General features: G+C 40.0%; 4 protein-coding genes, 1 long non-coding RNA gene and 1 other non-coding gene across 7 annotated transcripts in view; 3 read left to right on the top strand and 3 right to left on the bottom strand.

Annotated features, from left to right (window-relative positions):
- LOC121488937 overlaps positions 1-940 on the top strand; it is a 1,793-nt gene extending 853 nt beyond the window's left edge. Inside the window, exon 4 of the long non-coding RNA XR_005987219.1 lies at positions 525-940. This is a non-coding gene — a long non-coding RNA (uncharacterized LOC121488937). The remainder of the gene's footprint in view (positions 1-524) is intronic.
- A 19,972-nt stretch (positions 941-20,912) lies between these two features.
- On the top strand, positions 20,913-24,840 carry SLC25A4 (solute carrier family 25 member 4). Its single transcript, XM_041752009.1, has 4 exons — positions 20,913-21,105; positions 22,383-22,869; positions 23,405-23,545; positions 24,397-24,840. The coding sequence occupies exons 1-4, from the start codon at positions 20,995-20,997 to the stop codon at positions 24,552-24,554; spliced, it is 897 nt and encodes a 298-aa protein (XP_041607943.1). The 5' UTR covers positions 20,913-20,994; the 3' UTR covers positions 24,555-24,840.
- CFAP97 (cilia and flagella associated protein 97) lies at positions 24,685-68,699 on the bottom strand. Of its 2 annotated transcripts, none has more exons than XM_041752007.1 (5): positions 68,536-68,699; positions 59,295-60,328; positions 43,946-44,214; positions 37,355-37,505; positions 24,685-36,211 (listed from the first exon to the last, which is right to left on the bottom strand). In XM_041752007.1, the coding sequence occupies exons 2-5, from the start codon at positions 60,310-60,312 to the stop codon at positions 36,084-36,086; spliced, it is 1,566 nt and encodes a 521-aa protein (XP_041607941.1). In that variant the 5' UTR covers positions 60,313-60,328; positions 68,536-68,699; the 3' UTR covers positions 24,685-36,083. The 2 variants fall into 2 exon arrangements, with proteins under 2 accessions (XP_041607941.1, XP_041607942.1); XM_041752008.1 differs by having other exon boundaries at positions 68,509-68,699.
- A 7,190-nt stretch (positions 68,700-75,889) lies between these two features.
- Positions 75,890-207,784, top strand: SNX25 (sorting nexin 25). Its single transcript, XM_041753079.1, has 19 exons — positions 75,890-76,545; positions 102,858-102,942; positions 111,975-112,191; positions 117,987-118,159; positions 120,107-120,293; positions 144,367-144,437; positions 163,206-163,387; positions 176,709-176,840; positions 179,278-179,550; positions 182,184-182,348; positions 185,415-185,546; positions 188,230-188,370; positions 191,430-191,543; positions 196,326-196,490; positions 198,970-199,087; positions 202,731-202,797; positions 206,012-206,193; positions 206,679-206,779; positions 207,367-207,784. Exons 1-19 carry the CDS (start codon positions 76,135-76,137, stop codon positions 207,445-207,447), a joined length of 2,997 nt encoding a protein of 998 aa, XP_041609013.1. The 5' UTR covers positions 75,890-76,134; the 3' UTR covers positions 207,448-207,784.
- Positions 101,639-101,750, bottom strand: LOC121490237. Its single transcript, XR_005987560.1, has one exon. It is a non-coding gene; the product is annotated as a U6 spliceosomal RNA (small nuclear RNA).
- A 2,921-nt stretch (positions 207,785-210,705) lies between the features above and the next one.
- On the bottom strand, positions 210,706-235,232 carry LOC121489759 (LRP2 binding protein). Its single transcript, XM_041753080.1, has 10 exons — positions 234,954-235,232; positions 234,107-234,269; positions 233,550-233,676; positions 232,309-232,421; positions 229,335-229,448; positions 216,813-216,955; positions 216,622-216,727; positions 215,315-215,538; positions 213,702-213,876; positions 210,706-211,132 (listed from the first exon to the last, which is right to left on the bottom strand). The coding sequence occupies exons 3-10, from the start codon at positions 233,653-233,655 to the stop codon at positions 211,067-211,069; spliced, it is 1,047 nt and encodes a 348-aa protein (XP_041609014.1). The 5' UTR covers positions 233,656-233,676; positions 234,107-234,269; positions 234,954-235,232; the 3' UTR covers positions 210,706-211,066.
- Positions 235,233-240,919: the final 5,687 nt, after the last annotated feature.

The raw sequence follows: 240,919 nt of genomic DNA on the forward strand, positions 1-240,919 counted from the left end.
AACAACCAGATTCCCTTCCCAAAATGTTTACCCTTTTTAGCTCAGATATTATGTTTTAGCTTTTAAGATGTTGTTTTGGGGTCACCTGGGTGGCTCAGTGGTTGAGCATCTGCCTTTGGCTCAGGTTGTAATCCTGGAGTCCTGGGATCGAGTCCCATGTTGGGCGTCCTGCTCAGTGGGGAGCCTGCTTCTCCCTCTGCCCATCCCTGCTCGTGCTCTCTCTCTCTCTCTCTCTAAAATAAAACAATAAAATCTAAAAAAAAAAAAAGATGTCTTGAATTTTACAATTTTATTCTGGTGGATGTGGAAGAGAATTAGTAATTTAAATTAAAATGTAAAGTGAAGACACCAGACTTTGAAACAAAGATTACCAGTCATTAAGTAACTTCTTCATAAACATATGTTGTGAGTATTTGGAAAAGAGAGGAGAGAGAGAGAGAGAGAGAGAGAGAGAGAGAGAGAGGACCAATTGTAATGCTGCTCATCTATATGGCAGGGTTGGGGTTTGTGTTGTACTGTGGTAGGAGTCGGATTGTAGAAGACAGAAAGACAGATTGACAGCAGGGAAGCATTCCTGATTCCTCTGACGCCTGTGCTGCCAGCGGAGCCCTGTCCCACCTGCACAGCCCTCAGCCCTCGCTTCCTTCGCTCTGACTCCGTGTGGACTCAATACCAGGCCCCATGTCAGGTGACACACCTGTGCAGGGATTGTTGACGCTGCTTGAGACAGATATATTTTCTCATAACTTTAGACATCACCATGAGAAGCGTGGAATTTAAGGAGCCATGGGAACGAAGAAAAGATATGGTGACAAGGAAAGAAGAATGGGGGGCACCTGAGGGGCTCAATAAGTTAGGCATCTGCCTTCGGCTCAGGTCATGATCCTGGGGTTCTGAGATGGAGCCCCATGTTTGGCTCAGTGGGGAGTCTGCTTCTCCCTCTCTCCTCCTGCCTGCTGCTCCCCGTGCTTGTGCTCTCTCTCTCTCTCTCTCTGTGTGTGTGTGTCAAATAAATAAAATCTTTAAAAGAGAGAGAAAAGAAGAGTGGTTGGCATTATTGATCATTGATGGTACTGGGATTTATTTCCATCATAGAAATGGCATGACCTTCCACCTTTGTCATCTTTCCCCCATCTTCTCCTTCTGGATCCTGTTTAATTAATTCACAAATTCAATAAAAATTGCATTGAGGAGCACTTACCAAACACTGGGATCCAAAGGCCATGAAGACATGGTCTTTGCTACCACAAATGTTGGTCTAGCTGGGGACAGCCAAGTAAATCATGATTAGTGCTGAGAGGAGGGTACAGAAGCTAGAAGGACCCGAAAACAGCCACTTGAATCAGGATGAAGGCTTAGGGAAGGAATGTGTGTCAGAGAAGATTACCCAGAAAAGACAATGCTTGGGGTGAATTTTGAAGGATGAACAGCAGTTGAGTGGGCAAAAAGTGTGTGGGTGTGAGTGTGGGTGTGTATGTTTGTGGGGGGGCGGTGAGCAGGAGGTGGGGAGTTGGACAGAAGCCACGTAAGCAAACAGCTGAAAAAGAAGGTGAGAGAAAGCTAGATGTGTGCTGGGGTGGGGGGTGCAGGTGGATCATAGGGCTGGGTGGCAGATGTGTGGAGGGGTGGGGAGACCCTGGAAAGCAGGCCAGAGAGGTGAGTGGGGTCAGGCTGCTAGAGCCCTTAGGTAGCAGCTGCAGGAACAGAAACAGGTAAGGAACCACTTTGCACCCCAAGGGCTGTAGAGCACCACGGGAGGACTGTAAGCAGAGGAGGAGCCAAGTCACACTGATGTATGGGGACGTGGCTTGGGTGGCAGGGAAGTCACTGGCCCAGCACAGGGCCAGGCTGGAGGCAGGGTAAAGAGCTGAGAGTTCTTGATGGAATCTGGGTGAGGGCTGACAAGTGGTGTTGTAGACAGGAGGGGACGGGCAGGGCTAAGTAAAAAAGTTTAAGGATTTCTCTCCACCCTCTTCACAGAGCCACCTCCAGCCCCAACCAGGAGCTCTGGCCCTCTTGGAGTCTGAGAAACACACTCTGCAAACGGAGCAGAGCCAGGTTCCCTAAACCCTTGAGTGTGACTTCAACTCCTGACTGTTTTTGTTGGTTTGCTGCTTTTTTTTTTTTTTTTAATTATCAACATTAAATTCAGGTTTCCGACCCTCCCCCTCCACCTCTCCACTAATCTCAAGAGGTTGGTCATCTTTCCTGGCATAAGAGCCAGGAGGACCTAGTCTGAGTTTGTTTGTTTGGTTTTTTTAAAAGATTTTATTTATTTATTCATGAGAGACCCAGAGAGAGAGGCAGAGACACAGGCAGAGAGAGAAGCAGACTCCCTGCGGGGAGCCCGATGTGGGACTCGATCCCAGGACCCTGGGGTCACGCCCTGAGCCCAAGGCAGGCACTCAACTGCTGAGCCCCCCAGGCACCCCACCTGGTCTGAGTTTTGATGCTCTGAGTACCCCCTGGGAGTGTCAGCAGTACGCTGCAAGAGACAGGTCCCAGCCCTTTATGCTGTATATGATTTTGGAAGCTATTTCCTCTTAGCCAGGCCTGGACACAATAGGTAATCCTTACAGATAAATGTCAAAATTTTATTTTATTTTATTTAAGATTTTATTTATTTATTCATGAGAGACAAAGAGAGAGAGAGAGTCAGAGGGAGAAGCAGGGAGAAGCAGGCTCCATGCAGGGAGTCTGACGGAGGACTCGATCCTGGGTCTCCAGGATCAGGCCCTGGGCTGAAGACAGTGCTAAACCGCTGAGTTTTTTTTTTTTTTTTTTTTTAGTAAACAACCTAGTCTTTTATTTGCCCAAGGCCAGCTGTTGCAGGCACTGAGGCCCCAGGACTTCCAGAAGGATGGAGGGAGGAGGGGCAAACCATCCTGCCTACCAGGTGCTGTCTGCCCCTATTCTGCTTCCTGAAGGAGGTGGAAAGGAGATAAAGTCTATGTTTGTGCCATCAAATATAATGCTTCCTTCAGATACTATAAATATTTAGTTGCTGTTGAGGAGGAAACTGAGGCACTCTGACCCCACCCCACCCTGGCCTCTTATGTGCCAGTCCGAGGTTTTTGCCTGTTCCTCTCTCTCCAGAATGAGCTGCAGGCAGCCTTTTGCTGGGGGAGGGTCTTAGGAGCCCATCTGGTGGCCTGTGGGGGGAGGGGTGGGGGGGGCAGGCCAGCCAGGGTCAAGGGCTGGGGATGGGGGAGCAGGAGGAGGGGTGTGGTTGGAAGAGCAGCTGCTGGGAGGGGGTAGTTAACACTGAACATTGTATTGGGCAATACAATCTTTTTTTTTTTTTTTTTTAAAAAAAGGGTGCCAAGATGTGAGTTTGAAGCTAATGCTGCCTCTTATTGACTGAATTATTTGGGGCAAGTGATTTAACCTCGCTGAGTCTCAGCTGCGTTATCTGTAAAATGGAGATGCCGGGGATCCCTGGGTGGCGCAGCGGTTTGGCGCCTGCCTTTGGCCCAGGGCGCGATCCTGGAGATCCGGGATCGAATCCCACGTCAGGCTCCCGGTGCATGGAGCCTGCTTCTCCCTCTGTCTGTGTCTCTGCCTCTCTCTCTCTCTCTCTCTCTCTCTCTCTCTCTCTGTGACTATCATAAAAAATAAAAATAAATAAATAAATAAAAATAAAAAAAAATGGAGATGCCTACCTCCCAGAATTATGAAATTTAAAGGATGAAGCATGTAACTTGGCACAAGTTCTGGTGCACGCTAAGTGTTCCACCTCAATATTAGTTCCCTTTCCCCTTCCGCTATTCTTTTTTCCACTGGTGAGTAAAAAGGAAATCAACTTCAGGATTGTTCCAGTTCCTACTTGTCAGGCATGAAACATCTTAACCACAAGGCACGCGAAGCAGATAACTGCGCAGCACAGGCCCGCTGCTTGTACTGGGCCTACAGAGCCCACTAGATAACACGTCATTGAATTGGTAGTAAATATTTGGTGCTTATCTGCTGTGATGATTTGAAAAAAAAAAAAAATTGGTGCTTTTGTTACTGTTTTGCTGCATTTCCAAACAGAGTTAGTGTTATTTTTTTTTTAAGATTTTATTTATTTATTCATGAGAGACCCAGAGAGAGAGGCAGAGACACAGGCACAGGGAGAAGCAGGCTCCATGCAGGGAGCCCAACGTGGGACTTGATCCTGGGTCCCCAGGATCACATCCTGAGCCAAAGGTGGTGTTAAACCACTGAGCCACCTGGGCTGCCCAAACAGAGTTAGAGTTTTGTATATTTTTCTATTTTATCCTTATGCAAATTGTTTACCAACTCTGCTCTCGGCTTCCCCATCAGAAAAAGAATAAGGATAATACCTGTCCTATCTTTTTGTGTAATGAAAGCATTTCTTACAAACTGTCAAGCATTTTCCTCACAGACTAGCTACCTACGTACTGAGCAACATATAGCGAGAATTAGCCACACATGTCAGAGAGACATGGAAGGGAAGAGAAAGGAGAAACTAGCCTTTACCCAAAGCCTCTATTTTACACACATTAATTACACACACACACGTGCACACCCAATCGTGAGAGGTGCTTCATAGGTACTCAGATTTTACAGACAGGGAGACAAATTCAGCAAGCCTCAGCAGCTTCGTCCAGTTGCCAAGACACAACACGAAACCATATCCTGAAATGGAGAAGGACACTCTTCTGTTTTATTGGCTTAGTCATTATTAGCACTGCTGGGGAGTTGAACAATTAATTGTTTTACTAACTTGCACTCTGTTGCTTAGAGAGAAAAGCACAAGGTAATTTTCATCTAGGAAATTTATTTTATTAGTTCTGCTCAAAGGATCTCATTAAAGGATGCTGCATTGAGGGTGCCTGGGCGGCTCAGTCGGTTGAGTGTCTGCCCTCAGTTCAGGTTATGATCCCAGGGTCCTAGAATCGAGTCCTGCAACCTGCTTCCTGAACAGTGGGGAGTCTGCTCCTCTCCCTGTTCCTCTACACCTCCCCCCTACTCGTTTTCTCTCTCTCTTTTTCAAATAAATACAATCTTAAAAAAAAAGGAAGTTGCATTGATAACTACCACAAATCAGTGAACCCAGAAGAAATTGTGGTATGTGTGTGGTGAGGGGCAGGAAGAGTTAAAGAGATTTCATGATCCCTTAGTTCCATTTGTTTTCAGATTATAAAATATCTGAGCAAACTCCATTGGAAAGCAGGTCAATGAATATGCTAAGGGTTGAGTATGATCTCTGGGCAGGCAACACGTGCCTGTGACCGTGTGTAGCCAACACGAATCTCCTGCTGAGATGATGGTCGTGTGCAATTCTTGGACAGGAGAGGCACAGAAGGTAAAGGCTTCTTGTGTCACCGAGAGCTCCCTTGCAGAAATATTCTTATGACCAGTCAGAATGATCTCCCCACTCCACTCCCCAAAAGGAATAAAGATGCAGGCAAAAAATTGGCCAAGAGTGTAAACTAAAAAACTACTCTTTCTGTTAGGTGAACTACAGGAAACTGCAGTTTTGTAGGCCCGAATCAGCCAAATATCATTTTCATTCATTTCAACCAATATGTGCGACATGGTTCCGAAGTCGAGAGAGCTGTTTCTGGGAACTGACTTCTAAAGTGCCCCTTGGTAGTTAGGGTTTTGGTGAGCTAGTGCCTTTAAATTATAGCCATCACTTTTTAAATGGAACTCGGAAATATTTTGACAGATATTTCAAACTCTGCAAAAGAAAAGTAACTTAAGGGCAGGGCAGCCCCGGTGGCCTAGCAGTTTAGCACCGCCTTTGGCCAGGGGTGTGATCCTGAAGACCCGGGATCGAGTCCCATGTGGGGCTCCCTGCATGGAGCCTGCTTCTCCCTCTGCCTGTGTCTCTGCCTCTCTCTCTCTCATGAATAAATAAATAAAATCTTAAAAAAAAAAAAAGAAAAGTAACTTAATTACAACTGAATCTGTCTTCCAAGTCCCATGCCTCTTTCATGTCCCCACCTAAAAAAAATGACATGTATAATAGGTAGAGGGGCTCTGCGTCTATTTTGGTGGCCAAATCTGTAATCCTGTATAGGAATATCTTCCTTACTCCAGCTATGGGAGGGAGCATTAACAGAAGGGCTGGAAGCCCTGCAGCCTACTGATCATGTGCAAAGCTTGGGCAAAGCTGCTCACCCTATCTGGACTTCACTTTACATCTACCTAAAACAAAGATAATAACTTGCCTCATGGGGTAATTTGTTTTTTTTTTTTTTTTTCTCATGGGGTAATTTGTGAGCATGACAGGAAATGTAATAAAGTGAGAGACCTTTATAATTATGAAGTGTTACAAAATTGTAAACAGTGACTGTATGTCAATAAAGAATAATGCTGGGGAAAAAAAAAAGAATAATGCTGGGATCCCTGGATGGCGCAGTGGTTTGGTGCCTGCCTTTGGTCCAGGGCGCGATCCTGGAGACCCGGGATCGAATCCCACCGGGCTCCCGGTGCATGGAGGCTCCCGGTGCATGGAGCCTGCTTCTCCCTCTGCCTGTGTCTCTGCCTCTCTCTCTCTCTCTGTGACTATCATAAAAAATAATAATAATAATGCTGCGGATCACTGAGCATTATATCTCTGGTTCGAAAGAAGCTTAGATTGTTTTCAGTTGCTTTTTGCAGGGTAAGGGGAGAGCCACCTACAAAGAAAGGCTTCTCTTGATCCCCAACACCACCCCAAGGGCGATGAGTCTGTGCTCCTGTTGACCAATGTGGTTGCTGTCACAGGCTATCTCCCAGCTGGGGCCCTGTAAGATTATTCTGTGGGCCTAAATGATGCAAATAGGCTTCACACAGGGATCGGACTGATCGGGTGATTACGAAGTGCCCATTTTAGGATTCCAGTTGAGGGGACAAACAGCTGAAAATCGACTGGTTTCCTAGATTTTACCTATTTGCACATTCAGTGCAGTCTGGCAATGCCACTTGAGCAAGTAGGAAGCAATCTCAGATGATGTGCCTGCGCACAGCCCCAGGCCAAAGACGTGGCCACTGCCTTCTGGGGCCTGCCCCCCTGCACCTGGGCACCAGCCAGGTGACTTACAATGCCGTGGTAGACAGCAGAGAAGACTAGAAAGGCTGCAGGGAAAGGGTGAGGGTTGGGAGAGACCAACCCCAGCAGAGGCAGTTTATCAGGAAGCTTTGTTGAGAAGGAGGAACTAAGTAAAACTGGATGGCTAGGAAGGAAAAATGTTCAGGTAGATGGACTGGTTGATGCAAGAAACCAGGAGTCCAGGTAGCAGTTCCGTGGAAGCTAAAGGGGGAAAGTGACTGGAGAAAGGGAGGAGTGAGAGAGCTCTGAAAGCCAGCCAGGAACTGGGGCTGCGGAGTTTATTCTGCAGGAAGCAGGGAGACACCCTAAAGGCTGCCAGGCGGAAGCAACACAAACCTGGGAGGTCAGCTCTCTAATGCAAGGGCAGGTGGGGAGACTGAGGAACTTTCACTTCGCAGTGACACTGGAGGCCGAAAGGCTGACATCCCTCAAAGGAGACAACGTAACCCAAACTGTAAGTTCTTTGAAGGGAGGAAGGGCCTCAGTCACATTTCCTTTTTTTTTTTTTTTTTTTTTTGAAATATTTATTTATTTATTTATTATTTATTTATTTATTTATTTATTTATTTATTTATTTATTTATTCATGAGAGACAGAGAGAGGCGCAGAGACACAGGCAGAGGGAGAAGCAGGCTCCATGCAGGGATCCTGATGTGGGAATGGATCCCAGGACCCCAGGATCATGACCTGAACCTGAGCCAGGGGCAGATGCTCAACCACTGAGCCACCCAGGGGCCCACCTTAGTTTCTTTGCTGTCAAGCACTATGCCTGGTGATTAGAAAAGACAGGGAGGAGGGAGGGCAAGAGGAAGAAAATGTGCTGAATGAATGAATTCTCCCAGAGGTAGGAGTGGTGGCGCTTTTATTTTTATTTTTATTTTTTATAAATTTTTATTTATTTATGATAGTCACACAGAGAAAGAGAGAGAGAGAGAGAGGCAGAAACACAGGCAGAGGGAGAAGCAGGCTCCATGCACCGGGAGCCCGACGTGGGATTCGATCCCGGGTCTCCAGGATCGCGCCCTGGGCCAAAGGCAGGCGCCAAACCACTGCGCCACCCAGGGATCCCTGGTGGCGCTTTTAAAAGCTGCTCTCCTGAGTGGGCTGAGGCTGCCCCAGCTGGGAGAAGTCAGACCCAGCCAGGGCCTCCTACCAACCCCAAGAAGGTCCTCTCAAAATACAGGGTGACATGGTGGGATGGGCACTGGGTATTATACTATATGTTGGCAAATTGAATTTAAATAAAATATTGTTTAAAATAAAATCTTTAAAAAACAATAAAAAAAAAATAGGGGTGGGAGCAGACCTGGGTCCTACGGGGAGGTAGGAATGAAGGGGCGAGGAGGAGGCCCGGTTGGCATCCCAGGGAAGCAGGACCAGACCCCCAGCCCCCCCAGCCCCCCACACCCCCAACCCCTCAGGGCCCCCCAACCCCCACGACCCCCAGCCCCCCAACCCCCCAGGGCTCCCGATCCCCCAGCCCTCCCAGTCCTCCAGCCACCCCAGGGCTCCCAGGCCCCCAGCACCCCCAGGGCTCCCAGCCTCCGAGGCCCCTCCAGACCCCCCAGCTCCCCAGGTCCCCAAGGGCTCCCAGCCCCCCAGCCCCCTCAGCCCCCCCAGTCCTCCAGCCCCCCCCCCCGCATCCCCCAGCGCTCCCAGCCCTCCAGCCCCCAGGCCCCTCCAGCCCCCCCAGCTCCCCAGGTCCCCCAAGGGCTCCCACCCCCCCAGCCCCTCCAGGTCCCCCAGCCCCCCAGCCCCCCAGGCCCCCCAGCCCCCCAAGCCCCCCAGCCCCCCAAGCCCCCCCAGCCGGCCCCAGCGCACCCCGCGCCCTGCTCCCGGGTTCCTGCGGCGGCGGGGTGGGGGGCGCGGCCGACAAGGGGCGCCGAGGCTGCGGAGCGCGGCGGTCCGAGCCCCCCGCCCCTGCTCACTCCGGCGGCCGCGGCCTCGCCTCTGTCCCCGCAGCTCCCCTTCGCGGCCCGGGGGAGGCGCGTCCCTCTCGAGCCCCGAGCCCCGGGCGCAGCAGGCCCTCCCCACGGCGCCTCTCCGGGACCCGCGGGGACAGCCGGGACACCCACCCCAGCCGCACCCCGGGCGCCGCTGCCACCCCAGGGCCCGAGCTGCCCCCCGAGGCGGGGGGGGGGGGGCGGAGTGCGAGCCCGGGCGGCAGGCGCGGGGATCCGTGGCGCAGCGCGGTCGGTGGCCCGGGTTGGAGACTGCGCCCGAGGCCCCTCCCTACGCCCGGAGGCCGGGGTCCCCTGAACCCCAGGAATGGGCCTCGCTGGAGAAGGTAACTGCAAGAAAGGAATGAATCTGAAGGTTGCTCCATTCTTGTTCCTTCTGTATTAGCAGATCATCCCGCTGCGCTCCGGGTGAATCAGAAAACAACCAAGATTCACGGCGTTAGGCGGCGGGTCCTGCTTCCAACACCCTAGAACCTGCCTCCCCGGGCGTTTGCCCAGAACAGCCGCTCCCACAGTTGTACCTGTGCACCCGCTACGCAGCCTCTCGGGGAAGTTGGAGTCCTCGAGCAGGTCTCCTTACCAGGGCGTTCCACCAGCTTTCCGTGTTCTTTGCATTTCCACATCAACCTTAGAATCAGTTTGTCAATTCCTAGCCACCACCACCCCCGCCCCAAAAGAACTTGCAGAGATTTTGGACAGGGTTGCATTGAATCTATTTTGTCAAATTTATTCCTAAGTGTTTCATATTTTTGATGCTATTGTAAAAGCAATTTCTCTCTCTCTCTTTTTTTTTTTTAAAGATTTTATTTATTTAATTTAGACAGACTCCCAGATTTCCAGACTGAGCTGGAGCAGGACCATGAGATCAGGACCTGAGGGGCGTCAAGAGGCTGTCCTTTAACCAGTGAGCCACCCAGGTGCCCCGTAAGCGTTATTTCTTAATTCAATTTCCCAGTGTTTAATAATAGTATTTAGAAATACAATTGATTTTTTGTACATTGATCTCTTATTCTACTAAATCTTGACATTGGATTTCTAGCTCCCAGAACTGGGAGAGAATAAAGTTTGGCCCTGTTAAACCACACATTTTGTGGAAATTTGTTACAGCAGCCCTTAGGAAATGAATACAAAGACACTGCAATCCCTAACTGTAATTGTGGATTTGTCTCTTTCTCCTGGCAATTATGTCAAATTTTTGCATCATGTATCTTAGAGCTCTGTTTTTAGATGAATAAACATATAGGATTGCCATGTCCTCTTGAGAAACCAACTCCTTTCTCTTTATGAAATGCCCTTCTTCACCCCTAATAACATTGTTAGAGCTTTTTTTTTTTAGTTTTTTTTTTTTTTTTTTTTTTTTTTAGAGCTTTTTCTATCTTTTTACTTTTAACCTATATGTGTCCTTTGTTTAAAGAGCATTTCTGGTGGCAGGCATGTCTTGCTTTCATATGACAGTCACTGCTTTGACTTCATTATTTTTGTCTAGTATTTTGAGGCTTCACTTGTATGTCTTTTTAAAAGTAAGGGGCTTTAAAAAAAAAAAAAAAAAAAAAAAAAAAAAGTAAGGGGCTTTTTTTCCCCCTTAGTTTCATATCCTACTGACAGGTTTTTAGTAAAAATCAGATACCCAGCATAGCTACATATGATCTCCCTCTAGTGGCCACGGTGAAGAATATTACGAAACTCAGTTCCTCTAGAGCACAACTTCTCCGTGGCAAACTATGCCTATTGGACAGTTGTGTCAACCTCTTATTAATTTGGCTTTAGTGTTGCCGGCAGCAGTGAATAAACTCCTCATGGTCCCAAGAGATGCCCAGTGCTTAAACAGGCCAAGAAGAAAACTTGGCAATTTTGAAAACTGATAGTATTATAGCCACCCAAAATAATTAATTAATAGCCATTATGATGTTATTAACACCTTAACAAGTAATCAGAAAATATATAATGGTTGACATAGGGTAGTCATGGAAAATAAGGAATGAAAATGATGACTTTCAAAAACAGAAGGCAAATGGAAAGCATAAAATGAAGGGACAGAAATCAACATTTTAAATATATGTAGTAATTCCTTTGTAATTTCCTTTGAGTCTACAACTATTTCCACATAAAATTTAAAACATATCAGTGATCACAATAAGTGGCAATGGATTCAAACTCTCTAGCTAAAATAATAAAAGCATCAACTTTTTAAAAAAAGAAAACATAAAATATAGAAGTTTACAGGGAGCATACATAAAACATAGAGAATGGTTAAAAGTAGAAAGTTATAAAAAGATAAATAGGAGAATACAGACCAAGTGATGGTAGGTATTGCTCTGTTTCTTTAGGGGAAAAGACTTTAAGGTGAAAGCATTACTGCAGATTAAGAAGACCACGACTTAAGAATTAAAAGTCAGGGGCACCTGGGTGGCTTAGTGGTTGAGAATCTGCCTTTGGCTCAGGTCGTGATCCGAGGTCCTGGGATCGAGTCCCACATCAGAGTCTGTGTCTCTGCCTCTCTCCGTGTCTCTTGTGAATAAATAAATAAAATCTTTTTAAAAAATAATTAAAAGTTAAAATTACCAAGAAGGCATAACCATTCAAATCATATATTCCTTTAAAATTAAAGCCCTAAAACATGTAAAGGAAAAGTTGACAGAGCTGCAAGTAGAGATTGAGAAACCAACCATTAACGTGGCTACAATTCTATTGCTGCTAGTATAATTACTCCTACTTTATGTGATGAAATTCCAGATTTCATCCTGCTCCACCAAACCTATGCTGGGTTACCTGCGCTCCACTATTGGAAAGAGCTGAGAACTATCACACTAGAAATCGAAGCACGTTATTTCCTATTGATTCAGCAGCATTTACTACTGACTATTATGTTTAAGATATCATGGTATCTTTTATATGCTAAAAGATGAATTTGCTGTACTTATTTATTTTAGCCATTTAAAAAATGCCTAAGCTCGGGGTTCCTGGGCGGCAGAGTGGGTTAAAGCAATTAAGCGTCCATCTCTTGATTTTGGCTCAGGTGGTGCAGCTCCGTGCTGAGGGGGGAGCCTGCTTAGGGTTCTGGCTCCCTCTGGTCTGCCCCCCCCCACCCCTCCACCTCCTGCTCTCTCTCTCTCTCTCTCTCTCCAACAACAACAAAACAAAACAAAACAAAACAAAACAAAACAAAACAAAACAAAAAGACAAACCATAAGCTGAAACTTCATAGAGCACTATAGGGAAAATGATAGTTTTCTGTAACTTTACTTATAGCCCTGAAGTCCCTCCCTCCTCCATCTCTCATTGTCAAGTAAGTCTGTGTCTCCTTCTTAAATAAATAAATGTGCTTGATGGAACAAGCAACAGCAAAGAATTTCCAAAATTATGATATGTCTTTGGCATATATATATTTTAAGACTAAGAAATTCTATAGCAAGTACAGATATTGGCCCAGAAACTACTGGGCAAGGCAACTTAATTTCCATTGAGAGACTTCCTTCTGCCACGTGGTGAAGACAATTTGGGTCCCTTTTCTTCTTTCCTTTTGGCAATGGTTTACGTATAAATTCCAGGGATTTCTATAGTACTATGGATGGGAAGGGGCCTATGGTCTGGATCTTCACCTATCCATGCTGGCATCAGCTTGAGGTCCTAACTGTACCCTTCTGGTCTCCATTAAGGTCATTCTGGACATTTGCCTCATTTCCAACCATGAGGCTCCTCAGGTCTGGCTTGTTTTCAGCTAACTTGGTTGTCCTTGGATACAAAATTCTCTTCTGCTGCTCCTACGCCATGCTGGGGGCCTGAGAAGCTAATGGGGGCTCCCCAGGGTCCTTCATACCGGTGGACTAACCTACAGGTACTGGACTTTGTCCTCCTGCTCCCTTATTAGACTGGGGTGGGCTCTGGAAGACTGTCTCTGACCTGTGCACTACAACATCACCTAGTCACTGGCCTCTTGGCCTCCCGCTGCCTCCCTGAGCTGGGAGAGAGTATACCCCCCCTGTTTCTCAAGGATCCACACTAACATCTCACTCCTCGCTTTTCCCGAACATACTTCCTTTCTCCCCAGTTTTGGAAAACTTGATATAATCTTTGGAAATATGGGGTGGGCAGGAAAATTCACTTTCCTTCAGGTACCCTACTAAACCTACTGTTGATACTCGAAATCTTTCTCTTCTGGAAATTCTCATGCCAAGAATAGTTTTTTTTTATTTTCTCTATTTTGTGAATGTTTTCTTTTTCTGAAGCAATGACACAGAATGTCTATAAGGCATGAGAAAAGGGTCATGGGATAAAGGTAAGCATATAGGGGAAAACCTCATGCGTTAAGATAGCAAAATATTGTTATCTAACAGTATAGAGGAGCAAAGATGGTCTCACTGGTAACATTTATTAAACATTGATTTTAATAGTTAACAGGGATTATCCTGTTGATGAAATGAAAGCAGAGGAGCCCCTGAATCATAAAAAAGGTGGTGTGGGGTTTTAGTATACAGGTCAGAGACAGATTTACAGCATTCATTGAAGTGTTTTTGAAAATGACTGGTAGGGGCACCTGGGTGGCCCAGTGGTTAACCGTTTTCCTTTGGCTCAGGTCATGATCCCAGGGTCCTGGGATGGATTCCCCCATCAGGCTCCTCACATGGAGCCTGCTTCTCCCTCTGCCTATGTCTTTGCCTCTCTATTTGTGTCTCTCATAAATAAATAAATAAATAAATAAATAAATAAATAAATAAATAATTTTTTTAAAAAATAAAAATGATTGATAGGGGGGTACCTGGCTGGCTCAGTTGAAAGAGCAGGTGACTTAATCCTGGGTCATGAGTTCAAGCCCCACATTGGGTGTAGAAATTACTTAAATAGAACTTAAAAAAATTTACTGGTAAGTTGTATGACGCACTAAATACTAGCGAAGTCAGTTCAAAAGATACTTAAAAATCAATCAAGTCAACTCCAGGTGATTAATGGCTTCATTCACAGAGAATGCAAGTCAGAGACCAGAAGTGTCAACATGGAAGGTAGATAGTTCAAAAAAAAAAAAAAAAAAGGAAGGTAGATAGTTCTAGTCGGAGGCATTCTTACTACCCATAAAATTAAACTTAATTGTGCAATAAAATACTGAATATGCTTGTTGAAGTCTTGGATAAAGTAAAGAGGAGATGCTAATATTATGAATGGCAGAGAAGTTATGAACTCTCTTCAGCAAGAGGGGGTCTACCTGGGTTAATTGGGGGCAGGCTGTAGGGGCTGGAGAGTACCCTGGCTACCCTGCTCCAGCCACCACTGAGCCAATGTCTCCAGGGATCAGAGCCTTTCAGAAGAAGTCTCTCTGACTTTCTTTCTTTCTTTCTTTCTTTCTTTCTTTCTTTCTTTCTTTCTTCTCTTTCTTTCTTTCTTTCTCTCTTCTTTTTTTTCTTTCTATGATTCAGGGGCTCCTTGGCCCCCAGAAATCACAGCCTTTAAATAAGTGACTAAAATCTTTCCAACAAAACGTTGTTTCGTAAGCATGCATAAAATGTTAAAAATACAAACTCTGACTGACATAACACACCTAAAGCCATTCACCTGGGAGTACAACCGGAGCCCCAGTTGGACCCTGTCACACACACTGCACCAGGATAGCCATGTAGACACCAGAAGTAGGTGTGTTCCTACATAAGCGTCTCTAGGATGATAATCTTACCTTCCTGATATTCCTATCACCAGTACCCTATGAAGTTTTCAGTGTCTAAACTGTGGATCCAATAATACTTGTTGAAAGATGAAAAAGAAAAAAGTGAATGAATGAATGAATGAATGAATGAATTTGGTATTAGTGGTTCAGATAATTTCTGTTTCAGTATGGAAAAGTAGGAGGAAAATGCATACCCAAAGTAGTAGATCACTAAAGGTGAGAAGGGTCTAAAATGAACAATGGGTTTTTTTTAAAAAGACACATTTTGTAGTTTCATAGTTTTGCCTGGAATTAGCTAAAATAGGAACCAGTAGTTGGAGCATTTTGAAGGAATACTCCTGACTTCTGAAGGTATGTGGTGTGGATGTGCACTTTTCTATATATCATGGCACCTGATTATAAAGAATTTGTCATTGAGGTATTGTTCTTATTAGTAAGCTACTCTGAGCAAGGACTACGGAGAAGAGAAATACTGCATTTATTTTGTTTCACTGTTTTGAAAGCAATGCATCAATGTGAGTGTGTCTATTAAATACCTTTGAATGAAATTCAGAAATTCATATGTGGTCTTGCGTGATCAAAAAATTTATGAAATTTTCAACCACTGGATGGCTCAGGGGTTAAGCATTTGCCTTCAGCTCAGGGCATGATCCCAGGTTCCAGCTTCTCCCTCTGCCTATGTCTCTGCTTCTTTCTCTCTCTCTCTCTCTCTCTCTCTTTCTCTCTGTGTGTCTCTCATGAAAAAATAAATAAAATCTTGAAAAAAATAAATTTTCAGAATTTATTCCTCTTCACTTAATGATGAAATTTAACCATGTGAACAAATAGTAATGGTATGTTCTAATTAGGAACAGTTTTAGGTCTATACCTATACACGTTATCACCACTTTCAACAAATCCTTAAGTGTTTTTTTTTTTTTTTTATTTCTTGTGCCTTTTACTCTTTTGCAGATCCAATTTTCTATTCTCAACTTGGTAAGAGATTTAGTTTGTGTAAAAGTTTCTACTAAAAATAAAAAAGATTAGCTCAATACCCTCCTCTCGTTTCTAGATAGCCCTCAGCCCCCCACCCCGACCCCCCAGCCTGCAGGATGCGATGCCACATCTGAAAGCAGAGTTTTCTCTCTGGGTTCCCAGATGCCTTGTCCATTCTCATGCTGGCAGGATGCCACTGAGTGCTGGGCACATGTAGACGCTGTTCTGCTGAGCGCCATTCTCTCCCCTGCCTGTGTAATTGATACCTGGATCTTGTGATCACAGGCAGCTCATGCTCTGGAGGGCATCTGAGGTCTCTTTTCTGAGAAAGTCCTTGGAGGGAGACGACTATGTATAGATTTCCGTGGAAAACCTCTTGTCAAGGATTCCAGCTATAGGGTGCCCTACGTGACAGGATAATTGGACAGAAGCCAAGGAGAAATACGATATCATCCATTTAGAAAATGTTAAAAAAAATTGTGATTAGTAAAATCAAGTGCAACAAAGATGATAACACTTCCTGGATTAATATGTTGATATTTAGTTTAATTTTAATATCTGTTCGAAACTCTTTTAGTGACATTTAACTAATTGGGCAACTTGATAGTAAAAACAAATCCAGATGTTGAAGCAGACAAAACTTCTTGTTTTTTAAAGTAATTATAGAATCACATGTAAGTTATCCTTTTTTTTAAAGATCAATGATCAAATAAATGAGTCATGGCATGGTGATTTCATTAATTAAAGCTATTATAAGAACTTAAAAATGACAAACTGGAATTAGTAATCCAAGACAAATAGCAGAGAAAAGAAAATATCTACTTAAGAATTAGAGTTGGGGGGTGTCTGGGTGGCTCGGTAGGTTAAGCATCCAACTCTTGGTTTTGGCTCAGATCATGAGTTTGGGGTGATGAAATTGAGCCCTGCATTGGGCTCAGCACAAAGTCTATTTCAGATTCTCTCTCCCCCTACTCTGGTCCTCCCCCAATTCAAGCATGTGCGGGCACACTCTCTCTCTTAAATAAATAAATAAATAAATAAATAAATAAATAAATAAAAACTTAAAAAAAAAAAAGAATTAGTGTTAGGATACCTGAGAATGGTGTGGTATGAAATTAGATCAAAAGAAATAGAAGGAAATAGGCTAGTAGGGCAAATGGACCATTATATCTACAAAAGGGATACATTTACATCAGAACATGGAGTATATCATCATATGGATCTGTTCATATGTAAATAAGTTACACTGTTAGAACAATGTAAGAACAGTATCAAAAGAAAAATAACAAAATGACTGTATCCTTTGCTGTGCAAAAGCTTCTTATCTTGATGATAAGATAGTTCATTTTTGCTTTTGTTTCTCTTGCCTCTATAGATGTATGTTGCAAGAAGTTACTGTGGCTGAGTTCAAAAAGGGTGTTGCCTGTGTTCTCCTCTAGGATTTTGATGGAATCTTGTCTCACATTTAGGTCTTTCATCCATTTTGAGTTTATCTTTGTGTATGGTGTAAGAGAGTGGTCCAGTTTCATTCTTCTGCATGTGGATGTCCAATTTTCCCAGCACCATTTATTGAAGAGACTTTCTTCCAATGGATAGTCTTTCCTCCTTTATCGAATATTAGATGACCATACATTTCAGGATCCACTTCTGGGTTCTCTATTCTGTTCCATTGATCTATGTGTCTGTTTTTGTGCCAGTACCACACTGTCTTGATGACCACAGCTTTGTAGTACAACCTGAAATCTGGCATTGTGATGCCCCCAGCTGTGGTTTTCTTTTTTAAAATTCCCCTGGCTATTCGGGGTCTTTTCTGATTCCACACAAATCTTAAAATAATTTGTTCTAACTCTCTGAAGAAAGTCCATGGTATTTTGATAGGGATTGCATTAAACGTGTAAATTGCCCTGGGTAACATTGACATTTTCACAATATTAATTCTGCCAATCCTTGAGCATGAAATATTTTTCCATCTCTTTGTGTCTTCCTCAATTTCTTTCAGGAAGACACAAAAACTGTGTGGAGGTTCCTCAAAGAGTTAAAAATAGACCTGCCCTACGACCCAGCAATTGCACTGCTGGGGATTTACCCCATAGATACAGATGCAATGAAACGCCGGGACACCTGCACCCCGATGTTTCTATCAACAATGTCCACAATAGCCAAACTGTGGAAGGAGCCTCGGTGTCCATCGAAAGATGATGGATAAAGAAGATGTGGTTTATGTATACAATGGAATATTACTCAGCCATTAGAAACGACAAATACCCACCATTTGCTTCAACGTGGATGGAACTGGAGGCTATTATGCTGAGTGAAATCAGAGTCATCGGAGTCAATCGGAGTCAATCGGAGAACAAACATTATATGGTCCCATTCATTTGGGGAATATAAATAATAGTGAAAGGGAAGAGAAGGGAAGGGAGAAGAAATGGGTAGGAAATATCAGAAAGGGAGACAGAACATGAAGACTCCTAACTCTGGGAAACGAACTAGGGGTGGTGGAAGGGGAGGAGGGCGGGGGGTGGGGATGAATGGGTGACAGGCACTGAGGGGGGCACTTGACGGGATGAGCACTGGGTGTTATTCTGTATGTTGGCAAATTGAACACCAATAAAAAATAAATTTATTATTAAAAAAAAAAAGAAATCTTACCCCCCCCAAAAAAGAAAAATAACAAAATGAAAGTGCTTAACACCTACTTATTGCTCTAAACATATACAGAATTATAAATACTCTGCTTTCACAGCATAGGTAGTCAAGGAAGATTAAAAATTTATAACAAAAGAAAACCCTGACAAACTAAATTGAATTGCATGAGATACGTGCAGTTTGATAGCAATGAGAGGTGCAAATTAGAATTCATAAAATGGCACAAATAACTAAAATATGCTTTTTTTTTAAGGCAGTGTTGGAGGAGGATCTATAGCCCATTTTACTGCTGGTGGGCTGCGTTATTTCTGAAGAGCAACTTCTCAGTGTGTAGCAAGAGCTAAAACATCTTTAAAACATTTAATCTACCCTTTCCACTTTACAAAAGAGAAAAGAGAAGGAAACGTCAAAAAAGGGAAAAATGAAATTTATGCAAAGTATGTAGCAGCATTATTTTTTTGCAGTAGAAGTATGAAACATCTCTAATGCACAAAAGAGAACGGCTTAGGGAACTGCTCAATATTAACAGAATGGAATACAGCGCACAATTATGTGGATTAGGTTAACCCATGGAAATCTATATGTGAAGCTGTAATAAATAAAGCTGAATAAGTGATGCATATGTCCACCGCTAAACTGAGTTTCTTGGGAGACTGAACCATCTTTTATTCATACTGAATCTGCAGGGCCAAACTTTGTTCCTGGTACACAACAAATGCTCAGAGTCCTTGTTCAGTGAAAGCACAAATGGCTTTTCTTTTCTTTCTTTCTTTCTTTTTTTTTTTTTTAAAGATTTTATTTATCTACTCATGAGAGACACACAGAGAGAGAGGCTGAGACACAGAGGGAGAAGCAGGCTCCATGCAGGGAGCCTGACTCTCGGGACTGGATCCAGGGTCCCCAGGATCACACCCTGGGCCGAAGGTGGCGCCAAACCGCTGAGCCACCCAGGCTGCCCACAAATGGCTTTGCTATTCATGCTGAATTCCTGACCTCCTGCCTGCTCTGACCTTGGTAAACTTGCATTTGCTAGCTTTCACACTGCTCACCTAGATTTCTGGACTCTGGCCTGCCCAACCTCAGATAAACGCATACCATTTGTGGTCCTGGCACCCGACTGACTAGTGACCTCTACTCTACTGAAGTCTCCATTCCCAGGGCAGCAGACGGCTGCAGTTCAATCAACACCTAACACGAAGTCTGCATTCATCGGCAGGCTTGTGAATAAGATGCATAAACTGTCAAACGTACAAAATTGGGAAGAAACTTGAGTGAAGGGTTTGGAGTTAAAAACTACTTGCAGTCATTCTAGGGCATGGAACAGCTGTATTTGAAAACCTGCATGACTGTGTGAACTGCCTACCAAAAAAAAAAAAAAAAAAAAGGTAAGGAAAAGCAAAGTTCATAGGAATGCATAAAACAAAAACAAAACCAATGCAGAGTTGCAATCACTTCCCTAAGAGTAGAGAGCATTTGTCACCCCCATGCCCAGTGCCTATTAAAAAGAGGCAAATACAGACAAGGATTTGACCTTCTCTTGCTTGTAATCCCCGTCGCCCAGCTCCTCCGATGGGAAAGCTAACAGCACTGACCCTCCAGAAGCCGCCAGCTGCCAGAGAACATTCTGCCCAGAATATGCCCTGAGATTGCGCGGACGACAGAGTAGCACATGAAGCCCTTAAGGGGTTTGCAAAAGAAGTGTCCTAGGGACACCTGGGTGGCTCAGTGGGTTGAGCTGGTGACTTCAGCTCAGGTGCTGAGCCCGGGGTCCTGGGATGCAGCCTCCATTAGGCTCCCTGCTCAGCCGAGAGCCTGCTTCTCCGTCTCCCTCTGCCACTTTCCTGCTTGCAGGCGTGCTCTCTCTTCCTAAAATTAAAAAAAAAAACATGTGTCCTGTAAGGCCCCTATCGTTAGAGTCCCCTCTGCCCTCGAGCTCCCCCCTTTCCCGGTTGCACCGAACGCCAGCCACAGAGGTATCTCAGGGTAGAATAACGATTGAATGGAGGGAAGAGGAGGGGGTGGGGGTGGGGGGATTCGGCAGGTTGCCAGATGATGACGTAACCACAGCATCCAGTGACGTTAGCATTTATTTTGGAGGATCTTCGTTTGTTTGCGGAGAGCGCACAACTCGGAAGAGGCCGCAGTCAATCCCAGCAGTGAGCGCGGTGAGGGACGCCGTTACACGGAGGGCGATGGGGAAAAAAAAAAAAATCCCCAAACCCAAACGGAACCCCACGCACGGCCTGGGGCGGGCCCGGCGGGCCCGAGGGTGAAGCCAGCCCCGCTCGAGGCGTCGGCCCCGGGTCGGCCCCGGCCTCACCCTGCTTGTGCTATAAATACCGCGGCCCACATGCCGCGGAGACACGGTGTTCCCTCCGCTCGCCCGGACCGATAACACGCATTTGCCCTTTAAACGTCCCAAGGCGCGGGCACAGCCCCCGGCCCACCCCGGCCTCCCGGAAGCGCCCTCGCCCCGGGTGCCCTCTGCCGCGGAGGGGGCGGGGCGGCGACGGGGAAGGGGGCGGGCCCCCGGCCTAGCCAATGCGCGCGGCGCGCGCGGCCCCGGGGCCCCGCCCCCTCTCGCGAGAGGCCGCGCGGGGCATATAAGGAGGGCTGCGGGGCGAGCCGAGCGGCCCCTTCGCGTCGCGCAGGGACGGAGAGCGGGTGGGCGAGCCTGGCCGCGCGGAGGCTGTGTGCGCCCGGCTGTCACCATGAGCGATCACGCCTTGAGCTTCCTGAAGGATTTCCTGGCCGGCGGCGTCGCCGCTGCCGTGTCCAAGACCGCGGTCGCCCCCATCGAGAGGGTGAAACTGCTGCTGCAGGTGAGGGCGGGGCGCGGGCGGCGGGGGCGCGGGCGGGGGCGCGCGGGGGCGCGGGCGGGGCGCGCGGGGGCGGCCCGGGCCGCGGCGGCTCCGTGCTGCGGGCCACAGGCCCCGGGCGGCCTGCGCGAGCGGGAAGGTGCCCTCTGCGGAGAGGCAGGTCGAGCGTCAGTAGCGGATTCCTGGTGTCGGGTGGCGCCCTGCGTGCGGGTGTCTATATATGGAAACCCACCCCGAGTGGGGCGCAGCCAGCCAGATCCTGCTCCCGGGACGCCTCCGAGGTCGGCCTCACCTTCCGGCCGTCGGGCCCCCGCGCCCCGCGCCCCGCGCCCCCCGCCCCCCTGCCCCGGTGCACCTCCGGAGTCCCGCCGGCCCGGTGTCGCGCGCCGGGCAGTGGCCCACCTGCATTTGCCTCCGCACAGCCTCTAAGATACAGGCGTTATTCCCCCAGTTTGACAGCCGATCAACGCCGGTTTTGAGAGATTAAGACACCGTTCTCGGAATAGAGTCCGACGGTCTTGCCGCGTGTGTCCCCCGCATCTTTAACCCTGCAGTCTGGTCTCTGGTTTATCATCATCATCATCATGGGCGTCCCGTTTTTTCCTCTACTTGCTCCCAAAAGGCAAGGGCCCCTCAGTGAGAAACGGGGCCTCCTCACTTTGGGAGTCAAGATTATCATAAAGGAAAACCCCAACATATTGCTCGCTCACAGCAACAAACCCCCAATAATCAATTACTTGGATAATCTACTTGAACATTTTCAGGCCCTAATACCTAGTGGATTTATTCTCCTCCTCCTGTGAGAGTATCTACTCCGCAGAGATCCTGGTCTCCAGAAATCGCGATCTCCTGCCTGCCCATCGGGTCTGTTAAATCAGAGCAGGTGCTTTAGGACAGGCCTCTCCCAACATTTCTACCTCCCGCTAAGCCCCTAGTGTAGTTCTGGCACCTACGGAAAAGGCAATGCATAAATGCCTCCTTGCAATGCAGTCTTTTCAGTTTATCTTTGGAAGAACCTTTTTTCTCAAGTGCCCTGATAATTGAGGCAAAGTGGAAGGTTTTTTTGGCTTTGTTATCCAAGTAGCCAACATACTTATTCAGATTTAATTAATATATCTGCTTGATATCCCATATAAATATATATATATATACATTTTTTTTTTTTTTAAGAAAGAAAACGAAGGAGTTGTAGACTGCATTTGCTCCCGTCCTCTTTCGTCCTCTTTCCTTCTCCCTCTGCTGCGGCCATCCTCACCAATTCCTCCCCCCTCCCCCCGCAGGTCCAGCATGCCAGCAAACAGATCAGTGCCGAGAAGCAGTACAAAGGGATCATTGATTGTGTGGTGAGAATCCCCAAGGAGCAGGGCTTTCTCTCCTTCTGGAGGGGTAACCTGGCCAACGTGATCCGTTACTTCCCCACCCAAGCTCTCAACTTCGCCTTCAAGGACAAATACAAGCAGATCTTCCTGGGGGGCGTGGACCGGCATAAGCAATTCTGGCGTTACTTTGCCGGTAACCTGGCTTCCGGTGGGGCAGCTGGGGCCACCTCTCTCTGCTTTGTCTACCCGCTGGACTTTGCTAGGACCAGGTTGGCCGCCGACGTGGGCAAGGGTGCAGCCCAGCGTGAGTTCAGTGGTCTGGGTGACTGTCTCACCAAGATCTTCAAGTCTGATGGCCTGAGGGGTCTCTACCAGGGATTCAGCGTCTCTGTCCAGGGCATCATTATCTACAGAGCTGCTTACTTTGGAGTCTATGATACTGCCAAGGGTGAGAGGGGCCTCAGGGGGTGCGGAGTGGGGAGGAGGAAGGTCCCCAGGGGTCTGTAACTCACCAAGGACCTTCTCTTTATTAATCTTGGTTTTGTTCCTAGTCTCTGGGCTAACCTGATGCTTCGGAATGAGGAGGTGGTATGATGTAGATAAATAGCTACAGGGCCCTCCTTGCCCCCTACTGAAATAAGCTCTGGCCTTGAATTACTGAGAGGAGGAAGGGGAGCCCCTCCCACCCCCCATTGCCACAGCTCTGGCAAGGACTGAGCTGAACTTGGAGCCACTCCAACAGGCCCTGTGTCCTGGGCACAGCTCTGGCTTCCCTGGATCTAGACAGCAGCTTCCAGCCTTGGTTGGTTGCCTGGTTATTTGTGAGGCACCCACAGGGGGCAGGTCCTTTGGGGGCGGGGGGAAAAGGGCAGGGCCTGGAGTTGCAGGGATGGTAGCCTCTTCGCCATGCCTACTTTAGCTCCCGGCTGAGCTGCTGGGAGAAATCACTTCACAGCCACTTGGCTTCTTGCCTCTGCTCACAGGGATGTTGCCTGACCCCAAGAATGTGCACATTATTGTGAGCTGGATGATTGCCCAAAGCGTGACAGCGGTTGCAGGGCTGGTGTCCTACCCTTTTGACACTGTCCGCCGTAGGATGATGATGCAGTCTGGCCGGAAAGGGGGTAAGCCTGACACCTGCTGATCTCAGATCCCTCTGCCCAAGGAGAACACTGTTCAGCGCTCTTTCTAGTCTTCACTGTTAAAATTATGTGATAAGAACTTAGGAAAGACTTTACGGTCAGCCCCCCAACACTATCAGCTGTTCCTTTAGAGAAAGGAATGTGTTTCTATCAGAGATAAGAATGTCAAAAATGAGATCTTTAGAGGTGAACTTAATATAGAGGCTGTAGGTCCTTTTCCCCTAGAGTCTAGGTACAGAAATACAGCAGACAAATTAGCTAATTTACTTAAAAATAATTCTTGCTTTTGTTATCTAGCTCTTACTACAAGTGTTAGTGGGAGAGGGTGCTTTTGTTGGGTGACATGGCCTGAAACTGTCTTGGTTTCTGTAGGTTGAAACATGAAATTGCCATTTTTTACCATCAAAAAGTCAAATATTAGTTCTGTATGTTTCAACCTAATAGTTGTATCTCTTTTAACTGTGTTATCTTGGGCAGTATAATTTGAGACTCTGCCCATAAATTTTTTTCTTCTCTAGAAAAAGGGGGACTAACCCAGCTTATTAGTACTTCCGCTCCACCCCATCCCCTCCTGTTTCACAGTTTGACCATGTGTGTGAGAGTTAGCTGGTTAACTGCCCAAGTTCTTCACCTGATCTTGGGTGGAAGGAGTAGGATTGACAAGAGACGCTGCCTGACAGTTATGCAAGGAAGGTTTGTGTCTAGGTGGATCCCACATAGAGGTTGGGCTCAGAGCTCAAGTGACTGATTTTCTAACAGTGTGGAGAGGTCTTTCAGAGGAAAAGCCTCTCCTCCAGAATTACAGAGCCCTTAACCAACATTTGTTTCCACAGCTGATATTATGTACACGGGGACGGTGGACTGCTGGAGGAAGATTGCAAAAGATGAAGGAGCCAAGGCTTTCTTCAAAGGTGCCTGGTCCAATGTGTTGAGAGGCATGGGTGGAGCTTTTGTACTGGTGTTGTATGATGAGATCAAAAAATACGTCTAATGTAGTTAAAACTCAAGATCATTGGTTCCAGATCCATTGTGTGGTTTAATAGACTTTTCCTATGGGAAGTAAAAAGAAAGATCTGGGATAAAACCAGACTGAAAGGAATACCTCAGAAAAAAAAGCTTCACTGAGTGTTCATTAAACCACAAATGTATTTTGTATTTATTTTACATTTAAATTCCCACGTCAGACATAAAATAACTTATCATACTTGTACAATTAACTGAAGAACTGATAATGAAGATAACCGAATGTGAAATCTCAATAAAGACCACTTAATGCACCATGTTTTTTTGAATTCTTACTGCTACGTGGATTTAAACGTAAGACCAGAAATGCACGTTTTCTAGCAGGACTCATTTATAACTCACTGGCCCAGCTTCTGAATGTCATAGTCTACTTTATATCATAGGAGTACCTACAATGCTTAAAGTCTTGGTTTTCAAACTCTGCAGCGTTTACCCATTTGTTTTTATCTTACCTCATGTCCTAGTGCTGGGGGCTCCAAAGTGGTGGCTTAGATCAATGCTTTCATAATCCCACCTGATCTTATGCACTTTCATGCAATCTTGAGGAACTCTGAGATTCCACTAAAGATTCAGGAGTTTTGTGAGATTAGGAAATGTTTTGTTTTAGTGCCTGTAGAGAATTGATACTTAGAATTTTATGACAAGTGGGCAGTATTCATTGACAATCGGCCAGCAAGCTAGTATTTGGTACCTGTTAGGCTCTGTGGAAGTTACAGACAGACAGGAACCCATTCTGAAAGCTTGCATGTGGTTAGGAGAGAGGACTGAAATGGCCATTATTATATAATGTAATGTCTAATATAATCTTGGTTGAGTAGGACTAGAAGGGGGACATGAAACGTAGGCAGTGGTAGGAGGTAGACCTCAAAGAAAATAGCTAAAGTTAGACACATAGGCATAGAAAGTATCTGCCAGCACTTCTTTTTAGTAACAATTTATCCAAACCTAGAGGCAAAGTCAGTTTGGGATTTAACTCTTCATAAATTAGTAAGAGAAATTAGTTTCTAGTTGGAAACTACTTTTGGTTCAGAAGATCAAACAGTTCATGTAGCACAAGCCTGTTACGTGATTTGGGGGAAACCAGTCCCTACACCCCAGGCAAAGCTTAAAAGGCAGGCACATGTGTGTTACGTTTTTCCTGACGGGTGGTTTGAGGGGCACAATGTCTCCGTGCCTCCTGTTCTTTATCCTCCTTCCCAAGCTCTTTCACTGACTCACTCTTACCTTCCCAGTAAAAAGATGGGCTGCCTTTGTTTTACCACAATAACCAGAGTTCCCTCTGTCCTGGTGTAGAGGAGGTCTATGCCAATGGAAAAGGTTAAGGCGCTAAAAGTTTCTGCATCCCGCGGCAAGGCCAGGTCCCAAACATGTCCTGTAAGGGTCCTGGATACATCATCCTCATGCTGCTTTCCATCCCCAGGATGATATGGATGGTCCAAATTCTGTTGCTGGTGGGGAGGAAAGACAAGCAGGGCAGACCAGTAGGGCAGATAATTTCCGTGGAGCGGATCTTGAAGGCCAGCAGCCCGGTCAGGGTTTTGAAACCTAAGAGGTGAGGGAGGAGCCACGCAAAGCAGCTGGGAACCGAAAGCATGAATGGACCGTGGGTTCTTCCAGCCCAACCAAGAAACAGAACTGTCTTCCAGTCTTTGGGTCCTCTGTGACTGGAACAGGAAATGGAGACGTCAACACTCATTAAATAGCACACATTATCTGCCTTGTGTGCATGACCCAGAGGTCAGCCTCCCCGCTCTGCTAGGGTTACCTCGACCACACTGGGGAAAGGGCCCCACTGACTCAGCTCCTCGCCACCTATTTCACCAGCAGCTCCGACACCTAAGCCTCTGTCAGGGAGCCGTCATCTGGCCAGGGACATCCTATCTTTACATCCTATCTTTCACGCGGGTGAGAGGCCATACACGTGTGACATCTGCCACAAGGCCTTCCAGAGGCAAGGTCATCTGCAGGATCACAGGCATACCCATTCCAAAGAAGAACCTCTCGAATGTCAGGAGTGTGGGAAAGGATTTTGTCCGTCTAGAACTCTAGCGGTTCACAAAACTTTCCAAATGCAGACATTGAGCCCTATAGCCGGCAGTGCGGCAAAGTGTTCAGGCCAAACTGGGACCTGCAGCAGCACAGCCTGACTCCCTTCTAGAGAAGCCCAGGATGCGTCCTGTGCCGCCCCTGGTTCCCTCCCCAGACGCCGCTCCATGCCTCCCACCCAGGGTCGCACCCCCAACACCTTACTGACCACAGCCTCCCTGCTGCAGCCACACCTGCAGCTCCAGGGAGTTAACTCTTCTTGAGAACTGAGAACTGTAGAAGGACACACAAGTATATCCCTTCACAAAGAGCTTACGTATGCTGATATAGATACGGTAGATATTTATCTACCTATAGATAGGTAGATATTCACAGCTCATTTTAGAGCTCTACATAATGTCGTGGGTCTTTGTTTTGTTGTTTTTGTATCTTGTTGGATGCACCTTAAGGAAAATGGAAGCCAAATTTATCTTTAAAGAGTATTTTCAAAATAAAACTTTTTGTTTCGAAAAAAAAAAAAAAGCTGTCACATTTGAAGGTCTGGGAAGATGGAAAAAGTTTACATAAAAACAACTGAGGACTGAGCAAGCATTCTGCCCTCAGGAATCTCTTACCAGCCCCCTCTCCTGGAAAGCTCTCTCCCTAAGTGCAGCCCTCCTCTTACCATGTCAATCCCCTACCCCCCCAAAAAAAGTCCTTTTTCATTTTTTATGTGTTTCTCCCTTAAAGCCTCACCTAGAAGTTTCTTCTTTTTTACCCATCTTATTTTATATTTTGAGTCTACGAGGAAAACCACTGAGAATGAGAGGTTAGCCCAGAATGGGAACTGAGGATTAAAACTGGTTTCAACTGTTTGTGTTTAAATCTCAACTATTTCCTTTCTATTTTACTTTGTGTACAATACATGATATGGCTTGTGTGGAGGCAAAATTACAAACATCTACAAAGTGCAAGGCTGTGAAGTAAGGGAAGCTCTCGAGGGCAGTGGTTCTTATTTGTCACTGCCGTGTGCCTGGAGCCCAGAACGGTGCTTAGGACACAGGCAGGGTTTAATGTTTACTGAATCAAGAATAAGTGGGGGAAAAAACGTTCACTCACAACCCAGAGACAGAACCAGGAGGATATTTGGGGAAAGGCAAGTCCTCTAGTTTGGTGGAATCTTGAACATACAAAGGGTATTGAGTACTGAGGGGACAAGCATGTTGGGGCACAGAATGTAATAGATGAAAATTTTTGGCTGCTTTACATTCAAGTCTTTAAAAAAACAATTTTACAAAATCTATCATGCCATGAATTCCTTCTAGTTTTCTGCTTCTCTTGAATTACCAATTTTTCATCAATCCATGATGAAGTGGACCCTCACTGGCAGATTGCATATTTGCAAACTGGGCTCCTCTTCAAGATTTTATTTCTAACCCCTTTGTATTCATTCTTGAGTATGTGCAGAGTGGTGAAAAAAGTTGCCTGATATAGTACCTGAGGTCAAGCAAGGCCAGGCAGGATCTGCCCCCTTGTATCAGCTGTCATACTCGAAAAAAGAGGCCTTCAACTTTTTGTTGGTGGTTTCAGGGTTTAAAATGGCACCCCCCCAGCACAGTGCTGAAGTGATGTCTAGGGTGCCTAAATGCAAGAAGGCAAGAAGGTGCCTAAATGCAAGAAGGCAATGATTTCTCCCTACGGAGAAAATATGTGTTAGATAAGCTTCCTTCAAGCATGAGATGCATACAACAACCTATATAAAGAGCTGCTGAAGGGGGGTACCTGGTGGCTCCATGGGTAGAGCATGTGATTCAACCTCAGGGTTGTAAGTTCAGGCCCCATGTTGGCCGTGGAGCCTACTTAGAGAGTCACTGAACTTTTTAAGCAGGGAAATGACATGATCAAATTCCCATTTTAGCACTTTGGCAGCAGTGTGGAGAATGGACTGGGGGCAAGGAGATAAGAGTGGAAACAGCAGTAGCATTAGGACCACTTGAGAACTAAGGGACTTGGAGTGGGGTTAAAAGGGGCAGGAGACCAGGCTTACTCTCAGGCTTCTGTCTTTGGTGTGAAAAGACAAACGGATCACATTAATCACCATCCCCAACCCTGGTAAGGACACAGTGGGGAAGAGAAAATTGGGTGGCTCCACTTGACAGCTGCCCAAACATGTACAGGTTCAAGACGAGCACAACTCATTTGGCAGTTTCATTGTAATATCTAGGAATTCTCTTCAAAAACAAAGTGTATTTGTGGTTTATAAAGCATTTCCATATTGGCAGACTAGGTAATGCAAACCAATGCTCCCCCTGAAAACAGCTAGAAAAGGGGTTCAAACTATTTAAAAAGAAATCTGCTTGAAGGCACTGGGAAGCTAATAAGGCATGTGAAATTAAGGGGCCAAGGCTACGATTTGGAGGAAGACAACTCTGAGAAGTAAGCCTAGTATTTGAGGGTCAGTTTTCCCCATGAGGTATCTTCAATATGTGGAAAATACAGCTGCACAGCTGAGAAACTAGAAACAGTGTGAAAACCTCTTGGGGAAGATGTGACAACAAAACAGAATCCAGGGCCTTTCAAGGAAGGGGAGCCCTGGTAAACATCCGTGTGTGGACTGGAACCCCAAAGGGCAACCCAAGGGTAACAATAAGAGAGAAGTGGAAATATAGTCCTTGTGGTCACTGATGCCCACTCAATCTGTTTTCATACAATTTGAGACTCCAAGCACCCTCACTGCCTGCTAGAAGCAAAAGTAAATCCTTTCTGGAAGAAAACACTATCCACGGCAGGGGTGAACAAACTCCTTCTCCGAAGGACAAGACGGTAAATATTTTAGGCTTTGTTGGCCAGATGGTCTTTGACACAACACAGCTTTGCCATATTGCAAAAGCAGCCTTGGACAAGAAAAATGAAGGAGGCATGGCTGTTTTTGTAAAACATGTACAAACACTGGAATGCGAATTTCGTACTATAGTCACATGTCACAAATATTTCTTCTGATTTTAAAAAAACCATTTAAAGAGATAAAAGCCACAAAACAGACACTAGCTCACGGGCTGTAAACTCCTAATCTAGAGTTTTAAGTTTTTTCCTGCAATTTTTCATATAAACCAAAACACAATCATAATTTTAAAACATTCTTAATTTTTAAGATTTTATTTATTCATAGAGATACACACAGAGAGAGAGAGAGAGAGAGGCAGAGACAGAAGCAGGCTCCATGCAGGGAGCCCGACGTGGGACTCGATCCCAGGTCTCCAGGATCACACCTCAGGCTGCAGGCGGTGCTAAACCGCTGCGCCACAGGGGCTGCCCACTTTAAAACATTCTATTAACAATATATTCTAGGAGCGCCTGGCTGGCTCAGTCAGTTACACATCTAACTCAATTTCAGCTCAGGTCATGATTTTAGGGTTGTGTGATTGAGCCTCCTGTTGGGCTCCACACTGAGCATGATGGAACCTTAAAATTCTCCCTCTCCTTGTCCCCACCTCCACCCATCTCCACCATGCTCACGGGCATGCTCTCTCTTAAGTATATATATTTTAAAGAGTCCATGGGTTAAAAGTAGAAATCATGGTGGAAACTTGAAAATATTTTGCACTTAATGGAAATAAAAATACCATGCTATTCAAACTGTGGGAAACAGCTAAAGCTATGCTCAGAAGAAATTTACAGCCTTCAATGCATCTACTGGAAAAGGAGAAAGGTTGGGGTCTGGGTGACGGGAGAGCATGCAACTCTCAATCTTGGGGTTGTGAGCTTGAGCCTCACATTGGGCACAGAGTTTACTTTAAAAAAAGCTCAAAATCAGTAAACTGCACATCTATTTCAAGGAATTAGAAAAGTAATGGCAAATTAAGTCCGAAGAATAAAGCTGGAAGCCAGTAATTTAGGTAATAGCATCATTCATGAAAAAGAGACAATCAATAATGCCAAGTAAATGGCCTAACTAAATGTGAAAGACAAAACTTCTGGAAAATAGCAGAATAGAATATCATCATGCACTTTGTAAATGAAAATTTCATAAAATCCAATATTAGGGCAGCCCTGGTGGCTCAGCGATTTAGCGCCGCCTTCAGCCCAGGGCGTGATCCTGGAGACCCAGGATCGAGTCCCAAGTTGGGTTACCTGCATGGAGCCTGTTTCTCCCTCTGCCTGTGTCTCTGCCTCTCTCTGTGTGTGTCTCTTGTGAATAAATAAATAAAATCTTAAAAAAAAGTACTATGATAAGATTGATAAAGTAGACTAGAGTAAAATTAAGCATTTCTGTTCACAGACACCATTTATAGTGAAAAAGCAAGCCAGACTGGGAGAAAATATTTCTAACATAACTCACACTGGGATTGTACTATATCCATAACATGTACATGTTCCCACAAATCAATAAGAAAAGGACAGTCAACCCATAGGAAAATAGGCAAAAAGCTCGCAAAGGCACTTCCACAAAAGATATCCCAATGGCCAGTAAACATGAAAAGGTGTTCAATCTCATTATTCATCAGAGGAGTGTGACTAAATCACAAGATAACACGGTACACCCACCCAAATGGTTAACCTGAAACGACCAACACTGTTAATGAGGACATGGAGCAACAGGAACTAGTTAGTACACTTCTGTTGGGAGAGTACTCGTACACTTGTGCTGGAAAACTCTAACTACATGAACTCTATAACCCAACAATTCCATTCCTAAGTACATGCCAACCAAATGCATGTACACGTAATTAAGACACATCTACAGAAAATCTTCATGTTAGCATTACTTGTAATAACCAAAAACCTGGAAACCGCCTCAAAGGCCCATCAACCATAGAATGGATAAATAAATACTGGTATAGTCATACGCTAGAATATTATACAGAAATGAGAGCAAATGAATTACAGCTACATGCAACACTTGAAAGAATGTCAGAAACAAGTATGTTCAGCAAAAGCAAGCAGACACAAATAATTCTATTTGTATGACAATAAAAAACAGGCAAAACTACACAAGGGTATTAGAAGTTTAGATAGTAGTTACCTTTTGGCAGACAAAAAGCGTTATGAGGAGGGAGCCCCCAGGGATCTTGTGAGTCCTGGCAATATTCCAACTCTGGATCTGGTTAGTGGTGACGTAGATGTTTGCTTTGTAACAATATATGAAGTGTACATTTATCTTTGGAAGGCCATTCTCATTTCCCTCTCACATTCCCCAAAATAAATCTTCTCAAGTTAATGGTGGATTTAGGTTTTTCTAGTCAGTATACATAACTACATGCAAAGAAGATATATTTACTTAGTACTAGGTATTTACCTCATGAAATAAAACATTCTCAGAATGAAATAAAGAAAAAAACCCCACAAAGCATACTTTAAACTTGGGAGTTCAGTTATAATTTCCAATACATGAAATAAATGTGATTTTTGGTGAGGACCATCATTGTAATAATATAAATTAGTGGAAGAATTTGGAACCATGGTTTTCAATAGTTTTTTGGGGACTATCTTAATTTTTTTAATAGCAGATGTGAAACTAGGTTCCTAGAAAAAAAACCCATGTCTCGTTAAAGTAAACTAATGACATGTTACCTCTTAAGTTTTACTTTGTAAAATAGTAAATAAAACCTTAAAAACATCATCTAGAACAAATAGTGCAACTTACCCGAACTTACAAAGCAAACTTTGAAAGAAACTCAGAATATGAAGACTGTATCATCCCAGAAATATCTCCCAGTGTCTTAAAAAATAGTCACCAGAATTTTAAAATTGAATAAAACTTTCTGCTATCATGTAATCTTATTTGCTATAAGCACCCTTGAAGTTCGAAGTTGGGAGTTCAATATACTACTGTTGGAACTACTCAGTGATTTACTTCAATGGCATCATTATTAAACCCTCATCAAAAAATTTTCTAAACTGATGTTTAGCACAGAGTTTTAAAAAGGGTATTTCTTATCACTCATGATGCATATGAAATGCTCATGTGGACACTTGGAAAAAAAAAAAAACATTCCATGAGGCTGTAAGAGTATCCAACGCACCATCAAAGCAGGTTTACAGAACAAATTAGATGGATATGGTTTGAAGAGATGATGACTAACAATGTAATTATAAGCAAACTCTTTCCCATATATGTCATACTTTCAAAGATATAAATAGCTAATACCCTCCTTCCAACTTAATTCTAATTCTTAGGCTTGTGAGGCACATAAAATTATTATTCTAATTTTTAAAATGGGAAAAAGAAAATGCATTTGACAGTTACGGGATAATAAAGGAAAATTCATTTGAGAGATGGGGTATAGTATAAAAACTAAGTTATCTTTAATTCTTTTATTTCTTTCTTCACTATGTCAAGCTAATTCTTCAGGCCTAAAATACGTAACATATTGGGAAATTAAAAAAAAAGATGTGGATTTTTAAGTTTATTACTAATTTTATTCATGGAAATAAAGTAGCCATTACCATTATAAACATTTTTTGGGATGGTATACAATAAGGCATAGCTTAAGATTTTTGGCATTTAAAATAGTAAACATTTAATGAATTTAATTAAAATATAATAAATTCAACTTGTATCTCCAACTTTATATTGTTCATACTTTTCATAGTGTGCAGTATTTGAATCTGAAGATGAGAAGCACACAGCATCACAATGACCTCTTTTTAAAGTTGTCTAGATATCCACTTTTTGGACATTGGGGTTAATGGTTTGAAAACAACTGCATTACACTACATTTAAAAGCAGACCAGAAAAATTTTATTTGTAGTAGCCAAGAATGCAGTTTTTTAATGGAGATTGAAAAAAGTAGGGAAAGTGTGAGATAACAGTTATCCCTTAGGAAATAACAGTTCAAAATCCTTCATAAAATCTTATTAAAATGGAGGCAACATTAGTTTAGCATTTGACAGATACGAAAATAATTCTCAATAAGAATCTTGCCTAATAATTTTAGATCTTGGATTAGTATAATTTCTAGTTGCAGACGTAAATCTTCAAAGTATATCCATTAGGTCCAAGTGAACTAAATATATAGTAGTGCTAGATGATCCTTTACCTTTTTAAAGTTCTTGAAAATGAAAACAGTATACTTATGATTCCTTCATAAAAGCAACCCTTAAACCGTAACAACTTCCAAGTACCTTGACTTAATCAGAGAATAGCATATTCAACTCCTATTCTTCTATTTTTACTTATCATATAGAGTAATAATTACAACAGAATTGTAAATTTTGCTTTGAAAAGAGTATTGTTGTTCTTCCCAATGCTTACTTCAAGTTGAATCCCTGCTATCAGCAATACTTAGATGAAACCCCCACTTCCCCCTGGTCAAAGCAGTAAAAACTAAAGGCATTAAATTAGTATCTAAAATCAAAGTATAGCTTTATCTATAAAATTATGTGTTATACACTGACATAGGACAGCAAAGGCTGTATAAAATATATTAAGAGACTAATGTCATTATGAACATAAAAGGTTCTCAAGTTTTCATATATATATTCCCTAACTTAAAACTCAATTTTTAAAAACTGGCTCGGGAGTGGGATGGTATCAGGCAGGTGTCCAAATGCCGAGTTTTAAATTCAGCATTATCTTATCTCTTCTTAAAGATGAGCTATATTATACAAACATCAAAAGTGCAGTAAGCTAAAAACACAACCAAACAAAATACCCTTGGGTTTAGTATAACTAATGTTAATAAATAAAGCAGAGCACTAAAAGATCTAAGAACTTGGTCACAAGAACAGAGCATCAAATAACAATGAATGAACATCACAGCATAAAGAAAGCAGCAAAAAAACAAACAAACAAACAAAAAAACCCCTCATAGCCAGGCTGTGTTCACATGAGTTTCCTTTAACAGCACTGTTCCCACACTTTACAGGCCCTATCCTAGACAAAAATCTATCAATATCAACTTAAGACCAAGAAATTCTGAACTGATAGTTAGCAAAATGCAGTTTGGTTTACTTCCCAAGGTGGTGAGAAAGGTAAGTTCAGCAAACATGCAATAAAGCTTGAGCTAACCTGGAAAAATAAACAACAAATATTGTGGCTACAGATCAAGAATTCCTATTAAAAAAAGATTCAGCATTTAATATGGAAACTTTCTGATACATTCTAAAGGTACAATGAAAAGGCCGTAATGAACAAGTGATGACTAAGACAACAGAAGCAATCACAACTGAGATACACTTTGTTGTACGAAATGAGAGCCCAGAGAGCCCAAGTATTTTTCTGCTGACAGAAAAATACTCTAATTTCAGAAGTCAACTCTGACACCCTATTCACCACTACTAATCCCATGAAGATTAATTACTAGGATTTCAAAAATGGGATTGGCAAAAATAGTACTTCCAAGATTCAACCCAAAACCCCAAACCAAACGATAAAATTAGATGACATTTAAAGTAGCCTCAACAAATGTGTAATATTTCTCCCTTTACCATTCATATTTTAGTTTTCTTCCTCAGCCCTTAGTCTTGGGAAGACTAAAGCTGGAATTGGAATTTCTAAAGCTTCAAGACGATTTCTTTCTTATTTATCTTCTCTCTTAATACAGTAAACACTAAACATAACACAACTGTTAACAGTATCACTTAAAATACTGTTCTGACATAAATCAGGATTTGCTTCTTGGCTTTTCAAACTGGTGATGCTATTTTGCTCAACAAATATTTGCTTTTGCTTACGGTGATCTGGTCCTTGGCCAACCTATTAATAATGTAGTGGACTATAGCTCCAAAGTCTACCTCATTTCTCAGAACCATTAGTGGTATTTTACCTGAATGTGTAAGAATATGAAAGAGGGTCTTCCCAGTTGAACTTTCTAATACTCACAGTCTGAAATGGTCTGGAATGGCTGATCCCATTTTTAAGATCTAACTCAGCACACTTATACAGAGGTAGTACATGCCTTTGGTGAATCACAAGGACTGCCCTAGTACAAGCTTCTTTCAATCTGCTCAACAAATCTAAATCAGTTCCACCAATGAAAACAAATTTCAAGTTTTGTTTCATAATAAGAAAGTGTATGATCAAGTCTTACAATCAAATTATGAGTTATACCACCTAAATTCTAGAGCAAAGTGAAAACAAAGTCAAATTTAGGAGCTATGCTCATGGTTTAAAGCTTATAAAAAAAACACATAAAACAAGAATATAGTTAACTTCTTGGGTCCAAAGTGCAGTGATATTATCACAACTGTTTTGTCAGTATAAGAGCTGAGTCCATTTCTATGCTGAGAAAATATACATGTATACTACCATTTCTCTATCAAATACATATATACCTCACAGAAATACATCCTCATAGGAAACACTGATTTTACATTAAATTGCCTTTTTGAAAACAATTTTGCACTGAATTACAATGAAATTACAACTCGATGTAGATCTTAAATTAGAGATGTTTACACAGAGAATTATAGTAATATACAAGAGCACTTCAATAAGAACTGGATGAACAATGCGCAAAGTAAAAAGTTTTTATAACCAAGCCGTACGAACATTAGGGGGCTTAGGTCTTAGCAACAGGCCACTGGATGTGTCAAAAACTGGTCGCTCACTCTTACAACTGAGACCACTGGTAGCACTGGATGTTCTAGAAGCTCCTCCTGAAAAGATATGAAGAAATAACTTTATTTAAACTAAATACATACATCATCACCTGATAAACGTCCTCTCCTAATTTAAAGTCCAGGATAAAATTTTCTCCCCTATCTCACATGCATTTTTACTAGTCTAATGTAATTCTCAACCAGGAATGCACCTCAGAATTCCTTGTGGAAATTAAAAATATTTTAATAAACATGCCCAGACCCTATAGTAGGGGATTTTGATTCAACAGGTTTGGGATGAGAATAAAGGTTTTAAAAAGCTGTTCAAATGATTCAAGTGAAAAAACAAAAAAGAAAACTCTATAAATTTATAAATTTATTATACATTTATAAATTTATTATACATTTATAAATTTATTCAACAAATAATTTACCACATTCAAAGCATAGTGCTAATAAGTATGAATTACTGGAACAAGACCATATCTTAGCCACTAACTATACCAAGGAAGTGATGCTTGAAGAATGAAATGAATGAATGGAATTACCAGTCACATGAGCATGTAAGACTCACATGAGCACTGGGAAGTTGGGACATTTTAAGTGGCTCCAACTTTCCTCTAATATTGGCTTCTCTTTTTTGTAGTTTAGAATGCACACATGAAGTAACAGCACAGACTTCTGTACATGAGAATGTCTCGCCTTTCTGTGTGTCCCATACCCTAGCACTTAGTGGCCACTGCATATTACATTCTTTGGGATACATTACCAGCTGGGTGTGTGCTGATCAGAGATCAAATGTTAAGAGGGATTATATCTGAGAACTCAACAGATGAATTCCTGTTTTAGTTATCCAGTGAGGAAGACAAAGTACATATAAGGGCTGGAAGATACTACCAATAATCTTAATTGGTTGGGGGAATATTTCAACAACTTTTAAACAGCATTATCTACTCATTTCTTCCTTTAATAAATGTAATGAAATTCTCTCCATTATTGAAGACACTACTGATATTTTCAATAGTTTTATTTTATCTCCTTCTTTCCTAAGCGGCCATTATAAGCTGTAAGTGAAGACTGAAATTAAGTGAACAAGACAAAGCATGCCAATGAAAAATAACAGAATGCATTCCAGAAGTCATCTATTTTAAACTGTCTAAAACACAAACATAAGTACAAAATAATTCTGAATATGCTTACTCAAGGGGCTATACTGGCCAAGAGTTGATCTCACTCTTCTTGAGGACGGTAATGAACTCAGATAACCCATATTGCGATGATAGTCCATTAGCTGTTCAGAGCGTTTCATACCAACTGTTGGTTTCACAGCTTCAAGCCTTTTCAATAAAGCCTTCATTTAAAGACAATCAATTTGAAAGTCAATGTTAGGTAAGTATCAATAAACAATAAGTTATAGTAATAACTTAGTGAAATAGCAGCAGTAAGTTTTTAAAAAGGCAAATACTTTTTAAAAAAATTTATTAATTCCTGTATAGTTAATACAGTGTTCTATTAGTTTCAGGTGTACAATATAGTGATTCATCAATTTTATACGTTATTCATGTGCTCATCATGATAAATGTACTCTTAATCTCCTCTTCACCTATTTCATCCATCTCCCCACCTCCCTTCTGGTAGCCATCTGTTTTTTTGGTTCTTTTTTTTTTTTTTTTTTTTAAGATTTTATTTATATATTCAGGAGAGAGAGAGAGAGAGAGAGGCAGAGACACAGGCAGAGCAAGAAGCAGGCTCCATGCAAGGAGCCTGATGTGGGGACTCGATCCCCGGACTCGAGGATCACTCCCTGAGCCGAAGGCAGGCACCAAACCGCTGAGCCACCCAGGGATCCCGCCATCTGTTTTTTTTTTTTTTTCTTGTCTTTTTTCCTTTGTTTATTTTCTTTCTTAAATTCCACATATGACTGAAATCATATAGTATTTGTCTTTCTGACTTCACTTAGCAATATACTCTCTAGATCCATCTACATTGTTGCAAATGGCAAGATTTCATTCCTTTTAATGGCTGAATAATATTCCATTATATATACACCACATCTTTTTTATCCATTCAACTAACAGTGGACATTTGGGCTGCTTCTATAGTTTAGTTACTATAAACAATGCTGTGATAAACATAAGAGTGCATATAGATATCCCTCCAAATTAGTGTTAAATAGGCAAATACTTTATATAATTTGAAATTTATGAAATAAGGATTTTAAATCACTTTAATACCATATGAAAACATATAAAGTAATTATGATCAAAATCACTTTTCAAATAATGTGACAATAAGGCAAACAATAAACTCATTCTGTTGTCCTGATATGTCAGTCCCCAAGTTTACATACAGAAACTTGGAAATAAGAGAGGTATCAATGCTACCCAAACCACATGAAACATATCATGTTATGTATCAGTTTGTGTGTCTCCTAGGACTGTAACAAGCTAAGCAAAAGCTAAGAGATGATGTCAAGTAGAAATAGCTCTTGCTTATAGACTATCAAAATATGAAGTACTGATTATAGTATAAACCTTAAAATAAATCAACATTTTCAGGATGCCTGGGTGGCTCAGTGGTTGAGCATCTGCCTTTAGCCCAAGGTGTGATCCTGGAGTCCCGGGATAGAGTCCCACATTGGTTCCTTGCATGGGGCCTGCTTCTCTCTGCCTATGTCTCTGCCTCTCTCTCTCTCTGTCTCTCATGAATAAATAGATAGAATCTTAAAGAAAAAAAAAAAACATTTAAATTGAGTCCATAGTTAAGAACTTCTAGGTAAAATTTTAAAATGACAGTTCAAATATTTTAACATTTGTACTAGAGTGACCAAAAATGTAAGTTATCTGGTCAGAAAGACCTGGATTTAAACCTTGGCTCTGCCAGTGATTAGAGACAACATGACTTGATATGGATATTAACAACGAAATAATCTTCAAGCGTTATTTTTAAGCAGTGAGATAATACATATAGATTGTTCACAGCAGTATCTGGCACACGGTTATTAAATACTGATGCTATCATTAAAACTGTTTTATAAAAAAAAAACTGTTTTGTATATTTTCCAGTTGACATGCAATAGAATTACCTTCCTAGCTAATTTATAAATTATATGACAGAGCAATATTTTATATATATTTTTATATTCCTTCCAGCATCTTACATAGTTCATAGTAGACATTAAACAAATATCTCATCAATTGAGAAATGGTAAGAATGGTTACTTATATTCCAATTTGTGGCTTACAAAATCTTAGAACTGCTACTCAAATAAGATTCTAACAATGAATCCCCAAATAGTTTATCCGAATATTTCCTTTCTATTTGAGAAGTATTCTTTTTGGAAAGAAAGCTAACACAGCTTAAATCTTGTCCTCTTTGGAAATAGAAAAGTTAATAAACAATATGTTAATTATTTCTGCAGTGGTCAACAGAGGAGAGGTGCTTTATTGTTTCTGAAGTGATAAAGCAAAGACCCTGAAGGACATTAAAGAGTAACAAGCTTTCTACAGTCAGGGAAAACCAGGACTGTTCTTATTTTTCTACAACTAAAGTCCTACTTAGTTATCATTAGCTTTTCCTCTATGAAAGGAGACACAGACAATAACCAGAGAAGGTGGAAAACCAGACTGAGTGAACTAGAAATGATTTCAAGATCTTAGAGCTAAAGTACTGATTAATGAACACACACACTTGAATCCTTACAATAGAGATGGGATATACTATAAATTTTCATCTTTTTGTGACAACATATCACTCTCCCTTTAAATTGCTTTCTATTTAAGAAGTCTCAAGTTCCTCTTCTGGACTAGCAAAGAACAAAAGATGGAAGGGGGATTTTTTCATTTAATGTTTTTAAGAATGGTCTGAATTGGGCAGCCCCGGTGGCTCAGCGGTTTAGTGCCACCTTGGGCCCAGGGTATGATCCTGGAGACCCAGGATCGAGTCCCATGTCAGGCTCCCTGCATGGAGCCTGCTTCTCCCTCTGCCTGTGTCTCTGTCTCTCTCTCCTGTCTCTCATAAATAAATAAATAAAATCTTTAAAAAAAAAAAAAGAAAAAAGAATGGTCTGATTCTTCTCAATTTATATATGCATTACTTTTATTTATATTTATTTATAAGGCAGGTGCCAAACCGCTGAGCCACCCAGGGATCCCCCATTACTTTTATTTTAAAAATACTTTAAAAAAATAAAAATATTTTAACAGAGCAACTCCTGAATGGAAAGATTATGTTCTACTTTATTGTCTACATATTTTTATTTCTCTGAATTTAAAATTGACAAATTACATACATGTAATATGTGTATATGCATATATATTTTCAGAAAGTAAAAAAAAAAAATTAAAACGTTAGCTCCATTTGAACTCTAGACTCTAAACAGATTCCTTCAGGAATCTTATGTCTCTTCCTGATCTTGCTTCAATTACTCTTCACTCTCTTCTTTCACAGCTCAGGAAACTGATGTACATTTAAGATAATTGAAATAATCTCATTTCTTTTAGACAGTAAAGTGAAATATAAACTAACTACCCTCACTGACCTGACCCCCTTGCCTTCTGCGAAGATTATTCTGGTGCTCTTTCATGAAAATAAGATTCATATTATATTGAAGATACGGAAGTATGCTTTAACAAGAATATTTCAAAATTCATGAATTAAAGAATGAGTCCTCCTTTTGGAAATTAACAAGTTCTGAGTCTTTATTTTTTTTTTTTTTTAGTTCTGAGTCTTTATGTAGCAAGCACGCCCTCTATTGGATAAAACTTTTTCTTTATTTCTTATTTATTTCCCTTGTGAATGAGAAGGAAAGGTAATTATTTGCCTCTTGAAACATATAATGAAGATTGTGAACCTTGGGCAGCCCCGGTGGCTCAGTGGTTTAGTGCCACCTTCAGCCGAGGGCCTGGTCCTGGAGACCCAGGATGGAGTCCCACATCAGGCTCCCTGCATGGAGCCTGCTTCTCCCTCTGCCTGTATCTCTGCCTCTCTCTCTCTCTATCATGAATAAATAAAATAAAATAATTAAAAAAAAAAAAAAGATTGTGAACCTTACCAGAAAGAGCACAGCACATTCACTTCTTTACAGTATCTCTGCCCTCCTTTTCTACCTACCAATCATAGAACTATTTCTTTGTCTTGAGTTGTCATCTAAACAGCCCCTGGATAACTTGTTAGCTATTGTTAGTACTGAAACAGAACTGCTTTAGTCATCATGCCTGTCAGCCATCTGCACTGGTCTCTATCACTAGAGATGGAGTAAATGAAGGAATACAAATCATAAACATTTAAAGGAATGGACCCTGCTTGTACAGCACACCTGACACATAAAAAAATGCTTGTGTGTGTGTACGTATGTGTGCATGCATGGGTAAGTTTATGAACAGGTCAGTACACATTAAAAGGAGTATCAGGGATGCCTGGGTGGCTCAGCAGTTGAGTATCTGCCTTTGGCTCAGGTCGTGATCCTGGGATCTGGGATCGAATCCCACATCAGGCTACCTGCATGGAGCCTGCTTCTCCCTCTGCCTATATCTCTGCTTCTGTCTGTCTCTCATGAATAAATAAATAAAATCTTAAAAAAAATAAAGAGTATCAGCTCATACAGAGGAACTATTAGAGTTAATGTGGATCTAAATAAGGATTTGGTAGGTTGACCTTCTTAATATGACTACCAGAAAATTATAAATCACACACGTGGGCTCACATTATATCTCTACTGGTCTCAAGTACACCAATTAAGATCTTACTATCAAATGGGAAAAATTATTGCTCACACATACAAACTACTAAGCATGCAAAGTAAAAAGAATAAAACAGTAGTAATTTTCCACTGTTTATTTAAAGAGCTGAAATGTACACCTGATTTGAGGGATGACAGTAGCTGTAAACAGAAGCTGCTAACAGGTTTCATTCTAGTCATATAGGATAGCCACTATATATTAATGGTTTCAACTGTTCAAAAATAAACCCAGTTTCCTCAAAAAGACAAACACTAGAATTACCATATGATCTGGCAATTTCACTCTTAGGTATGCACTCACAGGAACTGAAAGCAGGGACTTGAACAGATACTTAGACATCAGTGTTCACTACAAAATTACTCACAAGTAGCCAAAAGGTGGAAATCACTCAAGTGTCCATCGACAGATGAATGCATGTTCAAAATGTGGTGCATACATACAATGGAATATTATTCAGCCAGAAAAAGGAATGAAGCTCGGATACGGGCTACAACATGAATGAACTGTGAAAACATTATGCTATGTGAAATAAGCCCAACATAAAACAACAAATATTGTTATTATTCCATTTATATGAAACCTAGAATAGGCAAATTCATAGACACAGAAAGCAGAGGTTACTTGAGGGGAAGGGGGGAAAAGAGAGTTATTATTAATAGGTACAGGGTTTCTATATGGGTGATGAAAAGAGTTTTGGAAATACTGATGGTGCTACTGAACTACTTACATCAGTTAAAATAGCAAATTTCACAAGTTTTACAATTTTTATACGTTTTACTATAACTTAAGATTACACCAGAACCCACTGCATTTTATACCTTCCGTGGTTACAGTATGTGTATTAGATCTCAAAAAGCTGTTAAATAACAACAACAACAAAATAACCCCAAAGCTAGGTTACTTGCATATGCTTCTGCTACCTGCTAGTTGTCTGACCTTGAACCAGACCCTGTGTCCCACTCAGTGTCTCATTTTCTCCTCCATTACAACAATAACTATGTTATCAGGTTGCTATGAGGATTAAATGACCTAAAATTTGTAAACTAGTATATACTATATAATTGCTTATTAAATAAAATAGGCTTCAGAGTCCTGTGGAAGAGTAAAAGTAGACAACATAAACCCAAATGTTTATGACATAATTTCAAATTTTCAAAAATCATGAATTTAAAAAAAAACTGCTATAGTCACAACACAGGCAGAGGGAGAAGCAAACTCCATGCAGGAAGCCCGATGTGGGACTCGATCCCAGGTCTCCAGGATCATGCCCTGGGCCGCAGGCAGCACTAAACCGCTGAGCCACTGGTGCTGCCCACAGGGTCTGATTTTAATCTAAGGCACTACCACCTGTATTTAAAGTCTTGGCTCAGCCCTTTACTCATGAGCTCTGTGTCCCTGGGCTCATTACCTGTCCCCTTCAGTCTGTTACTCCCTCAGGAAGACAGGGAAGAACAGCACCCATCAGAAAGAAGTAATGTCAGGATTCAATAAGCTAATATTTGGAGATGCTCAGGACAATGGCATTTAGTTTAGAGCCCAGTAAACACCAGCAATTATTCTGAATGCAATTTTATGAAGAAAATGATATACTATGAAGAATAGTTCTTAATGTAAAGATTTTCAACAGTCCATATATATGTGTGTGTGTATATATATATATATATCCCTTATAAAACTGAAGAGTAGCTTTATGATTTTTAATAATCAATGTCTTTCATACATTCAAGTAGCAGACCAACAAGGATACAATACAGTGAAACAGATTAGCTAGTGACTGAATACCCTACAGAAGATACACATACCCGACCCTTGGCATTTCCTATACTATTGTCTGACTTAACACACCTAGCCAAATAAGAGAGTTTTCAGTGTCTTTATAAAATAGTTTGAGCTCATAGCTCATTATGTATTTATTCCATACCATACATATCTATACTTACTTTTAAATAATTAAATTTGAAAAAATGACTGTATCTGGTTTCCTAGAAGCTGGCCTTACAAATCATTACAGTTCATTTTTTTTGATGACTAAAAAATTTTAGTTACTTACCAAATTTTCTCTTTCAATCCTTTGTTGTTCCCTCTGTCTGTTGAGGGCACTATGATATAACTTAGGGGGATGAACAATAGATCTTCTAGGAATCGTACTTTTGCTTCCTGATTTTTCAGCCTGTCTTGAGAGTTCTTTCAAAAGCCTCTGATTTTCCCTATCAATCTGTCTCACCTCCTCTCTTGTGAAAGAGTAGTTTTTCCTTGGTGCTACTGAAGGCTGATCAAAGTGATGTTTTTGTGGTCCTTTTTTATCTAATTGCAGAAAAGCTAAGAAGAGAACAAGAAAAGGAAAAATGACTAAATAAGAAACACAGCAAAATGATGCTATGTGCTGACACTTAACTCTTAAAAACAGTATTAGTTCATGAAAAGGTATATATGAAATAGTGTTAATGACATCCAGACTACAACTATGTAAAGAGAAAATCAGAGGCAGCTTAGAGTTTTATGTTCTGTCAGCTTCTTTGGGAAAAAAAGCTATATACTAAACAGTGAAAATATTTTAATAACAGATGTAGATGATACAAGTTCTAAAACAGGTATAATTTGTGGAAAATGTCCTTGTCACGTCCATTTTGTTTCCGTGAGGCAGCTTAGTAGTTGGGGAGGTTAGAAACCTCTGGTTGAGTGCATAAATACATTAATTCTTCAATTTAGATAGTTTTTGTTAGTTGGAAGGCATACCTAAAATATAAAGTGTCCTCAACAATGACTGATGGAAACAAGGGTTAAAAACTGGCAAAAACAAATCTGGAATATTCTGAAACTTTCAACCTAATCTGAAAATACTTTATGGTCTTAGTATTAACATGAAAACAAATACTTCTACAGTAAAGGTAAAATATTTTATTCCTAATTAAACATAAGCCAAAATGAATACATCATATAAAAATTTAAAAAACAATATTTTGCACATGATTATCAAATGAAATTTCATTAACATGCTTAATTTTTAAAGTTCTGTAATAATTTTTAGTAAGTCACAATTATTACTAAGCATTTGCTAAAAGTTTCTATAAATATTAATTAAGCCTGCTCAATGTTTCAGCTTAACTCTGTACTAAAGATGAGTACATAATATCAGATTAACTGACTAGAACATTTGTTTTTGACATATTTTTTAAAGTAACTGTTACTTGTTTTTACTTGAGCATCTTTAATTCTTTTACTTGTTTAGTGTTTTATGCTGTTAAAAGCACAGTGGTATAAGGGGAAGAGACATTTTTAACCACAATTTTAAAGTGTAACTGGTGTAGAAAAGTTAAATCATTTGAACAAGGTTTAAAAGACTATCAAAGATAACAGAAACTTAAAAAAAGATTAAAAGAGTTGCTGATAGGAAAAGTGAGGGAATTAATGGCTAGTAATTTGTTGAAAATTATACCAGTTAATGGTGAAACCTGAAGAAGACCATTTAGAAAGATAGAGGTGTCCTGTACAAAATTATCTTGCTTCCAAGAAATGCACATTTTATAGACTTCAGTAAAGTTTCTAGATTAAATTTAGTCGCAAATGAAAGCCTTTAAAAGTAAATTTTAAAGGGAATTAAAAACTATTTTCCTAATGGTATTTTTAACAAAGTTTTTATAAGTAAAATAAGGCAACATCAAAGAAATAAAGGAAGTTCAATCTAATTCATTTAAAAAAATAGGATTCTCCAAATCGAACTCCAATAGAAAAATATACCATAAAAAAAAAAAAAAAAGCTCTCTAACTTTCCATGACGTAAAAAGTATATGGAGGGCTTATATACTGATACCAAACATTGCTTTGCTTTGCTTCTAAAGTATGCTTTAGGGCAGCCTGGGTGGCTCAGCGGTTTAAGCACCTGCCCTCTAAGCATCTCGCCCAGGGCGAGATCCTAGAGTCTCAGGATGGAGTCTCTCGTCAGACTCCCTGCATGGAGCCTGCTCCTCCCTCTGCCTGTGTCTCTGACTCTCTATCATGAATAAATAGATAAAATCTTAAAAAAAAAAAAAAAGTATGCTTTAAGATGAGGCAACCTCAAATACTTGATCTATTATTTTTTTCAATTAAGATCTAAAAAAATTTTTAACTTGAGAAAACTTTCAGGAATACAAACATTTATATAAATACATACGTATACATTTAAATTCACATATTTAAGAAACATTGTTTTTCCTAATTTTCTTTAATGAAACAATTTTGTCCCAATTCTTTACAGTATTTCCGAGTCATGCCCATCATCACTAGAGCCACTTACTGAATCAGTCATCTAACACAAATCATTAGAGGTATCAGCCTTACTTTCACCTAGGCTAGTAAGACAGACAGTATTTTAAACATTTACATGTTATGTTATCACAGGAAATTTTATTCCAGACCATATTATGTCCTTATATTACGTCTCATATAATATTAGTTCTTTTAATAAAATCCATCCTGTAGGCATATTCATGATCCCTGCATATTAAAAAAAAAAACAAAAAATCAATGGGATCAGTTATTTTTTTTTTTAATTTTTTATTTATTTATTTATGATAGTCACAGAGAGATAGAGAGAGGCAGAGACACAGGCAGAGGGAGAAGCAGGCTCCATGCACCAGGAGCCCGACGTGGGATTCGATCCCGGGTCTCCAGGATCGCGCCCTGGGCCAAAGGCAGGCGCCAAACCACTGCGCCACCCAGGGATCCCGGGATCAGTTATTTTTTAAAGGTTTAAAGAAAAAAATCCAACATTTGTAGTTGAGAGGCTACAATTCAAGGAATAACAATCAAATTTACTAGATTTCTTTTCCTTCTTTATAAACAACCTATCAGATGAGAAATTCTGTGCCATTGTTCTGGACCCCTTTCTTTGCATCTGGGCAGGTTTGTGACTGTGTGGACGAAAAGGACACAGCCAGAAGTGTGATTTTCTAGGCTGGGCAAAGGAGGAGATGCAGCCGCCCCCCACCGTCCCACCTGGTTTGCTGGAGGACTTGTGCTTGGGGCCCTGAGCCATCCTCTGTATTGGACTAGCTAGAGGCTGCCATGCCGTGAGGAGATCAAACCACATACATGCCACGCCGTGAGGAGATCAAACCACATAAAAGGGCCATGTGTAGTAGGCATTACGATCCTAGTCTTCTGAGTAATCCTAGGTTGCTGCTTTACACATCTAAGTTTTATATTTTGTTATCAGAGCAATAGTAACTAATACAAAATCTGGTACCAGGAGTTAGGGTACTACTGTAAAAAAATCTAAAATACATGGTACTAGCTTTGAGACCAGGTGGCAGCAGAACTGGAAGGGTCTGGAGGAGACTATTAATATAGAGGATGAAATGGCAGCATTTGAACAAAACTGTTAGCTGTGGTGACAAGTAAAGTGGGAAAAACACCTGCCACCGGTAGATTTGGCTAAATAGATACCCATGCAGAATGCTGAAAGGATCAATGGCTTATTTTATCTATAATAATGAAAGAGGAGAGCAATAAGCTTTAAAAAAAAGGGAACTGATCAGTCAAAATATAGAGAACATAAAAGAACTAGGGCTTACATGGCTCAAAAATATATTACTCCTTCCTAATCTCTCCTTGCAGAAAACCATCCAAACACTCAAAGAGGTATGACTGAGAATGAGGAGGTCCAGCTGCACCTGGACCTGGTTTAGACCCTGGACAGCAAGGTTGGGTGGGGCAGGGCCAGGCTGGCAATGGGATCTTTGGAAAGGGGGACTGTTTTTGCCCCTGAAGGAATGTAAATCAATGCGTGGTCACAGGTTGAAGAGGTTGTGAAACCTATCCATAAACTACGTGACAGTCCTTCCATTAGGATGGAGGATATGTGTCTCTCCTTCTTAAATCTGGGAAGGTTTATTAACTGTTTAAACTAATATACAATGGAAGAAATGATGCTATGTGACTGACATGTCACATTCTGAGGCTAGGTCATAAAAGGTGATGAGGTTTCTACCTTGTTTCCTTGAACACTGTACTTGGAACCCTGGGCCATCCTGTTAAGAAATCTGGCTAAGGCAGCCATATGTGAAGAAGCCACAACACATGGAGAAGCCACACATGGGCCCTCTGCTCAGCAGTCCTGGTCTTTAAGTCGCAATCCCAGACATCTGACATGTCAATAAACCAGCACTCAGGCGACTCCAGTCCGTGCTGTCAAGTCAGCCCTGTCTGAGTCTCTCCATACTCCAAATGTTGGGGTAATTTGTTTTGGAGGAACAGTAACTGGCATTTCATCACTAAAAAAAATATTGTGTTAACAGACAAAATACCTATGGACCATACATAGGCAGTTAATTTTGGTCTGTTTGATGTAATTATTGATCAGTTTTCTAGTGATTATGGCTTTACCCATTTCATGATCTAGTTCTGTTTTGCTTTTTATCACACATTTCAAATCAATGGCTGTTCAATCATTTTGGTAGATTTGGTCAGCTTATTAAAGTAAAACAATTCTTTGTTCCTTTTGTGTTTTTCACATGTTGAATTCTACTTTGATACTTCTATTTTCTCCTTGTTATTACCTGCTTTGCTTATCTTTTTTCACGCCTTTATTTTTGTTCTTCCTATACTATTTAAAATGTCTTTTAAATTGATTTGATTTACATTCTTAAAGATGCTCTGATAATATCTTCTAATAGGTTAAAACCATCTACTTATACTGTTTGACCTCTTTCTACAATTTTCCTTTTTTAAAATTTTTTATTTTTTTCCCATTTTTACTCCTTTAGAAAGACTGATGTTATTAAACTTTTTATTTCTAATACACTGCAAATGAAATATTCTAATTCTACTCTCTTAGAAGTTCTTACATTTCTTGGTCTCAGGACCCTTTTTGTACATACCTAAAGATTACTGAGGACCCCAAAGAATGTTTATGTGAGTTACATTTATCAGTATTTACCACATTAGAAATTAAAAGTAAAAAAATTTTAAAGATATTGGGCAGCCCTGGTGGCTCAGCGGTTTAGCGCCGCCTTTGGCCCAGGACATGATCGTGGAGACCCGGGATCAAATCCCACATCAGATTCCCTGCATGGAACCTGCTTCTCCCTCTACCTGGGTCTCTGCCTCTCTCTTTCTCTGTATCTCTCATGAATAAATAAATAAAATCTTTTTTAAAAAAATTTAAAGGGATCCCTGGGTGGCGCAGCGGTTTAGCGCCTGCCTCTGGCCCAGGGTGTGATCCTGGAGACCCTGGATCGAATCCCACATCAGGCTCCCGGTGCATGGAGCCTGCTTCTCCCTCTGCCTGTGTCTCTGCCTCTCTCTCTCTGTGACTATAATACATAAATAAATAAAAATTCTAAAAAAAAAAAAAAAAAAAAATTTAAAGATACTAATTCATCTGAAAATAATAGACCGATATGTTAATATCATTTTTTTATAAAAAAAAAACAAAAACAAAAAATTAGAACAATGGCAGAGTTTAGTACTTTTTCAAGTATTTAATGCCTGGCTTAATAGAAGACTGCTGGATCCTCACATCTGCTTCTGAATTCACTGTAGCGTGCTGTCATTGTAGTGCAGCCTCTGGAAAATCCACTATGCACATGTGACAGGAGAATGTAAGAGGCAAATCATGCCTTAGTTTTATCAGTGAAAATAATGTTGTCTTTGCAGCTCCTCTCTAAAATCACTGAGCTCTATTTCAAGATTATGTTCTTTATCTGTAAGTCTGGTGCCTCTGTTGATTTTAGCTTTTCTCAAAAGTTGAGTAACACTTAGTAGTGAGTTGAGGATATCTGAGATTTCCTACTCACCTAATCGAATCCTGTTTGCTGTAGCCTGCCAGTAAAAGGATAGGCTGTGCTGTTAGGAAGGATAGGGTAGGAGCCAATCTCAGGAAGGCAGCCTCTATTTTATGGAGTGGAACAGGGTCCATACCCTCCCCTCGAATTAGGCACTTCGCTTCATGCCCTCCTGTATTGGTGGTGTCAGGTTAGTAGTTAAGTTTAATCACTTTCTTTACTCATCAGTGCTTCCTTAATCTCATTTCTTTTTTTTTTTTTTTAATCTTTATTTATTTATGATAGTCACAGAGAGAGAGAGAGAGGCAGAGACACAGGCAGAGGGAGAAGCAGGCTCCATGCACCGGGAGCCCGATGTGGGATTCGATCCCGGGTCTCCAGGATCGCGCCCTGGGCCAAAGGCAGGCGCCAAACCGCTGCGCCACCCAGGGATCCCATCATTTCTTTCTCTTATATTAGTTTTTCTTCTCAGAATATGTCTCTAATGATGTGTCTATTTCATACAGAATCAAGGTTGTAAAATTTTAGGGGGTACATTTCTAAAATGCATCTATTTTGCCCTCTAGATTCTTCCTAAACTGACCTAATCGTACCTATACAATGAATGAGACATACCTTCAAATCTAGTCACGTCAATTTATTTCTCCAAATATGAGACTCATGACATAACCCAAGTAAAGTTTTGTTTATCCACTACTCCATTTTTAAAACGTCCTCTCTGCTTGTCTATTCAGTGCTTTACAGCCCAAGGCTAAAGCACTAATTCTAACCACATCTTTTCAACATTTATATAGCAAAGGCAGGCTTGGGGTGGGGGTGGGAAGTCCCCCAAATCAGCCATCTTATTGAGCTAAAAGAGGCTACAATAATTAGAAATTCTACTAAACTTTCAAGATCTACTTGAAAGCCGGATATCAGATAAAGTTAAATACCTAATAATGCTAGTTTACACTAATCTTCAGACAATTTTCACAGAAGCCCAGAACTCTGAGTTTAGAATATTCTTTAGCAACCTATATCAGCTGCCTCATCCTACAGATGAAGAAACTGGGGCACAAAAGAGTTACTGTTTGTCTACAGTCACATGGATAGCAACCAGAAGCCAAAAGTCTTCTGATTCCACTTCTTGAATTTTCTTCAACTTACTATGTAAGTAACCAAGTTCAATACTCTGGCCTATAATTGGGATACCTGATTTTACATTCTTTGATTAACCTTTGTTTCAAAGGCTTAATGTTTTATAGTTCAAATTTACAAACTTGTTAACAAGTTATCTTAAACTGATAAATAACATTAACATTGTTAGCTGTACAACCATCCCTCACCATCTGAATTCTGGCCCAATACTTGCTCTAATAACTAAATTTTTTTACTCAAAACAATAAACTGTTCTAATGTATCTTTGCACTTAATCTGGTAACAGTGTTTAAGGTGAGAGGGTGTAGAGTATGCTGTATTCCTACCTTAGCTGTTTTCTGATAGGATCACATCTCCTGCTTATAATTTTTAAGATGTGTTATGCATTATCACCACTGTCTTCTTCACGTTGTGGAAAAGGTTGTGAAGAGACTAGCTGAGCCAAAGAGGCCTACAACGGCCCATAGAGAAGAAGTTGAAAGTGATAAAGTGTATTGAGAAATGAATGCAAAAAAGGAATGGCTTGGCCAAGCACCTATCTCCCTCTCACCAGGTCCAGTGGTTTAATTTTGGGGGGAAAACAATGAAAACTTATGAAAATATTCTTTGATTTGAAAAACAGTGGGTCAATCAAGCAAGAACAATTTTGAAAAACTAAACAAAGAAATGCTTTATGCATAGCTATAATTAGTGTTTAAAATCATTTGCTGTTATAAAGAAACTTTTATGGATTGTTATATTAAGGACTCCAGTAACAGATGAACCAAGTAGCAAAATGCCACCTTTGTTCCTATGCCTTTAAAAGCGCTGAGCAAAACAAAAACAAAAACAAAAACAAAACAAAAACCAAGCTCTGAGCAGTACTTACAATCAGGTCACTCAGATCAGATCAGGGCTCCCTAGTGTGCAGCAATACGAATAAATTTTCCTTCTATATTTGGCTTGGTTTGTGTTGAAATAGTATTTCAGTGCTTCAATTAGGCTTGGACAAACTGTTTAGGGATTTTTGGATGGGAAAAATATTTAGGCTTTCCATATCCAACTAATTTTCAAAAATGAATTAGGATAATGAGGGATACCTGTATTTATTTTCAAACAAAATAGATATTTAGTGTCTTGAAACTCAACACTATGGTTCTTGAATCAGCATTAGTATCACCACCGGGCTGACTAGAAATGTAGCTCCTAGAGCTCTGGATTTAATGAACTAGAATCTGCATTTTAAGAGGCTAAGCGACTTGTATGCAATTTTTTTTTTTTTTTTGAAAGAGAGGGTAATGGACATAGAGTATCTTAAGCAGGCTCCTTGCTCAGCACAGAGCTAGATGTGGGTGATGACACGACCGAGATCCTGACCTGACCCAAAATTGAGTCTTATGCTTAACAACCAACTGAGCCACCAAGGTGTTCCTATATGCAATGCAGTTTGAGAAACTCTGGCCTAGTAGACAAAGTTGGTTGCTCAATTAACATACATTTCTACTTTCTTCCTTCCTATTTCTTAACAAATCTCCCCACTCTCTTTTAAAAACACCTACTTATCTCTTTCCCATGAAGCCCTGTCCTTAAGGGGAAGCTGACCTCCCTTCTCCTGATTTCCACCTCTAACTTCAGGGTGAGTCTGGCCCATAATAATCCTGTTCTTCTTGCACTGAGCATCATACAAGTAGGAATATAACTCAATTCTGGGCAATGAGACATATGGGAGTCAGTTGAGAGTGCTTTTTCAAAGTTTCCTCCATTCTGAGAGAGCCAAGGGAAGAGATGGTTTCCCTTTCTCTGGACATTCTCATGTCTGGATGTGAATACTAAAAATTGCTGCAGCCATCTCCTACTGGCATAAGAATGACGTCAACACCACAGCTGGGGGAACACAGTGGTAGAACCTGGGTCCCTGAGGATATTTTTGAGCCATTGAAGTGGTCAGCCCTCAAGCCTGGTCTACCTCTGGAATTCTTGTTAGGTGAGAAACATTGTTTCATTAGGAATGCATCCAAAATCATCCTAATCCAAAGAGATGATCATTAATAGTCCTAAACAAAAAACTCAGATATCACAAACTATTTTCCATTAGATGGCTTTTTAAAATCTGACAATTCCAAAAGAGTCAGGTGTTCTCTTCCTAAAAGAAGCTTTTTATTGGATGTGTCCCCTCACACTCTCATTCCTAGGATAGAGTGGCCCTTATAATGGAATCAAAAAGTACTTACAAAAATAAAAAACGGAGGGTGGACCCTTAAATGCAAATTATAATTTAGTCAAATAGTATTAAAAAAACACAAAACTTGCAAGTCTTATGCATTTTCATTAATTTTCTGTATATTTTTCAATATCCATTTGTACTTGCTTTCAACCTAATTTTGAAGAAAAAAATTTTTAAAGATTTTATTTATTTGAGAGAGAGGGCTCACGTGCACATGTGGGGGTGGGGTGGGTAGGAGCAGAGAAAAGGACAAGCAGACTCCACACTGAGGGCTCCAAATCATTCATAACCTTGAGATGGTACCTGGAACCAAAATCAAGAAGCTAATGCTTAATAAACTGAGCCACCTAGGTGCACCCTTAAAGAAAATCTTATGATATTTAATATGTCAAATGTTAGGCTGCTACTTTTATTTTTTGTTTTTTGTTTTTTATTTTTTAAAGATTTTATTTATTTATTCATGAGAAACAGGGGGAGAGAGAGGCAGAGACACAGGCAGAGGGAGAAACAGGCTCTATGCAGGGAGCCCAACGTGGGACTTGATCCTGGGTCGAAGGCGGCGCTAAACCACTGAGCCACCCGGGCTGCCCAGGCTGCTACTTTTAAGCACGAATAAATCATATTAGAAATTAAGAACAATGAAGCACTAGAAATAACACAGAAGGAAAAAAGCAAATATATTAAGATGTACATTATTAATATAAAGCATTAGTCTGCACTATCTCATCAGATAAATTTTCATGATTTAATTTCAAATACTTTGCAATTTTGTATTACAAATATAATTTTTAAAAACAATTCTGTCAGGGTGTCCGGATGGCTCTGTTTATAGAGCTGTGACTCTTGATCTCAGGGTTGTGAGTTCAAGTTCCACATTGGGTACAGAGAGATTCCTTTAAAAATTAAAAAAATAAAATTAAATAAATCATTTCTGTCAATTTCAAGGAAAACAACTGACAGTATTTTTTGGTGATAATAAAATCTGAGTGTTTTAGTAAAAATTTTAAGTTTTGGTAAACTTGAGTTTGAAAGCTCAAAAGTCTTCTGATGAGACTGGTAATGATATTAACAACTATAATTTCTATATAATGTATTATGAAATACGTCATTTGTAAGCTCAATGGACCAGTATTTTCCAAATAACCTACACATCCTGTTACAAAACCATACAAGAGTAAAAGACACATTCAAAATGTAAGATTAGGGACACCTGGGTGTGCAGCGGTTGAGAGTCCACCTTTGGCTCCCGGCATGATCCCGGGGTCTGAGATCGAGTCCCACATCAGGCTCCTGGCAGGTAGCCTGCTTCTCCCTCTGCCTGTGTCTCTACCTCTCTCTCAATCTGTCTCTCTCATGAATAAATAAATAAAATCTTTTAAAAAAAATCAGTTATAAAATAAATCAGGTTATAAAATAATAGACTATGAATCAATTAGTCTCAAATTTCACATTGTAACTAACATTTAAGAAACTAATACCTGTGGAATCTTGGTGTGGCATCAAAGAATATCTAAAATTAACTGAAAAGGGCATAAAATACTCCTCCATTTTCTAAACATATCTGTGTGAGGCCGGTTTTTCTTCATGTACTTTAACCAAAATAACAAATCACAACAGTTGTATGCAGAAGCTGATATAAGAATCCAGCTATCTTCTAGTGCCAGGCATTACCCCGGGATGCCTGGGTGACCCAGTGGTTGAGTGTCTGCCTTCAGCTCAGGGCATGATCCCAAGATCCGGGATCAAGTCCCACATTGGGCTCCTTGCAGGAAGCCTGCTTCTCCCTCTGCCTATGTCTCTGCCATTCTCTCTCTTGAATAAATAAAATCTTAAAAAAAAAAAAAAAAAAAAAGGAAAAACTACCTCTCAGGAGGTGATATATAAACCAAGACTTGAGAAACAGAAGCTGCCTATGAAAAGAGCAGAGCAAATGGAAATGCACGGTCACTGGAGCAAGGTAATAAGAGATTAAAAAAAATGGAGATGCAGGCAATATCCACATGATGTAGAGTAATGGTTTTCATCAACTTTATAGCCTATTAAATTAACTGTAATATTCTTGTGCAGCCCAGGCATCAATATTTGTTTTGTATTTAATAATTTAATAGTCTTCCAGGTGACACTAATATACTGCCTTATATGGCATCATTGATTGAGTTTGTTAGACTACAATAAGGAATCTGGTTTTTATTTTTAACATAAGAGTAAACTCACTGAAGAGTTAAGGCAACTAGTAAGGTTGATTTTTTTTTTAAAAGATCACTCTGGTTGTTATGAGAAGCAACAAAGGGGCAAGAATAAAAAAACTCAATCCTATAAGTTTTAAGAGACTGAATGGAAGGTTAACAACCAGATGGTGATGGCCAATTCCAAGAACCTGATTTTTCAGACACACTAAACAATCAATGGGTACAATTAGAGCAAAGAAAAAATCTACAATAAGGGGACAAGTGCAAACTCCTCCAAAATATTTTATCCATCTGTGAATCATCTGATTACACAAGGGATTTGTCCTTACTCCTACATTACCACCATATGTAAATTATGTACCTAAAGACTTATTCTTTCAATTGCATTTCATACAAAGAATACTACTTACAGTCTAAAAATGTTATCTTCAACTGCCCTAACCTGCAAACCTAGCATTTACAATTATATTAACTAGTGTAAAGATAAAGTTTCAATTGTTTTTATTTCATCTGGAAAAATAGTTTCTTTCTCACTAAATAATAAATTGATATGTCAAAAATAGTAAGTTGATATGGAAATACAGCAATAAAGATTTTTTCTAATTAAAAAAATTATATGACAAGATATGTGATGTTCATGGATTAGAAGATTAATATTCTTAAAATGTCATACTACCCAAAATAATCTATAGATTCAGTGCACTCCCCATCAAAATACCAATGACATTTTTCACAGAGCTGGAACAAAGCATCCTAAAATTTGTATGAAATAACAAAAGGCTCCAAATAGCAAAAACAATATTGAGAAAGAATTTTAAAAATGAGGTATGACACTTCCCCATTTCAAACTATACTACAAAGCTATAGTAATTAAAACAGTATGGACTGGCACAAAAACAGACACACAGATCAAGGGAATAGAACAGAGAGCCCAGAAATAAGCACATACCTACGACAAAGAACACAAGATTATACAATGGGGTAAAGACAGTCTCTTCAATAAATAGTGTTAGAAAAACTGGACAGCTACATGCAAAAAAATGAAACTGGACCATCTCAAACCACATCCAAAAATAAACTCAAAATGGATTAAAGATTTGAATGTAAGACCTGAAACCATAAACTCCTAGAAGAAAACATAGGAATAAGCTCTCTGACATCAGTCTTTGCAATAGTTTTTGGACAAGTCACCTCAGGGAAGGGTAATAAAAGCTAAAATAAACAAATAGGATTATATCAAACTAAGAAGCTTTTGCAGTGGAGAAAATCATCAACAAAATGAAAAGGCAATCTACTGAATGGGAGAAGATATTTGAATCGTACATCTGATAAGGAGTTAATATCCAAAATACATAAAGAACTTATACTCTCAAAAACTATCAAAAAATAACCTGATTAATAAATGGGCAGCGGACCTAAGCAGATCACAATGAAATATTATACCTCATACCTGTCAGAATGGCAAAAATAAAAAAGACAAGAAATAACAAGTGTTGGTGAGGACGTGGAGAAAAAGAATCCCTCATGCAGTGTTGACAGGGATGCAAACTGGTGTAGCCAAAGTAGGAAACAGTAGGAGGTTCCTCAAAAAATTAAAAACAGAAATAGCATATAATAATCTAGTAATTCCACTACTAAGTATTTATCAAAGAAATAAAAAACACGAATTCATGGGGTGCCTGGGTGGCTCAGTCAAACTTCCAAATCTTGATCTCAGCTCAGGTCTTTTTTTTTTTTTTTTTAAGATTTTATTTATTTATTATTCCCATGGGGAGCCTGATCCTGGACCTGATCCAAGGACCCTGGGATCACAACCTGAGCCAAGGGCAGACACTCAACCACTGAGCCATCCAAGTGCCCCTCAGCTCAGGTCTTGATCTCAGTCAGGGTCATGAGTTCAAGCCCAGCATTGGGCTCCATGCTGGGTGTGGAATCTACTTAAAAACAAACAAACACACACTAATTTGAAAAGATACATGCACCCCTATGTTTACTGATTATTTACAGCAACCCAAGTGCCCATACATAGATGAATAAAGAAGATGTGCCATATATGTACAATGGAATATTACTCGGCCATAAAAACAAATGAGATCTTGTCATTTGCAACAACTTGGATGGACCTAGAGGGTATAATGATAAGAAATAAGTCAGAGAAAGACAAACGTTGTATGGTTTCTAAAATTCCACGTGAGTGAAATCAAACAAAGACAAAAAGAGACCAACAACAACAAAAAAAGGACTTTTAAATACAGAGAACAAACTGGTGGTTGCCAGAGGGGAGGTGGGTAAGGGGATGAGTGAAATAACTAAACGGGATTAAGAATACTCTTGTCATGAAGAGCACGGAGTACTGTATAGAATTGCTGAATCATGGGCAGCCTGGGTGGCTCAGTGGTTTAGCACCTGCCTTCGGCCCAGGACCTGATCCTGGGGATCCAGGATCGAGTCCCACGTTGGGCTCCCTGTGGGGGGCCTGCTTCTCCCTCTGCCTGTGTCTTTGCCCCCCCCACCCTCTCTCTATCTCATGAATAAATAAATAAAATCTTAAAAAAAAGAATTGTTGAATCATTACATTGTACACTTGACACTAGTAACAGTTATTAGTACTTTAATTAAAAACAAAGGCAGAGACCTGAATAGACATTTTTCTGAAGTTGACCAAACAAAGATGACCAACAAGTACATTAAAAGATGCTTAACATAATCCTCAGGGAAACACAAATCAAAACACAAAGAAGTATCACCTCACACCTATCTGAATGGCTAATATCAACAACACAAAAAAAACAGCAGGTATTGGTGAGGATATAGGAAAAAAGGGAATCTTCTTATACTGTTGGGAATGTAAATGGTGCAGCCACTACAAAAAACAGAATGAAAGTTCCTCAAAAAATTAAAAACAGGAATGCCATATGATCCAGCAATCTACTTTTGGGTATTTATCCAAAGAAAATGAAAACACCAATTTGAAGAGATACATGCACCCCTATGTTCACTGCAGCATTATTTACCATAACCAAGATATGGAAGCAATCTAAGTATCCATCAACAGATGAATGCATAAAGATGTGGTGTATATATACAATGGAATACTATTCAGTCATCAAAAAGATCTTATCATTTGTGGCAACATGGACCTAGAGGGTATGATGCTAAGTGAAATAAGTAAGATGCAGACAAACATACCATATTTGTCTTTCCCTCATATCTGGAACCTAAAAATCAAAACAAATGAACAAACAAAACAGACTCACAGATACAGGAAACAAACTGCTGTTGACCAGAGGGGGGGAAGGGTGATGAAATAGGTGAAGGGGATTAAGAGGTACAAAGTTCGAGTTATAAAATAAATTAAGTCACAGGGATGTAATGTACAGCACAAGGAATACAGTCAATATTGTAATAATTTTGTATGGTGACAGATGGTAACTAGCCTTATCATGGGGATCTTTTAATTATATATAAAAGTATCAAATCACTGTTATATATACCTGAAACCAACAGAATACTCTGTCAATTACACTTCAAAAACAACTGTATCTTGAAGAAACTGAGACTTGAATTCTATTATTTCATAGCTTGGTAATTATTTTCAAGTAATCCTCTTTAACATTTAACTTTCCCTAGAATTTATCCTGAAATTTCATTTGCCAGCATTCTTGCCACTTTCTCTAATATGAAGACAACAGTTCAGGTTATTTTTAACTTTAGTCTGTTGCCTTTCTTAAAGAAGTAAGTAAAATATATCTTATGCCCACATCTCTCATATGTGAAAAACATCTGGCTCTACTTCTCTCATTTATGTTATCTGGTCCCTCTATACTTTATGACTTTGTAAGACACTAAAATAAAATTATGGTGAAGTAGTTTCTAGTCCTAGTTAATTAGCTTTTCAATATTATAAGTAACGATATTCCAGATATTTTTAAGGTAAAATAGGGTATCTGGTAAAGTTACTACATCAATTATCTCAAACAATAAAATACAGCTAATAGAAAAATCAATCCAAACTCATAGCATTTGATATTTAAGCTCAATATACCATAAAGTTGAATATTTAAGTTCAAATATATACAGCTTTCAAAAAGAAAAGAAAATTACCTTTCAAAAGATGATTGAGGTCCATTGTGTCATGTAAGGCTTTTTGTGTATATCTGTGGTCTAAATTGGAATCTAACACTGAAGATTTTGAAGTGAGATCAGGCCCATGTTTTTCTTGGCCTTTTTTGGTTGATTTCAAAGATTTTGAATTATTTTTTAAATCCTCAACATTTCCATATACTTCTTGACTCACGTTTTCTTGCCTTTTAACTTTTACTTTTTGATCATTTGATGTTCCCAGTTCAAAAGACTGAACCGGGCTGATGTCTGGAGTTGACAGAGGAGTGACATCTGTCACAGTATCTTCAGATTCCTCAGGGTAGTCACTGACTTTTGGTTTAGTACTTGAAGGCTGTGTTCCTGTCGATTTCATTCCTGTTTTATATTTCTGTTTTGGTGACAAGTGGGTTACACCGGAGAGATGTTTCTTTATTGATGGAGATGAATCAGAAATACAGATATCAGACCCTGCATCTGAACAATCTGTACCTGAACTTGAAGATGAGGACAAAGAGGAAGAGGAGGATGATGAATTACTTTTGGAATACTTTTTACCAATGTTTTTTTTAAAGTTATTAGATGGTTTAGCAGACTTGGATCTGATGTGATTTTTCCCATCATCACTGCTTTCCTCTCCATCCGTATAATAATCATCTTCACCTTCTTTTATAATTTTGGGAATTCTACTTGGAGTGGGCAAGTGTATTTTATGCCCTATTGTAGCATCCCACAATTTTTTTGATCTTGAAGTGGTCAACGATAAAGAATTTCTGGTTCGCGTATTATCATCTTCTATAGGGTGTTCTTCTGGGAGAATTTTCTCCTTTATTTCGTTTTCCTTTCTTTGTATTCCAAATTTCAAGTTTTCATTTTCTTTAGCTTTATCTATTCTCTCTTCTTGCTCATCATTTTGCTTATCAAAAACTGACTTACTTTCACATTTCTTTGTTTCTTCAAAGTCACTATCAAAGAAGGAATGGTCCACTTCACCTTCTGATATATCTCCAAACCGATCCATGATGGTAAAAATATATCTGAAAAAGAGGCCAGTGTTACCGTCAAACTAAAGAATAATTTCCCAATACTTCTCACTTTATACAGTAATTGCATATCCCAAACTGAGAAGTTTGATTATAGAGAAACATGTAATAATAAATTGTATCAGTGATTTGAAACATACCTAATAGTTCAGCTCACAAGAGTACTCAAGGCAAGCATACCACAAATGTGTATCTAATTAAATATGCATACACCTGGGTGAACCCTAAGGAAAATCTGCCTTCTATAAGTACAATTAGGATTTAGAATAAGAAGAGATAATGTTAAAACATCCCCAAATCAGTTAAGCCATCCTGAATTTAGAATTTGACCTTTAATACTATTCTCCACAAAGGAAAAAAAAAACAACAATCAAAAAAACATAATGACTTGGAAGGCAGCTGATTCTATTTCTGGAGGTAAAGAAAAACAAGGGCCTAAGGTATCTTACTGTTACCAGAAGGCACAATATTCAAATATGCTTGATATAGTGGTAATAAAACAAAGGCCCCAATTTAAAGGGGCTTCCACCATACAAGTCAGACAATTTAGTCCTGGAAAACAAAACACACAAAATATACTTAAAAATGAAAAAGTACTTCTGTGGAAAGCTATTAGTCCATAATGATAGTCAAGAGGGCAAATAATATGAGATACGTTAAAGGAATTTCTAATAATATATAGTCAACAATCCAATTATGCACTCAGTACATTCAAATTATGATTAATTCTATTATATCAAACCAAACAATAAAAGATTATGTAATCTGTACTCTAAATCAATCATGATACTCTGGAGCCTTTAATTGATAAAGTGATCCTGCAACCTATAAAAACAAGTACAAACGTGATTTAAAAACCAACCAAACTTATACTATTAACACTAATGCAACAGATTAATAAGATGGATTAGAGATAAGGGTGGTAATACATTTTATTATCACTGGGTAGCTTTTTTTGCCTTTAAAGAATTTAAGAGATTCTGACATATTAAACATAAAAATTTAACTATTCACAATCAACTTTTAAATGCTTAAGGGAGGGCAGCCCAGGTGGCTCGGCGGTTTAGTGCTGCCTTCAGTCCAGGGCATGATCCTGGAGACCCCGGATCAAGTCCCATGTCAGGCTCCCTGCATGGAGCCTGCTTCTTCCTCTGCCTGTGTCTCTGCCTCTCTTTCTCTGTCTCTCATGAATAAATAAATAAAATCTTTAAAAAACAAAAAAATAAATGCTTAAGGGAATCTGGTTAATGAAATTAGTAAGTTAAGACTAGATTTATTAAAAATGTCTAAGTGCTAAGTTAGACTTCTTTTATTAGATACGTGTATTCCTTGTCAGGTATTCAAGGCATTTAAGAAAATAAAATATGCTAAAATTGTAATTGTGCTGTTAATTACAAATTACATTTGCAAGTCTGCAAATGGTATACAATATTCAGGGAAATTTAAGCTAAGTGAAGATTAATCAAAGAACAAATGGGGGCAGCCCCAGTGGTTTACTGGCTTAGTGCTGCCTTCAGCCCGGGTGTGATCCTGGAGACCCAGGATCTAGTCCCACATCGGGCTCCCTACATGGAACGTGCTTCTCCCTCTGCCTGTGTCTCTGCCTCTCTCTCTCTCTGTCTCTCTCATGAATAAATAAATAAAATCTTAAAAAAAAAAAAAGAACAAATGGGTTTCAAAATTCAAACACTTTTTTTTAAAAGAATGTATTTATTTATTTATTTATTTGACACACAGAGAGAGAGGCAGAGACACAGGCAGAGGGAGAAGCAGGCTCCATGCAGGGAGCCCGACGTGGGACTCGATCCTGGGTCTCCAGGATCACGCTCTGGGCTGAAGGCAGGCACTAAACCACTGAGCCACCCGGGCTGGGCTGAAAAAACTTTTTAACAGAAGAATATTATGAGTCTATTAAAATAATTATTTATATCAGGGGTTACCAAACTACTGTGCATGAGCCAAATTTGGCTACCATTTATTCTTATAAATAAAGTTTTACTGGAACATAGCCACAGGTTTAGGTATCGTCACTGACAGCTATTACACTGTAGCTGCAGAATTGAGTAGCTGTGACAGGGATCATACTGCCCACAGAGCCTAAAACATTTAACCACTTGACCCTTTACTGAAAAAGTCTGTGGACCCCGATTCAGGTGCTATGTCAGCATGAAAACTGCACAGTACAAAACTGTTATCCATACTGGATTAATAATACAATGTACACATTTAAACAAAAACTATGGGGGAAAAGAGCAAAATTAAGTTGACCTGTTAGAAGAAAACCAATGGTCCCACTGCATTTTTTAATATTTCCATTACTGTTCCATTTCCATTACTGTTATTATAATAGCTTCCTGCAAATAAAGTAAGTGATAACTGGGAGGATGCACAATGGAAAAGAATGAACAGAGTCCGATACACTCAGGCTCAAACTCGGTTCTACCATTTCCCAATTATGTTTCTGGGCACATACACAGGGATGTTCATCACAGCACTACTGTTTGTAACAGCAATGAGTTAGGAAAAAATTCAACACCTAGCAAGAGGAAAATGGATAAGCAAAATGTTGCATAGGATACATCAAAAAGGATAAGCTGAGATCTACAAAAATGTTTACTGAAAGAGCAGAATTAAGTGAACAATTACATGAAACTTAAAATACAAGCTACTGAATTCCTCATGGGCACAGAGTTAACATAGCATGGACTGGAAGGACACCATTAAACAACTAAGAGTACAAGTCTGTGAGGGGAGAGGAGGAATGAGGCTGAGGAAGTCCACAAGGGGGCAAAAAAGCTGAATATCTAGAGGGCAGAGGCGTGTGATCAGGGGTCATCACAGACTTAGAGTATGACTGAGGGGCACCTGGTTGGCTCAACATGTAGGGCATGTGACTCTTGATCTCAGGGTTGTCGAGTTGGAGCCCCACATTGGACCTAGTTTCTTCAAATTTTAAAAACAAATGGTTTCACGGCATAGCCCAGAGCATAAATTTCCCTAGTCGGTTTAAAAAATAACTCTTTCAGAGATGCCTGGGTGGCTCAGCGGTTGAGCATCTGCCTTTGGCTCAGGGCGTGATCCTGGAGTCCCGGGATAGAGTCCCCCATCAGGCTCCCTTCATGGAGCCTGCCTCTCCCTCTGCCTATGTCTCCTGCCTCTTTCTGTGTCCCTCATGAATAAATAAAATCTTAAAAACAAAACACCTCTTTCAAAACATCCTAATCACGTTATTAATCACTGCTTCAAAGTAAAGTCCTTAACTAACATCTGGTTTTTTTGAAGTCGCTGCTGTGATATACATACATTGTTGTGATATCTATAATTTATCTGATAGTAAACTGTCAGCAAGACAACAAGATCTCATCATTGGGATTTTTAAAGGAGAATGGGACCTGTTTAGCAGTATGTTTAGCAGAACTGTTTTAGGAACAGGTCTTTGCAAAAAGATGGTCTCAACAGTTAAAATTAGATAGAAACGCTAGTGAATGCCAAATATGCTGGGATTTATCTACTATGTAGCAGTTTTTCTCTAACAAATTAATTTGGAAGAAACCTCACTGGCATCACAAATTAAATAAACCAGGGGCCCTTAGTAAATTAAAAAGTATTAACCTAGGTAGCAAGAATTCGGAACTTTTTTTAAAAATTTTTTTAAAATTTATTTATGATAGACACAGAGACAGAGAGAGAGGCAGAGACACAGGCAGAGGGAGAAGCAGGCTCCATGCTGGGAGCCCGACACGGGACTCGATCCGGGGACCCCAGGATCATGCCCTGGGCCAAAGGTAGGCGGGAAACTGCTGAGCCACCCAGGGATCCCCAAGAATTCTGAACTTTGAATTAACTTACGACCTTCTCCATCCTAAGCTGTGTCTGTGACCAAAACCCCTTTCCAAAGGGAGCAGTGAATTCCAAAGGTATTTCTGACAGGGAGAATAACAACTCTGGAAGTCACTAAACTTGAAATGTTTCCAGCATGACTCATCTTTATTTGGCATATCAAGGCAAATTTTGTGATCCCTGATAATCTTGAATGAGATCTATGTAAAGTTCCCTATGATAGTGCAGGCAAAATAATGCAAGTGAGAGCTAATACCCTTCCCATACCATCACAATTCCCCAACAATCCTCAAAGGAAAAATCTTACACCCTTACATTAGGGTTAAGACCAGCAATTTAATGGCTTGACAAAGTAGTTTATATCAAGTATGCCCCTTATGACTGCAAGCTTTAACAAATTTGTGAATTAAAAAAAAAAAGATGGACAGTTTAAAATAAGAATTCAAAAGGTTCTGGATAAATGGAAAAGCAGCTAACATTCATATAGATTTTATTATGTGCCAAGCACTTTTCTAAGCACTTTTACACTGATCAACTCATTTACTGGCAACAACTTTGAAGTTAGAGACAAAGAAACTGAAGCAGAGGTTAACTATGTTCACGACCACATGGCTAGAAAGCAGTAGTCAGGATTTGAATCCAGTCAGCAAGCAGTCTGATTACCCTATATTGAAACAAGCAGAGGAAGATATGCCAAGAACCTAAATGGGGAGGTATACTGTGAAAAAGCTAAATAATAATACAATAATAGTGCAGACATGGAATGAGGGAAAGTGAGAAGGGAAGGTGCACTGAGGATCCCCACTTAAAAGAAGGTTTACTGAAAAAAGACTCAGGGCTTACCCAGTAGCAAAAGCATGACTTAAAAATCAAAAGATTAAAATGCTCTTAAGTCACACCAGGATAGCAATATGCTGTCTTAAGGTAACATCAGCTTAGTCAAACTACTTCTTGAATGAAGCATTTAGTTCTAGGTGTTATGGTGAAGAGTCTAGAATCTAAGTCATGACCAATGGTTTGCAGAACAAGGGATTCATTTATAGAACAAGAGATTCGAGGCATTCATAGCAAAAGTAATGGCTAAAAAAAAAAAAGGGTGTACTCAGATATTCAAAGGATTGTGATAAAAAAAAATTTTTAGAACTGTTATTTGTAGTTCCAGAGGTAGAACTTGCATCAACAGATACAACATATATGAAGGCTGTTCTTAAATTAACATGAGAATTGAACAAAACGGAATGGGGCTACTTTCTCATGAGCCATGAGTCACTAGATAATGTTGGGGCAAAAACTGAATATCCACTTGCTGGGATGCTAGAGAGGGAGTTCACACATTAGGAGGATAAGATTTCCCAAGCATAACATTTTACAAACTAGGTCTAAATCCCTGTTGGGATTTGACTATTTGTAAACCAAATGATTTCACATCCTTTCTTTGAAATCCATTTTTCAGAGTTAATGGTTTTGTGCCTAATTTCACCAACTGGAACTCCTGGGATCTTGCTCATCTTCATATCCCCAGTGCCTAAAGTAGGATCTGACAAATACTAGACACTCAAAGAATGTTTACCTGATGCAGGAGTTTGGAGTTCAGAGAGACTGAACTCTAGTTCTACTCTTTACACTATGTAAGCAGAAAAATCACTGCTTTTTCCTGAGCTAGTTTCTTTGACGGCTTCCCACAACTGGCCCCCACCGACCCCCCCACTCCCACCCTCACCAGAATTAGCTATCCCCTTATCTGTATTTACATGGTTTGTGTAGTTCTCAACAGTTGTTAAGGACCCACTTCTGTGGTGCCTAACACCTGGGAGAAGTTTCAGGCATACTATCCAACAGATAGGGTTATTCTAAATATTTATGCACCCAGTGCTTTAACCCAACTTAGGAAAAAATTATCCAACGATCCCATCCACTAAAGCAACCCTTCTGATAATTATTTCAAAGTCAGTGAGATCCAATTCACACTGGAAAATAAAAACAGGGACTTAATAAGAGTGTAAAGATTCTCTTCACCACCTATTGGGAAAGGGTAAACATTAAGCGGTAGTTCCTTTGAGAACCCTTCTGGGGGCTCAACGAAAACGGGTATTTGTCAAAGCTGCCCCGGCGGCCCTTGGACACTCACCGTTTGGAGAGCTCCGGCACAGCCAGCAACAGAAATACTAACGCTTTTTTATGATACACCGGGGGAAACACACAAATAAGACTCTGGCATTTTTTTTTTTATAAACTGTCAGTCCATTACAGTGACACTGCATCACTTCTGTAATCAGGCGCATAATACGGTTCGAACAAGGTAACTGGTTGGGTACCCGGAAATCTCGGCCCAAAATACATGTTTTCTCAGGAACTTGAGTCAAGGGTTGGTCCACCACCTCGTCCTGTCCTCGCCCCCTTCCTCGTCCCCATCACCACCCCCAGCTACACACACAGAGTCGAGGGTCCATCCACCACCTCGTCCTGTCCTCATCCCCATCTCCACACACACACACACACACACACACACACACACACACACACACGAGAGGAGGGTCCGTCCACCACCTCGTCCTGTCCTCATCCCCATCTCCACACACACACGAGAGGAGGATCCGTCCACCACCTCGTCCTGTCCTCGCCCCCTTCCTCGTCCCCATCACCACCCCCAGCTACACACACAGAGTCGAGGGTCCATCCACCACCTCGTCCTGTCCTCATCCCCATCTCCACACACACACACACACACACACACACACACACACACACACACGAGAGGAGGGTCCGTCCACCACCTCGTCCTGTCCTCATCCCCATCTCCACACACACACGAGAGGAGGATCCGTCCACCACCTCGTCCTGTCCTCGTCCCCCTTCCTCATCCCCATCAACCACCCCAGCTACACACACAAAGTCGAGGGTCCGTCCACCACCTCGTCCCGTCCTCATCCCCATCTCCACACACACACACACACACACACACACACACACACACACACACGAGAGGAGGGTCCGTCCACCACCTCGTCCCGTCCTCATCCCCATCTCCACACACACACACACACACACACACACACACACACACACGAGAGGAGGGTCCGTCCACCACCTCGTCCCGTCCTCATCCCCATCTCCACACACACACACACACACACACACACACACACACACACGAGAGGAGGGTCCGTCCACCACCTCGTCCCGTCCTCATCCCCATCTCCACACACACACACACACACACGCACACACACACACACGAGAGGAGGGTCCGTCCACCACCTCGTCCCGTCCTCATCCCCATCTCCACACACACACACACACACACACACACACACACACACACGAGAGGAGGGTCCGTCCACCACCTCGTCCCGTCCTCATCCCCATCTCCACACACACACACACACACACACACACACACACACACGAGAGGAGGGTCCGTCCACCACCTCGTCCCGTCCTCATCCCCATCTCCACACACACACACACACACACGCACACACACACACACGAGAGGAGGGTCCGTCCACCACCTCGTCCCGTCCTCATCCCCATCTCCACACACACACACACACACACGCACACACACACACACACGAGAGGAGGGTCCGTCCACCACCTCGTCCCGTCCTCATCCCCATCTCCACACACACACACACACACACACACACACACACGAGAGGAGGGTCCGTCCACCACCTCGTCCCGTCCTCATCCCCATCTCCACACACACACACACACACGCACACACACACACACACGAGAGGAGGGTCCGTCCACCACCTCGTCCCGTCCTCATCCCCATCTCCACACACACACACACACACACACACACACACACACGAGAGGAGGGTCCGTCCACCACCTCGTCCCGTCCTCATCCCCATCTCCACACACACACACACGAGAGGAGGGTCCGTCCACCACCTCGTCCCGTCCCTCATCCCCCATCTCCCACACACCACACACACACACACACACACACGAGAGGAGGGTCCGTCCACCACCTCGTCCCGTCCTCATCCCCATCTCCACACACACACACACACACACACACACACACACACCCGAGGTCACGAGTCAAGTCCGCGGACGCGGCGGCGCCACCACCTCCGAACCCCGGCCCGACCCCGGCCGCAGGCCCTGCGGGGACGCATCCCGGGGGTAGGCCGGGCGGGCCCCGCGGCGGCCGGCAGGGGCTGCGGGCGGCCCCACGGCCCGGGACCCCACCCTCGGCCGCGGGCTCCGCCGCCTCCGGGGGTCACACCCGCCCCCACTCCCCGCCGCCCGCGACGCGCTGACGGGGCCTCACAGCGGGCGGAGCCGGGGGCTGGGGTCCCGCCCGCCTCCCTCACCTCCCGCGCGGGCTTCCTCATACCGACCCCGAGTGCCCGCCGCCGCTGGGCTCCGGAGAAGGGGAAACGGATCCCGAAGCGAGGCGAGGGTGGCGGCGGGCGCGGCGCGGGCGGGCCCCGGGGGGTTGCTCGCGCGCCGCTGGCCTGGGCGCAGCGACCGCCGCCGCCGCCTCGCGCGCCGCCCGCAGCGTTCCAGGCACACGCGCAGGCGCAGGCGCACTCAGTCTCTGCACGCGACTCCCAGCGGCGCCGGGCGCGGGCTTCCGGGGGCGGGGAGAGCGGAGCGGGAGAGCCGGGCGCAGAGGGCGCGGGGGCCTGGCGCACCGGCTCGGTGCGGCTCCGGGCGGCTCCGCGGGCTCCGCGGGCTCCGCGCGGCGGGCGTCATAGAGCGCGGCGGGGCTGCCGGCGGCCTGGAGAGCCTGCGGCGGGCCGGGGGCGGAAGGCCGAGGCCCGCGACGCCGGGGCGGGTGGGGTCGCGCGGAGAAGCGGGCCCCCGGGCCCTCGGATGCCCAGGGCACCGTCCGCGCCTTCCTGCGACGGTCCCCGCCGCTAGGGCAGTGACGGGGGCCCGGGACACTGGCGTTCAGTAGCTGGTGATTCCTTCCCCCAAACCACGACAGTAGTGGGCGGGGCGGCTGTGACTGTGGTTCTGTCAGCAAAGATCGGATCCACGAGCCGGTCACACCCTAGTCCTCCGACCCCTGGCGAAGGAGGTGGGTGGTTAAGGCAAGAAAGTGAACGTTAATACTGGAGATGTGATAAGGCTCTGGGCGGGGGGGCGGGGGGGCGGCGCCTGGGTGGCTCGGCCGGTTAAGCACCGCCCCCCCCCCCCCACTCAGGACTTGTTCTCAGGTCAGGATCCCAGGGTCATGAGACGGAGCCCCGGGGAGGCTCTGTGCGCCGAGAGTGGAAGCCTCCACGTAGGATTCTCTCTTCCTCCTCCTCCCTCTGCCCCTCTCTCACTCTTTCTCTTTCAAAATAAACCCCCCCAAACCAGGGGGAAAAAATGTAACTGTAAGGTGATGGACGTTCGTTAGACTTACTGTGGTGTACATGTTATGTTTACATAGATCATGTACATCCTAAATTTATATGCTGTTATATAGAAATCAATAAAGCTGTAGATTTTTAAATTTTTTTTTTTTTTAATTAAAAAAAGCAAGAGGTCAGAGTGATACAAGACGCCTTGAGCCAAGGACAGCAGGTGCCTTTGAAAGCCGACAAAGGTGAGAAAAGGTATTCTCCCTTGAAGCCTCCAGGAGAAATGGCAGCCCTGTCCATACCTTAATTTTAGACTTCTGACCTCCAGAACAGAGAATAAGTTTGTGTTGTTTTAAACCACTGAGTTTGTAGTAATCTGTTATAGCAGCAATGGAAAACTAATACAATGCGTACTCAATACAGTTTTTACATGAAAGTACAAAGAAAGATAGGAACTAAGGGTTATCCATATCCTAGGGAGTGTCACTAAGGAATTGACTTTTTTGTTCTTGACAATATATTGTGTACTTTTTGCTTGTAACTACTAACAGGTACTCAGAATCATTTTGTTCTTTTTGTAGGCTAAAAGGATTTTACTAGATTCTGCTTAACTGCTGGCACCGTTTCGCAGGGATGATTGTCTACTCTGTGGTCAAAAGTTTGTTGTATGGGGACTCCCTGGGTGGCTCAGCAGTTCAGCATCTGCCTTTGGCCCAGGGCATGATCCTGGAGACCTGGGATCGAGTCCCACATCAGGCTCCCTGCATGGAGCCTGCTTCTTCCTCTGCCTGTGTCTCTGCCTCTCTCTCCTCTGGGTCTTTCATGAATAAATAAGTAAAATCTTAAAAAAAAAAAAAAGTTGGTTATGTGAAGGGTCTCAATAGACATTTCTCCAAAGAATATATGCAAATAGCCAAGAAGTGTATGAAAAGATGCTCAACATTACTAATCATTAGGGAGATGCAAACAAATGAGACCACTTTAAACACCTATTAAGATGGCTATAATAAAAAGACAGAAAATAAAAAAAGATTGGTAAAAATGTGGGGAGATTGGAAACCTTGTGTATTGCTCATGGGAATGTGAAATGGTACTGCTTCTGTGGAAAACTATAGCAGTTCCTCAGATTGAACACAGAACTACCATATGACCCAGCAATTTCACTTCTGGGTATGTACCCAAAAGAATTGAAAGCAAAGTGTCAAACGGGTATTTGTACACTCATGTTACTAGTAGCATTATTTGCCAAAGCCGAAAGATGGAAACAACTCAAATGTCTATCAACAGATGGACAAAGAAAATGTATATTCATACAGGAATATTACTTAGCCATAAACAGGAATGAAGTTCTGATACATCATGCTACAACATGGATGAATCTTGAAAACATTATGCTAAGTGAAAAAAGCCAGACAAAAAAGGACAAATATGAGTTGATAAATAAGAAGTACCTAAAATAGACAAGTCATAGTAACAGAAGCTAAAAGTGTGGTGCCAGACTAGGTCAGCTGGAGGAATATGCAACTTTGATTTCAGGGTTGTGAGTTTGAGCCCCGCCTTGGGTGTAGAGAAGCCTTGGGCTTAAAAGTAAAATCCTTAAAAAAAAAAAAAAAAAGGTTACCATGGGCTGGGGGATGGAGAAAAAAGGGGGAGTTCTTGTTTAATGCATACAGAGTTTTGGTATAGGTTGATGAAAACGATCTGGATATGGATATTGGTGATGGATATACACAATGTGAATGTACCTAATGCCACTGAACTGTACACTTAATTTTTCTTAAAGATTTTATTTATTTATTCGTAGAGAGAGAGAGGCAGGCTCCATGCAGGGAGCCCGACATGGGATTCGATCCTGGGTATCCAGGATCACACCCCAGGCTGCAGGTGGCGCTAAACTGCTGCACCACCGGGGCTGCCCTGAACTGTACACTTAAAATGCTTAAAATACTAAATTTTGTGTATGTTTTATAATGATAAAATAAAATAATCTTATATTTTAAACTTTAATTTTGTTTTTTTCCTGGACTATGAATATGTGAAAATTTGCCTTTTCCCAGACTTTCTTTTCCTGCAGAGAACACATCCTCAGTAGTCTATATTGAATAAATGAATCAATGAACATATGAAATGGATTGTAAATAAGCTTCTTCAGAGATTTAGAGATTTTATTTGCTTTGTGCCTCTTCATAATTCTAGTCATAGAGGGTCATCAAAAGTGAAAAAAAGCTTTTTCCCAAATTCATTGAATATGGACTCTTTTATCAGAAAAGATGAAAATAATATCCCCTGGGTCCTTTTTAAAAATTGTTTCTCGCTTATCATAAACCTCTTGAAACAGAACGTAGGCTTGACTATTTCTGCAGAGAGCTATTAAAGACCTTTGCATAATAGCTGGAGGTTTTTTCATCTATGCTAAACTATGTTATGAGCAAATGGATTTTTCTTTTAATTTAGGAATTAAGTTTTGAAGGATGAAATCTTGACTGGGTTGAAGTTTATAAAACCAAATTTAAATTAAGTGTAGTTAGGTTTCATATTTTTTTAAGTACCGAATGCGGGGGGGTGGGGGGGTGTACTTCAAAATACCTAAATGCTGTTAGTGGAAATTGAGAAAGCAAAATGACTTAGACTCACATTTGAATTTCCTGAACTTCCATCAAGCAGGATTGGTAGCTCTCTTCTTGTTACCATTGAGCTTTGTAATACCTTACTAACATATATTACATTGCTTTATGCTTCCCCCACACCCCAGTTAGAATATGAGCTCTTCAGGGACAGAGACCATATATATTTTTTAAAGATAGGTTTATTTGTTTGAGAGAGACAGAAGGGGCAGAGGGAAAGAGAATCTCAAGCAGATCTCGCTGAAGGGGCAGCCTGACGTGGGGCTCATTCCCACACCCCTGAGATCATGACATGAGCTGAAATCACAAGTCAGAGGCTTAACTGACTGAGCCACCCAGGTGCCCCCAGAGACTATATTTTATATTGTTTTCTAACAAAGTACCTAACTAACATTTTTGGACTGAATGAAAGAATGAATAGAAGTCACACAATATCTTCCAGAAGATTATATCTATTTAAAAGCTGAATGGATGCTATTATAGTTGTATTAGTTTTGTAAGGACATTATTTGTATAATACAGCAGTTTGTTCTTTGACATTACTTTTAACTATTGTTTTTGAAAGATGGTATCATGGAGGCGGATCCTAGAATTTAGTTCCGCCACCTACTAGCTGTGTGATTTTGAGCAAGTCATTTAACTTCACTGAGACTGTTTCTGGAAATGGGATTGTAATCTGGAAAATGGGATTGTAATACTTACCTTATGTTCTTTATAGCGTTATAATGAGGAACTATGTTTTTAAAAGGATTTCCAGAAATTGAAGTTTCCATTAAATTATGAGATTATTTTTATTACTTTTTTTGGTCAATTCAGTTATTCTAGATATAGTATCATGGAAGACTATCAGATTTATTATTCAAAAGTATTTATTAAGGACCTACTCTGTGCAACCCTGTTCAGGACTCATTAATACTCTATTACTAATTTTTACTTTCCATAGGTATGGTCTCTTTCTTAGAGCGAATAAATGTCAAATGAGAAACATTGGCTTTTTTTTTTTTTAAGATTTTATTTATTCATGAGAGAGAGAGAGATAGAGAAGCAGGCTTCATGCAGGGAGCCCAACATGGGAATCAATTCCGGGTCCCCAGGATCATGTCCTGGGCCAAAGGCTGCGCTAAACCACTGACCCACCCAGGCTGCCCAAAACACTGGTTTTGGGTAGTATATAAAAGCTCTATATAACACTAAACATGTAATGTTAATCTGAAAATATTCAAGATCCTTTCCTAATTTATGCAAGTACGTTTAATCAGTATTGTGCCCTGCCTACTTTATATTTTACTCTGCTCATAATATATATCATGAAACAATAGCACATAGAGCAGTTCAAAAAGTTTTTTGGCCCACGTGCATCTTGGAGAAATTAGATAAGAAGTAAACACAATTTATCTTCTTTATAATCTGCTGCCCAATAATAACTGGATATCAAATCTAAGAGAGTATAGAATTTTTTCACTGTTTTATAACTTGAAAATAAAGTTAGATGATACAGCTTTATCACCAAACTCCTTACTGACAAACATAGCTGTGTACTGTCTTCCTTCCCTCATCCTTCCCTAGGTCCTTTTGTTCATTTTATAGATAAATAGGATTAGATCATGAAGAACTATCAATTCTAGGAACAACAAATAGGAACTTGAACATCTTTGCAGTGAGAAGTCATTGGATACCACTGATTTGGGTGAGCTGTCAGATGATCCACAAAAAACTGATTAGTGTACTCTGTCAAAGCAAATTGTGGTAGGTTGTTGAAATAACACAACCAATGAAGTATACCTCCCTCTATTTAAGCCCATTCTAGAGCCCTCCCTGTTTAATTACCCGTTGGGCCACATGATTTGCCTTAGCCAGTGGGACATTAGCGAATGTAATGTAAGCAAAAGCGTAGAAAGAACTTGCACATGGCATCCCTGAGACTGTCATGTGAAGAAGGCCAAGCTGACCTTTTGGAGTATGAGTACACAGGGAGCAGAGACAAGCCATCTCAACAGAGACTCCATAGATCAAACAGCCCCAGCCTATGCATCAGGAGACCATAGTTTCATTAGTGACCCCAGGCAAGAAGAGCAAAATTGCCCAACTGACCCCAGTCCAAATTGCTGACCCACAAAAGCATAAGCAAATAAAATGGTTATGACTTGGTGGTAGCTTGTTATGCAACAATAGGTAATTGACACATCATATTTCCAGTATGTCTTCTTTTGGATAATAACCTTTTGGCTAATACTTCACTGGTTTTTTTGTTGTTGATTTTTAAGATTTTATTTATTTGAGAGAGAGCACAAGTAGGGTGGAGGGCAGAGGCAGAGGGAGAAGCAGACGCCCCACTGAGCAGAGACCCCAATGAGGTTGGATCCCAGGACCCCAAGATCATGACCCCAGCGGAAGGCAGAGGCTCAACCAACTGGGCCATCCAGGCACCCCAATACTTAAGTTTTAAAAGAATAACTAATTGGAATTTAAATAAAAACTTGAAACAAGCAAAAATAAGTATCTGTCAGATAAAAAATCAAATTGCAAGCCTCATTGTATGTAAATCATTCTTCATGAAACAACAATTACAGAAAAGAGAATTAAAAATAATAAAAATCAAGAAAATATCCAACAAATATTTTACCTCACGTTGTATTTTTTTGTTGTTGAAAAAATGACACAGATGATTTCCTCTAGAAAAACAGTATAGTCATAGTAATTTGAAAATACATTTTAATGCTTACTTTTCTTCACCATGCTCCCTGGGAAGCAGGACATAACTCATTTTATTGGACAACAGTGCTGTTAAACTGTTGAAATTCCTCAGGATTGCTACGCAAAGAGAGTTCGGAGACTTTCCTTTTGCTTCCCCCAGTATCCTTTACTTCTGTTTCTCTCATCTACTCACTTCTTCCCTTTCTTCTTTCTATTCCGGGCTGGCCCTATCACCCAGCCTTTTTAAATCAATCTCTTTAGAATTCCTTCATTTCCGTTTACAATTCTTTTCATCTATTAGAGATACAGCTGCTGCTTTATTGGTGTTGGTAGTAATTACTAGTACTTAGCATATTAGCATCCTTTCAGCGAACAGTATCTGTATATTAATGATAGGATCATGATAGAACAGGAAAATACGTCCTCTGAAAACTATTCGGACCACTTTCCCTTGCGTAGGTGATAACATCTGTACTGACAACAACAATACAGGGACTTGGAGCCCCAGTGATGGTGGCAGCTGTGGACACCCGCTGGCACTAGGCCGACTCTTGGGGCCTTTCCCTAACTAGCAACCGCAGGCTTCGTTACACTTCCACGTCGGTCGGATTCCTTCCCCGAGGCGTCTGGCTGGGGGAAAAAGGAAGGTTATTGCGGGGAAACTGTAGGAAAAGTGAGGATCGGGAAGGGTTTGCCTATTGTACCTAAACAGCAGGTGACAGCAAAGCTGAAATTTGGGGAGCCCTAAGCGCGGGAGGCGGTGGCTCGTCGGCGAAGAGCCGAGGGCGAGGATTAAGGGATCACCTGAGCCGGAGAATTACAAACGCTTGACACCTGCGGCAAAATTTTCCACCCAGGGACGGTCCCCCGGGGGCGGGGGGGCGGAGCGCAGGACCCAGCTGCGTCCCGGCGATTGGTGGCGCCCCCTCCCCGTGGGTCCCCGCCCCCGCGGGTGGGCGCCTCCCACCTGCCACTCAGCGGGCCGCCCCCGCCCCGCCCCGCCCCGCCCCGCCCCGCCCGGGGCTTCCGCGGCTTAAGTCACCGCAGGGTCCGGCCACCTGGGCGCGCCGGGCCGGCCGGCTGCGGGGCGGGCGCCGGGTGGCGGCGCTCGGGGCTCGCTCGGAGGAGCTCGGCGGCGTCTGTTGGAGCCGTTCCTCGGGGGCCGCCGGCGAGGGCATGAGCGCCGGCTGCCCGTGCCTCCGGGGCGGCGGCGGCGGCGGCGGGAGCGGCGAGGGGAGGAGGCGCCGCGCGGAGGCCGCCGTCCAGGGCAGCGCCGGGGGGCAGCAGGGCGGGAGATGTGCGTGTCCTTAGCGGCGCAGCGAGCAGCATGCACCCCGATGCCACCGACAGCAGCGGCGCCGGCCTCCACCGCGCGCCGGCCGCGGCCACTGGCGGCCGCTCCGCCCCGGGCGCCCCGGGCCAGCGGCGGCCGGACCCCCGGGAGGACGCGGCGGCGGCGGCGGCGGCGGGGGCCCCCGGCGGCGGGGGCTGGCGAGTGCCGGGGGCCGTGGCCGCCCTCGCCGCCGTGTGCCTCTCCTGCCTGGGGCCCGGCTGCTGGCTGGCGGCGGGAGGCGCGGGGCCGTGCACCGTCCTGCTCGGGCTCAGCCTGCACCTGGGCTGCGCCGCGGCCGCCTTCCTCCTGGGGACCCTGTTCTCTCTGCTCTGCCGGAGCCGGCGAGCCCCGCCGCCCGACTTCGTCGCCGCCTGGAGTCGGCTGGCCGCCCGCCGCGGGCCGGGGGTGAGTACGGGGCTCCCCGCCGCCTCGCACGCCCGGGGCCTCGGCCCGCCCCGCTTCCGGGGCCCGCCGCCAGCTCTCGGAGCCCGGCTGGCGGCGGCGTGGCCCGTCCTCTCCGCCGCGGCTGCCCGGGAGGAAGGGGCTGCGGTCGGCCGGCCCGGCGGGTGGCTGCGAGCGGTCCCCGGGCGCCCCCGGGGGGGGAGGGGGGGCGGCGGGAAGGCGGGCGGGCTCCGGGCTCCTCCGGGCTTGCGAGGTGCTCGCCGAGATGCACGTTTGGGGGGGGGGGCTGTGTGGTTGCTCCCCGGGGGGAGGTGGGGTGGCGGGTGGGCTCCTCCGGGCTTGCGAGGTGCTCGCCGAGATGCACGTTTCGGGGGCTGCGTGCTTGCTCCCCGGGCACCCCGGGCACCCCCTTGATGGCTGAATAATCCTTGCGGATCGTGGATGTTGCTCCGCAGTCGGTGAGGGGAGCGCTCCCTGCACGCACGCGCTGCGCCCTGTATCGGTCATTGTATTTCTAACCGTTCTCTGGGGGAGGTAACTTCGTGACCTTTTACCTCTTACATGACCTTTTACAGACCCTTACGGGCGGAAACTTGCCCGGAGAGGCTCACTTGGCTGGGCTCAGCCTCCAGCACCTCTTCCTTCCCCCACGCTGGGTTCGCTGCTTCACCGCACCGTCCTGCCCATCCACCGCGTGGATCAGTAACGCAGCCTCAGCTGGTTTCTGTGATTTAGGAAAGGGATGTCAGAAATCACTTCGGTTTGCAACAGAAGGAAAAAGAAACCCTGCCTGGGGGTGTGGGACAGCAGGGAGGTGGTTAGGGCAGGTAGGAAATGAGACTATTGTAAATGAGCTCCTCGCTTCCTTAATGCCAAACCGCTACTTGCTCGACCCCCCCCCCCCCCCCAGCTTCCTCTCGTGGCCCTCTAAGTGACACTTGAGTCTTTTGTAGCTTGTGAGCTTGTTTTGTTCGGAGCATGTTATGCTGAGGCTGAGATTAGTTTCTGCCAGTAATTTATTTAACACGGGTTTACTAAGGGAATGGTGATTTATATTTATAAGCCGGTAGGATACAAGGTAGTAATGTCTCTGCACAAGCTAGTGAAGAAATAACATCCTCCACGAACCAGTGACAGATAGATATACACCGTTGTTCCAGTCAATGGGGAATGGGGAAATAAAGTCAAGATTTATTTAAGGAGTACCTTGCTAGGAATGGATTCTTGGCAGAGTCTGCTTTCAACCAAAAGCTGGGTACTAGCTGCTGGGACCCACAGCTCTTGGACGATGGCACTGCTGTTGGCAGTCAAGACGAGCTGCTTTGAAGGGTAGTACTTTAGGGACAGTTACAGAGCTTGCCCCACTGCCTGTGAGAAATAGCCTCCCCAAGGCCGGAACACATGCCCCTTCCTCTTCTGAGGCTGCTGCCCAAGTTTAACACCCTGCTGATCAAGAGTTATCTGACCACAGCAGGAGCAAATGTCTCAAGATCTACAGAGAGCTCAGATCAGCAATGAGTAGCTTTGCCCAGACTGAACACTCTGGGTAAGTCCACACAAATTACTAGTATTTAAAGTTTGTCCATTACATCATACTTATTTTTGCATATATTCAGATGGATAAGCTACTCAAGAGCAGAACAGTTCTGCAGATCTCATCTTGACTTGGCCTCTCAAATTCCCCCTCTGATCAAAACACTTAATTCAAAAACATGTGGATTTGAAATCATAGCCAATACACAGCATAATTTGGCACTCACTGCTTGACTGCATGATATTGTTGTTAAACCGAAATTGCCTAATAAGCACTTTAGGGTAAGGGGACTGGCAGTGGTTTGACTTCATAAAAATATTTGTTAGAGGGGCCATTGCCCCCTGGGTTTTGTATTTGCTTATGATATGATCTGCTTACTCTTTTGTAAAAATCATCACACTCTTCACCAAAATTACCCCGTCTTGAGTCTGTCGCTTCTGAATGCAGCCCTGACCTGAGATAATGGCTGGAGGGTTGTAGGTAAGAGAGTCAGTCATCCTCGCTCTGTAAATTAAGATTTCAGTATATTAAGGAATAGGACCTTCTGTTGTCCTAGGTAGTCTAAAAAATTAGTAATGTTCATTTCTTTTAAAAGCCTTTATGTGACAGTCCATTTTATTTCATATCTAGTTTAGCAAGAGTTGGTGGACAGGTGTATTTTTCCTCTTGATTTTTTCTTTACAATGTAGAAAATACAGACCCTGATTTTACTAGCTGGCTTATTGATTTATAAATGATGTTCCAATTCTTTTTTTTTTTTTTTTTAAGATTTTATTTATGAGAGACAGAGAAAGAGAGGCAGAGACATAGGCAGAGGGAGAAGCAGGCTCCCTGCAGGGAGCCTGATGCAGGACTTAATCCCGGGACCCTGGGATCATGACCTGAGCCAAATGTAGCACTCAAGCTCTGAGCCACCCAGGCATCGCTGATATTCCAATTCTTCAGAGTATTGTTAAAAATTACAATTCAGTCAGTATGTGTTTATCAAGTGTTTTATATGAACAAGGTATTATTCTGGAAGCTGGGGTTGAATCAGTGAGACACACAAGAGCCGTACTCTCTGGAGATTATATTCTTATGGGAGATCAGGCGATAAACAAATGAGATATTTTAGATAGTGATAAGTGCTTATGAAACAAAAAATAAGAGTTAAATGATTAAGAGTGCCTAGTAAGTGGGAGTAGGAGGTTTAGATGATGTCAGGGTCAAAACGCTGAATATTATATTTTGCCTCTGAAGGCCTAGAAGCCTCATGCTGTAGATCACCTCCCTATTTCCTGGAAAATACATTTCTCCTATTCACTCCCCCCAGCTTCATTTATACCTCTAGGCAGATAGAACTTGGATTAGCATCCAGAAAGATGGTGCCAGAAGTAGCATATGTAATCCTTCAAATATTCCACTGGAAGATTTCAGGATATAGAAGAAGTGAAGTATAATCTTGAGGAAAGTAGATTATTGGTAGTTTTTTGGAGCTTGGGTTCTTATAATAGTCTTAAATGAGAAAATAACATTACGAAAATGTAGTTTCTAAGCTCTATATTGTAATTGAGATGCATATTTTTCATACAAAAGTTTTTTTTAACAGTACTGGTGTTATTTACTCAAGCTTTTAGTTGTGCTGCATTGTTTATTTTACCCTTTCCTCTGCTTGTGCTGTGTTTCTAATTTGTACTTAAGGTGTTTTTTTTTTTTTTTTAATGTTCTATTCTTTATGAATGGAAGCATAAGCATGTGGTATAGTATAAAATATGTCAGTTCTGTGGGGGTAGGAGCTGGACCACACAGGTCACCTAACATATGTGGAGGGGGAGGCTGTTTAGTAGTGAACCAAATGGTGCCTCTTGAGATATGGTTACTACTTCACTACAGAAATTTTGATTCAGCACGAAGAAAAGAATCCTCATTGGTTCTTAACACGTTTTGGATTCTTCTAGTGTCAACTAGACTAGTCAGATGCTGAGATCTATCCTTGTAACTGTCCATCCTTCCTCTTTTTGTTTTTTTTTTTCTTGGTCTCCTTCCATAGAGAAAAAAAAAAAGTATATACTGTTAAAAGTAAACAACCTCAAAGAAGCCTACACTAAAAGTGAAAAGGGGTTTTTGCATCTAGGAGTGTTTAAAATGCTTCTGCATGCATCACAGTGTCTTATTGGCTGTAAATTCCATGTGATTAGGACCCATGATTGACACTTTTTGTTATGCCATGTACCTAGCAGAAACTCAAGGAGTGTTTGCAGATGATGATAAATAAGATTGTTCTCTCATGCTTTCCCTCTCTTATTAATCCAGTATTAGTATTTATTGGGCATCTCCTCTGTACAGGGATTTTTATTTGGGTGGGAATTACTATTTTTTTTTTAAGATTTTTTTATTTATTTGAGAGAGAGGGAGAGAGCACATGAGCTTAGGCAGGTGAGGGCCTGGGGGAGAGGCAGAGGAAGAAGCAGACTGCCCCCTGAGCAGGGAGCCCAATATGGGACTTGATCCTGGGATCATGACTTGAGCTGAAGGGAGACACTTAACTGATGGAGCCACCCAGGTGCCCTGGGTGGGATTACTAATGATGAAAGTAGTAAAAGTAATTTTCAACTCAAATAGAAATAATACCCAGTGGTATTAATATAAGTGGAAAGCTTTTCTGTAAGGTCAGGGAAGTCTTAACAGTTGATATTTGAGTCCCACTTCAGAAAAACTTGGACTTTATTACAGGCCAGCAGATTGGAGCTGTGATGCTCTGGGGCTGCCCTGCCCCTGGAGTAAGAGTTGTTAGTCTAACTTTGCTGAGCAGGCTGTCATAGTAGTACAGTCTCGTGCCAGGCCAGTTAACTTACTTGGTCCAAGAGCCTCAGATTCACTGGCCATGCTTACTTGACCCTAGCACATCATCTAACCAAGGCAACAGAAAGAGAAATATGGCTAAAATGAATCAATAGTTTAGAAAACATATTTTCATTATTAGACCAGCAATACAAAGTACATCTTCATGTAATGGAAAAAAGGAAAATAATTTTCACATTTTGATGGTAGGAAGGTAAGAGAATAGTTTTTCTTTGACTGTCAGCTATTCATCTAGTCTGTGGATTGATTTTTCTCTTTTATGTTGTAACTTATTAGATGTTTCTTGACTTATGGTCCATAAATTCAAAAATAAATCATGATGATCAGAAGTCTGATACAAGAAAAGCTACAAGAGTGAAGTGCTTAGTAGCATATGGGAAACCATAGTCCACTGCTCTATGAAGGATACATTAACAAAAGACTTTTCAAAGTTCAAGCAGATAGGAAAGTTCAAGTGGTTTATCAAATCCAATAAGCAAGCATTTACTGAATATCTGCTACATATCTGCTATTATGATCTTACTAGACCACTTTTTGCCTAGTTAGTGGCTGGGTGCCTGTGCCCAGCACATAGGAGGCTCTCACTAGATCAACTTTGCCTGAGTAAATGGATTATTGTTTGAGACATGAGACAAGAACAAACTTAAGTCTCCTGCTGATATCTTTTTTTTTTTTTTTTAAGATTTTTATTTATTCATGAGAGAGACAGAGAGAAGCAGAGACACAGGCAGAGGGAGAAACAGATTCCATGTTTTAGAGCCTGATGTGGGACTCGATCCAGGGACTTCAGGATCACACCCTGGACCAAAGGCAGGCATTAAACCGCTGAGCCACCCAGGGATCCCTCCTGCTGTCATCTTTTAATTGGAATTTTAACCCCAGCATCCTAGAGGAGGGTCAGAGCATTGCAGTAGGTGTCACCAAGTGCTTGGGAAATCGTTCTCTGGAAATGCAGGGCAATGTTCTTAGTGTTGGGGAGGATTCAAAGATGAACAAGAATCTCCCTGTCCGTGCCCTCTCAGGCTGAGTAGATGGGAATGATAGAGAAGACTGGATGGGAGGCCAGATGTTTATAGAGACAGTAAAATATTCACACAGCCATCCATGGTGCCAGTTGGCTTGGGTAGGACTTCTAGAATTCCTAAATGAGTTCTTTTATGAATACAAAAGTTCTTTGAGTAAAACAAACTTAATTTAGTTACTTGAGGGGGGAAAAAGAAAGAAACAGGGATTAGGGAGACTATATACAACCTCTTTGTGACTTTCCTTTTTTTTTTTTTTTTGTGACTTTCCTTTTTTATGCTAATGTGATAAACTAATCCTCAATAATTTGATACTGGTCAATAGCATAATATACTTATTGTCTTCAGAATATTTGTTTGCATTTTAACTAGGATTTAAGTCATGGTGGCTAGTGGGGAAAAAAACGTTCTTGAGGAAGATGGCTTTTTGAGAACCCCTTAAATCACAGGATCCTCCCTAGGTCCCTTTGTGGTCTAAAGGTTGTTTTCCTTTAAATTCACACTACTCATAATTTTTAAATATTTTTAAATATAATTTTTTTATGTAGATTATAAGTTTATATGTTTTTTTTTAAGCATATAAAGGAGTATACAGTGAAATTCTCTTCCCTATAGGTAATTATCATTGATGGTTTATTTTTCCAGATATGTTATACAAGCAAATACAAATATGTATTCAAAGGGAGAAGTTTTTGATACTTGTAATTTCTTGATATAAAAACAAAGATTACACATAAAGGACAGTTATTTTTTATATCTTCATTATGCAAGACATAATTCCTTAAGTTTAAAAAACACATATTATATATGAATGACTTTAAAGTAGTAAGATACATGGTTATACCTGGAACATAAAAAAAAAAGTGCTCATCAAAAACAGGACATGTATGCTAAGAAATACAGAAAGTGTGATTTGAATTTAGCAGAACTGTCTAAAGGAAGCAATATTTATTTTCATAATTTATACAAAAAATAAGCAAACTGCTGACAGAGCACACATACCATTTAGGATTGGAGTTGTCACTGAGTATATGAGATGAATCACAGGAGCTAGGATTGGAAGGTAGTTTGGGCTGCATCGTGAACGTCTTCAGTAGAGAGAAGAGAATTGGATTTTAGTGTGTAGGCTTGGCAGCTACTGACTAAGGAGGAGAAATACCAAGTTAAGTGTAGTGATAAAAAGTGAGAGTTAATGAAGCTGTGTGAATAGAGACAAGAGACAATCAATTCAGGAGTGAGATTTTTCCCTGATGTTTAAATGTCATTAGTTATCATTACAGATAGGTTTAAGAATCTTTTCTGGAGAGTGTTCCAACATTCTCTTTAAACAATAAATTGAGCCCCAAAACAAAGGGTCCTCCTGTTCACAAAATGAAGAGCACAGTTTCCAAGCTTGAATGTTTGTTCTATTTGAGCCCAAATTTTGGTCATTTCCCAGGGGGTTTATTTCTCTCTTAAATCGCAAACTGTTTTGTTTTTGATGTCACCTTTGTAATTGAAAGGTACCTTTTTGGAATTATCTTAGGTTTCATTTCCCAACCTTATTTTGGGGGTGGGGAGTACCCACAAGTTCCTGAAAATGTGAGTTCTTGTAGTCAGAATTGTACTAAAAAGGTGACTCAGCAAGTTTGGTGTGGAAGCCTTAGGCTTTAGAAAATGAATATTGCCTGTGGAAGCCTTTAAGTATTAAAATGATAGCATACAAACTAGTGGTTTGTTTTTTTTTTTTAAAGATTTATTTATTCATGAGAGACAGACAGGCAGAGATACAGGCAGAGGGAGAAGCAGGCTCCTCACAGGGAGCCTGAAGCGGGACTCGATCCTGGATTCTGGGATCATGACCTGAGCCACAGGCAGGCACCCAACCGCTGAGCCACCCAGGCATCCCCAAACTTGTGGTTTTAAAAAAAAAAAAAAATGTACCTTTGCTTTCAGAAGAAAAAAATTGCAAACTTTGAAACTTACGTTTTAGTTTTCCAAACCAGGGTTGGATAGGTGGGTGGGAATGATAGGAGTGATGATCATCAGCCCTTCTGAAAGGTGCTCCTGGATACCCTGAGCCCAGGACCAGGGCCTGCGTCCAGTTACTCATTTCTACATCTGTGTTAGTCCTGGGGTGTGTGCTTATATAGTTTCTCCATACACAGTGAAGCTTTCCAGAAAGCCCAGTGGGTTTGGTTGTATTTTGATGGGTTTCCCAGCTCAGGTCCTCTTTGGGAGAATGCACTTAGGTGTGTTAGAAAGTGTGCTTGCTCTGTCCCTGGGGCTGACCTGTGCTGGTCAGCCACTGCAGGCACTGGCCAGTCCTGGTGCATTTGTCACCCAGCCTGCAGTTTCCACTGTTTGAATAGCCACGAGCCGGATGTGAAGAAAAATGTCTATTATAATTCCAGATAAAATGTTCCTGGGGCCCAGGAGGAAAAAGAATGAATTGTGCATTTTTAGGATAAGAAGCATGAACTTGTTTGGGCCCCTAGGATCTCTTGAATAAGCTTTCAATTTCAGTGTAGACTACTCTTGGAAAAGTAGGTGCGTTTTTACAAATACTTATTTCTAAAGTAAGCTGCATTTCTGTAGTTTCAACCATGTGTTTGTGTGAGTGACTTTACATTGATGATAGTACCTAAAATTTTATAGGCATTTGCTCCTGTCTGCTCGTGCAGAACCGTGGTCTGCAGTGACCCTCACCGCCCCTCCCCGGTATTTCTGAGTCTGTAGGCAGTGTCTTCTGTATTTGTGAATAAGCTCATTTTATGTTCTTCCATTCCTGGTGCCTGCAAAGCATTTGAGAGTGGCTCTTCTGCCATTGCTGCTGGCAGCGTGTGAAAAGGCACATTTCTTGTTGGCCTACTAGTGTCTCAATCCCCCCCGAAGCTGCATATCCAGGTGTATTTAGTCCTTTTTTCTTTTTTTCTTTTTTTTCCTGAGCTAAAACTACATTATGTACTTTATAACATCTGAGGATGTAGGTCTGTTTCTTTCCGATATGCCTTTAAATTTTTTTTCACCTTCCTAGAAGCTGGGGAGCTTATGCCCCTGTTTGCATTTCTTGTGAAGATAGCCCCTTCCCCTTTGTCCACCTGACCAGGAGCAGCCCTGGAGTCCAGCTAGAGCTTTCTCTCTCTCCACTCTGGAACCCATACAAACAAGCCATCTCCCAAAAGACCTCTTTACCCTGTGCACATCAGCTCTTACAAATACCTGAGGGCTGCACGCAGCCTTTGCCAATTTGTTAGATGTGAAATTGACATCTTAACTATTCCAGAAATTTCATTGTGGTTTTTTTTTTCCCTGAGGCAGTTAATATTTTTCCTTCTGATTTTTTCCCCCCGTTTCACTAAACCTTTCTGAGATTACAATCTCTAGATAAACTCAGGAAGTTGCTTTGTTTACCAGATTTGAATTATGGTTGTTCTTGAAGTCTCTTTATTTTCTCACTCTTAGTCTTATCCTTGAACCTCCTGTCATAACCATCTTTACAGTCAGGATTAGAGATCTATTCCTCCTTTTGGGCCTCAATCTCATTTATTCAACTGCTTGACTTGACATTTCTACTTGGCATTTGCAGTGGTGCCTGAAATTCAACTAGTCCATCCCTCTTCCGGAACCTCTTCCGTTGTCTTTTATGTCCATGACTAGCACCTCCTAAAGTCCAATCCCACAGCCAGAAGCCTTTGAGTTCCCTGGACATCTCCTTCTCACTCTTCATATGCCATCTATCATCAAGTCCTGCTTTCTTACCTCTTGAGTATCTTCAACCCATCCACTTCTTTCCACCTCTCCTGCTTTGTCCCACCTGCCATCATGTCCCACTTAGATGACCGCAATAGCCTCTAAACTGGTCTGTCTCCTTGTTGGCATTTTAAAATGCAAATATAATCCAGTCTATCTTCAGCAACATGTTTGATTGAAATCCACCAGTAGCTTCCTGTTCTTCCCAGCTCTTCTAGCCTCATCTGTCTTCACTACTTCATCCTCACGTTCCATCCTTAGTCCTCAAATGGCTGTGCTCCCTCTATCACTGGCGACTTTGTATACTGCTTCTTCTGCCTGGAGCAGCCCACTACTACCTTACCTGGTTAAACTTCTTTCCCCCAGACCTCAGCCATCACTTCTGCAGAGAAGGTCTCTCTATCTCCTGTGTATATTCTCATGGCACCACATACCTTTTCTTTGTTGTACCTACTACAATTGCAATTTTATACTCACTCAGATGATTCCTTATCTTTCTTGATCTCCATAAAGGCAGAAACTCCCTTGTATCTTTAACATTTAGCATAATTTAATAGGTAAGCAGTAAATCTTTCTTGACTGAGTCACTGGGACTTAACAGAGCATTGGCAATAAGATAATGGTTTTGGAACAAGTCATCTGAATTTGAATCATGGCTCTGCCCTAATAACTGTAACTATGGGCAACCAGCTTAAGATTTCTAGACCCCAGTCTTTTCATCTGAGAAATGAGATAATAAATAATTTCAAGGGTTTGTTGGGAATAATGTTATAGTATTTTACAAATACTAGAATTTGTATTTTTTAACTGATTTTTATTTTTAAGATTTTATTCATGAGAGACACCCACAGAGAGAGAGAGGCAGAGACACAGGCAGAGGGAGAAGCAGGCTCCATGCAGGGAGCCTAACGTGGGACTCGATCCTGGGTCTCCAGGATCATGCTCTGGGCCAAAGGCGGTGCTAAACCGCTGGGCCACCGGGGCTGCCCTAGAATTTGTATTTTCAAGGTGCCTTGAATGTAGGAAGTGTTAAATAGTAGACTTTACACAATTACTTTTGAAAAGAACTTTTTATTATAAAAAGTGCAGATCCCAAAAATCATGCAAAATAAATGTATAGTTGGATGAATGATCATAAAGAGAATATCCCTTGTAACCTCCAAAAACTCCAAAAGCCCATCTGTATCTCCATCTCCTGTCATCCTGTTTTCTTGCACAAAAGTAACTCTCTTGACTTTATAGGGATCACTTCCTTACATGTCATTGTAGTTTTATCTCAAATGTACATCAGTGAACATTATAGTTTTTTCTTGCTCATTTAAAAAAATTAGTTTCCCCTCTATCCTTTTCTTTCATTTACAATTTATCTGTGAAGAACCTGGTGCATCTGTCCTATGGTATGTCCTATAGTCTGAGTTTTGCTGATTGTTATGAATAACGCAGGGTAGCATGTTCCTGTCCTCTGTATGTCCTGCAAGTTGACAGCTGGATCCAGAGGCTTCATCAAACTTGTGTTCGAAAAAAAAAAAACCAAAAAAACAAACAAACAAAAAACTTGTGTTTGATCTCTATGGCAGACTAGGTGGCAGGGTGACCTTTCATCAGGAGACACATAACCTGTCTTTCTATTTGTTATATTAGTAGCTGTTGATGCCTGATACCTAGATCCACTAATTTGTAGGGGGTGACAATGTTTTGGGGGTGGTAATGTTTTAATTCTGTCATGGAGCCTGTCTACAGTAGAAGCTACTGGAACCTCTTCTACTTCTGAGCATGGAGGAGCAATTTTCCTGGGTGGCTATCCAAGTCCAAGGGAAGGGTGGTGATCATGTGGCTTAGATTTACGCAGTCCGCCAGCCCATTTCCAAATCCCTGGTGACCTATTATCAGAAATATGTGGATGAGGCTTCCAAGAAAATCATTTTCATTTTCATTTCATCCTTTAGTTTTCATTTATTGGTTTGAACACTTTTTTAAAAGAAACCTGTTTCCCTCATCTATTTGGTTACACAGTAGTACATCCACAAAGAAAAGCAAGGTAAATGCTAGATATTTCCCCCCTATTATTAGTTTCTGAAATAATGAGTTGATTCTCCATCATCCTCTGAAGGTCATCAATTTAGTTTTGTGTTTTGAAAAAAAAAATTACACACTTTCGGATTTGAACATAAAAGGTAGGTTTCAATCAGTTGTAATTAATCTTTTTTGAAGCTTATATAACTCCATCTTTGGCTAGTGGGAGCTTTTTGAAATTGGTTCCTGAGACCTTTCAGTAGGACCCTACCTTTTGATATGACCCTAATTAGTTTTTGAGAGTTTTCTTACTATCGGTATAAAGGGGTATTTCAGGTTCATCTTGAGCATTTTTTGCTCACACCTAGTCATTTCTCCAAAAAAAGCCCTGATTTCTTTTAGTGGGGAATGGTATTTCAAGAACCCATTTTGGCTCAGCTCTGAGCAGCACAGCCAGACCCAGATCTAGCTGTTGAGACTTCATTTATTTGTTTATAGGGTGACCAATGGACCTGATTTGCTTAGAACTGTCTTGATTTTAGCACTGAAAGTTCTGTGCCCTAGGAGAAAAAAATAAAGCCAAAAAACTCATTCTAGGAGTTAGGGAAGCTCATTGCTATTGGTTTCATCATTTCTTGGCTTTTTCTATGGAAAGATCTTGAAAAATATGTGAGGTTTGTCTTTTGCAGGAAATTCACCCCGTTGTTAGATTTATATATTCTGTATGTCTTGTTAAAGGCAGATAATACTTATTTTGAACAGTGCTTTGTAATTTTTGCTATTTGCTTATCGTAGCCTATATTGGCATTGTTCATGGGTTCAGGGAAATAGTTTCTATGGTCTCCATTTAATTCATTGCACTCCAATCCATGGTTGTGAATACATTTATTGCACTTACTGTATGCAGGTGGATGTATGTATTACCACATTTAATTTTTATACCTATAATGTGAGGTAGGACTGTTAATCTCATTTTGCAAATGGGAAAACAGGTTTAGGGTAGCTGACTAATGTATTCAAGCTATGTAGCAAGTGGAGAAACTGAGTTAAACCCAGGTCTCTCTTACTCTGGAGTCTATACACTTAATTACTTTATTGCTCTTTTAACTATTAAGGATTTGTGTCACCTAATTCAGATTTTTAAAAAAACTTAATTCTTTGGGATGGTTCTAGCATCTGTTTAAGAATAAGTGTCATTTTAGAGGTCTCAAGATGAATAGGATGAAGTCCCAACTTCCCCTTCTATGCTCATGACGATCATTACTAATCAAGTAAGACCCTTTTTTTTTTTTTCTGTTGGATCTGGATAAGGTCTCAGAATCCCTTTTAATATAGTATTCCAGACAGCCACTAAATATTTACTAGAGTTGGCACATAATGTGAAACCCATCTGCCATTCTGAGAACTTCTTAGAAGGGGGGTGACTCCTTTGGATTCCCATAGCACATTTCTGTGTCTATTACTGTCATCACCTGTACTATATCAGAACGGTCAGTCATACAGTCTTCTCATCTGCTCTGGTAAAAGCCAGTTCTCTAAACTATGATCCATAAATACTTAATTCTGGGAGATGCTTTTAGGTACATTGCAAAAACAAGAGGCAGGATGAGAGGCTTTTTTTGGTTACATAAATTTGAAAACCTAAGTTCTCAAAGCTCTATGACTTGCATTTATTGTGTTAACCTTCTCAGAAATCCTATCGTAAAGGAATCTGTTAAACTGTTCTTAATCCTGTGTTTTCTACACATGATGGATCCCTCTATCCCCCTCTTGTTTTTTTTTTTTTTAACAATAAAAAGATATATTAAGAAATAATACATAATCTAGAGGCAGGGCAGGCCCCTTATGGGGACTGGCAAGCCTCCAGCACCATTTCTTTGTATTTTTCTGCCCTCCTTTGAGGCATAAACTCTAAGACTAGTGGCCAGATGACTCTTACAGGCTCACGTACCACAGCCATACAAGATGATATCCAGAGGAAGAAAGTCCCTTTTTAGAACAAAGAAAAAATTATTAGAAATGAATCTGGCAATGTTCCTTCACATCTTGTTGGCTGGATTTGGGCAGGTATTCATTCCTAATGAATTGTTGGCAAGGGGGACAGGATTTCTGTGCATGACCTGAGTGGATCCTTTAGGAAGGAAAGAAGTAATAGAGTCAAAACAATGAGCACTTTGCCTCACAGGTCTTCATGACTAGGGCTACCCTCTCTATGTAGCCTTTCTTCCACTCATTCTTTAGTTAAAGACACTTGCTCCTGAATTTACCTTTGTGTGGTGTATGTGTGAGCACCCACATGCCCCTGGGAAGGCCACTGCCCCTATTTCTACGTGTTCACTTCTGTTTTTGTTAAAGGTCCACCTTAATTGCCCTTCCCTTAATTGCTTTCCCTGCCCTTTGGATCTACTCAGTAAACATTTATTGCAGGAAGGAGAGGGAAAAGTCTAGGTTAATTCCAGGGTCTGGCATGGGAGGATGAATGGCTTCAAGGGGCCGTTTGTACAGGTTTGGAGTAGTGGAGGGTAATGCGTTTTTGCCATGTAGATCTTGAGAGGCCCATAGATACGTTGAGTCTGTGGTTGGGTATGCAGGCCTGCAATTCGAGGGAGAGGCCAGGATGAAGCAAGTAGTTTTAGCTACAAGGTTGTTGGTCAAGGTAGCCTGTTTTGGTTGAAACAAGGGAGCCAAAGTGTGGGCGGTAGAGCTGATTACTGAGGTGTGAGAGGAAATATTCTGGGACAGTGAGCAGAAGAGAAAAGCCCAGAGAAGCAGAGAATCAATGGCAAAAAGCATCAGGTGTAACAGAGAAGTCCAGAAGGAAGACCAAGAGGTGTCCACTGGCTTTGGCAACTGAGAGGTCTTTGGAGACTTATGTCAGTGACGTTTGGGGGAGCAAAGGTGGATAGGGCAGAAATGATATTCTTGTGGGTGAAGAGTGAGCAGGAAGTGAGAAAGGAGAGACCGTATGTGGACAGTGCTCTCTATAAGCTTGGTTGGGTAGGAAAGGAGAAGGCAGCATTTATAGGATAGTGTATGTGTGTTTGGGGAATTTTTTGTTGAGTGGAGAGATGTAAACACTTTTCAGGTTAAAGAGGAATCTGGAAAAGTAGAGACGAAGGGCCTGAAAGTCTCAGAGCTAGAGGAGGATGGATAGGATGATGTCCAGGCAGACTGGGACCAGAGCACAGGTGATGGGTAAGAGGGTGACACATGGAGAGGGTAATTTTAAGGGAGGTGGTAAAGGTTTGGGTGGGAAAAAAACCTATTGGAGAAAATAACAGCAAAAACATGCGTTGAGCCCTTACTGTTGTACCAGGCCCAATACTATGTATATTCTCATTCAGCCCTCACAGTGGCCCCATGAGATACTTACTGTCATGGCCATGTTATGGATCAGGAAACCGTTTTTAAAGAGATTAGATGACTTGCCGAAGGTGTCAGGTTGTGAACCAGGGATCCAGGCTTTCTGTTACTGGAGCCAGCCTCTTAATTTTATGCTCTACTGCTACACAGGGGAGAGGAAGCCTAGCAAAAATAAGTGGGCATATTGTTTTAGAATTAAGGGCAAGATGTGGGTTGGAGGCCAAGATAATGTGGTGACATCCATTGGCATGGTTGTGATACTTTTGTAGGAGGACAGCTCAGCTCCTGCGGTGGAGCCAAGGAGCCAGGCGGCAGGACAGGCCAGGGTATGGGATTCCTTGGTGAGAGTTCCTCAAGTGTCAGCTAAGCCAACGAAGGAACTGGGGTCAGGAGGGAGCTTAGAGAAAGGGGAAGAGTCGGAGAGATTATAAGTGTCCAAAGGGTCATGCCAGAACCTTCCGTGTGGCCACAAGGGAGGGGGAGTGGAGAGGAGGGTCCTGGAGCTGAGAAGTCAAGGTACCGTTGTGGATGTGATGTGCCTGGATGTTTCACTTTGTTCATCTTCCTGTTTCTTGTGACTGAAGGAATTGCCTTCAGAAGCTCTCTGAAATGTTGTCTGAGAAGAAACATACATTATGAAGTCAGAGACAACGGGGGAGCCTAAGGGTGGGGAGAGGGAATTGCTGTCTCTTGATTGTTTTTCCCCCAAGTCCAGCTTTGGCAATACCAGTGTCCTTGATGGCATTTGCTTGGAGCTATATTTTGGCGATTTTACCAATTACATGCAATAGAAGTTAAGTATTAATAGAATTGTTTTTTTTTTTTTTTTTTTTTTAGAGGGATATATTTTAGCCAAGTTAAATTTCCAAGAATGGTTTCATTCAGTGCCTCTACTCCGTGTAGGCCATTCTAGGAATACAAATAATTTTTGAGGGATCCCTGGGTGGCACAGCGGTTTAGCGCCTGCCTTTGGCCCAGGGCGCGATCCTGGAGACCCGGGATCAAATCCCACGTCGGGCTCCCGGTGCATGGAGCCTGCTTCTCCCTCTGCCTATGTCTCTGCCTCTCTCTCTGTGTGACTATCATAAATAAATAAAAATTAAAAAAAAAAGAAAGAAAATAATTTTTGATTCAAGCAGTGCATTTAAAACTACCTCTTGGGGATCCCTGGGTTGCTCAGTGGTTTAGCACCTGCCTTCGGCTCTGATCCTGGAGTCCTGGGATCAAGTCCCTTGTCAGGCTTCTGCATGGAGCCTGCTTCTCCCTCTGTCTGTGTCTCTGCCTCTCTCTCATGAATAAACATACAAAACCCAAAAAACAACAATTTCTTATTAATTTAACTGATTTTTCTTGTCTCAAAGTGATTAATGGTTTATTAATATTGTGGAAGAAATTCTTTGGAGAAAGAATTCTTTATGAGAATGCAAATTAAATATTATAATATTTAAATTAACTGAGCAAAATTGAAGGTAGGAGTAAATCTTTTGTGATTCTGCCCCCAGTTAATGTAAAGTCATTGCTAAACTCCTACATTAAAATCATTTGAATAGTAAAACATGTCTCAGTTTTTTTTCAGGGGTCATAACTTCTGTTCTCACGATCATTTAGCCTTTCTCAAAGTGTGGTTGAAGGGTCCATAAGTAATTTAGGATTTTTTGTTAAAAATATTGTACTTATTTCAAGGACACACACTTTCTGAATTAAGAATCTTAGGGAATGGGATCTAGAAATCTGCATTTGAGCAAATTCCCCAAGTGAAAACTGAGTTGGTATGTTTTTAAGCAATGGATAGCGGCTTCTGGGTGTCACCAGGAGCAAAGGAAACTCAGAGCTACATCTGGTATTCATATATGTTGGTGTAGCCACATGCACTGGCATGTCCCTCTTCTGAGAGATGGAATGGCTGCTGCACAAAGGCCTGTCTTTAATATTATCTTTCCTTTCAGAAGAAGTTTTATTCTCTGAATTTCAACATTTTAGATAGAAATGGAAGAAATAATTTGTATGATGTAGATCTAGGCTGGGACAGTTAACTTTTTACTCATCCATTAGAAGGGATGTAAAGTCAGCCTCTGAGCAGTTTCCATTTAATTGTGTTTTTAATTTTATACAGCCAGTATTTTTTATGGCAATAATTCATCTCCTACCTTTCAATATCTTGTATATGTGTGTTATCTCGGCTACTCAACATGGAGCTTAGCCTTTTGCTTTAAGGCAACTTTGGAAATAGAGCTCCTACTGAATCAAATTACCAGTGTGGTATTTTTCTAACTAGGTATGTACTAAATATTTAATCATCGGTTTTTATTTAAAAGCTAGCCAACAAATTAATAATGGTATTATGGCATTTCAGGGCAGTAATGGAATATTTAAAAAAACTGATTGCTTTCATTACTAAAAGTCTCTGTGAAAAAAGCAATTCTATGTGACTCATGTATTTGTTGAGTTACATGAAAGCCTTGAAGCAGAGGTAACCACTCCGGCTCCTTTGTCATTTGTACTGAAAGAGAGCTCTGATGAGATGAGAGTAATTCTTGTAATATACTTCAATATGTATGAACTTCAAAATTCTTATGAAATGATCTTCTAGGTTGATTATATGTTCAGTAACTTTTCTTCCATGACCTGGGCTAGAGAGCAAAATGTAGAGAAGATAGATACCAGCCTAGGAAGAATATTAGAATATTAGAATTCCTCAGCACAGCCTTCCTCTTTAAAAACAGTTTCCTGATCTATAAAACGGGGATACCAGTAACTATATCATGGGGTTACTGTGAAGCCTGATGAGGATATACTTAGTATAGGGCCCAGAGAACAACAGTAAGGGCCCAATAAGTGTTTTTGCTGTTATTTTCTCTAATAGTTTTCCCTCCATATGTTTTGCCATTTCTCTTATTTGATTATGAACTTGCACCAAGAATAGATTAAGGCCCATGAGCCCAGAGAATGTAATTTTTTTTACCTGTGTCTCTGCAGTACTCAACTAAGTGGCAGCAGACACATAGAATCCTCAGTAAATGTTAGATGATTGAGTGAATGGCTGGAAATGTGATTCATATCATGGAACCCGGTGATTTCCCTCATGAACTCTAAATTACAATGGAAGCCAACGATAAAATGGTTACAGAAATTTTATTACACGAACCTTTTCAGGAATGCACAAAACTAATGTCAGTTTTCAATTACCCTTCCTAAGCCAATTTGCTTTTCCTCATTCTCCTTCCAGCCCTAGTATCTGTTCTACACTTGCCATTTTAGGCAAACTGCTGTGTGTGTGTGTGTGTGTGTGTGTGTGTGTGTGTGTGTACTTTCAAGTGCATGTTAGGATTTCAGTTTCCAAATCTGTATCTGATTTGAAATATGCTTACATTTCTCTTAAAATCAAGTGAAGTGTGTTTTCTAAGGATCTTCAGATTTGAGTCCTTGACATTAGAAATGAAACACATTTTTCTTCCCATTAGTCTAATTCTTCCAACTGAGTGGAAAAACAATCCTAAGTATATTAACCTACCTCATAATCTACCTCTGTTGATCAGTTAATAGAGAAATACTCATTTCTTTCCTGGAAAGCAGATTATTAACCAAGAAATCTGGTTGGGATAGTAGATGTGAAAGCATGAAAAGTAGTAATACTGATGATGTGTACCAGAACTCATAATTATTTTTGGGAGAAGGAAATTAACATAGTAAAAATATTAGACCGTGACTCTTAGAACCATAATAACCTGTATTTGTAAACTGCTTGATGATTGTTAAAGCACTTTCATGTGCATTATCCTTCTTGAAATACAGACTAGTCCTTCAATAGAAGTAGAGCAGAAATTATTTAAATTGAAGTGAATCTCAGGTGGATATGTTCACTATAACTCAGCAAGAAAATGGCAAAGAACCAACTACGGCCTCCATTTTCTGGATCTTAATTTAGTGCTCTTGCCACTATAATGTAATGTCATATACTTTTGCCATAGTAGTAATAGGGGGATTGTGCCCCAGCATACAACACACTTGAATTTCATATTTGTTCAGGGAAAAGACCTGATTTTGTACGCCTTCGTTGGATCTAGTCTCAGTTCTATCCTAACTGAAGATCTTTGATTATAGAAATATAGACAGAACCCCTATTCCTACATTTGATGCATGCAGGCAGGATTGGCCTTTGGCCTGACACCATAATATTTTGACAAATGATGTAATAAGCTACAGAAGCTACTGGTAATCTAATCTACCATTCATCTCTTGCCAAGTTCATTTTAGGTAAAATCATGATAGAAATTTACATTTCTGGAGGCCAAGTTGGCTTTACTGCCCAAGTATTCCTCAGGCTGGAGAAGCCCCTGACCTGCTTCTGTCTCTGTGTCTGTTACTCATTTCCCTGTCTGGAAGTGCCCTGCAGCATTGGGCTTTCAAGGTACATTGTTTAGGGTTGGCTGAAGAGGCTGGAAAGGGATATTTCCAGTTTGCCTTTGCATACTTTGTGCTTCAGAACATCCCCTACACCCTCCCACTGTGCCTTGTTGTTTGTTCAGTGATAAAAGGCTCTCCCTGAAGCACAAAATCAGTGTCCAAATCCAATTATATATTTAATAGACACTTAGTATTTTTTTAGAATGTTTTTCGTGGTACTAAGATCAATAGTGTAGAAATGAAAATATTTTTTTCATGTAAAATAGGAAGAAAATGGGGACAAAGTAAGTAAATAAGAGTAGTTACATTGTAGTATGTCATTGAAAACAATATATTCCAAATCTTTTATTTCATCAAAGATGCTCATAATATAATATTGAGTAGGAAAAGCTAGTTGCCGAGCTGTGTGAATACGATCCTAATTTCTTTTAAAAAGTATGAGTGAAAAAAGTACCAATAATAATGTGTAATTATTATTGTTACCAGGCACTGTTGTGCTTCATGTGTGTATTAACTCGTTTAATGCTCTCATCAACCCAAAGAGTACTCTTGTTATCTTTATTTTATTTTATTTTATTTTTTTAAATTTTTATTTATTTATGATAGTCACACACACACAGAGAGAGAGAGAGAGAGGCAGAGACACAGGCAGAGGGAGAAGCAGGTTCCATGCACCGGGAGCCCGACGTGGGATTCGATCCCGGGTCTCCAGGATCGCGCCCTGGGCCAAAGGCAGGCGCTAAACCACTGCGCCACCCAGGGATCCCTATCTTTATTTTAGAGATGAAGAAATTGAGGGACAGAAAAGTAAGTTGCCCAATGTTACATATGAAGTTTGGGAGTCACCCACTAAGTGAAAATACACCAGCACATCATTAATGATTATCTCTGGATTAATGTTGTTATAGGTTGACTTAATTCTTTATATCTCCAATGCATGTCTCTGCTCTTTATATTATTGGAAATGGCACTTAAAAAAAAGAAAGTATGTTTGGGATCTAGAAAAACAGTGAGAACATTTGTAGGTTTGAATTTCAAGGATGCTTTTTCCCCCCCTTATATCTGAAATAGAAATGATACTTTATTAAGAGGGGGAAAAGACACAAATACCACCACTTTCTATCACTACACTCTCCCTGAATGATAACCTAGGAAGAATATGTGTTTAACAATTTTCTTTTATCAATAAAGAAAATGAGACTTTTTTAGTTAATAATTAAACACAACAAAGCCCAATCCAGGAAACTGGCTTCTGATCAGACCCGGTTTTGTTTGAATACTCAAATCCTTCACTGGTAATAGAGAGTGTAAAGGCACATACACAGTAGAACATCTCCAGGAGATGTACACTTTCCTCCCTGGCAAATAGAGCCTCAAAGGCAAAAATATTTCAAGAACAATATATTTTATTATGTTGTATATTATTTTCTGGTTACTTAGCTTTTCAGCCTTTCTTTCTTGCTTTCATTTCTGCTCTATCTTTCCCTTCAAAAAACAACCAACCAGCCATGCAACCAACCCACTGATTAGCTTCAATTTGTTGAAAGTTGGTAACCTTTTTTAGTTTTATTAGTGATAATAGCTCTACTTTGGCTCCTAGGTGCCAGGCACTCTAAGTGCTTTCTGTGAGCCAGCGATTACAGAGCAGAGACCCATGGTCCGCATGTGGCTCATGGTTTGGTCGAAACAGTGTAAGCCCACAGTGTTTGGAATAAGATTGAATTACTTGGAGATAAGATCAGAAAATTTTGATTTCCGTTTTTTTTGTGTTGTTGTTGAAAAGAATTGGAATACGTCACAGCACAGCACTGGTAACCCCCTTAATTATATTCCTTACCAGGCTCCTGTTGTCTTTTTTCATTATGGACCTCTGATATTAGTTATGTAATCTTCTGAGGTATTGAAAGCCCACTTAGGGGCACCTGGGTGGCTCAGTGGTTGAGTGTCTGCCTTTGGCTCAGGTCATGATCCAGGGGTCCTGGGATCGAGTCCTGCAAAGGGCTCCCCATGGGGAGCCAACTTCTCCCTCTGCCTGTGTCTCTGCCTCTCTCTCTCTCTCTCTCTCTCTTTTTTTAAATTGTTTTTTTTTTTTAATTTATTTATGATAGTCACAGAGAGAGAGAGAGAGGTAGAGACACAGGCAGAGGGAGAAGGGCTCCATGCACCGGGAGCCCGACGTGGGATTCGATCCCGGGTCTCCAGGATCGCGCCCTGGGCCAAAGGCAGGCGCCAAACCGCTGCACCACCCAGGGATCCCCTCTCTCTCTATCTCTATCTCTATCTCTATCTCTATCTCTATCTCTATCTCTATCTCTATCTCTATCTCTATCTCTATCTCTGTGTCTCTCATGAATAAATAAATAAAATCTTAAAAAAAAAAAAAGTCTGCTTAAGCAAGAGAGAGAAGTGGCTGGGTCAAAGATCTACCATTAGTAAAAAGCGCTGTTGGATGGACATCAGCATCGCTGTTAGGCACAAATTTTATTGTTCATGCCATGATCTTTTGTCAGCATCTTAGCCAAATGAGATGGATTTTTAAGTTTTTTACTCCCTTATCTTCTGAGGAAGGCTCTGTCTGGTACCTGCATTTCTTTGGAAATTTGGAGAAATTACTGCCTCTTGAGGCTGAGGCAGAAAATGGCTTGAAAGGAGCCACGGTTTTGAGAATAACATAGTTTGAGAGTGAGAATATCAGTTATGGGATCCCAGTGGTTGTCAGATGCTGAGAATACTTGGGAAGTCTCAGCCATGTTACTGTTCCATGTGGTTAATGGTATGGTAATGAGCAGGGGTCTGTGTTTGTCCTCCTAAGATAAGTCACTATTTCAGGACTTTTAGAAGTAAGAAATTCTACCCATTACTCTTTCTGTGCAACTGTTTTTCTTTTTAAAATAGACCAAAATACATTAATTTTTCCCCCCACTGTATAAACATATACTAAAGAACAAGGAGGGTGGCCCTTGTTTATTTGAGCAGCCCAGGTAGTGGGCGTGAAAGCATTTCCGAGTCATGGGCTGGCAAGGCCTGGCCTCATTTGTGCTCCCACGGGAAGCAACACAGTAAGCAGTGTTGTGCTTATAAACAACAGACAGTGAGGTACACGTCTTGGCTGGATTCCAGGTGGTTTCTGGTTGTTTAGTTGCTAATGATGTCAGAGTACCTAGGTCTCTCCACATGCATGCATCCTCTCTGGATGTTGCTTCCTCAGGAGAGGGTGTGTCTTGTAGCTCTGACACAAAGACAATTTGAGTGTATTTTGGCTATAGACCAAAAGCTGATATTCAGAAGTGAACAAAAAGCCAATATGTACTCAACAAAGGGTTTATTGATATGGTATCTGCTCCTTGATGCTTAAAGATTTAGTTACATATACTAGAGAAAAGCTTTCTGGTTTTTCCCTGTCTTTGGAAAACATTTTCAAAATGAGCAATTATGTTGGGACCTCATTTTTCTCTCCATAGAACTCACCAAGTGATTAAAAATGATCTCCAGTTGGTTTTAAACTAAAAATAAGGTATATTTTTTCCTTTTTTTTTTTTTTTTTTTAACATGACAGGGATACTGGTTAACCAAAAGCTTTTATGAGTTGGTAGTGTCATAGGGATACAGAAGACTTTAATGAGAATTGAGTGGTCAGACTACATTCAAAGTCCTAATTTCTGGATTTAAAATCTTACTGAAGATTTCTAGTACTTACCCTTTGTTACAGTGGGAAATGCATAGATGTTTTAAATTTTCTTTTTCCTAATATTGGCATTTTAGGCAAGTGGCTGTTAGGAAGAGGTAGGCTTTCCTTGAGGAAGAAGGCCTGTGCCAGAGCAGATAGGGCAAGTTAGGATTTGCCTTAATAAGTCTTTTGGGGAACGTCTCTGTCATGTGGAGTTTGTTTTTTCAGACCTATAAATAGAAGGGAAACGAAGACAATTTTGGCTCAACTGTCCTCTGAGCCACAGGAATTTATTCAAATTTTGTGTTTGTTGCAGCTAGCTAGCTTTCTCTCTTCCCCTTCCCTTTCTGTCTTTTATTTGCTTCCTTTCTTTTTTCCACCTTGGGATAAGGATGAGTAAATTCCATCTTTGTGATCTAAAAGAGAGTATATGTGATAGTGTGACTCACTTGTGTAGTAATATAAAGATGAGATTCTGGCTCCATAAATATTAAATACTTAAAGAATTTTCATGCATGGTTCCCCAGTTATTTTGAGTCCATGATGGCTTTTTTGTTTTGTTTTTAAATCTTCTTGTTCCTCTTACTTAGAGATTCTCCATCAGGCTGCAGGATGGCATAGGGATGAAGAAATTTTTTCTTTCCAGTAAGGGGCAGTGACCCCTGGAGGATGGGGTGTGGGGAAATCCAGAATCCCAGATTGGAAAAAATAGATTGAAAAAATAATAGAGCTTTTTACCCAAAGAGACAAAGTAGAGAACATTATTCTCATAAGCTTTTTAAATTAAAGAAAGTAAAGGACTTTCTCAGATTACAGTCAGTAGTGACCAACATCTTTATATACGTATTACATCTAAGTATGAAGCAGAGAGAGAAGAGTATGTGGACAGATGGCAGGAAGTAGTAAAGCCATAATTACGGACAAAAGAGAGTAAAGGGAAGAAAGAAAAAAATTAAGTTTTGGAGGAATTTGTAAAGCTAGACACATAGCACAGAATATGCTTAAATATGTGTGTGCTGCCTCACTCATGTTCATACCTGCTTCTCTCCCAGCTCTTAAAGATCGCTTCTGTTTTAAGAACCTAGATTTAGAAAAAACAAAACCCAGATTTAGGAACGTCTGAAATAAGCTTGGCTTTGGTTTTATCATCCAACTAGTATTATGTACTAAAACTACCACACCTATACTTGGGAAGCCAAAGGTTTGAGAAATTAGGATTAAATTGATTTATTAGAATAGTGCTCTAAAAGTGTTAACTCAAAAACGCTGTCCCAAGAAATGTGTAAGTTCTTAAATATCTGTCTGATGTTTTAAGAATTGCTAGAATATAAAAATTCCTTTTGTTTCCTCATTTTTTTCCCACAAACTGAAATAAATTTAAAAATTACAATAAAGTATACTTACATTTAATTTTATAGCAAGCTACTGAGAGACTAAAAAATAGTTTTAAGTGAGTATATTTCTTTTGTACAATAATGGCTTCTGTCTATAAAATTATTTAAGGTTTTGTTTTAAATTTCTTGGAGTATTGAATGTTATGTAAATTTGTAGCACAAAACGATTCTTCTTTCATCAGTGTAACACATGCATATTTTTTTTAAGTTTTTTTTTTTTTTATTATTTCAGAGAGGGAAGGAGGGAGGAAGGGAGAAAGTGAGAGCAGAGGGAGAGGCAGAGCAAGAAGAAGAAAAGCAGCCTCGCCACTGAGCACATAGCCTCAGGCTTCATCTCTTGACCTAGACAGCAGGACCTGAGGCAAAACCAGAAGTCAGACACTCACCTGACTGAGCCACCTAGGCCCCCCTCATGAGTGCAACACATACATCTTAAGGCTTTTAAAATAGTGCCACTAAGGAATCTTAAAACTGTGGCTCTTTGTTTTAATAACAACAAAAATGGATGACACTCTTGGCACTTGACCCCAGATAGTGTGAAATTAAGCCAAGGACTAGAAGTTCTCTACTTTCAGGTTGAGTGGCCTAGGGCCATGGTGTTGATTGTAGTCGTGTTGGGGTGGCCTGCCTTGAGAACAAAGTGGTTTCCTCACGCTTGTTTGTTGGTTGAGCTTGATAGTTGCTCTTAGCCACTTGGATCTCCTTGGGATCTCCTTGGTGATGTGGTGATGCTCGTCAAGCACTTGTAATATTTCCCATGCATAGAGAAGTATTTTGCATTTTACTAAACTTTTTTTTTATCCTCCAAAACCAGTAAGTGGTCCTAATCACATATACATGTTTTCGATCACTTTGATATGTGACCAGTTAAAAAAAATTTCCTCTTTAATAAAGTCTTACTAGCCAGATAGTAGGAATTTAATTCTTTATGTTGTTACCCCTCTCCCCCTTTTTTGGCTACGTAGTTTCTTTGTACAGTGAAAAATTTTCAAGCTTACATTAAAATCTTATGCCTCTCCCTAGAGGAAACTACTTTTAAAAGTTTGATGTATATGCTCCCAAGCATTTCCCATCATGGAAGACTTTCCATGAAGGTACATGCATTCCTAATTCTTTTTTTTTTTTTAATAGAATGCTTTACAGATTTGCCAGTCATTCTTGTACAGGGGCCATGCTAATCTTTTCTGTATCATTTCAGCTAATTCATTGTTTTTCATGGCTATATTATTATTCTAAAATATGGCTGTACCATAATTGAATTCTGACTATTGATATTTGGGTTTTTTTCTATTTTTTTGCCCTTAAAGTCAATAGAGCAGTCAGATTCTTTGTATATATAGTTTTTGGTATATGTGCAAGTATTTCCATTTGGTTGGATTCCTAGGAGTAGAATTGCTAAATGAAATTGTAGCTCATAGAAGTAGACATTTCCCCCAAGGATGTATGAAAATGAGCATTTTTCTATGTATCTTTGCCAATATTAGACGTATGCATCTTTTCCCCTGGTTTGGCTGTTTGATGATACCTCATTGCTCTAATTGGTATATATCTCCAACTAAAGTGGAGGTTGCATATTTTTTCATATATTTATTGGTATTTTTTTTTTATCTTTTATGATTGCCCTTTTAGTATCTTTTCTAATGGCTTTTAGTTACTTTTCTGAGGAGCTCTGTATATGTTAAGTAATAGTCCTTTGTTATATATGTTGCAGATATTATCTCCTACTCTATCATTTATATTTCTTGGTATCTTTTGCCAGACAGTTTTCTATTTTATATAGTCATATTTGTTTTTTTTCTTTAAAACTTTTGAATTTGGTGTCTTCTTTTAGGGACGCCTTCTCCATCCCAAGATTATACACAGTTTCTCCCTTATTTCCTTTGAACACTTTTTTTAGTCCAAAAAAATAACTTGCTCTTTATCAATTTGGAATTATTTATGTATTAAATAGGAGGCAGAACTCTAACCTTTTTTTAGACATGAACAAGTTATTCCAACACCATTTATTCAATAGTCAGATTTTCTTATACTCTTAATTCTCATATGTAGATGCATTTGTTTTTGTACTTCTTATCATTCTGTCGAGTTTATTCCTGTTCTGGCATCATGTTTTGATATCTGGTAGGGAAAGTCCTTCCTTTCTTCTTTTTCGAAAATTTCTTAACCAACCTCAAGCATTTATTTTTCCAGAAGAACTTTATAATCTATTAAGCAAAATCTTAATGCTTATTTAAATGGTATTTCATGCTTTGATTTTGTTTTAATATATGATTTATTCATTCAGTAATCTGTATCTTTTTTTTCTTCCTTTTTTTTTAAATTTTTTTTTTTTTTTTACATTTCAGAGTCCTGTGTATGGAAACTCACATGAGTCAGTTCAGTCTAGAAGGGTAGTAATTTCTCATAATATGGACAAAGCTCTGAAAGAAGGTAAGGATTAAATGAGAGCATGTAATTACCATGTAAAACAATTCATTATGTTCTAATGGGAAAATTGTAATCTCTAACAAATTTATATATCCTTCTTGTCTGTGTGTAGCATTAGGAATTTTTACGATGACTGAATCAATACATCTATGTTTTAGTTGAGTAGATGGGATTAAAATATTTAAGTAGAATTTCCAGGATTTTATTTTTTCAATGTTATCATTGAGCAGAAATTTTTAATTTTGATGACATTTAATTTACTAATTGTTTTTACTTTCTGTTCTCTAGATAGGATACTTCTTATTTATCAAGTTCACTGACTGTTTTTCTGTCATTTTTAATCTGTAGTTAAGTGTATCCAGGTAATTTTCTAAGTTCAAAATATTGTATATCTTCTGTCTAGAATTTCTATTTGGCTCTCTGCTGAGATTTCTCCATTTGTCATTTATTATGGCCATCTTTATCTTTAATTTCTTGAACATATTTAATATAGTTGCTTTAAAGTCTCTGTATGCAAAGTCCAAAATCTAGGCCATCTTGGAGTTGGTTTCTCTCCATTGATTTTTCTCTTAAGTATGAGTTATTTTTGTTTGTTTGTTTCTTCTCAGGTCTTCCTGTTTTTGAGTGTATCCTGAACAATGTGGATGCTACTTTCTAGACATTCTAGTTTCTGTTACATTCCTCTGAAAAGTGTTGATTTTTGGTCTAGTATGCAGCTTAATTTTTGACTGTTCACCTTGAGGGTACTTGGTTTTCGAGATAATTTTCAGGCAGGTGTGCTTGGATTTTTGTCCTTAGTCTAAGGTGAATCCTTCAATCCTGGGACATTGGCTTAAGTCATCTGGTTCCCTTACACAATTTCAATGGGAAGTCCATAGTTACACCTCTAAGTGGACAAGACTCCAGCTCCAGACTCTGGCTCTCCGTGTTGGACAGCAATCAAAGTATCTGCACAGCTCTTTTAGTTTTCTAGCTGTTGTTCTGAACTGGTCTCCTTGCAGTCTTACCTCCATACATGTGTAGGGCAGAGTCAGCAATGGGTTTGAAAGTTTGTAATCCGGGTGTTTTGGCTCCATCTTTTTTTGTATTTCCTGCCTTTATTTTCAGCTGCTTTGGTAGTTCCTAACTCTGTTTTCTGACATCTTAGGTTAAAAAAAGCAACAGATGTTCAGTCTAAGTTTGAACTGCCTTGTGCATCTAGGACTGTTGAGAGCTTCTGGGGAAAGTTAAATAAACATTTATACCAGCACTAGTCCCTTCTATCAAGGGTGGATTTTCTCTAACTTTGCTCTCCAGTGCCTTTAAATAGTTAATTAATATTTTTTTTCTAGAATTCCTAATGGTTTTATGTAGGAAGGTTAGTCTGATATAAGCTATTCCACCATCCCTGGAATTGGAACCCTTTCTTTTAGTTGTGGTAAAATACACATAATGTAAAATTTACTATCTTAACCATTTTTAAGTATATCATTCAGTAATTTAAGTACATTTATGTTGCTGTGTAAAGTCTTTAGAACTCTTTACATCTTACAAGACTGAAACTCTACCTATTAAGCTACAATACCCTCTTCCCCAGATCCTGGTAATCACCATTCTACTTCCTGTCTCCATGAATTTGACTGTAGGTGCTACATATAGGTTAAGTCCTATAGTATTTGTCCTTCTGTGTTTAGCATATTTACTTAGCATAGTATTCTCAAGGTTAATCCATGTTTACAGGATATGTTAGAGTTTCCTTCCTTTTTAAGGTTGAATAACATTCCATTTTGTGTATAGAACTACATCTAAAAAAATATTTTTATTTTTTTAAGTAATCTCTCCATCTAACATGGGGCTTCAACTTAAGACTGTGATCAAGAGTCCCATGCTCTGACTGAGCCAGCCAGGCCCCCTCATAACCACATTTTCTTTATCCATGCATTCATCAACGGATATCCGGGTTGCTTCCATCTTTTGGCTATAGTGAATGTGTTGCCATGAACATGGGTATCTTTTAATTTTTTAAGACTGTGAAGTTTCTCTGCAATTGAGATAGCATGTTTATCTTCCATAGACCAATTTGTTTCAGAAATTGGGGGGGAAAAAAAAGACAAGAGTTGAGGCCTGGTTGACAAAAACCAAAACAGAACAAAACCAAAAAACCTCCAAGTACGTTATCCTCAGGCTAATACCTGTGCAATATTTTATTTTGAAAGAATAGTATTAGCCAAAGCCTTTGGGTAAGAAGAGCTTTGGTTAATTATACTTTGGTACAATTATTTTTTATTTATTTTTTCCCCTGCTATATTCTTAATGTTTACAATTTCCTCTCCTTTTGTTTTAAGCAAAATGATTTTCAGTGAAGTTGAACATTATATCATCTACCAAAAGAAGAGCTAAAGGCTGCTATAAAGTTGGTTATGAGGGACGCCTGGGTAGCTCAGCAGTAGGGTGTCTGCCTTTTGCTCAGGGCATGATCCCACCGTGCTGGAATCAAGTCCCACATCCAGCTCCCTGCATGGAGCCTGCTTTTCTCCCTCTGCCTCTGTCTCTTGCCTCTCTCTTTGTGTCTCTCTTGGATGAATGAATAAACTCTTTAAAAAAATATACAAAAAAAAATAAAGTTGGTTATGAGAGTAAACTGTATGCATCTGGCAGTTGTTAAAAACAACAATAAACTAAAACCAAAATTGTCTTCCAAAAAGTTTTGGACATTTTATTTAATGAAGAATTAGAATTTAGAAATACATATTGAGAAAGTTAAGAGGTTGCATAAATATTTAGAAAACTTGTAGTGATTATAATATGCATCTCTGGAGTATTTTAATTTGCATTTCTAAGCCCTGGCACCAGAATATTTAATTGAAATTCTGAATGTTATTAGCTAGCTATGGTAGACTTATGTTGATAAAATTGAGAGTCTCTTGGTATGCTTGCAAAATGTAATAGCAGGTACACTTGTTAAGTAAAGCTGCAGTAACTTGAGTTCAGTTGATATGAAGTACTTATGAACTATTTAATGATTTCCCACTAAAGTTAGTTTGAAGTACATAACATAATTATTCCATTTTACCTTTATGTATTTGTTTTACTCTCTTCAGAATATGAATTTTAAAATAAATTTATTCAATGAGTTGAGTAAAATACAAGGTGTGTATGTATATGCATGTATAAATGTTTGTGTGTGGATTTTTTTTGTTGTTACTAATGTATTCTTGTGTTTTAGTTCAATATAAATGATTTGTCCTAAATCTTTACAGATTGAATACAAAGAAAAAAGGAGTAATATTTAAAAGTGCAGATCAAAATAATAGTTTGGCTTTCTGTGAAACAGTAAGAATTATTACTATTATTATTTTTTAAAGATTTTATTTATTCATGAGAGACAGAGAGGCAGAGACAGAGAGGGAAGTAGGCTCCCCACTGGGAACCTGATGGGGGTCTCCATCCCAGGACCCCAGGGTCACGATCTGAGCCAAAGGCAAACACTCAACCACTAAGCCACTCTGGTGCCCCAGTAATCAGAATTATTAAAGCTGCACGTTGTGCCTGGCTGGCTCAGTTGGTGGAGCATGTGACTTTTGTGAGGTCAAGCCCCACATTGTATGTAGAGGTTACTTAAAAATTTTCCAAAAAAAAAAAAAAAAAAAATTAGTTACAAATGCTGGAAGTTAAATGGCATACCCAGGGAAGATGATCGAAGTATATTATTGCCGTGCTTTGTTAGCCAATTTCAAATGTAGAAACTGTATTTTAGGGGTTCAGATATAGTATGAATGAACCATGTTTGAGAAGTCAGAACAGGCACCTTTCTATACTACATGCTCTCAAAATTTTTTCCGAGTTATATTCCCAAGAAGACTGACAGGAAATAGGAAAAAAAGACTTTAGAAAATCTTTATGAGAATTAAATCTCAGATATTATAGCCTAGTTTTTTACTAAGCTACCCTGAATTACCTCACTAATGTGGACCAGAGAATATAGTTTAGTAATGAGAACCTGCTATTTGCTCAGGAGAACTTTCAATTTAAATTCTTGAATTGAAAATACAGTTCTTTGTAAGATCTTATACTTTTCAAAGCAGTGAGGATACTGACCTCTGCGCTTTGACTTGTAAAATGCTGTCCAAATGTCTTATAAATACTATTACTTCTATTACTTTTTGGGATGTCTTCACAAGTGCAATTAATTTTATATGTACATTTCCAAATGAACATATTTCTGTTACTTTTGATTGGCTTTAAATACTTTTTCTGAATTTCAAGGGTAAACGTGTCTATAAAACAAAGTGTCCAGGTTATACAAAAGGCCATAACTTGAGCAATCATGATAACAGAAGATATTACAAGGTCATTGTCCAAGTATAACAGAGCTTTCAGTTTCTTTGGACCTTGCCCTAGACAAGGTGAACCTGATGTGGTGATCTCTTTTACTAGGTGCTCTGTGGCCATTTCCAGAGGATGTTAGACTGTAAGAATTAGATGGTGACACAAGAAGCAGAGCCTGCACTTGAAAGACTGTGACTCTCCTACCTTCCCCTCACACCTCTAGCCTCTGTTAGGCTCAACCCTTCTAGTTGATGACTCTACCCAGTGGTGTGAAATATGTATACATTTTTTATTGAATAAATGAACACATCAATCAGTGACATACACTAATAACCCCCAATTTCCCCAGAAGTTGGCTTTCCTTCCACACGCAGATAGTAATTACTAATTGTATTTTGCAAACTGTAGAGTGCCATCTATATGAATGATGGAATTATTGTTATCCTTACTACCATTAGGCCAACTCCTGGTTGAATGAGCACTCTTTTCTTTGTTCCAAGGGGCTCAGGTCATGGATGTTTATGACCCAAAGGGCCTTATCTCTTGAGCAGGGAAGAGACTATCTTAAATTGCTCTGGGGTAAAGGTGGAGGTAGAAAAATAGCTCTCATGGGGATCCCTGGGTGGCGCAGCGGTTTGGTGCCTGCCTTTGGCCCCAGGGCGCGATCCTGGAGACCTGGGATCGAGTCCCACGTCGGGCTCCCGGTGCTTGGAGCCTGCTTCTCCCTCTGCCTATGTCTCTGCGCCCCCCCCCCCTTCTCTCTGTGTGACTATCATAAATAAAAAAATAAAAAAAAAAAAATAAAAATAGCTCTCATGGAACTCTCTCTCACACTATTTCCTTAGTTTGAGTCCTTCTTTGTTCTGAAAATTTATAGATAGGGATTACCTAATATCACATTATCTAGACTAACATAGTAGCCTTTTTTTTTTTTTTTTTCAGGATTTTATTTATTTATTCATGAGAGACACAGAGAGAGAGGCAGAGACACAGGCAGAAGGAGAAGGCGGCTCCACATAGGGATCCCAACATGGGACTTGATCCCGGGTCTCCAGGATCATGCCCTGGGCCGAAGGCAGTGGTAAACCGCTGAACCACCCGGGCTGCTCTCATAGTAGCCTTTTAAACTGGTCTTCTCACTTCCAGTTCTTCCCTCCTTTGTGACCCTAAATCCTCTTTTCGCCTTGCAGACAAGGGTCTGTGGAAGTTATGATTCAGCCCCCATCTCAGGAAGTAATTTTTTTCTATGTCATCCTTGTCCATAGGATATTCAGCTTGTTAAAAGTTTCTTATGATGGAACATTCACTATCTACTGTGAATCTTGAATAGCTTTAATGTTTTTATTCAGTTCCTCCTAATGTTAAACAGAAAAAACAATTTCTTATGATTTCTACCCATTGGTCCTATTATTGCCTTCTAGGGTAATTTTTTAAAGTACAACCATTTGCATATATTTTTTCTTTTTTCTTTTTTTTTTTTTTTAAGATTTTGTTTATCTATTCATGAGAGACACAGAGGAGAGAGAGACAGATATATAGGCAGAGGGAGAAGCAGGCTCCCTGTGGGGAGTCTGAAGCGGGACTTGATCCCGGGACCCCAGGATCATGACCTGAACTGAAGGCAGAAGCTCAACTGCTGAGCCACCCAGGTGCCCCTTGCATATATTTTTTATCATTTAAATATATTTTAAACAAGCTGGATGTGTAATGGACAAGGACGGTTTTTCAGATTTCTCATGTCTTTCATTCATGTGACTTGATTAGTTCAACCTCCGTGCAGGACTACTGTGTGCTGAGTCGGAAGAGCCTTTGGCTGGCAGATATACCTATTTGACTTTGAGCAAGTTATTTCACTTATTGGAGCCTCTATTTGTTGAGAGAATATAACTCAATTACTGTGTAAGAACCATTGTCTATTTGTTGCCAACAAGTGAGATTATGGAATTAGCATATTCCTGTTTTTGTCCTCATTTCTTAAACATCCAGGTCAGAAACCACTTCCGCTTTCTCCTAAATGGAATAGTCCAATTAGGAATGAGATGTGGCTACTTTTTGTAAAATCTAGAGAATATAACAACCATTTATTTGTTCAAATTAATATCTGGGGCAGCCCCAGTGGCTCAGCGGTTTAGTGCCGCCGTCAGCCCAGGGTGTGATCCTGGAGACGCGGGATTGAGTCCCACATCAGGCTCCCTGCATGGAGCCTGCTTCTTCTCCCTCTGCCTGTGTCTCTGCCTCTCTCTCTTTATGTCTCTCATGCATAAATAAATAAAATCTTAAAAAAAAAAAAAGCTTGCAAATTTAAAAAAACAAAAAAACAAATTAATATCTGGAAATGAGCAGAAGATAGCCAAAAGGTTTAGGAGATGATTTACTTGCTGGTTTTGCCTTTTATTTTTTATTTTTTTGGTGTGTGTCTAGTGGATATGTATTCTGCATTACATTCTGGAAGCCTTACATATTAGAATTAAATGCTGCTTTAATGAAAAATGAAAGATTGAGGTAGTTTTTTTTTTTTTTTTGCCTTTTCAATGCCTGCCCCTTAGTCTTTGGCAAGTAATGGTTCTCTACTATAAGGCTTAGCTGTCTTAAGTGTCTTATCCCATTATGGAGTGGAATCACTCTGAAGATTTAGCTAAACCTTTGCACATATGTGTCTGTGAACAAAATTCTTGATACTCTGTTTTTGATCTATGGGATTTAAGATGCCGTTTTTTGAATTATTATAAAGCTACAGTGCAGAAATTATAGAAATGTGGAAAAACATTGGATACACTTTCACACTTGATATTCTGAGGAAAAAAAAAACATCACAGAATATCAGAACAAGAATGGTGCTATCTTTGACTTGTGGGTTTTTGTGCATGTATGGAATCCTCACATAGGATGAATACTAACCCTGAGCTGGAGGTTCCATTTGCCATTCAGTTTTCTAAGAAATATGATCTCCCTCCACCACCTCCCCAACTCCCCCCACCAAACCCATTTAAAATTGATGTGTAGCAGTCAAGGTGAATAAAATGAGCACCAAATCCTAGACTGCAGAATTATTTGAGAATTATGGCTCAGACATTTATGGACCAGGTGTGCAGTAATTCAGGATCCCAAGTTAATTTTGTTCCACAGGATTCCTGGGGACAAGGCAAAGCAAGAGGATAAACTATGATCTGAGACGATATATGATTATATCAAAATTAAGCCAAATCAAGTGGTCTTTGAAGAAGGAAAGAAAAAACCTTGAGAAATAAGAAGTGATTAAAAAATAGTATAGATATCCTTGCGCTGAAACACAGTGATGGAGAGATGAGTGTTTTGTTTTGTTTTCCCCTGGGGGGGAATCACCACTTAAGTCCAGTAACATTTTCATTTTTCAGTGTTTATTTTCTATATGGTTTGAACTGCCCTGAGCAACTTGGTAACTACTATGTATAAGTGGCGATTGAGTAATGTGTCTAGTCCAAATTAAGATGTGCTGAAAGTGTAAAATACATACCAGATTGTGAAGACTTAGCATGGAAAAAGAACTTCAGTAATTGATAGTATTGATTATGTTTTGAAATAATAATATTCTGGATATATTAGTTGAAATAGATTATTAAAATTTAACCTCCTTTTTCCTATTATAAGGTGGCTACTAGACACTTAAAATCACATATGTGGCTCTCATATTTCTGTTGGATAGCATTGGCCTAGAGCTAAGGGTTTTTTATTTCCAGGGCATAAAATTGATCTAGAATTAAGAAATATTAGAAACCTGCCAAAGAAGGTTGTCAGCCACAGATGATGCGCCTGGTATGATATCTAACTTATGGGATTCTTCCCACATTGATTTGGGGTCTTTTTAAGAGGCACAAATCACCTCGTACTTGAACAAGAAAGTTTAATATAAATAATTCTTAACTTGTAAAGGGACTTAACTACTGAGGAATAAAGAGAACTGCAAAAAATATAGGAAAAGCAGACAGTAGGAGCAATCACTACTCCTGGGGCCAAGGCAGAGCACTGTAAGGAGGGATATGTCTGGGAGAGGGTTCCTTCTTCACCCAGAGCTGAGATTCAGGTCTCACTGGAGAGGGCACATCCATGGCCCATGTGGTAGTGGTGAAGTCTGGGGAGATACCACAGGCTGTGGGAAGCTACTCTCAGAGTACTAGCAGAATTCTCTGAGAAGTTGCCCTTTGAGTGCCATCTGGTGCCCCACATGCTGGTGTCTGCTGCATGTTGCAGAAGCAATCAGAGAAGAGCACACAGGAACCAGGAGAAGTCCCTCTAGCATCCTGTCCCAACAGACCCTAACATGATATGAGTTGGCAAAAAGAAATGCTAACAGGTCCATCTCCAGTATCATAAAGCAGGGCAAAAAGGGGTGAATTTGGGGGTGAGAGGCAATAAATTAATGATTGGCAGACTCCATTAGTGTGTAGCCACTGTGTAAGATGCTTTTTTTGAGAAATTTTAGATAGTCTGACCCCAGGATAGAATATTTAAAAATCGAGCTGTCCACAAAAATTTAGGACATATGGTCCTCACACTCCCAGAATTTTAGTTGGATGTGAATCTTTTATTTTGAGATATTTTAAGAAATATCATGTCTTGTTTTATTACCTACTTTCTTTATACTTTAAACAGTGAATATTAAATAGGTCATCCGCTTCCAGTAGAAATGCAGTCTTGATATATGCTTGTTCCATCTAAGTTTTACTCATTGCTTTGTTTATTCCTGGTAGTGTTTGACTACAGTTACAGAGATTATGTTCTGTCCTGGTATGGAAATCTCAGCAGAGATGAGGGACAGCTTTACCATCTGCTCTTGGAAGACTTTTGGGAAATTGCCAGACAGCTGCGTCACAGACTGAGCCATGTGGATATAGTTAAAGTCGTCTGCAATGATGTTGTAAGAACTTTACTCACTCATTTCTGTGACCTGAAAGCTGCGAATGCCAGGTAACTGCCCTAACACAAACAACCTCCCCCTCTTCTTTTCCCCCACATTAAAATATTTTTCTTCTATAGAAAGAGGTCAAAGTCAAGATAAAACTCTAGAATTGTCTGCCTCTTGCTGGCAGTTGGCTTGAGATGTAGATATATTGGGGGGGAACAATTATAGTGTTCTGGTAGAGTAGTTTTGTTTTGTTTTAAATACCTTAATAGAAAACCCCTTTATTGACTTCTTTAATTATGTGGAAAACTTAATGAAATGAATTTTACTGAGTCAGCACTATTATGAACTTATTTGTAGAATCATGAGTACCTAGAAGTAGAAAACTTAAACATAATGTTTTGTAGTGTGAAGAGTGTCTGTGAACTTACAGCTTTTAGAAAGGTTTAGAATTCATATTTCTTTTCGTGAGTCTTGTGTTGGGAGCTCTGTTACAACACAATCTCCTGAAAATTGACTTTTAGAAGAAACTCAATATTGGAGTTTGTGGGCTATAATTAGGAATGTTTCAATGTGAAAATTGTGAATATTTAGGCTTGTTAGCTCCTTGTACTGTTCCGTTGACAAGATGTGTGCCTATGTTGTGACTCTGCCTTTGGAAGGAAGACTTCAAGGCCATAGCTGTGCTTATAACAAATCCTTACTTTCAGAGGTTTGCTGTTTGGGATCTTAATTGTATGTCCTCCTCTGAGTAAATGTGAGAACGCCGAATTACACAGCACTTCTAACCTTTGCGCATAGGAGTTGTCTTACTGAAAGAAAGGAGTGGCCTTCTGTCTGCTTGGAGATGGACTCAGTAGGAAGGGGGCTCCTTATGGTTAACGTAGCCTATTCTCACTAATGCTCTTCTACCTCTCAGAAGAGAGAGGGGGTATCAGAAAAATACAAATGAGGACAAAAATGTATTGGCATCCTTTGGGCAGATGGTAACTCTCCTTTTCTTCTAAGAAGCCCTGCCGTAGGAGTTTATCATTGAGCATTCCCTGTTCTGCACTGTGCTATTATTGCCCAGTGGGGGCTACTTGCTAAATGGCATTGTGCAGTAGCATTTCCCAGTTCTCCTAGTATTGCCTCTTGCCATGAGTCGTTCTCTCTCCCAGAGTCTGTGTAGCACAGTCTTATGAGATAAAAATTTACAGAGCCATCACGTGGCTGATGTTTTACAGCTTGCTCCCCCCAGTATTTTGCAATTTTTAAAAACTGTGACCCATAATAAGAAATACATTTTATATTGTGACCCAATTCATAAAATAATACCTTATTACCTGTGATAACTGATATTTTTGTGTTAACTTTTTTTTAATTGTGTTTGAGACAAATAAAATTTTATTTTATTCCTTGTGGGTCAGAACCCATGATTTGAAGAAAAAATACTGTGGAGTAGTGGTTTTCAGATTTATTTTGGTTCCAGGGATCCCTCTGTACTCTTAAAAGTTATTGAAAACCTAAAAGCACTTTTATTTTATTTTATTTTATTTTTATTATCTATTTATGATAGTCATATATATAGAGAGAGGCAGAGACAAGGCAGAGATAAAGGCAGAGGGAGAAGCAGTCTCCATGTACCGGGAGCCTGACATGGGATTCGATCCCGGGTCTCCAGGATTGCGCCCTGGGCCAAAGGCAGGCGCCAAACCGCTGCGCCACCCAGGGATCCCCCTAAAAGCACTTTTAAAGATTATATTTTGAAGTTATCTCTATGCCCAATATGGGGCTCAAACTCATAAACCTGAGATCAAGAGATGGATATTTTTCTGACTGACACAGCCAGGCACCCCCAAAAGCACTTTGTTTATGTGGGTTCCATCTTGTGGGGTGCTGGAGCTTGTACTGGCTCGTGAGCTGGCTGTGCACATATCTTCCCTACTTTGAATCAGTGGTATCACTTTGCTAGCTTGTAATTGGCCATGGTGGGAGTATTTATAGTGTGCAATGGCCAAATGCTATAAATCAGAGCTGTTTTTCCCTTGGGGAGCCAGTTATTAAACATATAGCACCCCATTTCTTCTTATACTATGGATATTTACCATGTCAGCTATTAAAACTAAGAGATTTTTTTTTTTTTAAACTAAGAGATTTTTTTAAAGTGCACGAATACACATTACATTTCCCATTAGCCAGTAGAGTGATGGTGTCAGCACACATCAGGTAGCCTCTGGAAACTCCACTGTGCTTGTGAGAAGAGGTGTGAAAAAGACAAGTATCATTTTGTATTACATAGGGGTCCCTGGGCCTCCCTTTGAATACTGCTGTTGGTAGAGAAAGCAACTTCCAGGAAGGGAATATGTGAACTAATAAGGAAAGTGAAAGGATGAGGACTCTAGGGTTATACCCCTGGTCTCTCAAGAGCTCCAACTGCTCCTTTCAAGTGTTCAGCAACTCCTGGGAGCTCCTTCTGGTTTGCTGTGGTATCTGTTGTCTAAAGTACTCCTTACTTTTGCCTGCCAGATACTGTCCAAGACTTGTTTAAACTCAGTGGAAGCTCATTTTAAAATGTTTAAACCATGGTTCAATAAAGGACAGTATTTTTAAAATCCATGTTTTATTCCAGTGAGAAGACTGATGGATTTAGGTTTGGGAGAAAAGCAAGTGGTTAGAGAAATTTAGTATTTTTATGATTATCTAATTTGAACCTGAGCACATATTTTTCATGGAGACATTTACCAGCTTCTGAAATTACTGCTTTTGTGACTAATATAAAGATATTATGGGTGAAGCATCACAATAATAGAAACAGAGAATTGATTCCATTCTAGAAACGTCTTCTCTCTGGGCTTCTAGTTTTCTTATACCAATGGTAGATTTATTTTGCTGATATCTGGGCTATGCCCAGGAGCTCTAGTTGATGATTCTTATTAAAGAAAAAAATCTACCACTGTACTCTGGGATTATAGATATTTGACAAAGTGCCAGTAGGTCACTGGTATTTTGCATAGAGATGATTATGCCCTAGAAGTGAACCCTAGAGAACTAATATCTGATTATGCAATATCTTCTACAAATCACACAATGAGACTGACAAACAATGTGTCTAGGTTTGGTGGCTGCCTCTGCCTTTGCCTGCCCCAGGTAAACAGAGAGCCCGTGTCCTAGAAATCTCCATTGGTGTGCAGATATCTATTGGCTGCAAAATGACTCTGGCAGCCTGGGAAGCACCCAATTGAATTGGCTACTGTCAGACAGGAGAATAATAAATTGCATTAATAAAAGCAACACATACACTGGTTGACTGTTAGGCAATTGTGTGAGGCAGCTTTCCAGTCAGCTCGTGTTTATCCCCAGGCCGACATTCTGTTGCTGCTTTAAACACTCCAGATCATATTTAAGTCTTGCTTCTGCTTCCTGTTCCTTTGTCCCATCTGTCTTGTTCTAGCATGTCTCAGGAAAATCTAAAACTGATTCTTTTTATGCTGTTTAATCAGTATTAAAGTAGCATCTTTAGCATCTTTAATTTCATAGTCGTCTTCTTAAAATCTCTTTGTGTTTGATTTACTAGTCAAGCTCAGGCATGCTGTTTAAAGGGAAAAATAATGTTTTTATTCATGTTGTCCACCTTTATCTCTGAATCCTCTCCCCCCACCCCCCATCTTTGCAGTCTTTGATTTGGAGCAGTGTAGAAAGTCTGGACTTTGAGAGTCAGGTAGACCATGGGAGTTATTTCTACTGTTTATTACCTCTGACTTTGGACTCTTTGCATAACCACTCAGATCTTCAGTGTTTTCATGCATGAAATGCCAATGATGATATCTGCTTCTCGGTGTTGGTGGGAAGATTAAAGATTAAAGTCATGTTGTACATGTGAAATTTACAAGAGGTGAATGTCCTTTCGCTCATAAGGAATGAGGACCCAGATGCAAATAGTAGGAATTGCAGTAAACAAATGACCCATCCACACTGGCAGAAGGAGGATGCTACCTAGACATAGGCACATGGACATCTCCTGACCCAGAAGCAGCCATATGCCTCAAGATCTTTTCTTGGGTTCTGAAGTAATACTTGATGCCCACTAACTAGAAGGCATCCTGGGAATATCCTGTTTGGAGTGAGCAGAGGGATTCCAGGGAAGCATTGGCCTTTTTTCTTTAGATCGAGCTTGTTTGGCCAGCTATCTGGCCTTTTATGCTCACTCAGAAAAATTTCCCCGAACTCAGTTCTAAGAGGGAGATGAACTTGTAGAAGTCTAACTCCCAAGCTCCTTCTATTATCTGCCTTCCATTGGAACAGAGAAGGGATTGTGTATACAATGAGAGGGATTTTGATAGTATAGAAAAAAGCTTCCTGTTATTTTGGAGCCAACTTACACCAATAATTGTTAACCAAGTACATATTCTAAAGTAAAGCTTTTATCCTTAAAAGCGCTTGATGTGACAAAAGTAGCATCTAGATCTTAAATATTAAAAGATCATCTCAAGCTGGCAGCATAGAATCTAAAATAATTGAAGATGCCATTTTAAGTTTATCTGTTTATTATTTTTTTTAAGTAAACTCTACCACCAGTGGCTTGAACTTATACCCCCAAAATCACAAGTCCCGTGTTCTACTAAGTGAGCCAGCCAGGCGCCTCTGAAAAAAGATGCCATTTTAAAATGTCAGCATATAGCAGTATATATGTAAAGGCTTATTCTCAAAATCTGTTTATTTTGTTGGCTTTGCACATTAGTATTGAATCTTTCTTGCTTGTCGTAGAAGACAAAGAAGAAATCCCTCTTTTTTAGAGTACCTACCCTGGAAACTAATCTTCATTCTCTAGTCCAAAAATAAATTGCAAGAAACACTTCAGAGGTGCTAGTTCTAAGAGGCACCAGTATGCCTTTATTTCATTCCTATGTAGTCCCTAGTATGATTCCTCTCACTCTGTGTAGTGTCCTCTTTACCCCCAGTATTGGCCACTAATTAGTATAAGAGGTTCATAAATTTTGCTTCTTATCTGGAAGATATTAAAAAAAAAAAACTATCTCCCAGTCTTTCTTGAGCTGCTACTATCAAGGTACTGTGGGCAAAGGGGGTATAGAAAGTTCTACTTTCCACTCCTCTTCACTCAGATCCTCCAAATTAATGGCTGTGGGATAAGGATAGGGTCAGTGCTTATAGGGAAGCCTGTGAACATGGTACTTGGGAACCTCCCAGAAGGCAACTTGCCACCAATTTATGTAGCATCAAGTCGTGGACCCTCTCCTCAGTAGAAAACCCATAGAATATTTTTATCCCGTAAGTACCTAGTCAGGAAAGCTGACTAGTGACTCTGGTTATGCTTTCTTTGACTTTTTTCTTTTTTTTTTTTTTTAATTTTTATTTATGATAGTCACACACACAGAGAGAGAGAGAGAGAGGCAGAGACACAGGCAGAGGGAGAAGCAGGCTCCATGCACCGGGAGCCCGACGTGGGATTCGATCCCGGGTCTCCAGGATCGCACCCTGGGCCAAGGGCAGGCGCTGAACCGCAGCGCCACACAGGGATCCCTTTTTCTTTTTTTTTTAATGAAGTTATAGATCACATTTAAGAAGACATCTGGGAGACTTAAAAAAACACCCAATACTTTGCTGTATTGTTGCTGTGATTTGGGAGTTATGTGTAATTGTTGATGCTACTTGAGGTTTGACATCCTGAAAGGGCACACATTAGCATTTTTCTAAATTAGTCTGTGATTGAGAAAATGATTGGCTGCTGATGTTTTTGAGGAGTGGACACACTTATTAAAACATGTATTGTCCATTTGAGATATTTTATAATTAATGATACGTAACCAAATTGTTTCTAGAAATTTCTTTTCTTACTTGTCCTTCTCTTCGTTTCTTTTAGACATGAAGAACAACCAAGGCCTTTTGTGTTACATGCATGCTTGAGGAACTCATATGATGAAGTGAGATTCCTACAAATGTGTTCTCGGGTTCTGGTGTTTTGTCTCCTTCCCTCAAAGGATGTCCAGTCTCTCAGCTTACGTATAATGCTTGCAGAAATTCTCACAACAAAAGGTAGACTTTTATAAATGATTCATATTACTAATATGATGATAATGCAAATAAATGTATACATACTAATGTGATAACACTTGATATACACCTATGCCGACCTTGCATATTGTGGGACATGTGGGAGCTAAGATACTTTCAGATTTTCAAACTTGAAGTGTCACTCAGAGATGGCATTATTTGGCCACCCATGATAAACAAGTTTTTTATGTAACATGTTGCCAAATTCATGATCCATTCTGTTATTTTGACACAGGATAATCCATCCTTATGTTCTTCACAGGGAAACATCCATTTAGGATAGCTTTTGAATTATCCAGGTCAATAACATATACATCAATGAAAGAATATCTGTACTCAAACTCCAGTGTGCATTTACCTAAGATACTTTTAAGATAGAGGATTCAAAAAAATATTAAAAAAAGAGGATTCATTGATAACGCCTATACATAATTTTGTGAACCTGTAATAAATAAAAAGGAACAGTACTGCAATATAATTACTAGAGGAAGTATAATGAGGAGGAAGGTTGGCCAGAATAAGAAAATTGGAAGAAAATATGACCTAAGAAAAATTTCTCTTACCTCAGAATCTCAAATAACATTATAATGATATGCATTGATTGACTCTCATTTGTTATCTTTGGTCATTAGCAGATACCAAACACAGAGAAAAGGGAATTTTTAAATTTATTTTTGGACTTGACTACCCTGAGATCAATACCTGAGCTGAGATGAAGAGTTGGGACACCTAAACAACTGAGCCATTATTTATTTAGAGTGTATGAGTATATAGTGTGCTAGTGGTGGTGGAGTGGGGAGGAGCAGAGGGAAAAGGAGAGAATCCTCAAGCTGACTGGATGCTGGACTCTATCCCAGGATCCTGAGATCATGACGTGAGCCAAAATCGAGTCCAATACTTAACTGACTGAGCCACTCAGGCACCCCTGAAAAGGGAATTTTTTTTTTTTTGGCAACTTATTTTATTTTAATGAAGATTTGTGGGTTTTTTGTATATATTTTTTTTTTGGAGTTCGATTTGCCAACATATAGCATAACACCCAGTGCTCATCCCATCAAGTGCCCCCCTCAGTGCCCATCACCCAGTCACCCCATCCCCCTGCCCACCTCCATTTCCACCACCCCTTGTTCATTTCCCAGAGTTAGGAGTCTCTCATGTTCTGTCTCTTACTTTCTCTCCTTTCCCTTTATTCCCTTTCACTATTTTTTATATTCCCCAAATGAATGAGACCATATAATGTTTGTCCCTCTCCGATTGACTTACTTCACTCAGCATAATACCCTCCAGTTCCATCCACGTTGAAGGAAATGGTGGGTATTTATCGTTTCTAATGGCTGAGTAATATTCCATTGTATACATAGACCACATCTTCTTTATCCATTCATCTTTTGATGGACACTGAGGCTCCTTCCACAGTTTGGCTATTGTGGACATTGCTGCTATAAACATTGGGGTGCAGGTGTTGAAAAGGGAATTATTTAACGCAAAAGTTAGGATGAATTTGTAGTAGTGTCGTTGACTTTAATAATTTCTCCCCTGAGATCTGCTTTCACCAGTTGGAAGAACGTTCACTTTCATCTTTTGGCAGACCAAACGTATTGAGCCTTATGAAAGAAATAAAAGAAAAAAATCAGTGTGCTTAATTTTGGTATCTTTGTTAGGAACTTGGGTTCCACGTGGCTTTCTTTCATTATTCCTTTAAACTTAACTTGTTAAAACAACCACTCGATCGTAGCCATAGTTGCTAGCATACCCAGCACGAGCTGTTTGTACATGCATACATATTTTTGAATATTTGAGTTGTTTCTATTTTCCCCATTTGGGTAGTTTAAAAATGTATCCCAAGTGTGGTTTTAATTCCGTAGAAGAAAAACAATTTCTTCAAAGGACAATACCTTTTTCAGTGGTACTTTCTTTTTCTTCCCACAGTCTTGAAGCCGGTAGTGGAATTACTTAGTAATCCAGATTACATTAACCAGATGCTACTTGCCCAGTTGGAGCGCAGAGAACAGATGAATGAACATCATAAGAGAGCTTACACCTATGCTCCTTCTTATGAAGAGTTCATCAAGCTTATTAACAGCAACTCTGATGTTGAGTTCTTGAAGCAACTAAGGTATTTGATCTTTAATTATAGCATGACAGTAGTTACTAATTATCATCCTCTGCCTAGTTAGGTACAAAAAAAATGTGGTTGTCAGGGAGGCAGAAATAAAGGAAGTCCATAAATCTTACTATTCAGTGACTACTAAATTTATCCAGCTTCTCCTTTAGCAGGGGAATTAGTTCTTTTTTTTTCTCCAAAGTACCATGTTTTTCAAGTAATTAGGTTATAATAGATTGAAAGCTGTTTACTTAAACCAGTAACTGCTTAGCCACTCAGATGCTTACCTTAAAAAAGCATGAAAAGGAAATGATGTGTTTTTAAAATTATGTAACAGAACATTGCATCAATTTTCATTTTTCTTAGAAAATGCAGGCCCAGGTTTGGGAATCATGGGTTCTTGACTAATTATTTTGAGAAAATACATCCCAGGAGTCTCTTTTTTTTTTTTTTTATTTTATTTTATTTTTTTTTAATTTTTTTTTTTTTTAATTTTTATTTATTTATGATAGTCACAGAGAGAGAGAGAGAGAGGCAGAGACATAGGCAGAGGGAGAAGCAGGCTCCATGCACCGGGAGCCCGATGTGGGATTCGATCCCGGGTCTCCAGGATCGCGCCCTGGGCCAAAGGCAGGCGCCAAACCGCTGCGCCACCCAGGGATCCCCCAGGAGTCTCTTTGATAGGGGACGTCAATCTTCATTATTGTTCTTGAAATGTCTTAGGGGTGAGTGTTCTGTTTTTGTAGATTTATTTTTTATTTCCATAGTATATGCATATACAGAATGATTTTATAGCAGTGTATAATTTCTGGATTTTCTAGGCTTCTGGGTTTTTTTTTAATTTTAATTTTAATTTATTATATTTTTTATTTATTTTTTTTAGGCTTCTGTTTCTGTAGTTCTTCTGTTTAGTATCCCCAAGCAATAATACATGGGGAAGAGAGGCAACTCTGATATGTCAGTTTTACTTCTGATAAGTAATTTTGGTAAATTGTAGATGGAAAGTAAAATGTTAGCTTAACGGGTCTTTGAATTCTTTGAAGATTTTAGATTTGTCACATTTGCCTCTGAACTAGAGTCAACATTAAGGTGAGTTGTGCTGCGCTAGCTTTTTATTCTGAATATATAAGAGGTATGCATTCTAGAGGGTACCATGTTCTTGTAAACTATGTTGTGTATTAATTTAGGTCCTGTAAATGTATAATGATGGCTTCAATTGTATGATTGTGTTTACAGATAATTTAATTCTTAGGGGATATAATCTCTGGAGATTTATTTGTGCTTTTCTTTCCAATGCATAATCTTGAATAAACTATCTTTGGTACTCATTTATTATAGATTTGTAATCATTTTTGTCTGAATCTAAAAATTTGTTTTTGATAGTTGTGACACTTGAGCTGATTAGATAACCTAAGGACCCATGTCCCAGATTTGTTATGTGAGGTGTACAAGTTATAGCCACTCAAAGGTCATCCTCGTCATTACTTCCTTTGAAATTTAAAAGGAGTTTAAAGTGTTATTCCAGGGACACCTGGGTGGCTCAGTGGTTGAACATCTGCCTTTGGCTCAGATCATGATCCTGGGGTCCTGGGATCAAGACCCGCATTGGGCTCCCTGTAGGGAGCCTGCCTCTCTGCCTCTCTCTATCTCTCATGAATAAATAAATAAAATATTAAAAAAAATAAAGTATCATTCCATAGAAAGTGAAAGAGCTCACAATGACAGAGCACCCCGTTGCCTCCTCTTCCTCTTAAAACTGCCATCACACATCCCAAGTACTGGTTCTAGAGATGCTGTTCAAACCTATACTCCAATATTGCTCTGCCAGGGTACTCTTATACCTGTTGATCCCGGATGTACTGCATGTGGTGTGACCAGAGTAATGTGATAACCACCCTCTGTGGAATTACTATTTTCTCTTAAGACATGGTTTGTGAACAGATGGTACCTCATGTTGATAAACTGTGGAGGCACTGCATTCCTAAGTACTCTTTCCCTTTTAAGCAGTGTTTCCACAATACAGTCAGAAGTAGACCATTTGGTAACTTTAAGGAAGTTTAAGATAATAATTTACAATCAATAGTGGCAGATACTTAACTGTATCAGTATTCATTCTGTTTTTTTTTTTTTTTTTAAGATTTTTATTTACTTATTCGTGAGAGATACAGAGAGAGGCAGAGACATAGGCAGAGGGAGAAGCAGGTTCCCTGTAAGAAGCCCGATTCAGAACTCTATCCCGGGACTCAAGGATCACTACCTGAGCCAAAGGCAGACGCTCAACAACTGAGCCACCCAGGTGTCCCTCATTCTATCTCCAGACTTATGAATGAGTATTCTGTTTTGCATACCAAACAAAGGACCCCAGCACTGCCCACATGTTGACATAGATAATGGTGTAACAAAAAGGTACCAAAAGACTTTTTTCAACATCAGAAGTCATTATTTTGAGCGCTCAACCATTGGTTCTCTAAGCACAGTTCTGTAGTATAAGATGAATGAATCTTGATTAGAATTAATGGTTTATCTTTCTCTCTTTTTTTTTAAAGTTTTTATTGTTTATTTGACAGAGAACGTACACAAGTAGGGGGAGCTGCAGGCAGAGGGAGGGAGAAGCAGGGCTCCCCTCTGAGCAGGGAGCCCAACTTAGGGCTCCATCCCAGGACCCTGGGATGATGACCTTTGCTGAAGGCAGATGTTTAATCAACTGAGCCACCTACGTGAGCCTCGTTTTCTTTTTCAAAAGGTACTAGTCAAAGGCTCAGGACTATTTGAAATTCTATAATTATCTTAATGTTAGCTCATCATCTAGTAGGTAAAGAAGTAATTCAGTAAGACTTGACCTTTAGAAAACAAAAGCCCCAGGATGATTGGACAACCTGCTTTTGTCACAGTAGGAGCATTTTGGATTGCGTTTACCTGAGTGACTAAAGATTACACTAGGAATTCTGATTTGATATTTTCCCTTTAGAATGTGATGAAACAAAAATGGTATGAGCATTTAAATCTTTCTGTAAGAGTACTTCCTCTCAATGTCATGAATAGGATGGTACTGAAGGATGCCGGGTGTCCTGAGAGGCAGACCCCCTGTTGAGCACAGAGAGAGGCTCAAGGAGCAGGAGAAATGCTGAATTAAAGAGTATTTTTTTTTTAACATTGAGATATGGTTTATAACCCATTAAATCCACCAATTTAAAATGTATGATTCAGTGCTTTTAGTATATTCAGACTGCAACCATTACTTCTAATTCCAGAATATTTTCATCATGTTAAAAAGAAGCCATGTGACCATTAGCAGTCACTCCCCATCGCTTCTCCCTCCAGCCCTTGGCAACCATTAATTTACTTTCTGTCTCTGAGGGTTTGCCTGTTGTGGACATTTCATATAAATGGAATCATGCAATGTGTGGCCTCTGTGTCTGGCTTCTTATATTCAGAATAATATTTTCAAGGGTCATCCACATTGTGGTGCATATCCATACTTTCATTTCTTTTTTTTTTTTTTTGGCTGAACAATATTGCTTTGTATGAATATACCACATTTTGTTTATTCTTTTGTCAGTCGATGGACAGTTTCGATTGTTTGCATTTTAAAGAATGCCTTTTGAGTATCTTTAGTAGTATTATCAGTGACTTGATAAATCGAGTAAAATAAAATGTTGTGGATTCCTAATCTCTTCCTACCACCATCTCTCTGCGCAGTATATGTGCCACCAATAAGAAGTGATGGAATAGGATGCTTAGGCGGCTCAGTGGTTGAGTGTCTGCCTTTGGCTCAGGGTGTCGGTATATATGGAAGACCCCTTCCTGGTGTCTTATATCCCATCAGTTCTTATTTATTTTTTTAAGATTTTACTTATTTGTTCATGAGAGGCAGAGATACAGGCAGAGGGAGAAGCAGCTCCCTGTGGGGAGTCAGATGCGGGACTTGGTCCCAGGACCCTGAGATCATGCCCTGAGCCAAAGGCTCAACCACTGAACCACCCAGGCATCCTCCCAAGCATTCCCCCAAATATACTCCTATTCCGTAAATTTCTGTTATCTTTTGTGTTCACCTTACTCTTGGGTTTTGTTTCCAACAAAGTTCATAGAGTCCATGGGGAAGATACTTGGAGGTACTTTGGTGATTAGATGATTAAACTCTTAAAGTGCCCACTCTATTAGAAATAGAAAGAATACATTGCAGATTTAGTTAAGTTGATGTAATGACTGAGTGCAACCAAAGTGATCTATTTCTCTGATCTTTTTATAAGTTCTTGGTTCTTCATGTAAATCATGGGAATTATGGCGATAACTTCCTTTGGAAGAGCTGCAAATTTCTCTTATAACAAGGAGTGTAAACTTTCTGGAAGCATCATGTGCATTAGGCAACATCAGCTATGGGATCATGGTAATCCTGAAGAATATATAGTCCCCTCAACAGTTTGGCAAAGAACCTTGGGAGCAAATACTGTGGAGGGCATTTTTCTCAATGATAGATATGCACATCCAGACTTAGTTTCTGAATACTCTTGTAAATATTGCATTATCTTGAGGCATCTTCCCCAGATCTATGACAATGGGCAATTCCTTGGGCTTTGCTGTATGACAAAATTTCAGGCAGTTCTGATGATACGGTACTGGTATATCTTTTATCCTGGGGTGGGGGCAGTGTCCTATTCATTGTATCTCAGGGTAACCTAAGGGCTAACCTTTATTCTCTGCTGCTCGCACTGATTGAACTAGAGAGGCTGCCAGGAGCAACTCTGCAGTGGCAGAGGTTGATTTTTTTTTTTCCTCAAAAAGGTGATGTTGCATAAATTATCTGGTTGCTGGGCTACTTATTGTTTATCTGATAGAAAAATTGCTCTCTATTTAAGGGTCAGGTCTACTTACTATTATTGACAGGCAAAATTGCTTTTTTATCAGACTCCTGTCTAAAGCCAGCATCGACGAAGCTTATCAGCTGCCTCACACTAATGGAACTGCTTTTTTCATAGTCTGAACTATTTTGTTTTTCTTGTACAATTAGAGTACTCTGCTTTCTGACTTTATTAGTATTTTAGGTCACTATCTTCAAATTGCTCTTAGTAAGATTTTGAGGGATACGCTGCCTAGGGCAGGGAATGTGTCTTGTTTAAACTAAGCAGTTGATGAAACCATTCACTCTTATTTCATACGTATTTGGGAGCTAGATGCTTATTTTCTAAAGGAAAAAATGTCATTAAACTCTCCTGGGTTTGAATGCATTAAAAACAACCAACCAAACCAAAAAACCCTTGAAGGTCATATTTGTAGTTGATTTTTTTCCCCCCAAGTCAGCATGAGCTGCTTTTACAGTAGGATTAAAGAGCTAGAAGCACTCCCTTCGAGTACACTAAACCAGTGGTTTTTTGACCTTGGCTATTTATTAGAATCACTCAGGCTTTAAAAAAATCACAGCTGGATATTTCACTGTGCTTTGTAGCTACTTCCTTCTTCTTCTTTTCTGGCATCCAAGGTGTCAAAGTGAGAATGTGGCGGCTGGACGGGTATAGCACTTTGAATTTTCCAGCATCTTCCAGTGGAAGCAGTGATCCACCTCAGAAATCTGAAGGTCCTGTTGATATAAGATATTAAAGGACAAGATATTAAAGGATTCCCACCACCGGTCTGGGTGGTGAGATGATGACCACAGTCAAGGAAGGGGAAGCCAGAGGTCAGAGCAAAAGCACATCCGTTGGTGAAACTCAACAATTACAGCCATACTAGAGAAAGGCTGTGTGTTCCTTTATTTTGAAGATAAAGAGGGAGTTGGAGTAAACATTAAACAGAGGGGAAATGAAAGGCTCTGCCCTTCCGGAACCTCCTAGAAAGGAGCAGACCGATTGTGGCTGGGAACATCCTCCGTTGCCTGTGTTGTGTAATTCCTCAGCGTGTTTGTAAAAAGTGCTCTATGAACGTGTTTTGCTCTTCCATGAGAAATAGATTTGCCCAGGCCTCACCCCGCCCCCCCGCCCCAGGAATTTTTATATAACTGGCCTGAAGTGGAACCTGGGCATCAGTGTATTTTAAAGCCCTCCAGGTGATTATAATACATGCAACTAGAATTGAGAATCTTTTTTAAATGGAACATTCTTGCTATGAATCTGAAGTCTTGGCTAGTTGTCTTATAATTCTTGTACCCTAATTCTTTGAAAACTATCACTGTTTGAGAGAGATAGTAACTATTGAGAAGAATATTGATTAATCCCAACAGCTCATTCTTTTACCATGTTTATTGTAATGAATAAAAGGCATTTTATCACTGGTGTTCCTGAGGGATGTCTTTAAGTCAAGGTTTTTCAACCTTAGTAAAAATGGCATTTTGGCCCAGATTATTCTTTGTTGTAGGGGTGGTTCTATTTGTTGTAGAATATTAGCAGCATCACTAGCCTCACCCACTGGATGCCAGTAGTAACCCCATAGTTGTGACAACCAAACATGTCACCCAGACCTTCCAGATGTCCTCTGGAGGACAGAATTGCCCCTGATTAAAAACTATTACTTGAATCCCATGAGAAGATTGGAGATACTTCTATTAGGATGAGATTTAGATAAAGATGGTAGAAAACCCACAGAATAATGATTACTTACCAGAGTACTGAGGTTTTTTTTCTTTCTTATATGAAAAAAATCTGTAAGAGTCAGTCCAGGACTGGTAAGAGGTCTCTATCATCCCCATGGATCCAGGCTCCTTCCAGCTCACTGCTCTGCCATCCTAGGAATGTTCCAGAGTCCTTATGGTTCAGGATGTAGTCTAGAATGCTATTCATCATATCCTAATCCTAAGCAGAATGAAGGCAAGGAAAGATGTGGCAAAGGGTCATGCATTGGGTGTCTTTTAGAGAAATACCTGGAAGCTACTCATGACATTTCTGCTTATATTTTTTTCTGTCAGATATAATAGGTAGTCTTATTCTGGGAGGCCTTCGATTCAGTTAAAGATGGTGGATTATATTACTAAGGGAAAAAACATAGATAAAGAATGGGCACATAGCCATTTTTGCTACAGTACTACATGTCCTATAGTTACGGCAAGGCAAGATAGCACTACTTCCCACACAGACATTGGACAAATACTACTTTCCTGGACTGGACATTTGCTAAAATTAGAGATGCCAAGCAAATGCCCAAGAAGGGGAAGTTCTTTGTTTTTAAGGTACCATTTGTTGAATATCTAATGTTCATTAAGTGTAAGGAAGTGTCCAGTTCATACCATCTGATCATTTTAAGAACTATGTGAATTAAGTATTACTATTCTCATTGTATAGTTGAGGAAGGTAGAGTGACTTGCCCTGGATCACTTAGCTAATATATAACAGCTGAGATTTGAACCCCTGTCTATCTGACTTAAAATCCCACATATGAAGGTGGGTAACCAGCTAGCCAGGTGGGGAGAAAAGAGCAGTGACACAGGGGCTCAACCATGTGAGATTTCCTGCAAGTGTCAAGAGAAGATTCTACTGTCTGGGAGCCTTTGCAGGCACTAATCCTTGCATAGAGAACAGTACTGCCAGAAGTACCATCATCTGTTAGTGAGATAGGGATAGGCTGCCAGAGAAACAAGCCGTAAATAAAGAACATCAGGGCAGCCTGTCACTGCTGTAATTTCATTTGCTGCCAGTCTCATCTTTATTAGATTTTTCAGTTCTGGATATGTTTATTTCTGACCCTTGTTTAAAGAGTGGCATGGAGAATCTAAAAATAGTAGAGAGTAAATTCTAATAATGCATAAAAGATTTAAAATGAAAAAGATTAAGTATTATTTAGCTTGGAGAAATGAAGGAAACCTTTTATCCAGTGTGGCCTGAGATCGATGTGTTTTCTGTTTTACTAGGATAAAGCAGTAGGGAATGGGTATAATGAATAGGTTAATTTAAGAGGTCATAATGAACGGTGGAGTGGGTTACTGAGGGAGTTTGCTAAATAGTTTTTCTTCAGATATTAAGGGGATGGATTTCATCTCTAAATTAGCTCAGTACATTTACACATGAAGATTAATACACTAAAAATAATAACATTCCTGGAATCTCATGCCTCCTCGTAGAAGAATTTAAATATTTGGTGTTTTGAACAGTGATTCTGAAGATGCATTGTGAATCATGAGCAGTAAAATTGGGTTGTGTTATAGAGGAACATGAGAAAAGAAATGGAGCATACCTTCGGACAAACTGCTACACCATATTCGAAATCAGTAAGCATGTATAAACTGCGAAGGAAAGGTTAGCGTGGGTGGGCAAGGAGATGAGAAATCATGAAGTGTAAAACAAAGAGAAGCCTGGCAAATTTTTATGAAAAGAATAAATGAATATAAATTTAGTTTAAAAGTGCATTAAAATGCAAGGCTGCTTATGGAAAACGTTCAAAAAGATCTTTCAGTTTTATAAAAAGTAAAAGTACATGGACTTCAGAATTTAATTCCTTCCCTTGGTGTCTGAGAAATAGCAGAGGGCACAGAGGTTAGAGTTCAACATATTGGAGAAAACAAAATATCTACATTTAGGAGGAAAGATAAGTATCGATAGCAATGGAAAATTTGATCTAAGAAGGCAAAATTTTTCGGATAAAGGGGTTTATGATCTCTCTAAAATTAAAGAATTCATGATGCGCTTGTAATTGAAGCACCACTGGTACTGTGGGTAAGATGTATTTGCTTTATGAATGACTATGAGAACCAGCCCAGGATCTGCATGTTCCTAGTTGTTAGCAAATACTGTTGTTATGATCATCAGACCTAGGATTGCAAATAGATATAATTTCATCATGAACATTCATCAGTTAGTTGTGGCCCACTAGAATGCAATGCAGCATTTTATTTGGGGGTTTGAGGACGCCCAATAAATAACAATGTTCCTCTCTTAAGCCTGAGGTCTGAACCACGTTAGGCCTAAGAAATAAGCCAAGGGAAGACCAAAAATTTTGCTCTTATTACAGATAGATGATGGAGAATGCAGTTTATATATGCAAGCAGTGACTCTATAAAACGGAGTCTCAGAATCAGACATTCTTTCCCACCTGGCTTTGTCCCTGATTCTCCCTCTCTCCCCATATTTCTGGCAGGTGCCAAGTCCATGTGCTGGCTGACCTTGGAGGCAGAGAACACATTTTTTTTTTTTTATTTAAGATTTTATTTATTTATTCATGAGAGACAGAGAGAGGCAGAGACCTAGGTAGAGGGAAAAGCAGGCTCCCTGCAGGGAGCCTGATGTGGAACTCGATCCCAGGACCCTGGGATTGTGACCTAAGCCGAAGAGAGACGCTCAACCACTGAGCCACCCTGGTGTCCTGTGAGAACACATGTTCTTAAGTGGAGAACAGAAGGGCTGTGCTTCACATGCCAAGTTCCTCCTCCACTGTGGTCAGATTAAAGACCTCTTCTTTCTCTAGGGCATAGAGGAAAGGATGAAAGAGAGCTAGAGAGAGGCCGGGGATGGAGCCTCTTATACTTAGAATGAAACATCAAGAGGAGGTGGTGGGGTGGATGAGTAGTGCTCTTTAAAACAGAAGTTGTGGTGCCTGTGTCCCTACTCAACAGAAAAGAATTTTATGATTCACAAGATCTACAGAAGGAATGGTAGTGAAGAGTGTAGAAGTGGTGTGCTGGTAATTTTTAAAAACTGGCTTTTGCCGGGAGGGGTAAGAAACCCTGACTTGTAGCATTTGCTGGTTCTGTGGTGTTCATACTAAGCCGCCAGGATGACATCCTTGAACGGGAAGTTGGGAAGAGATTTGCAGTAGCACACTACCATTTTATACCTGGTATCTCCACCATGCTGATAAACAATAGATGTGAATAACCTTGAACATAGATAATAATGGAATAAAATTATTAGGAAATAATGGGTTTTAAGTACTTTCGCCTTTAAAAAGCACAATTTAATAGCAAGTTTGTATAATTTTAATAATGGTAGGCTTTTTTTTTTTAAAGATTTTATTTATTTATTCATGAGAGACACAGGCAGAGGGAGAAGCAGGCTGCATGTAGGGAGCCCAACATGGGACTTGATCCCGGGACTCCAGGATCATGCCCTGGGCTGAAGGCAGGCGCTAAACCGCTGAGCCACCCAGGGATCCCCAATAATGGTAGGTTTTAATTCCTGAACAGTTAACAGCCAGCTCTCATAAGCCGACATAAGCCTTGTGAGGCGGCTCTAGTACAGTAGTTAGTGGCTCCACATGCTCTGCCTTTTGATGACCCTGCACAAGACAGAAATGCAATTCTTCTAGAAGTAGATGAGGGTTAACAACATAATGGGGCATCTGGATGGCTCAGTGGTTAAGCATCTGCCTTGGGTTCAGGTCATGATCCTGTGGTCCTGGAATTGAGTCCTGCATCAGGCTTCCCACAGGGAGCCTGCTTTTCTTTCTACCTGTGTCTCTGCTGCTCTCTCTGTTTCTCATGAATAAATAAGTAAAATCTTTAAAAAAGAAAAACAACAGCAACAAAACCCAAAAAACAACATAAGTCACCCTACAGCGACTACTCTAGCATCTAAAGTACACTCTACCCACAGCCCTGGGCTCGAGTCAAGCCTGGATTTCACAGCCCTGGCTTGTACTTGGCTCCCCTGCTTACAGGCGGTGTGGCCTTGGCGAATCACATAAACTCTGAGCCTCTGTTTTAACTGTAAAATGGAGAAAATAGTTCCTATTTCATAAGGCTATTGAGATAATTAAATGAGATGATGCATCAAAACAGTTCTGAGGACAGACATGCTACGCTCCCAATAAAGAGCTAAAAATATACCGTGAGCAGCGGAAGACAACAGAATTCTCAGATCCTCACTTGAATAGGGTTAGTGGATGAGATGAGGCAACACAATCTCTTACGTCAGAAAAACTTCACTTAAAGTGTATAAGAAAGTCACTGGGACATTTTCAATACAGAACATAAAACCAGGCAACTAAAGATGATATTCAGTAAACATTCTGAATGAAAATGCTTTAGGCGAGAATTGAGAATGGAATATAACAGCATTGGTGGTACATATTGGCTTATAAATAAATAGTTTATGGTGATAATAGCTGATATAAAAATATGAGGAACACTAATAAAAATGAGGTGCAGGTAGCAGAGAGGAAAAATTTTGGCTTTCTTGAGGTTAGCTGAAGGACACCAGCTAACTAGCTAGCTAGTGGTGACATAGCTTTGATTGCTTTTGTAACATGTAATTTCCACGGACTTCTGGGAACTAGAAAATGAATATATGGTAACATGTTATTTTAGGAAAATTTAAAGATATAAACAAGATGGAGAAAATAGAAGACACATGGCAACTGTTAATACTTGGTATTTTCCAGGTTATTTTTTTATATAAATAGCATGATTGTATATGTGAGTGTATGTAAGTTCAGTGTACCTCAGGCTGCTCTGGTCCAGAACTTCCTGGTGTGACTCCAATATAGTGTGCAGGTGTGTAAAGATAGAGGCTTCCTCAGCCCTCTAGGTGGTTGGGTAGGACCTGGGATCTGATTACGTGTTCTGTTCAAATATATCATTTGCAATATGTGCCAGAAATGGAAAAGGTTAGGAAGCCTGTGGAATCAGGTGCCTTCTATACACTAGAAAACTGGAACATTGGCCTAAAAGCCATGTTAGTGGACAGAACCTCTGACGACTCTGAGTCCCGACAGAATGATTCCCTGGTTTGTGCTACAGCTCCCTGGCACTTCCTGCTTAATAGCATTAAACACACCCCGTAAGAAGATAGCTCAGAACCTTGTTGTTATCCTCAGTAATACTCAAACATAAAAACTAAAATGAAGGACTTCACTGGTCTACAATATTGGTCTACAATATTGGTGAAGATTAAAAATTTGACACCCAGGGTTGGCAAGGATGTAGGAAAACAGACAACTTCATGTGCTGCTGGGAGGGGTATGAATTACTGCCTTTCTGTAGCACAGATTTATAATATGGAGAGCAGAGCTCAAAATGTGCCTTCTTTTTGATAGTTATTATTCATAAGAGTTTATTTTAAAGAAATAATCATGAACATGTGAAGATTTCTCCACGAATGTTTCTTGCAATTTTATTTAAAATAGAGACAAAATTGGGGATCCCTGAGTGCCTCAGCAGTTTGGTGCCTGCCTTTGGCCCAGGGCGTGATCCTGGAGTCCTGGGATCGAGTCCTACATCGGGCTCCCTGCATGGAGCCTGCTTCTCCCTCTGCCTGTGTCTCTCTCTTTCTTTGTGTCTATCATGAATAAATACATAAAAATCTTTAAAATATATATATAAAATAGAGACAAGCTTGAAATAATGGAATGGCTAACAATTAGGGTTTAGTGAAAAAAAAAGGTGACACATCTGTACAATGGGGTGACACTTAACAATCGTGTTACATCAGAGTGTTTAATAATACTGGAAGATGGTATACATTGAAAAGACTCTAAGGCCTTTTATAGCATAAATCTAGTCTTATGAAACAACAAAAAAAATTTGTTTGAAGATAAGTCTGGGGATCCCTGGGTGGCTCAGCGGTTTAGCGCCTGCCTTCGGCCCAGGGCACGATCCTGGAGTCCCACGATCGAATTCCATATCAGACTCCTTGCACAGAGCCTGCTTCTCCCTCTGCCTGTGTCTCTGCTTCCCTCCCTCTCTCTATGTCTTTCATGAATAAATAAATAAAAATATTTTTAAAAAGTCTGTAAATACTTACCAAAAGTTAATTGTGATTGACTTTGAATGTCATTCTGTGTGTATTTTCCCATTTTCTTCAAAGAATGTAAGTTACTTTAGAGAAAGTAAAAATGGGTTCAGCCTGAGAAAATCTGCCTAGCCACTTATCAGGTTAGAATAACAGATAGTAAAGCCAGCTACAAAGTTAACAGGAAACTATTTTTTTCTAAGTATACATAGCAGCTTTAAAATGTCATAATGATAGTCTTCTTTGAATGACTACTGCGTTCTTACTCATAAGAAACTTTGCCTTCTAACATCTTAGGTTTTGCTCTTTGAAATTATGTTGTTAAAAGTGACATATCCTATTTCTTGCCTGGAGGGTTTCAATCACTTTGACACAGAGAAGCATCCTCATTTCTAAGTCAGATGTAGAGTTACAGATGACAGTATTCTGGACTAACCATTCCATGTTTATCGTAAATTTGTACTTTCCGGGAAAATGAGACCCTGGATCTATGGGAAATTGACAGTTTACACAGCTCTGCTTTGAACCTGTCACCATGCTGCTTCGTTTAAATTTCACCTACACTCCACTCTTCCCCAGAATGCCATAGAAACTGTCTTTTCCTTTGGAGAGATAACCCATGTTTCTTCATGTTTATTTAAATGAGTCAATAAGCCTGATTTTGTTGGACTTCAGTGACCTTGGTGGCCTTAGATTGATTAGGTTGAGACACTTTTACAATCGGGAGAGAAGTAAGGCTACTTTAAAATTTTGCATATATATTTACAAACACGCATACATATGATCTCATTAAATGCTGCATATCTAAAGGGTCAGCCAACAGCGGTGTTGAGACAAATATGAGTTAATGTTTATTAAACTCTCACTGGGTCAGGCACTATTCCAATTTTGAAGGTGCTATCTCATTTAATCTTCCTGGCAATCCTATGTGGAAAAACACTGTTACTCTTCTTTTTACAAATGAGGACTCTGGAGTTTTAGAAAGCTTAAGTAATTTTTTTCAGGGTGACACAGTAAGTGTTGGAAGCGGGGTTTAAACACAGGCCACTTGGTGTCCGAGCCCACATGCCTAACTACTCTGCTACACTTAGCTGGGAAACAGCTTTAGTGTACCCAGGTGAAATCACCATGACTTTATTTCTTTTCAAATGCTGTAACTAAAGTCCCTCTAAATGAAAACATTACCCCTAACCTAGCGCACTGAAGACTGTAGCCACTTTGAAACCATTAGTTTTAAGTTTTAAATTTTTTAAAAACCTTTTTTATGTATGTGGTATTCTAATCTGTAATATGTTATTACTAATTTTATTTATTTTTTAGAGAGTGTGTGTGAGTGGAGGAGGGACAGAGGGAGAGGGAGAGAATCTCAAGCACACTCTGTGCTGGATGTGGAGCCTGATGCGATACTTGATATCATGACCGTGAGATCATGACCTGAGCCAAAATCAAGAGTCAGGACACTTAACCTACTGAGCCACTCAGGCATCCCTATAATTGCTAATTTTAGTGTAAAACCTATATTAAAACATTTACCATATTATACACTTAAGACTAGGATTTATTCAGCTTTTGACTCTCCTAAGACATTCCAGCATGTGCACACCCAAGGCCAGCTCTAAGATAGTAATTAAAAAAAATTTTTTTTTGTTTATTCATGAGAGACACAGAGAGAGGCAGAGACATAGGTGTGCCTTGAGGCACACCCAAGGCCAGCTCTAAGATAGTAATTAAAAAAAATTTTTTTTTGTTTATTCATGAGAGACACAGAGAGAGGCAGAGACATAGGTAGAGGAAAAAGTAGGCTTCCCACAGGAAACTCAATGTGAGACTTGATCCCAGGACCCTGGGATCACACCCGGAGCCGAAGGCAGACGCTAAACCACTGAGCCACCCGGGTACCCCTAAAATAGTAATATTTATTTATTTTTTTATTTTTTATTTTTTTTTAAATTTTTTTTTAAATTTTATTTATTTATGATAGGCACACAGTGAGAGAGAGAGAAGCAGAGACATAGGCAGAGGGAGAAGCAGGCTCCATGCACCGGGAGCCCGACGTGGGATTCGATCCCGGGTCTCCAGGATTGCGCCCTGGGGCCAAAGGCAGGCGCCAAACCGCTGCGCCACCCAGGGATCCCTAAAATAGTAATATTTAAAGAATTTATGTAAGGGGTGTCTAGTGAAATGAGGAGGCTAATATTTGGGGGTGTTTGTATAAATAACTTAGAAGTCAATTCTAACAGAATTCCATATTGTTCTGAACAGTTGATAGTGAAAGGCGATAAATGTATATATTTCTGAGGTGATTATTTTGAAGACTAATTTCATGGCATTTCAGGTGAGTTTGAGATAGTGGGAAGAATTCCAAAGTAAAAACCTGCTCTGAGTTTTTATTAACATAGTTAAGTGTTGAGAACTAAAAAGAGGTGAGGTGGTAACTTGTGCAAGAGACAATTATCTTCATGTGACTTGCCCTGGGATAAGAGCTACTGGCAGTAAGATATTGCCATAGCTGGAAAACAGGCAAATTCTTGTTAGTGGCTTCCTCTTAATATTGGAGTTTACATTATCATTTTGGAAGAACACATGTTATACCTGTGCACTTCGATCCAGAGAATGTTCACAAACATCAGTCCTTCAGGTTCTTGAACCAAACTCAGCACCAGCAATACCATGCACTCCTCTGGATGAAGAAAGCCGAGTGAGTGCTGATTATCCTTGAAGAGCTGGCTTCTGGAGGACTAGCAAGCTTGCTACCAAGGATAACCAGCATTTAGATGTACAGTCAACCTAATGAAAAACATTGGGTTGGGATGCTAATTCCCCATGCCGTCAGAAATCCGCTTATAACTTAAACTCCCCTAAAACTTAATTATTAATGGCCTACTATTGACTGGTAGCTTTACCAATAGCTTCTACAGTTAACATATATTTTGTACGTGATATGTATTATGTACCATATTCTTACAAATGAGCTAAAGAGAAGAAAATATTAAAGTGATAAGGAAAAGAAAACACACTTATGATACTGTATCAAAAAAGATCTCCATACAGTTGGACCCACATAATTCAAACCCATTTTATTCAAAGGTCAGCTGTATGTTGTGAACTTTTACTGAGAATTAAAGTTGCTCATTTCCCACGTTGTCTTTTGATATCAAGCAAAGTTGAATTTTACAAATTCAATTATCATCTTCAGATGCCTATTCTGTGCAAAGCCCCATGAGGAGGGTTTGCATATGTAAAGATGAATTGGTGTGGGCACCTTAGATTTACTCTGCTGTTGAGGTGTTAGTAGTCCAACATAGGAGACTCATGTGGGTATAAATTTTTTTTAATTTTTATTTATTTATTTATGATAGTCACAGAGACAGAGAGAGAGAGAGAGAGAGAGAGAGAGAGGCAGAGACACAGGCAGAGGGAGAAGCAGGCTCCATGCACCGGGAGCCCGATGTAGGACTCGATCCCGGGTCTCCAGGATCGCGCCCTGGGCCAAAGGCAGGCGCCAAACCGCTGCGCCACCCAGGGATCCCCTCATGTGGGTATAAATCGCTAAGTATGAAGCAAGAGATTAAGATCAGAAGTGGAGTGCAGATTGCTAAAGAAGTGGGTAGGAGCAAATACTTTATTCTGTAGAAGAGCGGAATCTGAGAACCCTGAGAGAGGAATGCTATGAACTAAGTATTTAGGAGTAAATACTATTTCAGCAGATAAGGAGCAGAGATTGTGTGTAAGAGGGAGAAGAAATAGAGCAGAGGCTGGGGGTCAGCAAAGAGCTGAGTGTGTGTTGGGGTATTGCATGTAGTCTGGTTTGGCAGGAAAATGGTATCCAAGAGGGATATAGAAGGCTGTGAGACTACAAAGATGATCTGGCATTGGCCATGCTTGTATCCTTGGAAGGACCTGAGACAAGATAAACATTAATTCATATTGACTTTTTAGGGTAGCTGGAAAGTGTTTAAGAGCATGAACTTTAGAATCCAGTAGCCGAGGTTATCATTTTGGCTCAAGTACTTAAAAGCAGTGGGACTTTGTATAGATTTCTTAATCCACCTGGATAATTTCTTCTCCTGTAATGTGGGGATAATTACAACACCTATTATGAGGATTAAATGAGAGAAAGTATCTAGACAGTTACCTGGTACTGAGTGAGAGGAATCTGTATAAATGTTAACTGGGTATTTCATAATAATTTTTTGGATTCATTTAAGAAATTTAACCCTTCATTCGAATAGCGTGTTTCTTCAGTACCATTAATGACTCATTTGTTTCAAGATCATGAATCACTAAGAGTATCAAAAGAACAGATTGTTCAGAATATTATTTGTACCTGTTTAGTTTTACAGATGTTCTTGTATATTAAGTTAGCTTCTTGTCTTAGTTCAGGCCATGCTACAGGCTGGGTGGCTTAAACAACAGACGTTTATTACTCACAGTTCTGGAGGCTGACAAGTTCAAGACCAAGGAATTGGCTATTGGGTGTATGGTGAGGGCCCACTTCCTGGTTTATAGAAGGCCTTCTTCTTGCTATAACCTCACAAAATGGAAAGAGCTCTCTGAGGTCTGTATTTTTAAAGGCAGTCTTATCATTTTAAGGGCACTACCCACAAGGGCTAATCACCTTCCCAAGGTCTCACCTCCAAATATCATCGCATTGGGGATTAGGCTTCAACAGTCAGTCCATAGTACTGGAGTGCCTGTTACATGTTTAGTGCCAATCTAGATCCTGTAGGAGAATATAAGACACCATCCCAGTCTTCAAGAGGCTCATGATTTAGTTGGGGACAAAAAAGGTAGCATATCTTTCTATGGACAAAGCCACAAGCTTCTCTTAGGCTCAGGTGTTATTTCTTGGAGAAGTTTAGGCCCTGAAAGGACTGGACGTACCATTTCACAAGTGCACAGCACTCTGTGGAAATGTGACTCTTTAAAACAGCAATATAGGGATCCCTGGGTGGCGCAGCGGTTTGGCGCCTGCCTTTGGCCCAGGGCGCGATCCTGGAGACCCGGGATCGAGTCCCACGTCGGGCTCCCGGTGCATGGAGCCTGCTTCTCCCTCTGCCTGTGTCTCTGCCTCTCTCTCTCTCTCTCTCACTGTGTGCCTATCATAAATAAATGGAAATTGAAAAAAAAAAAATAAATAAATAAAACAGCAATATAAAATAGTAGATAAATAGGTACTGTTTTGGAGCAGAAGTAATTTAGGATTTCAGAGAAGAGAAATATTAATGTGAACTAGAAGGAAGAAGTACTATATATAAGACCTCATTAGGTGGACAAGTAGGGAGATTGTTTCCAGAGGGAAACAGCATGAGCAAAAGCCTAGAAAGTGGCTGTAGTTTTGGGAGGGGAGTATAGAAACTGCCCTGGTTGAATGGATAAAATTAACCCAGGAAACAACAGGTGTTGGCCAAGATGCAGAGAAAGGAAACTCTCTTTTACACTTCTGCAAACTGGTGCAGCCACTATAGAAAACAGTATGGAGGTTCCTCAAAAAGTTAAAAATAGAACTACCCTATGACCTAGCAATTGCACTACTAAGTATTTACCCAAAGGATACAAAAATACAGGGACATAAGCCCCTCGATGTTAATAGCATCATTATCTACATTATCTACAATAACCAAAATATGGTAAGAGCCCAAATGTCCATTGACTGATGAGTGGATAAATATATCCATATAACATATACATATATAATGGAATATTACTCAGCCATCAAAAAGAGTGAAATCTTGTCATTCACAACCTGTGGATGGAGCTAGAGGGTATTATGCTAAGCAAAATAAGTCAGAGAAAGACAAAAACCATATGATTTCAATTTTATGTGTAATTTATGAAACAAAACAAGTGAACATAGCAGGGGAAGAGAGAGGCAAACCAAGAAAACAGACTCTTAACTATAGAAAATAAACTAATAGCTACTGGAGGGGCAGTGGTTGGGTGGGGATGGTTAAATAGGTGATGGAGATTAAGGAGGGTACCTATTGTGTTAAGCACCAGGTGTTGTATGTAAGTGATTATTCTATACCTGAAATAATGCACTTGATACTAATATTACACTGTATGTTAACTAAGTGGAATTTAAATAAAAACTTAGAGTGGGGGAAAGAAACTGACCTGGTTCAGTCCATGTTTATATGGAGGAGAAAAAGAAGTTGGGTTGGATAAGAGGGATGGTGCCAAGTTGCAGAGTTGACTGCAGGCTGGAATATAGAGTCATTGGTTTGGGGAGGTCACTGGAAGTGTTGAGCAATGGAGAGAGGAGATGACTGTGGTCTTTTAGGAATGTTTTGACAGGCATGCTCCTGGTGGTTTGGGAGGAAGGATTGAAGTCCAGAAGGCAATTAGGCTATCTAGCTAGTGCGGTGTCCCACATGTGAAAAGGTTTGGTGACAAATGGAAGAGTAAGAAAGGAACTTATTTAGAGATTCAAAGGACAAGTCAATAGAGCTTTGAGACTGATATTTACTGTTGGGGAAGATCTCTGAGATAGGATTTTGAGCCTAGAAGAACAGAGGCTGGTGCATAAATGGCGAGGTAAAGAAATCGTATGGTGCGTTGCACAAGGTAGGTTTAGTTTGGACAGGTAGAGATAGGTAGGCAGGCATGGAGGTATATAGAAACAGTTTGGAAAATGTTTTAAAATGACTCCTAGTTCTACCCTTTTAATGTGGTTGCCCTTCATTTTCCTTTGTCTCTATTTTGCACTGTAGCCCTGGTTCCTTTACCTACATATTTACATATCTGAAATCACGAGTGTACATACCATTTTGCATCTTAAAATCTGTCATTAAAATCTATATTTATGTAGTTTTTATAATGATAAATATTATTGACTGTTTCTCCCTTAGTCTTCTGTATCCCCAGTGCTTTCTGAAAGCAGAGACCATTTTAGTGCTGTTCAGTGTCTAGAACATAGGAAATGATTAACAAACATTTCATGAAAGCATATTGATCACATAGATTATTGCTTTTCTTGGTAGAAGTTGCTATAATAAGCATGTATAAGTTTTTTTGTTGTTGCTTCTATTAAACCTTATGATAAGTTCCTAGGATGGGGATTGCTGCATGAAAAGACATTGTTTATTTGTAGTTCATCCCAATGGCAATGGCAATGACAAGGATGAGTTTGGAGACAGACATGTGCTGCACTTGAATGAAAAGTCAGTACTTTCTGCTCATAGAACTGAATTCCAGGGTTAAATTTAAGACTCAGGGAGAATTAGACTTTGATGGTCCCAGGTTTGTGTATGCTTCTTATAAGCTGTTCCCTCATCCATTCAGTAACGAAAGAAAAAGCACCTAGGAAGCTATTGTTGTCCTTTACCATTATTTGGAGGAATGAAGGCAGTTTCATCAGAAATCTTTATCGATCATATAATGTCGTAGCTAGATTCCCATTTGGAAAACATTGCTGAGGGTGTATTTAGCCATTCTTGATGTATGGAGTCTTCAGGGAGCTATCAGTTGGGATGGCACTTGGCCATGAGAAAAGTTGACTTACAATGTGTTAAACAAAGTTAGGGATTGCTTTTCCTCATGTAATGAGACATCATAGGGTAGGTAGCCTGGGGCTGTTATGATGGTTCAGTGATGTCACTGGAGATTTAAACTCCTGTCTACTAATGTCACCATCTTTGCTTGTGGCTTTCATCCTCTTGGCTGCTGTGACTTCATCCTGTTTCATGCAGGAAAATGGAGGAAAGGCAAGGACAAGAGATTGAAAGGGCTTTTCAGTGGAGCCTATCCCTTTAGAATGCTTTCCTGGAATCCACAGCCAGCAATTCTGCTCTTTTCTCATTAGCTAGAACTACAATTGACCCTTGAACAACACAGATCTGAACTGTTGCAGGTTTTTTCGATTGGTACAATACTGTAAATGTATTTTCCTTATGATTTGCTTAACATTTTCTTTTCTCTAGCTTTATTAGAATACAGCATATAATACAGTGTATGTGTCTCTCAACTGCTTATGTCATTATTAAGGCTGCTTGTCCACAGTAGGCTATAAGTAGTGAAGTTTTTGAGGAGTCAAAGTTATATATGGATTTTCAAGGGCTTGAGGACATGGGCACCTCTAACCCTCACATTTTTCAAGGGTCAAATGTTTATCAGGTTATCCCTAACTGTTAGGGAGAAGGTTAGCATTTTTAGCTGGGTGTGTTGCTTTCCCTGATAAAAATGATTTGGTTTGTGAGGAAGAAAGAGAAGAAGAATGTTGGCAACCAGCAATGTGGCCACAATCTCCAGGTGACATGCTGACAATGCCTTTTCTTTGAGGTGGTGAGAGGGGAGCATTGATATTTTTATCATACAAGTGGATGAATAAAAAGATGTGAATTTGTGAGGAGTCCATGAATAGCTACGACTATGATGAATTTATGTCTGTCCATCTGGGTTTTAGTTGAAAAGCAAAATAATGTATCAAGCCAGCCAAATATGGCATTAAACCTTAGGATGCTACAAAGTTTATGTTTAGCAGAGTATGAATTAATATTGAATAGCTTTATCATGGGCAGACTCTTAGTCAATATAATGAAGGGCTAAGAAACATTCAGGCTAGAGGATTTTGATTAGGGCAATACTTAATAACCATTGTATGGCTCTTAAGAACTTGAGTTTATAAGCCCAGCTCAAAAAAGCCATAACTCTAGGATTATACCCAGCACTTAGAATGTACATTTTTATTTTTCCTGACTCAGAGGTGGGTTTCTTATCTTTAAAGATTTTTATTTATTCATTTGACAGAGAGAACGAGCAGGGGAGGGGCAGAGGGAGAGGGAGAAGCAGACTCCCTGATGTGGGGCTCAATTCCAGGACTCTGGGATCATGACCTGAACCGAAGGCAGACACTTAGACACTGAGCCACCCAGTCACCCCCCTCAGAGGTGTTTTCAGTTACACATGCATATACGTGGTACTCTACTCCAGTGGGTTTTTTTTTTCTCATATTAAACTTTTGTTTTAATGATTCTCAAAATTCTGTGACAGATTTTTGGTCAAATTGTTTCTTCTAAAAAGTACTGATGTTAAGAACTAATAACTTAAAACTGTCACACACACACACACACACACACACAAAGACAAATGGTCCACAAAACATTTTCCTTTCCTTCTGAAGGTTTTATGATGCATCGTTATTATTAACCAGTCTTTTACTATTAAATGACCAATTGACACATAGTTCTGAGACCAGTTCTTCCACTGCTGATTAAGACTGGAGTGACAGGTATTAGGGATAATAATCATTTAGCCTTTGAGTTTTCTGGGAAGACTTGGTGACCTTGCCAGCTCCACCTGCCACCTTGTCCATTGCTTTAAAAAAAAAAAAAAAGTATTTGTTAGAGAGAGAGAGGCAGAGACACAGGCAGAGAGAGAAGCAGGCTCCATGCAGGGAGCCTGACGTGGGACTCGATTCTGGGTCTCCAGGATCACGCCCTGGGCTGAAGGTGGCGCTAAACTGCTGAGCCACCCGGGCTGCCCTTGTCCATTGCTTTGATGACACCCACAGCAACTGTCTCATGTCATGAACACCAAAGTGACCCAGAGGAGGATAGTTAGAGAAGCTCTCAACACACACAGGCTTGCCAGGAACCATATCAACAGCAGCATCACCAGATTTCAAGAACTTGGGACCATCTTCCAGCTTTTATCCAGAACAATGACCTATCTGCTCCTTCAGCTCAGCAGACTTGGAAGCAACGTGAGCTGGATGACAATCCAGCACAGGTGCATATCCAGCACTGATTCAGGATAATCACCTGAGCTGTGAAGGCAGCTGATTCCATTGATAGGTCATTTTTGCTGTCACCTGCCATGTTGCCACAATGAACATCTTTGACAGATACGTTCTTGACATGGAAGTCCACATTGTCCCCAGGAAGGACCTCACTCAAAGCTTCATGGTGCACTTCAACAGACTTCACTTCAGTTGTAACATTGACTGGAGCAGGGTGACCACCATGCCGCATTTAAGAACACCAGTCTTGACTCTGCCCACAGGGATGGTAACCAATAACACCAATTTTGTAGATGTCCTGGAGAGGCAGACATATGGGCTTATTATTTGGACAAGATGGTGGCAGGATGCAATCCAGAGCTTCAAGCAGTGTGGTTCCACTACAGTTTCATCTTTACAGGTGACTTTCCATCCCTTGAACCAAGACATGTCAGCACTTGGCTCCAGCATGTTGTCACCATTCCAACTAGAAATTGGCACAAATGGTACTGTGTTGGGGTTGTAGCCAGCTTTCTTAATGTAGGTGCTGACTTCCTTAATGATTTCCTCATATCTCTTCTGGCTGTAGGGTGGCTCAGTGGACTCCATTTGGCTAACACCAAAAGTTAGTTGTTTTCACCCAGTGTGTAAGCCAGAAGGGCATGCTCACAGGTCTGCCCATTCTTGGAGATACCTGCCTCAAATTCACCAATACCAGCAGCAACAATCAGGACAGCACAGTCAACCTGAGACATGTCTGGAATCATGTTTTTGATAAAGTCTGTGTGTCCTGGGGGCATCAATGATGGTCACATACTTGCTGGTCTTGAATTTTCACAGGGAGATATCAGTGGTGATACCACATTCATGTTCAGCTTTCAGTTTAGCCAGACCCAGGCATCCTGGAAAGAGCCCTTTCCCATCTCAGTTGCCTTCTTCTCAAATCTCTCAATAGTTCTTTTGTCGATCCCACCACATTGTAGATCAGATGACCAGTAGTGGGAGACCAGCCTGAACCTGCATGTTCAGCGATGACCATGTTGATTGAGTCTTTTCCTTTCCCATTTTGGTATAGATTTAGCAGTGGTTTTCACACCTGTGTTCTGGCAGCAAACCCGTTGCAAAAAAAGCTCTACTCCAGTGGTTCTTAACTCTTTCTGTGGATGGACAGAACCATCCAACAGAACTTTCTGTAAGGATGAAAGTGTTCTGTTTGCACTGGTCAGTATGGTCTGTGAAGTGCATCTGGCCACTGAGCACTTCAAATGTGGGTAGTACACCTGAGGATCTAAAATTTTAGGTAGCTACATGTGGCTCAAGGTCACTCTTCCAGACAGTCCAGATTTAGAAGGTAGAATCAACAGGCTGCAGTTATCATGCAGGGAGAGGAGGGTGGTGGTGGTGGGGGTGGTGAAAGAGGAGGAAGAGTTGAGTGTAACCTTCAAGTTTTCTGTCTTCAGAGAGGGGGCAGGTGGTGATACTTCTGGTACAGGGACAGAGTGGGGGTGAGTTCATGGTTTTACATGAAGGCCTCAGCCCATGGCACAGCACCTGGCCTGTTGGAGGTACTTAATCCATGATAGATGGCTTTAATAATACTTGGGCAGGATTTATAGTTCCTGTGTTTTATTTGATTAGTACAATATGCAATCTAAAAGGTATCACTGAAAATAGTATTTTCTAACTATTCCATCTTTTCTTCTCTCTCTTTCAATATCAGGTATCAAATTGTAGTAGAAATAATCCAAGCAACTACAATTAGCAGTTTTCCCCAGCTGAAGAGGCACAAAGGTAAGAACCGATTTGTTTTCTTCACATACGTTCTAGAGATTCTGAGTCTGTCCTCAGTCAGTGTGTTAGCAAGTATGAGCATTCTTCTGGCTTATATTTAAATATTTTCATTTTATTAAACTAATAGTATAACAGCAGCCTTAGAGAAAGTAAACATAAGTTCATGCTAACAAAAACCTTTGTGTTTCTGTGTTTCTTTAAAGTTTATTCATCTGTAGTCATAATTTTTCAAAGACTGAAATCATTGGGTACATAGTGCTGCTGTTTTTAAAGTAAGCATGATTTTACAGTTTTTTTCCTCATTAAAATTTAATTGTAATATTCATTAATATTTCTAACTTGAAACATCTTGATAAAGGTCTCCAATTGAATCGATGTTTCATAATCTTCTTAACCTTTCCCTTTAATTAAGATTTGTGTTGTGAATAACTTCTTTCCTCCTTCTACATTTAAAAAAAAAAAGTTCTATTCCCCCCCATTTGTTTCCTTCATTTTTTGTAAAAGATTTTATTTATTTAATTGACAGAAAAAAATAATTGACAGAGAGAGCATGCACATGCACACGTAGAGTGGCAGGGAGGAGAAGCAGGCTCCCCACTGAGCAGGGAGCCCAACAGAAGGCTTGATCCCAGGATCCTGGGATCACAACCTGAGCCAAAGGCAGATACTTAACCAACTGAGCCACCCAGGCACCCCCATCTGTTACTCTTAAATTAAGACTTTTAACCAGGCATGATAATGAGGAATAATGAAGGTGTGAAGCTGCTCTCAACACCCTCATAGTTGGCCTGGGGCTAGCATATATATTCCCCTCTCATATATGAAGTTGAAGGCCATATCATAGTCTAGATTGCAGGTCTTGCTTCATAGCTGAGAGGCAGTAAACACCCCCTACCCTGTAGACTAGCCTTTCCATGAAAATCTCCAGGCCCATTCAAGTCCCGTCAGAGTGTTAAAAAAAAAGGAAGAGTTGGGCTAGAGCCTCAAAATGTATTCCCAGATTTCTAAATGATGCAAAGGCAAGAGGAAGGTTGGCCTGGGGACTATTCCTTGTGTCTGAATCATTGATTGAGGTAGGAGCTGGGTATAAAGGAGGTGAAGGTACAGACTAGGGAGAGACACTAATTCTTAATCTCTGCCCAGTATGGAAGATTGTACAAATTTGTTCATTAAAAAAATGGTCACTCAACACTGATGAGGTGATGATGATACAGGACTGGATAAAACAAAATCTCTGCATTCATCAAGCCCCTAAATGAGATTGGGAGGCAATCAGACAAAGAGCAAATCAAATAAACATTTTAGATGGTGTTATGTACCCTGAAGAAAAACAAAGCTGTGAGATATGAGGTGTATGGAAGGGACAGCTGGTTCACTGGAGGGGGAGGAAGATTTGCATTCAGATAGGGCCATTGGAGAAGACCTCACCTACGTGGTGACCTGGGAGCAAAGACCTAGGGGCTTGAGGGTGTTCGTGGAAGGACAGGTGTAAAACTCCAGGACAGAAGCATGCGGAGTTTGCTTGAGTTCCCTGTGTGGCTGGAAAGGGGTGAAATGGGGGAGATCAGAGGTGGCACAGGACCCCATTCTGAAGGGCCTTACTGGTACAGCTGGGACTTTGGCTTTTAGTCAGCATAAGGAAGGAAGTAACTTCAGAGGCTTTTGAGCAAAGGAGGTGTGATCTTATTGATTCCTGCAAGGCTGTGGGCTCTGTTTCTCTCCTTTTTTCTTACTCTTCCTGCAGAGAAGATGCTTCATTTTAGATATATTTTAAAGAGGATATTAGAGAATTCTAGTTGCCACCATTATCTTTCCTCAGTGTTCTTCCTTGTTATGTGAGTTTAGTCAGAGATCCCTTTCCTTATTTGTGGTGTATTAGTTCACTAGGGCTGTGATAACAAAGTAGCACAGACTAAATGGCTTAGACAATAGAACTTTATTTTCACACAATTCTGGAGCCTGGAAGTCTGAGATCAAGGTGTCCAAGATGTTGGCAGGGTTGGTCCCTCCTGAGGACTGTGAGGGAGGGGTCTGTTTCAGCCTCTTTCCTTGGCTTATAGTTGGCCTTCTCTCTATGTCTTCATATTGTCTTCCCTTGGCCCAGGTCTTTATCTAAATCTCCTGTTCTTGCAAGGACACCAGTCATATTGGATGAGGGTCCACACTAATGGCCCCATTTTATTTATTTTTTAATTAAAAGGTTTTTTTAGAGATTTATTTATTTACTTCAGAGAGAGTGCATGCACAAGAGAGAGAGAGAAGCGGAGAGGGAGAGGGAGAGAGCAAGCACAAGCCAGGGGGAGCAACAGAGAGAGAAGGCTCCCGGCTGAGCTGGGAGACCAATGTGGAGCTCGATCCCAGGACCCTGGGATCATGACCTGAGCTGAATGCAGATGCTTACCCACTGAGCCACCCAGGCACCACATAAAGTCTTATTTTATGAGAGCACTTTGATCAAATATAGTTCTTTCTTTTTTAATTTAAATTCAATTTGCTAACATATAATTTAATACCCAGTGCTCATCATATACATGCCCTCCTTAAGTTACCCCCCCCTCACTCACTTCCCCTTCTGCACCTGTTTGTTTTTTTTTCCCAGAGTTAGGAGTCTCTCATGGTTTTCTTTCTAATTTTTTCCCCACTCAGTTCCCTCCCTTCCCCGTACTCCTCTGCACTATTTCTTATATTGCACATATGAGTGAAACCATATGATAATTGTATTTCTTTGATGGACTTATTTCACTCAGCATAGTACCCTTAAATTCCATCCACATTGATATAAATGGTAGATATTCATCCTTTCTGATGGCTGAGTACTATTCCATTTTATATGTATACCACATCTTTATCCATTCATCTGTTGAAGGACATTGTGGCTCCCTCCACAGTTTGGCTATTGTGGACATTGCTGCTATGAACATTGGGGTGCAGGTGTCCTGTCATTACATTTGGGGTAAATATACCTAGTAGTGCAATTGCTGGGTCATAGGGTAGCTCTGTTTTTAACTTCTTGAGGAACGTCCACACACACTTTTCCAGAGTGGCTGCACCAGCTTGCATTCCTACCCACAGTGTAAGAGGGTTCCTCTTTCTCCACATTCTCACCAATATTTGTTGTTTCTTATTTTGTTAATTTTAGCCATTCTCACCAGTGAAAGTGTATCTCATTGAGGTTTTGATTTGTATTTCCCTGATGACAAATGATGTGGAGCATTTTTTCATGTGTCTGGTGGCCATTTGTATGTTTTCTTTGGAGAAACGTCTTTTCATGTCTTCTGCCTATTTCTTGACTTGATTGTTGTTTTTTGGGTGTTGAGTTTGATGAGTTGTTTATAGATCTTGGATACTAGCCCTTTATCTGACATGCCATTTGCAAATATCTTCTCCCATTCTGTGGGTTGCCTTTTAGTTTTGTTGACTGTTTCCTTTGCTGTGCAGAAGCTTTTTTATCTTGATGAAGTCCCGGTAGTTCATTTTTGCTTTTGTTTCCTTTGCCTTTATAGACATGTCTTTCAGGAAGCTGCTGTGGCCAAGTTCAAAAAGGTTGTTGCCTATGTTCTCCCCTAGGGTTTTGATGGATTCCTGTCTCACATTTAGATCTTTCATCCATTTTGAATTTATCTTTGTGTATGGTCTAAGAGAGGTGGTCCAGTTTCATTCTTCTGTGTGTGGCTGTCCAATTTTCCCAACACCCATTTATTGAAGAGATTGTTTTTTTTTTTTCTATTGGATATTCTTTCCTGCTTTGTTGAAGATTAGTTGACTATAGAGTTGAGAGTTCATTTCTGGATTTTCTATTTTGTTCCATTTATCTGTGTGTCTGTTTCTGTGCTAGTACCATACTGTCTAGATGATCACAGCTTTGTAATAATAGAGCTTGACCTCAGGTTTTGTGATGCCTCTAGCATTGGTTTTCTTTTTCAACGTATCTTTGGCTATTTGGGGTCTTTTCTGGTTCCATAGAAATCTTAGGATTACTTGTTCCAATTCTGCGAAGAAAGTCCATGGTATTTTGATAGGGATTGCACTGAATGTATAAATTGCTCTAGGTAGCATAGACATTTTCACAATATTTGTTCTTCCAATCCATGAACATGAAATATTTTTCCATTTCTTTGTGTGTTCCTACAGTTTCTTTTATGAGTATTCCACTGTTTTCTGAGTACAGATCTTTTCCCTCTTTGGTTAGGTTTATTCCTAGGTATCTTAGAAGTTTTGGTGCAATTGCAAATGGGATCGATTCCTTAAATTCTCTTTCTTTAGTCTCATTGTTAGTGTATAGAAATGCAACTTATTTCTGTGCATTGACTTTATATCCTGTCACATTGCTGAATTGCTGTATGAGTTCTAGCAATTTTGGAATGGAGTCTTTGGGTTCTCCACATGTCATCTGTGAAGAGTGAGAGTTTGACTTCTTTTTTGCCAACTTGTTCTTTTTGTTCTCTGATGGCTGAGGGTAGGATTTCTAGTACTGTGTTGAACAACAGTGGTGAGAGTGGGCATCCCTTTCGTGTTCCTGACCTTAGGGGAAAGGCTGTCTCAGTTTTTCACCATTGAGAATGATACTCACTGTGGGCTTTTCGTAGATGGCTTTTGTGATATTGAGGTATGTTCCCTCTGTCCCTGCACTTTGAGAGTTTTAATTAAGAAAGGATGCTGTATTTTGTCAAATGCTTTCTGTATATCAATTGAGAGGATCATATGGTCCTTGTCTCTTATTAATGTGATCTATCATATTAATTGATTTATGAATGTTGAACCACCCTTGCATCCCAGGGATAAATCCCACTTAGTTGTGGTGAATAATTTTTTTAATATACTGTTGGATCCTCTTGGCTAGTAGCATCTTGATGAATATTTTGACATCCATGTTCATCAGGAATATAGGTCTGTAATTCTTTTTGTTGGGGTCTTTGTCTGGTTTTGGGATCAAAGTAATGCTGGCCTCATAGAATGATTTTGGAGGTTTTCATTTCTATCTTGATCAGATGTATTTCTGTTTAAGTTTATTCTAAGTTCTAATTGGATAGTTATGGTTTATCTGGTTTCACGTTAAGCCAGAGAATCTCTTCGTTTCTCAAAGTCTAGGACTCTGCTTCTTGTGTATGCAAAACTAGCCTGAGACAACTTTATAGGCTGAGTTTGGGAGAAGTGATCTCCATACGAGGGACATTTCACGTTGGTCTCAGAGGACAGAATGTATACCGGAGAACTTAGTGGGGAGAACCAACTTTGATATTGCTTCACAAAGCAAACTTTTACACTTATGTACCCGCATGTAGCATATAAATGTGGGGAAGTCAGTGTGACCAAAACAAAGATTTTTATAATTAATTTTTCAGTTTACATTCTGTATATCCCTAGAGTGTTTTGGTAGAATATTTACATTATATTTTTATGGGCTAATTCTACTAAAAAAGAGTGCTCAATATTTTTATAAGTTACTTGAATTATTACATTTTCTAAATCTTAAAAAATTAATTTTTTATTATATAATTAAACATTTTCTTCCTAATTTTATTCAGGTTATGGTAAACGACATGGTTAATGATTCAAGTCTATTTATGTTGGTATTTTTATAATAAAACATTTCAGTGTTTGTGCCACTGGACATATAGCCCTAGCATGATTAGAGAAACCATATAATGCACAAATGAAAGTTGAAATGAAAAATGAAAGTTGATTATATATGAAATATTTTTTTAAAGATTTTATTTATTTATTTTGAGAGAGAGAGAGCATGCGCCCAGGCAGGGGAAGGAGCAGAGAGAGAAAGAAAGAGAGATAGAGAATTTCAAGCAGACTCCATACTGAGCTCTGAGCCTGACTTGGGCCTCAATCCCACGACCTCAAGATCATGATCGAGCCAAAACCAAGAGCCAGATGCTCAACCTACTGAGCCACCCAGGAGCCCCTATTTATGAAATCTTTAAAAAGTATTTTTGGAATATTCCGACGAGGAGGGTGATGCAATGTCTGGGAATGAGGTATTCCAGTTTGGGACCCAGATAATTGCAGTACAGGGATAGGATTGGTAAGGAACATTATGAAGGAACAATAGCCTACGTGGTGACTGATTGGATATGAGGAAGAATCAGATGATGGGACATTATCATGCTAGTACAACCTGCTGACTTTACACACGAGGAAACAGCTATCTGGAGAAGTTGGAGATCTAACTTTACTCTGCAGCTGTTTCTATACCGTCCCATTGCCTCAGGTTGGTGAGATGTCAGAGGTAGAGGAGAAACAGTACTAGGGCAGCAGTTAAGAGACCTTGTTCAAGTGAGCTTCTGTTGCTAGCTTCCTGATGAAACTTCAACACATCCTTCTATTCCTCTAGGACTTCATTGTTTCCGTCTTTAGATTGAGTGCTCTCAGATGGTCATTCAGGGTTTCTCAGTGAAGACAAGAAAGAGGGAATGTGTATAGTGGACTGGTCTTGGATGTTCTAGATTTGCAGGACAGGAGGATAGAAAAGTGCCTGTTTGGTTGACTTCACTTAGCATCAGTGAGAGAAAGACTAATATCATGATTTCACTCATATGTGGAATTTAAGAAACAAAACAGATGAACATAGGGGAAGGGAAAAAAAGTAAAATAAGAAGAAACCAGAGAGGGAGACAAACCATGTGACTCTTAACTCTAGGGAACAAATTGAGGGTCACTGGAGGGGAGAGTGGGGAAACGGGGTAACTGGGTGATTGGCATTAAAGGAGGGCATGTGAGCACTGGGTGTTAAATGCAAGGAATGAGTCCTTGACCTCTACCACTGAAGCTAATGATATGTTAATTAATTGATTTTAAGTAAATAAAAAAATAAAAAGTACCCGTTTGACATTTCTAAACCAGGATTCATGCTGTGGAGAAAGAATGCAACCCTGCAGAGAAATATTTGCATGTTAGAGTGTGGAGATAATAATCTTCTATTTATGCTGTCTCCAAGTCATGTATATTTGCTGAACTGATGCTATGTTCTCCATTATTGGAGAACAATGTATACCAGTCTGAAGTGACTTCTTCTACTCATAATATCATCTGCTGTCTCACTGTAGGTGGCTTCCATTTTAAATAATTAGGTTGTTAAATTTAAGTGCTCATACTTTTTTATAAAAGAGGAAGATCAAATTTAGCATTCCCGATTGTCCTTACTTTTTCTTTTAATTGAATATTCAGTAGCATATATTGAGTCTTACAGAAGTAGTTATTTGTGAGATTTGGGGTTTTGATGTGTGGCTGGCAAATAAAAGTTGACTTTAAAAATTAGTTCTAGATAGCTACTATATCCTTCCTCAAATGGATTTTTTCAAACAAATGTGTGTGTTTATTTTTCTCCCTATAAAAGTCATCAAGGAAAGTTAAGTTTTTATCACTAAAGGCTCCCCCAAACACAAATGTTGAGTTGTTTTTAGAGATCTCTGAATTTTAGGGATAGTGTGATCTAGTGAAAATACTCTTTTTAGGCAAAGAATCAGGGAAAAGTCTCTTTATGTTAAATAGTCTTGCTACAAGCCCCACCTGTCTGCATTGGTTTCCTTAAACCTAGAAAATCAGGCTGTGCTCATTTATCTCAGAGTGACCATGTAGCAGTGCTACCTACCAAGTTGTGTTGTGCGATTATAAGCACTTTCATTTCCAGCACTGCTTCTCTTTATTTCCACATTATTTTTGTGAGTGGGAAACTGAAGAAGTTTTTAAAAAGAATGAACAGATGGAAGATCCTCAGAATATTTTAGGATTCAACCTAGAGATGGGGACTTTATTTATGAATGTAGTGATATATATGTACTATAAATATAGTTTTGTTGTTACATATAAAGATGTTTCTGGCAAGTAGTTTTTTTTTTTTTAAGATTTACTTATTTTAGAGAGAGAGAGCATGAGTTGGGAGGGGCAGAGGGAGCAAGAATCTCAAGCAGATGTCACGCTGAGCATGGAGCCCGACACAGGGCTCCATCTCATGATCCTGAGATCATGACCTGAGCCAAAACCAAGAGTCAGACACCCAATCGACTTGCCACCCAGGTGCACTGTCCCCTTTTTAAAAATTTATTTATTTGAGAGAGAGAGAGGGGGCAGAGGGAGAGAGAGAATCCTGAAGCAGACTCTCTATTGACCATGAGGCCTGACTCAGAGATTGATCCCAGGATTCCAAGATCTATGACCTGAGTTGAAATCAAGAGGTGGCTGCTTAACCAACTGAGCCACCAGGTGCCCCAAGTCTTTTTCAGTCAAAGTCATTGACAACTAAGAAATGTTATACAATCGTGAAAATAGTAGATTTAAGAAAAAATGTATATAACAGGTTGGGAGATTTAAGAAAAAAAAGTATATAACAGGTTGGGAGAAATTACCTAATTGTGTGCCCTCTGAGACCTTAGAGAACAACCAGTTAACTCAGGATGACAGAGGAGGGCCTGGGGATATTCAGGAAAGGTTAAAATAAGGCTTATTGAGGCTTCAGCAAACTGTAGCAAATCCCCATAAAACTCTACATGTGTTTTAGATTCACTGTAGATTAATGTATCATAAATGAGGGAACAAATTACTCTTCCTAACAAGGTAGAAATTTTAATTTGATTTTTGATGGCTTTTTGGGGGTGAGATTTTTATCTTTTCAAGAAATAAGATATCAGATAATTTTTGACATCTTTACAGAATTTCAGTGGTTTATTTTTTTCCTTTTTAAAAAGTTTAAATTCAATTTTTTAAATTAAAGAAATTTAAAAATTTTTTTTTAATTTTTAAAATTCAATTAATATAAAGTATATTATTATTTTCAGAGGTAGAGTTCAGTGATTCATCAGTTGTATGTAACACCCAGTGCTCATTACATCACATAACTTCCTTAATGCCCATCGCCCACTTAACCCATCTCCCCCACACCTCTCCCCTCCAACAACCCTCAGTTTGTTTCCTATGATTAGAACTAAAGTGGTTTAATTGCCGATATGATTCTAGAGGAAATATAGTCCTAGAAAAAAAATCACATTATCAAACTCGTCTCCTTGTCTTACGAGTAAGAAAATTAGGTATAATTAGGGGAAAAGGTCTTAGAGAAAACTTATAAATACTAAACAGTTTGAAACAATTAGTCTTAGAAGGTTTAGTTCTCAAAATTTTCTTGCCTCTGACCTTATTTTATCATTCCTCTTGGCCAAATATATTGATTAAGACCTGAATTTTAACCACTGATAGCCTCAGCTGCTGTTGGTCATGAAATTTGGAAGGTTTAGTCAAATTCATCTAACTAATTTCAGTGAACTTTTTTTCATTCTTCGTCTTCTTTGACCATTCTGTTTACTTGACATTGTTGACTATCCTGGCTAATATTCTGGCTCATTCGTGTTTGTTTTTCTGCTTGCTTATTCTTTTCTGTTCAGCCTTTCAATGATGGAGTTCCTCAGATTTTGTTTCTAACTTTCTCATACCTATGTGATCCAATATAAGAGCTATTAATCATATATGGCTATTTAAATTTAAATTAATTAAAGGTAAATAGAAATTTAAAAGTGAGTTCTTCAGTCATACCAGCCACATTTCAGTTGTTCAGCAACCATATGTTCCCTCCATATTGGATAGCACAGAATGAACATTTCCATCACCATGGAAGGTATTTTTTAGGTAGCGCTGCCTCTGTCCTTTCCCTGGCTAGTTTTCTCTTCCCCTTATCTGTATGCTGATAAGTCTCCAAATTTTTATCTATAGAATCTCTATGCTCTACTTTTTATTTACTGCTGCTTACTTAGTGTTGTGTGTGTGTGTGTGTGTGTGTGTGTGTGTGTGTGTGTGTTTAATATTTTCTTTACTCATGAGAGACACAGAGAGGCACAGACACAGGCAAAGGGAGAAGCAGGCTCCATGCAGGGAGCCCGATGTGGGACTCGATCCCGGGACCCCAGGATCACACCCCGGGCCTAAGGCAGGCACTAAACCACTGAGCCACCTGGGCTGCCCTTACTCAGTATTTTTATTTGAATATCATGAAGGGACCTCCAAGTGAAAATGTCCAAATCATAGTACCACATAACTGATCACACTCTGTTTCTTATCCTGTTGAATAGGATCACCATCCATTCAAATGTCGTAAACTAGGAGTCATTTCTGTTCATTCCTTCTACATCATGTACTATATTTAGTCCATTATTGTCACACTGATTGACCTCCTAAATACATCTCAACTCGTTCTCTTTCTCTACATGACCATCTCCTACTACCAGTCTCTTGAACTATGGTATAGCTCCTTCACTGAAGGAGTTCAGTCTACTCCTGCCCCTATATTTTTCATACTGAAGTCACAGTGATTAAAAAATACAGATGTGCAGATGTCATCATGTTGTCTCCATGCTTAAAACCCTTCATTGTCTTCCCATTGTTCTTAGACATGAAACCTACAAGGTCCTGCTTACTCTGGCCCCTGTTTCTGTCTTCAGCTTCGTCTCTTGCCATTCTACTCCTTTTTTCCACACTAATATTTCTTTTTCCTCAACTCACTGTGATTCATCCTGCCTCATATTCCTTGCCCATTTTGCTGCTGCTTCTTAGAATGCTAACCTACTCTCAATCTCACTCTGTCTAGGTAATTCCTACTTATCTTTATATTTCATTTCAAATGTCTCTTCTTTTATCACAACCCCACTCACTTCCCCTGATTCTGAGTGGCTGAGAAAGTTCTTGAGTTTTTAGGACCCCTCATATCAGTAGAGGATAAAATACTCTGGAGGAAGTCTTAATCACCAGAAGTAGTCATTCAACACTTTTTTGAGTGCCATTATATGTTAGGTATAGCTGTACAGTGAAAACAAAAACAAAAACAAAAACCTGTCTCTGACCTTAAGGAGATCATAGTCTAACAAGGAGACAGGGAGATACACATACCAAATTCTAATATAGTTTGAAAATGTAGTGAGAGTTGCATGTTTATGATTTAGTAGTGGAACAGATGTGTGGGGCAGTCACCTCTACCCAGAACAGAGATCAAGAAAGACTTTTTCTTAAGAGTAGCAGCGTTGAGTTGGAAAGATTGAATGGCCCTCATTTCCTTCTGGGCTTATCAGATGGATATGGATAGATGGTACCACATGTCCACAAAGAAGATAGCTGTGGAATGGCCTCCTGTGTATAGCTGTCAGGTGAGACACTCTGCTGGTGCCTGGCATGTAATGAAAAGATAAAGTTTGATAGGAAGACAGGGCTGGTACTACAGAGACTTATAAGCTATCCTAAGAACTTTGGATTTAATTCTGTAGAGCGGAGGTTTTCAAACTATAGTGTGCATCATGATCACCTGGAGGGCTTGTTACAATGCAGATTCCTGGACCCTGCCCCAAAGTTTCTGATTCTGTAGATCTGGAGTGGGCCCCCTAAGAGTTTGCATTACTTACAGGTTCCCCGGCAATGCTGATGCTACTCATCCAGGAACCACACTTTGAGAGCTACTATTATATATAGTGAAGAGCCATTAATGTATTAGTGTTTGTATTTTAGTAGCCACCTCCTTTGCTTTATATTTACAATTCGAACAGCCAGAGTAGTTGAGCCATAGTCTATTGAAATAAGCTGACTGCTATGGTCTGAACATTCATGTCTCCCGAAATTCTTACATTGAAATCATAACACCTAAACAGGATGGTATTGAGAGGTGAGGCCTTTGGAAGGTACTTAAGTCATGAGAGTGGAGCTCTCATGAATGGGACTAGTGCTTTTATCAAAGAGGCTCCAGAGAGATCCCTACCTGCATCTAGCATGTAGACATGGCAAAAAGGTGGCCATCTGCACCATGGAAGAGGGCTTTCACCAGAACCTGATCATGCTGGCACCCTAATCTTGAATTTCCAGTCCCCAGGACTATGAGAAACGAATTTCTGTTGTTTATAGCCACCCAGTCTGTGGTAATAGGCATCGGAGTGAACTAAGACACTGGCCAAGAATTCATAGGAATTCTAAGTATTACTGGGACATAGGCTAAATTGTCCCTGCGGTTTGGTGGGAATAAGTCCAGTATTTTAGCTTCCTTTTTAAAACCTTCCTTTCTGTTCTGAATCCTGAAATGTTATTAAGAATAGTTAAGGTGATTCAAGAGAAACATTTATTCAGCTGACTACAAAGGACATGATGTTGATTTGAATCTGCTAGAAACTGCAAAGTATAAATAGTACACCCTGGGGAGTAACATGCTCATAGTATTGATGGGGAAGCTTTGGTCAAGTTGTGCATCTTCTTTAGAGTATAAGTAAGCAGCTTTGGAGTTGAATATATCAAGTAGAAGTGAAGAAGAATTTCAGAAAATATTACATATGTATATGGACACAGTTGCTGATAAGAACCATAATGATTTCCATTAGGAATTATTTTAGTAAAGATAATATGTAGCTTCTTTGTCTGATCTGGTAAAGTTGTCCCTGCCTGAAAGAAGGGAGCTAATCTATAGACTCTAGTGGGCTTCTCAGAGTCCTTCCTTGTGCTTTGATGTGATCTGAGTTTCCAGCATTGCTATAAACTGATACAAACAGTTCCTAATTTATGAATCACTTAAACTTAGAAGGCACTCCAGCCCATGACCACAGGGGCCTTTCTAGGGTTTCTCTCTGCCCAGCCCTCCTGCTGTGAGGACTGCAGCTTCTGGCACCTGCTAGCTCTTCTCTGACATCCTACCTGGCTCCCTGGTCCCCATCTGTCCTCTGCCTTGAAGGGACTAAAGGCTCAAGGCACTTCCACTATTCTCTGTATAAGTGCTTAACATAGCCAGTCTTCCTCCCACCCCAGTACCCCAAGAAAACTTTAATCATCATGCATTCTAACAAACACTTGCACTTACAGAAATGACGGTCTAGTCCAGAGATGTTAAGTAATATGCCTGTTGTAACTAGAACTAGTCAATCACACACAGATCTAGAATTTGAACCCAGGTCTGATTTTTAGTCTTGATCTCTTTGCACTGCACTGCTCATTCACGTGGGTAGATGTTATGAGAAACTCTTGTTCAAAATTTACAAATTATTGGGCCAGATCTACGTTCTAAGTGTGTCTCATGCCTGTTCAGCTCATGGTTCCAGTTTGGGAGCAGGAGTCTCCTGGTAATTTATTGTGTGGATTTAGTTGATATGACATTATTACTTTAAAAATATATTGCAAGAAAAAAAATATATTGCAAGCATGTTGGAGGGCCTTAAACCAGAGGAAGTGCTAAAAGTTTCAGTACTTGAGACATTTAAAGGAAGGAAGAAAAAGTGTGCCATAAGCATACCTGACCAGGCTAAGCAAGGTCAAACTACAAGATATCTGTAGTCTTCTCCATTGTAACATGAGTGCTTCCGCCATTAACTCCTGCTGTGATTTCTGCTTATTCCTCAAGTATGCTTTCTACTAAAGTGGAGTGACACTTTAGACTCTGAAATTCAGGTGTTTGATGTGGTAAGAAAATTCCATTTTTCCTTTTTGATGAAAGAACATACTGGCCTCCAGTTGAAAAACAAGATAAATAAATATACATATTTTTTAATTCCTGGGCAACTTTTGAGGTGATCTTCAAATAATTTTGAAGAAATGTGTGATAATGGGAATTGCTGTCAGTTTCACGTTGAGAAGTCAAGCACCATTTCTCATTTTGAAACTTGACCACTCCCTAGGTAAATACATACCCCATTCCTTGAACCCTCCTCTCAAGGGGGGTTTATTAAAACTTCTATTTGCACGCACAAGAAAGATTCAAAGGATTGTTAGTCTGTCGCTGTGAAGGCCCAACGTTCTCCAATGAGAAACTCCTTTAATTCCATACCTTGTGGGCTGGGCGGGGGCAAGAGAAGGCCTTTGCATTCTATGGAGGAAAGCCACATGTTGGGGAGTCAGGGGAAGGGGGCACGTGTGCAGCCCATCTCCTTAACTATCACAGAGTTTGTGGGGTGGGAGTGCAGGGCACAGTTTTGCTCCCCTAGGGTGCCAGGGTGTTTGAGGAAGTCCAGAAACCTTATTGGTTGTCCCATCTGGGGGAAGGGATGCTACTGGCATCTAGTGGTAGAGGCCAGGAGCGCTGCTCAGCATCCCCATACCCAGGACAAGCCCCTACAAGAAAAATGTATCCAGCCCAAAATGTCAGTAGTGCTGAGGATGAGAATCCCTGCTCTGTTATCTATTGACTCCCCCAATCAGCCTGCCGAGAGTGCTGCTGTTAGGGGATGTCTTGGGATTTGGTAATGTGCTATGAGAGAAGAAAAAATACTCTGTTGGTGGCATTTTCTAGGACCTGAAAAAGAAAGTGGTGGCATGTTAACCACTTGTGCTATTTCTGGAGTCCTTAGTTTACACTGTAAATAACTTCACCCTCATTTGCCTCATTAGAAGTAGTACCCAACACTTCTCCCTGGCGTTTGTATTTTGCTGCAAGACACCTCACTTGCTTGGGGGAGAACTGTATCATGGGCAGAAGTTTTAAAGCAAAAAGCAGTGCCATGATGTTGTCCCTGGGTCTACTGTAATGACTTTATAGTCAAAAGCGTTCACCCAGAGTCTAATCCGAATTTCTTTTTTCAGCAGAGGAACCCAGTGAACCCATTTTCTTTTGTTCCGATCTCAGTAGAATGTGGACTATCCAGAAGGAAGAACAGTAAATATTTGTAATTAATTGCTTTAGAATATTCTATCACTTTGTGTGTTCATCTTGGCACCAGTTTCAAGAGCCACTGCCATCCAGTGTTTCACCTAGCACTGTTTATCTTCTTGGCCTTCGTTTTTTATAGCTAGGTCAGACCGTTTGTGTGATTAACCAGTTCACCCCAGTTTGTGAACAACACACACTGTTACCTAACGCTCTGCCTAGAAACAGCCATTCGAGTCTGGCCTGAGCTGGGCCACCATGTGTTGTCATGTACCCAGTTGCCCATACTTCTCTTGGCATGAATATTTCCTGACTGAATGGGTTTTTAGGTCACAAAGCATATTCATCTGCACTGCCAGATTTGGAAGGATTTTGGCACAACAGGACATAGGCTGCATGAGTTCCATGTTAGTCACTTAGCACTGAACATGGTATTAGTTTTCTGAGACAAAAATAAACAGAATTGCCTAAGCAACAAGCTGCTGTTGAGTTCGTTAGCAACAAGCTTTGTGATCAGACAATGGCATTGTATTGCCCTTTAACAAATAGAACGTATTCACGTGAGCAGGCGACGACATCCAAGTGGAACACGAGAATATTCTTCTCGGCCCTGCAGCTGGGTTTTAGATGAAGGTTTATTCTCTTTCTTCCTTCTTTTTAGAATTTGCTTCTAGTTTTTGTGCTTTTAGAAAAGGCTTTTACTCTTTCTTGAGAGAAGAATTTGGTTGTTGATCAATGTGTGTCAATTTCTTCCTATATGTATCTCTTTATTTTTAACCCCACATTAAAACTATTACCTAGAAAGAAAAAAAAAACTATTACCTAGATTTATTCTATAAAAAGGCAATTCTTTTGTTCCCCAAATTGAGAGTATTTTAAATATGCATAAAATTTAGATTTTAAAGCTATGTTTTAAAAATGAAACTTTTTTTTCCCCTGAAAAATTAGCCGTTACAAGCATGTATTTCTTTAGGTACACACACAAAGCACCCCAGTTTGTGAAAGACTAATTTGGGGGCAGATTTACCTTTACCTTCCCTCGAAGGGGACTCTGAAATACTATTTTTCCTCTTGAGATTATCATCATCATTATTATTATTAACATGGAGTTAATGAGCTCTTTGGTCAGGGCCTATCAGCCAAGGATAGGACAAGTTGGAAACTATTATCGAGGTCAAATGGAAGCATCTCTTCAGCACACATAGAGAAAAGTCATCCTCTAACATCTGACTGACCCCCTGGAACATGGCTGTCTGTCTGTTAGCCTGAAGTCTACCTGTTACCCTCTGTGCTAAGTACCAGAAAAAAACGCTTTTGAAAGATAGTGTTTTGTGGTGCTCACCTAAGTTTTTTCAGTTACTCTGTTGAGCCTGCCTAGATGCTGTTTTAAGGCATTTATACAAGTTGACTAAGTGGAACATGAGCTAGGTAAGGATCATCCTAGGGAAGTGGTTGAGTTCTATAAAACATTGTTTAGGCTCCACCTTGAGGGGCCCCTTCTTTCATTATGGGTAGTTCTTACCTAAGCTGAGCACATTCTGACTCACCCCCAGAAGGTGTGATCTACCTGCATAGGTATATTCATATTTATTGGGTGGTCACCTAGGCCCTGGACATTGCCTAAAACAATATTACTGTTTCTGAAGTGAGCTTGCTCTTCTGCTTTCCATAGAGGATTTCCCACTTTAAGGAGAATTGTATGGTCTGTGAAGAGTATCTCAGTAAAGCTGTTATTTAAAAAAAAAAAGAAAGAGCCCATAAGGAAACCCATGTGGCTACTGTGGAGAGTCGGAGGAGATGAAGCGGGAGTATGTAGGGCCTTCTGGCTCCTTAAAAGAGCCTTGCAGTTTGCCATGAGTGAAATGGGGGTATTGGGGAGAGTTTTAAGCAAAGGAATGATGTGATTGGGTCGATGTGTTAATGGGTTAACTTTGGCTGCCACACTGACAAAAACCAAAGGGGAGGCAAATGTGAAAGCTGGTGACCAGTTAGGTTGTACAGTAGAACACACGATATGGTGTTGCTGAAATTCTTTCTTTGGCTTCTCTGTAAACTATACTCTCACATTCACCTTCTACCTCTCCTTCACTGTCTCCTTTGCCAGCTTCTCTTCTTTCTCACCATTAAATGTGGGATTTATTTAGATTTTGTACTGGGACCATTTTATCTCTTCCTGGGTTGTCTCAGCTACTCCTGTGACTTGAGTTACCATCAAGTGCTCAACACTTCTCAACTCCACACCTTGTATCTCTGCTCAGGGAAATGCCCTCCAACTCAGTTTGCCTGTTTTTTTGCTGTGTAACAAACCACCCTAAAAAACTGTCTTAAACAGTCCTTTCTTTTGCACACAAATTGGCAGTTTGAGCAGACAAGAATGACTCTTCTCTGCTTGACTGTGGCTGGACGCTTCACCTTCAAGGTGGTGTTTGCACATGGTGCCAAGTTGGTGCTGAATGTGGACTGAGGTCCCAGTCAGGTCTGTGGTCTGGGAGTACTTTCTGTGTAGATCTCTCCAGTGATTGCTTAGGCCTCCTTAAAGCATGGAGGCCTCGTGGCTAGTAGAGACTTACCAGGTGGCTCAGGGCTCCAAGTCTGTGGCCTTTTACGATTTGGCTTTAGAAGTCATGGCATCACTTCCTCCATTATTACAAACTCACCTGGATTTAAAAAAAAAAACAAAAAACACATACCCTACTTCTCAGGGGAAGATTGTCAAAAGTGACATTGACAACAAGAGCAGTTGAACCGGGAGATCCTGGGACCACCTTTGGCAAATATCATTTACTATATTGTCCACAGTTGAACTCGAGATCTTTCATAAACCTGCTTCTGTAATAATGTTCCCTGGTTTATAATTGGCCCCGCCACCTCCATGGCTGCTCATGGCAGAAACTTGAGAGCATCTTGGATACTTCTGTTTTCTTTATATTCCTCAGCCATCTATCTTCTCCCCTGTCTGGTCAGTCACAGGGTCCTGTTGGTTCTCTTTATAAGTTACTCTCAGATCCTTCCAGTCTTCTTTCCTGCCATTGCCACGGAGCTGGTTTAGGCCACCATCTGCCTCCTCAGTTACCGCAGTCCTCTTCAACAGGTTTCTTTACTTGCAGTCTTCTGCTTTCCAATTGCTTATTTTATCCTTCCTGTATAATTTTTAAAAATACAAATTCAGGGGTGCCTGGGTGGCTCAGTTAAATGTCTGCCTTCAGCTCAGGTCATGATCCCGGGGTCCTGGGATCGAGCCCCACGTAGGGCTCCTTGCTGAGGGGGGAGGTAGCTTCTCCCTCTTCCTCCGTCTGCCGCTCCCCCTGGTTTGTGTTCTCTCTCTCTCTCTCTCTCTCTCTCTCTCTCTCTCTCTCAAGTAAAAACAAAACCAAACCACAAATCCATTTATGACATGCTGCTTCTTAAAACCCATTAGAAGCTTCTTAGTGCTATTGAGCTAAAGACCCAATGGACTAAAACAGCTTTGTGTCTTCTGGCTCCTACCTTCTCCTCATCCACTTTGGATCACTAGCTCCCCCAGTACATCTGCTGCCCTGGCTCTTCCAGGCCCTCCTAAGCTCTCTCCTTCCTGCCTCCAGGCTTTCACTTTCATACTTGTTGCTCTCTCTGTGTGTCACATCCCACTCCTCCTTCATTTTGTTCGAGTGTAATTTGCTCAGGGAAACCTGGGTCAGAAACACTGGTCAAGGCTGCTCAAGGGTACCTGTACATTTTCATTATAGCCTGTATTATGTTCATAATTGCTAATACTATCTTTGGATTTCTCCCATGCTAGACTTTAAGTCCCATGAGATTTAACAATTGGTCTTGAGTCCAAATGCCTAGCGCATGCCTGACACACAGTGAGAACTCACTGCATGCTTAGGAATGCCTCTGCATACATGACGTGTACATACGAAGATATTTAAGTACACATATACATATGCACATCGATTGTGAGTATATGTGTGCAGAGGAGGTTTTTTAAAATGTTTTACACCTGAGTAGGATTTTTTAGTGGTTTTTTAGAAATTAATGGTACTTCTGTTTGAGAAGTGTGTTTAGCGTGAATTCTCTTCTTTAGTACCCACTGTTCAGAATGCACCACATTAGACAGTCTCATTCAGAGTTGTTACGTTCCCCTTTTTGTACCTTGTCCTCTGACTGGGTCCTGTCCATCCATCCCACTCAAGGTAAAGAAACTGCTGCAATGAAAGCTGATCTCCTAAGGGCCAGGAATATGAAAAGGTACATTAACCAACTGACTGTGGCAAAGAAGCAGTGTGAGAAGAGAATCCGAATCCTGGGAGGCCCTGCCTATGACCAGCAAGAGGACGGGGCCTTGGATGAGGGAGAAGGGCCTCCAAGCCAGAAGGTAGAACTTTGTGGTTTCTTGTTTTGACCATTTCATGTTCATTATAAACGCTCACGTAATCTCCCATCCGTCTTTTAACTTTTTGGTATTTAACATAAGACATATATTCCAGAACAGAGACCCTCATGTTTGCTTTCATGGGTCAAAGAGCTGTATTACTTGGTATCCCTGACTTCTGTGAATGGTAATAGGTAGGATGGATCAGCACAGGGTATATGTACGTGTACATGTATGTGCCCGTGTGTATTTTCCCATCCCACACACCCTGAGGCACACACTTAGTTTACAAGGGCCCAGTCGAGTTATACACTACAAGTTGAATAGAACAAACCACCTATGGAATAGAAGGTATCCTGTAAGGTATTTTACTTAGCTCTCACCACAATTAAATGAAATTTGAATTTCTTGATATTTCCATTTTAAGGTGAAGAAACAAGAGTTGGTGTTACCAACTTTTAAGTTATTTTACTTAGCTCTCACCACAATTCAATGAAATTTGAATTTCTTGATATTTCCATTTTAAGGTGAAGAAACAGAGTTGGTGTTAGTAAATTACCTAAGGCAGGTGGGAAGAGGCAAAACTAGATAAAAACCGAGATCTAGTTGCTTCACAATCTGAGTGCTTTCTTACGAAGCCATAATATGTCAGCGCCTGTTTTTACAACAAAACTTTGGACTCTCTGATACTGGGTCCTGAAATCAGGGAGCTTAGGGAAGTGTCCTAGCCCTACCTCAGTACCTGCTCTTATTCTCAAGGATTCAAGTGTGTCTTCCAAGACCCAGTGAATGCGAAGACTGAGGGAAACAGCAGCAGCACTCCCTGAGGAGCTTGTTTGTACCACTTGGGAACAGGACTTCAAGGCAGTTTCCAAACTGCTCTTTTGTAAGATGGCATTTACTTACAACGAGGCTACCAAGAGTATAATTTGACTCTGGCTACAGCCCCTAACCTTACCTATTTGGATGTTTAGTTTCTTGATGTTTTCTCATTCAGTTCCTGGTTTGACTTCAGATGCCTGTGACTTTTCCCTTCCTCCTCATTCTGGTGATGAACTTTGATCTATTTTCTTGTTTGTGGCCCAGTCTCCATGAGAGCCTCTTCAGCATAGTTTATGCTTGACCTTGGACCAACTCTTAACACTAGCCAGAGTTGTTCTTCTGCAAACATCTTGTACAAGTGGCTCAAATGCTGCCCCGAGTAGCTCTTGTTTTATAGAGGGGTCCCCTTGCCACTGGAGATCTGTTTATTTTGCTATTAGATCTGCAATTTTAACTTTGTGGTCCAAAGTGAACATTTTACCTTTTGGTGAATGGTGGAGAATGGATTTTGCAGGCTGTATATTGTCCTCCTTCCTCTTTCTTCTCAGCCTCTGGACTCTTAAATAGCTTTTCAGCCACATTTGTCATAGAAAAAGTTCTCTTCTTGTGTCCCATGTATTCATTCATTCAGTCAACATTTAACGAAGGTCCATAATCTCTCAATTACGGTGCAAGGTACTAGAATACAAAAGGAATAAGAGGAGTCTTTGCTCTGAAAGAGTCCCATGTAAGTATAAAATAAGAATAAAGTAAGTGACCAGTAGAGATGGGAGATAAATACCTGGAAGACACACCCGATGGCTTATTGCCTAGTCAAAAGATGATGTGGTTTTAGATATTATGGTAGAAGAAAATCTTAGGAAACATAAAAGAAGATAATTTTAGAACTCAGTGTGATTTCAGTATGTTATCTGGCAGTATTTACTAGAAGTAGCCTTAATCTGGTTTTTGCTCCATTTCAACTTGTTTCTCCAGATATTTAGGAAAGGAGCAACCCATTGCTGTTCCAACAGTTTAACCTCAGAGTAAAATCATTTCCGTTAGGCTTCAGGCCAAAAGCCTCAGATAATACTACAGATTTCTAATGTCTATGGTGGTTTGCTAGACTAAAGGTAAGACTTTGGTTAGTTTGGGGCCATAAATGGGTAGTTTTGCTGTAGCCTAATCATATTTGATCCAGAGGAGTCACCAACAAATTTTACTTCAGAACCTAGTCTTCAAAATTAGTTGAATCCCCCTGATTCAAAGAAAGAGATTGAATAAATAAATAAAAAGAAATAATTATGTGTTCTCTATAAGAAACTATATGATGGCACAGATTGGTTGAAAGTGAAAGGAGGGGAAAAGGCATGCTATGTAAACACAAAGCAAAGAAATCTAAAGTAGTTAATATTAACATTAGGTGAAATAGACACCAGAACAAGGAATGTAACCAGGGATGAAAACCATTTCATTATGATAAAGGGGTCAGTTCATGAAGAAGGCATGATAATCCTAAATATGTATGTGATCAAGGAGACCTTTAAGATACGTGAAGCAGAGTGCCTGGGTAGCTCAGTTGGTTAAGCAACTGACTCTTGATTTTAGCTCAGGTCATGATCTCAGGGTCATGAGATGGAGCTCCATGCTGGGTGTGGAGCCTGCTTAAGATTCTCTCTCTCTCTCTCCCTCTCCCTGCATCCCCCTCCTTAACCACCTCCCGCTCACTGTGCTCTCGCTTGCGCTCTCTCTCTCTCTCTCTCTCAAAATAAATAAATAACTAAAATAAATGAAGCAAAAACTGACAGAACTGAAAGGAGAAAAAAAAAGATCCACACTTAAAATTGGAAATGTTAATACCTTTCTCTCAGTAATTGATAGAAGAAATAAAGCAGGATACAGAAGACATGAACAACAGTAACAACCAATGGGAACTAATGGACATTTGTAGACAGTTCCACCTAGCACCAACAGAATACACATTCTTCTCAAGTGTACATTGAACATTCGCCAAGAAAGAGTATATTTCTGGGCAATAAAACAAATTCCAACCAATTTAAAAGGTTTAAACACATATTATATTCTCTGACCACATGGAATTGGAAAGCAATAATAAAAAGATCTGGAAAATTCTCAAATATTTCAAAGTTAAGCAACATATCTAAATAAGGCTTGAGTCAAGAAATTATAAGAAATTAGAAACTAGTTTGAATGGGCTGAAAATGAAAATACACATTAATTTTTGTGGGATTACAGTTAAAGCAGTACTTAGAAGGAAACACTTTTTTTTTTTTTTTAAAGATTTACTTTGAGAGAGAGCATGAAAGAGAGCTAGCACGAGCAGGGGAAAGGGGGGGAAAGACAGAGGATAGGGAGAAGGAGACTCCCCACTGAGTGGAGAGCCTCATGTGGGGCTCGATCCCAGGACCCAGGGATCATGACCTGAGATGAAGGCAAATGCTTAACTGACTGAGCCACCCAGATTCCCTAGAAGGAGACACTTTTTTTTTTTTTTTTTTTACCTTTCACAGAGCTCTATGCTTTTCATTTTATTTTATAGCCTTTCAACTCCCATGTGAAGTATAACAGATATGTTACAGAGAAGTGACTCATCTACATCTAACAGACCTTAAACAGTCTGGGCATAAAGCACCTAAAGCTAAGAGGCCCAAGCCTAGTCACTCTGAGGCCTTCATTTTACTTTTAAAAAGAACATCAGGTTCTTCAAATCAGGGACACCGCCACCAGGAACCATCTTCATCATCATCATTATAATCGCGCTTAATGATGAGGTGTGGATTGCTAATTCGCACAGCTTCCAGCAGCTTCTGAGCTTCCTCATCAAATGCTTCTTTGCACACCCCCAGAACTTTCAGTTTACATTCAGGAGACTTCAAGACTTCACATAACTTCATCATTCCTTCATACCCTAAAGTATTCTGTTTCAGGTTTATTTTTGTCAGGTTTTGGTTGCTTCTAAGAGTAGATGAGAGATCCTGACAGCACAGGGAGGTCAAACCACAGTATTCCAATCCAAGCCTCTGAATATTGCAGTTTGGATGTCTCAAAGCCTCACATAGAATTTTTACTCCATCATCCCGCAGGTCATTGTGCCCAAGGTCCAGTTTCTGTAGGTGTGAGTTGTTCAGAATAGCAGAAGCCAGATCCAGACAACACATACTAGTAAGGACTTTTAATGCATATTTTTTTTAAAAAAAGAAAGGTCTAAAATCAGTGATCTTCCTCCTTAAGAACCTACAAATGAAAACTGAAATAACTAGAAAGGCAGAAATAATATAACAAATCAGTGGAGTAGAGAACAGAAAAACAGTAGAGAAAAATCAATGAAAGCAAAAGATAGTTCTTGGAAAAGATTGATTATACACTCTAGTTAGACTGATGAAAAGAAGAGAGAAGGCACAGTTACCATTGTTAGGAATGAGAAAGGGCATCATTGTAGATCCTCTACATTAAAAGGAGAATAAAGAAGTATTGTGAACAATTTGAAGCCAATAAATTTCACAATATAAATAAAATAGAGAAATTCCTTTGGAAATACAAATTACCAGAACTGACTCAAAAAGAAATAGAAAATCTGAGTAGCCTTAGAGGTATTAAAGAAAATGAATTTATCGTTTAAAACCTTCCCACAAAGAAACCTTTAGGCTCAGATTATTTCACTGGTGAAATCTATTAAATATTCAAGACAAGGATAAGATCAGTCTTAACCATATTATTTCAAAAAATGGAAGAGAAGGGTACTCTTCAACTCCTCATAGGAAACAAGCATAACTCTGATACTAAACCAGAGAAAACCATTTAGAAAAGTGAAAAATACTCACCAATATTCATCATGAACCTAAACAAAAATTTCCTTAACAGAATATTAGTAAATCACATCTAGCAATCTATAAATAGAAAAATTACTCCAATATGTGTTCTCCTGGCAGTGGGCCTTTCGTATAAAGATCATGTATGTCATTTATCTGCAGTTCCATTGTCAAGGCTTATTGTTTCTTAATCAGCTTTATTAAGGCATAATGACCTATAATACACTGCACATATATAAAGTATACGATTTGATAGTTTGACTCATGAAACCATCATCACCGTAATCAAGATAGTAATCATATTCATTATCAACAGAAATTTTCTCAGCCCCTTTGTAGTCTCCGTCTTAACACCAGTTGATGCCTACTGGTCCAGTCCTTTAATCCATGTTTAATCTTCTAGTAAGTGACTTTTTAACTATCCTGATTTTTAGCACCTGTCATTGTCTTTTCTTTCTTCTTGCCTGTCTTTCCCTCCCTCCCTCCCTTCCTTCCTTCCTTCCTTCCTTCCTTCCTTCCTTTCCTTCCTTCCTTGTATTTTATTTGTTTACTCATGAGAGACACAGAGGCAGGCTCCCTGTGGGGAGCCAGATGCAGGGCTCAATCCCAGGACCCCAGGATCAGGACTTGAGTGGAAGGCAGAAGCTCAACCACTGAGCCACCCAGGAACACTTTGTCTTTTCTTTCTTTGCCAAAATCTTGATTCAGACTCTTCTGATGTGTTTTTATTGTCTGTTGTCATTGACAACAGCTATGACAAGTCTCACAATAACCCATAAAGTAGGTGGTACTGTCACCAATCTATAGAAGAAGAAACTGAGGCTCAGAATATTGGAGCCACGATTCCAACCTAGGTATGTCCAGCTCCAAAGCCTGAACTATTTTACCTGCATGTATTGCCTTGCTATTTGGCTTTGCTTTCATCTGGATATGGAAACACAAAATCTGTATTGCTTTTGCACAGTGGTAACCTACTTCTTAAATGGCCCCCAAAATGGAAAGATGGAAGGAAGAATTTAAGAAAAATAATAGAAAAAATAAAGGGAGAAGAGGAAATGAAAATATAAGGGGTGTGAAAACCGATGGCACTAAGTGTCTGACCTCTTCTGTAAAGTCAGGGTTTTTTTAAGTTTTAATTCCAGTTAGTTAACATACAGTGTTGGTTTCAGGTCTACAATATACTGATTCAGTGATTCTACACATCACTGGGTGCTCATCATCTATTTAACACATCCCTACACCTGCCTTCCTTGTGGTAGCCCTTAGTTCTGTATAATTAAGAGCCTGTGTTTTGGTCTCTCTCTCCTTTTTTGTTTCTTCCCATTGCTCATTTTGTTTCTTAAATTCCACATAGGAGTGAAATCATACGTATTTGTCTTTCTCTGACTTTACTTAGCGTAACACTCTCTAGCACTATCCACGTCCTTGCAAATGGTAAAATTTCATTCTTTTTTATGGCTGAATAATATTCCATTACACACGTGTGTGTGTGTGTGTGTGTGTGTGTGTGTGCGCGCACACACACACACATATTCCTTTATCCATTCATCAGTCGATAGACAGTTGGACTACCTTCATATTTTGACTCTCTTAAGTAATGGCTGCTATAAACATTGGGGTGCATGTACCCCTTTGAATTAGTGTTCTTAAAGTATCCAATAGTGCAACTGCTGGATTCTAAGGTGATTCTGTTTTTAACTTCTTGAGGAACTTCCAAAATGTTTCCACAGTTAACATTCCCAACAACAGTGCAGAAAGATTGCTTTTTTCCCCACGTCCTCACCAACACCTGTTGTTTCTTGTATTTTTTATTTTAGCCAATCTGACAGATGTGAGGTGATGTCTCATTGTAGTTTTGATTTGCATTTCCCTGATGATAAGTGATGATAAGCGTCTTTTCATGTGTTTGTTGGCCATCTGGATGTCTTCTTTGGAGAAATGTCTTTTCAAGTCTTCTGCCCATTTTTAGTTGCATCATTTGTTTTTTGGGTGTTGAGTTATATAAGCTCTTTATATATTTTAAATACTAACCCTTTATCAGATATGTCATTTGTAAATACCTTCCTCCATTCTGTAGATTGCCTTTTAGTTTTGTTGATGATTTCTTTTGCTGTGCAGAAGCTTTTTATTTTGATGTAGTCCCAGTAGTTTATTTTTTATTCTGTTTCCCTTACTACAGGAGACATATCTAGAAAGAAGTTGCTATAATTGATGTCAATGGAATTATAGCTTGTGTTCTCTTCTAGGATTTTTGTGGTTTTGGGCCTCATATTTAGATCTTTAATCCATTTTGAATTTAATTTAATGCATGGCATAATAAAGTGATCCAGTTCTTTCTTTTGCATGTTGCTGTCCAGTTTTTCCAACACCATTTGTTGAAGACATTAGACTGCCTTTTCCTATTGGATATTCTTTCCTGCTTTGACCATATAGTTGTGGGTTAATTTCTGGGTTTTCTACTTTGTTCCATTGATCATAATCTAACTTGGAGTCCAGAATTTGATGCCTCCAGGTTTGCTTTTCAATTTCAAGATTGTTTTCACTATTTTTGAAGTCTTTTGTGACTCTATACAAATTTTAGGATTGTTCTAGTTCTGTAAAAAATGCTGTTGGTATTTTGATAGGGATTGCATTAAATATGTAGATTGCTTTGGGTAGTAGAGACATTTTAACAATATTCTTCCAATCTATGAGCATGAAATGTCTTTCAGTTTCTTTGTGTGATCTTAATTTCTTTCATCACTGTTTTATAATTTTCAGAGTACAGGTCTTTCACCTCTTTGGTTAGATTTGTACCTAGATATCTTACTATTTTTGGTGCAATTGTAAGTGGGATTGTTTTCTTAATTGCTCTTTCTGCTGCTTCATTATTGGTATATAGAAATGCAGCAGATTTCTGCACATTGATTTTGTATCCTGTAACTTAACTGAATTCATTTATCAGTTCCAGCAGTGTTTTGGTGGAGTCTTTTGGGTTTTCTGTGTATAGTATGTCATCTGCAAATAGTGAAGGTTTTACTTCTTCCTTACTGATTTGAACATCTTTTATTTGTTTTTGTTTTCTGATTGCTGTAGATAGAACTTCAAGTACGATGTCAAATTAAAGTGGCGAGAATGGGTTTCCTTTTCTTGTTCCTGACTTTAGGAAAACTGAGAGCTTTTCCTTATTAAGGATGATGTTAGCTGTGGATTTTTCATATATGGCCTTTATTATGTTGAGATATATTCCTTCTAAATCTACTATGTTGGGATCCCTGGGTGGCGCAGCGGTTTAGCGCCTGCCTTTGGCCCAGGGCGCGATCCTGGAGACCCGGGATCGAATCCCACGTCGGGCTCCCGGTGCATGGAGCCTGCTTCTCCCTCTGCCTGTGTCTCTGCCTCTCTCTCTCTCTCTCTCTCTCTGTGTGACTATCATAAATAAATAAAAATTAAAAAAAAAAAAAATAAATCTACTATGTTGAGGGTTTTTATAACGAATGGTTGTTGTACTTTGTCAAATGCTTTTTCTACATCTACTGAAATGATCATATGGTTTTTATCCTTATTCTATTGAAGTGATGTATCATATTGATTGATTTGTGAGTATCGATTTGTGAGTATCAAACCATTCTTGCAACTCAGGAAGAAATCCCATTTGATCATTTAGTGTTGTTTTTATCTAATTTTGGTGTCAGGATAATGCTGGCCTCATAAAATGAATTTGGAATTTTCCTTCTCTATTTTTTGGAACCCTTTGAAAAGAATAGGTATTAACTCTTCTTTAAATGTTTGGTAGAATTCACCTGTGATGCCATCAGGCCTTGGACTTTGTTTTTGGGGAGCTTTTTCATTACTGATTTAATCTCTTCCCTGGTCATTGGCCTGTTCAAATTTTCTAACTCTTCCTGTTTCGGTTTTGGTAGTTTGTATGTTTCTAGGAATTTATCCAATTCTTCTAGGTTGTCCAATTTGTTGGCATATAGTTTTCATAATATACCCTTGTAATTATTTATATTTCTGTGGTGTTGGTTGTTATTTTTTTTCTCTCATTTGTGATTTTGAGTCCTTTCTCTTTTTTCCTTGTTAAGTCTAGGTAGAAGTTTGTCAATTTCATAGATTTTTTTTTTCAAAGAAGTAGATCCTGGTTTTATTCAACTGTTCTATTGGTTTTGTTTGTGTTTTATTTGCTTGTTTTAAAATTTTAAAATTTACATTCAATTTGCCAATATATAGTATAACACCCAGTGCTCATCCCATTGAGTGCCCTCCTTAGTGCCCACCACCCAGTTACCCTATCTCCCAACCCACCTCCCCTTCTGCTACCCTTTGTTTCCCAGAGTTGGTTTCTGTATAATTTATTTCTGCTCTAGTCTTTTTTATTTTCTTATTCTGGTTTTAGGTTTAATTTGTTGTTCTTTTTCTAGGTTCTTTAGATGTAAGTTTAGGTTGTTTGAGACTTTTCTTGCTTCTTGAGGTAGGCTTATGTTGCTATATACTTCCCTCTTAGAACTGTTTTTGTTGCATCCCAAAGTTTTGGGCCATTGTGTTTTCATTTTCATTTATTTCCATATATTTTTTAATTCCTTCTTTGATTTCCTGGTTGACTCATTCATTGTTTAGTAGCATGTTATTTAACCTCCATGTAATTTTGATCTTTACAGATTTTTTCTTGTGGTTGATTTCTAGTTTTATAGCATTGTGGCCAGAAAGGATGCATGGTATGACTTTGATCTTTTTTTTAATTTATTGAGACCAATAAATGAGACCAATATATATGATCTGTTCTGGAAGATGTTCCATGTGCTCCTGAAAAGAATGTGTATTCTGGTTTAGGATAAAATGTTCCAAATATATCTATTGAATCCACCGGGTTCAGTGTGTCACTCAAAGCCATTGCTTTCTTGTTGATTTTACGATTGGATGACCTGTTCCTTGATATAAGTAGGGTGTTAAAGTCCCCTACTATTATAGTATTATCATCAGTTCCTTTATGTTTGATATTAACTGTTTATATATTTGAGTGCTCCCCTGTTGGGTGCATTAAATATTTATAATTGTTGTATCTTCTTTTTGGGTTGTCTCCTTTATTTATTATATAGTGTCCTTTCTTGTCTCTTGTTACAATTTTTGTTTTAAAGTCTAGTTTCCCTGTCACTCACCCTTGTCTGTGACCCTGGCTCCCTCCTCATTGCAGCACTGGGATCCATTTCTCCCAAACCACATGTCCACACTTTCTGCCTTCATCAGTGTGGCTTCTTCTCTGTCTTTAGTTGTGGAGTGTGTTCTGACAGTCTTCAAGGCAGTTTCTGGGGCATTTAGGATGATTTGATAGTTATCTAGTTTTGTTTGTGGGACAAGGCAAGCCTGTGGTCCTGCTACTGTGCTGCCATCTTCCAACCCACTGTAAGATCAATTTTCATATCAATTTATATTTGATCTGAGACTCAAAATGCACACCATCAAATATAGCCTAGGACTCTGCACTTGGATATGAAAAGATTCTCTGACTTTTTGTTTCTGCTGGATTTCTTGTAGAGCATCTTTTTAAAATGCATCTTTCCTTTCTGAGTTCCATACTATTTATAGTTTGCTACAAACGCAAAGCAGTAATTTCTTAAGGAGAGGAACTATTTAATTATGGTTAAGAAGCTGTGCTACAGAGTCGGAAAGCCTGGCTTCCAATCCCATATCTACTGGGATTATCTTTGGACAAGTTAGCGTCTTTGTACTCTATTTGTAAAATTGAGTTAATTGTATGTACCTTTTGGGTGGCATCCATTAAATAATGCACATAATGGGATGAGTACACCAGTTGGTATATGAGCGCTCAATAAATATATGTTATTACTGGCATAGATTATTATTTTTAGTGATGATATAGATATAAGAAAAATCCAATTGTAATTCTCAAAATCCTAATTCTACATATTGTTATGCTGGAGACAGTCTCATGAGTATATTGGGTATGTTTTGTAACTAGAGAATCCTATCATTCTTGGTAACATGTTGGGTATATTAGGAACACATTTGTTCCTCTAAGACCCTGAGGTACTTTTTCCTGAGGTACTTTTGAGTGCTTTTTCTCTTCCTGGAGAAAAATGAACTAGCTGGGTAAGAAGTAATTCACACAAAAGATAAAACTAAGTTTACAAATAAGTATCATGAAACCAGATCCAGTGGGACTGGAAAAGACTGAAACTGCTGTAAATAAAAATCCCTGAAGAGGAATAGAGAATGATCTGCCTTCCAGCCTGAAATGCTTCATGGCCTTTAGCACATGTAGCTTCTACTAGGTCAGTTTTTTGTCTCCTACCATGAGATCATTGATTGTGGTAGCCCTCCCCGCAAAATTACCAGGGGTCTTAGGACAGAAAGAAAAGAGCTGACCCAACAAATAAATTAAGAGCACAGTGTTTGCTGTATGGGATCCCTTAGTGAATGTTAATTGTTGTTACATCATCTATAGTTTTTTAAAAATGATTGCTTTAATAGTGGTCAACCTTGATCTACCCACCCTTCTCTTTGCACTTTCACACAAAAATCTCAGAATTAAAATTAGTTGGGATCCCTGGTGGCTTAGTGGGATCCCTGGGTGGCTTAGTGGTTTAGCTTCTGCCTTCAGCCCAGGATGTGATCCTAGAGACCTGGGATCGAGTCCCACATCAGGCTCCCTGCATGGAGCCTGCTTCTCCCTCTGCCTGTGTCTCTGCCTCTCTCTCTCTCTCTGTGTGTGTGTGTGTGTGTGTGTGTGTGTGTGTGTCTCATGAATAAATAAATAAAATATTTAAAAAAATAAAAATAACATAAAGTAAAATTAATTAATCTCAGGTGAATTAGAATTAATTAATCTCAGATGAGTACATTTGACTCTGAAGTATACTATCTACTCATCCTGTTTACCCAAACCCATACCATTAGTGTAGATGTTACACAGTGAAATGCTCTTCTCTCTTCAAGAGAAGGAAAAAAAAAAAAACAAATGGAGCAGAGAATTTGGTTAATCCATCAGTCAAAGTAAGAGATATATCAGATGTTTGATTATACTTGAGATGTATTTGCTGTCATTTATTTATATATATCTGCACTTTTGGAGCTGAACATAGAATATTCATAAGTCAATAAAAATCCAAAAATGGCTAATATTTTAGAAGACATTTTGAACTTGGTTTTGCAGATATGTGAATTTGTATCTAACTTGGAATTCACTTCGATCCAAGGAAAATCATACAGGGAAGAGTTCATTAGATTTCCTTGAATACTCTTTCTGCTCAGCTTCTCCCTATACTAAAAATCGGTAGCTGCCTGAGTGATCTTTATGCTGATCCAAAGTTGATGTGGATTCCTACAAACGTCTGTGGACAATATACAGATAGAACTTGTACTTTAATATACTTTACTGGTAGGGTTTACATAAAGATACATGCTATGATCTTCCAAAGTTAGTTAACTAACTACGAATTGTCTGAAATACTTATGGACTCTACTTGTTAGTGATCCGTAGCATGGGATGACTGTCTCCTTTAATTAGTTACCAGAAGTTGTTATAAAAATGCCTGCTCCTTTCTGCTCGCAAAACCTATTGAGGACCCACTGTCAGCAAAAGAGTTGAATTTATGTTGATCATATGCACTTGATTATAGAAAGATCTTACCAGTAAAGTTTCCAAAAACTTCCAATTGCCATAATTAAAATTTTTAAAATCTTGAATGATAAGTTCTTCTGTTAATTGCATTCGAATTATACTTACATGTCTTTTTTTTTAATCTAAGAGCTAAGGATATGGGGTTTCAATTCCTTCTGAATTAATTTGAGGCATTTCCCCTAATTAATTGAGTTATGAATAATTATGAAGGTGATCTGCTTTCTTCTACTATGGCAGCCTTTGCTCAAGGTTGTGCCCATTGTGTCTCCAGATACGGTTTTTCTTTTCTTGTAAGCATGCAATATAGTAAACAAAGGAGTAATTTTGATACACTCATACAGTGTAATATTATGAACCAATTAAAATGATATTTACAAAAGATTTTTAAAATGAATATGATACTGTAAACTAAAGAACAAGATATAAAATCAATTTTCCTCAGCTCTATAAAAGCAGAATGGAAGACAAAAATGAGGGATCCCTGGGTGGCACAGCGGTTTAGCGCCTGCCTTTGGCCCAGGGCGCGATCCTGGAGACCCAGGATCAAATCCCACGTCGGGCTCCTGGTGCATGGAGTCTGCTTCTCCCTCTGCCTATGTCTCTGCCTCTCTCTCTCTCTCTCTCTCTCTCACTATCATAAATAAATAAAAATTAAAAAAAAAAAGGAAGACAAAAATGACTCTAGCCTCCTGGTCTTTTATGCATTTCTCTTTGATTTTTCTATTTGCATTTGTTGCTTTTAGCAGTATATCCCACAGGGCAGGGATTTCTGTCCATTTCATTTCCGAGAAATGTGCCTGAGACAGAGTAGATGCTAAGTAGATCTTTTGCTCAATACATGGATGAATAATTGAAAATTGGTATTTTTTGAATATGTACATTTTGAATCTTAAACTTTTTCCATTTAATATTTCAGAAGTAGAGAGAAATACCATATTACACTATGATCTTAAAAAATGAGACTTTTTTCCCTTCCTGAATGTAGAAACTAATCCATTAGAATTTAAAGGAAACTGATAATTAAAATTTGATTTTTAACTTCTTAATTTTTTGTCTTAAATTTCCTTAATAGATTCTTCAGTTTGAAGATATCTTGGCCAGTACTTCCTACCGAGAGCACTTTCGAATATACATGGAAAGGATGGACAAGAGAGCTCTGATTAGTTTTTGGGAGTCTGTGGAGTATTTAAAGAGTGCTAACAAGGTGTAGTATATACAGCATCAAAGGAATTTTAATCACTAGGTGATGAAAACTTGCATGTTAGGCAGTGTATGTGTGTTTCTCAGTGAAGCTTTAAGAGAAGTATACATTAAAGGACTATTTAAAACCAAAAATAGGAGATCCCTGGGTGGCTCAGCGGTTTAGGGCCTGCCTTCGGCTCAGGGCATGATTCCTGGAGTCCCAGGATCGAGTCCCACATGGGGCTCCCTTCATGGAGCCTGCTTCTCCCTCTGCCTATGTCTCTGTGCCTCTCTCTCTCTCTCTCTCCCTCTCTCTCTCTCATGAATAAATAAATAAAATCTTAAAAAGTTTACAGTTTCATAATTTTCAACAGTCTCTACTAATATTACCAAGGAAATGGAATAAAGACAGTGAACATTAAAAAAAATAATAATAATAATGGGATTATGTTCCAGCCTGTAATAGTAAATAAAATTAGATTTTATTTTTACAAAAAGATGCTTTTGAATGTGTAGTCAAGGGAAAAAATGACTTATAAATGTACCAAAATATTGAATTTGCCTACAGGCATTAATTTTTTTAATGCATTATAAAAAGGCTTAAATATATCCACATTGCTGTTACAATGAATTGATCTTCTCATCTACACTTTAGTCTCATAACCTTATTATTGTAATATTATCATGTGCAAATTTTATACTACCATTCTTCTTTTATTTCATTTAAAATATGATTGAATTAAAGGGGCACCTGGGTGGCCTAGTCATGTAGTAGCTGGCTTAGGTCTTGATCTTAGGGTCCTGGGATCAAGCCCCATGTGGGGCTCAGCACTCAGTGGAGCATCTGCTCGTGGATTCTCTTTCCCTCTCCCTCTGCCCCACCCCCAGCGCTCTCTTTCTCTCTCTCTCTCTCTCTCTCAAATAAAAAAATAAATACATCTTTTTAAAAATAAATACACAAAATATGATTGAATTGAGAAACACAAAAGAACATTTTTGGTTATAGATGCCTCTTACAGTGAAAACCCCAACAATAACCATTGTGTTTTGCACTTGGCAAGTTCTCAATTTGTTTAATGTGAATTATATATGTTGATATGTGTCTATAACTATACATAACAATATTTATAACATATATAAGGCGTATATTTTGAGAAGCTTATTAAAATAAGCACAAAGAACAGTGAGTACATTAAATTATTATGTGCACTTTAGAACTGAACTTTAGAACTTTAAAATACATCATAAATTACATTAGTTAAGGAATGAAATTCATTCTCATAGTATTTTTAAATCTTCTTAGAAATGCCTTTCTTTGTTAATTTGTAAGCCAGCAATTAACCTCATTTTACCAAATACTGTTTTTTGGCCACTTTATTATATATTTTATTTATTTACTAGACTTGATTCTGAGTGACTTTTGGCTGCTCTCGAGGGAATGTTGCAAGAGCAATCTAAAGAATTTTCCTAAACTACTGAAGACAATTTGAAAGATTTCAGTGGAATAAGAGCATGTAGCTTCGTTAAATGCAACACTAGCTATTTTGACCTACCAACACTGATTTGGATGTAAAATGTTCTGGGATGTTCGGTGAATTCACAGCCTTCATTCATGGAGCTTGTTTGTCTTTTTTTTTTCAAAGATGTTATTTACTTACTTTAGAGAAAGAGAGCTGAGCAGCAGGGAGGAGCAGAGACGGAGAAGGAGATAATCTCCAGCAGATTCCACTGGAGTGGCATAGCCATGTGACCCCAGAGATCTCCCCCTAAACCGAAACCCAAGAGTTGGACACTCAACCAACTGAGCCAGCCAGGCGCCTCTGTCTTCATTTTTGTTGAAGACTTTGTATAACATTCCTAGAGTTAATGAGATGTGTCTAGAGGAAATATAAATATTATGTTAACCAGAAGAGATTTGCATTTGCGAAGGCAGCTGGCTGTGACCTAAGTATAATGTTTAAGACTAAACTGTCTAATATAAGCTTGATTATAATGTAATAAATCATCATTCTGAAAAAATTTTTTCTTTTTTTCTTAAATTACATAATATTGACTTTTTTTTCTGGAGCGAGAAATGGCACAGCCAATTACTTATATTAGATTTTAAAAAGCCAAATCGAATTTAGCTAGTATTTGAGCTGTGGAATTCAGATTTACGAGGAGTCCATTGCAAGAAGAGAGCTGTTGTCATTTTTCTCTTTCTGGCATTTAAAAGAAATTACATTTGTTAATTATTCAACTGAAGTGTTCATTTTAAGGAGGCCATGTCTTTTCAGGATCTGACTCTTGACTCTTGATTCTTAATGTGCTACACAAAAGCCAAAGAGCCACACTGGTACTAGTGTACATTCCAAGCGTCTTGCTTCCAGCTTTAAAATGTAGAGAATTCAGAAGCTAATCCTTTTTGTCAGAGATGAGATTTCATGCCTTTTTTGTTCTTCATCTTCCTCTCTTTTCAGAATGAAATTCCGCAATTAGTTGGTGAAATTTACCAGAATTTCTTTGTGGAAAGCAAAGAAATATCTGTGGAAAAATCACTTTACAAAGAAATCCAGCAGTGTCTTGTAGGAAATAAAGGTATTGAAGTGTTCTACAAAATCCAGGGAGATGTTTATGAGACCCTAAAAGATAGGTATTACCCATCATTTATTGTCAGTGACCTGTATGAGAAACTGATGATAAAAGAGGAAGAGAAACATGTCTCACAGTTGATTTCCAGCAAGGATGAACTGGTGAGTCACATTTAATTTTCTCCTCTCTTCTCAGTGGTTAAGCTCAAAAATATAACTAGATGGGCCATTGTATAAGCTGAATTTGGTTTGCTTCTTGATCCGTTAAGTATAGGACTTTAAGTAGAACTTACACACCTCTTCCCTTGTTCTTGTGGACAACTGCCTACCACCGCCTTGTGTTGAGTCCAAGACCTCACCACCCCCTCTTTACCTGAGACACACCCTGAAAACACAAAGGCAGAAAGTCTGCAGGATGGGACATTTGTGGCTTAGGCCAGGTAAGAGAATCAGTAGGATTTAGAGCAGCATGAGAATAGACAAAGGATGGGGAAGTGAGAGAGGGAGAATGTGGAAGGAGTTACAGAAATATTTTGAAATTGAAAAAAATCAGATATAAGTAAGATGTTCCAAAGAAAACCTTGCTCAACTACACCTGAAGTCTAATTTTCTTAAGTGCACGGTCATTTAATTGGAGAGCCTTAGTTGCGACCTGTCATTTACTATTAATGATTTATATGAGTTTTAAGATTTGTGAAGGTGCAAAGAAAAATGTGTTTTATAGTTTCCCTACTTGGAAAGATTATAATTTATCTTGGATTTTTTTCTGCCCAGTTATATCTCAATCTCTGAGGAATCAAGTGCTTGTTCTTTTTTTTTTTTTAATTGGAGTTCAATTTGCCAACATATAGCATATCACCCAGTGCTCATCCCTTCAAGTGCCCCCCTCAGTGCCCGTCACCCAGTCACCCCAACCCCCCATCCACCTCCCCTTCCACTAGCCCTTGTTCATTTCCCAGAGTTAGGAGTCTTTCATGTTCTGTCTCCCTCACTGATATTTTCCACTCATTTTCTCTCCTTTCCCCTTTATTCCCTTTCACTATTTTTTATATTCCCCAAATGAATGAGACCATATGTTTGTCCATCTCCAATTGACTTATTTCACTCAGGATAATACGCCACCCCCCCAGTTCCATCCTCAAGTGCTTGTTCTTAATGGTGTTAGAAGTCAGTAACTCTGAAATTCATTCCTTCAGACTTTTTAAAATACTTATTACTTAGTTCTTTACACTTCAGTGTATAACACCACCAAAGTGGCCCAAAAGTCATTAACTCATTGCATCTGATTTTTAAGATAGGTCAATTTTTAAACTATTTTTAATTTTTTTTGGTCAGTTTAACTGTGTTATCTCTCTACCTCAAAAATTAAAATGGCTAATTTGCAAATGCTATAGAAAAGGTTATTCAAATTAATTGAAATTGTCAGTACCCAACAGATAAATTGAATAAAGTCTTAAACTGACAGTTAATATGAATGGTAATAGTAAACAAACCTGAAGAATTTTCCAATTTCACCTAGGACTCAAGGGAAATATGTATCATTGACCTTTTGAAAACTCCTACTCTTTGTAACGTAATCCCACTTCTAGAAATTTAAGACCATAACTAAAGGGTAGAAAAGCTTTTGTATAATGGAATTGGTTTTGGTCCTTTTGGGATTCCAAGTCCACAGAATCAACCCAGAACAGGAAGAGCAGTAGTAGGAGCAGTAGGAGTATGCCTCAGTGTACTGTCAACTCCTAGGATACTAGACAGCCAAAAATTATAATTTTGAAGCCTGTAATTAATACCCTCAAAATATGCGGCATCGTAAATTATATGGAAAAAACAGAATACCTGTCTGTGTACACAAGGTGTAGAATTATGTCATGATATGTAAACTCACGGACAAGGATTTAAAAGACCCTATGAAAATAAAAACAGCTTGTTTTTCTAGAATTATTAATACTTCACTTGTTTGGAAAAAAATTATATTATACTGTTTGTTACAATTAACTAAAAATTGGAGGAAAAAATTCTGGAAGACTGTGCAAGAGTATAAACACAGGAGAAGCCTGTTCTCAGCAGTTCTTTATAGTACCCCGCATAAATCTATACGCTGTTGGTGATCTCTTCCAGATTTTTCAGTGACACAGTTCTTTTTGAATATTGTTGCTTTGAAATACTACCATTTTACTTGTAAAATGATCTGTTGATTTCTAAAATACATCTTCAAGAGAAGGACTGAACAAAGTGTATACTGGAAATACTTTCACTAATGGGAATTTGGAAATTTTATTTTAAAAGGACTTGTGTGAGTTTTCTATAATATTCTTTGGAGCTGGAAAGGAAGCCATAGTACCTCAGCGTCTTTGTCCCAGATTGGGCCCAGAACATTCGAGTTGAGCTGGGCAGAGAATTCAGTTGCCTTCCCTTGTTCTAAGCAGATTCGCTTGGGTACCGTTTGGAAGATAGTGGTATAGAATCCACCTCCCCACCCCACACATCTCCACTTAAAAAGGCTATTAAATGTTTATTTTTTCAGGCTATTAAATATTTATTTTCAGGCTATTAAATGTTTATTTTTTCGCTGCAATCCTGAACACCAGTTACTTTGGTTCCAAATAACTTTGGTTTGTTACTTTGCTGAGGAAAAGCAGTGCTCCTGGGCTTTCTGCCATAGAGCCTTTCCTTAGTGGAATCCAGTACTTGGGGCACAGTGTGGTGTAATGATAGAGAAACCTACACGCTAGGTAATGATCGCTGAACAGTCCAACGTTAGAAGATAGTGTGATTCATGTGACTTTGTCCCCCAGGGCCCGGCAGGCGAGACTGGCGAGGAAGCTGTAGATGAAGGCACCAGTCGGATTAATGAACAAGCCAGCTTTGCTGTAAACAAACTACGAGAACTAAATGAGAAACTTGAATATAAAAGGCAAGCTCTAAATTCTATTCAAAATGCACCAAAACCTGACAAGAAGGTAACTCTTTTGCTTTCAAGGTTGTCTTTGAAAGTTTCCATTTTTCTGATTTGATGAAATAGTTTTCAGTTTCTGTTGCAAAGCATCACAATTTCCCTAAAAAGAATTTTAAGCTGTGAGTTCCATTGTTACTTTTTTTTGCTTCTAGTATGGAATGAGAAAAACACTCGTCATTAATCTTCCATCTGGGGTTTTCCCCCAGTCATCAGCAGTGAGTGGTTCTGTGTCTTCTCACCTGGCTCCCTGCAGGCCTTTTGCAGAAAAGGGCAAAGCATTTCTTTTTTTTTTGCCAGACTCATTTCTGGAAGTAAATTAACTCTGCAAGGACAATCTTTTTAATTTTATTTTTCTTTCAAATACTGTGAATCACAGTTTAGAGAACCTCACAGAATTACGCAAGAAATAAATTGGCTAAAAGCCAACAGAATTGGAAAGTTTAAAAATGTAAACAGAATCTCCCTAACTGGCATTTTGCAAACCCAAGCAGTGGTGTGGCTTTTTGCTTTGTGGTTATGCCTCTTCAGAGTCCAACAGGGAATGTCTCTAATATTGGCACAGCTGATGCTCTTCAGTCTGCCAAACTGAGCTCGTCTGGTAATTTCTGAGTGTGTGTTCAGCAACATAAGTGATGAGTAAATGTATGATGCTGTGCCAGTCACTGTGGGGAATCAGTGATACACAGAGCCTGACGTGCCTTTAGGGAGCAAACATGCTGTGGTCAAACCAAAGCCTGCTCACATGGAAATGAAGCAGATAGTTTACAGCCCTGGCTGATGATGAAATGCAGGACACGGTTTAGGCTGGGAGGGCTTCCTGTAGGCTTTTTGAGCAAGGAAAGAGTCCTTGTAGCCTGCTTGTTCAGGAGAGTTTTGGGGCAAAGCTTCTGCCCTCAAACCACAGAATTACATATCCTTATGGGTTTTCTCATGAAAGAGATCCAAGGGAATGATGAGCATAGCTTTTTTTTTTAAATAAAATTACTTATGTTTTAAGAAAACTGTGGCAAAATATACATAACATAAAAGTTAACCATTGTAGGTGTAGAGTTCAGTGTCTGTATATTCACACTGTTATGCAGCCGTCACTACCATCCATCTATAGAACTCCTTTCATATGGCAAAACTGAAACCCTGTACCCAGGAAGTAGTATTTCCCATTCCTCCCTCCCCAGCCCCCTAGGAACCACCATTCTACTTCTATCTCTTATGGCTTTAACTCCTCTGAAATACATCATGAGTGGAGTTATAAGTATTCATTGTTTGTGACTGGCTTTTTTCACTTAGCATAATGTCTTCAAGGTTCATTTGTATACCGTGTGTCAAAATTTCCTTCCTTTTTAAGGCTGAGTAATTTTCCATTGTATGTATATACAGCATTGTGTTCATCCATTCATTCGTCAGTGGAAATTTGGTTTGCTTCCACTCTTTAAGTATTGTGAATAATGCTGCCTCAAACATGAGGGTGCAAATAGCTTTTCAAGATGTTGCTTTCAGCTCTTTTGAATATGTACCCAGAAGTGAATTGCTGGGTCATATGGTAATTCTGTTTTTAATTCTTAGAGGAGGGCGCCTGGTGGTGGCTCAGTGGTTGAGCCTCTTGCCTTTGGCTCAGGTCATGATCCTGGGTTCCTGGGATTGAGTCCCACATTGGGCTCCCTATGGGGAGCCTGCTTCTCCCTCTGCCTATGTCTCTGCATCTCTCTCTGAGTCTCTCATGAATAAATAAATTTTTAAAATCTTTAAAAAAACATTCATAGAGGAATCTCCGTACTATTTTCTGTAATGGTGGCACCACTCTAAACCTTCTCACCAATAGTGCATACAGTTTCTAATTTCTGTATGTTTTCACCAGTAATTGTTGTTTTTCACTTTTTTGATAGTAACCATCCTAATGGGTGTATCGTGATATCTCATTGTGGTTTTGATTTGCATTTCACTAGTGATTAGTTATGTTGAGTATCTTTTCATGCACTTTTTGGCCATTTATATATATTTTTTGGAGAAATGCTATTCAAATCCTTTGCCCATTTTTGAATCAGACTGTTTGGTTCTTAAGTTTTAAGAGTTCTCTATATATTCTGGATGTTAATACCCTATCAGATACATGATTTGCAAATATTTTCTCCAATCCTGTGGGTTGCCTTTGTACTGTGTTGATAGTATTCTTTGCACAAAAGTTTTAAATTTTTATGAAGTCCAATTTTTCTATATTTTGCTGTCTGTGCCTTTGGTGTCATAGCCAAGAAACTTTTCCGCTGTTTTCTTCTAAGAATTTATAGTTTTAGCTCTTACATTTAGGTCTTTTATCCAATTTGAGTTGAATTGTTGTCTAGGATGTTAGGTAAGGGTCCAACTTCATTATTTTGCATGTGGATATCCAGTTTTCTCAGCACTATTTGTTGAAGAGATTGTACTTTTCCCATTGTATGGTGATGGCACCCCTATGAAAAAACCCTTTGACCATATATGCAAAGGTTTATTTCTTGGTTGTCAATTCTGTTCCATTGGTCTACATGTCTGTCTTCATCCGAGTACCATATATTTTCATTAATGTAGCTTTGTAGTAAGTATTGACATCAAGAAGTGTGAGTCCTCCAACTTTGTTCTTTTTCAAGATTGTTTTTGGCTATTCTGTCTCCCTTGAGAGGCCATATATATTTTACAATGGATTTTTCTATTTTTGCAAAAACACACTGGATTTTTTAGAGATTGTGTTCAATCAGTAGGTTGCTTTGTGTAGTACTGACATCTTAGCAATGTTTGTCTTATAATCCATGAATATTTGGAGATCATTCCATACACATATTTCTTCTTTAATTTCTTTCATCAGTGTTTTGTAGTTTTTACTATAGAAGTTTTTCACTTCCTTATTTAATTTCTAAGTATTTTATTATTTTTAGGCTATTGTAAATGAAATTGTTTTCTTAATTTCCTTTTTGGATTGTCCATTGTTAGTGTATAGAAATGCAGCTGATTTTTGCCTGTTGATTTTATATCCTGCTACTTTGCTGAATTGTGTAGCATTTTAAGTGGTTTTATAATTCTCAGGATGTTTTTCCTTTGGCAGATTGTTTTCAAGTTGAAGGAGGAAATAATTCTAATAGAGAAAGAACGTACAGACCTACAGCTACACATGGCAAGAACAGATTGGTGGTGTGAGAACCTTGGGATGTGGAAAGCCTCCATCACCAGTGGAGAGGTAGGCCTGACTGCTTTTCCTCCTCATTTATTTTAAGAGTATGACTTTATAAGAGAAGATTCTTTCCCAGAGAATTAAGGTTGAGGGTAGGACACCTATGTTTGTTCTCATAGACTACATTTATTCTCTTTCCTTCTGCACTGTTTTCACTGTCTCACCCATGACTGTGGACTTGGGGTAGATCTGATCTCACTCCACTTCAGGTTGTCCTTATTCACTGGAATTGTAAGCAACTTTCACAAAGAGACAGTTAATGCCTCTGAATTGCCATTTTATTTTTCCATTGAGGGCTAAAATAAAATGGAAGGCACTACTTGAAATTTGGTGGTGAAAAATTAAAAGTGTACGTGTTTCTGATTGCTCCATTCTCCTGACTTCATTTACAAATCTCCGTTGCTCTAAGATCTTTAATAATGAATATTTTTTCCTTTGAATTAGAAAATATTTTGCTATTCTTTGAGGGAGATGGGTAACAGTTTTCAGAATATACTAGATCTCTTTTGTCTGTAAAAATAATTTCTTTTCAAGGAGAGATGCATATGGGCATTTACGTTGTTAATGTTTACAACTTCTTCATTACCACTTGCCCTACTCTGTGTCCTGTGGAAATCTGGAGATGAAGGTCAGGTCCACACGAATGACAAGATCACGAGTAACATAGTGTTAATGTCATACTATTTTTTAAAATTTAATTACCCAACATATAGTAAATCATTAGTTTCAGATGTAGTTTTCAGTAATTCATCCATTGTATATAACACCCCGTGCTCACATTCACACTCTTACTGTGGTGTGGGGAGGGCTTGGAATTCACAGTCGTAATAAGTTCACCTCTAGATTAGATAGCAGACAAAGCACATTCTCCAAGAGCTCCCATGAAAGCATCCATATTACGTGAGTGCTGAACCAAGTGCTTCACCATGGCTTTAATACACGGCTATTAAGGTAAGCTGCCAGAGTTTGTTGTGACACCTTGGTCACAGAAAAGATCGTGGACATGGACATGAAGGAGTCCCCCGACTACCAGGGTTCACAAGGCAATCCCACAGGGGAATGTGTAGAAGAGGTGTCTGTCTGCATCATGCCAGATTCTCCTGAGTTCTGATCCTGGCTGACTCCCTTACTAGATGTGTGATCCTAGGATAACCCAGGGACCCTGTGCATGCCCTCACCTCCTGCATCCTCACAGTGGGACAATGGTCCTACCTCACAGGGCTCTGTGCATACTCGGGAGTCTTGTGTATCTCCTTTGCCTTTCTTACTCTTTGTGTTTAATTCGATTTATGATGCTAGTTCAAGCTTAAATTCATATATGCATGCATTTTCTTTTTGCTTCTTTTCTTAATCTGTTTGTGTATAATACTGGTCTCTCCTGAGTTGTGATACTGTGTGTATATGTGTATGTCTTAAGGAATTATAAGGTAGAGGGAAAAAAGTGTTTCAATGTAAAATTTCATGAAAATTGAAATCATGATTTGGGGTTTTTTGTATAGTTTTTTATTGGAGTTCAATTTGCCAACATTATAGCATAACACCCAGTGCTCATCCCATCAAGTGCCCCCCTCAGTGCCCGTCGCCGAGTCACCCCAACCCCCACCCACCTCCCCTTCCACTACCCTTTGTTCGTTTCCCAGAGTTAGAAGTCTCTTGTGTTCTGTCTTCCCCTCTGATATTTCCCACTCATTTTCTCTCCTTTCCCCTTAAATCATAGTTTGTTGACTCCAGAAATTAAACTGGAAAAGGCTTTATCCTTTTCTGAGACAGGTTTTGGCATATCTTACATCTGTTTGCTTGCTGTTAATTTGTTTCTTCAAAGAAAAACACATGATGCTAAGTCGGCTATATTAGTTTTCTTTTGATGTGTAACCAGTTACCACAAATTTCATGGCTTAAAACATACCGACTTATTAGCTCACAGTTCTGTAGGTTGAAAATCCAGCACTGCATGCCTGTGTCCTCTACTCATTGTATCATTAGACTGAAGTCAACATACTGGCCAGACTGAGTTCCTGTCTGGAGACTGGGGAAAAATCCAGTTCCAGGCTCATCCAGGTTGTCAGAAGAATTCAGTTCCATGTGTTTCTAGAACCATCTCTGTTCTCTTTTGCTGTCAGTGGAAGCACTGCGGCATCCTTCCACGCACCCCTCTCCTCCTTCATGCTAGCACCACGTGTGGAATCTTTCTCGCACTTTGGGTCTTGATGACTTCCTCTCCTCCTGCTACTAGCTGCTGCCAGCCCGAGGAGTCTCTGCTCTTAACGGGCTTGTGTGATTGGGTCAAGCCTTACCCGTGGAATCCCACTGTGTTAAGGTCAGCCATCAAAAAACATAACCTGGGATCCCTGGGTGGCGCAGCGGTTTGGCGCCTGCCTTTGGCTCAGGGCGTGATCCTGGAGACCCGGGATCGAATCCCACATCGGGCTCCCGGTGCATGGAGCCTGCTTCTCGCTCTGCCTGTGTCTCTGCCTCTCTCTCTCTCTCTGTGTGTGACTATCGTAAATAAATAAAAATTAAAAAAAAAAAACATAACCTAATTGTGGGAATAGATTCCATCATATTCACCGTCCCAGGGATTATGCAGGACGTGTACACTAGGGAGTAGGAAATCTTGGGGGATACTTAAAAATCTTGCCTACCACACATGCTCACCATGCTTTTTGTTGTTGTTTTTGTTTTTTCCAAGGTTACAGAAGAGAACGGTGAGCAAATGCCCTGTTACTTCGTCATGGTAAGCTTACAAGAAGTTGGAGGAGTTGAAACTAAGAACTGGACCGTCCCCAGAAGGCTTAGCGAGTTCCAGAATTTACACAGGAAACTTAGTGAGGTACGAATACTCATAAACACAAGGTGTAGTTACTAAGCAAGAAGATGCTTAAGAGCTCATTTCAATTTTTACATTAAGGAAACTGATTAACCTTTCTCCTTTGCTGTGGATACTGGCAAAATGGCATTTTCAGCTTGACATTTGGAAATTAACTCATAGACCAAACCATTTAGTGTAAATCCTTCAGGATGAAGAATTGTCTGATCTCTGTCGAGCCTCATAAAACTCCAGAGCTGAAAGAGAGCTAGGGATCATCTAGGGCCACTGATTTTTGTTTTTTTGTTTTTGTTTTTGTTGTTTTTAAGATCTTATTTATTTATTCATGAGAGAGAGAGAGAGAGAGAGAGAGAGAGAGAGGCAGAGCTACAGGCAGAGGGAGAAGCAGGCTCCAGGCAGGGAGCCCCACATCGATCCCTGGTCTCCAGGATCATGCCCTGGGCTGAAGGCAGCGCTAAACTGCTGGGCCACCGGGGCTGCCCTAGGGCCACTGATTTTTGAAGCTGCCAGTTGTGACTCTTTAGTGGGAAGCGAAATCAATTAATGATGGCAGTGATGGAAAGAACACTGAGTAGGTTGGATTTCAGCACAAAGAAAAAGGCAGTCATGAAGTGTGGTTGAAAGTACAGACTCAGGAGCCAGACTGCTTGAGTTGGGATCCTAGCTGTGCTATTTAGTAGCTGTATGACCTGGGACTTGTCACTGCATCTCTTTCTCTCTCTCCTTCATCAATAAAATACAAATATTGATGGCACCTAAGTCTCTCTCACAGAGTTGGTGAGAATTAAGGGAATAAACGTATTCAAAGCACTCATTGTTTCATAGAACTTCTTAGTTTTATATGTGGGTTATGTTCTATATGTGGAAATGCATATATGCATGAGCGGACTACAACATAGCATGCATTTCCTCTGTGAGTTTTAGTTAAAAATGTCAGCTTCTAATCTAGGTCAGTTGTTTTAAGATGAGAGGAACTGGCCCCAGAGAGTTTGATTGATTTATCACAGGATGTGTTCATAGTGGCCCAACCAGGATTGGAATCCAGGTCATCTTATTTTCCATTCCATCTTTTTATTCTTCCGTCTTTCTCCCGAATAGCGTCTTCTCTAACTCTCCTCCTGCTGGAGATGACAGCCCTCTTCCCCAGCAACTGTGAAAGGCTCTGGTCACTTCTACTTTTGTTTCTGTTTTATTCTCTGGCTCAGAATGAACGGACACTGGTATAATCCTGTGGTCACCTATCAGACTACTGTTCTGCAAATGAAATATGTCTATTTCCTTTAACATTTTCTCCTAAGGGGATTTTTTTAAAAACCCTTTTAATAATAATAATAAAAAACCCTTTTAATCACTAACTTATGAATGCTAATAACTTCTTCAAGTGCTTTTAAAAGGATGGTGGCCAAAACTGAGTGTCCTACTATAGTTAACCTCTCAGATGGACTGTGGTCACCCTGGCAGTGTGGAAAGCAAAATACCTATCTTAATAAGAAGACTACATTTTCCCCAAAATGTGTGAGTAAAACTGACCCTGCAGAAAAGTGTGTCATTTGCCCCGTGACAAATCATTGTGAAGCCAAAGTTCAGTGTCTGTCCAGTTGCTCATCAAAACAGAAGGAATGAGAAAAGGGAATTTAGAGGAGATTTTGAAAATAAAATGTGGAAAATGGTCTTTGAAAATCCAAAACAAGTAGCCTGACGCCTTACAGGGAAAAAAAAACTTATAAAATTCCATGTCTGTCCTTTTGTCTCGTTGTCTCATTTTCCTTATCTGTAGCTGATCACTGAGGTTCTTTTCTTACCCTTAGAATTTACTATCGTGTGACTTCATTTTTGTGTGTGAACCCTTCATGTTGACAGCTGGGACAGGAAGCACCTTTTCAGGTCCCTGGTGAATTTTAATCTTCCCTTCTGACTCTCACTGCCTGTTTCATTCTTGAAAATTATACCCCAAATTTGAGCCCTCACTTATCCTTGAGCACATGCCATTGTACTCCTGGTTCTTTAGTGGGCTGTGTGGGAAGGGCTAGTTTTTTCCTTTTCCAGCACCCAAAGCACTTGCATGCACTTGTGATGGGTCCCATGCCTTCTCTTGCCATGGCCAACCCCGTGGGACACTATTGTGACCCTTCTGTGCATGGATGATGACAAGGACAGTAGAAACCATGTCAGGCAAAGTCTGTGCTCACTGACTTTTCAATTCCAGTTGATTTTATTAAATGTATTCATACGGCCCTAGTGCCTTCATAAAGGGCCAGTGTTTGGAAATGGAGGCAAAGTCTGGAACATTTGGAACCTGCTGCCCCTTTGGTGTCTGAGGGGCAGACTGGCAAGTCTGCATAAATCGGCATAAAGAACACAGACTTTGTGGTCAGATGGATCTGGGTTTTAATCCTGGCCTTTAATTGTCTCATATGTGAAATAGGAATGATGATCGTTGCCAACTCTTGGAGCTGTCGTTACACGTGCCGTGCTCCTAGCACGATGTCTGGGAGAATGTAGGACTCAGTTCACAAGGTGGCTCTTATTATTAACATATCTTATGATTAATGTACTTCCACCGTGCAGTTTGCCACTGAAAGGCAGTAATAGCGCGACAAGCCAAGTGACTCTTTCCATTGTTTTCTTTTGTCAACTTGGATCACTTCTCACGGAGACATTGTAAACAAAGTACAGTCTAGTAGGAAGACCTTCTTCCTGGGAGCCAGGTGTCACGCCGAGAGCGTGGTGCTTCGTGGGGATCGCATGGATCCAAGTGTGAGCCTGGCCTCGGGATTGCCCAGCCCAGGCAGTCATGGGCCTAGGGTAGAGCTGTAGCTTTTCTCATCACAGGTCCTGTTCCTCTCGATCCCCTGAGCCTGATTAGAACAGGCAGGTTTTCAAGGTCTTAAACCTCAAAAAAAAAAAAAAAAAAAGTGCAGGAGGAAGGTACTTGGTTTGTTTTGATTATAATGGTAAACTTTTTTTTATTTATTTATTTTTTTTTTGGTAAACTTTTTTTTAAAAAAAAGAAACATGAAAATGTGATTCAAGATGTTAACATTTAATGTTTTCTTCCACAGTGTTTCCCTTCTTTAAAAAAAGTCCAGTTGCCTTCTCTTAGCAAGCTGCCTTTCAAATCTATAGATCACAAGTTTATGGAAAAGTCAAAGAATCAATTAAATAAATTTTTACAGGTAAGCAATTGAAAAGTTTTGGATATGAGAGGAAAATTTAGTTATTTGGGGTTAAACTGTCATCATCTTAAGAGCTTGCTTGTTCACTTCCCGTTCTCATACGTCATACCAGGTCCTCACAATATCGTTGTGGTTTGTTTATGATTAAATATACCCTCCCCACACACACAAAATATGAAATACGTACAGTACAGCTATCTTGTGTGCAGCTTTATCCTTTTCTCCTGAGCACACCCTGTAACTAGCACCCAGGCCAGGAAACAGTATCATCAGTACCGTCCCGCCACCTTCCCATCATTGCCCCCGGGCCCAGGGGCGGTCACGATCCTGACAACTAGCCACACAGACGGACTAGTGTTTGAACTTCATATAAATGGAATCATGCAGTGTGGACTCCTTTGTGCCTGACCGCCTTCACTCAGCAGCTGCGTTCAGGGGATCTGTCCATAGAGCTTGTTCTGGTTGTAGATGATTTGTCTTCACTACTGTGTAGGTTTGTCACTGTGCGGATACACTACAGTCCATTCATCCCATTGTTGACGAGCGTCTGGACAGTTTCCAGGTGGGGCCATCAGGGGCAGGCTGCTAGAAGCTTCCAGCATTTGTCTTTTGGTGAATATATGCTGTGTGATACTTACAGGTCTGGGTTTCTTAGTTTGTCCAAGTGGTTGTAGCTGGTTTTTCACTGTCACCACAGCGTGGAAGGGTTCCGATTGCTCCCCATGCTCACCTCCACTTCTTTGCTGCCAGTTTCTTAGTCATCCTGGCGGGTCTGTGTGCTTGCTGGTCCTTCCCTGATGGCTTAGGAAGTAGGGCACCAGCCTGGGTTGCGTTGGCCACATGGATGTTTCTCTTTGTGAAATGTTTGCTCAGGTTGAGTCTGCACCTCCGTTCCCGTTGCCTGTCTCTTCCACAGTGCTTTGTGGGAGTTCTGCGTGTGATCCGGATGGGAGTCTCTCGTCAGACCACTTCTGGGGCAAATATCTTCTCCCTTTCTGTGGATGGCCTTTTCACTCTCATGATTTCTTTTCGTGAACAGACGTTCTCAGTTTTAATTTAGCCCAACATATCAATTTTATCTTTTATGGTTATGCCTTAGTGCTTGATGAGAAATCTTTGCCTGCTCTGAGGCCCTAAAGATATTCTCCTCATTTCCTCTAAATGCTTTATTGTTTGCCTTCAGTCCATTTTAGATAATAAGGCCAAACGTGTATTATCCTTCATAGCAACCACTATTTATTTTTCCTTAGTGGGTCCCTCTGTATTCAGAGTCTAGTTAAGTTACTCAGACCACAGACCCCAAAGCCCTTATGGTTTTTGGAGGCATGGAACTTGGCCTCATGAGACACTTTCTGCCTATGTAGTAGTAGCTAGAAGGCTTGGGATTTTAAATAATGGCTCTTGCCAAATTCTTAGTAAAGGCTTTATTAAAACGTAGTTGTCCAATCAGAAGTGTGGATCTTTGTTAAAGTAGGTATGCTTAGGTCAGAGTTGCTTTGAAAGCATTAGTTTCTTTTTTTCCATGTATTCCTATCTTCCTCTGTCTCTCTCTCTCTCTCTCTATATATATATATATAATATATATCTATAGTTTTATAAATATCTTATATACATTATATATTTATATATGATATTTATTTAAATAAATATAAATATATGAATATTAATATAAATAATATATTATTTATATATAAATATATAGATATACATATTTGTATGTATATATGTTTGTATGTATGTATATATGTATCTTAAAGTTTTTCTAAGGTGCAAATTATTTTATTTCCTGAGGGAAGCTTTTATTTTATGATATCATAAAATATAAATGTGTGTGTATATAATGTTTAATGTAATATAATGTAAATTTCCCTGAGGAAATAAAATAATTTACACCTTACAAAAACTCTGTGAGTTTAATTATGGCAGAACTGGTTTGGAGAATCATCAGTGTTTAAGTGCTCTTACAAGAGCATTTGAAACTGAAATACTCCCATTCTGATGCTGATTCAGAATGTCTAGGAAATAAACCCACTCCAACACAGTACCTGATTAAGTCATTCGGACGAACTGAAGATCTTGTGTGTGAAACAGACGTGTGTTATTCAAAATCCAAGCTTTTTAAGCTTCAAGTGTGTAGCTTGGGAACGCTCTAGTTGACTCTCTTGTTGCCTTCCAGCCTCTGCTGTTGGGAGGGCCTCCGTTTGTTTGGCCTTCCCTGCTGTGCTGCAGACCCCAAGCTCTGTGCCTGCGCTTTCGGGGGTGCAGGGGGGGCGCACACGTGCCCTTATTGGATTGTTGGTGATGGAAGTGGCTTAGCGAGTTCTGCTGCTGTGCCAAGAGAAATTGCACTCTGAGGCCCTGCTGTTAGGTCGTGGGGACCATAGCAAGGCGAACTAAGCCAGATGAAACAGTGGTTTCTAGGGACCTTCTGTCTTTTAATCAAGAGGATTTTAAGTCAGAAAGTAATGTTTTGGACTATTTTTCATTTCCTCAGAGACTGTTTAATAAAGTCCTAACCATCGAATAGATTTAGGTCCTACAGCAGACTGTAGTTTCAAAGTGTTATCCCACCAGCCACAAACAGGAAAAGTAAGGCGCAGAATGTTTACTTAGTCTTTTATTGGGTGCACAGGACCTTCCAGGAAAAGGAATTCCACTGAGTGTTTGTTTACTTGCATGTCTATTTATGAAAAATGGTTCCCTGGTGAAGCATACTCATTGCACAGATATTTAATAATCTAGCTCGTCATTCCTGGCCATACCACCGCTAGGTCTGTCTTCATTCCTGCTGCCACCTTCCCCTGTCCTACTCACAGACGTGCACTCCTCTCCAGTGGTGCCCTGCCCTGCTGCTGGGTATGCGCGTGCTGTGCACTTGGCCTGGAACGCCTTACCCCTGTCCCCATCACCCACTCAGTGGTCATCTGAGATCCTCACTAGAATGGAATAACATCTTGTAAGTATTTGGGGGAAACGAGTTGGGAATGGCTTGCCATCCCCAGAGAGCTTGAAAAGGATAAGACCCCAATTACACCTTGCCCCACCAACATCGGTGAGAATTTAAGTTTTCCTATGTACTTAAATTATTTTCCTTCATAATAGAATACAATTTAGGCCAAAGTCTTATCACCCTTAATGATTTCTTTATTTATGTTGATTTTATTAAGTTTGAGTCTTATCATTGTGATCATTTCGTACTATTTTATGAAATAGTGCTGGAGTATAGATTAGCTACAGGTAATCAAGTTAGAGAATATCTCATGCCTTCTAATCCATCTGTATATATGACTGAACCCTTGATACTCCTCAAAAGGAATAAAGGCCTATTTATTGGGCTCTGGGGCCAGGGAAGGCAGTAGTGACACCAGCTCCACTTCCCCCTGTAACCTTCGCTCCATCTGAGGCAGAGCTCCCCTATTTCCAGACCAGCCTTCCATAGGACAAAGGAAGCTAACAACCAGGGAATGTTGGTCGTCAACCCCCCCCCCCCCACCCCCGTTCCCAGTGTGGCAGAGTGGGATGTTCTCACAGGTGCACGCCTATGCCAGGGAAGGTCGTAGAGTTGATTGGATTTCAACCTTCGCCTGAACAAACGTAATATGACTGTCCTGGACCAAGTCCTCTGAGATTAGATCTTAACCTCTCCTGCCACCCCAGGCTCTGACATCAGAGGTGCTGTGTGCTCCAGTGTCCCTCTCTCCCAAGGGGATTATGTAAATGGGGCACTATTTCCCACTGCTCTTGTTATTCCTAAACCCTGTATCTTTCTTTTTTCTTCAAGTTTTTATTTAAGTTCCAGTAGCTAACGTGCACTGTCCTATTGGTTTCTGGCATACAGTGTAATAACTCAACACTCCCATACGACGCCCAGCGCTCATCACAGCAGGTGCACCCCTTCATCCCTATTCACCTATTCCATCCATCCCCCCACCCCTCCCCTCTGGGAGCCACCAGCTGTCTAGAGCTAAGAGGCAGTTTTTTGGTTTGCCGCTCTCTTTTTATCCCATTGCTTGTTTGTTTTGTTTCTTAAGTTCCACATAGGAGTGAACTCACATTAAACCCTGACTCTTTTAATACTAGACATTTAGACATTCCTGTGGTCACATTGTTAATCTCCCTGTCCTGTCAGTAGCACTTGCTTGTACATAAACTTAATTTATGTTCTTTCCTATCTCCAAAGGCCGGACAAGCACCTAAAGAACTTTAGGAAGTTTCTAGTTCAAGGGCTATTAAAAGCAGTTATGTAATTATGTAAACAAGGACTGCTTGGAAGATGGCAGCACAGTGAGAAAAGTCCTGCCTAGCAGACAGTGCCATGTGACAACTCACAGTGCTCTTTTTCAGCTGATGTACAAAGTCTGAACACAGCCATGGGAGGGTGGTTGAGTGGGATCCTTGTCAAATACGTAAACAGTGTCAAATATGTAAGCTGCTCCAACACCTCAGTGGTCCCTGGGTCTGCGAGCTGTGTGCAAAGCGGGAGTTGTTTGTTGCACTGAGCAGTGCAAACCACAGTGAGATCTGTTGTCCACATGGCATCTCCTGCAGGCAGGATGATTAGGGTGCTCCAGCTAACCTGGAGAGGGTTGCTTGCAATTAAGATCATTGGAATTAGTCTGATATGTTCTGTTTCAGGGGCAGAGGGAAATGGTTTGGGGTTCGGCATTATGAAAATAAACCCCCATTACAGTCATTTGCGCCTTGCTTGCCTTTATTGGTGGTGGTTTCCAGCAGCACGCATCTATTCCTCCATAAGAGTAATGGACCCTCTTTCCTCCGCAGAATCTGCTTTCAGATGAAAGACTGTGTCAGAGTGAAGCACTTTATGCCTTTTTGAGCCCTTCTCCTGACTACCTCAAGGTGATTGATGTGCAGGGGAAAAAACCCACTTTTTCATTATCCTCATTTTTGGAAAGACTTCCTCGCGACTTCTTCTCCCATCAAGAGGTGAGCTGTCGGGATGCCTGGGTGGCTCAATCGATTAATTGTCTGCCTTTAGTTCTCATGATCCTAGGGTTCTGGGATCGAGTTCCATGTCAGGCTCCCAGCTCAGTGGGGACTCTGCTTCTCCCTCTCTCCACTGCTTAGGTGCCCTATCTCTCGCTATCTCTTGCTCTCTCAAATAAATAAATAAAATCTTAAAAAAAGTGGTGAGCTGTCGAAACATTGTGCCATTTTTGCAGCAGATTTAGGGGAATGTCTTTTTGAAGGTTTTTTGAAGTACCGAATATTTGTTGAAAGCATGCTATTAATGAGGGAAAAGGCAAATACATTCATTGTCAGTTACGATCGCTGTTATGTTTTGGGGACACCCACTTGTGCTCCCTTACAAGCGACTTGCAAGAGTTAAGATACAGAGAAGAGCAATAACAAGGCTGGTAAGTGAAATGTGGCTGGGAAGTTGTAGGGGAGCCCCTGTAAAAGCAGTAGGCCAGCAGTCCAGAGGTGGGGTCACCATGAGAGGCAGCTGGGGGTCGTATTGAAGGTCGGGATAGAGGGACAGTCAGGGGGTCGTTGGACTGGAAAGAAGGCTTCTGGAGTGGGCTGATGGGATATTCTGAAGCAAGATGAGTTTGAGTGACATACATGGGTAGAGAAGCGAGTAGATAGAGGGAGAGACTGCAGACATTTGGCGATTCTGTGTTCTGGACCTCAGGCTTCCCTGCAGGGTAAGCTCCTCACTCAAGTTTGGGCCATTGAAGCCCCTTCTTGTGGCTCTTCAGCAAATTGCACAAGACCATCCTGGAAATTGGCGTCTCTTTATGGAGACATTCATTGCCTCCTTGGTGCTGGTTGCTAAAGGCCACTGCCTTTTCATCAGGATTGGCTTAATGAATTTGGACAGAAGGAGCTGATGATGGAAAAGAATGTGCTGCTTCCCTGCCTTCTGAGCTGGGAGAAATCTGTGCACAGTGCAGAGCGCATCTGCACAGTGCTCAGGTCTCTGTGTGCAAACCTGCTTCCCTCACCAGCATCTCTCCCGCCTGGGCCCTTTGGCGGCCGTATTTGCAGGGTCTGGCCACACCCGCTTAGCTTGCCCGCATGACCTCTCCATTTATTCCTGAGCCTCTGGGAGTTTACATGTGGCTCAATCAGTCTATGAGATTGGTGTCTGAAGGTGAGTGCAGGGGCCACGTCCTGTGGCTTCCTCTCCCGTTTACCCTCCGTCCACCTGTCGCAGCATCCGATGTTGCCGTGAGGTGACTTCCCAGCTCTCTGTGACTTCTCCGCCCTCTCCTCTGCTCATCTAGTCCCCACAGTGCTGTCATTAGCCCTCTGCTTGGGCCCCAGCTTCAGCTGTTGCCTCTCTTCCCACATCAGAAGGAACCTGCTTGGCCTTGCTTCTGTTTGCTCCTCCGTGACATGAGCCTGGTCCTTGGCGTAGAATGAGTTTTGGATTGAAACTTGCTGATATGCAGATCAGGAAATGAGAGGAGCTGAAATACAGAATACAGGGTCAGAGCTTTAACATAATGACATTACTTTGAAATATACATGTGTTTAAAAAACAGTGAATTTATTTATTTATTTTTAAGGATTTTATTAATTCACAAGAAACAGAGATGTAGGCAGAGGGAGAAGCAGGCTCCCCCTGGGGAGCCTGATGTGGGACTCGATCCCAGGACCCTGGGGTCATGACCTGAGCCAAAGGCAGAGGCTCAACCACTGAGCCACCCAGGTGTCCCTAAAAAATAGGAAATGTAAAATCCAGCACCTTGGTGGCTTAGTTGGTTAAGTGTCCAACTCTTGATTTCAGGTCAGGTCATGATCTCAGGTTCCTGAGGTCGAGCCCTGTGTTGGGCGCTGTGTTCAGTGGAGAGTCTCCTTGAGGATTCTCTCTCTCCTCTCCCTCTCCTCACACACTTATGCACACTGTCCATAGATAAATCTTTTTTAAAAAATTTAAAGGTCTTTTAAAATTCAGTGGCTAGAACACTATTCTGTTACCTACTAATTCACTCCTTATTAATACAATGATAGAGGTTTTTAAAACTTATTTTAGGGATCCCTGGGTGGCGCAGCGGTTTGGCGCCTGCCTTTGGCCCAGGGCGCGATCCTGGAGACCCGGGATCGAGTCCCACGTCGGGCTCCCGGTGCATGGAGCCTGCTTCTCCCTCTGCCTGTGTCTCTGCCTCTCTCTCTCTCTCTCTGTGACTATCATAAATAAATAAAAAATAAAAAAATAAAAAAAAAACTTATTTTAAACCTTGAATAAAGTTTTAACATCAAGCTTTCCCCTGAGGTTAGATACACATTTTGCCCTGCTGTAGAGAATGCACAGATTTCTGCATGTGGGAAAGTTGAAAGAGTTTTTAAGGTTGAAATGTGAGCACACAGTTTGGAATTTACCCTTGAGAGAAAAGAATGGCTCTGCCGACTTTCTTGTGTAAGTGATCTGTTTCCTTTGACCTTCCTGTACCCACAGGAGGAGGCAGAGGAGGACAGTGACCTGTCGGATTATGGTGATGATGTGGATGGGAGGAAAGACGCCTTGGCTGAACCGTGTTTCATGTTGATTGGGGAGATCTTTGAGCTTCGAGGAAGTAAGCTTCTTTGTTATTATTTAATGGTAGTTGCTGTCAAGTGGTTCCACACACCCACTCGTAATATCCCTTTATTCCCGAGTCAGATGTGTATTTATATCCATCCACTCGTCAGCAGGTACTTTTAAGAGCCAACCAGCTACCACAGTAGAATCTGAGGCCACAATCTGAAGACGTGATCATCTCTGTCCTTGTGGAATTTGGGGTCCAAGCTACCCTAGACCATGTTCCTCTGAATACAGATGAACAAATTCATCTTTGAATTTCCTTTGTGTGATTTAGCATAGCCTCATTGCTTTATCACCAAAATGTATAAAAAAATAATTCTGCATAGCCAAGGAAGAAGCCATGATCCTCAAGGTGAGGCTTTGGTGCTGTTAGGGCGCAAAGCACTCTGGCCAGGGACGCAGGCATGCCTCAACCCTGCCCTTCAGCTAACTTTGTTCCCATAGAGGAGTGGTTATCGCAGGAAGGGTGAGGGGATTTTGTCCCTCAGGGGACCTTTGGAGATACCTGGAAACATGTTTGGTTGTTACAGCTTGGGGGAGTGGTGCTACTGGCACCTTGTGGGTAGGGGCCAGAGATGCTGCTCAGCTTCCTACCTGTGCAGGTGAGCCACCCGCAGCAGAGCTGGCCTGTGCAAGAGTTAGCGCCAAGGTCGAGAAGTGTTTCCCTAGTAGTACTTGAGGGGGATGTCCTTAGAAGAAACAAGAGCATGAAGGGGATTAAAATACTCTTGTTAAGGGCAGCCCTGATGGCCCAGCGGTTTACCACCGCCTGCAGCCTGGCGTGTGATCCTGGAGACCCCAGATCGAATCCCACATCGGGCTCCCTGCATGGAGCTTGCTTCTCCCTCTGCCTGTGTCTCTGCCTCTCTCTCTCTCTCTCTCTGTGTCTGTCATGAATAAGTGAATAAAATCTTAAAAAAAAACAAAAAACTCTTGTTAAGATCCACACAGGTGCTTCTCCCCCAAAGTGGTACTTGGGTAAGAGGTCAAAGTGTGCTGCTTGGGCAAGTCTCAGAGTCCTGAATAGGAGCCTCTGCCCACACACACGTTCCACAGCCCCCCAACACTCTAAACCAGGAGGCCAGTGTACTCCATGTACCTGGAGCCCCAGACTGGCTAGAGATAGGACAGGTGCCTAAAGGCACCCCTGACGGCCTAGGAAAAGACACACATGAGAGGAGTAAGGGTTAGTAAGGCACAGCCATGCCACCAACCAGGAATGTTGCCCTGGGACTGTTCTATGCTGTGTGTGCTCAAATTAGCATCTTTTTCCATGGGGTGAGGAAGGTAGGCTGGGAATTTTAAGTGCCAGAATTAATTATTTTAGTCATGAATAAGCCACAGCTAAAACAGTCAGCTAACACTTCAGGAGCATATACTTTAGATATCACTCTGTAGGAGAAACAGAGGTACAGGAGACGTAGATGCTTCCTCCAGTGAATTTACAACACAGGGCTTCCAAAAATGTAATTCACGTTAAGCAGTGGACTCACTTCTAAACTACAGGCAGAGATTGCTATGTAAGGATGTTCATTTTAGCATAATTTCATTAACGGAAAGTTAGAAGTAAGCTGAGCTTTAGAAATGGGATAGGTAGATTAAGAGCTGTCCGTGATGGACTACCATCCAAATGAAAAAAACCATCCCTGTTCCATATTTTAGACACTCTCAGATGTATACGGATGTTTCACTTGGTTCACTGTAGGCAGAAATAGCTCTCCACCCCGACTTTGGGTGAAACCTGGCCCATTGAACCCTGAGGCCTCCCTGTTTCCCACAGAGTTGATAGGAATGAGGAAGCACCACGTTAGCCTTTGGGCACAGGTGCAGTCTTAGCGACGCAGATCGATGGAGAAACGCGGTGGACGGGAGCCGGGCTCAAAGTCTTGTCTTTGCAGCGTGGATATCCTCCATCATATGCCTGCTCTTGGAAGCAAATTTGGTTTTGCTAGTGACATTTCAGAGGGGAATAAATAGAACATCACTTATAATGAGATGAGATATACTTGCCATCAGCAAAATCCTAGTGTCGCTGCAGCTGCTCTGTCTCTGAACAAATGAGTCCTTGAAGGAATACCAGGACTATTTCCTGTGTGGCGTGGGGACGGGCAGCCGGGACAGGCTAGGAGGAAAGTGGTAAAGGCCCAGATCCGTGACGGGAAAGAATTTGCACCAAAGACATATATATATTTTTTTTGGCTCCTGCTCTTTTCAGTGTACAAAAGGGCGTAAGATAGCCTTTAAAAATTTTGTACCTGTCACTTGTCCATCAGGCATTCTTCTGAGACCTGCCCCTGTCCTCAGACCCTCTGCTTGTGAGCTGCCTCTCGCCTGCTCTAGAAAGCCAGGGTGAAGCTATCATCCCTGGCAGGCATGCTCCTCTCGGCCTAAATCCCAGCCTAACGAACAAGTCTGCATGCTCTCAGCGTGCTCTGAGGTCCATAAAAAATTAAAGGCACTTTGGAAGCAGAGTTCTGATTCCAGGACTTGTCTCTCACTTGAAAGATGAACGACGCTACTTTAAATGGACACACTTAGATCCATCTAAAAAGTCAGAGATGACTTTAGAATGTTTTAAAGTCCAGTGCCAAGTCCATGTTAACTGTTGATTTCGCCTGGGTGCTCTCCCTTGTACAGAGGTGCTTGTGAGTTTAGTCCTTTTAGGATTCCCTACTGGGGCAGGAGCCCTGAACTCTTACACCCAAGTCCGAATTTCTCATTTGCTTATGTGTGAGTAGCTAAACATTTCAACAAAGGGATGTGAATTTATCCAGATGGAAAATTTGGTTTAGATTCCAATTTGTAGACCTAAGATATCCTCATAGTATTCCTTTGCCTTCTTTTGGCTTATATTCATATCCTGTACCTATAAAAATGTGTCTCCGTGTTAGTAATAAAAATTTAGATCTGTAGAACCTTTCACGACACTTACATAAAATATCAACAAGATCCTTAAAGCAGAAAATCACACATTACTCTTGTTCTTGAACAGATGAGGAGGTGAGGCTCAGGGCAGGTGGTCCGTGCCCAGCTGCTCTGTGAGACTGCTTAGGAGAGCACCCGATCCTCATCTCACTCAGGGTCCTGGCTCTTTGCAGGTCACCTTTCTCCCAAAGGCATAAAATATATAAAAATATGCAGTGATCTACAAACTACTATCCAAATGGGAAGACCAACCCACCAATTCATTAATATTTCAAAATATTTGTCAATATTTGACTACAGATGTTTCTCATTCAGAGCAGTGTGTGAGAAAATTGGGTTCGGCAAGCCAGAGAGAAATCTAAAATAGGCATTGCACTGTCTGTTAGCAGAAAACAGACATGTAAGTAGCCTGGGGACGTGTAAAATGAAGTCTTATTTCTACTTGCTAGCTCAGCTGCTGTTCAGGCATTGAAAAGCTATAAAAATGAGGCTTTATCTCATCAGTTGCTGTGTAGAAAGTGAAAGCTTAGGGAGAATTTTTGGACAGAAGTTTGCTAGCCTAGACCCAAATTCTGCAGATACCATAGTCTTGACTTGCTGTCGGAACTCGGAGATTGAGTCAAATGGTATGATTTATGCTTTTTGCAGCTGTAAAAGTGCCATAATTGTGATATGCTCTGCTAATTCCTTTCCTCTGATTTCTATTTTAGTGTTTAAATGGGTGAGAAGAACATTAATTGCTCTTGTTCAGGTCACTTTTGGAAGAACTATCAACAAGTAAGTTGCTTGAAATTAGTATTTGAATTCATGCCTTACTCTTCGCCTTTAAAGTCAAATTCCTCTCTCTAGCTGAAGATATTGTATTTTCTCATTTTTGTTTCTGTGGTGATTCTTTTTCTTTTTTTTTTTTTCTGCTGTGATTCTAAGACTGGATAGGAAGACAGGTTTCTGAAAGAATTTCTTTCACAGAATGTGCGGTGAGCTAAATGATCAAAGCTTAAGTTAGCTTCAGCATTCTGGCTGCAAGGGTCAGAAAATGCTGTTCTGTGGGGGCAGCTGGCTGCCTCCATTGGTAGAACGTGAGACTCTTGATCTCGGGGTTGTGATTTCGAGCCCCATGTTGGGTGTATAGAGATTACTTAAAAGCATAAATCTGAAAAACAAAGGTGAAAACTGAAAAGTTCTGTAAAGTTCTCTTTGGATCATGATGTCCAGTTTGAATATCTTGGGTATAGTGTTTTTATGTTTAAGGCTTAGACTCTAAACCAAAATGAAAGTAGGATGAGCATCACATGGCAGGTATTTATTTGGAGGGAAAAGCAAATGATGTTTGTTTTTTTTTTCCCAGTTGGGATAAACATTAAAATGGTCATTGCTCTTACTAGTTAATATCCACCCATTGAGATATAGGTGTGTAGCCTGTAACACTGTTGGAAGCCATGTGTATATCCTAAGCTATATCCATTATCCAGATACATAAGAGTTTAACTCCAGTTCTATATCTGGAACTCTTCAAGAGATCAACATTGTGACTTCCTGCACAATAAAAATGTTGAGTCACTTGCTAAAAAGACAAGGGGAAGAAATCACTTTTTTTGTAGAGCAAAATATGTTTCCAGATGAAATGATCAGATGGTCCCAAGTGATCAGATGGTAGTTGTTAAAACCATCATAGTAATCTTGTACTTATGTTTATCATGTAAATCATAAATATGTAAGGAAACATAGTGGAGAACAGGTTGTCTTCTTATTCTTTCACAAATAGAATATATTTTCCTTGTAGTCATAAGGAAAAGTTTCCTTCGATTTCTGAGATTTTTAAAGAATGATATTAGTGGCTTATGTCATTGACTTAGTGTCCTAGGCTTTTGTTTTAATCAGAAACACGGCCTGCATAACTTACCATTTCAGTCTAATGCAAATCCCTTAACTATTATGTAGGCAGGCCTTAGATAAAAAAAAAAAATTCTACAATGGCCCTATATTTCTCATTACTCCAGACTTGCTAATTTATTTTCTTTTTCCGTTTCAGCAAATCATGCATACTTTCCTTGCTCCTACCTGCAATACTGGCTCTCACTTAAAAGATGAGCAGCTGTGGTTTGTGAGCCACGAATACATTTGGCAGTTATTTTTGTGGGGCTTGGAGGAGAAGCATCATGTAGAGGGTTTTCAGGCTGTTCATTTCAATGGGCTTCTTATCAGGTAGACAAATGATGGAGCACCTGGCCCTTTGCTATTTTTGCCTTTAGCAGAGATGACACATCAGAAAATTAAGCACCAGTACAATATGTGCCTCTTGCCTTGTACCAGCTATAATTTCACATACCAGAATTGATTCAGAAGCTTCCTATGGTTTTGGCTAATTGAGAGTCAGATTTAAATTGATAGAAAAATCCTAGGCGATGGCCTTTGGTAAGAGTCACTTACCTGATTTTAAATTGCAAATTGAAATTTTCTTACTTAATTTCTTCATGTGATTCCAGTGAGTAACTCAAAACAAGACTACAGAAAAAACAAGGTGTCTGCAGTTACATGTAGATTTTTTTAGGCAGGCAGGTTGGTAGTTCTCTCTTAAAGCAGAAGTCCCATTAAATTAATAAAATTATTTGGTCTAGATATGAATTGCCCGGTTTTGGGTTTTTTTTTTTTTTTAAGATTTTCATTTATTCATTAGAGTGAGAGAGTGAGAGCATGAGCAGAGGGAAGAGCAGAGGGAGAGGAGACTCTGTGCTAAGGAGGGAGCCTGACATGAGGCTCGATTCCAGGACCCTGAGATCATGACCTGAGCCGAAGGCAGACGCTTAACCCACTGAGCCACCCAGGGGCCCCCGAACTGCTCAGTTCTAAGCAGTATAGGGAAGTATCCTGGGAGACATGTAGTTACAAACAGAATTAACATATTTTTGACCCATGATAGTCTAGACATCAGTTGTAATTGATTCCTGGGCAAAGTACTCAGGCTTGAAACCTCTATTTCAGATAGTTTCTGAAAATCTTCTATTGTCCCTTTACATGGTTGGAAAATCAAATTCTTGAAGGGCTTTTTGACTTACTATTATTCATGAATCGAGTTTGAAATTTCAGGTCTTTCTGGCACCGTCAAGATGATTTTTACCCCCCTTTCCCCTCCCAATCTCACAACTACTCTTGGGCTCTTTGAACTGTGGGCGTCCTGGAATGGGGTGGACTGTTACTGCTGCCTAATGAGATAGGGTTATGTGGAAGAGCTGGACGACCAGAGGAAAGCCATTTATTTGTAACCTGTGCAAGTCAAATGTCTGCCCAACTTTCATTCCCAGGGAAACGCGGAACACTCTAGATAGCAGCGTATCTTTCCCAAGGCCTCCACTCGAGGGTGGCAGGTAGCACCTTTCTTTCCTCTTGCCTAGTGAGCACATGAGATGCTTCAGCCTGGGTCACAGCACCCTGCCCAGCGTGCTTGCCACAGCAACCCCAAGAGACAGCTAGTGTAAGAGCCAGCGTCTTCCCCCTAAGACTTCGGGAGCTCAGGGGAGCTTTCCAGACTGCTTTTAACAGTGCAAAAGTGCATTTATGTTTTCCGTCTACATCACTTTATGGAGAAGTCAGTGTGTCACGTACTGTGCACAGAGTAGCTGTAAGCTTCACACACGTGGGTCTCCTCGAGGTTCTTGTCTTTACAGATTGCAGGGTGCTGCCCGGCAGACATATGGAGAGGTCAGTACCAGCGGAAATGTGAGCTCCAGGAATGGATGGATGGTCACCCAGCACCACCAAAATAAAAAATGTCTTTCGGAGCCAGAGTTTAAAAATCCAATTCCTAGTTTATTCATCAGACATTTAGATCAGGCCTGTATCTTAACCCACCCGTTGATAAATGCCTTTTGAGAATAAGCAATTCTTAAAAACCTCATCCAAGAAGTTTTTTCTGTTTTTGTTTTTTTTTTGTGTGTGTGTGTGTGTGTGTGTGTGTGTGTGTGTTTTTTTGTTTGTTTTTTCTTTTTTTAAGACAAATCCGGGACACAGTGAGCTGGATTTTCAGTGAGCAAATGTTGGTTTACTACATCAATGTTTTCCGGGATGCTTTTTGGCCAAATGGGAAATTGGCACCACCGACCACAATCAGAAGCAAAGAACGAAGTCAGGAAACAAAACAGAGGGCACAGCAGAAGCTTCTTGAAAACATTCCAGGTGAGGCCTGGCTTCTGGTCCTGAAAAGCACACGGATAAAGAGGGAATGTTAACCCCACTTACCTCTCTTTATTACAGCAAGAAGAATGATCACAATTTTCATTTCTTTTAAAGCATGTCCTTTGCTAAGAAATTATACTGAGAATCTTAATAAGAACAGTAGTGGTTATAATGCTCTCTTTTAATTAAAAAAATGTTTTAGGACAGATAATTTTGTGCCTTAAAGTCCTGCTAACATATACTGTTTAGAGAGGTTAATTTTTGGTTGGGTAGCTGTGTATTAAGTTTGTAGTTTGTATAAATGCCTTCTGAAAAATTCTAAACTTATTTTCTGTTTACACATTTGAAAAAACTGATTGTTCTTGTGCCTTATGCCCCACCGCCTTTCTTTGTTGCGTATACATCATGTACTGTCTCCTTCACTGAATATGAATGGATTGTGCACTTTATCAGTAACAGCATAGAATGTAAACTTAATTTTTCAGATACGCTTCAGAGCCTTGTTGGACAGCAAAATGCCCGTCACGGTATAATAAAAATATTCAATGCGCTGCAAGAAACAAGAGCCAATAAGCATCTATTATACGTGAGTAATTTAAAGCCAACCAGAGGATCTGTTGTCAATTCAATTTTACATTTCTGTTCACATACAGGGGTGATTTTAACCCTTCACATATTTAATTATTCTTGTTACTCATTCTGAATCCATTTATTTACTCTGATTCACTTTTATCTGTCTGACTGTTCAGTTGTTCAGTTTGGTAAAAGAAAAAGAAAAAGAGTGCCTCTAGTGTGTATGGCTTTCTCGTGCTCTCAGACCAGGTGTCCTTCCTGCCTTGATGCATATAACAGTTTTGCATGACTGCTTAATTTTCTTATTTCAGGAAAGCAGTCTCTTTCCCAGTCATCTGGTTATAATTAGCAATACTAAATATTGTCAATGGTGTGATGATGGCAGGGAGACCCTGAAACAAATCAATCTGATACTAAATGGAGTTTATATTAGTTCTAATCATTCGAGAATAACTTACTCACAGAGAATCAACTCAGACCTAAAATTAGACTTTTCTCATAGACATCAATACTTTGAGTCAAGCCTTAGAGGGAAAAAAAAAACCAAACAAACATAAGACACCACTTTTTTCTACTTTTTTTTCTTCTCTCTTGGTTCAGGTGCTGATGGAACTGCTGCTAATTGAGTTGTGTCCTGAGCTGAGAAGTCATTTAGATCAACTGAAAACTGGTCAAGTTTGAGACTGCACAAATAAACCACCAGAGAAATGTCTGTGTAACAATAGACATGAAATATTTTCCTCTTTTCCACAGAGGGCTTGATTGAGAACCATATTGATTTGTATGTTAGTTACCTCCCTCTAGTTTCGAGTGAAGTGAGCAGAGTTGGGGTGGGGTAGAGCTTAATGCTGTCATAGGCAACAGAAAAACACATTTCTCTTATTGTTTTTATTTTAATAATAATATAAATAAAGTTCAACACACTGATTGAAATACAAATGTTAATATGTGATAAGAACCTAGGAAATATTTTAAATATTTATGAAGACAGTTTTGTTTTAAAATGAAGAACTACAAAAAAAAATTAAAAAAAAAAAAAAAAAAAAAAAAAAATGAAGAACTACGACTATTGTACAGTTAACTCTCCTCACTGAGGACTCCGAACATTCCTGTATTATTTCATGTGTATTGAAGAACATTGTTGTGCAATGCTTTGTGGAAAGTTATTGTGAAAATTTTATTGTCTTTATTTTTACCAAAGATTTCCCATAGTTTGAAGCATTTGAAGCAATAAAATACAAAAAAATGAATCACTGAGCTCTATGATGTTTAAGGTACTTATATCTCAAAAAATGAGGTTGAAACACTTTGAGCAGTTCGAATATTTATCAAATACCTTTTTTTTTTTTTTTTTTGTAGAAAGCACCATGCACATAAGTACTTCTGCAAGGAAATACAAAGTTGGCTGCCTTTCTCCAGACACAGAATGAATATGTGAAAAATAGGATTTTTAGGGTGAATGTGAAGAGCCAAATTTGTGCTTGAAATGATGTGTTAGGGAGAGAGAGAGATAGGAGCCGAACTTTGAAGAATGGGCAGCAGTGGGGGAGACAGGGAATCCGAGGTGGGAATTTACTTCAGGGACGTGGGGGACATGATTTATCATCAAGTCTTGCGGACTTGTCAGGACGTTAGGTGAAATCCAGGGTAAGGTGTTTTGTTATTAATAGCAGGGCCATGAACAAGTCATTTAATCAGTTTTCACCACTATTATGCAGTGATAATAAAACACTTTTCCTTCTGTAACTGCCCACCTACCTGGGAGCATTGAAAGCAAAATGATTAATAGGCAAAAATTCAGTCTGAATTCCATGAAAGAACAATACTGTTTCTATACTAAAGTGGTATTGATTATGGCATTGCTAGGTCCTACCTGCCAAGTTCTTGATATGAAATGTAAGTTCTGAAAGATAAATGATTAAAAATTAGTGAACCAAATTTTATCTTTGGGATTCTTTTCATCACAGCTCTTTGATCCTTTTTTTCAAACCAAGCTGATATTTGACAGTTCAAAAAAAGATAAAAAAAAAAACCTGAAGTTGGCTGTTTATATGAATAAGAATTATCCTTCACAGGGTTGCAGAAAAGACAGATGCAGAAAAGACACATTCAAATAAGAGAAGCAACGTGAGATCACCAAACCCCGGGAACTCCTCATAACATAGTTACTGGTAATGCCCACCTTATGCATAATTAAGCCATAGCTGTTAAAAGTTTATACTGCAAATGAGCAAAATAACCATTTTGAGTCCTCAGTCTTTCCTTAACATAAATTTTAGCTTTTTTTCATAACAGCTATAAGGAATCTTAGAAGTATTGATTTTAAGGTTAATGATCTGAAAACCTCAATTCACTTGAGTTAAAGACTGCATGGCCACTCACAGGGAGGGGGTCTGCTATGGTCTGCAGCAGTCGTAGTGTGCAAGGGCTCCCCCGTGCCAGAAGTACCAGCTGTAGGGTAGCTACAGTAAACTGAAATTTTACATTTTATATCGATTCACTGAAGACATTTAAGGGTAGCATATCACCACATATGACACATGTCAAGTTCCTACATTTGGGATGCCTCAGACCTGTGTTTTAATGTTTCAGTTAAAAAAGTGGCCTTGACTTTGGGATGAAAAACAATAGCTAATCTATTAAGTGTGCGGTTAAAGCAAACAAGCGCTGCCTTATTACATTTCTATTTTAGGATTCTTAAAGGCTTAAGGGACTGGATTAAGTGAGGAGAAAAGACTGGTTGGGAATTTAGATCTTCACATGGTTGAAGGAATATTACACATGATGGTATTAAGAGAACAAATACGAAGCAAGTTGACTTATATATTGTAGAAAGAGATTTAAGCGAGGTATTACAAAATATTATCGTGGACTTGATATATTGAAACATATTAGTGGGGGAAGATAGAGAGTCTTGAGTAGAGGTTTTAAAAGCAAAGGATTAGTTTTCAGGGATGGTTTAAGTTTATCTGTCTTCAGAGATTTAAGGGAGAAGTATGTGATCCTTTGAGGGTATCACACAGGCCTGAGTCTATGGAAATTGCTTTCTTTTATATAGAGACAAAACAAAGTTCAAGTAACACGGAAAAACCAGAGTGTAAAACAAGAACAAGTAATTTCCTCCCATACGATACTTCTTTAGTGACTGCGTATTAGTTATACTAATATGAGATCTTGGTTAGATCCACTTTCAGAAAGGATGATTGTGATTTATAAAATAAAGTCACATCAGTCTAGTATGTTTACAGAGAAAGCATCATGAAGGTATCTTTACGACAGTGTTTTCAGAGTATGTTTCACAGATGCACACCGCTATACCATCTTCTCCATCTGGATCCCGCGGTTTTTATTATCAACTTTTGTCTTCATAGACTTCATTAATATAAGAAAAGCCTGCTGCTAATTTAAATTTTTAGCATATTTAATTGCAGTTCTTATATTGATAGATGATTTGAGACTCATATTTACTTGCTTTGACATACACTTAAGGTTTTTTTAATTCTAAAAAATTAGTCTAAGCACAAAGAAACATCTTACTTAATTATCAGGAATATAGCCATTATTTTACTCATTTAGATCTTTAAGGGAGATGTGGAGAGGCCAGATTCTAAGCAATTTCTTAAACTTTTTTTGAAGTTTATAATAACCAATTATTTATAAGAATCTTTTTTAAGAATACAAGATATCCCGAAAGACTTAGTGCAGTTGTAACTTTAATTTCTTCAGAAGTATAAATGCTACACAAATTTATTTAACATTATTTGAAAGTTTCTTTAAATTTCTTTTTATTTCTTATTAGTTTTGTGAATCTCAAATTAAAAATTTTAAATGACAACAAATTAAAATTAATAATCTATCCAGAATTCACAAAACTAAGGATCAAAGAAATTTAAGGAATTAAACTTTCAAATGGTGGTTTGTTTTTTTTTTAATGTTTGTTGGCATTTATATTTCTGAAGGAATTACAGCTAAGACTGCACTAAGTCTTTTGGATGCTCTATTTAAAGAAAAGAAAAAGGTATTTGCTTTACGGAATGGTTTTCTGTATTTGATGTGACATAGGCCAGTCTGTAGGCCTAAAAGCTGGATCTTCTTTCGGGCCTCTCTTAGCAATTTGATCCTATAGCTGGGTTTTGAGTTGCAAAATTACAGATTTAAGAATGAATGTAACATGTCATCAGCTTAAAATACCCAGGGTAATGTAACTTGGGCTGCAGAATATAACCAAACACAGCTCCTATGAAAATACACACATTCTAAGGTGTTAGGGTTGATGATCTTTGTTGAAATGTGTCATGGTCTAAATCCTTTGACGAATAAGTAAACAGTGAAGTTCCTCTGCCAGTGCAGGGTTCAGACGACAAGCCTTAAAAATCAAAGATAAAGCATCAGTTATTTAAATATATTTTGAATTGTTGTATCTTATTAAAATTTAAGAAAAGTTTTTGGTTTGTTTTTAATAACTACAGTGAATTTCAGGGGAATTTCTTAGTTGAGATACATTTCTATTTTGATTTCTTGGTAAAGGAGGTTCATATTAGTCTATGCAAAAAAGATGACACTAAGAATAACTATGCTGCTGTGACTTGAAAGAGAAAATTTTATCAGTGCCGGGAATAAAGGGAATTTACACACTGATAGCATTCTGTGTTACAAATTATTAAAATAAGTAACATGGAAAGCATTAACATTTAGCCTCAAGCTTGCTATTATCTTTTTTTTTTTTTTTAAAGATTTTATTTATTTATTCATGAGAGAGAGAGAGCGAGAGAGAGAGGCAGAGACACAGGCAGAGGGAGAAGCAGGCTCCATGCAGGGAGCCCAACCTGTGACTCGATCCGGGTCTCCAGGATCACACCCTGGACTGAAGGCGGCGCTAAACCGCTGAGCCACCAGGGGCTGCCCAAACTTGCTACTATCTTATATGAATAGCAACATCTATGATAATCTTACTTTAAAATAACATTTTATTATGATAAAGTAAAAAGCGAGCAGTAATAATGCATGTAAAACGGCCTAGAACATCAAGAATTTGGAAGAGACATCAGAGGTTAGACACAGATCAGATCCAGATCAGATCCAGACACTTGGTCACTGGATACCTGCTTGGTTGCTAAGTCACGTCTTCTAGGAAAAACTTTTGTTTCTTTCCTGAGCAGTTGTATTAGAAGATTTTTCTTTACACTAAGCTAAAATTTCCCTCCATATACTTTAGCTTCAGTGAAGAGGTCCTAGGAGAATATACGAAGCTGGTTTCGTGGAGACCCAGAGAGGCAAAGTAGCTGGCAGTGACCTATCCTGTTGGTGGCAGAGCTGAGAGCAGGCCTGGGTCTCCCGACCTTATGACCCTACACACAGTCTCTACACCCCCAGGACCTTACCTTTTTCACACTTAACACCTGCCTTTGGCTATGGTTCTGCTCCCTTCCCAGCTGTTCCTTTTCTGTAGGACAGCCTTTCAGTCTGGTGAAGACCACTGTCCACCCTCTCCTGTCCTTTTTTTTCCTGAATATAATACTCAGTTTCTCTTATCACAGCTCATATGACAGGATTCCAGACCCTTCCCTGGCCTGCTACTCTTGAATTTTCTCCATTTTTAAAAGCATCTTCTGTAAAATACAGTAGTCAAAATTGAGTAATGGGATCTTATCTTCCACCATGTGGAAAATAGTTTTAAGACTGCAGTCTGTTTGCTCTACTGTTGTATTTGGAATGAATATATACACATTTCAGGATATATTTGGCCCAGATTTTTCTCTGCTTGCATTTATTTAGAAAGGACATGATGGATGGCACAGAACCTGAAACTGACTTGGTTTGGAAATTGGTATAATTCAGAGAGCTTTTCGATTTTTTTTAAAAGTTAAAGACAACTATTTTTCTTACTAACAGGATGGTGTAGTGGTAAATATCTCAAACATCAGTTGTTTTTGTGTACTGTGTTCCTATATTTATGTGTTGATGTGGACTTAATGCTCTGGAAATTCTAATCTCAAACAAAATAACTTAGGGTTTCCAAAGTTTCCTGCACTTTGGAGCTCCCCTGAAAAGCTCGTGATTCATTTGTTCTGAAATAAGGTCTGGGCTTTGGAATTTTTAAAAGATCCCCAGGTGATTTTAAGATAGAGAAAAGCTTGGGAACCACTGCTGTACTATAGTCAGATTCAGGCAAAGGATTTAGGAAATGGTTCCTTGTCTTGTTCCCTGCTCCAGCTAAACAACTTGTGCACCCCACGAATTGCTTTATAAATTTTAAGAAGATAATAATTCTAGTTTGGACTTCATGGATGTCATGGACCTAACTAAGGCATGTACAGTTTTATCACATTCGTTTTTTAAAAACCGTACTTGCACTTGCACTTATTCATAATGACTCCTCCTGTCCCCAACCCCCTTCTCACTTTTTTAGTTGCTTGATTTTAGACATGAAATCCATTTGGGGTCTAAAGCACATGAATTAAAACATGAAAAGATTTATTTCCACTGATTAACTCAAACTCATGCATAACTCCTCTGAAGTGTGGCAGATGTCATACATGACATTTTAAAACACTAGATTTCAAAAAAATAAAAATAAAAACACAACACTAGATTTCATTAAGGTACTAGAATGAGAATAGATTCACACTTCTGGGTGGAAGAAGGCATCAGCATTCTGGCCTTAAGGTCTTGGTGCTGGGCCTGAGGCTGCAGAGTAGCAGGGTGCTGAGACAATAATTTGCATTAAAATGGGACTTTTTATCATCTGAGTTTGTAAGAATCTGGCCAAATTGTCTGCAGATAATCCCTGTGTCTGACAACCCCTCCCACACTGGTGATCTGCACAACAGTTCAGTAGGAAAAAGATGCTAACCCATAAAGATGTTCAAGGCTTAACTAAAAGCTCAGAAATTTTCTATTTGGGTCGATTTATATATGTTCTTAGGCTTACTTACTTTAGAAAAGTAGAGTTTAGCTGTTGCTTCATCCTTTGTGACACCCAAGCCAAGCTGAAGGCAGCGGGCATGGTAGAAGGATGCCTTGGCCATGCCCCTGATGATGAATTCCGGGAGACAGTCTGTGACCTGGGCTATCATGGGGATGTCGTGAACCTCATCGTAGTCAGCAATCCTGTTGTGATGGTTAATTGTGAAGTTAAAAAGGACATGTTCAGAAATTGTCCTTGTACCCCAGTGATATCCTTTATTTCTCCCCGTTTGAGAACTGAGTTGTTTATTATGTGGTGAAGGGTAAATATAAAGTTAAAAACCAGGGGAAGAGGAACCACCAGAGTGGTTATATCACAGCCTCTCTGATACTACTTATCGGGCTTAACAACCACTGAAAAAGATGTATTTCTTTTTTTTTTTAACATTAATATTTTAAACTTAATATCATTTTGCATATTTAAACAATGGGGGGAAGGCATTTTCTATTTCTTTGGGTCATTTATTCAAACATTGGCCTTAAATTTGGACTTTGGTCACATAGGATCAGAAAACATACTGTAACTTACCCATCTATCTTTGTTAAAAATGGGTAAGAAAAAGAAGTCCTCCTTTTTCACCCTGACACAAGTATGGAGAGTTGTGTGAGAATGAAATCTACTCAACCCCATGTCACCCATGATATTATGGGGAATAGGAATGTGGACGATGATGGAAAGTCTGAAAGATTTTAAGAACGATTTAAAGTCTTGGTGTTAACTTGAAGATTTGGGACTTTGGGGATCATACTTTTAAGTAGCCCACTGCCTGGAAGCCATGATACTGGGGGATAGAGGGTAAAACCAGCTCTTTCATCCTGTGTTGCAGATGGCTGCCTCACCCTGGGCTAGGGAAGAGGGGGACCTGGCAGCTCTGTGAGGCATTATTGGGAGGGAAACATCAGCAGGGCCTTATAGTGTCTCTAGAGGACATCAGGTTTGCTTTTCTTGGTACATTGCTTTTTTAAGTTATGAGCAAATAAATGTAGGAAAGTACATGGGCTCAGAGAAATCTCCATGTTATTTTATGAAATGTTAATGTTGACATCTTTTTTGTTGTTGTTGTTTTTGTTGACGTCTTTTAACCATTATTCTCATTTTACAATCTTTATCAAGCTATCTTGCAATTGTGCAGTGATAGAACTTGTGCCTAAAGAGTCTAGGAAGAAATTAAAACATATTTAACAAGCATTTCTGTTATGCTAAACTATGTTAAGTACTTCATATACACCATTTTTATAATTCTGTAAAGCATTTTCTTCTTTATAAAAAAGGAAATTGATGTCCCAAAAAAGTTAAACTAGATTAAGATCGCTCAGCTGGTATATAGAGCAAATAGCACTGAAATCCTGAAGACTAATGGCATAGAATTATACTATTCAATATGGCAGCTACTAAATACAGATGGCTATTTAAATTAATTAAAATCCAATGAAATGTAACAGTTCGGCCCTCAGAGGCACTAGCCCCATTTCAAGTGCTCAGTAGCCATCTTTTCTAATATTGCGGCAAGTTCTATGAACAGACCTGGGTGCAGAACATCTAGTAGGAGATGTTGTAAATGCTTCCATGGAGCTTATTTACCTTTTGGAAAATGTAACACACTTAGTAAAAAAATTCATCTTATAGTAGTATTCCACAAGATTCCCTTGAGCATAGACATTTCCACGTTCTGCTGCTTCCCTTAAGCACTCCAGGGCAGCTTCAGTATCCTGGCGGATGCCTTGTCCATAAAAATACATTAGTCCAAGTGCACCCTGGGACTCCAGATTTCCATTGCCACATGCCTCCGAGTGCCAATAAAATGCCTAAGAAAGAACATAATTTCAACTTATTCACCAGGGGAAATTGTAAGGGAATACTGGAAAGAAAGATCTGTAATTAAAAGATGGCACTATTAATTAATGTCTAGGACACTGTTCTAGCACCTTGAGTGTGTCTCAGGTTAGCACTAGTTTCACATACCTAGGAGAGAATGCTAAGGTGAGCCCATCTGTTTTCTACCCACAGTGTAGGTTAGGTCACAGTCTAGACAGTGCAGCTGTCTTAGGATTCAAGAGTTTCACATTTCTCTGGAGGATCAGGAAGGTAGGAAGTAGGAACTAAGTGTCTGCTAGGCTTTGAGACACACCTGCAATGAGGCACAACAGAGAGAGCAGAGCTGAGGCTGAGGGACAGAGCTCCAGGTGGATCTCAAGAGATGGTGCCCACTGAGATCAGAGGCAACCAAGATAAAAGCTGCAGGTGGTCGTGAGTACATTTGCCCAATATGCAGCTACAATGAATATGAATTAGTTCAAAAAATTATTTCCAAGTGGCTGTTCAGTTATCCGAAGAGGGTCTTGGTTGCTATGTGTTTCTTATATGTTTGTCCTTAATGCCTTTTACAGTAGGACTTGGCTCTACATTTCCTTCTCCCCATAGGATTTCTTAGAAAATATTTGTCATTAATGAATAAAGAGATTGTATTTCTGTAAAAACCTTACATGGATTTAATTTTAGCTAGGGGTTTTTGGTGTATTTTACTTCTTAGCATCATTACTTTCTCAGAACAAATTAATTTTAATTTATTCACATGTGAAGGATTTGGGCTATATTTCAGGACTCTCTTAGCTTTCATGGTATTTTGTTTTTATTATTTTGTTTGTGTGACTTTTTATAGCATACGAAATGTTCTCACATCTGTGGACTCCTTTCGTAGAAGGGAGGATGAATAAAGGGTGAAATGAGCTTTGAGATGCTAAAATGTAAACTTTCTTTACATTTTAAAGAACTATAAGAAATCTTTAAACTGAACATTCAGTCTTCACCACCCACCGTTCAAAAAAGAAATAGTGAAATAAATACTAATCTGTATGTGCTAACATTAAAAACAAATAGATCAGTGTTACCTTTTCTAAATCTTTAGGCTCTTTTGTTGAATAATACAATCCTAGGATACTTTGAGCCTTCACACTAGCTTTTGGATTTCCATTGTCTGCAGCAAAAAGCCACAGTCTAAAAGAGAAAGGCAAGGCAAGTTATTCTTTGTGTCAGCATTTGATTTAAAAAAAAAAAAATCTTGTTCTCAGCTAAAAACTACCTTTCAGCTTCCTCATCTGATCGTTTGACGCCTTTCCCTTCATAATAAGCTCTTCCAAGGTTGTAGGCAGCTGCAAATTGTAAGTGTCTTGCTTTGGGACATGGAGAATCAACAATTTTCTTCATATATTCCACTCCTTTTTCCTTCCACAAAGGAAAAGAACAACAACAACAAAAACCCTAGTTTTTAGTTTTACCCAGACTAAATTCTTTCTCCCAATAATATTGTAGTCTTCACCCTCTGACATGATGTTTGATGTCATGACTCTGTGCCCAGACAGGATGGTTGTGCTTTAGTCTGCAGAGCTGGAAATGATGGAGGGACAGAGGGAGAGAGGAGAGAGAGGACGGGAGGATACATCTCCCAAGTAGACATTTCCAGAGCTCCAGGATATAAGGCATTGCCCTCATTTTATAGCTTCCAGACTTGCTATGTGTTTCAATATGGTTTTTTTTCTCTCCTCCCTCCCACTTTAGATCCTTTATTCTGCATGGGTACAGCTTTTAGAACTTATCAAAATACAAGAATAGCTGTAACCTCTTCCACATTTATAATTAGAGTACACTTGTGAGCCCCAAACACTGTCTTTTCCCTTCAAGCACAGTAAGAGTGCTCAGTGATAATTTACATCCGATATGCTAATCTTCATATGACATCTGCATAGTCACAAGGAGCTCACAGAAGACACTGCCCCCTCCAAAAAAATCTGTCGACACAAACTTTCAACCATCACTCCAAATAAGAGAACACACGTTTTCTATGCACTACATTCTAGCTTTTATCCTTCACTGCTCTCTCCAAGTTCTGTTGCTGGCTGAATACCTCAGTAATAGCAGATAAAGGTATTTGCCTTCTAGTGAGTCCCAATTCATAAGGATTTATTTTTGTGAATGTGTGACATGGGTTTCTGCCTTTTTCTTCCCAAACCTAATAGTAAGAGGGAGTTTACTGGTAGTCAAGTGATGTGATTGTATAAATCCTTCCACAGATAGCTAAATCTGGAGCAATTTTTTTTGTTTGTTTGTTTTTGTTTGTTTGTTTTTTAAGTAGGTTACAAAAAACTCCCCAACTTTCTAGAGATGCTGGAAAACTTATCAGAGCCCAACAAGATGGAGGAGAGATTACTCTTAAAAACTGCAAATGAAAGGGATCCATGAAGTTCAGTGAACACCGGTCTGGATAAACACAAAGTAGCTTTCCTAGGCATACATCATAGTCAAACTGCTGAAAGCCAAAGAAATCTTCAAAGCAGCCAGAGAAAAATGACACATTAAATGCAGGAGAACAACCATATGATTAGTACTTCAGAAGAATGAAGTCATACTGTGCATCTTTTCTGACTACAACAGTATGAAACTAGAAAGAACAAAAGAAAAGGGGGGGGAACCACATGGAGGCTAAACAACATGATAATGAACAACCATGAGTGAACAAAGCAAAGAGAAATCAACAAAATACATGGAGACAAATGAAAATGGAAACACAACATTCCCAAATATTGGGACATAGCAAAGGCAGTTCTAAGAGGGACATATATAACAATAAGGCCTACCTCAGGAAACAATAAAAAGCTCAAACAATCTAACCTTACATCTAAAGGAAACAGAAAAGGAAGAACAAAGTCCAAGGTATGTAGAAGGAAGAAATAATAGATATCAGAGCAGAAATAAATGAGGACTGGAAAAAAAAAATGAAACCAAGAACTAGTTCTTTGAAAAGATAAACATATGCTCACAAATTGGACAACCTTAAAGAAATGGATAAATTTTTAGAAGCATACAATCTTCTGAAACTGAATCAAGAAGAAATTAAAAAATGATCAGATTGATGACTAGTAACGAAACAGAATCAATAATAAAAAAACTAACAAAAAAGTCCAGGAACAGATGTCTTCATAGGTAGATTCTACCAAACATTTAAAGAAAAGTTAAAACCTATTTTCCTCAAACTATTCCAAAAAATAGAAGAAGGAAGGTTTCCATATACATTTAATGAGGCCAGCATTAACCTGATGTCAAAACCAAAGACACCACAAAAACAGAAAACTGCAGGCTAATATTCATGATGAACATAGATGCAAAATCCTCAACAAAATATTAGCAAAACAAATCCACCAATACATTAAAAGGATCATTCACCATAATCAAGTGGGACTTATTCCAGGGATGCAAGGATGGTTCAGTATTCACAATCAATCAGCGAGATACACGACATCAGCAAAACAAAGGATACAAACCATATGATCATCTCAATAGATGCAGAAAAAAAAAATCTGATAAAATTCAACATCCAGTCATGATAAAAACTCTCAACAAAATATGTTTAGAGAAAGCATACCTCAACACGATAAAGGCCATATATGAAAAACCTACAGCTAATATCTTACTGGTAAAAAATCAAGAACTTTTCCCCTAAAATCAGGAACAAGACAAAGATGTCCACTCTTACTACTTTTATTCAACATAATCCTGGAAGTCCTAGCCACAGCAATCAGACAAGAAAAAGAAGTATTCATTTTGATAAATAGGTTAAATGGTGACTGTTTACAGATGACATAATACTTAATGTAGAAAATCCTAAAGACTCCACAAAAAACTACTGGAAGTAGTAAATGAAGTCAGTAAAGTTGAAGGATACAAAATTAATACTCAGAAATCAGTAGTATGTCTACACATTAACAAAAAAGTAGTAGAAAGAAATTAAGAGATTCCATTTACATGGAGCACTGTGTGGTTAAGTGTCTGCTTTCAGCTCAGGTCATGATCTCAGGGTCCTGGGGATAGAGTCCTGTGTCAGGCTCCCTGTTTAGCGGGAAGTTTGCTTTTCTCTCTCCCTCTGCCCCTCTCCCATTCATTCTCTGTCTCTCTCTAATAAAATCCTTAAAACAACAACAACAAACCTCCATTTACAGTTGCACCAAACAGAATAAAATACCTAGGAATAAACTTAACCAAAGAGTTGAAAGACCCATACTATGAAAACTATAAAACACTGATGAAGGAAATTGAAGATGACACAAACAAATGGAAAGATATTCCATACTCCTGGATTGGAAGAATTACATTGTTAAAATGTCTATATTACCCAAAGTAATGTACAGATTCAGTATAACCCCTATCAAAATACCAACAGCATTTTTCACAACAGGAGAACAAATATTACTGAAATTAGCTTGGAACCACAAAAGACTCTGAGTAGGCAAAGTAATCTTGGTAAAGAACAGCAAGAGGTATCACAATTCTAGATTTCAAGGTATACTATAAAGCTGTAGTAATAAAAACAGTATAGTACTGGCACAAAAGCAATAGATTACTGGAACAGAAGAGAAAGCCCAGAAGTAAACCCAAAATTATATATAATCATGATATATGTATGACCAAGGAGGCAAAAATATACAATGAGAGGAAGACAGTCTTTTCCAGCATAAATGGTGCTGGAAAAACTGGGCAGCTACATGTAAAAGAATGAAACTGGACCACTTTCTAATACCATACACAAAAATAAACTCAAAAGGGACTAAAGACTTAAATGTGAGACCTGAAACCATAAAATTCCTAAAAAACAGGTAGTGTTTCTCTGACATTGGCCATAGCAACATTTTTCTAGATGTGTCTCCTAAGGCAAGAGAAGCAAAAGCCAAAATAAACTATTGATACTATGTCAAAAGTTTTTTGCAGCACAGTGAAGAAAACCACCACCAAAAGAAAAGGCCAAAAACTGAGTGGGAGAAGATATTTGCAAATGATATATTTGATAAGCAGTTAATATCCAAAATATATAAATAACTTACCCAACTCCCTCTCACACACAAATAATCCAATTTAAAAATGGGCAGGAGACCTGAATATCCATTTTACCAAAGAACACCTACAGATGGCCAACAGACACATGGAAAGATATTCAACATCCCTTATCATCAGGGAAATGCAAATCAAAACCACAATGAGATATCACTTCATACCTGTCAGAATGGCTAAAATAAAAAAGACAAGAAATAACAAGTGTTGGGTGAGATATAGAGAAAATGGAACCCTTGTGCACTGTTGGTGGGAATGCAAACTGGTACAACCACTGCAAAAAACAGTATGGAAGTTCCTCAAAAAATTAAGAAATGAACTACCACATATGATCCAGTAATTCCACTACTGGGTATTTACTCAAAGATAATGAAAATTGATAGATGAATGGATAAGGACGATGTGGTGTATATGTATGCACATGTACCTTAAATTAATATAGCATTATATCTCAATAAAACCAGCTTGGTGGGGGGGGGGACAATAGAAGAAGTAGTGACTGGCTTCTCATGGGAGTTAATGAAGGCCAGAAGATTTGGGAATAGCATTTTTAAAATGTGGAAAAGAAAAACTCAACCAGCAAAACAATTCATCAAAAATGAAGGCAGATTAAAGACATTTTTAAATGATCAAAATCAGAAAGAATTCATCACCTGCAAACTGTACTGTAAGAAATACCCTTCAAAGGAAATTCTTCAGGTTGAAAGGAAATGAATATGGTGCCAGGTGGCTACTCAAGTTGATAGGAAGGAATGAAGAGTTCCAGAAATGGTAAGTATATAACAAATATAAAAGGATATACATATATATACATGTGTGCATAATTGTTTTCCTCTTAGTTTCTTCAAAAGATATGACTAAAGCAAAAATTACAGCAGTCTTCTATTTGGGGATTTATAATGTAAATTTAAGAAGTATAGTATGACAGCACTAAAGATTGGGGATGGGCAGGTAAATGAAAGCATACTATTCAAGGTTCCTAGATTTCACCTGAAGTAATTCATAAACTCCATGTAAATCATGCTAAGTTAAAAGTGCATATTGTTATTTCTAGGGCAACTATTTTAAAAAGGTATATATAACTAGAAAATAAAAAGGTAATCAAATTGTTCTACCACCATTTCTCACAGACTTAAAATAGCAATTTTATGATATGCTAAATACCCACATATCTATGTACATCTGTTTCTGGACTCTTGTTCTTTTGATCTTTGCCTTATTCCTGAACAAAAACCACATTGCTTTAAGTACTACAAATGTATATTTGGCTCCTTGCTCTTTCATATGAATTTTTATTTTTATGGTTTTTTTTTAATTTAAAAAAATATTTTGTTTATTTATTTGACAGAGATAGAGAACACAAGCAGGGGGAGTAGCAGGCTGAGGGAGAGGGAGAAGCAGGCTGCCCTCAGACCAGGGAGCTCAACACAAGATACCTGGACCCTGGGATCATGACCTGAGCCAAAGTCAGCTGCTTAACCGACTGAGCCACCCAGGTGCCTTCATGTGGATTTTTAATCATTTGGCCACATGCCATAAAATATCTTACAGGAAATTTGATTCTGATTGCATGTAATTTATGAATTTATGAAGTTAAATCTGGGGAGTGGTTAGAGGTAAGATGTAGAAAAATAGTGTCTCTGGAAAACAGAAGCCCCTGCTGCCTGATGAGCCATAGACCATGAATTTAATAAGGTCAAATCTCCTGCTGTCTGGCACTAAATTACACTCAAATGTTTATTGCCTTATCCTAAAGAAAGTGTTTAAAAACCCTTTTTAGGAGTCTATGAGATAGGGAAAGAAAAGTTAAAACAGGTGAACTTGTCCTCACCACAATTTTGTCTCAGTCAAAATTTAGTGGCTTTACTCATTTTTTTCTCCAAGCACTATTTCCAGTTTCCATTTGTAGCTTCCCCAGATGTTGGGGCTCTCATGTGATTGTTATCTCTGTGGGGTAATAATGACCTTTGAATGCTTCCTGAAGAATACAGTTCAAGTCTACCACACAAAGCATCATGGTTCAACCAGACTCTAAATGAAATTAGTATCAAGAACTTAGCAAAAGTTCTTTTTTCTAAAAGAAAGTGATAAAACTTAAGAGTTAGATCTTTGCCCCTGTATTGTGGGTTATGAGTATGATCAAGCTAACACTGTAATTCTAGGTAAGGGGGTGGCCTGCATAGGCGATCTTCTTCATGCTCCTCCGGCCTCCATATGTAATTACATTCAAGCCATTCTATTATGGGGTTGCCATATGCCAGCCCTTGAATCTGCCAATCTTCTTTGTGTTTTAAATTCCCATACTTTCAGTTTATTCTGTATCTGTGACCATACTCATTTCTTTGTTCCTCTTTCCCTCTTTGGTACTCATTTATCTGGCAAATAAACCATTTCTCTGCCTACCTGGCTGCATTCAAGAACACAGCCGTGGTGACAGGTCCTTCTTTAAATCTGTGATCACAGATTTCAGAGTGAGCGCTCAGCCCTGGCAAACAACACCACCAATTTGTCTCATCAATTCTCCCTCCCACTTGCCTGGTAGAGAAGATACTATTTCAGACCTTATCCTTCCTCTTCACGCTTCCACTGCTCGCTGTCCTGGCCCTCATTCTCAGCTCATGGCTTCACCTTTTAAAAATTTTTATTTATAGGATCCCTGGGTGGCGCAGCGGTTTGGCGCCTGCCTTTGGCCCAGGGCGCGATCCTGGAGACCCGGGATCGAATCCCACATCAGGCTCCCGGTGCATGGAGCCTGCTTCTCCCTCTGCCTGTGTCTCTGCCTCTCTCTCTTTCTCTCTGTATGACTATCATAAATAAATAAAAAAATTTAAAAAAAAATTTTTATTTATGTTTTTATATATATAAAAAAAGAAGTGGTTCATGACTTGTGTGTCATCCTTGTACACAAGAACTATGCTAATTTTCTGTCATTCCAGTTTTAGTATACGTACTGCTGATGTAAGCACATGGCTTCACTTTTATTTCACTGAGAAAAAGAGAAAATCAAAAGAAACAAATCTGTGAATTTACTCGATTCAGCATTTTTTCCCTCTGGAATAGATCTTGTGCATCGACTTACAAATATACTGTGGTATCTCGGATCTGGGGTGGAACCCCCCTCAAGTCTATGATCCCCTCATTATTGCACATGTATTTGTTCTGCGTTGTGACAAAACTCAGTGCTTAAGTCCACGTCCTCATGTCCATACCATTCCTCAGTCCACCCTGACGTTGGTCCCTTAGCACTCCACCACTGAGAAGGCTTGTCAGAGTCTCCAGTGAGATTCATCTAATATGCCTAATAGTAAGTGCTCAGTTTTCATGATACTCACTTCAGCAGAATTTGAGACGGTTGATCACTCTCTCTTGAACCAGTTTTATCATCTGACTTCCCCTTTACCACACACTCCTGATCTCCCTCCCTTCTCCCTGGCGGCTCCTCTCTATTCTCCTTTGCTGGCTGTCCTTTCCCTTCTGACCGTCTCTGTCTTCACCTTTTCCTATTCTCTGCATCCACTCATTCAGCAACCATATCCAGTCTGGTGCCCTAACTGCCCCTGCTCAGATAGCCCCCTGCTGAGTTGACCAGTCCCAACTGCATCACTGATCTCCAGACTATTTGACATCTCTGTACAGGCGACTTCAGAGGTAATGTGGAAACAAACATTTAGGTTTTCTTGTTACTTCCAAACCTGCTCCTCCCTTAGTTATCCCTTTGTTGTTAAATGCCAACATCTTTCTTGATTCCTTCCCTTATTTATTATTATGTATTATTCCTACCGCTCTCCTAGTCCACCAGAAGACCTGTATCCTCTTAAAAGTATATCCTGGGGGATCCTTGGGTGGCGCAGCGGTTTAGCGCCTGCCTCTGGCCCAGGGCGCGATCCTGGAGACCCGGGATCGAATCCCACGTCAGGCTCCCAGTGCATGGAGCCTGCTTCTCCCTCTGCCTATGTCTCTGCCTCTCTCTCTCTCTCTCTCTCTGTGACTATCATAAATAAATAAAAGTTAACAACAACAACAACAAAGTATATCCTGGGATGCCTGGGTGGCTCAGTGGTTGAGTGTCTGCTTTCAGCTCAGGGCATGATCCCGGGGTCCTGGGATTGAGTCTCACATCAGGCTCCCCACAGGGAGCCTGCTTCTCTCTCTGCCCGTATCTCTCATTAATAAATAAATAAAATATTAAAAAAAGAAAAACATATCCTAAATTTGTCCCCTTTTCTCTATTTCCATGATGGTACTTTAGTTTAAGTGGTTTATCTGAACTGCAGTGGCTTCCCAACTAGCTTCCTGCTTCTACTCCTGCCTCCATTCTATCCATTCTCCACACAACAGACAACATGATTTTTTAAAAAATAGAAATCCTATGAATTTGACTCCCTTTCAGTGTTTTCACACTACATTGATAACATAAGCCCTAGTTTACCAAGTCCCCTGTGGTCTGACCCTGTCTCACTGGTGTGACAACATTCCAGTTGTGCCTGCCTTCTTTCTCAGACCTTAACATATTTCCTTTGTCTGGAATGTGATTCCCCAGATCTGTATACAAGAGGGGTTTCTCCCTCTTGTTGCTTGGTTCTTAGTTCAAATATCAGATAAAATGATGATGGAACAATACACGGAGGAAAAGTAGAAACCCAAAATCAAGATATTCAACTTAATGTTAGAGAATGACCAATGACTAGGAAATGGACAGAACTGGGAAAGTTGTTAAGTTGGTATGGATTTCGAAGTTGGTTCTTTGTGCATGGGGCGGAGGAGAGATAATAGCTGGAAAATGAAGTGGGAGATGAAAATGATGCCAGTTTCGCCTTTGCGCGCTGTGGTACATAGCGATGTGGCAGGAGAGCCCTCGACCTACAGAGGGGTGGACGTGGGACAGCTAACTTTCTGATAAGGTAAGGAGGCGAATGAAATAGTCTGAGAAAAGGCTGAGGATTTGCCAGCTGGAATGTTTAGGAGGGAGAGCAGCTGTGAGAACAGGGGAGGAAGCAGAATGCAATACGGAGTCAAGAATGTGTAAGAAAACAAATGACCAGAAAGATATACAATGCGTGTGGTGGCCACAGATGATACAGCTGTGAGGCCTGGTGGGACCAAGTGAAGTCAGGGTTCTGAATGGAATTCTGATATCAAGTTCAGGAACAGTCACAGTGGGTTAGCCTCATGATACCTGGTAGGGACCCCTGTGGGCAGCAATCTGATAGATTCAGGAAACTTGGGACTAGTGTGAGGATTTACAATGGAATTATTTACCAAGAATTTGAATTTGAATTTGAATTAACCAAGTAAATGTTACTTTATGTCGTCTCTTGGTGGCCAGCTGGCTGGCTGTCCATGGGAACACTCCAAATCATGCCCTTCTATTTACGTCCAGCATTGAAGTTTTTGAAAGATGGACAGGATGTCATCAGATTTGGATTTTGGAAAGATAACTTCGGTGGCAGTTTGAATAATGAATTTGGGACAAGGGCAAGAAGTTGGGGATCTGTTTCTGAAATAACCCAGGTAAGGGGTACTGTGAGGCTGAACTGGAAAAGAAGGAGTGGGCATAAAGGACTGGGGACAGATCTGAAAGATATTCAAGAGACGGTAGGAGTAGGTGCAATGGAAACAAGACTCCCTAGTTTGGGCTTTGGCTACTCCTAAGTTATAAGGAAACACACTTCCTAGTACTGTTTGTTTGTTTGTTTGTTTTCCTAGTACTGTTTTTTAAAAGTTTTCATTATGAGAAGTTCTGGGGTTTATGAAATGCTTTTTCAATACAGGGTGTCTTTTATTCAAGCTACTAAAGTGGTATATTCATAGATTTCCTTATATTGAATTGTTAAATATCTGGGCTAAATTTTGCTTGGTTATGATACCTCATTCTTCTAATGTATTATTGATTTTGTTTGTAACCATGGCAAATATTTTATCACCTTAACAGCTGCCACCATAATTTTTCTTCGATAGGATCTTTCTCTAGGAAAGTTCTCTGGAAAGGCCAAAGAGATTAGGTGGCAACTGCCTCAAAGAGTATGGTTAAATGGATGCAGAATTGGCATTGAGATTACTGTGCTGGCCCAAGTTTCTATATAGAGAACTTTTAAGTGCCTGGCTTCCTATGTCTATAGAGCATGGGTCATGGGTAGTTGTGCCAAGACTAGTTGGGTTAGTAAACATGTGAAGGGCTGGCTGAGGAAGTCAGGTCCAGGTTCCTGAATCAGGTGTCCTACCATTGCTCCCTCCATCCATCTGCCATTCCTTACCTTACATGCTGTGCTTCCTTCTGAGAGTCAGTACATGGCAGCTGCTCTGTGAAGACTCCCCTGGCCTTGGCTCTGTGCCTAATACTGCATCTGTCCCAGTCCCGGACCCACAACTGCACTCACAGTCATTCTCAAGACTATGCCTTCCTTTTCATGCTCATCTTTGCTTCTCCAGCATCTCAGACTGTTCTGCCTCGTAAATGTTTGTGAAATGAAAGAGTGAGTGAATAAGACAATGAATCAAAATAAACCAGAGCTGGATAAGTCACAAGAGTAGCACGCACCTCGGGGACTGTAGAGGAGGTGCTCACACTGCATAAACACCGCTTTTGTGCCCTTTAAGGCAATTCCAAGGATGACGATGACCTCTGTGAGTGGTACCAGGGCACAAAGAAACTCCACTGCCTTAAACAGAATTTGTGTGTGTTTCAAGCAACAGATTTATAAGTTAAGTAGATGTGGACTCAGAGAGACCAGGAGATGCTTACTAAACTATCTAGGGAGAGACAGGCAGTTGGCTGTATAGACCTCAGCATGAGGTTTTGGGGTGAAGACGATAATTTGGAAGTCTTTTAAAAGTACAGGTAATGAGGGGGGCCTGGGTGGTTCAGTCAGTTAAGTGTCTGTCTTCAGCTCAGGTCATGATCTCACGGTCCTGGGATGGAGCCCCATGTTGGACTCTGCTCAGCAGGGAGCCTGCTTCTCCCTCTGCCCCTCCCCTCACTTGTATGTGTACACACTCTCTCTCAAGTAAAGTCTTTTTAAAAAAAGGTATAAGTAGTGTTAGCCATGGGACTGATTGAGCTTAGAACAAGAGAGTAAGTAAAGGACAGCGGGGACTCAGGTTCTGACACGCTTCAACACTTAGAAGCAGCTAGCAAAGGGCAGGGAGTGGCTGTGAAGAGGTGAACAGGGAAAATTGTATCACAAACACATAGAAGATGGTGCAAAGAGGTATACAAAGCATGGGAGAGAATCTTAGAGGAACATGTTTCAAGAAGGATGTGGTCAATTGTGTTCATTCAATTCATAGGAGGGGCAATGGAGTCATGGATCCCACCTGTTACTATGCTTTTAACAGGTTAAACTATGAATAGGTTAAAATAAAACATTTAATGGAAATATTAATTTTTTTAACCATTTACTTATTTCACATGCTATGATTATAAAAAAGTAAAAGTGAAGAATTTCAGGAATTAAAGAACAGTCCTCATTGTTGACTCTATACAACATAAAGTCTGGAAAGAAAACACTGGATACCTTCTACCTGTGTCTTACGTTATTTTACATGTGGTTCAATCTCATTAACAACTATGTGAGGTTAATGGGTTTTATTTTGTATGCTGCCTCCAGTGGATTGAATTGGTAATGTAACCTTAAAGCTTTGTATTGATTAAAGTTCTGAGGCTATGTCTGGATTCAGCTAGAAAGGGGGCTCTGATCAATTACCCAGGATGGCCATGGCCAGGGGTGTAGGGAAATGGCAGATGTATCTCTAACTTAGGTTCATTTATCCTCATTTTACAAATGAGGAAACTACAGACCAGAAATAATTTCCCAAAGATCATACTTCTTGTAAGTAGTGAAGAGAGGATTTGAAAGCATATAATTTTTCACAAATTTTTAATAGACCATTATGGAGAGAAGAGCTTTGCTAGTGAACAGAGAAACAAACTTCTGAATATCTTTGAAAATTTTTAAAGTAAATTCCTAATTTTTATGATAGTGTATGAAATTTCCCTGTAAAATGAGACCAAAAAGAAAAACTAAAAAATAAAGAAGAGAGAAAACTGTAATACTGCTCTCCAAAACCTCATAGCTTAGTTTATTCTTTTCTTTAACTTTAAACATGCACAAGCAAATGAAGCCTAGAAATATTATTGATACATATTAATTATGTAGGTATTAAAATGATAATAGACTCTATTTATTGACAAGGAGAAAGATATTCAAAATTGTTAGGTGAAAAGGGATATTTAAAAACATGTATGGTATCGTCGTCCTACATTGAAAAAATGTACACACACTCAATATATGTATATAGTGAAGACAAATGACCAGAAAGATGTACAATATATAAAATTATATATATATATATATATAATTTTTTGCCTGGTGTGATACATTGAAGGATATACTGTAGAATAATAACCAGATTCACATTGGTAGTAGAATTTGGTGATCCTATTTTTGCTCATTTTCTAACTTTTCTCCAGGTAGTTTTGGAATAACTTTTAAAAATAAAGGAAAATGTTTTAAAATATAAGTGTTATTGACAGAGGTAGTGAGGAAGGGGCAAAAAGAAATTTTGTTTTTTCACATAAATGTAAAAGTGAATACTGCTATCCTTGAAATGCTAAAAGGGTAGATATTAAAATTAAGCACAGAAATATATTATTAAAATATAAATAATTATATCAAATAATCCACTAACAATGAAATCTTAAACATTGAACGAAACAGCAACTTACAGCATCTATAGGTGTCCCCAGCCCATCGTAATACATTACTCCTAGCTGGTAAGTTGCTTGATGGTCTTTTTCCTTGATTTCTTCAAACTGTTCTAATGCTTCTTCATACCATCCCTAGAAGCTCAGGAAATATTGAGTTATTTTTACTATTACCTTAAAGTAATCCCAAATATTTAACTCCCACCCAAATTTAGCTAAAAGAACCAAATATAACAAAAGACAGCAACTAATTTATGGAATTTGCAAGTATGGCATCGACACCAGTAAACATGCTATAAAATCAATTAAAGAGACCTGGATATGGCACCTGGGGGAAGTGCCCAGGAAAAATTGGGGCAAGACTCTCTTTTGCTTATACTGGTACTTTTGGATATTGCCAAACTTCTCTCAAAATGGCAGCGAGCCCTCTGCTCAATCCGTCTTGCCATGTCCCCCACCACTCCTGGAGTTTAAGAAACATCAGAGCTGGGACCAGAGAGTCAAGGGAAAATGTGAACATCAGGATATATCCACTATTATTAGATATCCACTATTACTATGGCTCATGTCCTCCAGTACTGCAGTTCTCCAGTTAGGGAGAAGACATGGAAAAACAAATGTGATTCTCTAAAATTATCATTCTCCCATACTTCCTATAGAAACCTACATGTTTTAAGATTCCTTGGCAGTTATCTGATACTGAGGTGTGAGGAACTAATAGGGCTTATATCGTAATCCACCAAGGAAAATGCCTTACACTAAAGAATGAATCATGTGTAATTGTGGAAAGAAAGTGTGTTACTGAATTAGATGGCTATTACTTAGGTAGAGAAGACCAGAGAAAGACAACTTCTGGAAGATACAAAAACAACTGAATTCCTTTTTTCATAAACTATAATTAGTCAACAAATTAATAAAACTAATAAAAACTGTATTAAAATACTAACAAATACTAATTTTAAAGAACACATTATAATGAGTTAATGACCTAGTTGTTAAGACTCTTTCTCCTTTCTCCAATGTTTGGCTTAGATGGGAGAGAGCTGGAAAAGTGAGAATACTCAATAGGAAGGAAAAGAAAGGAGGCCGTGTTAGTTTTTTATGATTTTCAATGCCATCTACATGCTGGAAAATCTCAAATATATACTTTGAATCCAGACTTCTCCTTTGAGATTTAGACTCTTAACATGTAAGTTTCTACTTTGAAGCCTGTCTATGTGGATACTAATGGACTAATGGTCCATTAGTATAAACACAGTGTATATAAAACCTGAACCCTTGATCGCCCTCTCAAAATTCACCCTCCTCACTTCTGTATTTTTCGGTCAATGATGATATTTATTTGTGTCTCCAAAATAAATCCAGGACCTAGCTTCCACTGCTGCCACTCTGATCAAGACCACTATCCTCTGTTGCCGGGAGTAGTATAATTTCCCCTAAACTGGTTCCATGCTTGACTTCTAATCTGTTCTCATTAACAGATTCAAAACACTCCAATGTCTTCTGACTACAATTTACACGAAGCTCATCTAGAGTCATACTTTGCCTTGCTGATTACCACGTTGGTCTCAATTCCCAGAGCTCACAGAGCCCCCTCTCATCCCTGAAACAAAACACTGCATTTTCTCACCTCCACCTGTAATGCACTTCCACTTGGCTATTTGTGCTGCTCATTTCCTTTTCTTCAAATTAGTGTCAACCACAGTGTCTTTCCACCCTATTTCTAAATTATTCTCTATCATGGTACCCAGTTAACTGCTCTTATAGTACTCCTCCTTATTTCTTCACCTATTTTCTTCCCCTGGTAGACTTTAAGTTTTATGAAATGGGGACCATTCTGGTTCCCTTGTCACCATATGGTCTTAGTTTAGCATAATAATAGTAAACACCTATAAAGCACTTATTCTGTTAGTAAATACTTTTACAATGAATACAATCTTCACAATAGTTCTAGGAAATGCACATTATTACCCCCCTTTTACAGATGAAAAAAACTGAGACTCCATGAGGTTAAGTATTTGTGCCCAAGGCTACACAGTTTACAAGCTAAGATATCTTGCTCTTAACCTATGCTATCCTCATGGTTGACAGGTGCATGATGAGTCCTCAATAAATATTTGTTGCCAGAAGGAATGATGGAGCCATCAGATTTAAGAGTAAGTAGGATATAGGTTAAAAGCTGCCCAAATATTCAGTGAGTGGTCAGGGATTGGGGACACCTGGTGGTCCATTTCACATCACCCCGCAGGGGTCAATGAAGGACTGATGCTATATTATGGAAATTTAAGTGATGGTTTTGCACAGTTCCTCCTACATCTGCTCCTTAGGATGCTTCAGCATAATGTGGAGAAAGAAGGCACTTCCCTCCTACCTCTAGAAAGGAACCTATAAAGCCTCTAAGTACTAGATAAGAAACAGGGTCTTTAGTTATTCATATGAAAAGATTTTGTAAATGATGTTAATTAGTTGGGGCAAAAGTAAAAATTATATTTTTAATTTTTAGTATGAGAATGGATTTTATACTAGAATGACTCCTATAAATGACTTGCATTAGAATGGCTTTTATGGAGGAAGGTCAAATATCTCCTTAACGGTGTACTTAAAGCCACAACCATAACCTATGGTATTTGCCAGAAATCCCTCTGCATAACAACCTAAGGAGCTCTATGGGAAATTTTGCTATGAGGATCCAACAATAGCATTATATGAAATGAAAACAGGAAAAAATAAAATAAAAACAGATAAGGAGGCAAACCATAAGACTCTTAACTCTAGGGAACAAACTGAGGGTGGCTATAGGGGAGAGGGGTGGGGGGATGGGGTAATTGGGTGATGGGCATTAAGGAGGGTACATGATGGAGTGAGCACTGGGTGTTATACACAACTGATGAATCACTAAATTCTGCCTGCCCCTGAAACGAATAATACAATAGTTAACAATGTTAACTAAACTGAATTTAAATACATTTTTAAAAAAGAAAACAGGAAATGATACCTCTTCAAAATATAGTTGGCCTCGGAGGAAATATGCCAGAGCATCCCCTCTTCTTATTCTTTCCTTCAAGAGCTGCAATGCCTTATCCACCAAATTTGCATGGCTGTAATGATCTGGTTTTTAAAAGGTAAAGAATTCCATCTTTATCCATACGAAATGAATTTCCTCTCTTGAAGTCATGAATTATACAGAACTCATCTGGCACTGTTTATACTAGTTTTTTTTTTTTTTAAGAGTTATTTATTTACTCATGAGAGACACACAGAGAGAGGCAGAGACACAGGCAGAGGGAGAAGCAGGCTCCATGCAGGGAGCCCGATGCAGGACTTGATTCCAGATTCCAGGATCACAACCTGAGCTGAAGGCAGGTTCTTCAAATTTCAACTGCAAATTCAACTGCTGAGCCACCCAGGTGACCCATTTATACTAGTTTCCTTCCTAGTTCTCATTCATAAAACTGGCCTCCTTAGCTCAAGGGAAAAACATCACAGCACCTAACCCCGTGCCTTGTAAAATCAAGTATGTGTTGATGGTTTCCAAACTAACCCAATTTACTACTAGGCAGGAGCTCTAGCAATGCTGTGTGTAGTTCTTTAGGCAAAGCTACCTGTGGATGAGTGAAATTCTTAATTTGAGCTTTAATTTGGACTACTCTAACCAAATGAGCTAGTAACCATCCTCAATTTAATATTAGTAGATCTACAGAAACAAAATGGCAGCTTTCAATGACAATTGGAAGTATGGCAATGTTTTCTTTAATAAAAGTGACATCTGGGATCCCTGGGTGGCGCAGCGGTTTGGCGCCTGCCTTTGGCCCAGGACGCGATCCTGGAGACCCGGGATCGAATCCCACGTCGGGCTCCCGGTGCATGGAGCCTGCTTCTCCCTCTGCCTGTGTCTTTGCCTCTCTCTCTCTCTCTCTATGTGACTATCATAAGTAAATAAAAATTTAAAAAAATAAATAAATAAATAAATAAAATAAAAGTGACATCTGGCTTTTCTTTTCCAGAAGGGTGTCCTAAAATCCTAAGAGTAAAACCAGGATTAGAATCTAATTATGAGACTTCTCCACTGATGATTTGGTACCAGATAAGCAGCAATTTCTCAGATTCTTACAGGAAAGCTAAAAAGAACAGTAAAGTTAACCACTTCCTTGACAGCAGTGAGACTCCTATGTCTTGTCTTTTTTTGCTCTGGTGTACAGAATGGACTTTTAGTGAGAATATTATCAGAATTTGTACCAGTCTTTTCCTTCCTCCATTGGAAGAATTTTGGGTTCTTAGCTCCGTATTGGGATAGAGAGGTATAAAAGGGGTTCTTGGGCAACTTTTCACTGGTCAACTTCATCCTGTTTCCACAATGTGTATCCTGTAAACAAGAATAAAAAACAAGATGGTAAAAATATTTTCATCCAGAAAAGTGCAAAAGGACTCCACTCTCATTTGGCATTCATTATAAAAAGCAACCTCCCCGCATTAGCCTAGGGATAGGGCAGCAAACTACCAGCCCTGGGAGGTGCATATTCTTTCTGGGAAACCAGAGCCTTCCATAGGTACAAGAGGCACAACCATCCTCCATGTCTGTTTCCACGGCGAGGGATTCATGATGAGAGCCCTTTGCAAGTCCTCTCTGGCTGAGAGTTCACAACTGCAGTGCCTTGTGTCACCCACCATGCCTGCCACTAGTAGGAACTGGTGACACTGCCCATAGATAAGAGTTCTGGTGCCCTGGTACTTTGCCTTGCAACTCAAGCTCATGACACTTACTCATTTCAAATTAAAGCATTCGTCTATTTTACCTGGGAATACACTTTATTTTAGCTGTGTTGTTCAGTTTTATCTTCCCATCTGTATTGGATTGCCATGTTAGAAGATGGATCACAGTTGAATGGAAAATCAAAGCCTTCATATAAAATGTAGAGGCCACCTCATTTGGGATGAAGGAGTCCAGGCTGGCCCAGGCTGAGGGTAGTGAGACAGCAAATTCAGTTGTTGCTATGCTTTTTTGTTTATTCCTCGGCATTCTACTGTTACAGCGACTTTAACCAATCAGGAACAAGCTTCCAGTAAAGATTCCTGATTGGTGGTGAGCAGAACAACTCAGGAGACCTTTAGTGTGATTGGAAAGCTGCATTTATACTATTATGTCAAACTATTTTGGACAATAGATTGCTTCCTTAATTAGAATGAAGTGCAGAAAAGGGAGATAATTCAGTATATTAGGGAAAAGAAACCCACTGCAATATCTTTGTCATTTTGGAAGAGGTATTTAATTTTTTAAAAAGTCAATTTCTTGAATTGTAGTGTGGACTGACTATAAGTAATTTGAACTAGAGGATTTCCAAATGTCTGTTGCTAGATATATAGAATTTTTTGATTATATGATTCCAAAAAACTTTTGTTTATGTTAGGGTAAAAGTCTCCAATGAGCTTTGAGGTGAAGCAATAATAGGTAAATCATTTAGACAAAACCCAATTCAGACAGGATGATATAGATAGCATTGTCAATTTACTGAGAAACTGGTTATAGAAGCTTTTATTTTACTGAAGACATTAACCTGTGTGCTATCATATCCAAGAGGGCTAAGAAAAAACTTGGCATATTCAGGAACAGCATCGGAAATGAAGCAAGTCAAAACACAATACCTCCTTTGAACTCATGTTACTCTCTGTGGTTACAATGCTGCACCTAGTTTTTGTTGTAGCTTGAAAGAAGCATTGGAGAGGGTCTAGAAAACATAAGCAAAGATTGATTGAGCTCTTAAATGCCAGGTATTGTTCTTTGTTCTAAGTGCTCAGGCAGTAGCTCCTCCAAGACTTTATGAAGTAAGAGCTATTATAAGGCCTCTTTAACATATGGGGACACTGAGGGGGTTAAGTAACTTGCCTCAGGTTATAGCGCTAGGATGTGGGACAACTGGGACATCCCAGCACCTCTGCACCTCATCATTATTCTGTACTGTTCTCCAAAAATTGAGACTAATATGATTTTACTAAATGGCAGGACTTATCTGTTAGAGAATAAACCAAAATTTAGTACTTTTTAATTTTAGAAAATGAGATATAATAAGAATTTAGAAAGGAAAGTATGAATTTATTTCTGTCAGATCTTGGGATTAGATATAAAATTATCATTCGAAATGACAACTTGCATAATATACTGGAAATTTAGAAAATTCTCTAATAAAAATTATAGACATTAACTGATGATACAGAACCTGAAAGGAATCCACAATTTTAAAGGGAACTGTGGGTGTAGTGGACGCTGATGGTGCCCTTCCCAGATCCTCTGTATTAGTTAGCACCCAATTTCCAGCTGCTTTGTTAATTAAAAATGCCTCACAGCTGTTCCTTCTTGCCTGGTCCCCCTGCCAAACATGAGTCCCCTGACCCCTGACTCACTCCCTCCTTCTTAGAGGCAGGTCACTGGCATGAGGGCTTGGAAGGCCAGTTCCTATTGAGTGACACAATTTGCCATGAGTCTTGAACATTCTGGCCCATCCTTGCTGGGTACCTCATGAACACAGGCCATGAATGCTTTTTACATGGGCCGTTTCTCAAGGTTGTTTGCAATGAGTTAACCTTTAGGGCTGGGGTAATATCTCCCCATAGATAAAGAATAGGCTTGCTTTTATAAGAAAGGACTGAATCCTTCCCCCTCTCCCAATTTGTAGTTCTGCTGTCTTGCTGTCTTATAATGCAGCCTACTGAATAAACAGGCATCCATCATGGGCCCTTTGTATGACCTCTGTGGGAAGTAGGGGTTAGCAGCGAACCAGCGTCAGCATCATGCTGACACTAGCTATTGCTCTTGCTGTGGGTGATAAGGTCATTGCTCTCTGACCCAAGAGTTTTGTGTGTTAAGCCAACATCCATGAAACAGGCAGGCTTGTCAGTTGTAAGTGGGGTAAATCCTCAGACCCTGCACAGTCCTTGTTACCCCTTTGCCTCAAGGTGAGATGAACTCAGATATGTTCTCCGTGAGGTCAGAATGAGGCCAGTTGCCATCTGAGCCCACATTCCTACTTAGCATTACCTCCTTGCTAGATTGTTCCTTTTTCATTTCCCTTTTCCGGAGAGTACCCCCCTCCCCGGCACATCACCTGAATAAAAATCCCTGGCTCAGACGATGCTTCTAGGAAACCCGACCCTATACAACAGAGATGTACAGAGGAAGAGGTATTTTATTCCTATTTTTCTAAAGTTCTCATAATAAAGGATACCTTCCTTTCTAATGAATGTTAGACACAGTGTACTGTGGATAGTATGTACAGTTACAGTGTGTGAGCTTTTTGATAAAATAATGCGTCACTGGTGAGAGGACTAAAATTAACCTAAGGATGAATAATAGCCTTATTGAAAATGCTGGATGACGGGAGGAGAGGAGGCTTTGACAGTAGGGGAAGTCTACAGAGACTGGAGATGTGAGTTACAGCCACTTCTCTAACAGCGAGCCAAGTCGTGCCAGACAGAACTGCAGGCCAGAGCTGCCTTCTGAGGACAAGATGAAGCTCAACGACCATTTCTTTAACAGTCAGGCGAGCTGGAACTCCTCCACGGTTATGCCCTGGCAGGGATTTGAATCAAAGTGGAAATAAAAAGAAATGATAAACGTGAAAAACCAGGGAAAAGAGGCAAGTGTCTATAACAGACTAGATTGTAGTACTACAAGTGAGAAATCATTAAGTAGGGCTAATTATAGTGCCAAAAGACTTAATTTTTAAAAATTTAAAACCTAAAAAATTGAATAGATACAAAATAACTTTTGGATATATGTGTAAAGAATGAAGAAAAACAATATAATTAACATCCATTGCGTGCCATTTAATATTTAAAAATTACATTTCCTTTAAATCTCCTGTAGGCTCATTTTAGACTTCATTCTTCCTCCCACCTTCCACCTGCCTTACCCCAAAACACTCCCTATTCTCCCTTTAAGCTCCTTTTTCATGTTTCTTAGCTATTCATGTTTTTCTCTTCTGTTAAGTATCTGCCTTTGTGTTGTCTTGTGGAGTTGTAGTCGTCCTATGTCAGCCCTGTCTCTTATAAATAGGATATATTTAGATTTGTTGATTCTTTTTTATACCCAGGCTGATAATTTTTTATTTTTACTGGTACATTTAGTTCTTTTACATTTATTTTAATAACTATTGAACTGGAATCATTTTGTACTTTCAATCCATCTGCTTTATTCATGCTTCTTTTCCCTTTTATTGCCTGCTGTTGGGTTTATTGAAGTGACTAGGTATTTATTTTGCTTTGGGAATGTTGTACTTCCTGAGTCTTGGGTTGGTGTCTTTTAATAATTCTAAAAAATTCTCAGACATAATGTATTTGTGTTAGTTTCAGTTTCCTAAAGCTGTTTTTCAAAGTGCCACAAACTTTGTGGCTCAACAAAAATTTATTCTTCCATAGTTCTGGAGACCAGTCCAGGAGGAATGTGTTGTCAGGGAAATGGTCCCTTTGGTTCTAGGGAAGAAACCATCGCAAATTTCTTTTCTAGCTTCTGGTGCTTGCTGGCACTCTTTGGGGATCCTAGGCTTGTAAGCTGTGTCACTCCAATCTTTGCCTCTTTTTAAAAAGATATTCATTTGAAAGAGAGAGCATGTGCAAGAGAGTGAGTGAGCACAGGAGCAGAGAAAGAGGGAGAAGGAGAAGCAGGGCTTGATCCCAGGACTCCAGGATCATAACCTGAGCCAAAGGCAGATGCTTAACTGACTGAGCCACCCAAGCACTCCTCTGCCTCTGTCTTCACATGGCCTTCTCTATGTTTCTCTTCTGTTCCTGTGTGTCCTCCTATAAACACACCAGCCACTGGATTTGGGGCCCACCCTAATCCAATATGACCTCAACTTCACTTGATTTTTCCATAAAGATCTTATTTTCAATATTTTAATGAGCTCTAGGTAATCTGAAGATTACCTTCACAGCAATCAGGTTTTAAGACTTTGAATATATCTTTTTAGAGAACACAGTTCAACCCATTATATTCTTCAAATATGGCTTCTGCCCCATTCTCTCTTCTCTTTTTGGCTTTCCAGAAATTAGACCTTCCTCCCATGTATCTTATTCTGTTTTTCACATTTTCCATCTGGTTTATTTCTTTTTGCCACATTCTAAGTAATCTCTTCACTCTCTCCCATTTTATTAATCCTTTCTTTAGCCACAACAAGTTTGCTGTTAATATTTAAAACTTTAATATTAAAATTTAAAAACTTTTTATTGAGGTGTAATATATAGAAATGTATATGTAAGTTTACAGTTTGATGTTTTTCACTCAGATCAAGAAAGAGAAAATTAGCAGCACCCCTGAAGCTTCTCTAGCACTCCCTTGTAGTTACTACATAAACATAAATGTAAATACAAATATTCCGTAGGTGATTTTTGCATGCTTTGCACACCATGGAAATGGTAATTTTAGTAGTTGTTAGGCAGAGGATGCCTACGTGACCAGCTTCCAATAAAAACATTGGGTCCTGAGTCTGTAATGGGCTTCCTTACGCAGGAATATTGCACATATGATCCTGCGTTATTTACTGCTGGAGAAAGGAGCACACTTATTTAAATTCTTTTAAAATGGAGGTACAACACTGAAGTTCCTGTCATACTAGGTAAACAGTGTTATTGGTACCCATGAAAACAGATTTAAATAAGTGTCCTGGGCAAAAATGCAAATTCATTACTGTTCATTACTGTTGTGTAAGAGTCATTAAAAGAATAGTGTTCGTATATTAACTGGAAGCATAATCTGTACATATGGAAATTTAGAAAAGAGTTTTATAAATACTACTGAGATCTCAAGAGGCAATACTGAACCAGGCAGTGGACTTATGTTCTTTTTTTCCTTTATTACCCTTCCAGTTAGGTCTATTTGCTTATTTAAAACAAAAGTGCTTTTTTTCCATGCCCTTTCTTTTCATGCCCTGAAATGAGGGGGGAAAAATGTGGGAAAAGACAGGATGTCTTTTACTACCAGATAAGCACTGGGTGGGAGAGCCTAGTAGCTTTTTAATTTTTCTCCAATTTACCATGTCTTCTGTGAGCAAATAAACCAGTCCAGGAGAGATTGATTTGTGAAAAATGTTGGTAATTACCTGGGATTCCCATGCCTCACCTGTCTTGTTCCCACTGTGTGGAAACCTTTTTTGGCCAGTTAGGTCTACCAGGGCCTTTCCTGAGGGGATTCACTCAACATCAAAAGGTAAATGAGGGGGCCTGTTTTAATGAGCTCTGGGTGTTGTATGTAGGTGAATCACTAAATATTAAACTACATGTTAACTAACTAGAATTTAGATAAAAATTTGAAAAAATAGAATGCATTCTATTCAGCCACTCTCTTTATATTCCTTAAATGAAAGAGTTTGGCTAATTAAATAAGAATCTATGTAGAAATTAATAAAGAGTATACAATCATGCCATATACATTTTATCTTAGAACATGTAATGATTAGTAGGAACTTACCAATCTTTTTATCTAGGGTCAGAAGCTATTTCCTCAAAAAGAGATTGAAGGTTGAACGTGGGAATTTAGAGTTGTCTTTCATAAACTATAGGCATATGAATTCCATTTTGTTTCTTTCAAATGAAGTAGGAGTTTAAAAATGCCCATGAACAGTTTGAATGTAGAGCTAGTTTTCATCTTTTACTGTTAATTTATCCTTATATACTTGGAAAGCATTTTTGAGACTTGATGATTTTGAAAGCACTGGGTTTAGTTTTCTTAGAAATTATAACTCTCACTGCTATTTTACATTGTATAATACTTATTATTATTAGATATTAAAATAATCTTTATAGGTGTGGAAGGAAAATTTAAAGTGATGTAAGGCTAAGTAACTGAATATTCTAGAAACTGCCTGGTACAACCTCCTGGTGATCAATGCAATCCATGGGCAGTGCGTTTTGTAGAGCAACTGAAGTATATTGGTCAATCAGAACAAAAAACGAAGACGTAACTGGTTTGGAATACTTTGTGAGATTTTTTTTAAAATTTTTTAAAAAAATTTTTATTTATTTATTGAGAGACAGAGAGAGAGAGAGAGAGAGGCAGAGACACAGGCAGTGAGAGAAGCAGGTTCCATGCAGGGAGCCCCATGTGGGACTCGATCCTGGGTCTCCAGGATCAGGCCCTGGGCTGAAGGTAGGCGCTAAACCACTGAGCTACCCAGGGATCCCACTTTGTGAGATTTTTTGTTCCTTGTTTGATTAAAACTAGTTTTACAAGGTTTTAGGTATCTTCTGTCATTACTGTATTTGGAAAGAGAGTTACTTAAAATTGAAACTAAATATTTGTATGAAAACAAAAACTTAATAGCCCTGGTCTACAGAAAGAAACAGAATACATAATAGGTTAAGTTGCCATAAGTCCTTTTCCTAAAATAAACTTTGTATTTTAGAATAACTTGAGATTTGCAGAAAATTGCAAAGATAGTACAGAGAATTGCCCCACTCAATTTTCACTTGTTTTTTTGCCAAATTTTTCTTTTATTTGAATATAGTTGATCTTATGTTAGTTTCAGGTGTATCACTTAGTGATTCAACTTCAATGTTCCATTGAATGAAAGAGTTGTTTTTCTATGGATTGTAATAGTATCCTCTAAGGACTTTTTTTT

Source organism: Vulpes lagopus, chromosome 4 (assembly GCF_018345385.1).
Source record: "Vulpes lagopus strain Blue_001 chromosome 4, ASM1834538v1, whole genome shotgun sequence".
NCBI classification, from domain to species: domain Eukaryota; kingdom Metazoa; phylum Chordata; class Mammalia; order Carnivora; family Canidae; genus Vulpes; species Vulpes lagopus.

Coding starts and splice junctions, on each gene's coding strand:
- SLC25A4 (XM_041752009.1), top strand. CDS start 20,995: ATGAGCGATCACGCCTTGAGCTTCCTGAAGGATTTCCTGGCCGGCGGC. Junction 21,106..22,382: donor GGGTGAAACTGCTGCTGCAG/GTGAGGGCGGGG, acceptor CTCCCCCCGCAG/GTCCAGCATGCCAGCAAACA. Junction 23,546..24,396: donor GCAGTCTGGCCGGAAAGGGG/GTAAGCCTGACA, acceptor TTGTTTCCACAG/CTGATATTATGTACACGGGG.
- CFAP97 (XM_041752007.1), bottom strand. CDS start 60,312: ATGGATCGGTTTGGAGATATATCAGAAGGTGAAGTGGACCATTCCTTC. Junction 44,215..59,294: donor CCTCAATCATCTTTTGAAAG/GTAATTTTCTTT, acceptor TTCTCTTCTTAG/CTTTTCTGCAATTAGATAAA. Junction 37,506..43,945: donor GGATTGAAAGAGAAAATTTG/GTAAGTAACTAA, acceptor CTTTAAATGAAG/GCTTTATTGAAAAGGCTTGA.
- SNX25 (XM_041753079.1), top strand. CDS start 76,135: ATGCACCCCGATGCCACCGACAGCAGCGGCGCCGGCCTCCACCGCGCG. Junction 102,943..111,974: donor GGACAAAGCTCTGAAAGAAG/GTAAGGATTAAA, acceptor TATTCCTGGTAG/TGTTTGACTACAGTTACAGA. Junction 196,491..198,969: donor ACTTCTTCTCCCATCAAGAG/GTGAGCTGTCGG, acceptor CTGTACCCACAG/GAGGAGGCAGAGGAGGACAG.
- LOC121489759 (XM_041753080.1), bottom strand. CDS start 233,655: ATGAAGTTGACCAGTGAAAAGTTGCCCAAGAACCCCTTTTATACCTCT. Junction 229,449..232,308: donor GCCAACTATATTTTGAAGAG/GTATCATTTCCT, acceptor CTGAGCTTCTAG/GGATGGTATGAAGAAGCATT. Junction 215,539..216,621: donor AGCCTAAAGATTTAGAAAAG/GTAACACTGATC, acceptor GTTCTTTCTTAG/GCATTTTATTGGCACTCGGA.